The following is a 236562-nucleotide window of genomic DNA, read 5'->3' as shown; positions in this document are numbered from 1 at the left end:
GCCAGGCTCTTCTCGGTGACAACCAGGGACAGGACAAGGGGCAATGGGTGCAAACTGGAACACAGGAGGTTCCACTTGACTATGAGAAGCAACTTGTTTGGGGTGAGGGTGGCAGAGCCTGGCCCAGGCTGCCCAGGGGGTTGTGGAGTCTCCTTCTGTGCAGACATTCCAACCCGCCTGGACACCTTCCTGTGTAACCTCATCTGGGTGTTCCTGCTCCATGGGGGGATTGCACTGGATGAGCTTTCCAGGGCCCTTCAACCCCTGATGTTCTGTGATCTTGTCAGCAATTGCTAACTTAAGGATATGTGAATTTGTAGAATGAAGGGCAATAGGCACAGACTGAAACACAGGAGTGAAGCTCCCAAATTAGTGTACACTGTGATTAAGTTACAAAAGACGTGCCCATCTTTGACTGATTGACATCATAAATATAGATGTATGTCAAAATTTTCAAAAATTGTGATGCATATGTAGTAATTATGTGAATATAAGCAACTCAAAAGCATCCAGTCTTTGGAGTGAAATGAAGAAATAAACTTAACAGCAGAGTCAATTAAACTGTTAAGCGACATTCTTTATCAATGTTGGGGAACACTGGGATCATCCTCTATAAGTGCTCCAGTAACTGTATGCTCTTGTGTTGCTTATATTCACATAATTATTACATATGCATCACAATTTTTGAAAATTTTGACATATGATACATCCATACTAAGAAATAATTGATGATGCTAGTTATAATTGTTTAGTTTCTTACTTACAACACATCTATTAATTATTAAATATATACTAAGCACTTTGCTTCTAAACAATGTATTAGTTAATATTCTGTCTCCCTCTTGTCATGCAGAAGGATCTAAAACTTAAAAATATCCCCTCGTTTTGCAGGTGGTCAGAAAGCATTTATCTCATGCCAGTTGGTTAATGATGGGTATGTCTTTTGTAACTTAATCACTGTATACATTAATTTGGCAGTTTCTCTTCAGGAGCACTTATGGAGGATGAGCCCCAGAGCACCCCAGTGCTGATAAAATAATGAATGTCACTTAACAGTATCGTTGACTCTGCTCTTAAGTTTATTTCTTAGTTTCAGGAGATTCCATCTAAACATGAGGAGAAACTTCTTTCCTCTGAGGTGGCAGAGCCTGGCCCAGGCTGCCCAGAGAGGTTGTGGAGTCTCCTTCTCTGAGACATTCAAACCCACCTGGACACCTTCCTGTGTGATCTGCTCTGGTGACCCTGCGTTAGCAGGTGGGTTGGACTGGATGATCTCCAGAGGTCCCTTCAACCCCAACCATCTTAAAATTCTCTGTAAATCCTGTCAGCAATAGCTAACCTAAAGATATTTAAATCCTGTCAGCAATTACTAACCCAAAGATATATAAATCAGTGGACCACTTTGGGGTCTGTCCACTCCATTAACAAAAATAAGAGCGATTTGAAGAACTCCTTTATCAGGAGCTCCTGTTGTTGCAGTTTGAACGTCCTGGAACCTGCACAATTAGTTGAGTTTATATCTTGAGAGTGTCATATAAAGTGTCCCTTAGTAGAACTTTGCTCATTATAATACTAAAAATCACACCCACAGGAGCGAAGACCCCTGCCTAAGTGAAGACCCAAACCCAAAAACACGCATAGTACAAGAAAACAATTGCATAACCATATATAAATTACTATCCAGTCCTGGAAAGAGGGGTGTAAACCTGAGGCATTACTACCCTGTTTCCCCAAAGATAAGTCAGGGTCTTATACAATTTTTGCTCCAGAAAGTGCTTACCCTGTTTTCCCAAAAATAAGCTCTACCCCAAACATAAGCCCTAACGTGATTTTTCAGGATTTTTGAGGATGCTCGAAATATAAGCCCTACTCCAAAAATAAGCCCTAGTTACAGTTCATTGAAAAAGTCAATTTAAATAGTGTCCAGGCACATATACATGTAAAAAAGTACCCTGTTTCCCCAAAAATAAGACAGGGTCTTATATTAGTTTTTGCTCCAAAAGGTGCTTTTTTTTTACATCTACATCTATGAAATCAAGAAAAACATGAAATTGAGGTAATATTGAAGGATGGTTAAAAGCCTAATTTGTTTTTTTGGTCTTGAGTGGTTATTTGAGGATGGGGTGAGTCACCCTTCATCAGTTATAGAAGAAGAAGAGTCTTGTCTTGGTGCGATTCCCAACTTTGACTCAGCTCGAGCAAGAGGAGATGAATCCCACCCAATGTTCCCCAAACACTACGGACCAAGAGGACTTGAGGACACTCTGACCTTCCTCATATCACAACCAAAGGAATTAATGGGCAGAAAAAAGACAATTTAACTATGCCACCGTCCCCATAGCTCCTCAAGTGCTGTTGGCCAATGTGTTGGGGCTTCCTGAGGTGGTTGCCTGGACAATGCGTTGCCAAGCGCTGATACGAACATAGAAACGCTGAGAAGGGACAGCCCGGTGTCCCACGTCCAGCGCCGAGGCTCCATGGCTTACCCTTTTTCTTCTCTTTCGCGGTATTACTGGCAGAACGACCCTTTTTCCTCTGGCATTAATCAGAAACCACGTGAGAGGGAATATTATGAGGACGACGAAAACTTTTTGGGGATCGAAGGGAAAACCCTGCTCTGCTTCTGCGCTGGCGTTTTGGTTATCTGTCTCATCTGCTGTGCTCGAGTAAGATATTATTTAGTTCTGTGTTTTCTGCTGACACCTTCTGGCCCTTCGCAGAAGGTTATTGTGGGCCTTATACAAAACTTTCTCGCCTAAAAGGCTTTTAGAGCCTTGGAAGTTGTTATTATCTATAACTGTCTCATGGGATGATGTTCACTGTTAGAACCGGTCTTAAATCTCCAGGTTTAGGTAATTGATTGTATCTCTCCCAGTACCCTTCCCATCCCCTTCTTGTTATTACCAGTCACAATTCATCCGTGTGCTTCCCGTCCTAAAACACAAAGCTACAACACGGATTGTGTGGTATGTTATAAACACGTGTGACTCCGACACGTGAAATCTGGGGACAATCCTGGGAAGATGAAGGTCTTGGTTTCTAATTTAAGTAAATCTAAGTGGGAAATAAGTGGTTCCACTGCAGTGTTGCTACAGCTGCAGGTTTACCAAGAGATCAAAATGAGGGTTTTGCTCCTAAAATGATGCCAGTCACATCTACAAACATGAGCCATGTATTGAAATCCCTACTCATTCCTTTTCCAGGGCATTCACAACGTGCCTTGTGGGTTGGGAAGGTGGAAATAATCCATTACTTAGACGAAATAATAGTTCTCTCAGCAGTAATCCAAAATAAATAGTGTTACAACCAATTAACTGTGATCATCCGGGAGATGAGTTGCAGGTGGAGCCCTTTGTCATGTCAGTGTTAAAGATCTGGCTCGAGATGCTGAGGAAAGAAACTTTTCTATCCCAAGGTGAAATATTTACAGGATTTCTGAGGAATGTGGGCTTGTTGAGAGTCTCGGCAGAAATGGTGAAGGTGTGAGGGCTCTTCCCTCCTGGCTGCATTTTCCTGGGCTGTGAGAATTAGCATTAAATAAGGAATTAATGTTTATACGTTGTTCTAACTAACGACCTCTGTACAATGTTGATTTTTTTTTTTCCTGAAACAGATTCTCCATAAAGTCCAAGATGGAAGATCATGTTCTGACGAAGGGCAAAGCAATTCAAAAGGTAAAGGTGACTTTTTGAAGCTTATGCATAGGGCTCAAAAAAGCAGTTTAGAAGGTACCTTGGACCCCATGAGAGAGCAGGAGAGGATGCAGAATGTAAGTGGAAAGGGCAGAGGGGACAAGAGGGGCAGCAGGAGCACAAGGAGAGCTCAGTCTAGCATAGGTCATCTCCTGTTCTCTCTCCTCCCTTTTCCTACTGAATTGCCAAACACTTTTTTCAAGAGGATGTGAGACAAGTGGAAATTCAAGCCATGGGCTCACTTACCCTTCCCAAATGACAGGAGAGAACTAGCATGGTGTATCTTCATTTTAAGAACTTTTTTTAGATGGAGGCAACAACAGAGCATCCAGACTTTAATGAAAAGGACTGGCTCCACCTACATTTTATAAATTTTGAGGCCTTTTTAGTTGGCAAGGGTTTCAATATCCATTCTGTCCCTCCGTCAATGAGAGCACAGGAAAACTGTCTATTGTTCAGCCTTGAGAAAAGAAGCTCCGGGGAGACCTTATTGTGGCCTTTCCATAATTAAAAGGGGCTGATGAGAAAGATGGGGACAGACTTTTGAGCAGGGCCTGTTGCGATAGGACAAGAGGTAACGGTTTTAAACTGAAAGAGGGGAGATTCAGGCTGGAATAAAGAATTTTTTTCCCCTGAGGGTGGTGAGAGCCTGGCCCAGGTTGGCCAGAGAGATGGTAGATGAACCATCCCTGGAGACATCCCAGGCCAGGCTGGACGGGGCTCTGAGCAACCTGAGCTGCTGAAGATGTCCCTGCTCATGGCAGGGGGGGAACTGGGGGAGCTGGGAAGGTCCCTTCAACCCAAATCATTCTACGATTCCATGTTGGTACAGCAATTTTAAGCAAGACAACGAAGTTTGTTTAGATGAGACTCATTTAACCTTTCACTTCTTAACGTGTCTCCAGGATGTTCATGATTCACTGCACCACAGGCTTTAGTGTGCCTGGGCTCTGAGAATGCTAATTGCCCTGACAGGGCTAATGTGGGGCCCCCACCCACGCACCCTCCGCCCCTTGGTGCCAGAGCCGCATTTAAGCTGAGGCCATTTGTCCTGGTCCTCGTTTGAGCTGCAGTGGGTGCACAATGGACTTGTAGTGCTTGACATCCTGGCTGTGGACCTGCTGTGTGATTTACCTGAGGATCTGGACTGTGACTGTCCCTGGTCAGTGCCACCAGACCTGCTCTGCTGTCTGGTGGGGCCGTTCTGCTTGTGGTGAGCTGTTTACCCCCTCCTGCCTTGCTGTCACCTTTGGCTTCTGGCTTGCTGTGGTGGTTGACCTCTTCTCTTGCAGCTCCCCAATTTGCTCTTGTGTTTTAGGCTCTAAGCTGAACACTATGCAGAGTTCTGGCCTTTGCAGGACTTCACTCACGGGACTTACAAGGCTGATCTCCAAACCCTGGATCTTGTGGCTACAGCAGGAGGTCGTAGAATAGTTTGGGTTGGAAGGGACCTTCAGAACTCATCTAGTCCAACCCCTCTGCCATGAGCAGGGACATCTTCACCCAGACCAGGTTGCTCAGAGCCCTGTCCAGCCTGGGATGTCTCCAGGGATGAGGCATCTATTAGGAGTGGGTACAAAGGTTTGGGTTTCAATTCAGCTCCTTAATTGTAATGGGTGGAGGCCACAGAAGAGGCTGTTCAGGGCACTCGGAGCTTGTTGGCATACTTTAGCCCCTGACATCATGTTTGGCGGGATCTCTTGGCAGTCTTTAAATCCGTGTGGGATGTAGCATGAGTAATGAAGCGAGTTATAATTGTGCCCTAAAATTAAGTTCTTCCTTCCTGTTTTCAATGAGTGAATCCACAGGAGATGGAGTGGACAGTCTGTAGGGTAATTAGAAAATGTTGAAGCCCGTAGGTGAGATTTGACTTCAACCAGAATTACTGTAGTGCTGGAAGCAAGAAATTTCTGTCTCTTAGGATAAACTTGCGTTACCTGTGAGTGGAAGAGTGGAGAACTTGTTTCCCAAGGGCTGTTTTAGGTTAAATGTCAAAGACCCAGGGACTTGCAGGAACATACCTGCCTGCAGAACCTATGTTCTCCACAGTCTGCCCCCAGGATACAACAGTTGCAGGATGACTAACTTCTAAATGTCAAAACAGGCAGAATCCCTGCCTGGGGCTCCTTTTGTTCTCAAAAAACATGAGGCCTGGCCTTAGAGAAGACTTGCTTGGAGTCATGTGAACCCATGAGACAAAGTCACTGGCACTGCTACAGAGGAGTGGGATGGGAGTGGAGATTAGGGGAGGCTTCCCGGGGAGGTGCTGACGAATGTTGGAAGCGGTATGGGTGCAATCATCTGGGCATTATTAGAAGCTTTGCTTCCTTGGTCTCCTGAGGTTGATCACAGAGTAGCTGAACTGTCTCCCTTCTGTCCCGTGTTAGTTCCCAGGAACCACACCTGCGGTTCTTGCAGCAAGGTCAGCACCTGGTTCAGCACCTGGCTCTTCGGCAAAAGCATTTTAAATGAGACGGATGAAAAATGTGTCCAACAGCCCCCCGACTCTACTTGTCATTCTGGGACAACCGCAACCGGGTGTTCCCACAGCCAAGAGAGATGGTTCCCAAAGCTCAGCCAGGACGTTGCCCGTCGCCGTTACTCCTTCAGCATAGATAACGCCAACTCAGATATCTGGGCACCTTTACAGAAGGTCAAGGAGATGGAGCCTATTCCCCAAGGAGTGAGACGTAGACAGAGTCCAGCACAGGAGCAAAGGGACACAGAGAGCTACGGGTTCAGGGACCAGCCCCATGAACACTGGAAGGCTGAGAGGAACCAGCAGTGTCTGTTCCAGCCTGTGTCACCTCTTCCTGAGAAGGATACTTCATTAGAAGAGGATATCTAGCAAGTCTGTCCAGTGAGAAGGGTCTGGCTGCAGAGTTGAGCTCCTCTAAGTTCCTGTTCACTAAAAGCTTTTTTCCTGCTCCTACATTACAACTTTCTTGCATGTGAATCTTGCTGGACCTTTATTTGCTTGGCTGGATCTGTTTGAAACCTGAAGACTGCAGGAATGCTAGTAATTTCAATAAAGAATGGATTTAAACTGTCTGGCTTATATCTGGAAGTGTGTAACTTACATATAAGAGTGAATCTGTAGCATTGCCTTGTCCCACTCTATGAGAGACAACTTGTTTCATAGTGAGTAGGACCCAGAGTTCCTCCTTCAAAATAATCAGTCAAATTGAATATTTTTCCTGGAATGAGGTCTTTCTTTTGGCTGCCTCTTTGTAATGAGGAGTGAGCTACTAAAACTCTACAGTGGGAGAAAAACCCATGACCAAGAGTTGAGTGGCAGATCTCCTCACCCTGTTAAGAGTTTGGGTAACATTCAATTTGACTCTATTTTCCTCTGCGTAGAAAAATGTGTCAAAGGACACCGCAGAGCTTTGCGGGCAAAGCTTTGAAAACAATTCCTCCCTTACAGGTTTGAATGTGTCAGTGGAAAATCATTCTTTTTGGATGTGAAACTACCTTGTAAGCTCTGATAAATGTGAGAACTAAGTCACATGGAATACAGATATGTTTTATCTGAAAAGGGGCTTCTTAACAAATCCTGTATAAATTCACCTTTGCTAGGCTGAGTTCAACCTCACACCAAACATGAAGCTGATTTTGATCTTCAGTGCTCTCTTCGGGGCTTCCTTGTGCCTGGAAACTTTTGTTGGGTGAGTTATGCTTTGTGGAAGACCTTTCATTTAAGGCTGTGCTATCCAGTTGTTGCTTTTCATGATCTTAACTTTACAAAATCTGCTTGGGGCACATTCTTTGCTTTCTTTTTTGACTGACCTGTCTTGTGGCTTTGGTACTCCAGTGTTTAAAGGAACCTCTCTCTTTAGTTTCATTTGGGTTTCCCAGGGAGAAGGGTCAAGCTGCATTGTTGAACTCCTAAACTCATGCTCACCAAGGCTTTGTTTTGGCTTTGACTGTACTTAGGGAACAATCTCGAGCCTTGATCTGGAGCTGAACTGCGCCACAAAGCTTGAGAGTTCAGCTTGAGAGATCTGGTCTGGCACAAAGCTGAGCTGAAAGACCAGAACCTGGCTTGAGGTCACTAGTTTCCCTTTGGTTTTGAAGTTTCTTGTCTCTCTTTAAATGCTTAATCCTCTTCAGAGCCTTTCTGAGCAATTCAAATTGTTATTTCCAACCATTATCTGTATGTTGCATTGCAAAATTATCTCCTTCTGGTGTATTTTCTCACAATCTTGAAACTGAGGGGATGATAAAAAAACCATAATAGATACTTGCTGAAATGTAGTAAGTGAGCACTACATTCCAGCAAGTAAATGTGTATTTGAAGATGTAAGAATTAAGAAACAATATAAATAATTTACTAAAACTCTGGGATTTGTGAAGCCAGGAGAAACTATTCTGATCATTTAATCTGAGCTCTGGCATAATTTAGACTGGATTCTCATGAATTCATCCCTCAGTCACGTCCAGTAGCTGTGGTTGATGAACCTCACCCCTTCACAGAGGAATCCATTCCAGAAATAAACTTTATGGTGGTGGAGAATCCAATAATAAGTTATTAATGTGGTAAAGTGCTGCCAGTGTTGATTTAACTGGGTCCAGCAAAATAATCTTAGCTCTGAGTCATCTCTATTTTTCAGTACTGCTTGCCTTCAGTATTCAAATGGTTTCTATGTTTTTAGTGATCTAAAAACCACTCAGACACTGTACGTCGTGATCGCTGGATGTTGGAAAATGCTCGGTCTAAATTAATCACCAAGATTATCTCTAGAACCAGTGGAGCGAGGCACTTCCAGACAGTGATTCATTCCAGCTGGAATGGTACAAGTCACCCCCTGATGGTATCAGCTTCTGACAACACAGGGAAGTTTGTCAGCTGTCTTTGACTAAGCTGAAGATTAAATTGATCCCACCTTTAGTGTTTCCTTTGCTCCCCAAACATCTGACCATTCGCAAACTCAACCAGAATATTTCTTGCTCTGCAAGTTGTTGACAAAAAATAAGAGATGCAAGAGTGATCCTTGTAAGCAATTAAAACCTCATCTACTTGACATCTTGTTTATGATGAAATATTAAAAATTGCCATTTAACTAGTTAATAATCTGGTGCACGTGCTGCAGGTTGTGAGTTGAACTTTGGGGTGACACTAACTCAACTGCATTAAAAAAGCCCGTACTGGCTGGTAACACTCAACCCACCAAATTAGTGATCTTAATAACAAGCTGGTTCAACCAGGCCTTTTGTTGAGACCATTTCTGCAGTCTTAATGTTTTATTGCAGGCACCAGGTTCTCCGAATCAAGGCAAGAAATGAGGAAGAGGTTAAGCAATTACAGCTTTTGGAATCGTTGGAACACCTTGAGGTACGTTGTTACCACAGCAGCACTTTTAACGTTTCAGACTGGAGTTGGACTTATCAGGGTCGGACTTTACATCTCATTTGAAAGGTTCATACCATGCTGTGGCAGCTGCTGTAATAAATTTACTGTCTCAAAACATGGTGTTTGATCTGCAAGTTCTAGAACCACCTTGGAATTCAGGAGTGCTTGCATTCATATTTTTTACGTGCTGTGTTTCCAGTTATATTTGAACTGAGCTGCTCTTAATCCTTGTACCAAAAAACTTGTCTTTACAGTGGAGGTGCTAATGTTTTCGTACTTGTCTCTCAGCGTGTGGGAGGAATTTATTAAGTTGGAGTCTACGTTCTATTGAAGCAGGAAAACACACTATAAAATTCTAGGTTATTACTGTTTGTATTGCCATTGGTGATCATTTTTATTATCACTTTCTTTAAAAACATTGATTTGACTAGTATAGAAATTAATTAGAAAAGCCCTACCAGGGGAGAAATGAAACAGTGGGTTTCATATTACCTAATTCTGTAACATGGTAAAGGGGAGAATAGTAAAATAATCATCATACAAGACTAAAATTTCCTCTTGCTTATGTGACTGAAGCTCTGAATTCAGTGAAAATAAAGATCCTCCTCTGTGGATCTTTATTTTGTTCCTCACATTAACTGATACAAGGTCATGGTGAGGCCAAACTAAAGAGTGGAAAGTGCTGCAAACATCATGGGGTGCAATGCTGCAGGAATTGATCAATTCGGGAGAAATCAGCATTTCTAAAGCTTTAGAAGAGCTGCGCGCGGAATGCTTTTCCCACACCAAACCCATTTTCCTTTCTCTTTTCAGCTTGATTTCTGGACAAGTCCCTCCAGCCCTGCTCTCCCCGTGGATCTGCGAATCCCCGCTAACAACATCCAAGCAGTCAAAGCCTTCCTGGAGTCCCATGGGATCGAGTACTCCATCCTGATCAAAGATCTGCAGGTGGGCAATGTCGTTAGCACACGATTAGCTTTTAAATCCTGGGGAAATAAATGGCGATTCACAATCTGACCTTGTTCATTAATTCATGGAGTCTTCTACACTCTGTTTGCCATGAGGTGCCCCCCTTATATCTCATAGAATCATTTCGGTTGGAAGAGACCCTCACGACCCAACCATAACCTAACTCTAGCACTAAACCACGTCCCATGTAGTCTGTGGATTAATTTCTCAAAGATGATGTGTGGATTGCTCTGCAGATGTGATCTGAAAACAAGCTGGACAGTGACATCAATAAACTCACAGGCTCCACAGGGCTCCTGGTGACCCCTGAGGAATTTCATGTGGTGTTTTGGCCTCAGGGGTTTGGGAATTACAACACTGAAGTTACTCAGAATTCAGTAAACTGTGTTACGAGCAGCTCTGGATCATAATCCAAAAGCACAATGTGAGAGAGAAGTCACCCCCTTGGGTGCTAATTCAACATATCTTCATGAGCAGTAATCTCAAAATGACATCTAAAATAGGATTAAGTGAGCAGAAACACTGCCTGTTGGTTGTTGGGTTTTTTTGTTCTTCCTCCAAGCTTTCCAGTGCTATTCTTACCAAGCATTTAAAACATAATGCTGAACGTTTCAGGCCAGACATGAGGAAGTTTTGTATGCTGAGGGTGGTGAGAGCCTGGCCCAGGTTGGCCAGAGAGGTGGTGGATGAACCATCCGTGGAGACATCCCAGGCCAGGCTGGACGGGGCTCTGAGCAACCTGAGCTGCTGAAGATGTCCCTGCTCATGGCAGGGGGGGCACTGGGGGAGCTCTGAAGGTCCCTTCAACCCAAACCATTCCATGATTTCAACACTGGCTTTCTTGCCCGCTGCGCTACAGATACATTCAGCAGAAGCATCTATTTGCTCTGGACCTGTGGGAAGTTTGGGGCTGGAGCCGGGATGCAGCACACAATGTCATTTTTAGAGATAAACTTTTGGGCAGAAGTTTGCAAATGAAGCAGACTTTTCTCAACATTCGAATGGCTTCTCTCAGGTTGTCCTAGATCAAGAAAAGCAAGATATGGCCAACAGTCAACAAAGAGAACGTGCCAGCAGCACCTTCAACTATGGAACTTACCACTCCTTAGATGACGTGAGTACCTCCATTTTGGGGGCAGCAGATTCTTTTTTCTGAGCTTTTTTCATGCTATCTTCGATTGAACATCCTGTATTAGGATGTAAAATGTCTTTCCAGCTTCTTTTGGCACGTGGTTTTGTTTTTAAATGTATTAATATTGCGGTCAGCACAATGAGCCAACGCTGTCTCTGACAGAGAGTTGGCTGCAGAGTTCTGGCAAACCCTTTCCTTCTGATCCTCAAAAGAGGTTGAGAAATAAACGTATCTTGAAGTAGGGAAATATAGGAAGCCAGTAGCCATCGAGCAGAGCAGAGGGAACGGTATTTTTAAGTTCTTAGAAAGGGTTTTGAATTTGTTCCTGAAATAAGTAGAACTTGACGGTATAGCCGTGCTTCCTTCCGCTTTGTGATGTTCGGAACAGCACTGACTATAGTGACCTAAGGTCACATGGGGCTTCAAGAGGCCTTAGTAATGAAGGCAAAATGAGGGAAAAGGAAATTTCATCAGGTCCTACAGTAGTTCTGGGCAGTACTGTACATAAATGTAACGTAAATGTCATACATAAATGTAACATAAATGTCATAATCACTTTACATTTCAGATTTATGCAGAACTGGATCATCTTGCGTATGAGTACAGTGACATTGTCAGTAAGTTCGAGATTGGGAGATCCTATGAAAACCGACCTTTGTATGTACTCAAGGTATGACATATATTACAAAATGCGTGCACACATATGTGTGTACACATACATATGCATTATAGATACAGTCCAAAGCCTCCCAGCCTATACGAGATATTATTGACTAAAATATGGCAGCGAGAGCTTTAAAACTTTGTTTCATTTGACAGTTCAGCACCGGAGGAACAAACCGTCGTGCGATCTGGATCGATGCCGGTATCCATTCCCGAGAGTGGGTTACCCAAGCGAGTGCAGTATGGATAGCTAAAAAGGTCACTTCAGCAATGCTGGATTTGTCATTTATCTTGGGAATTCCTCTGACTATTTAACGGTACAGCACACCTGTATGTGTTTAGCCAGCTGCCTACACAAAGAGTTGAAAAAATCCTGTGTTTTGTTAGAACAGCTGGGCGAAGTTCAGGTGGACAAAATGTGAAACTGTTGCGGACACAATAACCATGGACTTTTTGAAGATTAGGTTGCTGCTTCGCTCTGCTGACACAGAGGAACACTGTGTGGTTCGTTACCTCCCACTAAAGTGCCAAAACTTGCAGCTCGATATAAATGAACATTTAAACTCTGTCGAGAATGACTGAGCCACCAGAGGAGCACAGCACAGTTTTATTCTCCCATCTCGGACTTAGTGCCAGCATTGGCTCATTCTCCAGGACAGGCAGGAGAATATTTTGTTGCATTCTTCCATTAACGTCCTGTCTTCAGAATAAACTAGTAAAATAGATTAATTACTCCATCCAAGCTCCAAATCTAATGAGGAACAGTTATGGCCAGCAGATAATTAATGTTTCCGTCTGCCTGCCCTGAAAGCCAGACTTGCCACTGAACTTATGCAGGGAAGGAATACACTGATAATCATTGTGTGCTGTATTTTCTCTGCTTAGATCGCCTCCAGCTATGGGCAGGATCCATCCATCACCTCTCTGCTGAACAAAATGGACATTTTCCTGCTGACAGTCACAAACCCTGATGGATACGTGTTCACTCACACCACGGTGAGTAAAGCTCTTCCAAGTAAACAATAAATGTGAGGGAAGTAGGCTCGGAAAGTCCGTTTCTTAATGCTGCAAGCAGGAGTTACAAAAGATTTGAGCATCCAAAAATACTAATTACTTCTCTAACCCAGCTTAACCTGCTGTAAATTCACCAGCCCTCCGATTTTTGTCCATTGGCCCATCTCAGCAGTCAGCCCATCAGAAATAACTTCAGGTTCACGCCTGGGATCTCTGCCTGGTGAATGGCGACTATTTCTGGGTGGTGGTTATAATGCAAGGACTGAGATTTGCTCCTTTTCAAAGCCAGAGTGTGTGTTTGTTTAGAATCGCATGTGGCGCAAGACCCGCTCCAGGAATCAAGGCAGCCTGTGCATTGGAGTTGATCCAAACCGGAACTGGGATGCAGGTTTTGGAGGTAGGAATGAAGTTTATGCATTCTGCCTGTCACTAAGAAGAAAGTTCCTTTTCATATTCCTGGATCCTGTTACAAGGGACCAGCAATTGCCTTAACACGAGGCATTCAGAAAGAAAACGGTCAATTAGAATGGTAGCTCTATTTTGTAAAGATAATTTTGTATTGATTAATTGCCAGTGAGCACAAGATGAAGGCAGTAATCTGTATCATCTCAAAGTCCCTTGAGTATTTGTGCTCTATCACTGCAGTTTGAGCATTTATCAGCAATTAAGGCCTTGCTTTGGCTGAAGAGCTGTTCTTAGGAAAGCCCGGCTTTGTGTTGGTCTGCTTTGACCTTCCCTGAATTCCAGTTCTTGCAGGTTTGCCTTTGTTCCCTCTGTGCACCAACAGGTCCTGGCGCCAGTAATAATCCCTGTTCCGAGTCTTACCATGGACCCAGGGCCAACTCTGAGGTGGAAGTTCAATCTGTTGTCAACTTTATTGAGAATCACGGGAACATCCAGGCCTTCATCACCCTCCACAGCTACTCTCAGCTCCTGATGTATCCCTACGGCTATAAATGCACTCAACCAGCAGACTACAAGGAGCTGGTGAGACCTCAGGACTTGGCTTTAGCTTCCTCTGTTCTGTCCAACTGTCTTTCCATACTCCAGTATGACGATGAGATATCGGGATACAAACAAGAGGCTGAACTTTGCCGTCTGTAACAATAACCATCCGCAAGAGCGAACAAAACCCCAGTGCAATGTGGTACCTTTAAAAGAGAAATTTGATTGTATGCAAACCTGTGCCATGCCCACCCATTCTCAGCCCTTTTTGCTCATCCATTTTTACTTCTGTAATAATATCTTTGAGGTGATAAGGATGTCACAATAATAATTTAAATAGAAAAGACCTCTGGAGGTCTCTAGTCTAACCCTCTGCTGAAAGCAGGCAGGCTTTGGAGTCAAAGCCAGTTCCAAGGTTGGATTGAGCTGTTTAGGGCATTGCCCAGCTGACTTTTGATAGAATCATTGAATCATTTAGGTTGGAAGAGACTCTCAAGATCATCAAATACAACCTTAACCCACCCCTGGCACTGCCCCATGTCCCTGAGAACCTCATGTCCGTCTGTCCAGCCCTCCAGGGCTGGTGACTCCAGCACTGCCCTGGGCAGCCTGTTCCAATGCCCCACAGCCCTTTGGGGAAGAAATTGTTCCCCACATCCAACCTCAACCTCCCCTGGCGCAACTTGAGGCCGTTTCCTCTGCTCCTGGCGCTTGTTCCTGGGGAGCAGAGCCCGACCCCCCCTGGCTCCAAGCTCCTTTCAGGCAGTTGTGGAGAGTGAGATGTCCCCTCAGCCTCATTTTCTCCACACTTAATTAATTGTCTTGATTTGTTTTGCTGTTTCTGAAGACAAATTCCACAGTTTCTCCAACCCAATTTCCCCACTGTCACGGGGATTTTCTTTTCCCCTGATACCTAAATACCCTTGCAGCGATCTTTTTGTTGCCGCTCGCCCTTTTCCCCTACACCTCCAAGAAAATCCTGGCTCTGTTTTCTCCACAACCACCTGTTACTTGGTTGAAGTGAGTACAAAGCCAACCAGTGAAGATCTCAATTGCCTTGGGTTTTTCTGGTATCTCTTGAACCTTCTCTTGACAAGACAGCTGGTGAGATGACACACTGGGTGGTCAGATATAGAACCTGCTATGATTTAATTCACCTACAATGTCACTTCCCAAAAATACTGTGGAAACCGTGAGCACTGTCACTAGTATGAGTGATGAAATCGATTGATTTGGCACTAGTTTATGGGGGAAGTGAAAGATTGGAGATTTTGTGAAAGATTGTGGAGATATTCCTGAGTGTGGTTCAGACTAGTGCAATCTTAACATTTTGTCTCATTTTCTGACTCGTCCTTCATCATCTCCTCTCCAGGATGCCTTGGGAAGAGCTGCTGCCAGTTCCATCCGGTCCCTGTACGGCACCACATTTACAGTGGGGAGCATTTGCAATACTATCTGTGAGTATTTTACTAGTCCGAGCTTTTATGGGCTGTCCCAGGGCAACAGTCTCTGTCCTCCCCACAGGGTCTCTCTCTGTCTCCTGGAAGCAGTGATGACTGTAGAGAAACACCACCAGTCAAACGTCAGAGCCGAGTGTTGGCATAAAAAACGAATATGTGTCCTGCACTAATATAAAAAGAAGAATCATAGAATCACTTTGATTGGAAAAGACCCTCAAGGTCATTGAGTCCAACTGTTAAACCACCCCTGGCACTACCCCATATCCCTGAGAACCTCATGTCCGTCTGTCCAACCCTCCAGGGCTGGTGACTCCAGCACTGCCCTGGGCAGCCTGTTCCAATGCCCCACAGCCCTTTGGGGAAGAAATTGTTCCCACATCCAACCTCAACCTCCCCGGGCGCAACTTGAGGCTGTTTCTTTTTGTCCCTGTCTCCCCTCAGCTCCTGTTCTCCAGCTGAACCCCCAGGTCCCTCAGCCGCTCCATCACACTTGTGCTCCAGCCCCTCACCAGCTCTGTTCCCTTCTCTCCACTCGCTCCAGCACCTCAAGGCCTTTCTTGGCGTGAGGGGCCCAGAACTGCCCCCAGGATTGGCGGTTTGTCCCCCCAGGTCCCAGCACAGGGACGGTCACTGCCCTGGGCCTGATGGCCACACCAGTGCTGGTCCCAGCCAGGGTGCTGGTGGCCTCTTGGCCACCTGGGCACATGCTGGCTCATGTTCAGCCCCTGTCAACCAGTAGCAGAACTGAAATCAATCCTCTGTTCACCCCTCTGGCTCTTCTCCCTTTCTCTTTCAGACCAAGCAAGTGGGGGCAGCATCGACTGGAGCTACGATTACGGCATCAAATACTCTTTCGCCTTCGAGCTGCGAGACACAGGTCGCTACGGTTTCCTCCTGCCCGCCAGCCAAATTATCCCAACTGCACAGGAGACCTGGCTGGGTCTGGAAAAAATCATGGAGCACGTGCGAGACAATCCCTACTAAAAGCTGGGGTGGGAGTCTGCTCTCTGTGCAGCAAGGTCATAAATCCTCTTCCCTTGATGTGGTTGTGACAGCACCTGGCTGAATAAAGACGCCGTGTGCGTTCCTCCTACAGCGAATACATCTGTGTATAAAAAGCATTTAGCGCTTGTCTCGTTCACTGCATCTCTGTGCACGTAGTAGACCTTTTAGAAGATTTTAAGACGCGGTTGTCGTCCACCTCAAGGAGACACAGTAGGAACAGTGACAAGGGGAGGAAGGAAGATGTGAGCACTCGTGTGGCTGTTGAGATGTCAGAGCGACCTCCGGTGAGGCGAAGTGAGCAGGTTTTTTCCCACCCAGAGAAACAAGAAGTCATCTGAGGGTCTTGTATGAGCGCGGAAGGTGAGGAGAGACTAAATGTAAGAGCAGAAGGAGGTTCTAGGGAAGGAGGAGATGCTCGTGGCTGCTGCAAACCGTCCTGCCTCGTGCCCTCTGCAGCTCCATCTCTTTTAGTCAATGCAAAATGTATTTTCTCACTCATAGCAGCATTTTGTCCTTCTGCAAAGCCCCTTGCAGCAGCCACCTCACAACCAGCCCTGTCAGCAGTGCAGAAACTGCGTGACCCTGCCCTACCCTCCAGTACCATCTGGTGGCTGTTTAGAGAGGACAGGGAAGAATTTCCTTTTTCAGCTCCATGTTGCTGCTTTTGTTAATCCTGGAGCTCTGGTAGAGCTCAGTTTTGGGGGCAGAACGGGCTGGTGCGGAGAACCTGACTTCAAGCAACGTAATTCAGGCTGCGAAACTTCACAGGAGGAAATTAAAGGAATTTAATTTCCTTTAATGAGCCTCAGGACACTGCCAAACTACCAACTGCTGGTAAAACGGGGAGGTCTGCTGGCCTAATTTCCCCAAATATTTGTCTTGCTTAGAGGGAGAACGGAGGTGGGAGGACACCCCCTCTCCTCCTCACTCCCTCAAGAGCCTTCCTCCCTCATTCGGTTGTTCAACCTGCTAATTTCTTGCGGATTAAGAGCAAACAGCTCAGGGCCACGTGTAGGAGCCACTGAGGGATCAGAGATTAGTAATCCCTGCTGCTGTTGCTGGGATTATCGAGTCTAACAGGTTTATCTTGATGTCCTGTGGTCCCCTGAGCAGCTGGGGAGTTACTCACTCCTCCGTGAACGTGGCAGGAGAGAAAACACACCTGACACAGCGAGTAAAGTGTTAGTTCAGAGTCCAAGGAGGCTTTTCACAGGGAAAAGAAGGTGAAGGTGCAGCTGAGGCTTTGAGAAGAACCACGTGGGTTTGGTTTTGTTTTAAATGGAGATGTTTTTGGAAAGCAAACCTGAGCACAGGGCAGCTGGTGCTCTCTGCTCGTGTCCCCATCTCCTCTGCTTGTGGCCCTGTCTGGTGGCACCTGCTTCCCAAACTGACCCACCCTTCCAAAATCTCGTCCTCTAGCTGGTCATAAAAGCCACAGCTGGTAAAACCCCAAGGTTTTACCCAGGGCACACGGTTGGCTCCTGGATCCAGCTGAGCCGCTGCCACCGGAGCAGGGACCTTATGACTAATGGTGACAGGAGCTGCAGAGCCTGAGGAGCATCACCCTGGCTTTGAAGTTTCATCCAGATTTGGAGGCCACCGGGGCCTTCTTGTAAGCACATGGCTTGATGACAACTGCATCCTGTTCTTGGACACCTGGCACCAAGGAGACCTGGAGAAAGACAGATGGAGGCCACCAAGAGGGACAGGAGGATGTGTCCCATGATGAGATGCTGAGGGAGATGGGATGGTTTGGCCTGGAGATGAGACAGCTTTGGGGTGGGGGGACCTAACACAGCCCCTCCTGTCTCTATGAAGATGTTATTGAGATAATGGAGCCAAGCTCTTCACTACAAAGTGTGATGGGGGAGACATCAGCATCAGATGAAGCAAGATGGACACAGGAAAATGTTCTTCCAGCAGCAGGACATGTCACCCAAAGGGGCTCCATCCTTGGAGGACTTCAAGACCCAATGTGGAAGGACCTGATCTGCCCCTAGAAGTGATTTGGCTTTGTCCAGAAGGTTGGATACAGACTTCCTGTTGTCTCTTCCCACCTCAACTACCCCATGATCCCGCCTCACTGAGAACCTCTACACTGGCACCACCAGCTCACCAGCATCACCAGTTCCACATTATTGAGCCATAACGGACCCCCCCGACCACGGTGCCTTCCCCACTGCACATGCTGCTGTTGGCGCAAGCAGAAAGACGACCTGATTTTAATGGGAAAAAAACCCCCAAAACAAACTGAAACAAAAGAAAACACAGAAGATGTCTGCTAAAAAACCGCCCAAGACGACGTCTGCCAGCCTGGGAACCCGGCCCAGGAACACGGAACATCCTTGACAAGAGCAGGTGGGAGCTCAGGGTCATCGTAGATAAGTGTCCAACAAAGACGCTGCTGTAACCTGAGGAACAAAGGCGCTGCTGTAACCTGGGGAACAAAGACACCACTATAATGAACTGACCTGCGACAGCAAAAATCAGCACCGGCTGCTCCAGGAGCCGCTGTCCTGCGCCCACTCGTGCATCTACACTAAAGACATAAAATAACTCCCTTTTTACCCCAAACCGAGGCCCTGCAGGGATTAATCCCAGGTGAATATACCTGTACAACCCCTTGGACCCTCGCTGGGGGTGCCCAACTTGGGCCACCGTGACATCCATCGTCTTTCAAGTGAAACTTCATCCATTGTCAACTGGCCCCACTCCCGGGAGCGGTTTGATGAACGGCACCGGTAATAATTCAAATGGTATATTTTGAATTTTTTATATATGTATAGGTGTGCATATAAGTAATTAATCATAAATATACATTTATATGCTTGCTTTTCTGCTAGTAATTTTGTAGTAACTTGTAATACACACTTGCTTTACTAATCATAATTACACTTGACTTAGTAATAGTAATCTGTAATAGTAATAGTAGTAATAGTAATCTGTAATAAAGCAATTTGTGGAAACGAGGCACCGTGTCCTTGTGTACTCCGGGGTCTTCTGACCCCACTGTTGCCACCGCCGCGCACCCGTGGGCTGGGTGGTGACTGTGACCACGACCACCAAACCGGGTGCGTGGATACGCGTCCTCCCTGAGCGCCGAGGAGGACGTTATCAGTTCCTCCCTAATTTGGCTGCTCTTTTATTGACTTCGCCAAATCAAGCGGACACTTGGGCTCCTGGGAGCCCTTCCTCTCTGCCCTGTTGCTGCCGGCTGTGTGGGGACAGCGGACGTGGCGTTGGTGAGAAGGGCCCCAAGAGCCCCTGGGGCTGTATATAGGGGAGTATATATGTCCTCGGGGGCTGAGGCTCGTCTGCACCCACTCACCATGAAGATCCTCCTGGTTTTTATCGCCCTCGTGGCAGCCGCCCGCAGCGAGAAGCTTTTCACGGGGTGAGTCCTGCCGAAAATAGGGGGTGGTGGGTCACCTTGCTTGGGGACAGGGTTTGGACTGAGAGATATCCAGCCTTGTTCATCCTCCTTTGGGGTCAGTGATGAGGGTAACATCCCAAAGGAGGGAAATCCATCAGCTTTTGATGCACTATTAGTTTAGACTGGATCTGGGGAACACTTTCTTCCCCAAAGGGCTGTGGGGCATTGGAACAGGCTGCCCAGGGCAGTGCTGGAGTCACCAGCCCTGGAGGGTTGAACAGACAGACATGAGGTTCTCAGGACATGGGGCAGGGACAGGCCTGGGGTAACGATTGGACTCAGTGATCTTGAGGGTCTTTTCCAACCAAAATGATTTGATGATTCTATGAACAGCTCCTTCCCCCCTCATCCTGTAATCCCTCCCCCATGTCCTGATGTCTCTGCCTCCCTTACAGGGACCAGGTTCTCCGCATCACGGCCAGCGATGAGGAGCAGATCACCCAGCTCAGGGTACTCGGGGAGCAGGCAGAGCTGCAGGTGAGTGCGATGGGGCCTTGAGCTCCCTCCAGCATTAAACAAACCCTGATGACATCCAGGGCTCCCTCCTCCTTTTGGCCCATTCAATTTTCCTTCCCATTTTGGGTACGTTTAATTTATATGTAAATTGAGAACAAGTCTTATGAGGAGCAGCTGAGGGACCTGGGGGGTTCAGCTGGAGAACAGGAGCTGAGGGGAGACCTTCTGATCTCTGAACTGCCTGAAAGGAGCTTGGAGCCAGGGGGGTCGGGCTCTGCTCCCCAGGAACAAGCGCCAGGAGCAGAGGAAACGGCCTCAAGTTGCGCCAGGGGAGGTTGAGGTTGGATGTGGGAACAATTTCTTCCCCAAAGGGCTGTGGGGCATTGGAACAGGCTGCCCAGGGCAGTGCTGGAGTCACCAGCCCTGGAGGGCTGGACAGACGGACATGAGGTTCTCAGGACCTGGGGCAGTGCCAGGGGTGGGTTAACAGTTGGACTCGATGATCTTGAGGGGCTTTTCCAACTAAAATAGTTCTGTGATTCTATTCTATAATCTGCATCACAAAGCTGATGTAAGGAGATACTTCTATTGAATTAAAAAGCAAAACTAGCACACGGCAACCCCAGTGTCTCATCATTTCTGCTCAAATCACAGAAACTCCTCATTCAAAGGGATGTTTGCAACCAACAAGTGACTTGCAATGAAAAACACTTATGTAGAAGATCCATTGAGGGAGGCAAAGGGACCTTGACCCTTCCTGGTACCCACACATGTTCCCAAACTTGTCCAAACACCTTTTAAAATCCTTCAGTGGAAACTCGTATGAGAGCCTATTTGGTGCTGGGGAGCTCAGCAGATGAGCACCAGCACAGGATAGGGCCAAGCTCTCTCCTCTCCTCCACACCAGGTTGACTTTTGGCGTCACCCCACCAGCCCTGGCCACCCGGCCGACCTGCGGGTGCCCTTCTCCAGCCTCCCAGCCGTTAAAACCTTCCTGGAGTCCAACAACATCTCCTACAGCATCATGATTGAGGACGTGCAGGTAAGGACTGCGGTGGGGAGCAGTGGCTCAGTCCCAATAGAAGGTCCAAAAAGTTGGAAAACAGGAGGAGACGGAAGGAAAACCCAACCCCCTGTGCCTTCCAGCCTGTTTGTAGTTGGTGGCTTTTTCTTCCTCCTAAACAGGAATTGTTGGACGAGGAAAAGAGAACCATGATGAAGTCCAGGAGGAAAGAGAGAAGCACCAGCACATTCGATTTTGCCTCTTACCACACGATAGACGAGGTACTTTGCTCTGCAGCACATTCGCTTCATCTTGCTGGGGGTCGTGCTCAGCCCGTGCCGTGGTTGGATCCACGTGGTGACATTCACAGTGGCAGCAAGACCCCCTGGGACACGCCTCTCCTCCTTGGATGGAGGTTTTAGCTGATCCAGGAGACCGGGCATCCCTCCACGTGCAGTGTGGCCTGTCCCGGCACCTTCCCAGCTCGCTGGAAGACATCTTGGTCTCTAATGCCAAGAAAGGCCTTGAGGTGCTGGAGCGAGTGGAGAGAAGGGAACGGAGCTGGTGAGGGGCTGGAGCACAAGTGTGATGGAGCGGCTGAGGGACCTGGGGGTTCAGCTGGAGAACAGGAGCTGAGGGGAGACCTTCTGATCTCTGAACTGCCTGAAAGGAGCTTGGAGCCAGGGGGGTCGGGCTCTGCTCCCCAGGAACAAGCGCCAGGAGCAGAGGAAACGGCCTCAAGTTGCGCCAGGGGAGGTTGAGGTTGGATGTGGGGAACAATTTCTTCCCCAAAGGGCTGTGGGGCATTGGAACAGGCTGCCCAGGGCAGTGCTGGAGTCACCAGCCCTGGAGGGTTGGACAGACGGACATGAGGTTCTCAGGACACAGGGCAGTGGCAGCATTGGATAAACAGCTGGACTTGATGATCTTGAGTGTCCTTTCCAACCAAAATGATTTGATGATCTTCAGCTTCATTTTGGGGGGTCAAGCCCTGTTGCTTGGAGCCTGGTGGTGGCTGATGGAGGTTGTGACGGTGTTGGGGCGTCTCTGGGCTTTTTTCCCCATTATCCCCATCATCCCCATCATTCATCTGCTTTTGCAAAAACCTTTGCCATATGAACCTCTCTACCTGCACAAAGGTCCAAGCACTTGGTCTTCCTCAGGGAAGAACCTGGTCTTCTCCAGAGGAGCTCTGCATGTCATGTCTGATGCTGGATACACTAAATATCAAAAGGAAAGTGAGGGTGAGCCTCGTGATCCAGCAGCTGTTCCTTTCAGATCTACAACTGGATGGACATGCTGGTGGAGGATCATCCCAACCTTGTTAGCAAGATCCAGATTGGGCAGAGCTATGAGAACAGACCCCTGAACGTGCTGAAGGTGGGTACCAGGGTCACCTTCACCTTGCCCAGCCCTCGGAGAACACGCGGCTGAAATCCATGTTCTCCATCCAGTTCAGCACTGGGGGTTCAAATCGTTCGGCTATTTGGTTGGACACCGGCATCCACCCGCGGGAATGGATCACCCAAGCCACCGGCATCTGGACAGCCAACAAGGTAACCACGTGCCCTGGAACACCAGTTCTTACCCCACCCTGCGATGCTGCTCAGTTGTGTCCCTTGTCCCCAAGGGGTACCGAGCTGGACGGGGCTCTGAGCAACCTGGTCTGGGTGAAGATGTCCCTGCTCATGGCAGGGGTTGCACTGGATGAGCTTTGAAGGTCCCTTCCAACCCAAACTCTTCTATGATTCTATGATCTCCCACTCTCCTCCCCCTGGAGATTGCTGAGGAGTACGGCCAGGACCCCTCTGTCACCGCCATCCTGGACAGCATGGACATCTTCTTTGAGATTGTCACCAACCCTGATGGCTTTGTCTTCACCCACAGCTCTGTGAGTGCAGGGACACGGTGGGGTGGGGGGGACATGTCCTGCACTTGTTTTCAGCAGCCTTGGCTGGTCATGGTTTTTGAGCGGTGAGGAATGACTTTTGAGCAGGGCCTGTTGTGACAGGACAAGGGGTGATGGTTTTAAACTAAAGGAGGGAGATTTAGGCCGGACATGAGGAAGAAATTGTTGCCCTGAGGATGGTGAGAGCCTGGCCCAGGTTGGCCAGAGAGGTGGTAGATGAACCATCCCTGGAGACATCCCAGGCCAGGCTGGACGGGGCTCTGAGCAACCTGAGCTGGTGAAGATGTCCCTGCTCATGGCAGGGGGGAACTGGGGGAGCTTTGAAGGTCCCTTCTGACCCAAACCCTTCCAAGATTCTACAAAGCCAACCTCAACCACTTCAACTCAACCTCCCCCACTCAACCTCAACCTCTTCAACCTCCTTGACCCAACTTCAACTCCACCTCAACTTCCTCAACCTGAGCTGGTGAAGATGTCGCTGCTCACGGCAGGGGTGGCACTGGATGAGCTTTGAAGGTCCTTTGCAACCCAAATTATTCTATGATTCTAGGACCGCCTGTGGCGCAAGACAAGGTCCATCAATGCCGGCTCCCCCTGTGTCGGCGTGGACCCCAACCGAAACTGGGATGCTGGCTTTGGAGGTGAGAGCTGGGCCACCAGGTCCCCACATTGGGCATCACTGGTGCCTCAAAGTGTTGAAGTTTCCTGCTAGAGGGGAGATACCTGGGGGCTACAAACCTTTCCCCGGGGACACCTCTCTGCATGGTCCCAGGCCCCGGCGCCAGCAGCGACCCCTGCTCCGAGACCTACCATGGCCCTTACGCCCACTCCGAAAGCGAAGTGAAAGCCCTCGCAGACTTCATCCTTGGCCACGGGAACGTGAAATCCGTCATCTCCATCCACAGCTACTCCCAGATGCTGCTTTTCCCCTACGGCTACAAGACAGCACCCTTGCCCAACCACCAGGAAATGGTGAGATGGCCCCAAAATGTAGACGTGGGGCTGTGAGCACCAGCCTTGCTGGAAAAGTCAGGTCAGATCATCGCAGGACCCTCCCTGCTCCTCCCATTAGATACAACCTGCACATTGGAGCCCATCACTTGGTTCTTGGAGGGAGGGTAGTTGCAAGATGTACCTCCCATCCATCAAAAATTTAGGGTGTTTTGGGGAAAAGCAAGAGCAGAGGGGGCTCTAGACCACGCTGCCCCCTGTTTTCTGTTGCCCAAAGGTCTTGGCCCACCAGTTATCACCACTTGTGGGCTCTTCCTTGCAGAACGAACTGGCTAAAAAGGCGGTGAGCGATTTGGCCGCTGTGTACGGGACAAAATACACCTATGGCAGCATCGCAGACACCATCTGTAAGTGTCCCTCATCCCGTGGTGTCGTGTCCACCACGAACGCTCAGCGTTGGGGTCACATCTCCCCTCTTCTCCCCACAGACGCAGCAGACGGCACCGCCGTCGACTGGGCCTACGACAACGGGGTGAAATATTCCTTCACCTTCGAGCTGAGGGACTCGGGACGATACGGTTTCCTGCTGCCCAGCGCCCAGATCATCCCCACCGCTACCGAGACCTGGCCGGCGCTCTTGGACATCATGGTCCACGTCCTGGAGCATCCGTACTGAACCTGGTGTCCCCTACAAAATCCCCTTGTCTCAATAAATAATGCCGGAGAGTTTAGGGTTTAAGGCTGGCACCTGTATTTTTTCCATGCTAGATTTCAAAAAAATGGTGAAAAAGGATCCCCAGCCCTACAGGTTTATTCTTCCCCTGTGGCTTTGACCCTGCAAGTTCCCATCTGTTGGGGACAACACCCTGAAGGACTTGGGAAGGGATGGGTGTTTTTTAGGCAACTAAATGCAAATTTGTGGGGTTTTGGGCAACTTTGTTCCATTGTCCCTTCCCCAGGGCTGACACTGGGCACCCTCAGGGCCATCGCTGGTGCAAAGCACTTCCAGGTATTTGCTGTTTTATTTTTGCCACCAGGGATGATGGTCACCTGCTCTGACCTCTGTCCTGTGATGACCTTTAAACCAATTTCCGTGCCAGCATCACCATGACCACAGTTTAGGCGTCCAGCTCACTGAGCCCCCCCTGCCAAAATTCACAGAGAATCATGGAATCATTTTGGTTGGAATACATGTTCAAGATCAAGTTCAACCATTAAGCAACCCCTGGCACTGCCCCATGTCCCTGAGAACCTCATGTCCGTCTGTCCAGCCCTCCAGGGCTGGTGACTCCAGCACTGCCCTGGGCAGCCTGTTCCAATGCCCCACAGCCCTTTGGGGAAGAAATTGTTCCCACATCCAACCTCAACCTCCCCTGGCGCAACTTGAGGCCGTTTCCTCTGCTCCTGGCGCTTGTTCCTGGGGAGCAGAGCCCGACCCCCCTGGCTCCAAGCTCCTTTCAGGCAGTTCAGAGATCAGAAGGTCTCCCCTCAGCTCCTGTTCTCCAGCTGAACCCCCCAGGTCCCTCAGCCGCTTCATCACACTTGTGCTCCAGCCCCTCACCAGCTTCACCACATCTCACGTTTTTCTCAGCCCAGTTTAACGCTTCTCCTCCTCACAGCTCCGTGGGCAGTGGGATCTTGTCACATCATCAACTCTTGCATCACCAGTGGGTGACTCTGCAACAGCTCTGGCCGGTTCCCAGGACAAGTTTAGCCAGGACCAGGAGTGCTGCAGATCGAAGGACAGTGGTGTCCAGCCTTCGGTGGTGTCCAACCTTGGCCGGTGTCAGCCGGAGCCTTCCCACGGCCCTGGGAAAGGGGACAGCTGGGGGTCACCATCCCCATGGGATTTAAGAGGCTTCGGGTTGCTGTTGGGACACAGAACAGGCTCTTTCCAGCGACCATGAGGGTCCTCATCCTGTTGGCTGCCCTGGTGGCAGTGGCCACCAGCACCGAGACTTTTGTTGGGTAGGGGGTCTGGCTGGCGGGGGGTGGCCGGGATGGGGATGGTGGCACCGGTTGGGACAGAAGGAGCTGGTTCAGCCCTGAGGGGACAAAGACACGCAGTGCGAATCCCCAGGGTGGGGGGTTGGATGGAGTGGGGGTTAAGCTGGACCTACAGAGGCCAGAGCTTGGCCCCGTGCCCCCCCAGCACCCGCTGATCCCGCAGGCACCAGGTGCTGCGCATCGTCCCCACCACCCATGAGGAGCTGCAGAAGGTGCAGGAGCTGCAAGACCTTGAGGATCTGCAGGTACGGGGTGAAGCGGCGGGGGTGGCTTTTGGGGACACCCCCAAGCTCACGTCACTTGCTTTGCAACCCCCAAGACACACTGCAAAGCAGGGATGGGGCTGGATGGGGGACAATGGGGACAAACTGGTGATATGCAAGTGAGAAGCTGGTGCTGGGGGGGGGCGCAGCAAAAGGCTGGATGCAACCCCCGCGTTTTGATTCCTCCCCTTCCAGCTGGATTTCTGGCTGGGACCCCGCGGGCCTGGGCACCCCGTCGATGTCCGGGTGCCCCTACCCAGCCTGCAGCCCCTCAAAGCCCACCTGGAGTCCAACGGCATCTCCTACTCCGTCATGATCAAGGACGTGCAGGTCAGCGGAGGCGGGGGAGACGTGGGGGTCTCGGGGTGGTGGGGGATGAGGTCTCATCCTGACCCCCCAAAACCCAGGCGCTGGTGGACCGTGAGAAGAAGGAGATGCTTCGTACCCGCCGCTGGTTGCCACTTTCCACCAGCACCTTCAACTATGACTCCTACCACAACTTGGCCGAGGTGAGAAAAAAAAACCCAAGATTCAGGGCATTTTAAGGGAAAAAATGACATCTTGGAATTGCTTTTGCAAAGCCCTTTGCTCCATGAGCAGCAAGGGCAGGGGATGAGCCAGGCGTGACCCCCCCATCCCTTGTCCCCACCTCCAGATTTATGACTTCATTGACCTGCTGGTGGCTGAGAACCCCAACCTGGTCAGCAAACTTGAGATCGGGCGGTCAACGGAGGATCGGCCCCTCTATGTGCTCAAGGTGAGGATTTGGAGTTCGGGGGGTGGCCAGAGAGGGGACAGGGACAAAGCTGGACCCCCCCATCTCCACTCTTCCAGTTCAGCAAAGGGGGGACGAACCGTCCAGCCATCTGGATCGACACTGGCATCCACTCCCGAGAATGGGTGACACAAGCCAGCGGCGTCTGGTTCGCCAAGAAGGTACGGGCACCTCCTGGCCATGCCTGATGTCCCCAAAGGGCCACGAGGTCCTGCAGCCACCATGGCGGCCAGCCCCATGGAGGGACGGTCATCCAGAACCCCAAACTGCCATCCTCTCTAGATTGTCTCAGACCATGAGCGAGATGAAGGTCTGGCCTCCATCCTGAACGAGATGGACATCTTCCTGGAGATTGTCACCAACCCCGATGGCTTCGCCTTCACCCACACCCAGGTATCACCCCGGCTTTCCTCACCCTCGCCACGCTGGAGGGGGATGAGGAGCATCTCCATGCTGCACATGGAGGCCTCCAAAAGCCCAAATCCTCCTTGTCTACATTTCCATGGGGTGGGAAGGGAACCACCGGGACCCTTTAGACACCCCAGCTGGCAGCCCCATGCCTGCTGGAGGCTGGTGGAGCTCTGGCCACCAGCTGAGACGGCTCCATCCTTCCAGAACCGCATGTGGAGAAAGACCAGGTCCCGGCACTCGAGCTCCACTTGCATTGGTGTGGACCCCAACCGCAACTGGGACGCAGGTTTTGGAGGTCAGAGCTCTCCCACTGTCCCCACAGAGGGGTTCTGCCCTCCAGGTGCAGGTTCTGAGGCCATTTCTGTCCCAGAAAGATCCACTGGTGTCCCCCGGGGAAGAGATGGGATTTGCTCTTTGGGTCAGAGATGTGGGTTTGGGCTCCACCAGGAGCAGGTCCCCTAGTGACCAGCATGGTGGGGACCACAAAAGAAAACCATCATAAAACATCTAGGAGGAGCCCCATGAGGGTTCCTTGAAGGGTGGGAAAAGCTCTTGGGCTTGGAAATAGTAAACACCCTTTGACCTTGTGACTCTCTGAGCTACCCAACTGCCACCAAAGCCACTAAACACCCATGCTGTGTTTTGACATCCCCACAGGGACCGGCTCCAGCTCGAACCCCTGCTCGGAGACATACCGTGGACCCTACGCCAACTCGGAGCCCGAGGTGAGGGCCATTGTGGACTTTGTGAAGAACCATGGGAACATCAAGGCTTTCATCTCCATCCACAGCTACTCCCAGCTCCTGCTCTACCCCTACGGCTACACCAGCACCCCAGCGCCCGACCACCAGGAACTGGTAGGGTGATGTGGAGGTTTGAAGGGGGGTGGGATGACGTGAGGCTGTTCTTCTCCTACACAGAGGACCAACCTCCATCATAAAATTAGAAGCATTTTCACAGAATCCCAGAGTGTCAGGGGTTGAAGGGCCCTGGAAAGCTCATGCAGTGCAATCCCCCCATGGAGCAGGAACACCCAGATGAGGTTACACAGGAAGGTGTCCAGGCGGGTTGGAATGTCTGCACAGAAGGAGACTCCACAACCCCCTGGGCAGCCTGGGCCAGGCTCTGCCACCCTCACCCCCAACAAGTTTCTTCTCAAATTTAAGTGGAACCTCCTGTGTTCCAGTTTGCACCCATTGCCCCTTGTCCTGTCACTGGTTGTCACTGAGAAGAGCCTGGCTCCATCCTCCTGACACTCACCCTTTATGTATTGATAACCATGGATGAGGTCACCCATCAGTCTCCTCCAAACTAAAGAGCCCCAGCTCCCTCAGCCTTTCCTCACACGGGAGATGCTCCACTCCCTCCAGCATCTTTGTTGCCCTGCGCTGGACTCTCTCCAGCAGTTCCCTGTCCTGCTGGAACTGAGGGGCCACAGCTGGACACAATATTCCAGGTGTGGTCTCCCCAGGGCAGAGCAGAGGGGCAGGAGAACCTCTCTGACCTACTGACCACCCCCTTCTAACCCACCCCAGGTACCATTGGCTTCCTGGCCACAAGGGCCCAGTGCTGGCTCATGACTTATTTTGTTTGGAAAAGACCTTTAAGATCATCGAGTCCAACCATAACCCACCCCTGTCCCTGCCCCATGTCCTGAGAACCTCATGTCCGTCTGTCCAACCCTCCAGGGCTGGTGACTCCAGCACTGCCCTGGGCAGCCTGTTCCAATGCCCCACAGCCCTTTGGGGAAGAAATTGTTCCTAATATTACGCACTGTGGAGGAGACACAAGTTGTGAAGAAGCCCTGGCTCTTCTGCCACCCCTGGGGACTCCTCCCGGCCAAGGCTATGAGCTCTGGCATCACTTTTTGCCAGTGACACAAACAAAAAAACCCTCTCCTGGAGCCTCTATCCTGCAGATTTTCCCCTTTTCTGTCTCATTTCTCTCTCCTGTGTGTTCCCAGCACCAGATTTCCGAGCAGGCGGCGGCAGCTCTGGCTTCTCTCTATGGCACTGACTTTGAGTACGGCAGCATCTACTCCACCATCTGTGAGTAACGGGGGGTGGTGGCACCCCAAAAATAACCCCAAACCACCCCTCGGCTTAGACAAAAACATCCCTGATGCATCCCTGATATTTCATATCCCTCCCGTTGTTTTCCCAGACCCAGCGAGCGGCTCGACCGTGGACTGGACGTACAACCAGGGCATCAAATACTCCTTCACCTTCGAGCTGCGGGACACGGGGCGTTACGGGTTCCTCCTCCCGGCCTCTCAGATCGTCCCCACCGCTCAGGAGACGTGGCTGGCGCTCAAGGTCATCATGCAGCACGCGCGGGACCATCCGTACTGACCACGATCCGGGGGCAAATCACCTGGATTGGGGGGAAAAAGAACGAAATAAATAAATATAAAGAAAGATGAGAAATGCTTTTTGTTGGTTTTGTGGTGAAAAGCTTTTTTTGGAGGCCGACTCAGCGCCAACACTCTGTTTCCCCGAAAATAAGCCCTACCCCGAAAATAAGCCCTACCCTGAAAATAAGCCCTAGCGTGATTTTTTTCAGGATTTTTGAGGATGCTCAAAATATAAGCCCTACTCCAAAAATAAGCCCTAGTTACAGTTCATTGAAAAAGTCAATTTAAATAGCGTAAATACATGTAAAAAAGTAAAATTGGCGCTTGAACGCAGCAGGACAGATGTGACAGAAAGTGATGACTTGAGTGTATTTGAATAAATGTTGGGTTTTTGTTCAAGAATAAATGTAGATTTTTGTTCATGGAAAAATGAGACATCCCCTGACAATAAGCCCTAAGGCATCTTTTGCAGCAAAAATTAATATAAGACCCTGTCTTATTTTCAGGGGAACAGGGAATAAACAACACATGTTGGCCCAGTGGCCCAAAAAGGGGATTAAAAAGGCGTGAAAATGGTGTGATGTGAAATAAAAGGAGGTTGTTGGTTTTCGCTCTTTGGTAGAGGTTGGAAGAGGTTCAGTTTGACACTGAAAAAAGCCAAGTGGAGACCTCAGACATGGCAGCTGCGGGTTCTCATCATCCCCCGTGTGCCCAGTGGCGCTGGGACATGACGCAATGGGGTTAATGTGGTTTATTTGACGTATTTTTGTGGTTGAAAGGTCCTTCCTCAGGCCCTCGTTGTTTCTCGGATTTCACATGTGCCGCTCTGCGTTCTCCATGAGCTGTCAAAGCTCAAACTGGCAAGAAACACTCATTCCTATGGTGTAATTGAATTTTTAGTTAAGTAAAGCAATTAAAGCTCCCAGAGTCTGCAGAGTTTGACTCTACCCTCCAAACAACAGCAATTCAAAAGGCCACAAAACATCCAAATCCATCAAGATGATGGGAAAGTAGGTTCAGTTCTTCCTTTGACGCCGTAGACTGGGAGGATCTCAACCAATTTGGACAAGTTCTGTCCCCCCGTTTCCAATGATTTTTCACACAGATTTTACATTTGCCTCCCATGGCTGGAGAGTGGAAACCAGGAATTAAACCCAACGCAACGACCGCTAAGTTCATCTGTGTTTATACATGCATTTTATACATTTCCCAACTGAAAGATCTTCCGAGCACGTAATACACGTCTCTCTTCACTTCCCCCTTGGGCACGTTCAGCTAAATCAACCCCATGCTATAATTTTTCGGACAAGCAGCCCAGACGAGCTCCAAACTCAATTACTCAAGAGATGCCGTTTCATTTGATGTTTTTATTTCGCAATGCCATAAAAACAGAGGTGCCGTACTCAGGACAACAAGATCAAGATTTCTGTGATGCTTCAGCACCAAACTCCTTTAAAATCTTTATTTAGCTTTTATTAATTTGATTAGGCCACCTCGTAGCATCGTCACTTCATAATTAAAACCTCAAGAGGCGAGTCAGCTTCCCAAGGCTGCGAGTGAAGAGTGTGGCCACAAACCAAGTCCCCGTGGCTCCTACTTTGGGCTTACATCATTTAAATAAACGCGCTTTTTTCCCTCAAAAAGCGATGCTGTCGTTCCATAGAACCGGTCTGACCTAGGACAAGCTACTTCGTTCAAAATAAATATACCTACACCAAGAAATCTTCCAAAAATGGGAGTTGAGGAGGAAGGTGAGAAAGCAGAGCAGTTAGGAAGACGCCGAGATGCATCCGGCTGCCTAAGGACGAACTGAAATAAGATCTTGAGTTCTTTAATCTTCATAACTGACCAGCCCAACTCTTGTAGTACATACATACAACTCTTATAGTACATATGTACAACTTAGTGTACATACGTACGCAAACACACTCTTTCTGGCAACCCAGGACACGTGGAATGGGTTGGAAGGGCTGTTTATCCAAATCCAAGCTGGTTTGTACAACTCCAAGCATTCAAGGAGTTATTTTTGGGAAGCCAAGAGCTTCAAGTCACCACCCTGTAATCAGATTTTTTTCCATTTAAAAATGTCGATGTATATTTGAACACACAGGGGCACTCAGCTCTTCATTAAATACATTTTTAAATGCTAGTTCTGCCTTGTGTCCCCTGATTTCGCCCTCCGGGGGATCCCTATGGGTTTGTGCTGGTCGCATCGCTCGTCTCCAGAGAGAACCAAGGTTACGGGTCGCATCAAAATGGCACCATCAGTCCCTGTATCAGCAATTTAGGATTTAAAGACTCGTAGAAATACAAACACGCTCAGGGATGTTGAATTTAAACTGTCAAAGTAGAAATTCTGTGCGATTTCTCTCACCTTGTCCTTTGGTTGGAGTTATGCCCCGACAACACGCACCATGGGCGAACGTGGGGTCCGTAACTCTCTGCCACTGGGTGTTTTCAGATAATTTCTGGGTCACGCAGCTAATACGGGTACAGTGGAAGCACTGATTTGATGAAAACTGCGATATTACTTTTATATTAAATCTTTAGTTACCAGATTCACAGTTCCCGCAAAGTTTTAGGGACACTGGTGAACGAGCATAAGAAAATTTCCCTTCAGCCACCCAGACCTTAAAGCAGTTCCTCCAAAAACACCGGCAAACGTGTGGGAATAACCTTCCAGCCTCCATCAGGCCCTGGAACTGCTCTTTGCTGCTTCAAAGAATACAGTTTAAGTATCACAAAAGAGTTTTATGAAGCATTTTACCTTCTGCCTCCTCACCTGGACTCGCAGCTGCCTCAGGGAAATCAGTTCGTCAGCAGAAGAACAACCGGCTCTTCAATATATGTCGTATCTTTCCAGCAAACTGCTCTAGAAAGTCAAAAAATGAGCAAAGCACTGGTGCGTAGATGAAATAACAAGAAAAGGGGCATGGCAGATGATTTTGCTTTAAGATACGTCGGTTAAAACGCTGCTCAGCTTCATTCAATCTCATTTAGAACAAAAAAAACCTCACTATGTGGTAGATCTCTAGAACCACGGCAAGGAACGAAGCAGAAAAAGCACAGTTAGAAGTGAAACCTTCCAGACAATAAGGGAAAAACACGTATTTTCTCCTCTAGCTCACTTTTGAAAACACAGAAGTGTTTCACAAAGTGCCCGTGAAGCAAACACGAGTGTCAGGTTCCAGTGCCACACTGGGCGTTGTTTCCAAATCTTTATTACAAATACTTCAGTTCATTCACATAAATTAAAAGAAATCAAAAACGTAGGGAATCCTCTCTCCAGCGCTTTGGCGAGTTGCTGAGTGTCTGTATCTCTGCCACAAAACACGGCGGTTTTTGCTTGCAGACGATTTCTGGCTTATTTACCGTCACCTGCGTTCTGCTGTTCGCACAGTTTGCGGTTCCGGGTGCAGCACGGGGAGAGTATTTGTTACAGACACAAATTTGTCTGAACTATAACACCAGCAGAACCGTTTCTACTGGTCACAGGTTTTACGATGAGTTTCCTCCCTCCCCTATTAAAATCAGTTGTATCAACTCTGAACTGGCACTGCACCTAATAAAAAATCAACCTTGCCAAAGCGATCACGCTCCCACTTCTATAACACATCAACCGTTTCAGCTCCCTCAGCCTTACCCGAGCTGCCATTTATTCACCACCGCTGCTTTTTTTGGTTATTTTCTCTGCGGAATTCCTAAAATGACAAACGGGCTGCACTGCTCAGGGTTCCCAGAACCTGGACATACGTTTATTCAGCGGAAGAAGACACGACTGCTTATTTCCATGGCTTGTTCTGGAGGCTGCTCTTGCTGAAAGAGCGAGTGGTGAGGGATCCCACGGTGCCAGCGGCGCTGGAGAGGCTGGGGCTGCTCCTCACGGTCGTCACTTTGGAATCACGGCCTGAAGAACCATGGCTAAGACGGCCTGGAGAAAAAGTGAAGAGAGCAGAAGTTGTGTGTGTGATGGAGCACGAGGACACATAGATGATTCGCTGTCTGTCGCTGGCTCTCCAACTCTCACTGGAAACATATAGACCAAAAAATAAGTCAGCTGGGGGTTCTAGGCACAGTCTTAATCCAGGTCTAAGAATTTGAAAAACTAATCACTGGGAAAACTTAAATACGTTTAAATATAGCGGGCGGAATGGTATATGCCTGCCATCACTGGGCCATTTGCCATCATAGAATAGAATCATAGGATGATTTTGGTTGGAAAAGACCCTCGAGATCATCGAGTCCAACTGTTAACCCACCCTTGGCACTGCCCCATGTCCTGAGAACCTCATGTCCGTCTGTCCAGCCCTCCAGGGCTGGTGACTCCAGCACTGCCCTGGGCAGCCTGTTCCAATGCCCCACAGCCCTTTGGGGAAGAAATTGTTCCCACATCCAACCTCAACCTCCCCTGGCGCAACTTGAGGCCGTTTCCTCTGCTCCTGGCGCTTGTTCCTGGGGAGCAGAGCCCGACCCCCCTGGCTCCAAGCTCCTTTGTCTGGGATGAGCACAGCCCAGGTTTTGGTGGATTTTCTCAGTCCGTTTGGAAAAGAATTCTCTCTGTGCCAGCAGTTTCATGGAAAGAACACAGCAAAGAGAAAACTGCTGCAGGGCAGAGAAAGCGGCAGCAGCGTTTGTCTTGGAGTCTTACTGGTAGTGTCCGAAGGAAGGTGCTGCTCTTCCAGGTAGTGCTTTATCTTTTGTAGGTCGTCTGCGGAAAATCTCCATTTATTTTCAGCAGGCGCAGGTGGCGCTTTGGGAGGGGCCTTTTTCCGGGAGGATCTGGTGGGAGCCGCCACGTAGCAGCACTCGGGGATTGAACCGGTGACTAAACCTTCTGGGATCTTCTGCCCAACGACCTTCAGGCCTGCAGACGTACAGATGGCAATTTATCAGCGGCCACCATCAGGAATTTTACCAGCCACAATAAAACACCCGGCAGGGTTGAATATCCAGCTCTTTTCAACCTCCAGCTCACACAACCGTTGCTCTTTTGCCCTCGATCGACTTGAGATCTCAGGGAGTCCTGCCCGTCCCCACTTACCTCCAGATAACATGAACACGTTCTCAAAGCCCCTCTCACACATGGTGGTCGCAGCCTGGCTGGCTAATCTCTCATCGTTGTCGTATAAAATGATAATTTTGCCATGGGCGTTTTTCTGATGGGTACAAGAGCTAAGGATTTTGTACCTTTTAGAAAGAAAAAGAGATACAAACAAATAGGACTGGAGACTGAGAGACTCCCTGCTTGATTTGTGAGTATCAGGCAGGATTTTTTTCACTTCATCCATGTTTTAAAACTGATTTCTCAGCAGCTGGAGCTTGCCAGAGGCTGGAAGGGCACAGCCTAATCCCCACTGGAGAACAATCCCACCACTTGGTTACTTAATAAGAGGCAACAGCATGAAACAGCTTCATTTACAACCTGCCCTCTCCCCTGCAGCCCTCAAGCAAACAACCCAGGAAATTATCAGCCTAATCCTAGCGAATAATCCTCTTTCTGTCCTCCAGAGAAAAGCGAGTCCCTGTCAAGGTGCTGAGAGGAAGCACAGAAACTAAATCCAGATGTTGGCAGCGGAGCAGGCGCCGTAAATAACTTCCCCCCCCCAGATGTTGTTGGTTAAGCATCGTCCTGGGCACAGCGACCGCTTTAGCTCCAGCTGTTTTTGGAAGCCCTCACCAACACCCCTCCTGATTTCTTTTATTTTATTCCAGCAGTTTATATGCAAAGGATACATATTGCAGAATACTATTGGTATACGGATTCATGGTTCTAGACTGTGTTGCAATAGGGTAGGAATAAGCTGCAGAGGAGAAAAAGGAAAAAAAAATAAGAGAGATAAAACATCAGACAAGCTGGAATACAACAGACACGACTTATTAGAGTTTAACAAACTTGAAACCCCACTGAATAAGGGATTAAAATCAGCTCGGTCCTCTCAGCCCTTTCCAGGAAAGGTGGGTGTGCTGGATGAGTGCTGAGAACAAGCTGCACCCAAGTGATGCCCCCCTAATATCCAAATATACGACCCCAGGCGACATGAGGCTGCTGTGGGATTTTGGTCTCCTCACCTCCAACAATGTGACACTGGTCATATTCGTCTCGGTCTCGTACGTCCAGAAGCAGGAAGGGGCAGTCGGGATAGGGCGTCTCTTTTGCCTGAGTGTCCACTTTCTTTGGAGTGTCTTTTTCTATATCCAGTTCACCAACACCGCTTATCACGCTGCAAGAGGGGAGAGGAGGTTACGGTGAGAGGTCGCACATGGAATATTTCCTTACCTCTTCCCCAGGTCAGAGTGGTTTCCCATCAACTGTTCCAATAGCCAATTATACCCCAGTACAGCCAGACACCAAATAGAAATGGAGAGATTCTATTTCAGGCTTTCCAGTACATCAATATAAAGAAATAAACAGCGTAGAGCTTTGCAATACTATACTCTTCTGGATCAGTCCAGTCCAGGTGTTTTATGTCCTAAATGACTCTGAGGTGAGGGAGAACAATTCTAAGAAGCCACCAGCATCGAGATCTCAGCAATAAGACACAGTAGATAACCGTCAGTGATCTACACGCCGTGCTAGGCTGAGATTTCCCATCTCATCCCTCGATCGGACACGGCACACGAACAGAAACCTGCAGATAGTCGTGGTGGTCACTAAACTGATGGCTTTGATACGTGACGGCCAAGCCTGTCAGGCTTAACTTTTCTGTTCACATCAGGCACAGCAAGGAAAAGGCTGCAACAAAGCTTCCAGCATCTTCCTCCTATCTCTGACCTCAGCTAATTATTTATTTCGTTTAGAATCGGACTCTTACTCTCAGTCACACGACAATCCATTAAGATCACCAGGAAGGCACGTTACTGAGTTTATCAGAGCAGTTTATAACACAGATTCTTGAACTCAGGGACCTGGATCGAATCCCACAAGCATATTTCTTTGTCAGCCATTCAGACAATCATCAAGTGGCTGGGTTACAGCCGCAAATAAAACTCGTTCAGACAGGAAAACCTGCCAACCCTCTCTCTCACATCCCCAGATCTACAAAAATCAGGCTTTAATGAGAAATACAATATAAAGCCACGTCGTAGCGATTTAAAATCACTAGCTGGATAAATATAATGATTTTCTAAGACAGGAAGAAAACGGTGTATTATCATCAGGCACCTCTGCAGCGTGGACCGATACGATTCTCCAGCTCCCGAGTCGTCTATGAACAGGACGGGACTGGGTGTCCCTTCAGGGCTCCCCTTCCCGTTTGTCTCTGCTGTGACTTCAGCATCTGGAGCAGCAGAATCGCCATCTGGGGAGAGGACGGGGGACAAAGAGTTAAAATGCCACAGGAAGTAAAACAAGGAAGTTTTAAGCCTGGGTTCTGTTCTTAGAAGAAAGCGCTTCTCTTAGAGACAACCTGATCTCCATCCTCTTACAAAGATGATTGACCGAGAGCCTCATATTAAAAATAAAGAGCCGTATGATTTTTAAGGGCTCAAGATTGCGTTTTAAGAATTCAATTCAAACTTAATTCTTGATGAACGATGTCTAAGAAAACCCTTATTGTAGTAATTCAGTATTTGTGAGCCTTTCTGTTTTCAGAGTATTTCTGTTCCCAAAGTGCAATGGTTGCAAACCACAGGTTAAATTATACTTTTTTCTCCTGATTAAAAGACTTGCTGAACAATCAGCTGCGTCTGTCAGGACACAGTTCACCGTGTCAGCGATCTACGGCTCTTTCTCTTTGTGCTTACAATAAATATTGTTACCTTCCAGCTTGTGGATCTCCTCATTTGGCACTTCTAAGGTTTCATCAGATAGAGAAGCGACCTGGATGACCTGCAGGAAACAAAGGAGAGGGACAAAAACCTTGATACGCATCCACCGGCGTCAGTGAAAGACAGCGGGGATCGGCTTAAGACAAACAATCCCCAAGCCAAAAATACTAATTATCTCAATGCAACTTCTACCGGACTTCAAGGTCATATATGATGCCTGTACTACAAGTGTGTCCTTTTATTAAATCAAAATCGTAGCAAAAAAAAGAAGGATCAGCCTTAGAATAAAGGAAAACCAGATGTGCCGTGCGGTAATATCAAATACAAGATTTTTTTTTCTCTCTGATATTTATGAAGTTCAGTCACTGGCTGCAACTGAAACATTTCAGAGCAGACACGACACTGGTTAAAATCACCCCTGGTTAACTGGGCGAGATGTTCACATTAAATCAGCTCGTTGCACCAGTGAGAGCCGCTGGATTGGTCTTAACAAACCAGTGGAACTAAAAACACGAGTCTGCACAAACCCACTCCTGCAATATGTGCAAGTTGAACCCCCTTCCCTTCCCTTCCCTTCCCTTCCCTTCCCTTCCCTTCCCTTCCCTTCCCTTCCCTTCCCTTCCCTTCCCTTCCCTTCCCTTCCCTTCCCTTCCCTTCCCTTCCCTTCCCTTCCCTTCCCTTCCCTTCCCTTCCTCCTTCCCTTCCTCCTTCCCTTCCTCTTCCCCTTCCTCTTCCCCTTCCTCTTCCCCTTCCTCTTCCCCTTCCTCTTCCCCTTCCTCTTCCCCTTCCTCTTCCCCTTCCTCTTCCCCTTCCTCTTCCCCTTCCTCTTCCCCTTCCTCTTCCCCTTCCTCTTCCCCTTCCTCTTCCCCTTCCCTTCCTCTTTCCCTTCCCTTCCCCTTCCCTTCCCTTCTCCTTCCCTTCCCCTTCCCTTCCCTTCTCCTTCCCTTCCTCTTTCCCTTCCCTTTCCCTTCCCTTTCCCTTCCCTTCCCTTCCCCTTTCCTTCCTCTTTCCCTTCCCTTCCCCTTTCCTTCCTCTTTCCCTTCCCTTCCCTTCCCTTCCCTCCCCTTCCCTCCCCTTCCCTTTCCCTTCCCCTTCCCTTCCCCCTTGAGTTTTTACTAATTTCTACCTTTTTACTAATTTTCTTGAACCAACATATAAGCAACACAGCTCCTTATTTACCGATCAGATTTTCAATTAAAATAAATATGCAGAAAGCCTTCAAGTCGCAACCTTCCCAACCACTTTACGCAGCATTTGGCTGCTCTGAAAATATCAACCTGAGTGATTTGCTTTGATTACGGGAAATCTGCGAGTGCAAGAAGAAGCCGATACAGAAGAATTACGCGCTAAGACTATATAATTATATAAGAGGATTTGGACCAAGCAAAAATGTTTATAGAAGAGAATTTCCAGAAGCCGGAGAGGGAATGATACGTACCAACTGGGCAAAAGTAGTCACTTTCAGTCTTTTAAACAGCTCGTCCTTTTTATATCTGTAATCTTCAAAAAGACAAGAGGACAATGTGACATTTCAGATCATTCCCAGGTTGGTGTGGAGTCTCTTCTCCGACGCGGCTGCAAACCCGAAGGCTTTGTAAAAAGTTAAAGCGGTTATCAAGGAAGATTTTTGTCCAGATCTAAAGTGGGGAAGGCAGATTTAGGTGCTTTTAGACCCAAATTTGTATTATTTTCTTGTGCTCACTGGGGGAAGGAAACGGTTTCATGAATTTATCACCGTGCTTGCTATGCTCACAAAGCCTCTCAAACCAAAGGGTTTAATTTACCTGCAATTTTTAATTTGTGGAAGTTACAGCAGAATCAGAGCACAGGGACATTTTATCTCAGACTATGTCTTTTTAAAGACTAAGATAATGTGTGTGTTTAATCTCACCCATTAAAACGCTCCGGTTTTTCTTTCTCTGACAAATTCTGATTCTTAAAATGTGGTAAGGTGAATATCTAAAGAAACAGGGACGGTGTTTAATGCAGAAAACCGTGGATACCAGCTTGAAGCACCAAATAATCACCACGGAAAAACCAGCTTAATTGAATCTTAAGCCTGAAAACAAAGCTTAGGCGGCAAGAAAACGGAGCGGTGTGTTGGAACGGCTGGCAAAGCACCAGAGCAGAGATTAACGGTGCTAAATAAGCAATGACAAGGATGGAAATCTGATTGTGAACAGATAGTTGGGATGCTTAAACAGCAGGAAAAGAGAAGCTTTCCAGGGGGTAACAAAAGGGCGTGCGTAGAAGCTCAAATGGGTATTGGGAGGAACATCTTGATGTGAAATAGTCTCCCATGGGATGTAATAGAAGCCTCGTCCTTTGGGGAATTTATGGCGAGAAAGGAGATGGAAAAGGAGGGGGAAAAGAAGAGAAAAAGGTCAATGCTGTACTGGCAGGGAAAGAAGATGAAGAGAACTCCTCCCCATCAGGTACTGCAGCTCTAAGCGAGTTCTGAATGCAGCTCCAATGAATTTAAGCCTTCTCACAAAATTAAATTGCTCCTCCTTTCTTTTCCTTCCCCTCCCTTACTCGGCTCCACCTCCAAAGCCACAGATTTTGATTTTTAAAATAATAAGGCAAATATTTTGCAATTTTTCTATTACTATTTTAGTAACTGTTGGAGGATATTCTGAACTGGGTGCTCTCCGGCTAATAACAGAGAACAGGATTTGTATCAAATCCAGCCAGTTAAGCGATGCTAAATCCTCTAAAACCATCTGTTGAATCGCTGAATCGCTTCATGAAGGGACGACACAGAAGGGGGAAGGGCTCCAATCCATATCCTTGTAACCACCGCAGCAAAAATTACCGCAAAATAATGTATGGAAGCTCTCAAGCTGATGCACATTTAGGGAAGGAGCCCTAAATAATGTTTATCAAGCTGCAATGCAAGCGCCTATTTGCTACTGAACAACTGAAAAAAGGAGCCCGTCCAAAACACCCTGGTCTGAAGTACAAGACCTGTGTATAAATTAGATTTCAGATCGCCAATTAACACAAAAATGACCCTCGCGGCTCATGCAAAAGCACTTGGTTTCAAGCCTCAAGCTCAGGTTGCTAAAGTCTCCCTTTATAGTTCAGAAATAACAGCAAAAATTACCCTTTTTACACATGCCTAACACAAAACCCACACGTAGCCCATGTTCACACCAATAAAACTCCCCAATTATGGGCAAAAAGGGCCCTTCAGTCACGTGAAAAGCAAGAAATAAACTTAATTTAGAAGGACAACTAAAAGCAGTAAAGCTTATGCTGGATGTATAAGCAGAACTGTGGGCAGACTGCTCACACAAAACAGCTGCTGGGTGTTTCCTCCCAGCCCAAGAAAGGCTTATTTAATCCAGAACAAGCTTTTAGGACCTAGAACTTGCCTTTACCACCCAGAATTATTTCCAGCAACGAGAAAAACCACAATAAAACCATTATTACAAAGCCAAGAGCAGCCCAATCCGAACAATTGCGCGAGAGTCCCCGCTGAGATCGGAACACCCAGAATCACCGTTTCCGACCACAAAAGCAACATGACGTACCCGGTTCTGTCCTGGAAGGTCCATCTGGATTTTCTGACATGTTTTTTTGCTTCAGTGAACTGGCCTGAAACTCTAATTATTGTGTATTCAAGGAGATGCTCCTCGGGGCTTCGGAAATGGGTGAAGAGACTTGGTGTCTCTCCTCAAGTCAGTTTTCCAAAGGATAAATCATTGCGGTTCCAGCTCTCTTATCATTTTTTGATTCCGCGGTATTAAATCCCACTCTCTCACATTACACAAGAGACAGAGAGTTGACTGTGCTGGGTATTTAAAAGTCGTGTCCAAACGGTGTCATCTATCCATGAGAAACCAAGGGGGAGAAGTTTCTAAACTGCCTGGGAACAGAAAGCGTCTATTCAACCCAAAAAAGAATGAGAAAGTTTCTCCTGGAGTCCAGAACCACAACGAAACAAAAGAACTTCGGCACGAAACGGAATCAGATTCGCAGCGGAGATTGAAAAGCAGCTCGGCCCACGCAACAAGATTTTCAGCCGAGATAAAAAGCGATGGCAACCCAGCGGTAAGTATTGAAATCTTAGTCGGTCAACACAGGATTTTGGAAAACAAGGTCGTTTCTCTTTGGATTTTCCCCAAAGACTTGTGGTGTTTTAAAAAGAAAAAGCAACAAACAAACCAGCAACAAAGGACCATTTTGCGCTAAGCTGAGCACAAATATATTTATGGGACGGATGAGTGACTTCCCTGATAATCTGAATCTGAAAAGAACACAGAAATGGGTCTAAGAATTCAAACCGAACATTCAAAATCCTAATTAACGGGGAGGTGTTTTCTTGCACGTCAATAAATGCAGCTCTGGGCTTTAAGAGCTTTCCTGGCTCTCCATGGGAAAATAACCCTGACAGAAGTTGGAAATAAAGGCGTAAAATGTTAGTTTTATTAGTAAGAATTTTTTCTAAAGTCTATTTTCAGTGGGAAAAGAGACCGAAATAAAAATAAGTTAAGCTGTCATTAGCCTGAATGGCCCAAAGTCTTCAAAACATCGATGTAAAATGTAAAATCAATGAGTTACACAGGAACGAGCTCATCTCTTTCCTATCCTGGAGTATTCTGATATAAATCCAAATATAGTAAAATTATATAAAAGGAGAAGATCACAAGTCCAACCATAATACAACTAAAAGTGAAATAAAGTCTCAAATGTCCCGTCTGAGTCTTCCTAGTTAAGTCTGGTCTATTTTTTTTTAGTCCAGAGAATTTCTTCCTGCCTGGTTACATTCAGTAAGAAAATCTGCACAAAGAAGGATCTGGAAAAACTTCTGGACCTGCCTCCCCGGTTTCTTAAGTTAAATCTGTAAAGCACCACGAGAGACAGAGAAATAAGGCACAGGAGAGAGCGGAAAGTGCCCGGGTAGAAGCACCTTTGCATCCTATCGCTGCGTTTTTCTACCGTTCATGCCTGTAAATGGTTGTGGGAATCAGCGGAGCGGAGATTTCCAAGCAAATCTGGGATTCAAACCAGCTCCTCGACGCTCTTTCGGTTTTGAATTAACCCACCGCAAGTTCCGTCCCGCTCCTCTCCAGATACTCACTTCTTTTGATCTCTTCCAGCTTCTCGGCGTATTTTGTTAAACTGTTTCCTGTAAGGAAAGAAAAATAATCAGTTAGCTTGTTTCCTCATGAAAATAGAGTCAGCTATAAATCAAAAAGTACATTGATTTTCCTCTTAGCGCTTTTCTGTCTTCAAAGACTCCACATGGGAGAGGGGAACTCGCTGGGAACACTCATGACCAGAAGGAGCAAAAGTCTTCCTCATATACCCACAGTGCTCTTTCAGTTCTTCGACAGAACACGCTTGAGTTTTGTTTTCCATGATTTTCAGTAAGGGGTATAAAAATACCCACAGAATGGTGATATTGCCCAAAAACCAACCTCATGGCACCTTTCCTGTTTACAAGTTCCACACCAAGGCCACTCTGCTTAAAAGCGGTAAGTTGCTTTGATGATGCTTCGGAGAAGGAAATCATCGTCTTCACAACGTCACAACCTAAAACTCCGTATGTTTCAGCTGAAATCAGGACCTTGGTGTTCAAATCCTGCCTGTGACACGTGGCTTCAAGTGCAACTGCAGCCACACTGTCCCTTCCTCAATGTCTTTGTGTGGATACTACACATGCAACCGCTATAACAAAAACTCCCAAATGACAACCCCCCAAATAATTATTTCTATTCACACCCTTATCATAATACTACTTTATAAAAGAAAAGCCCATGTATAAATACTCCACGGCCAGTAATGTCGATGGGAACTGTCACAACAGAGATGGTCAGATACGTCACAATCGCAACGTGAGTCCTGACACAGTATCAGGGGTAAAGCAGCTCAGGACACAGGAACAGTTAAAACATTCCATGTATTTTTGTGCACTCCTACATCTACATTTGGTTGTTTTTTCCCCACTTACCAGTATCGAGGCGGGTTTTGATATGTTGATATTTGGGGTTCTGAGGGATGCGCCTGGTTAAATACTGTTTTGAGGAGGAAAAGATGAGAGGAAGTCAATATACAGCCAGGTATTTCTTTTAAAAGTAAAAAAAAGTTAACAAAAGAGGCAATTTAAACAGCTCTAAGAGACAATGAAATGAGAGAGGCCACAGGAATCCTCTCAGATGTAGCATTATAGAAGCATTTTGGTTGGAAAAGGCCCTCAAGATCATGGAGTCCAACCATAACCCACCCCTGGCACTGCCCCATGTCCTGAGAACATAATTTACACGTCATTTAAACCCCTCCAGGGCTGGTGACTCCAGCACTGCGCTGGACAGCCTGTTCCAATGCCCCACAGCCCTTTCCAGTGAAGAAGTTTTCCCTAATATACAATTTAAACCTCCGCTGGTGCAACTTGAGGCCGTGTCTCCTCATCCTGTCGCTCTGCTCTCACTGAGATCTCTGAGTCGCCAACTCGGTATTAAATCTCTGCCAAACCGCCAATTAAAGCCTCAAAAAGGAGAATTTCTCTCGCTTTCTCTCCCCACTCGCAACACACCCGGCAACGGGGGACCAAATAAACCGCCCACCCACCTTGAGTCACGGCTCTGGAGGCTTCACCAGCCCCCTGAGAGTCCCCAAAGAATCGGTCCCCACATCCCCCAGAGGCGCCGCGGCCGCCGGGACCCTCAGGACATGAGGCCGCCGCTGCCCTGCAGCCCGTGCCCGCCCGCCGGTGGGAGGGTGGCCGGGACGAGGAGGGTCCCTCACGCACCTCAGGGTCCCCGACACTCCTTCTGCTCGACATCTTCCCGTCAGCGGCCGCCAACAACCTTCCCCGCCGGTCCCGCCTTCCCTCACACCCGCCTGCCCACCCGCCTTCTGGTTCTGGTGTCCCCACCCCGCAACAACTCCCGCCCCGATTGGCCGCCCGTGGTGCCCGCGGCCAATCAGAAACGCCGAGCTCGGGGGGCACGCGAGCGGCTGACAGCTCCCGAGCGTCGCCTGGCAACAGGGAGGACGCCGCGGCGGCGCGAGCTGTGACGCGCGGGAAGGAGGGGGGAGGGGCTTCTGCTCCTCCCCTCGAGGGGCGGGGCGGGGCGGCTGGCGCATGCGCGGGGCGGGGCCAGCGCCGTGCGGGCGCGCGGCCGAAGCACCTGAGGCAGGTGAGGCGCGCGCGCGGCGCCCCCGCCCGCCCCGCCGGGCGCGGAGGCTCCGCCCACCGCCGCCGGGAGGCGGGGCCTGCTCCCGTTCAGGGGAAGGGGCCCACGGCGGGTGGCGGGGCGGGGCGGGGGGGGGGCGTGGCTTAGCCGAGGGGCGGTGTCTGTTCATGGGGTGTGGCCTCGTTGTGGTGGGCGGAGCTTATTAACGGGTGTGGCGGAGGGCGGTACTTTGGCGCCCCTCCCCCAGTCTTTGACTGGCCTTTGACCCTCAGATTGGGGCCACATCCCCCCTCAGAGCTCTGTATGGCCCAAGTTCCCCCTCCATGGGGCCACAACCCCTCTCGAGCCCCCTATGGGTCCCACATCCCCCCTCAGACCCCCAGTGGGGCCCATGTCCCCCCTTGGACCTCATATGGGACCCATGTGCCCCCTCAGACCTCCTGTGGGGCCCATGTCCCCCCTTGAACCCCAATGGGGCCCAAGTTCCCCCTTGGATTCCCTATGGGGCCCACATCCTCCCATAGCCCCTCAATGGGGCCCATGTTCCCCCTTAGACCCCCAATGGGGCCCATGTCCCTCACTGATCCCCTATGGGTCCCTCATCCCTCTCAGCCCCTTAATGGGGCCCATGTCCCCCCTTAGACCCTCAATGGATCCCACATCCCCCCCCAGACTCCCAGGTGGAGCCTAATTTCCCCCTTGGACTCCCTATGGACTCCCACATTCCCCCATAGCCCCTCAATGGGGCCCATGTACCCCCTTAGACCCATCACCTTCACATCAGAGACCCCTCTGTCACGGACCTGTCACCCCAGGGACGTGCAGGTTTTGGGGACATGGGGGTTTTGGGGACATGGGGGATGGGTCAGAGGGATGGGGGATTTTAAGGATGTGGGGGTGGGTTAGGAGGACGTGGCGGTTTTGGGGACATGGCAGTGAGTTATGGGGACATGAGGGTGGGTTAGGAAGACAGGGAGGTTTTGGGGACATGGGGGTGGGTTAGGAGGACATGGAGGTTTTGGGGACATGGGAGTGGGTTATGGGGACATGGGGGTGGGTTAGGAGGACGTGGCGGTTTTGGGGACATGGGGGTGGGTTAGGAGGACGTGGCGGTTTTGGGGACATGGGGGTGGGTTAGGAGGACGTGGTAGTTTTGGGGACATGGGGGTGGGTTAGGAGGACATGGCAGTTTTGGGAACATGGGAGTGGGTTATGGGGACATGAGGGTGTGTTAGGAGGACGTGGCGGTTTTGGGGACATGGCAGTGAGTTATGGGGACATGAGGGGTGGGTTAGGAGGACGTGGCAGTTTTGGGGACATGGGAGTGAGTTATGGGGACATGAGGGGTGGGTTAGGAGGACGTGGCGGTTTTGGGGACATGGGGGTGGGTTATGGGGACAAGGGGGTGGGTTAGGAGGACGTGGCGGTTTTGGGGACATGGCAGTGAGTTATGGGGACATGAGGGTGGGTTAGGAGGACGTGACAGTTTTGGGGACATGGGGGTGGGTTATGGGGACATGGGGGTGGGTTAGGAGGACATGGAGGTTTTGGGGACATGGGGGTGGGTTAGGAGGACATGGAGGTTTTGGGGACACGGGGGTGGGTTATGGGGACATGGGGGTGGGTTAGGAGGACGTGGCGGTTTTGGGGACACGGGGGTGGGTTATGGAGACACGGAGGGACAAGCTCCTCGCACTCTCCCCCAGGATGAAGGAGTGGTGGGTGCAGGTGGGGCTGCTGCTCGTCCCCCTCCTCGCCATCTACCTGCACATCCCACCCCCCAAGCTGTCCCCAGCTCTCCTCTCCTGGAGATCCTCCGGCCGCTACTTCACCTACAAGGACCAGAACATCTTCTACAGAGGTGACGAGCCCTGGGGACACCTCGTCCGTCCCCACGGGGAGCAGGGCGGGGGGCTCTGCTCCTCTTGGTGGCCCCAGGGATGTCCCCAAGGCCACGGTGATGGCAAATTCCTTCCAAAATATAATGGTGTCTTCGGGAGCCACTGCGTGGATCCAGTTTCAGTGTGACTGTTCGTTATCAAAACCTTTTAAACGGGTGAAACCACAAGCATTGGTTTTTGTGCAGTGTTGGTAGTACCTTGGTGTTCATGGGGAACGATCCCAAAAGGTCACAGCAAGGAAAAAATACTGAAAGACTTTTCTCCTGGAGCCACAATTACCAGTTGTAGCAATTTAGAGGCAGCTGTTATTAATTTGTGCTAAATAAAGCCCTAATTTGCATGAAGCAGCTGGTACTGGAGGCTCATCTGGCTGAGTTTCCAAAGCCACGTTGGCACCTGGAAGCTGCAGTGCAAATCAAACCCACGCTTGTGTTTTGGGGACCAGGGGACACTGTGGGGCTGGTTGGGCTCCCAGCAATGCTTGTCTTACCGGAAAGGAAATTTGGAGAGAAAAAAGCAAAAAGCTGACCCTGAGGGGCCTCGTTCTCTCCCCAGATTCGACCGGTGCCGTTGGCAGCTCGGACATCATCATCCTCCTGCATGGCTTCCCAACCTCCAGCTACGACTGGTGCAAGGTGAGGGGAGCGAATACACGGGGGGTTGGATGGTGACACCAAATTCTTTGGTTTCTCCCTCCCTAAGGATGAGCAGATGGACACGGGTGGTGGCTCATGCTCCACAGGATTTTTATAGAATCGTTTGGTTGGAAAAGACCCTCAAGATCAAGATCCAACCATTAACCCAACCCTGGCAGTAACCCGTGTCCCTAAGAACATAATCTACACGTCATTTAAACCCCTTCAGGGCTGGTGACTCCAGCACTGCCCTGGGCAGCCTGTTCCAATGCCCCACAGCCCTTTGGGGAAGAAATTGTTCCCACATCCAACCTCAACCTCCCCTGGCGCAACTTGAGGCCGTTTCCTCTGCTCCTGGCGCTTGTTCCTGGGGAGCAGAGCCCGACCCCCCTGGCTCCAAGCTCCTTTCAGGCAGTTCAGAGATCAGAAGGTCTCCCCTCAGCTCCTGTTCTCCAGCTGAACCCCCCAGGTCCCTCAGCCGCTCCATCACACTTGTGCTCCAGCCCCTCACCAGCTCCGTTCCCTTCTCTCCACTCGCTCCAGCACCTCAAGCTCTTCATTTTCTTCTGGAATCTCTGGGAGATCAGCGCTGTTCCTCACCTGACTCCTTGCACAGGATCCAAACTCTTCACATCGCCCTTTCCCGCACCCCAACCCAAAGCAGGAGGAAAAGAGCCACAACTATTTCTTAGCTGGTTCTGGGAGTGGTCTTGCTGTTTATTGGGAAATTTCATCCTCCTGCAGTTTTCTTGGAGCTGGAAGTTCGTATTTGGGGGAGTGGAGGGGAGTGTGTCCATCCATGGCTGTGCATCCCCACAAACTTCTCCTCTCTCTGCTCCCATCAGTTGTTGGGGTTTATTTGAATTAATTTCTCTTCCAGATCTGGGAAGGGCTGACCCAGCGGTTTCACCGGGTGATTGCTCTGGATTTTGTCGGGTTTGGTTTCAGTGACAAGCCTGTAAGTAGCCTGGCAAGGGGATTTTTGCAGTTGCTTTTGCCCCAGAGGTTGTTTTGTCACAACAGAATCCCCAGAAAACTGGCATTTGCCGCCTCAGAAACGGAATAAGACATTAAAATAGCAGAAGAAGTGGGGAAGATGTGTGGCGGAGATCAGCTCTGTCCCCATCTTGCCTTGGGTTTGATGTGACTCCAAAGCAAAGACCCTTTGGGGCATGAGCAGCGCTCCAGTGGGCTTGTGGACGCAGCTGCTGGCCCAGGACATCCTAACTGCTCCATCTGGGGTCACAAACTTCTGGTTTCCACCACATATTCCTCAATTTGGGTGTTTATTCTGCAATTTTTGGGCTTGACGTGGGTTCTCACTGTGGCTCCTCTCCTGGTTTGCTTTGCAGAGGCCCCATCGCTACTCCATCTTCGAGCAAGCCAGCATCGTGGAGAGGCTGGTGCGTCACCTTGGCCTCCGTCGGCAGAGGATTAACCTCCTGTCCCACGATTACGGGGACACGGTCGCGCAGGAGCTGCTCCACAGGTCACTGCAACCCCTGATGCTCTGGCTGCTCGTTGTGGTCCCCGTCAACATGATTTCCAGCCGATAAGTGGAAGGACGTAGAGCAGAACCCCCTTTCCCTGGACCTACAGCTGTAACGGAGGCTGGGAGGCCTCAGGGCACATCCTGAGTAGGCAGATCCGAGGTTTCCATCCCTTATTTCTTAGCTGGCAGGATGTTTAACTTCTCTCCTGAGCTCCTTGTTGAACCGGGGACACCGGGGAGCAGAGATGATCTCACACTAAATTTGACCTGCTGGTCAGTCATTTCTCAGAGCCTGTAGAAGGTCTAGTTGTGTTTTACCTTCTTCTCTTCTGTCCCCAGGTATGAACACAATAAAACTGGAAGCATCTTGATCAACAGCCTCTGTTTATCCAACGGAGGTGAGGTTTACCCTGCACAGTGGGACGGGAGGGATGGGGATCCACGGGATGGCCCAAGCAAATTGTAATTATGGTGCTGTAATTAAGCGTCAGTCCTCAGGCTGCATTTGCGGCACCGCAAAGGGGAGAGACTGGGAGATGCGGAACAAAATGCTTGTAGCATTACAACTCTGTTCTTTGCCGTCCTTCCAGGGATCTTCCCCGAAACGCACTACCCCCGCTTCATCCAGAAGGTGAGCTGCCACCCGCTCCGGTTGTACTGAATCGCTCCTCGAGCAGAAAGCTGACTCTGTGGGTTTGGGGTTTTACCTGACTCAAATACCTGCTGCTTTTCCCGCTTCGGTTACGGCACCTGAGCTGCTCACAGGTGTTAGGGGCCATGGGGAGGAGCCGGGGATGTCAGGATGCGGCTCATCCCATCAAACATCCCAGTTAATCATCCCTCTATCTCGCTGTTACTGAGGGTCAGAGCTGAACTGAGAAATCGCTGCAATACTGGAAGCTGGGGGGAAAAACCCTCTGGAGAGACAGGATTTACCCCTTTGTATGATACTGAGTGGCGCTGTCTCTTTTCCTTCTGCCCAAGCTCCTCAAGGATGGAGGTTTGCTGTCTCCCGTCATCATGCGGCTGATGAACTTCTTTTTCTTCTCCAGAGGGTGAGTCGGGCTGGGCACAGTCTGTACAGGGGGAGTGAGACAATCTAGGAATTAGTGTAGCGGATTTTTAGTAGGTGAGTGGAACCCCCGACGCTATCCCAGGAGAGATTTGCCCCTGGGTGTGAATGAGTTCGATCCTCTGGGCTATTCCCTCTCCAGCAAAAGCACCAGGGGAGGTTGAGGTTGGATGTGGGGAACAATTTCTCCCCAAAGGGCTGTGGGGCATTGGAACAGGCTGCCCAGGGCAGTGCTGGAGTCACCAGCCCTGGAGGGTTGGACAGATGGACATGAGGTTCTCAGGGACATGGGGTGGGTTATGGTTGGACTTGATGATCTTGAGGGGCTTTTCCAACCAAAACGATTCTATAATTCTAATAATAAACCACACGGCCTTTCACTGTACACCGAAATCTTTCTTTTCTATGTTAGACTTCACATGCTACAGCGGCAATGGAAACCCCGGCCACACAATCACACAGATACTTTCATCAGATGTTACAAACCCTCTTTTTTTCCCCAAAAAAACTCTTAAACTGGCCACTATGTCCAGCACTGGGTGCCTGTGGGGGATGACTTGTAGTGCTGTGCTGGCACCCACATATTTCACAGCGGAAGCTGGAAGCACTCGACTGGTTTTGGGATTTTTTTGAGCCATATGATAACGTGGCTGCTGCTGAGCTGCTCCGAATTCTGTTTTGTTTTCCAGGCTTGGAGCAGTTTTTGGGCCGTACACGCAGCCTTCGCAGGCAGAGTACTGGGATATGTGGACAGCGGTGCGGACTAACGATGGCAACCTCGTTGTGGACAGGTTCGTCACCGTTAATTGCCGCACAAGCTTAGTTTTACACCCGCACCACCCTTGTGTTGCAGGCAGAGCTGCGCCGCAGCTCAGAGCTTATCAGGGCTCAGGCAGGTCCCTGCACATTGGCTCCCAGGAGCCTCCAGCTTCTTTTGGGATCTGGGATCATCATTGTGGCACAAAAACGAGCTGGGGTGTGATGTAGGAGCAGGGATTCTTGCTGGGATGATGCGAGGCAGGTAAATGACGTCTGGAGTCAGGAGGATCTGATCCTTCACATGGTTGGAGGACACTCTGGAGCTGTACAATGTGGGATTTTTTTTTTAATATTTGGAAATTAGGGGCTTAAATTTATGGAGTTTTGTTAAGATAACAAGGGATACTTGCCCAAACCCGGCAATGCAGCTGATGCGCTGCCCAGCTGGCGAGTCTTGTCACGGCCAATCCTGGCAACATCACCTTTGCCTGCAGCGCAGTGGCGATGGGAATCTCAGTGCCAAAATATCTCCTGCTTCTCAAATGTCACGTGGCAGAGTATCCATTTATTTCTTTAGCATAGCGTCCCATCCTTGGGAGGCTTTTTATAACCCAGCTGACTCAAACCTGCTGTTTAAATTGGGAGTCTCAGCCCCTGGGAGCTGTGCAGAAGAAAGGATGGGAGGCCAAGACAGGCTGAGGAGCTTTTAGCTGTTCACATTTCCACTGCGCGCTTTATCTTCTGTGTTTCTCCGTGCTCAGTAGTTCAGCATCGCCTCCTCTTCTGCGGGGCACTGAGATGGTTTCAGAGCCGCTGCAATGCCCACAAGCTTCTGCGTCGCAATTTCCAGGCTCTACAGCACCTCGAGGCACCATCTGCTGCGTAACAATAGGTTTATTTTCAGTATTTTGCAGTATATAAACCAGAGGAAGAAGCACAGAGAGCGCTGGGTTGGGGCTTTGATGTCCACCTCTGTGCCACGTGAGTAGGAATCAGTTTTCCTCGATTTACCTTTGGGAATCGTTCCCCTCGCCTGCTGGCTCCTACCACTCATTGTGGGAGCTTCTCGTTATTTTGACGAGGACGATGCGGCTCAAATCTGGTCAGCAGCATCACAAACGTCCCTGCTCCAGTTTAAGGCTCCGTTTGCTAAGGTAAGAGCAAAAGGTTTGTTCTATTAAGAAGAGGAAAGTCTCCTTTAGGGGCTGGTTCAGCCTCTGGTTTCTCCAGCTGCTGCCCCAGAGAAGCTGAGGTGCTTTTCAAGCTCAAGAGAAGTTGCAACCACTCTAAAGGAAGGTGTGATGGTTATAGGAGGATTTTTGGAGGCTGAACTTGACCCCAGGGCAGAGAAAAAAGAGCCTTTTGGCATTTATTTATTCCATGTTCTGCTAAAAGCCTCTCAGGCTCCGCAGTGGGGTGAACGTGTCTCCAACCCACCTCCTTGGCTTGTTTTTGGGATGTCCTTGGGTACAGAAGCTCTGCCTGTGCTTCTTTTTTTGCAGTGCATCTCATCTATGGGCCCCTGGACCCTGTGAATCCACATCCAGAGTTTCTTCAGCTTTACAAGTAAGAAAATAACCTCCACCAAGCAACCAGGGTTTCATTTTGAGGGAGGTTTTGTCTCAGGGCTTTCTTTCCGTTCCCTTTTCACGGAGGCTGGGTTTAATTCCCGCTCAGAACCTGCGTAGCCAGGTGATCTGGAAATCGCTTCCCCATTTTAAAGCATCGAAGTCACAATTCGCAGTCAAATCAATCACGGATTTGAGAACCACATCAGACAGGGCTGAGATTTATCACGAAGTAGTCTTCTCCAAACTAACATGAAGTAAATCCAGCACTTGGAAGAGCGGTCAACTGGAGCTACTAACGGCTTTTTTGGCCCAAAACGATGTTACGGGCAGAATCCCAACTGTGCAGGAGTATTGCCCTTCTCACCAGTAGCATCTGGCTGGTTTCAGGCTGAGATTAAGTTCTGTGCTTAAGCCTTGCTGCGTTTTTCCAACAGGAAGGTGCTTCCCACGTCCACAGTGTCGGTGCTGGACGATCACATCAGCCACTATCCACAGCTGGAGGATCCCATGGGCTTCCTGAACGCTTATCTGAACTTCATCAACTCCTTCTGAGCTGCTGCAGCTCAGTTCTCGCTCTCTGTTTATGAGTCAGGCTTTGGTGGCAGGAAAAACCTTGTTTGTTTCTTTTTTTAAGTCTCCAAATCCAACACTTTGCACTAACGCCCTAATCTTTGGCTGCCAAACTGCTGCATTTATGCAGTTAAATCCTTTAAGCCCCAGAAAAAGATGAGTCTGCAGGGAATCACAGACAAAACTGGCAACCTAAGTACAGTTACAGCATGGTGATGGCCTGTGCTCACCTTGCTAAGTCTGGCCTACCTCTGTATTTAGGGCCAGGGAGGCTCCAGGGAGAACAGGTAGACAGGACCGCTAGAAGAACATGGGTTGACACACATATTCCCAAAACGGATATTGGTCTTTGGAGTGGATATTGGTTTTTTGAGTTGCTGCACAAGCAGTTTAAATTCTATCCTTACACTAAATACAGCAGGAGAGCTGGATCTGGAATCCCCCAAAGTAAAGGCAATGATGCTTTTAGGCACCATAATTGTTCTTGGAAATCTCTTTTTAATGACCAGTTACCCAAAAGGAAGCTCTAAAGCTCCATTTTTTTTACAGTTCGACAAGCAGAGCCACTCACTGACACTACACCCTTGGGACTGGCTCAGAGCTTTCCTGAAGCTCAGCTTAACACTCGGTTCTACCAAAGCAGGCTTGGGCCTGTTTTACTAAAACAAGCTGAATATGCAATACTGGCACTAGGAAAAGCCAAGGTGCTCTGAGCATTAGCTGTTCCAGCCGCAGGGATTGGGACACATCTTTAAATTAGCATTGAAGTAATATTCCTTCCTTGCTCACCCTGACTTGATGACTAAAGAAAACACCAGTTTATCAGCACAGAGATGCAGAAATTCCCTGACACAAAAATGACCGCGAGGTCCCTCCTTCCCGACTTTTTATACAGGATATTACACATTTTTGAGCCCAGAAGAGGCTGCACTGTTGTTTGGTATTAGCTGACATAAGGCTCAGAGAATTGAATATGCCTCTCTCTTTGTACACTGATTATTTTCTGTGTGGAACAGAGGAGATAATCATCAAGAAATGGTAAATGTACAGGTTTTGTGTGTTTTTGGACTACTTGGGTTTGAAATTTAATAGCATCCCTTTAGGAATAAGGGGATTCTGCTGAGTAAACAGCCATTATGGGCTACTTTTTCTGTACTGACGAAAACAGAATTAGAACAAGAAATGTCTATTTTATTAACAGTAGTTCATATGAATTCAATCACTTGGACCAGTGTTTATTTTCTGTTAATAAAAATCAGGTTGGACAAAAGTCTGATTCCATTTTCTTACCACCTGCACCTGTTACCTTCCCTGCTCTACTGCAAGCGGCCAGAGATGCAATAAGTTAGACAGGAATGTGAGTGACAACGAGGAAAGGGACCCAGGAAAGGCTCAGTACCAGCCACTACTGTAACATCATACAAAATATTTACCAAATTGAGGAATAAAAACTACATGCAGAAGAACAGACAGGCTGCTTGACAGCCGGTAAATACCCAACCGGTGCTTGCAAAGGTTTTCACCGCAGTTGATCCACTGGAAAGCTCAGCCTACGGAAGCCAGGATGACATCCACAGGCGTTTCTTCCTTGCTGCGAACTGTCACCTGCATGGTCACACCATCTCCTAGCGCCAACCTGGACCTGACCAGCACATCGCAGCCGCCTCTGTATACACCTGAGGACAAAAAAACCCCCATGAGAGATGACTTTAAGAGAGGCTCAGTGATCTAGTCCTAACCCAGGAGTCAACAACCTGGTGGGTATACGGCAGTTTGAGTGTATGGCCTGTTGCAGAGGGGGAGGAAATGACCAAAAAATGAAACAGAACACAGAAATCCCCATAAGTCTTGAGGCCAAGAATGAAGACTGGCCAGCAGGCCCAAGGCAGCGACCGTCCCTGTGCTGGGACCTGGGGAGACCAAACCACCAATCCTGGGGGCAGTTTTGGGTCCCTGATGCCAGTAAAGGCCTTGAGGTGCTGGAGCGAGTGGAGAGAAGGGAACAAAGCTGGTGAGGGGCTGGAGCACAAGTGTGATGGAGCGTTTGAGGGACCTGGGGGGTTCAGCTGGAGAACAGGAGCTGAGGGGAGACCTTCTGATCTCTGAACTGCCTGAAAGGAGCTTGGAGCCAGGGGGGTCGGGCTCTGCTCCCCAGGAACAAGCGCCAGGAGCAGAGGAAACGGCCTCAAGTTGCGCCAGGGGAGGTTGAGGTTGGATGTGGGAACAATTTCTTCCCCAAAGGGCTGTGGGGCATTGGAACAGGCTGCCCAGGGCAGTGCTGGAGTCACCAGCCCTGGAGGGGTTTAAATGACGTGTAAATTATGTTCTTAGAGATAGTGCTGCGTTAACGACTGGACTTGATCTTAAAGGTCTTTTCCAACCAAAACGATTCTATAACAGATACTGTCCTAATTAAACGGAATCAGCTGGAAGAGTGCTGCTGGAAGATGAGGTTGATTTAAATACGTAGAAACCAGACAGGGGGTAACTGAAGCTCACATGGCAACACATATTGTCATTTTGTCACAAAGACACAGTCCGCTGCCGTTAAGGGAGGAACAGTCCTCCTACAGTTCTATTAGAGCGCTTGAAGTGGCGTTTCTGGAGGTAATTCAGGCTGCAGGATGAGCTGCCTCCTGCCCCACTTCCATGTCACTGTCACTCTGCAGACCTGGTGGTCCCAATTCTTCCTCTTGAAATAAATTGAGATCCGACCCTTCTGTCCAAACTCTGTGTGCCCTGTTCATTGCAGTTTTGCTTTAACAACCTTAATAAAGTTTTGTAGAGCACTTCCAGGGATCGCCCAAAATTGTAAACCCGGAGCACAGTCACCGAACAAGAAGTTGTGGGTGCTGCAGGAAGTGTCTTTTGTGACTTGAAAGGAAGATGGTCTTAAAAACCCCATTCTGAGAGAAAAACTGGCAAGGAATTGAGTTAGGTGTCTGCTCTGCAAGTTCTTAATTCAAAGGATTCACTACTGTTCCCTCCTTTCTAAGAGAGGCAGAACCCGGCCTGAGCACACCCACAACAGCAGGCACCAAATTAGCTTTCTATAGAGAAAAACTCTCTAGACAAGAGCGGAATCTCCTAACCCATTTCCCTTCATTTAATCAAGATCTTTGGGGACAGGGAAACATCAAGTTCAAGAGCATGAATACTCACCAGCTAAGTAGAGCGTGTGAGAATTTTTGTTCTCTGGCACTTTATCTGATCTCTCACAGGGCTGCATGCCCAAGAACTTGATGATGTTATTGACGGCTTCTGCATTCAGAGATCAAAGAAGAGAATTACTTCCAAGTTGGTGCCAAGCTTTCCATAAGAACTAGTTTGCAATTAAAAACGTTCTCTAAACACCCACGTGGCTTTACCATTTCAACTCAACCCCACCAACACACCTTGTGTTCCTTTTGCTGTCTTAACAACCGAGGAACACACCCCTCCTTTCAAGCACACTTGCCAAGCTTCCCCTCGCTATAATCCCAACGTTACAACACAAATCTGTGTTGCTGGGACATAATGTCACCAAATTCTCCTCCTACCACACTAAATATACCCCCAGCATGGCAGATTTACTGGGTCACCGATAAAACGAGGAGAGATCATCTCACCGTCAAGGGTTTTAATCGAACTAAGGGCAAAGGTTTCTTCTTTCTCAAAGTCGTCTCCCACTTCTTCCCAGGCAGCTGCAAAGTTCGGCTTTAAAACCTTCTGAATATGATCGGACACGGTCACCTCCAGATCTTCCAACTGAAAGAAAAGCAAAGGAGACTTTTTCAGCTGCCACTTTACAGAAACAATCCTAATCTTAGAAAGAAAAGACAAAGAGAGACAGCAGCGTTTTGCCAAGACAGCTCTGGCATGCCTGGTTTTAATTTGAGGAGAAGTGCATAATGACAGCAATCACTTCTGGTGGTGACTTGTCAAGCTTAAAAATATGTACACAAAAATATTTATGAGACTAAATAAGTGCAGAAAACAGGGCAAACGCTTTGTGAGTTAAAGCCCATTCCAGCCCTTACCGGGCATCTGAGGAGACTTTCTCAGAATCCAGAAGGAGCTTTTACTTCCTTCAAGCCCAAAAGACAAGCACTTCCCTGAGGTCTGACCTGTATTTCAGTGACTGGTAACACAAACACAACAAAAAGAAGCGCAAATGCTTGGGGTGGAGAGAAAGATTGGGCCAAAGTTCTGAAAAACAGACAAGGGAAGTTACTCCTTTCTTCCTGTTAGTCCCCACAAATCCCGTCTCCACAGGGCACTAAGCTATTGGCAGACACAAGGTTTTCACAGTATCACAGTATGTTTGGGATTGGAAGGGACCTCAAAAGATCATCTAGTCCAATCCCCCTGCTGGAGCAGGAACGCCCAGGTGAGGTCACACAGGAACATGTCCAGGCGGGTTGGAATGTCTGCACAGAAGGAGACTCCACAACCCCCCTGGGCAGCCTGGGCCAGGCTCTGCCACCCTCACTGAGAAAAAGTTTCTTCTCAAATTTAAGCGGAACCTCTTGTGTTCCAGCTTGATCCCATTACCCCTTGTCCTATCATTGTTGGCCACCGAGAAGAGCCTGGCTCCATCCTCATGGCACTCACCCTTTATATATTTATAAACATTGATAAGGTCCCCCCTTAGTCTCCTCTTCTCCAAACTAAAGAGCCCCAGCTCCCTCAGCCTTTCTTCATAAGGGAGATGCTCCACTCCCTTAATCATCTTTGTTGCCCTACGCTGGACCCTCTCCAGCAGTTCCCTGTCCTACTGGAACTGAGGGGCCCAGAACTGGACACAATATTCCAGATGTGGTCTCACCAGGGCGGAGTAGAGGGGAAGGAGAACCTCTCTCGATCTACTAGCCACCCCCCTTCTAATACACCCCAGGATGCCATTGGCCTTCCTGGCCACAAGGGCCCAGTGCTGGCTCATGGTCATCTTGTTGTCCACCAGGACCCCCAGGTCCCTTTCCCCTACGCTGCTCTCTAATATGTAATTTCCCAACCTATACTGGAACCTGGGGTTGTTCCTGCCCAGATGCAGGACTCTACACTTGCCCTTGTTAAATTTCATCAGGTTATTCCCCGCCCAACTCTCCAGCCTGTCCAGGTCTCTGATGGCAGCACAGCCTTCTGGTGTGTCAGCCACTCCTCCCAGCTTAGTGTCATCAGCAAACTTGCTGATAGTACACTCTATTCCCTCATCTAAATCGTTAATGAATATATTGAATAATATTGGCCCCAGTGCTGCCCCCTGAGGCACTGCACTAGATACTGGCCTCCAACTAGACTCCGCACCATTGACTACCACTCTCTGGCTTCTCTCCTTAAGCCAGTTTGCAACCCACCTCACTACTCTATTGTCCAGACCACACCTCCTCAACTTAGCTGTGAGGATGCTGTGGGAGAAGCATCTAACACAACAAGCTGCTCTATTTTGGAAACGGTATTTCAGTCAGGCCTGCTGTTCTATGGGCTTCAAATCCAAAAGGCGACCATCAACCCAATGGCCACGTGTGTTCAGAATTAGTGATAAGAAAAACCAAACCACGACGGTCCTGAACTTACCACATACTCATCGTCATAGCCGTCTTCTTCCGGCACGCCTGTGTTTGGGTCACAGTCTCGAACGGTGAATCTCATTGTGCAGCTGAAAGTACAAGCAACTGGGAAGAGGAAAAAGAAAGAAAAACAAAGGTATAGATTAGCAGTGCAGTTTATTCTGCTTGAGCCCTCGCTTCCCAAGAAGGGACTGGAAAGAACGCGCATTGGCTTTGCCCAAGAAGATACCACGAGGTCATAGCTGGAGCACTTTCCACTTAAAATTTCCCCTTAGACTCTAAGCTGAGGAACACAAAGGGATTTTGGGGGACAAATACGCCAGGGCCATGGTGTAACAAGCACAGGTTCACTGTGGAGTTCTGCAGCACCATTCAGGCTGGATTTGCTACCAGGAGAAACTCCAGCTGGGTTTCCAACAAGTGGATTATGACCCAAAACCGCAGTTCAAAGAACTCAGACTAGGTCGAATCTTCTCTGGTATATTAAAGTGATAATCAAGAAATTGACGCGTTGACGAGCTGAGTTGTATTAAACCAATTACAAAATCGATGGAGTTTGTTTTAAGCATGAATAATAAAAGCAAGAAAGGGAAGTTTTACGCCCAAGAAAATGTCTCATTCCCAAATTTCATAACCTTTTCTAATTCTTTAAAGAGAGGAAAAATTGCATTAACCAGATATGTAGAAGGCTAAACTACCTTTTTTTCCCCTATTTATATTTTCCTTTTATCAATTCTGTTCCTGACTACCATCAGCAAACACCCGTGTTTTTTAAAGTGGTCCTTTCAACTCAAGGTAATAAATTCATTTTCCTGTATTACTTGCACACTCTTAAACATCCCACTTTTAATCACAGTATCACAGTATGTTTGGGATTGGAAGGGACCTCAAAAGATCATCTAGTCCAATCCCCCTGCTGGAGCAGGAACGCCCAGGTGAGGTCGCACAGGAACATGTCCAGGCGGGTTTTGAATGTCTGCAGAGAAGGAGACTCCACAACCCCCTGGGCAGCCTGGGCCAGGCTCTGCCACCCTCACTGAGAAGAAGTTTTTTCTCAAATTTAAGCGGAACCTCTTGTGTTCCAGCTTGATCCCATTACCCCTTGTCCTATCATTGTTTGCCACCGAGAAGAGCCTGGCTCCATCTCATGGCACTCACCCTTTATATATTTATAAACATTAATGAGGTCCCCCCTTAGTCTCCTCTTCTCCAAACTAAAGAGCCCCAGCTCCCTCAGCCGTCCTTCATAAGGGAGGTGCTCCACAACCTTAATCATCTTCGTTGCCCTGCGCTGGACTCTCTCCAGCAGTTCCCTGTCCTTCTGGAACTGAGGGGCCACAACTGGACACAATATTCCAGATGTGGTCTCACCAGGGCGGAGTAGAGGGGAAGGAGAACCTCTCTCGATCTACTAACCACCCCACTTCTAATACACCCCAGGATGCCATTGGCCTTCCTGGCCACAAGGGCCCAGTGCTGGCTCATGGTCATCCTGTTGTCCACCAGGACCCCCAGGTCCCTTTCCCCTACACTGCTCTCTAATATGTAATTTCCCAACCTATACTGGAACCCAGGGTTGTTCCTGCCCAGATGCAGGACTCTACACTTGCCCTTGTTAAATTTCATCAGGTTATTCCCCGCCCAACTCTCCAGCCTGTCCAGGTCTCTGATGGCAGCACAGCCTTCTGGCGTGTCAGCCACTCCTCCCAGCTTAGTGTCATCAGCAAACTTGCTGATAGTACGCTCTATTCCCTCGTCTAAATCGTTAATGAATATATTGAATAATATTGGCCCCAGTACTGACCCCTGAGGCACTGCACTAGATACTGGCCTCCAACTAGACTCCGCACCATTGACTACCACTCTCTGGCTTCTCTCCTTAAGCCAGTTTGCAACCCACCTCACTACTCTATTGTCCAGACCACACCTCCTCAACTTAGCTGTGAGGATGCTGTGGGAGACTGTGTCACGAACAGCATTGACTAAAGTGTGTGTATATGATTTTGTAAAAAGCGTGTATACTATTTTGCACAAACACAGGTTCTACATAAAAATCATCAAGTGCAACACACGAGCAAAAAACTGATGCTAGAAGCTCAGTGTGCACTTGCCAAATCCCACACCCTGAACATTTCATATTCTCAAAAACCTTTATTTGAGGGGTTTGTGGCTCAGAACTCCTCCCTCCCAGTGGTACCTGCAGTGGGGTCATCCTGGGGAATCTGGACGAGGGTGTAACACATGCCGGGCTGGTTGTAGGTCAGGCTGGGCGCAGGGATGCAACAAATCACGTCGTAAGCGTCTGACGGCTCCATCTGCACAGTGACTCTCTCCAGTAGCTGATCATTTAACGTGTTTGTGCAGTCAAACTGCAGAAGAATAGATGGAAAAGGACTTGAGCATAGCAGAAATATTTCTGGTTTGACTGAAAATGAGTTAATATTCTTTCTTTTTCACAGCTAGCACAGTCATTATTTGGACTTAATTGGAGAACAAGCAGATAACACCCCAGCACAGAGTTAATGTTTTTAGTTGCTCTGGTCTGAGAGCCAAGGACACTCAGAGCTCTGCCTGCAGGCGTGAGGCAGCGAGAAATTGGGGATGGATGGGGCAGAGCTTGATCAACATCCAGACTGATCGATACGAGTATTCCAGCCCATTAGTGTCATGCTTCAAATTTGAGAGTTGGGACCTTCCTCTCTCTCTCTCTCTGGGGTGTTCTTGCTCTTTCTTTTGGCATTTCTTGCTCTGGATTTTTCGCTCTTTTTGTCAGAGCCGGGAGAGTTTGGATCAGAACGTTTCATTTGGCTTTTTGCCATTTTGCAGAGGCCTCTGAGCCTTTCTGCCTTTTTCCTTTTTGTTTTCACTCTTTGTCTGGGATCAGCTTTGGGACCAGGTGCTGTTTCCTGGGACTGGCTGCTCAGCATGTTCAGGAGGAACTGCCTTGAGTATCTTTTATTTCTATTATATATTTACTAGTAGTGTATTAGTATTTTGTTATTTTATTAGACGCTGTTCATCTCAGTCCAAGTTTCTCCCTTCCCTTTTGATTTTGGGGATGGAGGGGGAAGGGGTGAGCGGGCAGCTGTCGTGGTTATATTGCCAGCTCGGCTTAAACCACGACACCAAGTCAGCTACAATGTGCCCCAGCACCTTTTTATCAAGCCTGTTGCTCTCACTAAACAGCTTTCCTCTCTAATTTTACTAGAATTCTTTAACAGCTGGGATCGCAACCCCCATCTCTTTTTAATTCTTGAAGCAAACAGCACACACACCCTCTCAACTCTACTTTGCAAATCCCTTAAGAGAGAAGTTGTCATTTCCAAGCCACCATTTATGCTACGCTCCTGTATCATTACGGGCCAACTCCTGTTGCACCCTGGCATGTAACTTCTCTTACCTGGAAAACAATGTGATTTGTGAACACGTGTTTAATACAACGAACAAAATACTCTGTTTCTGCTTCTGTGAGTTGCACCGGTTCTGAGGACTTGAATAATGGACCCAAGCTCTTAAACTCTGGAATGGCTGCCAATTGTTCTGCACGGAAAGGAAAAGGTGACAGACACTGAGCAAAAGGCTCGTTCCTCACTCTCGCTTGACCTGCAGCAAATCCTCCCAACGCTTCAAGCGCTGGAGACCCACTGGTCTCCTCTCATACCTTGAAATATATCCTGACGTGAAGGTGCAACTTTCTCAGGCTTGCTGGTCACTAGGGGAATCTCTGTGAAGAAAAAAGCAACCATGTGCTGTCAACTGCATCACGCGGGAGTTTTAAGTGTCTTTATATCTCCACTAAAAAATCCTTAACTTGTGGTGTTCCACACATTCTGCTACAAACCATTGCCACCTTGGATCCTTACACACAACGATTGATCTTTTCTGCTAAGCAATGTTGGGTTGCAAGGAGAGATGTTTGAGTAATAATGAACTACATGTTAGTCCAGAATAGCCAGAAAAAATAACAGCTGGAAGGAGAAAAAGGACAAAAAGACCCCCAACACTTTCTTAAAAACTTGTGCAGAGTCAGAAGTTGTGCAAGATGATGGCAGGAAGCCAGGGAAGCGACTAAGCGCTTCTGGGAGGTTCTTTTTTCAAACACCTACAAACTACTAAATCCTGCTATGTTACAAACACCCTGCTCATAACGAGGTTAGCAGAACAAGTAATGACTCTGTGGCCAAGGCGTTGTCTTCCTTTATCTGTGACTATCAGGCAGGCGTGCGACCTGTAACCTGTACAGAATCCACCTGACCCACCTTTGGTCTTAGCCTGACCCTATTTCCAGACATCAAGTATCATTACGGCAAGCAAATTACTTAGAGCTTTGCCTACAGCTTATTTAAATAAAGCCCATTACCTGCTTTCTGTTCAAAGATCGGTGCGGTAGCCAGTGGAACTGTTTTCATATCAAAAGGCTTGTCAGAAGGCTCCAGTGTGTATTGGTGCAGGGCTTTCTCCATCCCCGGAACAGAGACGGTCAACCCTGCAAAGCAGAAGCACGGGCAGAAAATGTTAATTTCATTAAATATCTAAGGCTTACAGGCACTGCACTATGAGGTTTGTGAATAAACAGTGTGAATTTTAGATATCACACTGCACCAAAAGATGCCAGTCTGAAAAGAAACCAAACAACAAACCCCAAACCAAACCTTATCTGTGTCTCAGTTACCTGCCTCTTGAGATATAAGTAAAGATGATTATTTAAAGAGATTTTCTCTCTGGCTATTGGCTCAGGCTGCAGAGAAAACAACTCTTGTGGGGAACCTCGAGTTTACAGCTAGATAGATATGGTTTGGACTTTGGCTAATAAAAGCATTGGTAAAAGCACTTTCATTTCTCAGTAAACACAAAGTACTTCGAGATACTCTATGGAATTAAAAAACCTGCTCTGAAGATGACACAGGAAGTTGCCATTGCAGAGGGTACTGTGGTATCAACAGTTCACTCCAGAAAAGTCCTCTTGCAATAGCCTTCAATATATTAAATTCTCTATTCGCATGAACTTTCAACCACAGACCATAAAATAGTTTTGTAACGAACCCTGGCATCTTCTCCCATTTTGTAAGGGAAAAGATGGAGCAAAGGTGATGAAAATTATCCCAAGTGAAGGAAGAGGTGATGATAAAAAAAGCCCAACCCATATTCCTGCTCCATTTCCTAGAAAATCCTTCCCATATTTTGTTAGCTTCGCCATTCTCAGCACAAATACTTCACAGGAAAGCACTAAGGCCAGAAAAACCCCACAGTTCTGTTCTTTCTGGTTATTCTGACCTAAGTTACGGTACAGAAAACTATTATTTGGGTAACAAAGCCCATCTGTAACACAGAACGTGAAATAACAGCTCAAATTTCTTTCCTTTCTACCACTGACCGTTAAAAATATAGGCAGCGTTCAGCGCGATCTGTCTCTGCTGCAGGACGTTCAAGTAGAACGTGGCTCTGTCCCGAACTTCATCATCGCTGTCCATCATGCACCTGTTTTGGGGACAAGAGGACAGCTCAGGACATCACGAGGGACACGTTAAAAATGGCACTGACCAAATCAGACCCAACACCACAATGACAGCCTGCGCTCCCTCAGTTCATTTTCAAATTATGCAAAAAAAAGCGTTCATACGCCATAGTAGTTGAAGTTTAGCTTGAAGTTTATGTGCAAGCGTCACATCAGAAAACTAAGATGAAGGGAGATGTGCATGTGAATTGTTAACACCGCGCACACTCGCTGGGTTATAAAATATATAGCATTTTAGGGCTAATAATTCTGATGGACACCACATGATTGCACTCTTAGCATGCTTTCACAATAGAACAAAAGCAGAAGAAATAGAGAGATTATAAAAACAAACATGTTAAAGATGCTTTCTGTTTCAGACTGGAAAAAATAGCTGTGCACTCAAGTATGAACCCAGTTTTTCAGTTATGGTGGTTTATAATGAGATTTTCTGCCCCTCCTGGCAACCTCCCTCCCTCCTCACATTGCTCAAGTCAGTTCTGGCAGTTTTAATTCATAGAATTGTTTAGATTGGAAAAGGTCTTTAAGACCATCCAGTCCAACTGTTAAGTCGTTATTCACTCGCAGCTACACCGATGCATTCTCCCTGAAGCATTTCATAATTTGAATTATTTCTCTCACCACAGAAGTCAGACGTGGCACAGGTTTACAATACAGTGCTATAGAAATGAAGAACGTTACATTTATGGTACAGACAATTTCAGGAGGCTGGATGGTCTTAAAGAGAGACATGAACCTGAAACCACTACTCAATTTTACACAAAAGTTAATTATGAGTAACATGGAAATATATTTTCTCTGACCAGATTATCATCTCAGAAGGGTTTGGGCTGGAAGGGACCTTAAAGATCATCCAGTTCCCCCCCTGCCATGAGCAGGGACATCTTCACCAGCTCAGGTTGCTCAGAGCCCCGTCCAGCCTGGCCTGGGATGTCTCCAGGGATGGTTCATCTACCACCTCTCTGGCCAACCTGGGCCAGGCTCTCACCACCCTCATGGTGAGGAATTCCTTCCCTAAATCTCATCTAAATCCACCTCCTTTCAGTTTAAATCCATCACCTCTTGTCCTATCACTACCTGCCCTTGTAAGAAGTCCCCTTCCAGCTTCCTATTCCTATCAGATGTTTTCACAACTAATCACATCTTTCATTTGCTTATCTCCAGCAGGGGCAGGATGGAAGGGAGGCAGCCAGCCACCTCCCAACTACTCTACTGGTATGTTGTGACAATCCCAGTGCGCGTTCAGACCTGATCTGACTCAGGCTCTTCCATGGAGCCAAAGTGCCTGGTGTCACCAACAAGCTCGCCACAGTCACAGCCACTCACCTCTGCAAAAGCACCAAGATGCTCGGAAGAAGATTCTCATTCTGGGCACCAAACTTCGCTAATGCACTCACAGCGGCTAAAGAAGAAAACGGGGAGAGGTCAGAGGTGCTCAAGCTATAAGCAAACACGTTCTTACAGTCACGATTCAAAGCACTAGCTGTAGTGTTGTCCTCAAGTTCCAATTTACACAGGTTTTCACTTGCACACCATAAACCTTTTAGTGGTTTGGAAAGACTAAACTATTTCCATGTTTTCAAATGGAAATTAGTTTGCATCGGGGATTAACAGAACAAGATCAGTTTAACAGCCCCGCAAATCCGTTCTGAAAGAACTCTTTAAAAGGCAAGTTTAGTTCAAGCTTCATGGCTCATTCCAGTTGTTGGCCCCTCTGCCATTACCTGTTGCTCAACCCCCCAATAAATCTGTTTTTCACACACAGGGGTGACACGTAATCAGTGGTGACAAAGGCCAGACTGCACCCAGTGACTTCACGAGGAGCTGAAACCCTTCAGCAACTGCTTAGAGCTGCCTGTCCAAAGTCATTTAATCTTAGCTCAGCACTGGCTTGAAGAAATTCCAAATGTAGGAGAAAGGTCTAAAAGGAAGTGCAAGCTTTATGGCCTGGGTGGTTAAAAGAGTCCATATGTTCACGACAACAAAATTTCTACACAGCGTACAGTCTTCGGGAGATGCTCTTCAGGTCACAATTAGGAAACTGTGACTAAAGAACCTGTCACCAAAAATCAATCCGGACCATAGCGTACTTGTGAGCTTGTTTTGCTTCCTCCCTCCCAGCAGCACCTTCCCTTCGACATGCAGGAGATGAAGCTGATGCTGCTAACCCTCCAATACCACGTCCCAAATATGAAAACAGAGTCAACGCTCTACAGGGTTTGTTGTAAAGGCTCCGCAGGATGGAAGTATCAGTCTGTGACACGCTTCCAAGGAGGAAACCTGGTCACACAGAGGGGTTATTTCCATATAAAATGATAATTTTCAGCCCCACGATTTCTTGGTGAGCTCAGACATGAAACAGTCAAGAATTTGAGCTGAACTTACCAGCCCTCACAGCCTCGTTCTCCAGCACCACCCTGTTGAATATGAAGCGGATGTACTTGGACGGAGATGGAGTCCTCGGCCCCTCTTCCCCCAGCAGATGCAGGATCTTTGTGGCGAGGACGGTATGTTCGCAGTCTTCAATGAATTCGCAGAGGTGAGCCAAGCCAGATTCCTTACTCTCAGGATTCTCCTCGATGATGCTGATGATACAGTCCACAATGGCCCGCTTGTACTCAAAGCCACCCTGCGAAAGGAAAATCAAGGACAATGACCCAGCAGGCAGAGCTCAGACCACAGTGCTGCTCTATTCCCCTCACGCTTCAATTATCTCTTTCCATTGAGAAAAAGAAGCATTTGCACATAAAGAGAAGGCGTGCTGGATGAGCTAACAGGGTCTTCCTAGCTCCCCCTGACCCAAAAAGGTACAACTCACGCCAAAAAAGGCCTCGGGGTGCTGGAGTGAGTTAAGAGAAGGGAATGGAGCTGGGGAAAGGGCTGGAGCACAAGTGTGATGGGAGCGGCTGAGGGACCTGGGGGGTTCAGCTGGAGAACAGGAGCTGAGGGGAGACCTTCTGATCTCTGAACTGCCTGAAAGGAGCTTGGAGCCAGGGGGGTCGGGCTCTGCTCCCCAGGAACAAGCGCCAGGAGCAGAGGAAACGGCCTCAAGTTGCACCAGGGGAGGCTGAGGTTGGATGTGGGAACAATTTCTCCCCCAAAAGGGCTGTGGGGCATTGGAACAGGCTGCCCAGGGCAGCCTGGAGGGGTTTAAATGACGTGTAAATTGTGTTCTTGGGGACACAGTTTAGTGTCAGTTTTGGGATAATGGTTGGACTCGATGATCTTAAGGGTCTTTTCCAACCACAAGGATTCTATGATTGCTGTGTACGCCCTGATGCAAGACAGAAGAGATCCTCCACACTATCTGTCAGAGCTGCCTGCTCGTAACTACACAAAGACAGTTTCATACATACATCATCCCTGAGCATGTTGGAGAGGAAGGTCATCATGACGCTGTGTTTCCGAGGGTACTTCTGGCACAAAGCACTGATGGCCTGTACTACCACTACCTGCAAAACAACAGACAAGAACGTTAGTCACGTGCATTGATTTTTCTATTAAAAAAATACAAGCTTCTTGCTATCTCGAGTTGTCACCTTGATAGATTGAATTCATGTACAAGAAGGATAAAAATCAGGTGGTGGACTCTCAGCATGGGTGTGCTAACGACCTCGTGCCGCTACAGGGACTGTAATTTAGGAGGGACTATCTTAATTCAAAGGCTTCCCCTCACTTCCTCTGCCAAGTGATAATCCTGACCTAACTGTAACTTAACTAGTTACATTTTGCCATTAGAACTCTTTGCAATTTTAAACTTGTCTAATACTTATTTCCTTTTCTCATCAAAACAAGAACTTAAGACCACTCTACACAACCAGACAATGACTTTGTAGACACACTCAAGGCAACTCCATGGTGTAAAAGGGATGAGTACAAGTGAACTACCACCCTTAACCAAGTTATTATTTGAGTTCATAGTGACTAAACTCAACAAATGAGGTAGAAATTTACAGTTCATGCTATTTCCTAATGATGCATCAGACTGAAGTGCTATAGACTCGGTTAGAACTGTTTAAATCGCACTTCTCCAAAGGCAGCACAAATTTTTGCAGGATACTGCACAGGAGCCAGGAATCTACCAAGAGACATTTTTCCTTCCTTGGAGCAGTGGGAGGAAATGACACAGTATATTTAAGTTTAAAGCAGGGGACTACACCTTCTGAATTTCAAGCTGGTTTTGCTTTAAGTCACCGAAGGATCAACAAACAGGAAAAGCTTCATAAAAACAAGAATGGGAGAAAAACCTGCAGCTGGAAAGAGCAGAGGCCTCCAATGCCACACCTTAAACTCATCCGATATCTCTGACACGAAGGAAGAGATCTGTTTCATGAGCCTGTCTACGCTGCTCTCGCTGCCCGTCTTCAGCAGCGTGGTGATGGCGAGGGTCGCGATGCTGCGGTTGGAGTCGGTGATGAGGTTTTCCAGGTCCAGGTTGCAGGCAGTGACCGCAGACGGATGCTTCATGGCCACCTGTAAAGAACGTGATTCCAAACTATATGGGAGGAATAACATCCTACAACTCAAAGCTTTTGACATGGCAAGGATTAAAGCCCCTTTTGTTTCAGCGTTTCAAATCAACTCTTTTAAGTTACAGCTCACGGGTTTGACAGTCACAAACTGCTTCTGTTGCAGCATAAAACTTCAAAATCAGTACGTCATTTCCTTCACACACACCTTATTCATGCTTTTTTGTGGTATGAAATATCTGGGACTCTGCTTCCTCACAGCTGGAAGCTCATAAGTTATCCAGCTACAGCTCGTTATAGCCCCATGGTCCAGAAATCAGCAAACGTAGCTCAAGCACTGAAAAGGCTTCTGTCACAACAAGAAATTTGGCTTGGAAAAGCAATTCTCCAACACAGAGTATTTCCAAATACAGTTATCACAAAAGCAGCTGCTCTACTTTAGGCGCTGAAGTCTGGCTTCCTCTGATACTGACAGATTTATGCTTGTTTAGGTTTTGGAAGCACTCACTTTATTAAGGGTCCGTACAGCTGCGTATCTCAAGACGGGTTTGGGAGAACTACAGAAGAGCTGCAGCACTGAAAATAGAAAGAAAATAATAATCAAGAGAAATAATTTGCAGTAAAATGTTACAGAGTAGGGACTATTTCAAGAAAACTGGTTAAAAGAGAACTGCACCTCTAAGCAGCACTTATGTGTGGGGAGAAGAAGGTAGGAGCCATAACAACCAGATCAAATGAGGAAAGGGGAATCGCCTTGTGCCAGCACTTGGATATTTAGAGGTGCCAATAGTTTAGTCAAAATTTACCACAGGAGAAAACCAAGTACGGTCTCTTTCAAAGAAAGGCTGCAGAGGAAAATCTCACGTATCCACATTCAACTACATGCTGCTGAACGTTTGTGCAGCTCTATACATAATTTATCACTAGCTTCACAAGCAAGTTAAAAATAACCTCCTGTTTTTCATCTTATATCAATAATAGGTGGTTTGTGTAGCCATCTCTGGCATGTTTGTGCTTTCAAGTTCTCTGCCTTCCCTCCCACCCCAGTTTCCTGCAGCTGGAGGAAGTCAAGTATCACCCTGTGTCACCTCTTGTGCCCATTTGCTAGAGCTCTAGATGAAATAGGTGAAAAGAGATCAAAGTGCTCGGGATCTAAAAGTCACCTAACTTGGGGAATTAAAAAAAAAAAAAAATCAGAAAATTCAGGTTTTGAGTTCAGGATTTTAGTTGTAATGTACTGATGTGCTTTACCGCCCTTTCTTTCAGCTGCATTAGCGGCACAAAGGATTTCATGACCAACCTGAAACAGCGGGCGCCAGTTCCCTGGCTGTGCAGTTTGGGAGATGGATGATGGCAGAAGCAGCTTCGTAAATCACCATTTCGTGTTTATTCCGCAGACAGCTCTCGATGAAGTCAAACAGCGGACTTTCATGGCTACAAACCACAAGATATTTCACAGCATGGTGCCGAATTACTGTCATATTCCTCAAGTCACACTTGAGCTCTAAACTTTGTATTTATCTTCTATTCATCTTAAAATTATCTTATTCAAGCTAGAACTGCTGCACTCTAGAAACACATATATTATTATTAATAAGCTATCACACACCACTAACAAAAATTTCCACTGATAAATTAGCCTCCTGATGAAATTCTTTTCTTGGGTATCTATACCCTCCTCCGCTAGCGTGAGATCAGAATAAAAGAGATTGTTTTATTTATACCGCCACAACACAGGCAGATCCTTAATGCATTTGAAATACATCTAACTAGACAAAGTACAAAACCTCTCCAGACATTATTCGGCAATTTTAATCCTACTCTCAGCCAATTTTTGGTGGTGGTGGTGCCAAAACAAAACTCCAAACCCCACCACACAACTCCCACCACTCAGTTCAGTCCAGCATTCTGCTTCTACCTGCTTTTAACGCTACAGTTCTGTTTGTGTGTAGATGTCCACAAACTATAAAAGAAAAAGAGAGTGAATTTCCTAGCTAATGTTTACTCCAAATTGTAATTACACACAATCCCAGAATGTCAGGGATTGGAAAGGAACTCGAAAGCTCATCCAGTGCAATCCCCCCATGGAGCAGGAACACCCAGATGAGGTTACACAGGAAGGTGTCCAGGCGGGTTGGAATGTCTGCAGAGGAGGAGACTCCACAACCCCCTGGGCAGCCTGGGCCAGGCTCTGCCACCCTCACCCACAACAAGTTGCTTCTCATATTCAAGTGGAACCTCCTGTGTTCCAGTTTGCACCCACTGCCCCTTGTCCTACCATTGGTTGTCACCAGAAGAGCCTGGCTCCATCCTGCTGACACTCCCCCTTTCCATATTGATCCCCAGGAATGAGTCCCCCCTCAGTCTCCTCTTGTCCAGCTCCAGAGCCCCAGCTCCCTCAGCCTTTCCTCACACGGGAGATGCTCCACTCCCTTCAGCATCTTGGTGGCTGCGCTCGACTCTCTCCAGCAGTTCCCTCTCCTGCTGGAGCTGAGGGGCCACAACTGGACACAATATTCCAGATGTGGTCTCACCAGGGCAGAGCAGAGGGGCAGGAGAACCTCTCTCGACCTACTGACCACCCCCCTTCTAATTAGTTTTGTAATTCACACACTCTTACCCCTCTTCAGATTCCTTCAGGAGTTTGCTTGCAATTCGGATCAGCATGCAGTACGCAAACTGGGATTTCAGTCCAGATTTAGTGAACTTATTCAACATCTTGGAAACCGCAAGGCGATCGTTTTTTCTGAGGTGATAGAGCAGCCCCAAAGCATGATACTAGGAAATCAGAAAGAGATGGGCAGCTACTGAGTACATGCTGCAGCTGGGAAAGGCATTTTCTAGCAGAAATACCTTCTCACCTCAAATGCTTCAGGTTTTCTGACAAGTTACAAAGATCTGTAGTAATTTTTTCCCTTTTCTGTCTTCCACAAGACAGCCTCAACATTTTTCTGAGGCTCAAAAGAGCTCTCAAGTTTGTTTACTCTCTTTTCTCCCCGCATTAAATGTCGCAACTTCAAAGGCTTCACCTTATTATACTGCACAATGACACTTGCATTTCTCGTACACTCAACATCCAAGATACCTCAAGGACTTTAAGTAACAACTGACCTTACAAAACTCGAGACATTTATGGTGAAAGTAAAAACAAACACTTCTAGTCGCTTGCCAAATTGTTTTGGGTTCTTTTGCCATAAGACTGGTTCACAGTAAGGCTTAATGAGGCTGCTAATTGGGCAAGAACAAAGCTCCAGACTCATTTCTGATCTGCAACACTGGCTGAATTTACATAATACTTTCATTTCCACAGCTGTTTGGAACATTTGTGCAAAGACTTTGCTAATATGGGCATCTTACTGATATTGGGCCTCATCTCTGCAGTCCTACAGCAACTTGCAGGTTTTATGAAGGCCAAGACAAGAGATGCTGGTGGTTCTGGGAGGCAGTGAGATAATTTATTAAGCTTTCTGAAAACAGAATCAAAGCCCTTCTGCAAAAACTGCTGTGAAACAGCCAGGGACATCCCAGCAACCAGAAGGTTGGTGGGGAAAGGGTTTGGACGAAACAGACAGCTTTTAATTAAGAATTTTGCACTGGAATAATGAAAAAACTTGTGTTTTTTTGAAATAGTTATGTCATTTCCCTCAAGTCACAATTCTTGTTTATAAAAGAACAAGTGAAAAAGGAAAACCAGTTACTTCACTAAGGTCAAGAGCTTCCTGGCGCAACCACGCTCTAACGTACCTGCACCATGACGTTGTCACTAGAAGCTGCCTCTTGTGCTTCGTTGATCCACCGTTTGACTACATCGTAACTGATCTTCATCATGTGCTGGAAGAAGCCACAAATTGAGACTGCAGACGAACTAACAGTCAAAGCACAGTGAACACGAGCCTTGTTATCAGTTCTTAAGTTTAAAGACTTGGAGACAATCTATGGCTTTGCTGCATACAACAGGTAACAAGGAATAACTCCCAAATATGTCATTTATACGGGTGCATTTGTTTCAATAAAGAGAAAAATAACTCAGAGAGGTTTTATGTTCAAGCAGGACTGAAAACAATATCAGGACAATTCACCTGCCTATGGTTAGTCCAGCAGGAAGGCTTCAGTTGTCAATATTAATTCAGCTTTGTTTGCACCCTCACGCAGGCTCTACTCCATCAGCTGTATCTCTCATCTCCTGCTCTGCCTTCTCCACTCACCAATACAGGCAGATTCTTTATCCTACGCACCTATAAACCATTTTTTTCCTCACATTTCAGTCTCGGACTACCATGTTTTCACTTGTATTCTCCTCTTTAAGTAAAATACTAACATAACAAGATATTTTCCAGCCATTTCTCTTAAGAAGTGAGAGAAAAACACTGAGCTTCCTCATCTTGCTCTCCTGCTACATACTAGCAAAAATAATCTTGAATTGCAGCCTTATCAGGGCAGCAATTTAATGGATCTGTTTTTTGCAGAGCACAACGCAGACTGCTTTTATTGCCTGCTATAGAACCCATACATTCTGTCACAGTCATTAACTCTCCCACAGCACAGAACAGGTTTCTTACTCCCAAACTGATAAGCGTTTTCCCATCATTGGTGTGCTTGACTTTCCAAAGCAGACAAGGCCCCTCCCCAGAGAAATTAATGTTCTACGGTAACTGCATAATGACTGAGCACTTTGACTTAAAAACTATTACAATTATTATACTCTAAACCAACAGATTAAGGAAGGAGTTTGAGAACACAAAGTCTGCTTCAAAGAAAGCAAAGTCCATTGGTACTACTTTTCTTTATCTCCTCACTGGAAAATAAAGAGTCACATCAAAGATGAAGAAATAACAAAATAAAGGGCAAGCAAAGCTACACATGCAGCAGACCAGCCTTCCAGCCACAATACAACGTGCTGATTTACAATCATCTGCTGCTTTACTTACTAGGGAAGACACCAGTGCAGAACTGGACACGCTGGGGACTTTGTCCACAATGGCTTGTTTCATGTATCGCTCAATGGCTTGTAACATCGTACCCTACGAAAGGGAAATCGAAAAGCGTTGATAACTCTGGAGGCAGAGCACAAAAGCAGCATAAGACAAAAATGTGTGGACCGCGTATCCAAAAGGCCCTCAGAAAAAAAGCCTTGAGTTAATTCTGAAAACACGTCGTTCTGCAAGGAAGACACAAGTATCAGCTGCTCAGTCCTGAAGGTTCAGTGACACACAGTTTACAGCAAAGCCATCTCAGATCAGCAACTAGAGCTCCAAAGCTCCTGCCTTCTAACTCCATGTTTACAATGCGACAGCTCCAGAGTTCCTCACACTTGCAGAGGGTTCTGAGCACTCCTCCCTAAAGCAGCAGTGCTGTTACTACTAGGAAAATACACCTGGCCAGAGAGTTGTTTTTCTAGCTTAAACGCACTTGTCAGCTCTCTCACGATAGCGATGTGATCTGTACTTACGTCGGTGATCCTGCAGAGCGCTCGGATGGCTGGGCCTCGGTAGACGTCTTCCTTCCCCGTCATGTCTTTGGTTAGACTAAAATAATCAAAGTCACCTTGTTAATACTTCTTAATATCTCGATGTCTTGGTCCTTTTGTAACATTCCCCTCATTTAGATGCTCTTCAGGCTGTTACCACATAACCGCAAAGCTCTAGCATGGGCTAGAAACAACTTGTTAATAATTAGCTATTTAAAGTTTATTAACAGATTCTGTAGAAATGCAGAATATTACAAAATGTACAGTCTGTAACATTGCTTTGCCATAGGCTTGGTTTATTTAACTCAGCAATTTTCCTTCCTTGTGTGGTTGTTCTTTCTACCACATAAAATTTTTGCTTAGATAATAAGCAAATTTTAGTTTGTTGAATAGCTTAAAAAATATAAAATAAAACAATCACTTAGCACGTGCCACAGATGCCACTTTTGCTCTTGAAACAACTGCAATGTTTATTGTATAGTAAAAAATATTGACAGTTCAGCTGGTGGACCGAACTGAGCTTTGCTCTGTGACAGCGAAGTGAAACACAAGTCAAAGCCTTGATATTCACAAAACCATCAAGCACCTATAATTAAAAACAAACCGAACAACAAAAAACCAAACACCAGAACATAAAAACAAACAACAGGAAAACAACGTAGTAACTGATTGATAAACTGCAGGCAAGTCTCCTCCTTTTTCAGAAAAGCTTAATAACACAGTAAGAAGAAATTCACATTTTGTATGGTGACAAACAGTCCATATCATGGAGCAATTTGTTTTCCCTTGGTATATCCCTTATAAAGCATAATTCCAGAAAACAAACAGCTACAACAAACACATTAAGATGCAGCTACTCGTTTCAGAGCTCCAATATTGTTTTCCGTAGGTTCTACTACCTGCTTGTGACAATGATGACGTCCTCAGAAATATTGGCCATCTCTTTGATAGTGAGGTAACACATTCTTCTAAGGGTTTGCTGCAAAAGTGTATTGCAGAAAACCATTAAACCCAACAGCAATTACGAATAAACACTTTCTAGAAGTTTTAAAAGTTAAATAAACTTTTAAACAAAATAGTCTCTTCCCCACATCTATACAAAGTCATAAGTGTGTAAGTAAAACCATGTTGGATAAATGGGTAACAGACTTATCAATCAAACTGGGAGAAGAGCAAGAGATGTATGTCTTATAAAATGATATGACTAAAAAAAACATATTTAAAAAAATCTACATATTAATTATGAAAGTGATACATCTTGTCTGTATGCAGAAGCCTCACAATCAGTTAAAAGCTTTAAAACCAAATTCCTCTGATCTATTTATTATTGTAGAAGAAAACCAGAAATATGCAAAAAGCACTGGTACTTTTACCCTCTGAAAACAAATGACGTACTTCCATTTTTAAAAAACCCCTGCTTTATAAAATGTGGATATGAGAAAAGCCCCAAACGCTCCATACTCTTGAAATTTCCATTCCATTTTTAAATAGTCAACAGGTGCGACTTTCCCCAGCCACATCTCTAAATATCTGAAATGCCGGTTCATTTTTAACAAAAATCAGTGAGATTCATCGCATGAAGCACAAGTCTCAGAGTTCTTACACTCTTTGCAAAAGAGATCAGAGGACTTTACATTAGCCAAAGTCCAAAGTTTAAGCCAGCATTTTTTGGATGTTCTCAGTCCTTGACTCCGCTCTAATTCATGAACAGAGCAAGCTGCTTTAGGAAATAGCAGCATTTGATCTACAGGCAACTTTTACATTTTATTTTGATTTAAGCAGATGGGGATTATTTGCAAGTGTAATAAACAGTCATAAAATGATACTGATTTGTATATTAAGGCTTGCTGTCATTATTCACAATCTTTACAACAGTAATTCAACTCCGAAAAAAAATACCACTGAAAACCACGTGCAGAAGTAACCATGTGTTATTATCCAGTCATTTGTTTCCAAACCATGAATTGCCTTCAGCAAGTACTTTGCAAAGCTTGTTCTCTGAGGTATTTGCCTCCCACATCCCAACACCCAACCGTTGTGTAATTCCTGCAAATTCAGACAAAAGCAGGGAGGCAGCCAGTGGTAAATACTTGGCACTTACATCATTTGATTGAAATAATCTGGTCATTGCAAAAAATGCTTCTGTGGCTTCAGTGGTTCCAAAGTGCTCACCCTGAAAATAACATAAAAGAAGCGAGAGAAAAACCACCGTCATTATCCACCTTTCAGCCCCCACTTAAAATTCCTACTCACACATGAAGAATCTTCTTCTAACTGATCATAACTCTATGTTAAATATTGCCTGACGTGCAAGAAAACTTATCTATGGAGATACCAAAAGAAAATCTTCCTTATTGCGCTTCCAACTTCTCCCCAAACAAAAAGACGCGTTCCAATTCATTATCTCCTGGCTTATGTTCTCACCTCAGTTATTTAGTTTTCAAGCACAAGTGGCTCTTTAATTGCACAGTGAACACAGACCAGCCAGCAGCTCTCACTTGGCACTCAGAAAAGAAAAAGCCTTAAAAGCTTCAGTGACACAAACCTTAGCGGCAAATTTGGAAGGGAAAACTTAATACGACAACAAAAATACTCCATTTCTTATCTCTTTAAAAGCTGCCTCCCAAGTCTTATGGGAAGAGGTATAAAATGTCTTTCACACTCAAAGTTTTCAGAAATTAGCGTCAAGAATGTTCATTCTGGCCGGGAAGAATTGGTAAGAGTTACCTGGTTCAGCAAGTAAAGTATCTTGGTAAGGATGTGCAGGCATCTCCGTGGATTTATAGGGGTCTCATTAAAGATACGTGCCTGTAAACACAGCATAAATACTGTATTACAGTGTAACCCAACAATAATAATTTCTGTTTTACCATAAAATGTAAATTTGTTTCCAACTAAGTATCTTATTTTTTTCACTTTAAAAATGTGTTTCAGAGAACAAATTCCTGTCATTCAGCTCACGCATGTTCAGTTTGCTGGAGGGCAGCAACCTGAACAAAGGACAACTAGGAAAAATACTTCCAAATCAATTATTCCCATAGTATCTGTAGTCCAAACACTACTTAGAACTAGTCTGTAGGAACACAAAATTGAAATTATTAAGTTCCTACATATAACTCTTTGCACGCACTAAAATTCACTATTATTTAAGCGCATCTTCACCTCACCACTTGCAATAATCCTTGGAGTACACAAAGAGAAGCAGGAAGATCCTAATTATACATAAACCCCTCAGAGAGTAACTTTATTTACATACACTTTATGAATTCAGCCATTCACATTTCCTGAGAGGTGCACTGTAAAACTTCCTTAAACTGCTAATACCAAAGAAAAAGAGAAGTAAACAGTATGATACTATGATTATTCATACCTCCTGAAGCACAGCACTCTTCTCCAAATGCTGGAAAGGATTAGAGCCGCTACCTGAGGAAGAAAAGAGACCTTTGCAGTGCAGGAAATGCATTTGTCACAAAAAAAAACCCAACCAACAAAATGGAACATGCAAGAATAGCCCCTAAACTTTACAAAAAACACCTCAATGCTACAGCAACATTCCTCTTGGAACAAACGATGTTCTGCATCCAACAGCTTTGAATCTGTTTTCTTAAGATGCATATTCAGAGTTACAGGGGAAAAAATGGGGGGGAGGGGCAACTTTCAATGTAGCTGGAAAAGCAGGAAGAAGAAAGGTATTTACTAGTAAATTTGCCTTAAAACTTCCTTCACATAAAACTATTTACACTTTTTTTTCATAGTCCCCCTCTTTTTATTCCTTTAGGCATAGAACACACTGAACACATTAAGACAAAGCTGCTGCTCAGGATCTGGAATAGAAATACATTAATCAATAAACCACTAATAGGGCTACTCAGCAAACTCCAAAAAGTCTGGCTGCTGTATATCACAAAATTGTTCACACTAAACTATCTCCATACTGTACTTCTCAGCTTTTTAACAGCCAGATCCAGCTGTTGAGAGGAATTTATTATTGGAGGTAACGCTCCTCTGTCAGCATTACAGAGATATGAGCCTTTGAATCCACATTCACAGTGAAATTGCCTCAGAGCTCCCATTATATACATGTAAAACCCTCCAAACCCTCACTACAGCTTCTGACCCTCATCCTCCAGCAATTATATTTCATTTTCTGTTCATTCATCCTTCAGTTCTCACATCCCAAGCAAAAGGAGACTGAGAATGAAATGAAACCCAACCCAGCTGGGCACATACAACAGAAAATTCAAGACGGCATCAGTTACTACAGACAACCTGAGCTTAATTTCCAGATGATTCTGTAGAGCAAAGCCGTGCAGGTGATGGCTTCATTCACCACATCTATGCTTCATATGATGATGTGTATTTTTTCCTGGCAAGCACTTGAACACGACTGCTCCTGACAGAGTCTGAACCACAAGGTGTGGGGACAACTTCTGCCCCATTAAAGGGCTGAGGTGCAGAACTCGATCAAGCTCAGCAAGCACCATTTCTCATAGAGCTCTGAGTTGAAAGGGACCCACAAAGATCAGCGAGTCCAACTCCTGCCCCTGCACAGGACACCCCAAAATTCACACCATGTGTCTGAGGACGTTGTCCAGTCCCTTCTTGAACACCGTCAGGCTTGGGGCTGTGACACAGAATCCCAGAATGTCAGGGGTTGGAAAGGACCTGGAAAGCTCATCCAGTGCAATCCCCCCATGGAGCAGGAACACCCAGATGAGGTTACACAGGAAGGTGTCCAGGCGGGTTGGAATGTCTGCACAGAAGGAGACTCCACAACCTCCCTGGGCAGCCTGGGCCAGGCTCTGCCACCCTCATCATGAAGAAGTTTCTTCTCACATTTAAGTGGAACCTCCTGTATTCCAGTTTGGACCCATTGCCCCTTGTCCTGTCACTGGTTGTCACCAGAAGAGCCTGGCTCCATCCTCCTGACACTCCCCCTTTACATATTGATCCCCATGAATGAGGTCACCCCCCAGTCTTCTCTTCTCCAAGCTCAAGAGCCCCAGCTCCCTGGGGAGCCTGTTCCAGTGTCCAGAACTTCTGGGTGAAGAACCTTTTCCTATGTCCAACCTGACCCTCCCCTGGCACATCTTCCTGCCATTCCCTCGGGTTCTGTCGTTGGTCACTAAAGAGTTCGGTGTCTGTCCATCCTCCTCCCCTTGTGAGGAAGCTGCAGCCGCCATGAGCTCTCCCTTCAGGCTTCTCTTCTCCAGGCTGAACAAACCCAGTGACTACAGCCATTCCTCGTATCTCTTCCTTTCCAAACCCCCCACCAGCTTCGCAGCCTCTTCCGGACACTCTCCAGTAGCTTTATCTCCTCACGGAAAGGGCGGGAAGAGCCCGCCCGCTTCGGCCCCCAGGGCGGCGAGGAACCGCTTCCCACCCCCGGGCCCTGCAGCCCACGGACCATCCTGAAGGGCCAAAGGAGGCTCTGGGGGAGCTCGGGACACGGGGCAGCAGGCGGGAGCTCCTCTCTCAGCGGCTTTTCCCGCCGCTCCCCTCAGCGGCCGCTCCTCCCCCGTCCCCTCAGCGGCCAGTACAGGCCGCGCCGGGCGGCCTAACGCTCGCTCCCCTTCGGGGCGCTGCCACCACGGCCACTCCTGAGCCCGTCCCCCGCTCCCTCCCCGTCGCCGCCAGCCCCGTACCGGACTCCTCGTCCTTCTTGTCAAACTTCTTAATCATGTCGCCGCCGGTCGCCCCCCCCCCGCTTCCCTTGGAGCCGCAGCGCTCCCGCCGGAAGGCCCGCCTCCCTGCCTCAATCTCCGCGACCTGATTGGGGCCGCCGCGCTGTCACTCAACCCCAGACCCGCTTCGGGCCGCTGAGTGCCTTCCGTCTCTCCAAGCCACGCCCTCTCCGTGCTGCTGGAGGTGTGGGGGGGGGGCGTCTTAAAGGAGCCGCGCCACCATTTTGTGCGGGGTGTGTAAAATCGTGGGATCACTTTGCTTGTGAAACGAAGAAATAAACGTAACAGCAGGGTCGATTAAACTGTTAAGCGACTTTATTTTGTCAGCGCTGGGGAACACTGGGATCATCCTTCCCAAGTACTGCAAAGACTGGATGCTCTTGTGTTGCTTATATTCACATAATTATTACATATGCATTACAATTTTTGAAAATTTTGACATACAATGCATCTATACTAAGAAATAATTCATGATGTTAGTTATAACTGTTTAGTTTCTTACTTACATCTACTAATTATTAGTTAAATATAAAGTAAGCACTCTGCTGCTAAACAACGTATCACTTAATCTTCTGTCTCTCTTCTGTCATGCAGAATGATCTAAAACTTGCAAAATATCCCTTGTTTTGCAGGTGGTCAGAAAGCATTTATCATGTTGGTTAATGGTGGGTACGTCTTTTGTAACTTAATAACGGTATAAATTAATTAGGCAGCTTCTCTTCAGTTGGAAGAGACCCTCGAGGTCATTGAGTCCTGGGAATTTAGGATTCATTGTTGATATTATGAACTATTAATCCTGTGAGCTCATATTCTGGTTGTTTCACACAAAAATGTGCTGTCCAGCATCTCACTTTCCCCCATCCTGGTTCCCAAAGCTTCTCCCTCTGCCTTCACCATCACCCCAACACATAATATTGTGTGTGGCATGAGATCTCGATCTCCACCCAACCGCCTCCCTTGTCCTCCAGTGTATTCAAGATCCCCTTCCACCACCTTCCCCATCTTCCTACATGTTCTTACATCAGAAATTACATTTCTTACTGACACTGAATCTATCTTTCGTAATTCTGAATATTATCCATGAGTCCCCTCAGCTTTATTTTCCCATTTACAAGTGTCTCACCGATTGCCTTCTTCATGTGGTCTCTATGTGCTGTGAGACACTTGCCAAGCTCACCTGCTGGGCCGTCTGCTTAATGTGAGCTGTCTTGATTTGTTCTTAATCGTAAATAAATGCAATTTTCTTGCTCCTCTTCTCCAAATATCTATTTGTTGTCTATACCATGCATTTGCTGTCTAGAACTCATAGAGCAGGTAACAATTACAATACCAGTAAAGCTAAGTTTGCTATCAAAACCATCCAGCACAGCAAAACGCCCCCAATGAGCTTGATTTATACAATAAAACACATCATTTCCCCTCAAATACTGAATTTAAAATGCAGCTTAAGTTGTCAGTAGCCTTGCTGTTTGTGGCTTCCTTCTTTCTAGGCCACTGCTTCTCTGCACATAATAAATAAAGGAGTTTCTGGACCCTCTTCAGATGAAAGGCCAAGACAAATTCTTCTCGTGTCCTTTCCAGGAGAGCAATTCGATGGTGTCACGTTTGTGGTGACAAGAGGAGATGGCTGGGAAGCAACCAGAGCATGGTGTTCCACAGCTGCCCAAGGCTTAAAATTCATAATCCAATGAACAAATGAGTAGAAGAACAACCATGAATCTGTTTGGAAGCCCCAGTGGTCACTGGTTGGCCATCAGCTGAGCAACTGGAACCGTCCGAGCTCCATCGTGGTGGCAGATCTTTATTTATCCGGTTTGATATCCCAGGAAATATCAGATGGACCAGCCTCAAAGTGTCCCATCTGCTATCAGGTCCCTGGTCGTGGCAATAATGAAGAAGATGAGCAATCACGCACAATTTGTTGCGAGAGCAGCTCTCGTTTTAATCTCTGAAAAATTAAACTGGTTTAGATGTTGTCACTGTCCCTTCGGCGATGGACTTGTGATGGTTCTTTTACCTTGATCTCAGAACGCAAAATTAAGGCGACCAAAATGCCAAGGGGTTATAATTCAGTCAAGCAGTGTTACTTTATTAATTTGCCCATAAAGCGGCACGCGATAGAGAGACAGAGTGAGAAAAGAAAGGGGAAAGAAACAGGGAAAAGTAAAGATGAGCAATGAGGTTGCGTTTCTCACCATCCAGTTCCAGAAGCTCCCTCTGGTCTCCGGTCCCGTGGAGTCCGGCCGGTCCTCCGTCGTGGTTCGGGATCCTCTGGCAGGAAGATCTTCACCCGTGTCCATTCTGGAGTCACCGTTTATGCTTCTTCACCCCCTTGCTCCCATTGTTTCAGGCCAGTCTGCCTTCATTTCACAACCCAGGCTCGTGCTGCGCAGGCTCGAAGGATTCACGCTTTCTTTTGCCAGCGCTTACGTGTCCAGCATTCAGGGTCTGTCTCTGGTCCATCGGGTGAGCTCAGGCCCCTTGGCGAGCTCTGGGCGTGCTCCTTGTCATTGGCCATTGTTTGGGGAGCAGGTGAGGGACACGTGTGACTGAGGCCGCAGGTGAGAACACATCTTGTGGACGGCAGCTCTTGTCCCTGGGTCGAAGAGACCCCCATAACAACAGCTTTCAGGAGGCGGGGGCTGGTTTGGCTGGAGAAGCAGGCAAAGTCCACACAGCAGCCATTGTGAGCAGCAGCCCCCGTATCGGAGAAACAGTGCAACACAATGCTTCTGCTCGGGCCTCTCTCCAAGTCCTTGTCCATCTGTTCTTTCGGTCAGGGCTTCAGTTCTCTAAGTTCTTGATGGCGATGGTCAGGCAAATACTGCTCCATCTTCGGACCGACTCTCACAGATGTTTAGCATAGATCTACTGGTTTGGATGAAACGCTTCTCTCGAATCCCATCCACAGGCAACACGGTGAAGTGACCGGCTGGTTCTGTGGGTAAAGTTGTGTCTGTAAGGACTTCTGCTGTCTGACACTGGGCTGTGTTATGTGGCTTTTCCTTCCGGAGCTCCTGGGTTTAGTACTTTCTCCTTTTGGTGCCACGAGACCTCTGCACCATTCCTGAGAAATACACACTCCCCTCCAACATCTTCCGAGAGTTTTTCTATATCCCTGAGCACTGAAAATTGCTGTTCTCTACATTTCCTTGAGTTCATATCATCTGCAAAGCAGGATGACCAGTACTGTCTGTCAGTTCGCAGGGAACAGGCTTGTTTTTCAATCACATAATGAATGCAGATGGATGACACTCAACATTTTTAATTCTGTTTTTCCACGCAATCCAACAAAGACAAATTCAGACAAGCTGCATTCTTTCAGCCAACGGTTCGAATGACTATTTAAATATGATTAATTTGTCCAAATCCCCTGGTACCATCCTTGTTTTCATGTCTCCTACAGTTTCCCACAGGCAAAAATTCAAGTGGTGTCTGTTCCAGTGTGTTGCAATAAAAGTTGTTTGCTTTACTCCTCTTAGCAGCATAAACACAAAAACCAAGCAGAGCTCCTTGGTCTCTGAAATTAGGATGGGTAGAGGACGTTTCTGTTTCCCTACATGCTGCTGATGGAATCTAAGAGGTGGTGTTAACCCATTAATAGGATATTACGGAGCGAGAGAAAGAAGCAAGTCCTTGCAGTCTACCTAGGTGTTTATATAGTTTGAATATTTGAAAGAATTATTTGAGATCTTCCACAAACTGAGACCACACAATGTAATGTATCTGCTCTCCTGTTTATGGGGAAACATCAAGTCACAGTGAATCTTGATTCTAGTTCTAAAATCCCACTCCTGCAAAATGTGATGATACTGGTTCTTTTCCAGACCCCACAGCAAAATCCCTTTTTATTAGATTTTTGCTAATGGTGTTAATTCATTGAATGCCTAAATGTGTCTCTTAAAACACAAATTATTCAATTTTGTGAAAGATTTGGGCAACTTTCCTTCTGCAAGGTGGGAGCTTGTAGGTGGTTACCATTAGCTCCTGCAGTTCTTCCCATGAATGAAGAAGAAATCCAGGACTCTCTTCCCTATTAATTATATCTCATAATTTAAGAAAATTATGCTTGAAGGGGCAGTTTCAAGCCAGCCCAAGCTTTGTAGATCTAAATCTCAACATCAGCTGAATACCAGGCTCCAAGGGAATTGAAGCAAACTGGATTATATGGGATTATCTATATTGTCAATGTGTAAATCTGGTGTAGAGCGACTCTCTGAGCTGGAGGGATGTGGTTTTAACCCTCAATTTAGGTAATGTAGGAAAATAACTTGAAATGTTATAGATCTCAAGAAAGACTACGTGCTCCAAAAGGTAATATTTGAGTTTAATTCTTTGTGTCTAGTAAAATACGATAAATTCACATCCATGATGTATGTGCATGAGCATTCACCTTCTGAAAACAACCCCCCATCCTTGCATCTTATTGAAAGCAATTGAAAACAAGTCAAAAAAGTGGATAATTCGCAAGACTGAGCTCTTCACCATGACCAATAACTTGTTCCTAACACATAAACTCTTCCAATATAATTTTTCTAGAGTGATTACTCTGAGGCTCAGGTTTTAATCCATCTTGCCTAATTGCACTCTAATCACATCTGCGTGAAATTACCCTGAGAAGAAAAAAATTTGCATTAATTTGTAATGAATATTAACATTTTAATTCTTATCCATGCACTGTAAGTATCTCTTGGTTTCAAACAAGACATCTCCTTCCAGAAAGTACAGATTCATGAAAAATACATCCAGTCTGGTTCTTTTCCCAAACAACTCTTCCTTTCTACTACTCTTTTCAACCCTTGTCTGAAACATGGTGCTCTGCACCAGTTCATCGCTTCATCTCTGAATTTAATACATTAATGTGGCTTCAAGCCAAGGTCCTAACTCCAAATTCTTCATTACTGGGGGTGTGGAGGGTCTGAATTTCATCCTCTTCGGCCAGTTCTGGCGGCAGCACTTTTTGGTTGTCCCGCAGGTGTTCAAGCTCTGCAGATGTGTTTGAGATGTGTTTGAGATGTTCACCGTCTCCCCACCTCTCTCGAGCTCCTCTGCTCCTGGATCCTTTGCCCCATCCCAAAAACACAGCGGAGACTTTTCTTGGGCAGGAAGGACGTGCTTCTCAGTTGGACGCTTTCCTGTGCTTTATGTGAAGAAAATGTGGGCTTTTTTGTATCTTGATAATCCTAAAAGGATTAATAAGAAAAGGGGGAAGGTGTAAAAACAATATACAGAGGCACAAACACAGTGGAGTAACACAGAATCATAGAATCACTTTGGTTGGAAGAGACCCTCAAGATCATGGAGTCCAACCATAACCCAGCCCTGTCCCTGCCCCACGTCCTGAGAACCTCATGTCCGTCTGTCCAACCCTCCAGGGCTGGTGACTCCAGCACTGCCCTGGGCAGCCTGTTCCAATGCCCCACAGCCCTTTGGGGAAGAAATTGTTCCCACATCCAACCTCAACCTCCCCTGGTGCAACTTGAGGCCGTTTCCTCTCATCCTGGTGTTTGTTCCTGGGGAGCAGAGACCAACATCATGAGGGCAAAGATGAGAAACAATCTTGATGGGCTGTCGAGATACTGCAGGCGACCTCAAAATTTGTGAGTGACGGGACCCTCAGGTCCTGGATATTGGGGGAGTTGATAAAACTGCAGATTTGCAGGGGAAGAGGATCAGGGAGGAAAAAAAGGAGGAACAGACAGAAAAGTGTGTACAAGGGGCCAGTTGGGTGTAAATCAGGGCTGGTCACTGTGCTTGTCTGACCCAACCCTGCTCCTGGTCACCACCATCTGTCTTCTTATCAAATGCTTTCTTAACTAGCTCTCTGCAGAATCTCACATCTCAGGGATGCAATATGTCCAAACAAGTTTGCTCTTTCAGAAGAAATCCCTTTCTTTAACCCCTCCAGCTGTTTGCTTTCTTTTTCGTTGACTCTAGTGGCAAGTTTTATCTCCTATTTGCTTCTCTGGATCTATGAAGAAGCCCCTGACTCTGCCCAGCTGCTCAGGTTTAGCAGCCTGGAAACCCTTTTCACCAATACTTTGTATTTTTGTTGCCATACCTGTACGTTATTTAAATTGTTATGCACTAAACATAAATCTGATGAGGTCATGGTTACGTCTCTGATGTTCTTCAGGAACGGCAGCATCATTTTAATCCTCTTCTGAACCGTGGCATGGAGGAAGGATACAAATATACTGTATGGAATTTTTAATAACTATTTAGATAACGAGTCAGCTCATGGGCTACTCCATCCTCCTTACTTGTATACCACTGCATCTCCAAAAACATGGTATAGAGAGAACTACCCACAAATACCAAGCTAAAGGATTTATTAAGTTAGAGGACAAGTTTAATATATGGTTTCTGATGACATTAAATCAACAGCTGATAAATAAAGTGACTTAAAGCAGTTCAATGGGATTTGCTGTAATCAAAACAGTGACTTGATGACAGATTTGATGATGTCAAGGGTCACGCTATGTTTGGACATATTAATCCGAAGATATTTGAATATATTCACGCACACTAACCTATAGCTCTGAGAGTATGTATGTGAAATGTATGTGGAGATATACTTAAGAGTTAAAATTTCCCTCTCAAGTTAAGCGAATTACTCACTTTATAGCATCGACATTTCTTAATGGGCAATTTGTTGAGACTGGAGAAATCTGTCCTCACTCACAGCTTTGCGGCATTGGTTCGTCATGACATGTGTCCAAGGGATGTCCCAGCTTGGAGGGAGATGTTTGCTGCGATCCATGAAAGCTCCAAGGGCCTCACTTTGGAATTGCTCTTCATAAGGTCATGAGGTGGTTGGCTTTAGTCAGTATTTTTCCACTGTAGCCACTCTTAATATTCTGGTGACGTCCAGAACTCTCCAGATCACATAATTCTGGTATTGTTACACTTGGGCTGTGTCCCTGGTACCAAATTGTCACAAGGGACTGATGGTTTCCACCTTTCCAGGGCAGAAAGGGGTTTCTTTTCCCATACAGGAAGAACATGGAGGGTTGTGCCTTTGTGTCTTGACTTATTGCACTTGTACTTCTGTTTTCCAATTTCATTGCACTTGCACAATGGGAATTGTTCTCCCCAGATCATATCTGACCTGCTCTGGTAGTTGAGTGGCCCGGGAGACATGGGATGGGTTGCAACTGCCACAGAATATTCATTTTCTTATGCCAAAGAAAGGAAAACCGGGTCACCCTGAGGACAAAAGGGACCATAACAGGACCTCAGCCACAGCCCCCAGCCAGGGAGGACACCAGGGACGAGGTGGCCAGGGGGGGGATGTGTGGCCATTGGTGGTGATGGCTGCTCATGGGATCCAAAAATGGAGTTCAAGGGACAGTGAGGTGACCAGGGAAGGGTGAGGTAGGAGGGGCTGACCATGGGACATGGGGATGGGGACATGGGACGTGGTCATGCCTTGTAGCCTAGTGGACCAAATGGACGTGGTTATGGGTGGTGGCAGTGGGACATCTCAAAGCCAAGGGGACAAGGTGGCCATGGGAGACAGGTACGTGGGATGGGACATGCAGGTGTGTCCACATGTCAAAGCCCAAGGGAGAAGGGAGACCAGGAGGAGGTGGACGTGGGACATGGGGACAAGGTGATGGGACATGGGGATGTGGCCACACTTCAAAGCCCAGGGGACAAAGGGGACAAAAAAGGACCATGGGACACAGGGATGAGGCTGTAGGACATGAGGAAATGAGCATGGGACATGTGGAGGTGGCCATGGGGACACAGTGGTGGGACAGGGGGACACCAGGTGACACAACCTGCCTGTAATTTGCGACGCTTTCTAGCAGAGACAAATGACATTATGCACATTTATTTTTAACCCTGGGGAAATGAAAAAGGAAAGAAGCCCCATGTGACAGACATTGATGTGCTCCTAGAAAGTGATGGTAGGAAGACTCATAAAAATGTTCCGTTCTCCTTTTCATTATCAGAGAATTAAAAAAACATAAGAGCAAAACCAAAACCAAAACATGAGCAGAATTCATTTTGCTTTAAGATAAATCCTCTGGGGATGCCATTTGTAGGCGAAAGGGGATGTGTCCAAGCCTCCAGCTGCGAATTTTACAGCCTCATGTTTCCTCAGCAGCTGTGATTGTGGTTATTTGTTCCAGGATAAGTAACTTGTCCCCTAGGATCTGATTTAATAATATAAAGGCTTGTGAGAGAAGTCAATCAGTTCTCTTTGAGAAAAGGCTTCTCGCCAAAGACCTTAAAAAGTGAGAACTGCAGTTCCCACAAGGCAGGAAACCCAGAAGAGGCAGGAAGAACCCCTTTTGTGGTTACATCAGTGCTTCCCCCTCAACTCCCATCGCTCCAAATGGAAAAAGAGATGAATTTCTCCCCCCCAAAAAATCCCATTGGAGATCCCCTGTGAGCGCCCGAGCTGCGCACACCACACCCAGCTCTGAATGGATTCCTCAGCAGTAAAGTCACACTTTGGAAACTCCAATGTGGAGCAATTTCTCTCATCAAGCTCAAAAACAGCTTTTGGAAAAGCAGGATCCTCTCTGACCAGAGGCCACAAACACAACAAAGGCTCATAGCCTTCGTTGGGGTGTTCCTCTGGGCAGCAAAACCGCCCCATTTCCACCAATTCTACCAACTTATCTCCAGAAGATGAAGTTTTCAATGTGCGTCAATGTGTAAAAGCTGTAGCGAGCATAAATGCAGTGTATTTCAGCTTTGAGTAGCAAATGGCTTTGCCTACCATGCTAAGCACCAGATCTTCTTCTTCTTCTTCTTCTTCTTTCTCTTCTTCTTCTCCTTCTTCTTTTTCTTCTCTTCCTTCTTCTCCTCCTTTTTAATCTTCTTTGTCTTCTTCCTCATCTTTATCTTCATCTCCATGTTCTTGATCTTCTTCTCCTTCATAATTTTCTTCCTCTTCTTCCTTGTCTCCTTCTTCTCCTCCTTTATCTTCTTCTTCTGTCTTCTTCCTCATCTGTCTTCATCTCTGTCTTCTTTGTCTTCTTAATCTTTGTCTTCTCCTTCTCTTCCTTCTCTTTCTCTTTCTCCTTCCCCTTCTCCTCCTTCATCTTTGTTTTCTTCTCCTCCTCCTTCTTCATCTTCTTTATCTCCTTCTTTATCTTGTCTTCTTCATCATGTCTTCTTCATCTTAATTTTCATCTTCCTCTTTCTATTATTATTATTATTATTATTATTACTATTGAACATGTTTAGCTTTTACAACTAATCTGAAATACCCATAGGAAAGTGAACCCAAAGGAACATTTTTGCCCAGGAAGGAGAGAGCTCCGAATCCCTGGTGCTGGCATCTTGAAACAAGCAGTTTGTCTCTCTTTAAAGACACTGGACTGATCTCTAGTCCTGGCCTAGAATCCAGCTTTTCTCACCCCCAAAATCTCCAATTAAAGAGTTGTAGTCACTAACACAACCCTTCTACATGCCACATCCAAGGAGAAACAAGCAGAACTCCTCAACAACTTCTGCCCAGCCTTCCCAAAGCAACACAAGGCAAGAAGGTGAGAGAGAGCTCAGCCCAAAAATTGCTTCTTGGATGTTCGAAGCAACTGAAAACAAATAATTCTTAAATTGTTAATTTGGATGCAGGATGGCGAAGCCCTTTGAAAACACAGAAGATGTGCTCAGACCTTGGTTATCTCCATGTTCCACCATGAGAGTTGCTTTAGGGTCATGTCTTGGTGCATGGGACAGGGACAAGGTGGGAAAGATCCTTTGATGCCGCATGTATGGGGACAGTGCACAAAGGGCTCCCCGAGATGGGGACTGGGCAGGACTCAGTGGGGTGATGAATCATAGAATGATCTTGGTTGGAAAAGACCCTCAAGATCATGGAGTCCAACCATTAACCCAACCCTGGCACTAACCCACATCCCTGAGAACCTCATGTGGGAATCAGCACCCACAGGCATTCAGTAGCTCTGATTTTTTGTATAAAGGTATCACAATTCTCCAGTTTGACCCTCTCATGCATAATTTTGCTTATCTTCTTGAAGATTAGGAGCTACAGGGCTTGTTTTCACAAACATCACAAAAATCCTCACCCAGAAAGAGTTATGACATGGTTGGGTCTTACATGGCTTTTGAAGGAATGCTTGGGAAGAAGGATAAAGTCTCACAGACCATATTTTCTTGACCAAATCCCAGTATCATTACCATCAGCTATTTCTTGTGCAAGTCGATTGTGAACTCTAACCTCTTGATTGCTTTTCATAAAGCACATCTTGTGAAATCTCAACCTGTCCAGAGTACATTGATTATAGCATGTGCCTAATCAAGAGCAATTAAACAAGATTCCCAGGGCTCGGTGTGTATCACTTAACTGGTGTATAACTGGTGCAGCATTCTCATCTGCGTGGCCCTGAATGTTTCTAGGCACAATCCTCCGGTGTATGAACCTTGTTCTCAAGGTTTAGTCTCGTATGTTGCTCTTTCTAAAATACACCTGCAGCCTGTGGAGGTCCATACCGGAGCAGATACCCACCTGCGGCCCATGGAGGCCCACAGTGGAACAAATACCCACCTGCGGCTCATGGAGGTCCATGGTGGAGTAGATACCAACCTGTGGCTCATGGAGGTCAATGGTGGAGCAGATACCCACTGGCAGCCCATGGAGGTCCATGGTGGAACAGATACCCACCTGCGGCTCATGGAGGTCCATGGTGGAGCAGATACCCACCTGTGGCTCATGGAGGTCCATGGTGGAGCAGATACCAATCCGTGGCCCATGGAAGTCCATGGTGGAGTAGATACCAACCTGTGGCTCATGGAGGTCAATGGTGGAGCAGATACCCACCTGCAGCCCATGGACGTCAATGGTGGAGCAGATACCCACTGGCGGCCCATGGAGGTCCATGGTGGAGCAGATACCCACCGGTGGCCCATGGAGGTCCACAGTAGAGCAGATACCCACTGGTGGCCCATGGAGGTCCATGGTGGAGCAGATACCCACCGGTGGCCCATGGTGGTCCATGGTGGAGCAGATTCCCACCTGCGGCCCATGGAGATCCATGGTGGAGCAGACACCCACCTGCAGCCCGTGGAGGTCCATGGTGGAGCAGATACCCACCTGCGGCCCATGGAAGTCCATGGTGGAGCCCAATGGAGGTTGTGACCCCATAGAAGCCCACACTGGAGCAGACTCCCGGCAGGACCTTTGGCCCCATGGAGAGGAGCCCAGGCTGGAGCAGGTTTGTTGGACTTCTGACCGCATGGAGGATCCACGCTGGAGCAGTTCATGAAGAACTGCAGCCTGTGGGAAAGACTCACGTTGGAGAGGTCCATAGAGGACTGTGTCCCATGGGAGGAACCCAACGGTGGAGCAGGGGAAGAGTGCGAGAACAGAGACAACCTGTGATGAACTGACCACAAACCCCATTCCTGTCCCCCTGCACCGCTCCCAGGGAGAAGGTAGAGAATTTGGGAGCGAAGTTAAGCCTGGGAGGAAGGGAGGGATGGAGGGAAGGGGTTTTAACATTTGGTTTTATTTCTCTGATTTGATTGATAATTTTTTTTTCTCCCCAAGCAGAGTCTGTTTTCCCCACAATGGTACTTGCTGAGCGATTTCCCTGCCTTTATCTCACCCCATGAGCTTTCATTGTGCTTTCTTTCCCCCATCCAGCTGAAGAGGGACTGACAGAGCAGCTTTGCAGGGGACCTGGTGTAGGTGGACCACACCTTGGTATAGCTTCCTGTAGAAAACCATCATCTTGCCAATATAACAGGTTCAGGCAGGATCTCTCAGCAATGTAGATTTTATTAACGATTTTGCAAACCTGTGTGTCCTACCTAATGGTAAGCACATGGAATAGGACAAAAAGCCTGTGCTTATATCACCTTAATCTCAGCCACAAATTCCCTCCCCTGTTCCCCAGGGGCTGGTTCTGCAGGGTTTACAGACCACCCGACCCTGCCGCAGATTACCTGTCTCATTCATCTAATTCTGCCAACCCCCTCCCCTTATTGATCTACTTAAAGTGTGGATTCCCAGCTCTCTGGCTACCCTTCTCCCTAGCTTAACTTTTAAAATACAGTAATCAGTTTGCATTCTGGGATTAGTTCGAAGTGACTTAGTTTTACATTAAAGATTCATAGTCTGGTGTCTCTCAGTCCTCCCCCCCGCGCTGGGGTCAGGCGCCAGGTCCCCAAGTGTACAAACAACATTTGTCCTTTAATGGCTCCTTACACTTCCCCCCCACCAGGAATTGCATCCCCGGGAACTGAAGCCCCTTCCCGTTATTGTATCCCACCCCCAGGTATTCCTTCTCACCCCCCAGTATCGCATCCCCACCACAAGGTATTGCATCCCCCTGCGCTGTTGCATCCTCCTCCCGTTATTGCATCCTATCCCCAGGTATTCCATCTCACCCCCCCATATTGCATCCTTCCCTACCGGTTCGGCATCCCTCCCCCAGGTATTGCATCCCCCCTGGTATCGTATCTCACTCCCTGGTATCTTATCTCACCCCCCGGATACTTCACCCCCCCACCCCTGTATTGCATCCCGAGGGTATTGCACCCCCCGGATATTGTACCCCGTCTCTGCTATTGCGTCCCCTCGGACTCTGCATCCCTCCAGGTACCGAACCCCCGGGTGCCGCATCCCTCCGGGTACCGAATCCCCGGGTACCGCATCCCCCCGGTACCGAACCCCCAGGCACTGCATCTCGTACCGGGTACCAAGCCCCCAGGCACTGCATTCCTCCCGGTACTGAACCCCTGGGTACCGCATCCCCCCCGGTACCGAACCCCCGGGCACTGCATTCCTCCAGGTACCGAACCCCCGGGTCCTGCACCCGCCCCGGGTACCAAACCCCCGGGTCCTGCACCCGCTCCGGGTATCGAATCCCCAGGCACCTCACCCCCCCCGGGTGTCAAACCCCCAGGCACTGCATCCCGTCCCGGGTACCAAGCCCCCAGGGGCTTCATCCCCCCCGGGTACCGAACCCGCTGGCATTGCATCCCCCTCCGGGTACGGAACTCTCAGGCCCTGCATTCCCCCCGGGCACTGCCCCCCCCCCCCCCCCCCCCCCCCCCGCTGCCCGGTCTCCGCTCGAAAGCGAAAGTGAAAGGGGAAGGCGGGTCTGGCCACGCCGGGTATGTCCGGCAGCGGGCGGCGGGGCCGAGCCCCGGACCCCCCCCGGGAGCCCTGAGCCCCCCGGCCCTGCCCCAGTGCCGCCACCGTCCCATGGCGCGGCCGCTTCTGCCGCTGCTCTGCGCTACCGTCGTCCTCCTGCTGCCCTGGACCGCCGCCGACACCGGTAAGCGGGACTCACCCGGGCTCCCTCGCCTCGCCGTCGGCGTCACCACGCCGTCCCCGGGGCGTCCGCGCCGTCCCCGGGGTGCCCAATCCACTGCCCGGGGTGCCTGCGGTGCTCCCTGGGTACACACACCTCCCTCTAGCTGCCCCATGCACCCCCGCGGCGTACCCACGCTGCTCTTCGGAGTGCCTAGGCTCCTTCTTGGGGTACCCATGCTGCACCCCTGGGTGCCTACCCTACTCCCTGGGGTGCTCAGGCTCCTTTCTGGGATGCCCACGCTGCTCCCTGGGTGCCCACACCTCCCTCTAGGTGCCCCGTGCATGCCCCTGGGGTACCCACGCTGCTCCTTGGGGTGCTCAGGCTCCTTCCTGGGGTGCCCACACTGCTCCTTGGGATGCTCAGGCTCCCTCCCAGGGTACCCACGCTGCACCCCTGGGTGCCCACACCTCCCTCTAGGTGCCCCATGCACCCCCTTGGGGTACCCACACTGCTCCTTGGGGTGCTCAGGCTCCTTCTTGGGGTACCCACATTGCTCCTTGGGGTGCTCAGGCTTCCTCCCGGGGTACCCACACTACTCCTTGGGGTGCTCAGGCTCCTTCCTGGGGTGCCCACACTGCTCCTTGGGGTGCTCAGGCTCCTTCCCGGGGTACTCATGCTGCACCCCTGGGTGCCCACACCTCCCTCTAGGTGCCCCATGCACCCCCTTGGGATACCCACACTACTCCTTGGGGTGCTTAGGCTGCCTCCCGGGGTACCCACGCTGCACCTTTGGGTGCCCACACCTCCCTCTAGGTGCCCCATGCACCTCCCTGGGGTACCCACATTGCTCCTCTGAGTGCCCGGGCTCCTTCTTGGGGTACCCATACTGCACTCCTGCATGCCCACACTGCTCCCTGGGTGCCCACACCTCTCTCTAGATGCCCCAGGCCCACCCCTGGGGTGTCCATTCCCTGGGGAGCTCAGGCTCCCCACTGGGGTGTTCATGGTGCTCCCTGTGTGCACACATCTCTCTCTTGGTGCCCCATGAACCCCCCGTGGGGTATCCACACTGCCCCTGGGGGTGCCCTCGCTGCTCCTTGTGTACCCATACCACTCTCTAGGTCCCCCGTGTACCTCGACAAGGTGCCCATGCTGCACCCTGGGGCAGCCTGAGGTACCTGTACTGCTCCCTGTGTGCCCATACCTCCCCCTAGCAGCCCCACACAACCCCCCAGGGTGTCCAAGCTGCTCCCTGGGATGCCTGGGATCCCTCCTGGGGTGCTCATGCTGTTCCCTGCTATGCCCACACCTCCCTCAAAGTACCCTATGCCCACCCCTGGGGTACCCACCTGCACCCTGGGGTGTCCATGCTGCTCCCATGCCTGGGCTCCTTCCTGGGGGGCCCATGGTGCTCTCTGAGTGCCCACACGTCTCTCTAGCTGCCCCATGTACCCCCCCTGCGGTACCCACGCCGCACCCCTGGGTACCCAAGATGCTCCATGTGTGTCCATACCTCTCCCTACATCCCCCATACCCACCCTGGGGGTACCCACACTGCACCCTGGAGCACCCACACCTCTCTCAAGGTGCCCCATGCACCCCTCTGGGGTGCCCACGCTGCACCCCGGGGTGCCCATGCTGCTCCATGCATGCTCACACCTCTCTCTAGGTGCCCCCTGCCCACCCCTGGAGTGCCCACGCTGCTCCCTGGGGTGCCCAAGCTGCACCCCCATGTTCCCCTTGCACCCCTCTGGGTGCCCACCTCCCTCCTTGGGTGCCCACTCCACCTCCCCACCGGTGTCCAGGGAGGCTGGGAGTGAATTTAGGGTCCATGTGATGGACCCACAGGAGCTGCATCACTGCAGGATTTCACCCTGGGTGGGCTCTGTGGGTTTTCCATGGGACTGTGATTTGTCCACGGCTGAGAATCACCGCTGGATTGGGAATGTCACAGCGTGTCTTGCATCTCCTAAAGCAGCTTTAGGAAAAATCACCATTACAGCCCAGCGTGGAGCTGGCGATGCTGACACCCCAGCGAATTGCTGACAGCATTAGCAAGACTATTAGGAAATATTTAATTAATATATAAACATGTTGGAATTGTGAAGGGTGGGCGTGGAAGCATAGGAAATAAGGCTGGAAGGGACTGAAAAGGTTCTGGACAGCTTTAGTGCTGTCTCTTCTCCTGGCTCCTGTCTGCTGGCAAAGCTGCAACGCCCTGGAAAATCACGGAGTCACAGAATCGTTTTGGTTGGAAAAGACCTTTAAGATCAGGGAGACCAACTGTTAACCCATCCCTGTCCCTGCCCCATGTCCTGAGAACCTCATGTCCGTCTGTCCAGCCCTCCAGGGCTGGTGACTCCAGCACTGCCCTGGGCAGCCTGTTCCAATGCCCCACAGCCCTTTGGGGAAGAAATTGTTCCCACATCCAACCTCAACCTCCCCTGGCGCAACTTGAGGCCGTTTCCTCTGGTCCTATTTTTCATTACCACTTACAGACCCTCATACCCACTACACGTGGGCACCTGGGAAGGTGGAGCAGTCATATAGGAGACGTTCCTGCTGCCCCAGGACCTTGTCACCATTCCCCCTTTAATTCAGTCAACAGACAATTTGGGATGTGCTGGTTGTGCCGACACATCCCATGACGCTCACTCCGGGCATCACGTCCTCTCCTGCTTCCCATCCCTGGCACAACTGGTCAGTCATAAATATTCTTCAGTTTGAATGTGAAAACGTTTTATTTATTCCTATGATTTCAGTCCTCCTGAGGAATTCTTCAGTCTTGGGCACAGAATTCCGAAATTTCTCTTTTTCACCACTTTTTTTTGCTTATGCTTTTTAAACCATTAGCAGAAAATGCTCTAGAAAATAGAAAGAAAACTCATTCAGTTTTCCTGGTGTGGATTCTCTGGTGTCTCGTTGTGGTTGTGCAGCCCCATGAGCCGGAGGGGGCATCTCCATGCTGTGGGATGACAGCACAAAACAGCATTTCCATCCCTGGGACTAATCCAAGCAACTCTATGTTCTGCTTCCCAACCTGTCGGGACGAGCTCACCAGCATAATTTGAGATCGCTGGCTGAGAAAGCCAAGAAAAGCAAAGCAAAAACACGCTTAATTCATGCAATACCAAAAAAAACACCCCAACAAATCACAAACCAAATATTACGCGTGTATTTTGGCCTGGAAATTTAATATCAGTGGGATACAGGGAATTAGGGTGGAAATAAAGCAGCCAGAGGTATTTTCACAGGACGGCTGGTACCCAGCACCACAGCTCGTTTGGGAGGTTCGTTAACGATGCGATGGGGTTTTGAGCGCTTGGGCTGACACATCAATGGGAAGATTCAACCTGCAAAGCTCAGAGGGAATGGAGACGAGTGCAGAGATGCTTCTGGCCATCCTGAGAGAGTCTTGTGAGCTTTTCCTTGAATTAATAAGCAAAATAGAAGACAGACGTTGGGTTTTTTCCGTGCGGAAGTCCCCAGTGGTGCGCAGATCCAGGGAATTTTATCGATCTGCTTCAATAAAAAAAACAAATAAGAGATGGAGAGGTTTTAGTTACCACCAATCTTGCTTGGAAGCAAGAGCTTTATCACGGTCCCGGTTCTCTCCATCCATCCATCCATCCATCTATCCATCCATCCATCCATCCATCCATCCGTCCATCCATCCATCCATCCATCCATCCATCCATCTATCCATCCATCCATCCATCCATCCATCCATCCATCCATCCGTCCATCCATCCATCCATCCAGCAAGAGCTTTATCATGGTCCCAGTTCTCTCCATCCATTCATCCATCCATCCATCCATCCATCCATCCATCCATCCATCCATCCAGCAAGAGCTTTATCATGGTCCCAGTTCTCTCCATCCATTCATCCATCCATCCATCCATCCATCCATCCATCCATCCATCCATCCAGCAAGAGCTTTATCACGGTCCTGGTTCTCTCCATCCATCCATCCATCCATCCATCCATCCATCCATCCATCCATCCAGCAAGAGCTTTATCACGGTCCCAGTTCTCTCCATCCATCCATCCATCCATCCATCCATCCATCCATCCATCCATCCATCCAGCAAGAGCTTTATCACGGTCCCGGTTCTCTCCATCCATCCATCTATCCATCCATCCATCCATCCATCCATCCATCCGTCCGTCCATCCATCCATCCATCCAGCAAGAGCTTTATCATGGTCCCAGTTCTCTCCATCCATTCATCCATCCATCCATCCATCCATCCATCCATCCATCCATCCATCCATCCAGCAAGAGCTTTATCACGGTCCTGGTTCTCTCCATCCATCCATCCATCCATCCATCCACCCATCCATCCATCCATCCATCCATCCATCCATCCATCCATCCAGCAAGAGCTTTATCACGGTCCCAGTTCTCTCCATCCATCCATCCATCCATCCATCCATCCATCCATCCATCCATCCATCCAGCAAGAGCTTTATCATGGTCCTGGTTCTCTCCATCCATCCATCCATCCATCCATCCATCCATCCATCCATCCATCCATCCATACATCCATCCACCCATCCATCCATCCACCCATCCGTGTTTTGCACCATTTCCAATTCACTATATAAAGAAAACCTAAATCTTGGCCACACATCTCCAGTGCTGGAAAACTGAATTCTCAAAGATTTCCTGCTCTTTTCCCCCTCGGCACGTGTTCATCTCATTGAACAAACTGAAATCCGAGCAGCGATGGCACGAGATGCCGGGGTCATGATCCTGGGCAGCAGAGATGTTGGGGTTTTCTCATTGAAGGATTTGGGTGTTTTGTGGAAGAGAAGTTTATTTTAGAGTCAAACCAAGTGGAAAAAAGTGCTTTGGTGAGATTACAGTGACAAGATCAGGTTTAAGAGCTGAAAGGCATAAGCAGGACTCAACAAGTCCCTGTTTTTCCTGGACATTTTGGTGCTTCGGGCTGGATTTCAGTGTCCGCGGGTTGTGTTGGCACTGGGAGGGCTTTTCATTCATTTTCTGGCACAGGTTCCGGTCTGGTGACGTGTGAGGCTATTGTGAAATGTCCCGTGGCGTTTTCTCGCAGTGCTCCCAGCAATTCCGCTGCTGCCTTGAGCAGAGGCTGAGAACCAACGTGCTCAGCACACATGTGGGCACCACATCACTTGCACTCTCCGGCCACAGCGGCTGCAGCTTTTTGGGGTGTTCCAGCACCAGGGGACACACATGGACCCACCTGAGCACCGAAATGGAGCAGACACATCTGTTCTGGGGATAGATAACAAATTGATTTTTATCTGCAGGAGTTTTGGGTGAGTATGTGGTGCTCCTGTCCCCACTGTGCTCCCATCACCGTCCTGCTCCCGATCCCAGACCAACTGTGCATCCCTCACACCAAACATGTTTCATCCCAGTTGAGCATCAATTCATCCACCCTGCGTATCACATCCCAGCCATGGACCACTCCATCCCGACCCTGCGGGACTCTCTGTAACTGCCTGAAAGGAGCTTGGAGCCAGGGGGGTCGGGCTCTGCTCCCCAGGAACAAGCGCCAGGAGCAGAGGAAACGGCCTCAAGTTGCGCCAGGGGAGGTTGAGGTTGGATGTGGGGAACAATTCCTCCCCCAAAGGGCTGTGGGGCATTGGAACAGGCTGCCCAGGGCAGTGCTGGAGTCACCAGCCCTGGAGGGGTTGAATGGATTGGAAATGAGGTTCTCAGGGACGTGGGGTAGTGCCAGGGCTGGGTTAACAGTTGCACTCGATCTTTGAAGGTCTTTTCCAACCAAAATGATTTTATGATTCTGTGACATCTGACCCCTGCATTGCTCCATCCTGTCCATGCATTTGCGTCCCAGCCATAAATCATCCCAGCCTATTTGTGACAGGCCAAGGGGTGATGGTTTTAAACTAAAGGAGGGAGATTCAGGCTGGACGCAAGGAAGAAATTGTTGTCCCTGAGGGTGGTGAGAGCCTGGCCCAGGTTCCCAGAGAGGTGGTGGATGAACCATCCCTGGAGACATCCCAGGCCAGGCTGGACGGGGCTCTGAGCAACCTGAGCTGCTGAAGATGTCCCTGCTCATGGCAGGGGGGGAAGTGGATGAGCTTTGAAGGTCCCTTCCAACCCAAGCCATTCTGTGATTCTTTCATTCTGTGATTCTACAATCACATCCCAGCTGTCCATCACTCCAGCCTGGCTCTATATTGCTTTATCTCCCCTGTGCACCTCTCCATCCCACATTTGGGACAGCTGACAGCTGTTGGGGTTCTGAGTGACCCATTTCCACGCTGCAGGAGGGGTCCAGGCACAGGTACGGGCTTGGGACAACCAAGAAACTTTCTCCGTTGCACTGAAGAAGTGAAATGGTAACACCCTCTTGCGAAACCAACCTCAAAAAAAGGCCAAAGGGGAAGCATGAGCCGTAATTCGAAGCTCATCACCACCCCGGCCATGTGATACTCAGATTTCAGCTGCCTCTGGGGCCGTGGGCTGCAGACTCTGCTGGGAAAGAAGCCCCAGGAGGCAGCTGGTGGACACATGCAGCACCTGGAATTTTTCATGACCAGCTGCATAATAAGTGGAGAAAAGAGGGGGTGGGGACCGCAGCCGAAATGCGGCAGCTGGTGGCAGGATGCAGTCGGGGATTTTGCCTGGGGACGGTCACTGCGAGGGGATGAAATTCTGCAAAAAGGCGTCATTGACCAGAAAAGCTACTACAAGTGACCACAAATATGCTGGAAATGGAGATTTCCCCTTCTCCATCCACCGTGCACAGGCACAGCTGTCTCACTGCCGTCTTTTTGCAAGCTGAATGAATCTCTCCCAGCCCCGGGGCATCACTCATTCCCCGTATCCCAACCCCCCAGGCAGGATTTGACCCCCTTGGGTACCACTCAGCACAGCAAGCTGGGGCCAGGGGATGCTTAATCTCCCTGTTGTGACCCCCATCTCTATTTTTTTTAACACCCATTCAGTGCCACCGCAATGCGGCCGCCCCAAAGATGTGGCCAACGCTCACATTGACGTGGGCAACAATGTGCTGCTTAACACCCGCCTGCGCTACACCTGCAACCCCGGCTACAAGCGCAAAGCTGGTACCTCCAGCCTCATCCAGTGCATCCTCCGTGATGGTTCCAGCGAGCCTGACTGGACCCACACCACCCTCCAGTGCATCCGTAAGCCCTCGTTCGGCAGCCGGGATGCAATGGGGACCGGGGAGGGGGGACATCTCTATCACTGGCGTGGTGGACAAGGATGCGGGGTGGCGTGGGCGTTGTCACTGGTGGTATCTTCATGCTGATGGTGTCTCCATGCTGATGATGTCTTCATGTTGACGGTGTCTCCATGTTGATGTTGTCTCTATGTTGATGTTGTCTCCATGCTGATAGAGTCTCCGTGTTGATGGTGTCTCCATGTTGATAGTGTCTCCACGTTGATGTTGTCTCCACATTGATAGTGCCTCCACACTGATGGTGTCTCTGTGTTGACAGTGTCTGCATGTTGATGTTGCCTCCACATTGATGGTGTCTCCATGCTGATAGTGTCTCCATGTTGATGGTGTTTCCATGATGATAATGTTGCCACATTGATATTGTCTCCACATTGATGATGACTCCACATTGATGGTGTCTCCATGATGATAATGTCGCCACATTGATATTGTCTCCACATTGATGATGACTCCACATTGATGGTGACTCCACATTGATGGTGTCTCCATGCTGATGGTGTCTTCACTTTGATGGTGTCTCCCCATTGATGGTGTCTCCATGATGATGGTGTCTCCACATTGATGGTGTCTCCATGATGATGGTGTCTCCATGCTGATGGCATTTCCACCTTGTGTTTTCTCAAAGGGGACCCGGCTCTACCTCTGCAAACCCCCAGCCCTGAGCTGCCAGCGGCACCAGACACCAAGACAACAACCCAGAAGGGTGAGCAAGAGGAAAAATGCAGCTCATGGGGGTTGGTTTGGGGCCACCGTGGCCGTAGTCGTGGCAAAACCATGACCGCCATGGTGTGGAAGGCAAAATATTTCAATGGTGTGATGGAGTTTATTCAATTGCATGAAATCAGGCCATTTTGTAGCTGCTGGATGGGCTGTATTGCTCTCACCTCAACGTGCCCCAAGCTCAGCACTGAAATAATGGTGCTGCCTAGAGTTTTGACTTTTAATTTTTGAAATGAGAAGGTTTTACACCATTTTCCCCAGCAGGAACCACTGACGCCAGCCCGACCTCCAGCCCCCGCCTGTCACCGCTGCCACCAGCAACTCATGGGCCATCACCGGAGACATCGACGCTGTTGGAGATGCCTCCATCACTGGAGACATCCACACCAGGAGAGGGGACAACCCCAGGGACATCCCTGGGGACAACCCCGCTGTTCACCGCCCCCCCGGACCACGCTGCAGGTCAGGCTGCCTCTCCGGGGGAGAAAACCCACCCACGGGGCTGGTTTCAACCTGCAAAGGCTCTTTTAGTTTTTCAATACATTTTTCCCTTTTCAACCCCATTTTTAATGAGGGTCCCCCCAGCATCCACCCCCTTTCCTGGCTTTGCAGCTAAAAAATCTCCATTTCTCTCTTCTTTTCCAGTTTCCATCCAGACCTTGGCCTCTTCCATTGGTAAGCTGGGCAAAAACACCCCTTATTTTGGCAAGAAGTGGGTTATTTTCTTTATTATTTTTAGCTTAAAAGCCTTCCTTGGGGCTGTAGTCAAGTGTGATGCTTCCAAACTGGGAAGGATGCAGCACCCAAATTTCTTCCCAGGGTGGGGAGGGCACCTTGCGAACGTTCACAGATGGTGTTTGGTTCTTCATGGAGCTGTTTTGTTTGAGCTGGGAAGATGCTCATCGGCCGCCGTTTCTCTCCCGCAGGGCTCCCATTGCTGGTGGTTGTCGGAGTCGTGTCTTGTTGCTGCTGGAGGATGAAAATGTAAGTGTGCTGAGCCCTGTGATGTCTTCTCACTCGTGTGATGAGTTTGCCTTCGGTCTCTGCGCTTTCCTGAAAGCTGCGGAAAGGCCTCGGGATGCCGGTGACGCTGCTCTCCCCGTTGCAGGCGTGCGCGGCGGGACTATGCGGTGGCAGCGACTGCCGTCCCCATGATGGCTCTTGCTGCTGAGAATGAGGAGATGCCACCGCCCAACGTCTTCCCCACGGGCTGAGCACCCACCGCCGGGCAACTCGGTGCACCCGCCAACCTGGAGGACGCTCAGGGCTTGGATGGAAAGACCAATGCTGGCCCGAGAGGTGACAGCGCGGCAGAGTGTGTCATGGTCCCCAGCCGCACGGAGCATCCTCGCCCCAGGGACATGCAGCCGCTCTTCCCAGTCTGAACCAGTGACTGTCATGGATGAGACCGCTCCAGCACCCAAAGGTGTGTGGGTGTCACCCACAGGGGGTGAGTGAGTGCTGGGAGCACCCTGGGGTGACATGGAGGTGGTGGGTGGCCTGTGTCGGGAGCCAAAATTCAGAGGAGGTGGTTCTGTGGGTGCTGGTGTCCCAGCGGAGGGTATTTGGGGTGCAGGGGATGGGGTTTGGGTGCTGGGGGTGAAGCTCTGCCCCAAAGCAGCACCCAGGAATCAGGAGCAAGGCCAGAGTTGGGCCAGCTGGACACCAGCCCCTTCCCTAGAGCCTCTTTACCCCCAAATTGCCCAAAAAAACAGCACTGCTTGTGGCCAACAGAGAGGGATGTGGTTGAGCATCCCTGCACCGCATCCTCACCCCTTCCCCCCTCTCTTCCAGCCATTCACCGTCCCAACACGGTCAGCCCTCGTACGCAGCTCAGGGATCCTGTGGAGACACTTTCAGCACCGATCCGATGCCCAACGGCTCCGGCCGCTCGCAGGCGACCACAACCAGGAGCTATTTTGCTACAGACACTACCAAAGACTGAACGCAATAACATGACTGTAGGAAATACTTTCGTCCATCATCAGTTGTTATCCACTCATTTCCCCCTTGCTAGAGAACAGGCAGCTTTGTGTTGATGCTGGTTTATGTATAAATGTGTATATATTGTATATAAAACAACACACACACTGCAGTTGATTTTTTTTTTCGTCTGGTTGGGCGTCTTGGCAGCTGTGATGGTGGGGAGGAGAGTTGGGATGGATGGGTGGGGTGAAATCCCAGAACTGTTTTTGGTGGAAGAGACCCTCAAGATCATCAAGTCCAACCATTAACCCACCCCTGGCACTTCCCCATGTCCTGAGAACCTCATCTCCGTCTCTTCAACCCCTCCAGGGCTGGTGACTCCAGCACTGCCCTGGGCAGCCTGTTCCAATGCCCCACAGCCCTTTGGGGAAGAAATTGTTCCCACATCCAACCTCAACCTCCCCTGGCGCAACTTGAGGCCGTTTCCTCTGCTCCTGGCGCTTGTTCCTGGGGAGCAGAGCCCGACCCCCCTGGCTCCAAGCTCCTTTCAGGCAGTTCAGAGATCAGAAGGTCTCCCCTCAGCTCCTGTTCTCCAGCTGAACCCCCCAGGTCCCTCAGCCGCTCCATCACACTTGTGCTCCAGCCCCTCACCAGCTCCGTTCCCTTCTCTCCACTCGCTCCAGCACCTCAAGGCCTTTCTTGGCATCAGGAGCCCAAAGCTTCCCCCAGGATTGGGGGTTTGGCCTCCCCAATGCCCAGCACAGCAACAGTCACTCCATCTTCCCCACAGGGCCGTCCTCTAGACACAACGTGTGACAGCCAGGTGGCGGCTGCCATTGCTCAGCTGGACGGCAAAAGGGTTTTTAGCAGTCAGCTGGAAAGCAGGTGTCTGAAAACTTCAATTCCACGTCTTTCCCTTGCTGCTGTGTCTTGTCCTCCTGTTTGTGCCACCACTCTGGACTGCTGGAGCTGGAGGATGTGACTCTTTAGATGCGATGGACCAAACCCTCCAGCAGTGGCTCTGCCTCTCCCCAACGTACCCCAGGATGGCTGGAAACCAGGTGAGGCTGGAAGGGATCCCTGGAGGCACCTGGTTGAACATCCACGCTGAGCTTTGCGGTTACATCCAACATCCAAGCCTTGGGTGAATTTCTCAAGTGGGTGGACCAGGGAAAGCCTTTCTGGAGTCAGTGTTTTGAAAGGGAAAAGAGCCGGTGAAGCGGTAACTGTTCCATAAACAACCACAGAAATCGAGAGGATGCAGGAGTTTCCTCCAGTGGGCGCAGCTCCTGGTTCCAGACCCATGGCCAAGAGCAGACACAACTTCCAAACTCAGTTTCGGTTTTGATCTCTGCATCACACAGGCTCTGGTACAACGAGCCACGGTGCCTCCAAACAAAGAGTGCAAGCCACCGCTGGATTTACGAGATAGCAAGGCGACTTGTGCCATTGTGACTGATGGCTGGTAAATAAACACAAGTCAGGACGACTTCTTAACACAAGGGAAGAGAAAAAACAGCATTAAAGGCTTTTTTTTGGTTACAAATTTAATTTCATCATTAAAAGCACCCTCCAGTTTGTCTCTAAGTAAGACCGAAAGCAATCCAAAGCACCTCTTCAGATGCTGTCTCTGTTTTCTCTTCCCTTATGGTTTGCTACAGGGAGAAGGGAAACTGAGTCTGGGGAAACCCCTCTGCTGCAAACAGGAAAATTAATTCAGCTGCGAGAGATGAAAAACTTCCAGCCAGAGCTGATAAATTTTCCCTATGAAACAGGCTCCAGGAAAAAGCCCATTTCTAGGAATAAAGTGCTTCTCTGGATATTTTACAGTGTTGCTGAATAGCGTGTTGCTTTTCTTCCAGTGGATCAGAGGGATTTCACCACAGCGTAACATGACAAAACAAGTAGATTGGTCACTGGAGGTGATCTCCTGGTGAAAGAGGTAATGGAGGTGTAATGCTCGAAAAGAAAACCGTACATCATCCTGTCCAATACAGTTTATATAGTGCGTATTCTTCTGTGCAGCAACGCCCATTGGCTCCTAGAGTGCAAGGTAGGGCTAGACAAAAGGTCTCATACCTCCTGCAGAGTTCCTCTTGAACCTGGCCTGAAATCCTGCTCCAATATCCACCTGATTTTGGAGCTGGGATGTGACAAGGGGCCTTGTCCCCAGCCAGGATGGCTCTGGGAGGCAGCGAGGGCTCTGCAGAGCTTTGTTAGAGCGGGATGGGCTGTTCCTGCAGCGCTGGGAAGGAGGTCAGTGGTGCCAGAGAGCCGAAGTGCTGCCACGTGCAAGAGTGGCAAAGGTATCCACCTGCATCTGTGCTGCCATTGCTCTGTGGGAAAAAGAGAGATGTGAGAATCATAGAATCATTTTGCTTGGAAAAGACCCTTAAGATTGAGTCCAACCATAACCCAGCCCTGGCACTTCCCCATGTCCTGAGAACCTCATCTCCGTCTCTTCAACCCCTCCAGGGCTGGTGACTCCAGCACTGCCCTGGGCAGCCTGTTCCAATGCCCCACAGCCCTTTGGGGAAGAAATTGTTCCCACATCCAACCTCAACCTCCCCTGGCGCAACTTGAGGCCGTTTCCTCTGCTCCTGGCGCTTGTTCCTGGGGAGCAGAGCCCGACCCCCCTGGCTCCAAGCTCCTTTCAGGCAGTTCAGAGATCAGAAGGTCTCCCCTCAGCTCCTGTTCTCCAGCTGAACCCCCCAGGTCCCTCAGCCGCTCCCATCACACTTGTGCTCCAGCCCCTCACCAGCTCCATTCCCTTCTCTCCACTCGCTCCAGCACCTCAAGGCCTTTCTTGAGCCCTCAGGTGATTTTGGTGCCCCTGATGCCGCCATTTTGTTTGTGAGGTGATCCCGCCATCCCTGGGGCTGCCATCTTGAGCCCTCAGGTGATTCTGGTGCCCCTGGGGTCGCTGTTTTGTGCACTGAGGTGAGGGGCCCAAAACTGCCCCCAGGATTGGCGGTTTGTCCTCCCCAGGTCCCAGCACAGGGACGGTCACTGCCCTGGGCCTGCTGGCCACACCAGTGCTGGTCCCAGCCAGGATGCTGGTGGCCTCTTGGCCACCTGGGCACACGCTGGCTCATGTTCAGCCGCCGTCACCAACACCCCCAGGTCCTTTTCCGCCAGGCACTTTCCAGCTGCTTGCAGATCCCAGCACTGGGGAATCTTGGCCATCTGGGCAATGATCAAACCCAGAACTCAAAGCGGGATCAAAGCCAAAATTGGACCCAAAAGCCAGACTGTCACTTCCAGCCAGCTGGCAGGGACGAGGGGGACTCTGCCCATCTCTGATGGCCTCGGCGCAGGCTCTAAGAGTCAGAAATGGGATCTGACATAACAAAACCCCCAAACCAGCCCCACTTGAGACGACAATTTGTCTCACAAGAGAGGTCTGTGCTCACAGAACCATCGCAAAGCACATCTGCCCTGCCAGAGGGCCGAGCGGCTCATGAAGGCTCGTGATTCAAAAATATGACCTCAAAGGCCAAGAAAAGGGACATACGTGAGTTAAAGGCAGCTTCTTCACAACCAGCCCGGAGCCGGACGGCAGCTTTGCCGTACACCGCGGCATGCAACACGCAACGGCAGCCCCGTCCTTTGCAGCCTCACTCGTCAGCTCCACCCGAAGGAAACGCTCCTAATAAACAAGAAAAAAAGGGAACAATGACAATCAGAGGGAGCTGAGATACTGGATTGTTGCTGGACTTCAGCAAGGCCTTTGACACTGTCTCCCATAATATACTCCTGCAAAAGCTGGTAGCCCATGGCTTGGACCAGTGCACTCTCTGCTGGGTTAAGAACTGGCTGGAGGGCCGGGCCCAGAGAGTGCTGGTGAATGGGGCTGCATCCAGCTGGCGCCCGGTCACTAGTGGTGTCCCCAGGGGTCAGTGCTGGGTCCAGTCCTGTTTAACATCTTTATTGACGATTTAGATGAGGGGATTGAGACCATCAGCAGCAAATTTGCTGATGACACCAAGTTGGGAGGGAGTGTGGAGCTGCTGGAAGGCAGGAGGGCTCTGCAGAGGGATCTGGATAGACTGGAAAAATGGGCTGATTCCAATGGGATGAAGTTCAACAAGGCCAAGTGCTGGATCCTGCACTTTGGCCACAACAACCCCCTGCAGCGCTCCAGGCTGGGCACAGAGTGGCTGGAGAGCAGTCAGACAGAAAGGGACCTGGGGGGACTACTGGACAGGAAGCTCAACATGAGCCATCAGTGTGCCCAGGTGGCCAAGAAGGCCAATGGGATCCTGTCCTGTATCCAAACCAGCGTGGTCAGCAGGACAAGGGCAGTGATCCTTCCCCTGTACTCTGCATTGGGGAGGCCACACCTGGAGTGTTGTGTTCAGTTCTGGGCCCCTCAGGTCAGGAAAGAGATTGAAGTGCTGGAGCGGGTCCAGAGAAGAGCAGCAAGGCTGGTGAAGGGACTTGAACACAAGCCCTATGGGGAGAGGCTGAGGGAGCTGGGCTTGTTTAGTCTGGAGAAGAGGAGGCTTAGAGCTGAGCTCAGCACTCTCTAGAACTACCTGAAGGGAAGTTCTAGCCAGGTGGGGATTGGTCTCTTCTCCCAGGCATCAGCAATAGGACAAGGGGCCATGGGCCTCAACTCTGCCAGGGGAAACTGAGGCTGGAGATGAGAAAGCAATTCTTTGCAGAGAGAGTGGTCAGGCATTGGAATGGCTGCCCAGGGAGGTGCTGGACTCACCGGCCCTGGAGGTTTTAAACTGAGATTGGACATGGCACTTAGTGCCATGATCTAGTCAATGGACTGGAGTTGGACCAAGGGTTGGACTGGATGATCTCTGAGGTCCTTTCCAACCCAGTCCATTCTGTGATTCTGTGATTCTGTGACATATATTTTTAATGCCCTGGGAAGTGACTTGCAACATGTTTTTTTTTTCAAATAAAACAAAAAATTCGCAACCCTCCAGTGACAACAAAAATCACAGAATCACAGAATCACAGAATCGACTGGGTTGGAAGAGACCTCAGAGATCATCGAGTCCAACCCTTGGTCCAACTCTAGTCCATTGACTAGATCATGGCACTAAGTGCCATGGCCAATCTCAGTTTAAAAACCTCCAGGGCCGGTGAGTCCAGCACCTCCCTGGGCAGCCATTCCAATGCCTGACCACTCTCTCTGCAAAGAATTGCTTTCTCATCTCCAGCCTCAATTTCCCCTGGCAGAGTTGAAGCCCATGGCCCCTTGTCCTATTGCTGACTGCCTGGGAGAAGAGACCAATTCCCACCTGGCTATAACTTCCCTTCAGGTAGTTCTAGAGAGTGCTGAGCTCAGCTCTAAGCCTCCTCTTCTCCAGACTAAACAAGCCCAGCTCCCTCAGCCTCTCCCCATAGGGCTTGTGCTCAAGTCCCTTCACCAGTTGTGTTGCTCTTCTCTGGACCCGCTCCAGCACTTCAATCTCTTTCCTGACCTGAGGGGCCCAGAACTGAACACAATACTCCAGGTGTGGCCTCCCCAATGCAGAGCACAGGGGAAGGATCACTGCCCTTGTCCTGCTGACCACGCTGGTTTGGATACAGGACAGGATCCCATTGGCCTTCTTGGCCACCTGGGCACACTGTTGGCTCATGTTGAGCTTCCTGTCCATTAGTCCCCCCAGGTCCCTTTCTGTCTGACTGCTCTCCAGCCACTCTGTGCCCAGCCTGGAGCGCTGCAGGGGGTTGTTGTGACCAAAGTGCAGCACCCGGCATTTGGCCTTATTGAACTTCATCCCATTGGAATCAGCCCATTTTTCCAGTCTATCCAGATCCCTCTGCAGAGCCCTCCTGCCTTCCAGCAGCTCCACACTCCCTCCCAACTTGGTGTCATCAGCAAATTTGCTGCTGATGGTCTCAATCCCCTCATCTAAATCGTCAATAAAGATGTTAAACACGACTGGACCCAACACTGACCCCTGGGGACACCACTAGTGACCGGGCGCCAGCTGGATGCAGCCCCATTCACCAGCACTCTCTGGGCCCGGCCCTCCAGCCAGTTCTTAACCCAGCAGAGAGTGCACTTGCCCAAGCCATGGGCTACCAGCTTTTGCAAGAGTATATTATGGGAGACAGTGTCAAAGGCCTTGCTGAAGTGCAGATAGACCACATCCACGGCTTTCCCCTCATCCACCAGGTGAGTCACCTGATCATAAAAGGAGATCAGGTTGGTCAGACAGGACCTGCCCCTCCTAAACCCATGCTGGCTGGGTCTGATCGCTTGTCCATCCTGAAGGTGCTGTGTGATTCCATTCAGGATGATCTGCTCCATAACCCTGCCAGGCACCGAGGTCAGGCTGACAGGCCTGGAGTTGCCAGGGTCAGCTCTGCAGCCCTTTTTGTGGACTGGGGTAACGTTGGCCAATTTCCAATCATATGGGACCTCCCCAGTGAGCCAGGACTGTTGGAAGATGATGGAGAGCGGCTTGGCCAGTTCTTCTGCTAGCTCCCTCATCACCCTAGGATGGATCCCATCTGGTCCCATAGACTTGTGAGGATCCAGATGGCTCAGTAAATCACCAACTATTTCCTCCTGGAATACAAGGGGCCTATTTGGCTTTCTATCTCTGCCAACCACCTCCAGAGATGAGTTGTCCTGAGGGCCACCTGTATTACTGGTAAAAACTGAGGCAAAGTAGGTATTAAGTACCTCAGCTTTCTCCTCATCTTTGTTAACTATATTTCCTTCAGAGTCCAACAGAGAATGGAGGTTTTCCTTGCCCCTCCTTTTGTTATTAACATATTTGAAGAAGGACTTTTTATTATCCCTGACAGAATTGGCCAAGTTAACTTCAAATTGCACTTTTGTTTCCCTGATCTTTTTTCTGCATGATCTAGCTATTTCCATAAATTCTTCATAAGTAGCCAGCCCTTTTTTCCCCACAGCCGGTAAAGTCTCTTTTTATTTCTGATTTCATTCAAAATCTCCCTGTTTAGCCAAGCCGGTTGTCTTCCCCGCCGGCGAGCCTTTCGGCACACTGGTACAGCCTGTTCCTGTGCACTCAAAACCACCTGCTTGAAGCATGTCCAACCCTCCTGGGCCCCCTTGTTTTTAAGCATTGTTTCGCAGGGTATGCTCTGAACTAGACTTCTGAATAGGCAAAAATCTGCCCTCCGGAAGTCCAAATCAAACAGAAGGCAGAAGCTTGTGAGAAGGGAAGTGAAGTAAGAGTTGGCAACAGCTGAACAGAGAAAAGGGAACACACACGCTCGTAATGAGGTAAGAAGTAAGGATCTGTGCAAGACAACACCCAAATTCCAGGACTGTGGGGAAAAAATGCAGCAGCCTTGTGTCTTGCTATTGAAATTACAGTGCAGAACAGCGTTAAACTGAGGGAAAAATGTGACCTCAGCACAAGCCAGGGCACAGAGCACGCTCAGCATGAATCTTAGCATCAGGGTGAACCTTAAAATAACCTTCTTTTACACTTCTCTACCACACAGCCCCTCGCTAAATGCAATAATCAGAGATGTGCAGGATCCATGAGCAGTGGGTGCTGCCTCTCTCAGCACCTCTTTGGTTACCTTAAGAAGGTTTCACTCACCCCAGCCAAAGCTAAAAGGTCTTCCAGGGTCTTTGACATCAGCAAATATTTCTTTGCACGTGTCACTGCTACGTAGAGCAGGTTCCATTCGTCCTCAAGATGTGGGTCTAGGTTGGAGGAAAGATCAGCAATAGCTTTAGAGAACAAGAATGAACAGGTCTGTCGTCCTTCGAATGGTTCAGTTCGTACTGCTGGAAGGACATTCAGTGCTTGGTGAGGCCAGACTCGAATCCTGGGGCAGTTTTGGGCCCCTCAAGCCACAAAAGCCCTTGAGGTGCTGGAGTGAGTGGAGAGAAGGGAACGGAGCTGGTGAGGGGCTGGAGCACAAGTGTGATGGAGCGGCTGAGGGAGCTGGGGGTTTAGCTGGAGAACAGGAGCTGAGGGGAGACCTTCTGATCTCTGAACTGCCTGAAAGGAGCTTGGAGCCAGGGGGGTCGGGCTCTGCTCCCCAGGAACAAGCGCCAGGAGCAGAGGAAACGGCCTCAAGTTGCGCCAGGGGAGGTTGAGGTTGGATGTGGGAACAATTTCTTCCCCAAAGGGCTGTGGGGCATTGGAACAGGCTGCCCAGGGCAGTGCTGGAGTCACCAGCCCTGGAGGGCTGGACAGACGGACATGAGGTTCTCAGGACATGGGGCAGGGACAGGCGTGTGTTAATGGTTGGACTTGGTGGTATTAAAGGTCTCTTCCAACCAAAGTGATTCTGTGATTCCTCTCTGGACAACCACGACCCTGCAGGGCAGCACAGCTGTGCGGTACCGCCAGCGTTGGTTGGGCAGTCCCTGACAGCACCAATCGTTCCAGCTTCATTCCACAGTCTCCCTGCCAGGCAAAGGTAGGACGCTATGTGCCAGGAGAAGCAGCTCAGTGCCATGTGTTTTCCCACCTCTTGGGCACAGATGCTGCACTGGAGGAGTTTCTAAGCCTCTAAATTCACTCTGCAGGCTCCTCTCTGCTCACTGGGAAGAGCCCAGCTCCTTCAAAGTATGAATTGTGGCACGATAGCAAAGTCATGTCTTCCCCAAGTGTGGAGTTGGCCTTTTCCTGTTGCTAGATGGCTACACGCTCAACCACAGAAATGTTCCCCTGCCCTTGTCTTGCTGTGAAGGCAACTATGACAACAGTGGGATTGAGCAAATCTTCAGCAAGTTTGCAGGTGACACCAAGCTGTGTGGTGCAGGTGACACACGTGAGGAATGCGATGGCATCCAGAGGGACCTGGACAGGCTGGAGAAGTGGGCCCATGTGAACCTCGTGAGGTTCAGCAAGGCCAAGTGCAAGGTCCTGCACCTGGGTAGGGGCAACCCCCGGTATCAACCCGGGATGGGGATGGAGGGATGGGGAGCAGCCCCCAGGAGAAGGAATTGGGGTGTTTGGGGGTGAAAGATGGGACATGAGCCAGCAATGTGCGCTTGCAGCACAGAAGGTAAGTTGTATCTTGGGCTGTGTCACCAGCAGCGTGGGCAGCAGGTCAGGGAGGGGATCCTGCCCCTCTGCCCCGCTCTGGTGAGACCCCCTGCAGTGCTGGTCCAGCTCTGGGTCCTCAGCACAGGACACACATGGACCTGCTGGAGAGGGGCCAGAGGAGCCACAGGAATGACCCGAGGCTGGAACAGCTCTGCTGGGGACAGGTGAGAGAGTTGGGGTGTTCAGCTGGAGAAGAGAAGCTCTGGGGAGACCTTAGTATGGCCTTTCTGTAATAAAAGGGGCTGAGAAGAAAGATGGGACAGACTTTTGAGCAGGGCCTGTTGTGACAGGACAAGGGGTGATGGTTTTAAACTAAAGGAGGGAGATTCAGGCCAGACATGAGGAAGAAATTGGCCTTGAGGGTGGTGAGAGCCTGGCCCAGGTTGGCCAGAGAGGTGGTAGATGAACCATCCCTGGAGACATCCCAGGCCAGGCTGGACGGGGCTCTGAGCACCCTGAGCTGCTGAAGATGTCCCTGTCATGGCAGGGGGGAAACTGGGGGAGCTTGAAAGGTCCCTTCAACCCAAAGTATTCTATGATTCTATGACCACTAGGACATCCAGTGGCACTTGATGCCACGGAGAAGCACGGGGTTTGGAGGACAAATACCAGCAGCACGCTTTGCTTTCCCATTTTCAGTTCTAGACAGGTACCACGCACAGCCATTCCCTTACCAATATTGAAGTTATTTCTTCTCTGGTTACCACCACTAAGAAAAGATACTGTCACAAAGTCATCTGCAATCAGCACCGTATTGAACTCCAGGCCTTTGGCTTGGTGGACAGTACCTATTATGTAATCTGCAACCAGCGCATGTCAGGAACAAGAAGGAGAAAAGACCAGTTATTGCAGCAATATTTTTGAGTTCACAAGGCACAGAGATAAATGAAATTATTTCATTTTGCATTCATTTCACTTCTCCCCAAATATAAACCAGAAGCAAAGCACCTCTTTTGGGAATGCAGGCTGCTGAAGACAACTTCCCTGCCTAGGAAAACGCCAGCCTGAGCCCCAGCCCCGACTCCCAAACAGGAATGCTCTTTATTTGGTGAATTTCTAGTTTCATCACCTTGTCCTCTCAACAAATTTTAGTCAGCAAGTTGCCGGTCAACTACAACAGGAATCCCGAAAAGCGGGATAAAGTCCTAGGGCTGTCCAACTGCAGGAGACAGCGTCCAAAGGTTTATTTGCCTCTAGCAAAGTCAGATTAAGCAAACCTTTGCTGGCAGATTAATTGCACTGAACTCCGTCTGGAGCTCCAGATGTACCACAAAAGTTGCTGTTAAACTTCACTTCTCCCTAAAAAACCTACTCGATCCAAAAGTAGCTTTTTTTTGCAGAACGAGGTGGATTCAGCACTGAAGAATAATTGAAAAAGGACCTGAACTTAATCCTCTAAAGACGCAACTTGGTTTTACCTGCCGAGGCTTCTTGTAAGACGTGTCTGCTCTTAATCCTCTGCACCAGCTCGGGGACCCGCTCTCTGTATTTCTCCACTATCGCAATCTTCATTTGCAGGTCTTTGTCATCGACGTGCTCTGCGTATTCCTTTAAACCAATGAATCCTCTAGTTTCTTCCCATTTTTTGATAAAGGAGTCATTTATAACAAGGTTTTCTGAAAAGAAAGCAGCAGATGAGGTAGTTTGACAGACATATATAATTGCATTTTAAAATTCTAATCAAATTTAAGAATTAACGTTAGGGAAGGGAAGCGGACGGAGCGCTGCTGTGGGATGCAGGGGCTTGGGATGTATTCCTGCTCTGTCACGGGTGGTTTTCGCTCAGGATTTTCTCTTTACTGATGCGAAATGACATCAAAGCTCGACGCTCTCATCAGAACGGGTGGTTTCAGAAAGCAGATTCACTTTGAGATCCAGCACGGGTGTAGTATGAAGATAGAGAAGATTACAAAGTTCAAGGGAGAGCAGCTGGCAAACATTCACTGAGCTCACCGTGTGTCCCAGAAAATCCACACAACCTTTGTCCCTGGAGATATTTAGACATGGAAAAGACTCCGCGCAGTCCAAAAAGAATCTAAAGTGACTTCAGAGCGGCTGGAGCAGGGGCTCAGGGCAGAGACAGCCCCAGCGCCCTTCCAACCTACATTTTTCTCTCTTTTTACCCAGGTGGGAAGGAGTTTTCCTTGTATTTCACCTTCCAAAGAACCGGTAACAACACCCACATAATCAATCACTCTTGGCAGTTCAGTACGTTTGTCTCTGTGTCCAATATATAACAATACCCGCCTACTGCTGCCAAGAGATTTTAAATCAATGTTGGGGCCCCCAAAAGAGGGAGGAGATGGACCTGTTGGAGAGGGGCCAGAGGAGCCACAGGAATGACCCGAGGCTGGAACAGCTCTGCTGGGGACAGGTGAGAGAGCTGGGCTGTTCAGCTGGAGAACAGAAGCTCCAAGGAGACCTTAGCGCGGCCTTTCCGGACTTAAAAGAAAGATGGGGACAGACTTTTGAGCAGGGCCTGTTGTGATAGGACAAGGGGTGATGGTTTGAAAGTAAAGGAGGGAGATTCAGGCTGGATATAAGAAATGTTTGCCCCAGAAGATAGTGAAACACTGGTCCAGGTTGGCCAGAGAGGTGGTAGATGAACCATCCCTGGAGACATCCCAGGCCAGGCTGGATGGGGCTCTGAGCACCCTGAGCTGCTGAAGATGTCCCTGCTCATGGCAGGGGGGGAACTGGGGGAGCTTTGAAGGTCCCTTCAACCCAAACCCTTCCAAACGCAACCTCAACCTCTTCAACACAACCTCCCCCACTCAACCTCAACCTCTTCAACCTCATTGACCCAATTTCAACCCCACCTCAGCCTCCTCAACCTGAGCTGGTGAAGATGTCCCTGCTCATGGCAGGGGTGACACTGGGTGACCTTCGAAGGTCCCTTCAACCCAAACTATTCTGTGATTCTATGTTTTATTTCCTAAATGATATCCACCAGTGAAGAGAAAACATGATAGAGGATTCAACACACCAGGTTTAAAACAAAACAAAAACAAATCAGGAAAGGCCTAAGACGAATGAAAAATGAAGTCAAATTGGAAAACACAGGGAAAATAAATCTCTATCTATGAGTTTACTGGGCTCTTGAACACTCAAGGCGTTGCAGCGGAAAGCTGGGAGGGCTGCATGACACAGACCCCACAATTTTGGCATTTCTGGTATTAACAGCAGCCGGTGAAGCAGCTAAAATAGCACAGCCCATGCCAGTACTGTTGAAAAGTCAGTTTTTGACAGATAACTGCAGGAGGAAACAAAATAAAACACCAAGAAGCCTCTTATTTTCCATCACCACGGCAAAAACTAAACCATCCAGGCTGCCGATGGGGGATCGCACAGGGAGAGAAGGGGAGGATGGACTCACCTTTTTTCTGTCTATCCGCGGCTTGACTGAGTTTCCAAATATCATCAATTCTGCTCAGGTCAAAACGGTGAAGGCCCTAAAACAAACAACAATTTATCTTAATACACAGCAGTAAAAGCGCTGAGAATTTCTAGATAAGGCAGCAGGGACTGGCAGTTATGGGTGTTAAGAGGGAGGGAATAAGGGAAATATGCTGAAGACACAGAAGGAAGTTGTTTTCTCTTTCACTAACAAAACCTCCCCTTTTGAGTCATTTTAGCTTTGAATAGCTGCATATTACTTGGCTAACACGACCTTTTAAAGTCTCTTGTGCCATAAATGCTGCTGGTCTATTGATTGCACATTGTTTTGTGGGAAATCTATCCTCTTTCCTGATGTGATGGCTCACTACAACAAAGATAAACCCACTAAACCAGCTGTAAATGCTTCACTTTCTATGTAAAATGAAACACAAAGGGCTTTGTTCTGACAATTTTTACTTTCAGAAGGTAATTTTGCACCTTGTTTCCAAATGTAGTTTGTTTTGTTCCATCAAAATAAGAGTCAGTCTCAACTTAGACTTATTCCAAAATGCAAAGGCAGACAAGGTTTTAATACTGGGTGGACAGTTCAAACACTCATTCCATCATAATACAGTTTCCCGGTGAAAAATAAATAGAAATGAAAATATTAGCCTAAAATTCAAAAGACCAGGCTCTTCCTCAAACACATTCCGCACTGGGACAACTGCTCATGTGTTTCTACATTTCTAGGTGAGTAACAAGATCTGAAATGAAACCGTAGGTATTGATGATTCAGAGTTTGAAAACTAATGATTCTCCTGAGGCTTTTGAAATGTGGAGCCTTATTATAATAAAACCTCCCTGCAATTCCAGCACGGGAATTTCTGCAGATGTGCACATACGCACACCCTCCTTCTTCAGACACACGGGTGCTTTTTGCAGGTGAAAATTCAGCGCGAACCTCAGAACTGTTGATCTCTAATGGTGATAACATTCAGCATTGCTGAAAATCCCAATTTCCCCCAACAACAATGCTGGTGAACCAACTTTCCCTGGGTTTATTGAGACGGGGAACAGCCCATCACAGGACACTCCAAAGGTCACATTCAGCTTCAACCATTGGTTTCATCTCTCTGAAGAGTTTGAAAATTTGGGGGCTTGAGGTTGGGACGTGAAGGACTCGTTGGCAATTTCTCCTTACCCCAATCACGTGTATTTTAGTATCTCTCTGTCTCTCTGTAAGCCTCACAGCATCCTCAAAGACGTTAAAATTGCTTCGGGATAGGATGGTTATCTTCCCTTTCATTCTGCCTCTCACATCGCCTGTGTGAAGAAATTCCCAGTTAGCCAGGGCAGTTTGAAAGCTGGTATCTAAAAAACGGAGATCTTCATAAATCAGGATTAATCCTGATTATTAATAATACTGCATAACAAACTTTGCTTGTTAAGCAGTAGCTCCATGACTCTTGGTCACTGAACAGAGCTGACCAAGCCAAGTGGTGCATCGGCATGACTTACCTTCTTGGTTTCCACCCACTAATGTTTTATTCCTGATTTTCTTGCAGACATCCAGAATGGTTGCTCCAACGTAAGCTATTTCAGGACCAAATCTGAAACTCTACATGGAAAAAGGATGGAAACAGCAGGAAAAGTAGAGGAACTTGTTAGAACCTACAGAAGTCATACTATATATGGAATTATAAGATTCCCACCAACCTTCTGGACAACATTTCTCTTAGCAAAAGCACACAAATCCCCCCAGGCTACTCTTAGAAACCCTGGTCACTCTTAGACGCGATGTGATAGGAACTGTGTTGTGAAATGGGACAACCATAGAGGGTAAATGTGATTTCCAGCCTCTCCACTGCCAAGACTCTTTCGCAGTAAATTAATGTGACATGGCGCATTTGTCCTTCAGGAGGGTGGTGAGAAACGAGCCAGGTGCCTCACTTGGCTGGGCTGCTGGAGATGTGAAGGGCCAGGTTTGTTCCTCATAGTTTCCTAAACTGTAGATCTGGGGCCAAGAGCCAAAGCACCGTGAGGTTAAAGCCCTCATCAATTTTCACTAACACTGTGATTACAAAACAATGGTGCTTGGCTGAGCACACCACCTCCATCAGCGAGGAGAAACCTCCACAAGCGAGGTGATACAAGGCCACTCCCAAGACTTCTCACAAGATGGACTGGTTGACAGCGGCTGAACATGAGCCAGCGTGTGCCCAGGTGGCCAAGAGGCCACCAGCATCCTGGCTGGGACCAGCACTGGTGTGGCCAGCAGGCCCAGGGCAGTGACCGTCCCTGTGCTGGGACCTGGGGAGGACAAACCGCCAATCCTGGGGGCAGTTCTGGGCCCCTCATGCCAAGAAAGGCCTTGAGGTGCTGGAGCGAGTGGAGAGAAGGGAACGGAGCTGGTGAGGGGCTGGAGCACAAGTGTGATGGAGCGGCTGAGGGACCTGGGGGTTCAGCTGGAGAACAGGAGCTGAGGGGAGACCTTCTGATCTCTGAACTGCCTGAAAGGAGCTTGGAGCCAGGGGGGTCGGGCTCTGCTCCCCAGGAACAAGCACCAGGAGCAGAGGAAACGGCCTCAAGTTGCACCAGGGGAGGTCGAGGGTGGATTTAGGAACAATTTCTTCCCCAAAGGGCTGTGGGTCATTGGAACAGGCTGCCCAGGGCAGTGCTGGAGTCACCAGCCCTGGAGGGGTGGACAGACGGATATGAGGTTCTCAGGGACATGGGGTAGTGCCAGTGGTGGGTTAATGGTTGGAACTGATGATCTTGAGGGTCTTTTCCAACCAAAATGATTCTATGAGTCTGCTCTAATTAAGGTACATATTTAAGTCTGTACCCTAGTACCCATTTTTCAAGCCACACAACTTTCCTAAAGGTCGGATCACCCCTCTAAGAGGCTCAAAGGAGCAGTGTGGAGGGTGAAAAGCAAAATGTGCCACTAATCCAGGCAATGCAAACACTCCATGGTGCCAAACTCAAGAAGTGTGGCCTTCTGAAGAAGGATGTGAAACATTTTCATCGCATTAGGGATCTGTCTGAGCAAGGACAGCAGCAAACCCTCATCTTACCTGGGTGAGGTAATAGACATGGGTGTGAGGCACCGAGTAGAGGGTATTGACAGCACCGCGGAAGGTATAAATCTGCTGGTGAGGGTCTCCTACGAGGATGATCCCGCATCTCTGTGACAGCACAACATCCATGATGGCTGCAGGAAAACAGCGGAGCATTAAGGGGGAGCCTGCTCATAAACCAGGAATGAATTGTAGAACTGTAGAGAGGCAAAACCTCTTGCCTGATGACTCAAGGGATTTAAGAATAGGGCAAGGGCTGATGGTTTTAAACTAAAGGAGGGAGATTCAGGCTGGACGTGAGGAAGAAATTGTTGTCCTGAGGGTGGTGAGAGCCTGGCCCAGGTTGGCCAGAGAGGTGGTAGATGAACCATCCCTGGAGACATCCCAGGCCAGGCTGGACGGGGCTCTGAGCAACCTGAGCTGCTGAAGATGTCCCTGCTCATGGCAGGGGGGGAACTGGGGGAGCTTTGAAGGTCCCTTCAACCCAAACCATTCTATGATTCTACAAAGAAGGGGTCAACACAGCAGCAGGCAAGCTGGGGAGGAGCAAAGGGACACGCACAGCTGACTGCCTTTACAAACATCCTCCTGCTATTTTCATCTGAGGGTATTTTTTCCTGGACTGGAGCTGCATAACATCTTCATCCCCACTCAGACCAAGCTTGTCCAAGGCTCATTCATGCTGGAAGAGGAACGTCTGCATTGCACGGAGCTGCAAAAGCCAAACCTCTGCAAGACCAAGTCTCCAGTGAGCACAGATGCGAGACGGTCCTATGAAGCCTTCCAGCTCATTTAATATCTGCTGCAAAGCCCAGGCCTTTTTCTGCACTCCTCCTTCTGCTCCTCAGCACACAGATCGCTGCACTTAGATCCCTTTGCAGAATAAATTCAAATTGCTTTGCAACGGAGAGCTACTCCCCACGTCCGCAGCTAAAAAAGCCAACAGCTTCCTGCTCTGTGACTCAGGAATCCCCAGGGTGGTGTGAGCACCAGACAAGGGTGGGACGGTGCAGCTCTGCTCTTCTGACAGCCCAACCATCTAATGTCTTGCCCCTCTTGCAAATAAACCACGTCCCGGGCTATGCTGGAATTCTGTTTTCCCCTGTTAGCAGCAAAGCAAGAGCAAAAGGATCTGGACGGCATGTCTGGATGCCCAAAGCAACTGAAAGCTGCTGGCCCTCAAGCTGATGCACGTGGATTGTTGTATTAATAATATTAATAGCTATTAATAGCTCTCTTACAAGCTACCTTCTTGAATTTGCAAAGATCTGGGAGCCAAGCCAAGGGTTAGTTATAATGTTACAGCTGAGAGGCAGAAATGTTTTAAATTGTGCTCCAAACACCTTTTCTGGAAGGCGCTTAGGAAGGTGGTAACTGTGTTTGTGCTCACCTGGAGTGCAGTCCTGGGCTTCGTCCACAAAAATGGCATCATATCCCGTGAGCTGAGGCTTGCTGAGCTGCCAAAGTTTCAAATACCCTGAAAGAAAGAACACGCCGCGGCAGGGAGAGGGTCATTTTATTGTCAGGAAACACCACGATCTTTAAAACAAGTTCATTTTTTTAAAAAAAAAAAGTGTTTCTGGCCCTACTTCTTGCTCGGAATTCGCGTGACATTTGGATGGGTCACAAAAATCTCTCTCCCTCCCAGATGTTGCTCTGTCTCCCTTGGCTGTAGCATGAAGGATAAAAACCAAACCAAACTGACTGAGCTGGAGGAAAGCAGCTGCACCCATCACTCCAGAGCTCCTAATGCACAGAGAAAAATCACAAGGAAGAAGCTTTTCTCCAGTACGAGCCACCTTCTGCGTTCGTCTCTGCGTACCACAATGACTACAGAAAATGTTTATTGTCTTTATATGTAATATCGCAACATATCTACACAGGTAGTGGCAGGAAAATGGGAATTTTGTACTATTTGATGCTCATTCCTCATACACAGAGACACAAATCCGTTTGGTTTTCTACTACTGCTCTTTATCTGAAGGGTATTTGCCACCTGTACTCTCTCACCATCACAAGTTATCTTGTATTTCCTCTCGACGTCTCCATCCAGTTTCTTCATGTTGTACCAGATCTCTTTGGCCTCTTCCACGTTGATCTAGAAGGAGAAACCAGAAGGGTCTGGGTAGATCGATTTGAGAAGGAAAACAGTCCATGCACAGCAAATCTTGGAAGGTTCCTCCAAACCCCATCTCCTCCAACTTCTACTCTGTGTCACCACCACCAACTTCATCACCTCAACATTGTCTTTCCAAACGCAGCCCCCTGAAAACAGTATTTATTCGGCCCAATTATTAGGACAGAGGAATACAATACCTCCCAACTTCTGCATATTAACACAGATTTGGTGTTTATTTTGGCTTCTCTGGATAGCTTGCAAAGTGCTTAATGGTATTTCATATTTTAGGACTGCCTAGAAATAATGCCTTGCAAATTGGATTTTTGCTTAGCTGGACTGGATCTGATCACATGTGATGACTACGGAGCAGAAAACCTGATTTTCTGCACAACCCCAGCCCGCGTTGTTCGCAACGTCAGCGCTGCCTTTTCAGCGTTGCTGTTTGTTCTTTAAATGAGAATTTTTGGGCTTGACTACAAGAAAAGGTTTATTGGCTTTATATGTAATATCACAACGCCGTTCAGGCGCTGATATAAATATTTGCAATGTTTTCTCTCTTCTCTTTGCAGGGAAGAAACATCTGCACCAAGAAGAGAGAGCGATAAACGTCTCTCTGGAAACCAGCTGTGAGAACACGGAGAACAAACAAACCTCAGTTCTGCTGGATTCGTCACCACAGGAAGGCAAAAACATTTTGACGGTCAGTTCGTAACAGCTGAAGCACAAATAACCATGAACTCTAAGAAATAACTACAGCCCCTTTGGGATCTCACAGCCCAAGTCTTGCTTATCTCAGATACTCACTTTCTTTTCCTTTGGACTGACAAGTTTTCTCTCGCCGTGAGTATTTTTGTACCAAATAGGAGTGTGCTCTTCCCAAATCTCTTCATCTGAAGATGCAAAAAAGTTCTCAAGGGTCTGCGAGACTGTTTTGCCTCTTACAAACAGAGATTGGCCTTCACGGTTCCGCAGAAGGAAACTCAAGGAATAAACTGACAGCTTGGAGAAGTTCAGTTTGCCTTTTTCTTTATAGCTGTGCCATAGATGACAAAAAATATAAGAGAGGTATTGAAACACTCATGAAAAGCTTACTGGAAAAGCAAGCTCGCTTTTACCTCTGTTGCACACTAAGATTCTTGTTTCATACACCCCACTTTGATCCAGTAATGGAATTCTCTTTCAAATATGCAGATTAAAGCAGAAACTTGTTCATTTTATAGATTTTATAGGTGAAAAGTTGAGCCAGAGAGATATTCCCATCGTTCAGCCCTGCAATTACAGACTGTTTTCAGAGCCAGCTAAGAGCATTTTCCTGTTTTTCCAGGTCGTGGCTCATTTTCCCTTCTGTCTGCAGCGTAGATGTGCCGAGATAATTGGTGGTGGTGCCAAGAACGGTATCATTGGAACAATTCAGGTTAAGAAAACCCCTCCTCTGCTGAGGAAAAGCAACATTTAGAGCGGTTGTACCACTGAAGTGTAAATGGGAAACGTGAAAAAGCCATTTTCAGAGGCTTTTTATCTCCTTGGCTACAAACATAGGGAAGATGAAAAGCCCCACAAATGGGGTTGTATGTCAGCACAGTCTATGCCACCCCAAGGCAACGATGCTCAGGCGGATGCTAAAATCACTCACCCATCCAATCTGAGAGAATTCAGAAACCACCAGTCACAATTGGGCTTGAAGCAGGTCAAAAAAATCACGTCCCCTATTATTTTTGCTTCTTTAAGTCCTGGAGGTTTATTTCCAAACCAAACCTTCCTTTCCTGCTGTTCTTTTCCCCAACTCCACTGGTTTTCAGCAAAGGAATCTAAAAATCACCACTCACTGTTTGCCGACGCTTCCAAACGCCAACGAATGGAAAGTCCTGCAGGTGACATTTCTGGGGAAGACGCTTTTTCCTCGCTCTGCAGCAGCTTTGTTAAATGTCACGTAAAGGAAGTTCAGGTCAGGATACCTCTCCGCGTACTTCACCAAGGTGGTGGTTTTGCCTGTACCTGGACAACAGAAGAAAGTACAAAAGAAAATGAAGCATCCGGAGCCAGGAATGAATGAATCCACGCATTTCTCATTGGTTTTACCTTCCTCCTCCTGCTGTCCCAACTGCACAGCAGGATTATTCTCAGCTAATGGGAATTTATTCACTGACTCCACTGAAATGAGCAGCTGTGGAGCAAACTGGCTTTGAAAAATCACAGTCTGCAGCCAAAAAGCTTTTAAAAATCATCTTTTTATCACCAGGTATTCTAGAAGTCTGAGTATACGTGAAGGTGCTGGTTCTCTTGAAGGACAGCTCGGTAAATGAAATGTTGAAATTGCTCTTTTGAATGATTCATGAGCTCGTTTCCTTGTGAGTTCTCCCACTAATGCTGCTCTTTACTCCCCTGCCCACACTGCATGGCAAGGTTGCTTCACTCGTGGAGTTCCAATGACAACAGAAACCTCCGCACGTTTTCTTCTTCATCTCTTTTCGTACCCTCAGTGATGACAGTGTCAGCAAACTTGGTCACCTTGCTGTTCATGCTCCTTGCAGAGGACTCGTGGACGTTGCACGGAGCAGGTCCCAGCGCAGGTCACTGCAGGACTCTCCACTCTCCGTGCAGAATCATAGAATTGGTTTGGTTGGAAAAGACCCTCAAGATCATGGAGTCCAACCCACCCCTGGGACTACCCCGTGTCCCTGAGAACCTCATGTCCGTCTGTTCAACCCTCCAGGGATGGTGACTCCAGCACTGCCCTGGGCAGCCTGTTCCAATGCCCCACAGCCCTTTGGGGAAGAAATTGTTCCCCACATCCAACCTCAACCTCCCCTGGTGCAACTTGAGGCCATTTCTGCTCATCCTATCTCTTTTTACTTGAGAAAAGAGACCAAAACCACCGGAAATCTGACCATCTGCTCCTACTTTTGCTTTCTAGCTTTTAATTAACTATTCAGCCATGAGGACCATGAGCATCTTTGACCATGTTTCCTGAGACAAATATCGGGCTTCTTGGCAGATTGCTCCCATGTCTCCCTGTAAAACTCCACAGCCACGGCAGCTTCCACACACAGCTACTGGTTCAGCTACTTCACCCCTGAGTTCTTTTATATCTTTTGTGTGATGTAGTCCAGATCATGAAATGAACAGTACCAACAAGTCATAGGATGAGAGGAAATATCCTCAAGTGGCGCCAGGGGAGGTTGAGGTTGGATGTGGGAACAATTTCTTCCCCAAAGGGCTGTGGGGCATTGGAACAGGCTGCCCAGGGCAGTGCTGGAGTCACCAGCCCTGGAGGGTTGGACAGACGGACATGAGGTTCTCAGGACACGGGGCAGTGCCAAGAGTGGGTTAATGGCTGGACTCGATGATCTTAAATATCTTTTCCAACCAAAACAATTATATGAACACATATTTCATCCTCAACCTTTCCCACGTGAATGTGAGACTGAACATCCAGAGGAGCCCCTACAGAGAACGATCCTGAAGCTGCCCCTTTCCAAGACCTTCTATGAGGAACATAGATGTAGAAACACATTTAGCTTTTCTGACACCACATTGTTCACTCTAGGATATCCTTTACGCCAACAGATGCTTTGGGCAACACCCTCATCCACATGTTTGAGGAGAGATTATGAGACTTTTATGCTTTTTGGCAGCAGTTCCTCAAGGTATTTTTCTGCCCTGCTTAGTTGTGGTTAGAGATTACCTGCCAAAGCTCATGAACATTCCTGTTTTTGTCATTTGTACACAGTGACTTTGTATAGACACAAGAAATCAACTATCTGTGGCTTCTGCACCGTGGTGCTTAGCTATACATGTCCTTTTGCAAGTCTGTTCTGGCAGAGACAGTATCGACCTGCTGGAGAGGGGCCAGAGGAGCCCCAGGAATGACCCGAGGCTGGAACAGCTCTGCTGGGGACAGGTGAGAGAGTTGGGCTGTTCAGATGGAGAACAGAAGCTCCGCAGAGACCTTATTGTGGCCTTTCAGTGCTTAAAAGGGGCCCATAAGAAAGACGGGGACAGACGTCTGAGCAGGGTCTGTTGCGATAGGACGAGGGGTGATGGTTTTAAACTAAAGGAAGGAGATTCAGGAGAAATTGTTGCCCTGAGGGTGGTGAGAGCCTGGCCCAGGTTGGCCAGAGAGGTGGTAGATGAACCATCCCTGGAGACATCCCAGGCCAGGCTGGACGGGGCTCTGAGCAACCTGAGCTGCTGAAGATGTCCCTGCTCATGGCAGGGGGGGAACTGGGGGACCTTTGAAGGTCCCTTCCAACCCAAACCATTCTGTGACTCTATAATCAGCTTTGAGCCCCCTGTTTGGTGTCTTTAAAGGAAACTCTTTGCAGGTAGAAAGAGATTATTTACTTTTCCTTTTCTTTTTAAACAGGCTCCATTGATTTTATGTTATTCCCCTTCTCAAAACAGCGCGTGAGTGTGGAAGATTCCTTGGCTTATGTTGCTCTTAGAGATGCTGAATCTAAACAGTATCTAAACAGAGTGACTCCGTCTAGCGGTCTGTGGACAAAACCACTACAAACCAGGCTCAGCAACTACTCAACACATGGAGAGAGTCACTTCTTCTCTGCTGGGTTCTCTGACAAGCTGCTCTGCGCAACCATTAACAGCCCCTAAACACTCAGTTTCAGTATCTTGTCCAAATATGCCATTTACCCACCTTGCAGGGTGGGTTTCCCATCCCTATTTCTCTGCAAAAATTCGCTCTGGTTTTTTAATATTAATTAAAAGTAAGGTTGATTCCCCTGGCATCCAACAGTTCCTTGGATAGAGGAAGCAGGGAGGGAAGAAGCAGAATTAAAGGTTATGCATTTATTCCTACAACATAATTTTGGCTCTTACCCGCAAATGCCATGATTTTCACTACTTGACCATGCTCAATTTTGTGATTCAGAATCCTTTGCTGTTCATGGGTCAGTTTTACTTCAGGACAGACACTAAAAATAGAAAAGGAAAGAAAGCAAAAGGAATTAAGAAAATAAATCCTCCCATATAAAACAAACACAACAACTAAAAGCAGAAGGAAACCCAGGAATTATTCATCCCGTCCCACAAGTGGGAAGGTGGCACTAGAGCAACTTGGTTATTGTGCAAATGAGAAAAGTGGGGAATCAGATTGGAGATAGCAAAAATAAAGAGGAAACCTTGGGGAAGGTTACATAGGAAAAGATCTTTTCAAGGGTCCATGCCCTGTTTTCAACATAAATCCGGCATCCTGGCTCCTCAGGCTTATTGAAAACAAAGAGCGATTTGGTTTGGGGGTGTTTTGTTGCTTTTGAGAGCACGCACCTTCAATTACTCTCTGATTTCTCAGCATGTAGGACAGATTAATTATCCCTGTCTCTCCGGGGAGCTAAGAGCTTTGATTAACATCAAGAGAGGGATTCAGCGCTTCCGGCGGAGTGAAATTGTTTTATTCATAAAGGTCTGAAACCTTTAATCAGCCACCAGTGTGAACCATTTCTTAGGGCAGGGTCCTCCCCGATTCCAGCGTAAGGGTGGAAAACCTCGTCTAAACATCCTCAACATTTCACAGCTGGCGGTTAGACACATTTTTCACTGAACAAGCAGCATCTGCTTAGAAAAAGACTTCAAATTGAGGGGTAGAATGAAAAGGATGGGAAAACAAGAAGCACTAAAACCCAACACCTCTTTACCTTTGATGTATTATAACCTCTCCCATTGTTGCACCTCGGATCATCGGTTATTTTATTGGATTTATCTTTGCTAGACCACTGTGATGGATGAAAGCAACACTATTGCCCTTCCATAGGTAAGGACAAAGAAATTCAATAACTCAACCCAGGGTAACTGCTGCAGAAGGGGATCCAAGTCTGGATCTCCATAGGCTACTTAATTCCTTCTTATCCTTCCTTTCTAGGCATCAAACTACCAACCGATGCTAATTTATAACAGCCATATATATATATAATAGTGAGTATATAACAGTTATCCGAGAAGATCTAGAAAACAGGAGCCAAATCAATATCCTGCGGCTGGTATCTCGTTTTCTCCCATGCACAGAAAGCAGCGTTCATAAATGAACGGCCACATTATCATATCCTATGATTCTATGATGATTTGTGCTACAGAGCTTTTTATCCCTAGGGAGAGCGGTGATTTGGGAAGGTATTCTTGGGATGACTTGTGCTCTGCACAATTTCAGCAGCCGTCACACCGGAGCGGTTACAACAGTTTTCTGCCAAAACACAGACCCATCAGTGCATAATGACTTTTAAATTCAGTCAGTAATTCAATTTTTACAGATTTAAGGCCTGATTCTGGTTTTTCTCTGAGAATTCAGGCAGAAGATGGCAAGGACTAAACGATCTTTGAAGGTCCCTTCTAACCCAAATTATTCTATGAAGGAACGGATTAAGGTTTTGCACTAATGTTTATGAATGTGAGAGTCTTGTCAACCAGCCCCTGCCAAGGTCCAGCGCTCCACCAGCACCCTGTGTATTTAGATTCATTGCTTGGATCACATAAATAGAATTACCCGGACCACAAGTCTTGCCTGCAGCATGATCCCGCTGCTGCTTCTTCGACTGTCTGCGTAGTTACAGAAGCATTTTCCATCAGATACAAACAGTAGAAAATATTGTAATGGATCCTGGGAGAAAAGACAAAAGAGAAACTATCATTGGGAAAGCATCAATAACAAATTAAACATCTGCAGCCACCTGCCAATGTCTTGAATGCTCCCAGCAGGACGATGCACAAAGCCCTAAGTATTCAGGGAGTTGCACGAGACGATATTAATATTTTAAAGAGAAGTTATTTCTGCCTTGAGAAGTGACTGCAAAGGCACCGTGGGGACAGCTCTGTGGATTTTCTCTCCTGCCTGGTTTGTGTTTCAGGGTGTGCCATGCAAACATGACCTGGGATCAGAGTCCACGGGATCCTTTTGCTCTCCTGAACCACTATTAGCAACATTATTAGCCTGAGAGAGATTTTAGGCTAATTTAGGTCTCTAAAGTGAAGCAGTTTCATCAATTTTATGACCATTTCATAGAACTGTGCTAGCCCTGACAATACTTCATTGTGCTTTGTTGCCACAAAGAGAGGAGCACAGTAATTAAAGCTCTTTGGCTTCAATTATGCCAGCAACAGCTGGTTTAAAATTAACCTCTATTGTACATCAGGGTTAACACCACTGGGGTTTTACCTCTTTTAGTGCAGCTTTGTTCCTGTGACCAAACATTTGTCACCCTGGGCCACACCCCAGGACAGACTTTGCATCGTACATTAGGTGACTTGTGTGCTTGGACTCATTAGTTACTCGTAGGAGTTGCAAAGAGGTACCAGATGGTTCCTTGAGGACACGTTTCCTCTTTTAATACCCTAAATCACAAACCTTGTGTGGTTTGAAGAGATAACAGCAGAAGAGACAAGGTAATTTTTATTTCTTCTAGTCTAGATTGTTCAAGGAGATGGAGATGGGACGGGGGCGACTTTGACCACAGGTTCTTATTGCTACTGAGCGACACCCTCTGTTTTCAGGAGGAGTTTATTTAAATTAATGACCTTAGCCAGCAATTATCAATCACTAACAGGCCAAACAAGGATCCTGATTTCCCTGGTTGGTGATCTGAGCATATGGCCCATGGTTGAGTGAGCAGAAGACGAACCAACCTCCTGCGTCCAGCTTACAAAACCACCTTCTTCCTGGCTATAGATTCCTTTTCCAGTGCATTTCCTTGCCAGTCTGCTCATGACAAGGATTTACGTGAGTCCTTAATCCTCATTTCATGCTCACTGCAATTCCGAAGAAATTCTGTGGGCTCTTACCTGCATTACCAGGCACCTCTGCGAATAAAAGGTGCAAGAGAGATCGCTACACACATGCGATGGGTGTCCATGGGATTTGTAGTATGATTTAAGAGCTAATTGAGTTCAGGTAATAACTGCATTAGATTGTTTTAGCTGATGTGTATCTATTTCTAAACAGGAAGTTTCTACAGTTGCATTAAAACCTCCTTTTGTTTCTGAAAAAGAAATTTTTCTTGAACACAATCTCCTGAAATACAAGCACACTGTGAAACCATCTAGGAATGAAAGCAAATCGAAAGGCAACGCTCCTGAAAGATCCTACAAAAACACAAGGATGTGCACACTGTCCCTGACAAGCTGCACACAGTGAGGAACTGAAGAACCCTAACCAAAGGAACAGAATTGCTCATGAATATATAGCCACGGCATATGGAATCGTAGAATCATTTAGGTTGGAAAAGATTATTAAGATCATTGAGCCCAAGTGTTAGCCCAACACTGCCAAGTCCACCCATGTCCCTGAGAACCTCATCTGCACATCTGTTCAACCCCTCCAGGGCTGGTGACTCCAGCACTGCCCTGGGCAGCCTGTTCCAGTGCCCCACAGCCCTTTGGGGAAGAAATTGTTCCCACATCCAACCTCAAACTCCCCCGGCGCAACTTGAGGCCGTTTCTTTGTGTCCCTGTCTCCCCTCAGCTCCTGTTCTCCAGCTGAACCCCCAGGTCCCTCAGCCGCTCCATCACACTTGTGCTCCAGCCCCTCACCAGCTCCGTTCCCTTCTCTCAACTCGCTCCAGCACCACAAGATCTTTCTTGTGAGGCATCTAAAATATGTATTATGTACTGCCATGCCTAGAAAGAGGCAGCAGGAAACATCTCCCCACTCCTCACCTGTTGGTGATCGCGATGTTCCTGTCTCTCATCGCGTGCAGCAATGTGGCAATGCAGTAAAGCGTCTCCGTCACCTCCACAACGCAGAGGGTAGAGCAGGGTCTCTGCAGACACGCCATCAGCTTTTGGATGTCGCTGACGCCATCGGAAAAAAGCACCATGACTGCAATTATGGCCCACATGTTCTCAGGCTGGTAAAGACGACGACAAGAAAGAGTGAGCAAAGAGCTTTAAGCCTTTAAGGGCCAGAAGAACCTGCGTCAACACTGAAAAAAACACTTATGCCATGATGAAGAGTTAAATTCTCTTCAGTCAACCTGGCTAGTACCAAACAACACCCCAAAGAGAAAACCTTTAGATGCAGGAGGGCATATATGACCTCAAAACACCAGCAGTTGTTAAACCCGTTAAATAAACTAGTTAATAACTGTTAAACCTACCCCCGTCCTGCTCTGTAAATGCGGCAGTTTGTTGCTGACGCAGACTTCAGCCTTTGAGAAGAGGTGATGACTCTTCAAACACCGGAGAACCGCCCCGGTATCCACATTCCATCTGGTGGATATGGCAGACACGCACCTGCGCAGAATGGGAACAGCAGCATTTGCAAAAGAACAAGCCTTATTAAGTGAGTTTATTCTCCAAGTAATGCCCTGTCCCTGGAGACATCCCAGGCCAGGCTGGACGGGGCTCTGAGCAACCTGAAGATGTCCCTGCTCATGGCAGGGGGGGAACTGGGTGAGTTTTGAAGGTCCCTTCAACCCAAACCCTTCCAAGATTCTGCAAACCCAACCTCAACCTCTTCAACTCAATCTCTCACACTCAACCTCAACCTCTTCAACCTCCTTGACCCAACTTAAGCCACCTCAACTTCCTCAACCTGATCTGGGTGAAGATGTACCTGCTCATGGCACGGGTTGGGCTGGATGAGCTTGGGAGGTTCCCTCAACCCAATCCGTTCTATGATTCTATTTTTCTCCTGACAATACCCAGCATGAAAAACCCAAAGCAAGGAAGGTCTGAGGATCTACATGTACAAAGTCAAGTGATGAAGACGACTCACCTGATCAGCCCCAGCACACGTCCTTCCTCCTCCTTTGTTATGGCAAAACTCTGCATGATCTGTTCGACTTCATGCAAGGCCATGTTCTCCTTCATCAGGTAGCGATGGTACAGCTTTTTCCAAGGAATGAACTAGAATGGGAAGCACAAACCATCATCTTTCATCTCAGAGCACTGGAAAAAATCGGTTTCTTCTGGCAGTAAGCTAATCAATGTGATTTTTGAAGAAGACTCGGGGTTCAAAAAGTCCCTGTACCTTGATGGAAACAGGTACCCAGCATGAGGTGGGGAAGGAAAGAGGCAATAGAGGAAAGAGAGAAAAACTTCTTCCTCATAGCCAGTAGACATGTCTATAAAAGGCTGGTTTTTTTCTAGAATGATGGGAACAGGGTGATGCTGGTTCTGTTTCCAACAACAAAGCGTTATAGGAATGAGGATATTTTCTGCACTATTGCACAGATCTGCTCTGAGAGGGGAATGAACAGATACAGAGATGAAGTTCTCAGGGACATGGGTTAGTGGCAGAGTTAGGTTATGGTTGGACTTGATGGTCTTGAGGGTCTTTTCCAACCCAAATGATTCTGTGATTCTTTAGATGTATATGAAGAATGCATCAAGGGAAATTACCCCAATATTGATCTCCTGATAAAGGTTGGCATCTCAAGGTGCCACTGTGCTCCTGAAGACCACAAAAAAGGCAAAAGACATTGTAAGATAGGATGTGGGCATCAGGGAACAAAAAAGGGATTTAAAGAGAGACAGATACAGGAATAAATGCAGCAACAAGACTGAGAACAGAGCAGCAGGAGACAGGACGGGCTCAAATCAATACTACACCAATCCTTACGCTTGGATCTGTGACTATTTCCCTCCAGCTATGACACACCAGGCTCAGGTTCTGATACAGATCAGTCACTGGTAGGAAAGCAAAGATGTTCCTCAGGACTTCAACTGGCAGTTGGTTGATACTTCCCTGAGGCGCTTCCCAGTTCCGAGTCCCCAGGAGTCCATAGTGTTTATCAGGGACCGGTTCAATGTCCATATCATCAAGTTCCTGCCTGATTTGGCTGTGTTCCGGATGAAGAACTGTTGTCTTCTCCTCAGGCTCACCCCACAAGTCGTGTTCTGGCTTCAGAATGGCTGCAGTGGACAGAGGCCGTTTTCTGGATCTTTTCCTGGGAGCTGGTACAAAGTCTTCATCGTCCGGAAAGGAGGAATCACCACTGATCTCTGACACAGTGGAGATGCTGCTGAATGAATCATCATGTCCAGTGAAGATGGGATCCGGTAGCTCTTCCTTGATTTTGCTGTTATTTGTCACACTGGCACCTACTCGTTGTGTCTGAGAGACCTTGAAGTAATCGGTGATGTTCTTCTGCTGCCCTTGGCCTGCAGAAAGAGGAAGAACACGAGTGAAGCCAACAGAAACAAGAACAAAGTGCACTGCTCCTGAGCTACCAAGGAGACCAGAGGTTGTATAAGGTGGTAGTTATTTCCACCAGGTTCCTCACAGACTTATGAGCTTACTACAGGTGAGCTGTCCTGCTTCATGTTGCTTCTCTGGTAACCTACAGAAGTCAGCAGAAGGACATTAATCTCTTTGCAATGTCCACGTAATCTGGGCAGTTTCAATGTACATCTGAAATCTCTGCTAGCTTCTAGAAAATATATGGGTACAAGTTACTCCTGGGGAGATTCTAATTGGACACAAGAGGATAATTTTTCACTACGAGAACAATTGGCCATTGGAATAATCTCCCCAGGGAAGCGGTGGATTCCCCAACATTGGCCACGTTTCAGATTCAGCTGGACAGGGTGCTGGGCCAGCTTGTCTAGACCGGGCTTGTGCCAAGAAAGGTTGGATCAGATGATCCTTGAGTTCCCTTCCAACCTGCGGTTCTGTGATTCTATGATATGATCTGCATAGCAATCTCTCAGATCAACAATACTTAGCTACCTAACGCCGCAGAGCTGTATTAAAACAGGAACACAGCTGCAGAACTAATTTCATGGGAGGAATTTCCACTAGCCAAAGAAACAGAAATAGGAAGGAAACAAAATGTGAGACTTGAGTTGTTGGTGTGCGCCAGACTGAGGTTGGGCTCCCCGTGGGTATTTATTGTTCTTAGCCTGATAAAAGAGAAGCACACTAAGATTTAAAAAAAGCTTCAGGGTTTAACTATTGCTCTGCACCATGAGAAGGTGCTGGTGACAGCGGCTGAACAAGAGCCAGCGTGTGCCCAGGTGGCCAAGAGGCCACCAGCATCCTGGCTGGGACCAGCACTGGTGTGGCCAGCAGGCCCAGGGCAGTGACCGTCCCTGTGCTGGGACCTGGGGAGGACAAACCGCCAATCCTGGGGCAGTTTTGGGCCCCTCACGCCAAGAAAGGCCTTGAGGTGCTGGAGCGAGTGGAGAGAAGGGAACGGAGCTGGTGAGGGGCTGGAGAAGGAGGTTGAGGTTGGATCTTGGGAACAATTCCTTCCCCAAAGGGCTGTGGGGCATTGGAACAGGCTGCCCAGGGCAGTGCTGGAGTCACCAGCCCTGGAGGGTTGAACAGACAGAGATGAGGTTCTCAGGAACATGGGGTAGTGCCAGGGCTGGGTTAATGGTTGAATTTGATGATCTTGAGGGTCTCTTCCAACCAAAATGATTCTATGATTCTAAGGTCACAACGCTAAGCCTCTAAGAAGCTGCTCCCACAGTACAAGACAGACCAATGCCTTTAAGAGATAAACAGACAGATATTTCCTGGCTGTGATGTCAAAAAGCACCGGAGACCATAAAGGAAAGCGAAACTTGGCAAGACGCTGCTCTCAGCAGCTTCTCCTTTCTCTGAGAGCCAGACAGCTCATGTTGCACACAGACTAAACGTACCAGCGCTGATAGTTTTTGCTCTGCCCTGCTCCTATTCTGCAAAATATCCTGATGCTGAGCAAAGAGGCAACTGAAGAAGAAAAAAATCACAAGGAGATGCTCCTGGTTTTAATGCATTTTATTTCTAGCATAGCTTAAGTCAGTCTGATTTGCAAGATGCTTCTTAAAAAGAACAGCTCCCCTGTTAATGTCTGATACCCTAAAATCTGGACATCTCACAGAATCCCAGAATGTCAGGGGTTGAAGGGACCTGTAAAGCTCATCCAGTGCAATCCCCCATGGAGCAGGAACACCCAGATGAGGTTACACAGGAAGGTGTCCAGGCGGGTTGGAATGTCTGCAGAGAAGGAGACTCCACAACCCCCCTGGGCAGCCTGGGCCAGGCTCTGCCACCCTCACCCCAAACAAGCTGCTTCTCATAGTCAAGTGGAACCTCCTGTGTTCCAGTTTGCACCCATTGCCCCTTGTCCTGTCATTGGTTGTCACCAGAAGAGCCTGGCTCCATCCTCCTGACACTCACCCTTTAGATATTTGTAAACATGAATGAGGTCACCCCTCAGTCTCCTCTTCTCCAAGCTAAAGAGCCCCAGCTCCCTCAGCCTTTCCTCACACGGGAGATGCTCCACTCCCTTCAGCATCTTGGTGGCTGCGCTGGACTCTCTGCAGCAGTTCCCTGTCCTGCTGGAACTGAGGGGCCACAACTGGACACAATATTCCAGGTGTGGTCTCCCCAGGGCAGAGCAGAGGGGCAGGAGAACCTCTCTGACCTACTGACCACCCCCTTCTAACCCACCCCAGGTACCATTGGCTTCCTGGCCACAAGGGCCCAGTGCTGGCTCATGGTCACCCTGCTGTCCCCAGGACCCCCAGGTCCCTTTCCCCTACACTGCTCTCTAATAGGTCATTCCCCAACTTACACTGGAACCTGGGGTTGTTCCTGCCCAGATGTAAGACTCTACACTTTCCCTTGTTATATTTCATTAGATTCTAAGATTGCTAGATTTTTAACAGTGAGCTAGTCAAAGATATCACCGATATGAAAATGGAAAAGAGTGTCTACAAGCAGAGTCTAGGACTCTGGTTTCCCGGCTCACCAACAGATATTCTCCGTGAAATGAGAAGGTACAGAGAGATTCCAAAGCCTCCCAAGGAAACACTGAAATGCTCCCAAGTCTCACCTTCCACTCAGGAATAACTCAGGATGTTTCTTCTTTGCTTTCTGCCTATCTACTTGCCTACACGTTTGTGTAGTTTCTCTTGTTTTTACACAGGTTTTGAGGCGGTTTGGGGGCTCCTCCTACACCGTGAACCACTTGAAAACAGCTCTTCCACCTTCAGTTCAAGCCCTGAGCCCTGTTGTGTGCAGATAAGCTCAAAGTCTTATCAATCCTCAAAAACCTTCTAAGGCTTCGGCAGTTTTGAGACCCATGTCTATGAGTTGTGTATCACATTTCCCACTTCCAGGAAAGCAGGTCATTAATGTATTTTCAAGGGCTCAACGGTACTTTTGCAGTCCTACATAACTAGACAGCTCATTATTATATAATGAGCATGCTAAAGAACATCTAGAAGCAGGAGGCACATTGTTAATAGCCCCTAATTGCAGAGGGTGTAGTGTTCCTCACAGAGAGCTCCTGTTCTCCCTGACTGCTCAGCAACAGAGACATGGAGGCATTTCTGGTGTGAGAAGAGACTAAAACACACACACAAGGGCAAACTCGCTCCCCCATAGATGGAAATACTCAAAGGTACCGCTTTTTCTTACCACTTGACTTTGCAAAGATTAAGCCCAGCTTTGCCAGGCACCACTCAAACCTCACCAATTTCTTCCATTTGCACAGGCATTACTCTCCTCTCAGCACAAGTTAGAGGATGGATTACGCAAAGCCCTTTTGTTTCACACTATATCAGCATTTTTCTCCCCCAAACTTCCAAATATCTGCACTCCACGTACCTCCGTGACATCTCCGTGCGTGGGGGGTGGGATGGAGGCCCCTGTTTACATCTCCTCTACTTCGTCTTTGACTCAATGGCTGCGTCAGGGAGGACGAACCTTCCGCGCTCTGCGCGAGAGCTTTGCAGTCATCGGCCGTGAGGTGCGCTTTCTTGAATCGATACACTGCTTGGCCAAAAGAAGACCACAAAAACAGTCAGCAAATGGCAATATTACAGAGGTGCAAACACAGTTTCTTTACAGACACTTTATAGGACAGTCACAGTGTTTTAAGCAGGAGTTTCTCTGAATAAGTTACATCAGAAGGTTGTTCAACGCTCTGGTGAGATGCTGAGGAGGGCAAAGCGTCATGTCAAGGGGCACAAGTGTGATGGAGCGGCTGAGGGACCTGGGGGGTTCAGCTGGAGAACAGGAGCTGAGGGGAGACCTTCTGATCTCTGAACTGCCTGAAAGGAGCTTGGAGCCAGGGGGGTCGGGCTCTGCTCCCCAGGAACAAGCGCCAGGAGCAGAGGAAACGGCCTCAAGTTGCGCCAGGGGAGGTTGAGGTTGGATGTGGGAACAATTTCTTCCCCAAAGGGCTGTGGGGCATTGGAACAGGCTGCCCAGGGCAGTGCTGGAGTCACCAGCCCTGGAGGGTTGGACAGACGGACATGAGGTTCTCAGGGACAGGGGGCAGGGACAGGGGTGGGTTAATGGTTGTACTCGATGATCTCAAGGGTCTCTTCCAACCAAAACAATTCTGTGATTCTATGCCACATCTGTAACACTGCAAAAGCAACATCACCCCAGGTCCCCACGAGCCTTCAGAACGAAAGAGAATGACAAGGAAGGAAGGAGGACTTCGGAGTTCTGGCTGACAACAGGGTGACCATGAGTCATCAATGTGCCCTCGTGGCCAAGAGGCCAAAGATCCCTGGGGTGTGTTAGGAAAAGTGTGAGCAGCAGCTCAGGGAGGTTGTTCCTCCCCCTCTGCTCTGCCCTGGGGAGGCCACATCTGGAGTTCAGTGTCCAGTTCTGGGCTCCCCAGTTTAAAAAGGACAATGAATTACTGAAGGGAGTCCAGCAGTGGGACACAAAGATGCTGAGGGGTCTGGAGCATCTTTGTGATGAGGAGAGACTGAGAGAGCTGGGGCTGTTCAGCTGGAGAAGAGAAGCTGAGAGGGGATCTCATCAATGGTTATAAATATCTCCAGGGTGGGTGTCAGAGGATGGACCAGACTCTGTTCAGTGGTGCCCAACGACAGGATGAGGGGCAACGGGCACAGACTGAAGCACAGGAGGTTCCATCTGAATATGAGGAGAAACTTCTTTATTTTGGGGTGCCAGAGCCTGGCCCAGGCTGCCCAGAGAGGTTGTGGAGTCTCCTTCTCTGAGACATTCAAACCCGCCTGGACACCTTCCTGTGTGATCTGCTCTGGTGACCCTGCGTTAGCAGGTGGGTTGGACTGGATGATCTCCAGAGGTCCCTTCAACCCCAACCAGTCTGCGATTTTGTGACATAAAACCAGAATCCTCACAAGTTTTGTGGCTTTCTCTACAACACCATAACACGGAGGAAGCAGATTGGTGTCAATGCATTTGTTTAAATGCGAAGCACCATTAGCAGGATGCCAAGGAAGCCTCCAGAGGCCAAGCTGCACAATTCCCCATGAAAAACAACACTGACTCACCTGGGGAAGGTCAGAACCAACACTCAAACACACAAACATGAGCTTCTCGCACCCAGATCCAAGCCGGGACCCTCCATGAAGGAGGAAACACAACCCACTTGCAGCTCCTCCCTATGAGGATGGTTAAGACACAGCACAAAACTACGTGAGTTATTTTAAGGAAACCTTACTTAAAAGCGTCAGGAGCTCCTCTCTTCCACACGCAGGATGGCCAGCAGAATAAAGGCACAAACAGCGCAATTTGCTTCTACTGGAAACGCTCACGAGAAACCCCAAATCACAGCAGCGGACTGGCTGCCTGCAGACGGGGGAATCACCACCAAACGCTGCTCGTGCAGCTTTACATTTATAACTATGCGATGCTACGGAGGAGAAATTCCCCTGACATGTTTCCGGCAGCCACAAAAAGTCACCGACTGATCTCACGCAGGCGGATCCAGTTTGTTCCGTTTTCCTGCTTCCTCCGTTTCGTCCACGTCAGATCACAGAGCGGCGAAAGTGGCTGCCGAGCTCCCCGGGGAGGCTGTTTTCTAACATTTCACCGCCCTCAAAACACGGCAAACGAGGCAAGTAGAAGAAAAAAGGCAACGTGAGACAGTCCCGTGGCACGTGGGGACGCGGTTTAGCGGCGGATTTGGGAGCATTAGGTTTGTGGTTGGACTCTGCGATCTTAAGGGTCTTTTCCAACCGAAATGATTCTATTTTATGTATTTCTCACTTGAAACTGATTTTTATTATTATATTTTTTTTAGATTAAACTGCACGGATCATTGAAGAAGCACAATTCACTTAAACACACCTGGGGAGACCTCTGGCAGTGCAGGGCCCCCCCCACATTGGACCAAAAGCACCCACAGCCAAGTGCCCTAATCCTCTGTGCCGCCCCTTGCCAAGTCCCCCATTACCAAGGGTCCCCCCATTACCAAGCCCCCCCTAATACCCAGGGTCCCCCCAATGTCAAGGGAGCCCCTTCTTAACCCCTTCTCAGCCCAGTGCCCCCTGCTCAGCTCCCCCTGTTGCCAAGAGCCCCCCCATTACCAAGTCCAACCGCAATGCCAAGGCCCCCCTGCTGCAAAGGGACCCCTCATTGCCAAGGAGCCCCCACCATTACTAATCCCCCCTCAACCCCAAGCCCCCCCCCCATTACCAAGTTCCCCCCTCACCACACCCCCCCAATGCCAAGAACACCCCCTCGATATCAAGGGTGCCCCTCAATTGCCAAAGCTCTCCACCAATGCAAAGGGAGGGCCCTTCTCGAACCCCTTTTCAGCCCAGGGCCCCCCTGCTCAGCCCCCTTAATATCAGGGTGTCCCCCCCCCAATACCAAGCCCCCTCCATTGCCAGGGGTCTCCCCAATGCTCGGGGTTCCCCCAATGCCAGGAGACCCCCTTCTCTAACCCCTTCTCAGCCCAGGGACCCCTGCCCGCCCCCACCCCCCCATTACCAAAACCCTCCCGTTGCTATGGACCCCCCCTGTTGCTAAGGGGATTACCCCCCCCACTACTCACTCCGCGCGTTCCGCTGCTTCCGCCCTTCCCCGCCTCGCAGACCAATCAGAGTGCGCTACGCAGTGCGGCTGCCCAATAGAGTAGCACTTCCGGGTTCAGACGACGCCGAAATGAAACCTTAACGCTGTCGGGGCCGAGAGAAATTTGCCCGGAGTTTCTTTATCGCCCCACCCGGGGAGGGGGGTGTGACGTCACGGTGAAGCATATCGCCACGCGTGACGTCACCTCAGAAAAACGCGGGTGGGTTCGAACCCCCACGACACGGGCTGAGGTGGGCGGGAAATATGGCGGGTTTCCCGCCTTGGGCGTTGGGGGGGCGGGGCGGCTTATATTTCTGAACTTGCGAAGGGGAAAAGTGAAATTCTGCTTTTCCTGAAAAACAAATAGTTTCTGGTTTCCCTGAGGGAAAAGGAAATGACACGTTTTCCAGAGAAAAAGGGAAATTTCTGCGTTTCCTGAGGGAGCAGCTGGTTTTCTTTAGAGAAAAATGGGATTTTCTAGTTTTCCTCAGGGAAAATTAAATTTAAGTTGTTTTTTTCCTGAGGGAGAAACCTGGTTGTCTAGATGGAAAAGGAAAAGTCTCCTTTTTTGAATTGAAAAGGAAACGTCTGGTTTTCTTGAAGGAGGGACCAGTTTCTGACAATTCCCAATGGGAAAAGGATATTATGGGGTTTTTTTTTTGAGGAAAAGACCAGTTCCTGTTTTTCCTGAGGAAAAATAAATTGTCTGGTTTTCCTGAGGGAAAAGGAAATTTCTACTTTACCAGAAGAAAAAGAGACTTTCTGGTTTTCCAGAGGCAGAAACCAGTTCCTGCTTTTCCTGAGAGAAAACTCCTAGTTTTCCCTAGTTTCTCTTTTTCCTAAAGGATTTTCCTGAAGGAGGAGGAAATTTCTGCTTTTCCTGAAGAAAAATGGGAGTTTTATTTTTCCTAAAGGGCAGGACAGTTTCTAATTTTCCTGAGGGGGAAGGAAATATCCGACCACACCTGGAATATTGTGTCCAGTTGTGGCCCCTCAGTTCCAGCAGGACAGGGAACTGCTGGAGAGAGTCCAGCGCAGCCACCAAGATGCTGAAGGGAGTGGAGCATCTCCCGTGTGAGGAAAGGCTGAGGGAGCTGGGGCTCTGGAGCTGGACAAGAGGAGACTGAGGGGGGACTCATTCATGGGGATCAATATGGAAAGGGGGAGTGTCAGGAGGATGGAGCCAGGCTCTTCTGGTGACAACCAGTGACAGGACAAGGGGCAATGGGTGCAAACTGGAACACAGGAGGTTCCATTTGACTATGAGAAGCAACTTGTTGGGGTGAGGGTGCCAGAGCCTGGCCCAGGCTGCCCAGGGGGTTGTGGAGTCTCCTTCTGTGCAGACATTCCAACCCGCCTGGACACCTTCCTGTGTAACCTCATCTGGGTGTTCCTGCTCCATGGGGGGATTGCACTGCATGAGCTTTCCAGGTCCCTTCAACCCCTGACGTTCTGGGATTTTCCTGAGCAAGAGGCTGTTTTCTGCTTTTCCTGAGGGGAAGAAGGAAATTTCCCATTTTCCGGAGGGCGCATCTGTTTTTTGCATTTCCCAAGCAAAATAAGGAAACTTCTTGTTTTCCTGAGGGGAAAAGGGATTTCTGTATATCCCGAGAGAGAGGCCAGACTCTGATTTTCCTAAGGAAAAGGGCATTTTCTAAAGGGAGAGATCACTCCCTATTCTTCCTGAAGAAGAAGGAAATGTCCAGTTTAATGAGGGAGAGGCCGCTTTCTGGGTTTCCTAAGGGACATAATAAATTCTTTTTATCGTCACCCTGGGAAATCACGCATTTTGAGCCCGTGATGTTGATTTTTGCCTCTTCTTTTTACAGATTTGGGCCATGGCGGAGGGGCAGCGGCTGCGGCTGGTGCAGGAGGGGCGGCTGGAGCTGCTTCGGGTCGAGCTGCCCCCGGATGCCGTTCGGGGCTCGGAGGAGCAGAACTGGCGCTACGGGCGCTCAGGAGACACGTTGCTGCACCACGCAGCCCGGTACGGACACCGCGACGTCCTCGCCTACTTGGTGGAGACGCTGGGGATGGACGTTGAGGTGTTTAATAGCGACTACAAGAGGCCTCTCCACGAAGCGGCTTCCATGGGGTACGGGGAGTGTGTTTCCTACCTGCTGGAGAGAGGAGCGAGCGTGGACTGCTTGAAGAAGGCAGATTGGTAGGTGGTGGGTTTGATTTGCCAGGGGACAGAGTGGTGTTTGAAAGGGGCTGGATGCAGGAGGTGGGAATTGGGCTGGAGGAGAACAGGAGCTGAGGGGAGACCTTCTGATCTCTGAACTGCCTGAAAGGAGCTTGGAGCCAGGGGGGTCGGGCTCTGCTCCCCAGGAACAAGCGCCAGGAGCAGAGGAAACAGCCTCAAGTTGTGCCAGGGGAGGTTGAGGTTGGATGTGGGAACAATTTCTTCCCCAAAGGGCTGTGGGGCATTGGAACAGGCTGCCCAGGGCAGTGCTGGAGTCACCAGCCCTGGAGGGTTGGACAGATGGACATGAGGTTCTTAGGACATGGGGCAGTGCTGGGGTGAGGGAAGGGTTGGATTTAATGATCCTGAGAGTCTTATCCAACCAAAATGGTTTTATGATTTAGAGTCATGGAATCACAGAATCACAGGATACTTTGGGTTGGAAGGGACCTTCCCAGCTCCCCCAGTTCCCCCCCTGCCCTGAGCAGGGACATCTTCAGCAGCTCAGGGTGCTCAGAGCCCCGTCCAGCCTGGCCTGGGATGTCTCCAGGGATGGTTCATCCACCACCTCTCAGCCCAACCTGGGCCAGGCTCTCACCACCCTCAGGGCCAACAATTTCTCCTGAATCTCCCTCCTTTAGTTTAAAACCATCACCCCTTGTCCTGTCACAACAGACCCTGCTCAGACGTCTGTCCCATTTTTCTTATGGGCCCCTTTTAAGCACTGAAAGGCCGCACTAAGGTCTCCCCGGAGCTTCTGTTCTCCAGCTGAACACCCCAACTCTCTCACCTGTCCCCAGCAGAGCTGTTCCAGCCTTGGATCATTCCTGTGGCTCCTCTGGCCCCTCTCCAGCAGGTCCATGTGTGTCCTGTGCTGAGGACCCAGAGCTGGACCAGCACTGCAGGGGGTCTCACCAGAGCGGGGCAGAGGGGCAGGATCCCCTCCCTCCACCCGCTGCCCACGCTGCTGGGGATGCAGCCCAGGATACAGTTGTTTCTTTGGGCTAAATTCCAGCTTTATCGCTGTTTCCCCCCTGTTTATCACAAAAGTTGTAAATTACTGCTTTATTCACAGATCCAATTTAAAAGCTTTCATCCACACTTATTCATTCTTCCCCACTTCCCTGTTAGATGGGAATCAGTGATCCTGTGTCCTGGTCCTCAGGGACTGAAATAAGATAAAAAGGAAGTTTTACTTCTGTTTCCCCCCAGCAAACACAGCCTCTCTGCTCAGATTTGCTACTGATATAATAGCAACAGCCTCAAGAAACAACTGGTTTCCTCAGGGCTTTTGTTTGCCTGCCGCGTGGGTAACACGTGAGCAAGTGATGAGGGAATGAGAAGTGGGAATAAAAAGATAAAGCCTGAGCCACGAACAAGCAGCAAACGTGATTAATGTCACTCTTCTCTTGGGGAGGGAGATTTCTGTGTACCACCTTGCAAAAGAAAGCAAGGATTCCCCCCAGGCCACAAAGAAAAGCTTTGGGGAGGTTGTTTTGAAGCTGAACGGAGAAATATAAAACCAGATCTTATAATTCGAAGTTGTGCTGACATCAGGGGAGTGGAGGGAGGCAGAGATCTCATGAGCTGCGTGTTCGAGCCTGGATTTCTTTGATGGGCTCGCAGCACCTTTCTGTCCACGGATTAAAGACGGGGACTTACGTGTTTGCCTGTACGTGTCCCAGCCCTGGGACAAAGTGTCATTTGCATTGAAAATATATGCAGATCTGAGGCATCGTATAGAAACGGAACTGCAGGGAAGACAGAGCTCCAGGCTCAGCTCTACCCCATCGTCCCCAGCAAACACAGGTCTAATCTCTTCTTAAAATCTCTGTCACTGGAGATTTTATCTCCCTTCTCAGCGATTTTTCTTGTCCTTACCTGTCCTTAAAACTGGAGCATTTCTCCTAAACACGAAGCCAAATCTCTCTCCCTGCAATTTAGGCCCACGAGTCCTTATTCCCTGTGCGCTGGGAAGTTTTTGTGCCGCAGCTTTTCCTGAATGAGGAATGTTTGTTGGGTTCTTTGGCCTCCCAGCTGATATCTGTGGGTTGGTGAAGAAGAGATTAGTCCTCTCCATGCCTCTCCGTTCATCTTTTCCAGAAAGCTCAGGGGTTTCTGTCCGATCCGCACGCCCACCCAGCGTTCCATGACTGGGGAAAGTTTATAAACAGGTAAAATGGAGAATGCAGCTCCTACTTGAGGCCGTGAAACTATTATTGTTCTACAATGTGGTAATTAAGGAAAATAGGGGTTGATGCTGGTGAGGGCAGTGAAATTAGTGACTTTAGTAGAGCCAAACATGGTAGATGTCTGTGGGTTCACCACCTTGAATTGTTCACACTTTACCTTGTGAGTAAACCCTCAGCTAATGTGTGTGTGCTGATGGCTCTGGGCTCTGTCCTCCAAAGTGGCTGCAGATCCAGTAACATCACTGATCCTTTCTGGGGAAGGATGGACAAGGAGATAACAACAACCCCATGAACACTGCAGGCTCGGGGAAGAGTGGCTGGAAAGTGCCCGGTGGAAAAGGAGCTGGGGGTGCTGGTGACAGTGGCTGAACATGAGCCAGCGTGTGCCCAGGTGGCCAAGAGGCCACCAGCATCCTGGCTGGGACCAGCACTGGTGTGGCCAGCAGGCCCAGGGCAGTGACCGTCCCTGTGCTGGGACCTGGGGAGGCCAAACCGCCAATCCTGGGGGCAGTTTTGGGCCCCTCACGCCAAGAAAGGCCTTGAGGTGCTGGAGCAAGTGGAGAGAAGGGAACGGAGCTGGTGAGGGGCTGGAGCACAAGTGTGATGGAGCGGCTGAGGGACCTGGGGGGTTCAGCTGGAGAACAGGAGCTGAGGGGAGACCTTCTGATCTCTGAACTGCCTGAAAGGAGCTTGGAGCCAGGGGGGTCGGGCTCTGCTCCCCAGGAACAAGCGCCAGGAGCAGAGGAAACGGCCTCAAGTTGCGCCAGGGGAGGTTGAGGTTGGATGTGGGAACAATTTCTTCCCCAAAGGGCTGTGGGGCATTGGAACAGGCTGCCCAGGGCAGTGCTGGAGTCACCAGCCCTGGAGGGTTGGACAGACAGAGATGAGGTTCTCAGGGACATGGGGCAGTGCCAGGGGTGGGTTAACGGTTGGACTCAATGATCTTAAGGGTCTTTTCTGACCAAAATAATTCACTGATTCTATAACAGGTCACTGGGAGGAGAAACTGTGGTGAACCTGCCCTGCTGCCAGGCAGGAGTGGGGTTGGTTGTTAATCTGCAGCGCCTGGGTTCTACGTGTGAAAACGTGTTCATTGCTGGATGGAAAGCAAAGGGAGTTGGGCTGGTCGCTGTGTTTCTTTGCTAGATGTACCACTGAATTTCTAGGATGACACGCAAAATCCATGAAAGGCACAGTTTGGAAACTGTGCGATGGAGAAGATGCTGTTCCTCTGGGGAGCTTGTAAAAATGTTTTTAAATATCAAAGGTTCTTCCCATGCATGTAAAACAGGACAAAACTGTGAAAAGCTTCACTCTCAGGCCAGCTGCTCTGCATCAGAAATGTTCCAGAGTGGCATTCATTGATAGACTCGTGCCCTGCTGCTTGGAGATGGGGGGTTGTCTGTGGTTTGCTGCCTGTCTGGGGTCAGAAACACTGATTTTAACAGCTCTACCTCACAAAAATCCAGACCCCATATTACCTGCATGAAAAAAGTAGTGCTGTAAAATCTCATGGGTCTGTATTCAGCCTGTGTTGAGCCTCAGTCAAAGCATCCAAATGCAGGTGAGATGATAAATTTAGCCTTGGGCTTGGAGAAATTCTTTAGCCAGAAAGCTTTCCTGCTCCCCCAGAGCGGTTTTAACACATCAGTTTTCCCTCTGGCTTCCTCACCACAGCTGGCACTTGGCTGCTGTGTTTTATCAAGCCAGTCGGTGCTAGAGACAACTTTATATCGTGTTTCAAGCTCAGACCTTAGAACAAAATCCATCAGGCTTGTGTGGTACTGTCTCTCTGGTTATTATATTTGCCTCATTTTAATTTTAGGACCCCCCTCATGATGGCTTGCACCCGGAAAAACCTGGAGGTGATCAAAGCTCTCGTGGAACATGGAGCCAATCCGCTGCTGAAGAACAAGGATGGCTGGAATTGCTTCCACATCGCCAGCCGGGAAGGCCATCCCCAAGTCCTCCGGTACCTGCTGGATGTGTCCCCAAGCTGCTGGGACACGGAGAGCACGATAAAGAGAACACCACTGCACACAGCAGGTAAAGAAGGGTCTCGTTGCCACCGAATGGGTTGGAAGAGAGAGCGGGCAGTGGAGAACAGGCTCTTGTTTCAGTTCAGGTTTATCTTGGAGGAGCAAAGCCTGAGTTTTATTGATAAAAAACCACAAGAAAATGGTTAAATAATAATAATAAATAAACTAAGTTACTGAAATTAAGTTAAAATGTGTTAGTGGTGGGCACTGGGAGCTCACGCCTCTGAACTTCCATCCGCTATGTCCTTAAAGGGTTTCATCTCAGGACAGACACTTCGTGGCTTTCAGATGAATAAACAGCAAGAATTAGGCTTAGTATTTTGTAATGATGTGCCAAAGACTCAGTTTGTGAGGTTAGGGGGTCCTCAGCTCCCATTTCACTGGGTTTTGCCTGGGTTTAAGTGTGTTTTTGTGGTGAATAATTTCTGGGTCTGCACCAGGAGCGCTCGCGATCACCCACTGGCTCTGGCTTCCTTGGATCAGGGTGTTTGTCTCCGTCTCTGTCTCCTTGTGACAGACGCATCTGAGCTCCCACAGCTCGGGACGCAATGCAAAACACTTGCTGATTTACAAAGCTGCGAATTGCACTTGGAAAATCTGCAAAGCTCCAATATTGTGGAATTTTAAAACTCCTAAAACCAGCCGAGCTGCTGAGAGGCACCGTTTGGGACCTGCTGGTTTGGTTTATAGTCTTGTCATTGGTTTTTGTAAGAGAAGTATCTTTCTAAATGCTCCATTTTGCTGCGTGTGCTTGGTGGGTTTGGTCGTTACGACAAATCTGAAGAGCTGTAGGGTCTTTGGACACAACCTCGGGAAGAAGCATCACAGAGTTATGTTATTCTCAAGAAGGCTGCATTGCATGGTGATGAATCCAAAGTGCCTTTCTGCCAAGCAAAATGAAATTTTCTGCTGGGAATACACAGGGGCTGTTGTTAGTGCTGGAGCCCGGGGGGTCTGATTCCCTTTCTCTGCCCTTTTCCTTGGTTTCAAAGGAGATAAAAAGGGAGAGAAATTGTTTGAGGAACCGCAGGCATCATCTGTAGACGTGGTGAGGAGCAGGAGGACACAGTTAAGTGAACGGTGACCCAGAGACAGTTTAGATTTCGTTTCTGGCTTTCTGACTCTTTCACCCTTAAGATGTGGGAGTGATTAATTTTAATTTATAAACAATGCACCAAGTGCCTCAGTTAAGTCCTCTGAGCCTTAATAAGTTGAATGGCCCAGAAATACGTTAACGCAGAATTAAGTTTGTCCCGCTGTGTCTCAGTGCACTGGTTACCCAGAGGGAGCGGATGATGGAGTGAGTGAACAAAGGGAGAAGCGTGTGACACCAAGTTGGAGTGACATTGTGGAGCAGGCTCAGCGCTGGAGGGTGGTGGCCCTGAATCTGAAAGATGCCCCATTGCTGAGGGGGGATTTTCTGCATGTCCCGGGGCTCATGTTCCTACAGGAGAAAGGAGTGAGAAGAGCCACCACTCAAACCTGTGTTACCTAAACTCATGTCCCGAAGAATTTAGAGTCATAGAATCAGAGAATCATGTTGGTTGGAAGAGATCAAGTCCAACTCTTAACCCAGCCCTGGCACTAACCCACATCCCTGAGAACCTCCATCAGTTCTGTGTGCTCAGTTTTTGGCCCCTCATGACAAGAAAGACCTTGAGGCTTTGGAGTGAGTTCAGAGAAGGGAGCGGGGCTGGGGAAGGGGCTGGAGCACAAGATGAGGGAGTCCAACCATAACCCACCCCCGGCACTGCCCCATGTCCCTGAGAACCTCATCTCCGTGTGTGTTCAACCCTCCAGGGCTGGTGACTCCAGCACTGCCCTGGGCAGCCTGTTCCAATGCCCCACAGCCCTTTGGGGAAGAAATTGTTCCCACATCCAACCTCAACCTCCCCTGGCGCAACTTGAGGCCGTTTCCTCTGCTCCTGGCGCTTGTTCCTGGGGAGCAGAGCCCGACCCCCCTGGCTCCAAGCTCCTTTCAGGCAGTTGCAGAGAGTGAGAAGGTTTAATAGGGATCGACTCTCTGGAAAGACCCGAGGCGTGGTGGGGAGACCCCCGCTGTGCTGCAGTGAATCTCTTGAGTATGTTGCTCCTTGGTTGTCATTCCCGTTACTTCTCTGTCTGTCCCTGCACTGTCCTCATCAGCAGTGACAGTCCCAGCCCAGGGGCTTTGGCTGCTCCTTAGTCCTTGTGCTTGACCTGGGAATGAAAAAAGCTGCTGATTTGTTTGATGTTTCAGGCTGGGCGGTGAGGAGCACGTTGCCTGAAGGAGAAATGGCTGATTCTCATTTATTTGCATGTTCTCCTGCCCCTGCTCCATCCCAGGGGTTGCGTTTCCATGTCTGGGCTCGCAGCCCCAGCTGAGCCCTGTCCCCACAGAGATGTGGGCGTTGGGTGGGGATCTGGAGCTTGAGGATTTGGGGACAGGGGCAGGGTGGGGAGTGTCCTGAGGAAAAGCTGCTTTTGACCTTGAACTTCAAGTCTCCTCCCTGCCTCGCAGTTATTGGGGTACGAGGGTACAGACAGCGACGGTGGATCCAGCACCCAGTTCTCACTGCTTCACAGAGGTGTCTTTATCTCTATGTTGCCTCCTACATTTGTCTTTCTCTGTGGCAAAGCCGTCAATTTGGGTTGATTTCTGGTCATTTTACAGCTCCAGGTTAGACCCTGGGCCACACATTGGCAGAGAAGCAGCCGATGTGGGAGCGACTGGGCAGCAGGAAAGGCTGGAGCTGCTTAAACCACCTTTCCCCCAGTATAATTTTAACCCAGGATGATACTGGGGGTTGCTGTGGGGTGGGTACAGGTCCCAGCATCCCCCCCCACACCACCACGTAGCCCATTTACACAGAGGAGTGGACACAGGTGAGGGGCTGGAGATGATACTGGAGCTACTGGGGGAAATCATGTCAAGAAGAAATCGCTGTCTCAATGAATTTCCATCCCCAGGGTGTGGATGTGAGCACATTAACCCGTGACCAGTCCAGCTGGCTTCCTGGCACACATATCCCTGGATAAATGACGGGTAGTTTTCTTCCCTCCCCCCCTTTTATTTTTTGGGTCGATTCCTCAAGCTTTGCTGCTTCTTATATCCGTAGCCTGAGGTGAGAGAGCGGAGGAGACATAATTAGAGGATGTGGAGTGCAACAGTGGATCTGAGAGCTGCAGCGTTCTTGTCTCTCTGTTGCTGTTAAGGGATCTAATCGTGTTGCTTGGGTTGTTTTTTCTTCACATAGCAATGGGTTTTTTAAAGCCTCCGTTTTGAAAATCCTTTTCACAATGTGTTTCTGCCTCTATTTACCTCAGCTCAGGTGAAAGGGTGATAAATAGGGAGGATGGGGACCCCTTGTTGGGCTTTCAAAGAGCATCTATTGTGCAGCTGCATCTGAAGGTTATTGCTAGTAAGGCACCTTTGCCAGGGGCCCTTCTTCCATTGAGTAAATGTAGCAGCTCCACGTTTGGTTTGATGTTTTTCTTTATTTAATTTGTTTTGCAAAATAACCTGCAGAAAAAAAAAGAAAAAAAAGCCAGATGAAGGCTGTCTGCACATTGCTGTAATATGATTTTTTCTAATTATTTTCTTTTAAAGAGAATATTTCGGTGCGTGATGTTCAAATCCTCCCCCACCGTTGTTGTTTTTCCTCCGAGATGCTGTCTGGGTGAAGATGCTTCATTAGGATGATGAGATGGGAGTGATGGGGAGTCCAGAGTGGCTGTGGAGGGGTAGAAATGCCATCCAGCTATTCACCAGCTCCCCGCTTTGTGTTCATTTCCCTCCTCACAGATTTCACTTCAGGGATTAACAAACACTCGCAAGAAAAGATCTTTGTGTCAGCGTAATTGCATATACTCTTCTCATGCATTCTGCAGTTAAATGGTGCTTATATGCGTATTTTCATATGATGTTTTCCTATAGGATCAGGGGAAGAGAAAGCTTGAGATCTGGAGACGATGTTTTAATTACAAGAAAAAAAAATCAAAAGCTTTGAATTTAAAGCCTCTTGCAACCCCCTTCCGCATCATGAGTAAGCCGAAAGGCTTGGAAACCTGATTATATTTCACCGTAGGCAGACGGTGGCACGAAAACATAAATTAACCCTGTGTTTTCTTTCTCTGTGCCAGCGATGCACGGCTGCGTGGACGCCGTGGAGCTGCTTCTGGAGCGGTAAGCGAGCTCCCTCCTTCCAGCCGCCCGCGCACAAAGGCCGTTTGTGCCGTTCGGGGTCGCCCAGCTGCACCGCACGCCATCCCAAGCCCGTCTCCCTTTCCTCTGGGTTTTTCACAGCCGGTCGGGGGGTCTTTGAGACAAGGACACTCCTCTTGGGCTCTGACTTCGGCGTGACATAAGCCTCGGTTATATAACACGGCTCTTTTTCTATGCTGATTCATCCCTGTTGCCTCCCATGTGTCTAAGGCCATATGATAACAACACAAAAACAGGGGGTTTTGGCAGCTTGGTGCTGGCTGCAGCTCCTCTAAGCTGGACTCAGCCTCCAGGCTTTATTTTTCAGGCCGGGGCTTCTGGGAGAATGCTGTGAAGTGGCTTTAAATCAGCTTGTGCTCAGTCATCCTGACCTTGTTACCTTCCGAACCAACCCTGCCAGAGCTGGAGCAGTTTTCCCTGGGCATCGCAGCCGCTGCTTTTCACAGCTCCCGTTAGCCGACTCGTCCCAGCCTTCTTAATTCCTGTCCGTGTTTGGCCCAGCATAAATGTAGCCCTGTGATTCAAGACAGGTTTCAATTTTAATTCTATCTTCTCTCATTTCAACTGAGCTTTAACCTGAGCGAGACGTGTGGGCTGTGTTTTAGTACATGGCGTTGTGGCGTGAGGATGTGGTTTTCCCCTCTGTCAGGGCAAGGCCTGTGCGTGCTTTACCCTTCCAGATATCCTCTGTTCAGGGGGCAAGGGATTAAATAGAAATGATGTGTAGAGCCCTGGTTTTTGTGCAGCCAAACAAGCTGCACCAGCTGAATAGCAGATCACTGGCCAAAAAACAGACTGTACCCCAGTGCATAAAGCACCGAGACAGGTTTCTAGAGTCATAGAATTGTTTTGGTTAGAAAAGACCATCAAGATCATCAAGTCCAACCATAACCCACCCCTGGCACTACCTCATGTCCCTGAGAACCTCATCTCTGTCTGTTCAACCCTCCAGCACTGCCCTGGGCAGCCTGTTCCAATGCCCCACAGCCCTTTAAGGGAAGAAATTGTTCCCCACATCCAACCTCAGCCTCCCCTGGCGCAACTTGAGGCCGTTTCCTCTGCTCCTGGCGCTTGTTCCTGGGGAGCAGAGCCCGACCCCCCTGGCTCCAAGCTCCTTTCAGGCAGTTCAGAGATCAGAAGGTCTCCCCTCAGCTCCTGTTCTCCAGCTGAACCCCCCAGGTCCCTCAGCCGCTCCATCACACTTGTGCTCCAGCCCCTCACCAGCTCCGTTCCCTTCTCTCCACTCGCTCCAGCACCTCAAGGCCTTTCTTGGCGTGAGGGGCCCAGAACTGCCCCCAGGGTTCCCGGTTTGGCCTCCCCAGGTCCCAGCACAGGGACGGTCACTGCCCTGGGCCTGCTGGCCACACCAGTGCTGGTCCCAGCCAGGATGCTGGTGGCCTCTTGGCCACCTGGGCACACGCTGGCTCATGTTCAGTCACTGTCACCAACACCCCCAGGTCCTTTTCCAGCCGCTCTTCCCCAGCTGCAGCGTCCATGGGGTTGTTGTGACCCAAGTGCAGGACCCGGCACTTGGCCTTGGTGACCCTCAGACAATTGGCCTCAGCCCATCAATCCAGATCCCTCTGTAGAGCCTCCTGCCCTCCAGCAGATCAACACTCCCACTCAGCTTGATGTTGTTTACATGGCCTACAGACAGGCTTTATATATGGCATTGATAATCTCCTGGCCCACTAATGCAAAGCAACGAGCGCAGGAAGGAATTTAGAGCTGCCAACAACTCTGTACAGGCTTTTCTTGTCTCTCCCAGGTGCCAGTACAAACCTGACAGCAGAGACAAATGTGGAGTCACTCCCTTTATGGATGCAATCCAGAATGGGCATGTCAACATCGCCAGGCTGCTTCTGGAAAAACACCAGGTAGGTGCCAAAAACATAAAAACATCATCTCCCTTCTCCAGGACCTGACTGAGAACTGCCAGGATGGGCAATCCATAGAATCATTGTGGTTGGAAGAGACCCTCAAGATCATTGAGTCCAACCGTTCCCCCAACCCTGGCACTACCCCATGTCCCTGAGAACCTCATCTCCGCATTTGTTAAACCCCTCCAGGGATGGTGATTTGATGAATCGATGTGAGATGCCCACCTGATGGCTGATTTGTGCCTCCCTTGTTATCTCCTTTGCCATCTCTCGGCCTCTCCACCACACCAGTTGTGACGTTCATCAGACACTGTGCCACACTGGTGCAGCTCGCCGGTTTGGCTGAAAATGATTGTGGCAAAACCAGTCAGTCCGTTTGTGCTGCACTGGCAGGTGGAATTGGCCAACGGAGCCCCCAGCATGGCACAGATAAGGCCAGGGAACATGGTACCGCACTTTTCAAGATCAGAAACTTTGGATTTACTCAGCCATAACACCAGCAGAAACAGTTTGATGCCCGTGTTGTGTTTCAGTGTGTAGATACTTGTTGACTTCAGTAGATGTTCGTGTGCTTGTCTTCACTCATCTGGCCCTTACAGGATAAAACGTTTGTGAAGTTTGCTTACGTTTGTAGCCTCGCACTTCAGACAGTGAAGTCGGAATAGTTGATTTAATTTCCTCGCTGCTGTGCCCTGGCTCACTGCCATAACGTAGCACTGGAAATGCTAATGGCCGTGTTTATAAATCCATGAGTCAGGCCCACTAGACTTCAAAAGGCTGGATGATACCCTTGAAGATGAGCACACTGTGTGTTACTTCCCTTTATCCTTCTTGAGTTTACATTTTTGCCGTTCAGAGGCTCACAGGAGAGATCTCCTGAGGTCACCCGCCCGTCTCCCTCCCTCTACCTGTATCCAAATTCTTCTCCATCAGCACAACGCTTGGAGATGGGCAGTTTCTTGCCAGTTTAAAGAGTTGAAACCCATCATATGTGCTCCAGAAAAATAGAGGGGAGGTTCTGTTTTGTTTTGTTTCGTTTTTTTTTTGGTCTTAGTTTTGCTTATTGCTTCACCATCTCAGCAGAGAACTGGCTCTGATCTACAAATCACGGCACTACCAACGCAGCGGTCATGCTGGTGACATCCCACATGTCCATTGCTGTCACCATGGCAGGCAGATACGATTCTTCTTGGGCTGGTGATTGTCCTTGAAGGTTTTGCCAGGCTGTTCATCGCTTTCCCTTTTCCCTTCTCCCCCATTCCAGGCCTGTCCCACAGCTGTGGACGCTTTGGGTGCTCAAGCTCTGCACAGGGCAGCTGTCACGGCACAGGATGAAGCCATCCGGTTCCTCGTCACCGAGCAGGGTGTCGATGTCAACGAGAGAGCGACGGACATTCAGCTCACAGCGCTGCACTACGCAGCCAAGGTTTGTCCCTCTTCACACACTCCCTCTGCAAAATCTCTGCCTGTTGCTGTGGTACAGGCAGAAATCTAAACCAGTCTCGTTCAGGTATTTGCCAGTGATGGTGGATTTACATTCCTAACTCATCCTCTGTCACTGTTCCTCTGCTTCTGAGCAGTCCCAAACCCTGTTGAATGGGTTTTAGACCCTCACTAAATGTGTCCAGCTGTCTGCAGAGTGGTGATGGTGTTGTGGTTTAACCCCAGCCCGCAATCAAAACCACAACAGCCGCTTGCTCACTACCCCACCCCCAAGTGGAGGAGAGAATCGAAAGGGAAAGGAGAAATTCGTGGACTGAGATAAAAACGGTTTAAGAAAATAACAAAACAATACTAATATGGAGTCACAGAATCATTTTGGTTGGAAAATACCCTCAAGATCATTTAATCCAACTGTTAATGCTGCCAAGTCCACCTCTACCTCATGTCCCTGAGAACCTCATCTCTGTCTGTCCAACCCTCCAGGGCTGGTGACTCCAGCACTGCCCTGGGCAGCCTGTTCCAATGCCCCACAGCCCTTTGGGGAAGAAATTGTTCCCACATCCAACCTCAACCTCCCCTGGCGCAACTTGAGGCCGTTTCCTCTGCTCCTGGCGCTTGTTCCTGGGGAGCAGAGCCCGACCCCCCTGGCTCCAAGCTCCTTTCAGGCAGTTCAGAGATCAGAAGGTCTCCCCTCAGCTCCTGTTCTCCAGCTGAACCCCCCAGGTCCCTCAGCCGCTCCATCACACTTGTGCTCCAGCCCCTCACCAGCTCCGTTCCCTTCTCTCCACTCGCTCCAGCACCTCAAGGCCTTTCTTGGCGTGAGGGGCCCAGAACTGCCCCCAGGATTGGCGGTTTGTCCTCCCCAGGTCCCAGCACAGGGACGGTCACTGCCCTGGGCCTGCTGGCCACACCACTGCTGGTCCCAGCCAGGATGCTGGTGGCCTCTTGGCCACCTGGGCACACGCTGGCTCATGTTCAGCTGCTGGCACCAACACCCCCAGGTCCTTTTTCAACAGGCACTTTCCAGCTGCTCTTCCCCGAGCCTGCAGCGTTCATGGGGTTGTTGTGACCCAAGTGCAGGACCCAGCACTTGGCCTTGTGTAATCTAACATAAGAAAGTAGAGGTGGAAAGGCGGAGGGAGCTCCCAGGCGCTTATCTATGTCCTTCGCACAGGAGCTGTTTTGAATTCCAGGCTGTGAAAGTTGTTTGAGCTTTGTCTTCCTCCCATCTCAAGCTTGGATGGGAAGCGGGACCTGTGGGTCCTGTAACGCTCCTGGGGAGCGCAGATCAGATTCCAAAAGCCTCATCACTGACTGGGATCCCTCCTGGGACCCTTCTGCACTGCTGTCACATCACAGCATGCAGGACGCTGCCAGCCGGTGACAAGGGGAGATCCCCGCTCAGATCCCTGCATGTTAAACCTCTTAAGCTTTAACATGCAGCACTCAGAGCCCAGTCTAGACTTGTAGTGGGAACGACGCAGCGTCCCAGTGCCCCGCTTCGACAAAAGCATCAATGACACTTACTGGGAGTGCTGGCAACAGTATTCTCCTCCAGCAGGACCCGGTCGTGGCATTTGCTGGCTCCCACAAAAGAGGCCTTTCTCCCAGCTTCTCTTCCTCATGCTCCGAGAAACCATGTTGAAAGCCCTTTTGGTTGCCAAGGGTACGTTTAACAGCAACGCTATTGGGGAATATAATGTGCCTTGGAGAAGATCCCAGCTCTGCCTTGGCGAGCGGCTCATTGGGGAGCAATTTGATGTGTTTCTCTTCCTTCCCGAGGCTCAGTGTCACTTTATATTTACAGCACCGTTTGTATGGCTGGTGGGCTTTCTTTTTTGTCTTTTTTTTATTACTTCACGTTTATAAATACATGAAAATCAAATTACGCTTTCAATTCAATTCGCTGCCAAGGTTGTGGCAGTTCCTGGCGTGCTGTCTGCACCACGGAGAGGGGGTGTGTAGCCAGAAACAGGAGCCTGGAGCAGGAGGAGAAGATGCTCCCGAGTCGTATGATATTCGGGGGAAAAAGAGTAGGTGGCGGGGATAAAAATAAGGGCCTTCCATTCTCATGCCGCACGACAAAGACTAATTCATCGCATCGAGGAAGTAATTACAAAATCAGGCGTGTTATTTAGGGAGAGGGGATTTATTTTAAGGAGAAGCTTGTGCAGGGAGGAGGGGTGCGGGGGCTGTATTGCATTTTCCCTGTAGAGTTGAAAATTTGCTACTTAGAGAGGAAAGATAGAGGACGCTGTGGGTCGTAATGGTGTGAAAACGTGGTGCTCTGTGTCTTCTCAAAGGGCGTTATAAATACTGGAGTAATCCTTGATGAAACACCAGTGCCTGAGGGTACCATGGGCAGATGCGCAACCATCCACATCCATCAGCAACAGATTGTGCTCTGAGTTGAAATACACCTCAGTAAGAGCAATTCCAGACCCCCATGGTACGTGAACTGGATTTACAGTGTAGGAAAACATAACGTTTTGCTGACATTTAGTCCTTTTAACAGCCAGCTGCCAATTATGAAAGGTTAAGTCAGGGCTCCTATGGCTTTGTGGCCGTCTGGAGTTAAAAGCAATTTAATTGAGTTACTTGATTGAAGGTGAGGACTAGGGAGGCAAAGGCAAGATGGGTCGCAAAATTAGGGCGCTAATTTGCTGTTAAGAAACACTTTAGGTCGTGTCACCCCATTGTAAGTTGGAGACCATTTGTGCATTAAATTCTCTGCAGCTACTGGCAAAGGCAAAGGCAGGAAACAATCCTCCACATTCCTCACACCTCAGGGTACAGGGTGGATCTATTGACCACGATCAGGAAGATCATATGGGATCTACCATTGTCTAAAAGCAGTTTCACCTGCCTGGATGTGGACTGGGTTGTGTGTCCTTGGCTGTACCACCACCACCACCAGACACAGCTCTGTGCTGTAGCGTGATTTGAAGCGCTGTAGGTCTTAATTAAACACTTTCGCGTTTAAAACGTGGCATTAAATATTCGCAGAGAGAATTATCATTGCTCCTGGGGTGCCTCTTATTTGCTTTTTCAGCCTCTGGGTTGGAATTCCTGCCAGGGACATGCGAGACGTGCAGACACGCTCCAAGCTCCGACTCCTCTCACAGTTCACAGTATCACACAGTATCACAGTATATTTGGGATTGGAAGTGACCTCAAAAGATCATCTAGTCCAATCCCCCTGCTGGAGCAGGAACGCCCAGGTGAGGTCGCACAGGAACATGTCCAGGCGGGTTTTGAATGTCTGCAGAGAAGGAGACTCCACAACCTCCCTGGGCAGCCTGTTCCAGTGCTCTGTCACCCTCACTGAGAAGAAGTTTTTTCTCAAATTTAAGCGGAACCTCTTGTGTTCCAGCTTGATCCCATTACCCCTTGTCCTATCATTGTTTGCCACCGAGAAGAGCCTGGCTCCATCCTCATGGCACTCACCCTTTATATATTTATAAACATTAATGAGGTCCCCCCTTAGTCTCCTCTTCTCCAAACTAAAGAGCCCCAGCTCCCTCAGCCTTTCTTCATAAGGGAGATGCTCCACTGCCTTAATCATCTTCGTTGCCCTACGCTGGACCCTCTCCAGCAGTTCCCTGTCCTTCTTGAACTGAGGGGCCACAACTGGACACAATATTCCAGATGTGGTCTCACCAGGGCGGAGTAGAGGGGAAGGAGAACCTCTCTCGATCTACTAACCACCCCCCTTCTAATACACCCCAGGATGCCATTGGCTTCCTGGCCACAAGGGCCCAGTGCTGGCTCATGGTCATCCTGTTGTCCACCAGTTGCCAGCAGAAGGGCTGGAGAAGGTGCCTGGTGGTTTCTCTGACCGATTCCCATCAGGTAACAGCAACACGTCTGCTGTTCCTGGGCAATTGCTGGCTAACAGAGCCGATCCACACTGCCACAGGCAGCCGACCCTGCTTTCCAGCCGCTGGAAAGTCCTTTGGAGCCTGGAGCAGCTCTTGGTAGCGCCAGATTTGACCATGCCAGAGTAAATCTGCATCCGTGGCCTCCCAGGTGCCGTATGCACCCAGGGACAGATCATAGAATGTCTTGAGTTGGAAGGGACCCGCAAGAATCATCAAGTCCAACTCCTTTCCCTGCACAGGACAAGCCCAAAATTCACACCATGTGTCTGATGGCGTTGGCCAAACGCTTCTTGAATATTGAAGATCACTTGCAGCCTCCTTTCTTTTCAACCTTGTGTTGTTTCTGCTAAATGCAACGGTGACAAATCGCGGAGCTGGTTCTGAATAAATAATCCACGTATTTGTGCCCACTGCAGGAAGGACACACGCACACCATCCAGACGCTGCTGTCCCTCGGCGCTGATGTCCGCGCAAAGGACGGGAAGAACCGCTCTGGTAAGGCCGCTGAGCTATTTGTTCACCCTCTTGTATGACAGCGAGATGCGTTTTAGCAACAAGAGCCTGGCCTCCAAAGCAGCCCGCGCTGCGTCTGCTCAGTGGAGCGTGCAAGGAGATGCCAGATGCACGTATGCAAATGGCTCTTGGAGCAGCGTGACGTGTATTTTAGAGGGTTTTTTTGCAGCTTTCATTCACTGGCTCTTTTCCTCCTGGATTTTCTGGTGTCTAATGGCATGGTTGAGCTTGAGCTGCGGCCTTTCCCCCAGGGGAAAGAACAGAGATGCTAATTTCTTATAACCCAGCTGCTTATTTTGCATGAAACTGTCAGGAGCTTAGTATCATTGACACGGCAGCCTTGCCATCAAATTTGGTTGAAGTCAGCCGATTTGAAGCAGTTAGGGTGGGCAGACAAATACAGCGATCGCACAAGCTCTTAAGCCTCAGTTTTTTAGCAAACAACCTAGGAATGGCTTATGAGCAAATAACAGAGAGTTTGAATGTAAATATCGTTGCTATAGCGATGGTGGGGAGTTGGCATTCCCAGCGTGAGAGTATGAGGCATCTCTTGCATCAGCATCTCTGAAAAAAAAAAGAAGTATATAGAAATGGTTTCAGCCATTGCCAAAATTGGCAACTTACCCAGTCTTCAGTTTTGGTTAATAACACGCTTCAGTGACGAGCGTGAACAGTCTTGTATCGTTCTTGATCTCTTCCCCCCACCCCCTCAGCGAGTAAATTCGAGCTCTGCTGAACTCGTCCAACCCTGGGATGTTTCTGGTGGCTCTTTGTGCCCGTCGGCTGCCCCGTTCCCCGGCACCTTTGCTGTGTTAATGTCTGTGGGATGAGCTGGGAACTGGGATGGATTATTGCAGCCTCCCCGATGGGATGCTCTTTGCTGCACACAGTGCATGGAAGCCTTTCTCTTTTATTCCCCAACCCTGGAGTTTGCTGGCAGAGAGCCCGTAAATGCCCCTGGTGACATCCATAGTTGCAAGCCTCTCTCTTCCATGTCACTATTAAATCCACTCCAAAAAACAGAGTAATAAGAGACCCCAAGGCTGCCGGCTGTGTCCCACAGCCTCCCCCTCCTGTGGTGAGCACCCTCTGCCCATGAGTCAGTGAAAATGAACCAAGTTGGCCTAAATATCCTCAATATGTTTGCAAACCTGGTTAGCTTTGGTTCAGCCAGGTTAGTACTGCTCAGTGGACTGGAACAACTAGTAATCTGCGAGGGGGAGAATCACAGAATAGTTTGGGTTGAAGGGATCTTCAAATCTCCCCCAGCACCCCCCCTGCCATGAGCAGGGACATCTTCAGCAGCTCAGGTTGCTCAGAGCCCCGTCCAGCCTGGCCTGGGATGTCTCCAGGGATGGTTCATCTACCACCTCTCTGGCCAACCTGGGCCAGGCTCTCACCACCCTCAGGGACAACAATTTCTTCCTCTTGTCTGGCCTGAATCTCCCTCCTTTAGTTTAAACCATCACCCCATCACCCCTTGTCCTGTCACAATAGGCCCTGCTCAAAAGTCTGTCCCCATCTTTCTTATTTGCCCCTTTTAAGCACTGAAAGCACTAAGGTCTCCCCGGATCTTCTCTTCTCCAGCTGAACACCCCAACTCTCTCAGCCTGTCCCCAGCAGAGCTGTTCCAGCCTCGGGTCATTCCTGTGGCTCCTCTGGCCCCTCTCCAGCAGGTCCATGTGTGTCCTGTGCTGAGGACCCAGAGCTGGACCAGCACTGCAGGGGAATGGGTAACAGCTGGGGTAAGGGGCTGAAAATTTTTTCTACCAGCATGGCTTGGTGTGGAAGAGGAGAATGTCCCTGGCTGGGCAGGTTTAATTGTCCCATTGCTGCTGTAGACATGCACAGCTGTGGCAGCTGATCCAGGCTGTGCCATCACACGGCTGCTTGGCTGCGTGGTCCAGCTGGGGAAAGTCAGAGAACCATGGAATCATTTTGGTTGGAAAAGATACTTAGGATCATCGAGTCCAACCGTTACCCCAGCCCTGGCACTGCCCCATGTTCCTGAGAACCTCATCTCCGTGTCTGTCCAGCCCTCCAGGGCTGGTGACTCCAGCACTGCCCTGGGCAGCCTGTTCCAATGCCCCACAGCCCTTTGGGGAAGAAATTGTTCCCCACATCCAACCTCAACCTCCCCTGGCGCAACTTGAGGCCGTTTCCTCTGCTCCTGGCGCTTGTTCCTGGGGAGCAGAGCCCGACCCCCCTGGCTCCAAGCTCCTTTCAGGCAGTTCAGAGATCAGAAGGTCTCCCCTCAGCTCCTGTTCTCCAGCTGAACCCCCAGCTCCCTCAGCCGCTCCTCAACAGAATCATCATTCACCCTTTCACCCAATTCAGTTTGTTTCTGAATCAGATTGAGGCTGAATGTGGCATTTTGGCTCCTGTCACGATATCTTGTCCCCCCAGCCCTGCACGCCGCGTGCGCGGGGCAGCAAGCAGACGCTGCACGGATCCTGCTCCGCGCCGGGCTGGAGGACGCTCCGGATGGCACCGGCACGCTGGCACGGCAGCTCGCCAGGAAGCCAGATGTCATCCAGGTGTTCCAGGAAACAGATGTCAGCGCGTGAGACCTACTGGGAAAAAAAGAGAAGCCTGTTTCATTTCAATGTGGTACGTTAGTTATCGCTTAACGACTATTCAGGTTTAGGCAAACGCCTGTTTAAAAGGATGGGATTTTCACCTGAGGATTGAGCAGAAAAACCAAGCTCGACATTTAGGGAAAAACGTATTTTATATAGGATAATGGACATTAAAATCATGTTTTAAATAGGATTAGCTCAAAAAGATAACGGATGTAATGGGTCTGGGTTATCACACTCCTGTACTGACCCCGTCCTTGGAAATTTACAGCTTTTCTTCTTTCACTTCCAAATTTCTGGGATGAATTTCACCTTTTCTCTTGCAGCTCCCAGCACGTCCAACCAGCTGAGGCTGCAGCTCCCTGAAGCGGAACCCTCCAAGGAAGGGACCTGGGGACCTGCATGGCTTGAACCCTCCAGAGCCTGCGATGTTTCCCTTCTCCTAAAGGAGAAGATACACCTGGATCGGTGATTTTTATAGCCCTTAATGAACTGGCTCTCCACTAATTTCTTAAATTGCTTTAATTGGCCACCTCTTTCAGTAGCCCCTGAGAGGCTGAGTGCATTGTGGGGTGAGCCCTTGGTGACTCTTCCTTCATCAGGTTTGAGCTGCATTAGCATCTTAACATCTTTTTTGTGTCCCAAAACCTGCTGAGATCAATGCAAAGACCTTCACCGTGCAGTGACACCAAGGGTTTTTGGATCAGACTGAAAATAAGAGGTATTTGTTATTCCAGACAGCCTTGCGTGGCACTTACCAGCACCAATGAACTTCAAAAAACACCCAATCCTGCTCTTTGAATATAGAGAAATAGCTTAAAATTCAATGTAGCCAGTAAGTTTCTTAACAGCTTGGAATCCACATCAAGGTAAGCGCTACTGTAGCTGTTCGGTTTATTTGTATCCATCTGGAATTATAAATTTGGGTTTGCATAGAAACACAGCACGTCCCTGTCTATATGTAACATCAAGATGTAAAACAAACCAACGGGATTCTGCGGTTTTGGTGATAACAGATGCTAAAAATCAGGCCTATAGCTGAGTGAGCTGCGTTTTGCTCTGCCCACGCCACGGTGCTCACGTCGTGGTTTGATGCACGACCCACGTGCTCCCAGGTGGGTTTAGGATGATCCTGAGCCCCGCTTGAGTGAGAAATTCCCACCCCGCGGTCCCTGGAGCAGAGTTTGTGGTGACAATGAGCCGAAGCGACAACATTGCTGCTATTTCTTGAGTTAAACATCCTTTACATGCGGGGTTGAGGCCTTTCCCCTCTGCCGGCTCGTGTTGTGTGAGGAGAGGTAGTGGCTTTATTCCTCTAAAGATCCCGAATCCTTCTATAAATCCAGCCCTGGCTTCCGTACAGCGAAACTACAGCCTGGTAAATGCAAGCGTCGACTTTATTCCCACTTTTTATTATTTTAGCAAACTGTGAAATAGCTGTTTCCTCTTAATATCCCTGCTGACAAGCTCAGGTTGCTCGTGAGCCTCAGCTTCAATGAGAAAGCGAGAATGTTGTCAAATGCCCGTCTTGGCAAACACCTTGAAAACGTAAAAGGGAATCTGCATTATTTTTAAGGTGCTTTATGATTTCTAAAGGCTTCTGGACAGAGGGCTTGTCTGCCTGGGACGGACAGCTCAGGCATCATGCCCAAGACCAAAAGCAAGACATAACGCAGCGACTTTTATTTACCCTTCTTTTAAATCTACCCCTCAGGCAATAAAAAGATGCACAGAAACAAACTGGCTGTTGTCATCACAGGTGAATCGGTACAAAAGGATGTTAGAAAAGGAGCGTGGATTCAGCTGCGCGCCTGAAAATGAGCTTGGGGAAGAGTCCCTGTCACCTTTCGTGCTGGTTTTGCCATTGCTGAGCCCGGCAGCTGCCGTGCGGCTTCGGCGCCGTCCTGTTACACCACATCTTCCATCCTCAGGCCCTGCAAATGTTCCTGCAGCCATGGAGGAGAAGACGTAGCGACTTCATCTTCTAGGACGTGGCTGAGATACGGTAGAAGTGTCTGGATAGGTAGGAACTAACATTGCAACACTGTCAGAGTTTGTTGGGAGATCTTACGGGAAAATAAGGCATTTTATTTTTAAACAAAATTGATTTTGCTCTGGCGGTTGCACCATCGCACCCTCCCAAACCCACAAGCACCAAGACACGTGTGCCCGGGTGGTCTTGCTGCGTCTTCTTGCGATGGAAGGAAGGTGGGTTGGACTGGATGATCTGCAGAGGTCCCTTCCAACCCCAACCACTCTGTGACACCAAGGACAAGGGACTGCAGCTATTGTGTCCTTGTCACATCTCCTGGGCTTACCTTCGGTTGGTGCTGGTTTTGGATGTGCCCTTTTGTTCCTCTTGGGAGCTGGCGGTGATTTTTGCTCCATCCCATTCCCCTTCTCCATGAGTTCTGAAGATTCACTCTCTGGCTGTTCCCTCTTGACCTTGGTGGCCCAACTGGTAGACATGAGCCATGACCTTGAAGACCTGCTGAGCAAGGTGCATCACCACCAACTTGTTTTGCCATCTCTTCTGCTGCTTCCACAGCCAAACCTTCCTCCTCATCCTCCATCCAGGCCAATCTCAATGTTCCTACTGCAGATACGTCCATCTGGACATCCCCCAAGCCAACCTCCATCTCCCAACAAGGCCGCCTACCCATCCCAAACTGTGTGTCACCAGCATGTCTGACGGGGATTTGTGGAGGTGGCTCATGTCTGACGCTACGGATGTTGAAGAGGACATAGAAAACCTCAGAGACCAGAAAGAAACATTCCTCAAGGGCCCAATTCTGCCAGCTGCTCCTTCCACATCGCCTGGTGCAGAAGGAGGTTTGTTGCCAGTTCTTGGACAGAAAATGTCACCATGTTGGCGCTGGCGTCACTCGCTCCTTGTGTGCCCTCCTGCCGACCGCTCCGCACCACCGACCCTTCACCAACACCCTGGATAGTAAGATCTTCTATATTCTTTTCTTACCTACGTTTGAACTTGGTGCAAGACGCTGAGCCCGGCCATCGATGAGCAACGTTCACCGCGGCACCTCAGGGACACCAGGTTCGAGTCTCCAGCTTTTGCTCCTCCAAATATTAAAGTAATTTAAAAAAAAAGCCATGTTGCTCCCCATTAGAGCCACCACCACGGCGTTTCGGCTGCGGGATGGAGCTTTGCCCTGCTCTCCATCAGCCCCGACGCTTTGCCCTCCTCGTTGTGCGTCCCGGTAGATACGGAGGATGCAGCCGTACGATTAGGATTCCTTAAGCCCAGCGGGTGTTTAATCCATTCCGCTGGCCCCAAGACACATAAGCAGCTTTGCCCCTTCCCCGGGATGCGGATCCACGGGGCGTAAAAACCGGCGTGAAGCCGGGAAATTCCTGCCTCGCTTCCAGGAAATGGTGGGCGGTGAGGATTAAAAAAGACCTTTAAAATGTAAAAAAGGAAAGCTCAAATCTTCTTGAAAGCGCACTGGCTGCAGACGGGGGGATTTGATGCACGCGGCGTGATCCTGAATGGGAGAAACAAGCTCTTCTTGGAGTGTTTTTGAGGTGAAAAGGGGGAAACACGAGCGGCGGCACACGCGAGAAATGAAACTTGCTTTCGGGAAGTAGAAAGACGCTATAATTATCGCTTGTTGCGCTGATAATTAACAAAGTGTTGCCATTTAAAGCGCTGGGATGTTATAGAAGAGCTCGCGTGGGTATCGAGCGGGGCACCCATGGGTGCTCTACCGCACACCCGGTGCCACCCTGGGGTGCTGATGGGTCCGGGGTGCACGGGGAGCACCAGCAGGGCCTTGCAGACGCGCGCACGCCTGCTTTGCACACGGATTTAACCACCGCGCGGGCGCGCGAGTGCCCTTTGCACACTCGGGCGCCCTTTGCGCCCCCGGGGGCCGTGCTGCACGGCGGCACGTGCCCGTTGTACACGCGTGTGTCGCGCTGGGCTCTGCACAAAACCCCGCGGTGCAGGCAGGGGGGGGGGAAAAGGCGGGAGGGCGCCAAGCGCAGCTCCGCGCATGCGCGTCGCGCCCCCCACCACGGTGGCAGCGGCTGTCGGCACGGCGCAGCGCCCGCCCCCTAGCGACGGCGCGGGAGAGCCAATAGCGAGCGGGGATGGGGGTGATTGGCAGGAGCGGGGGCGGGGCGGGGGCGGTGCGGCCACGCCCCCTCCCGGCGCGGTCTCCTCACGGCGGCGGCGGCGGCTCCATTTTCTCCCGCTCCCGCAGCGCCCGCTTCGCCTCAGCCCCGGACGGCGGAGAGAGAGACCCCGAGAGACGCTCCCCCCCCGGCGCCCCGTTCTTCCCTCCCCCCCGCGCCGCCATGAATGAGGAGTACGACGTGATCGTGCTGGGCACCGGCCTCACGGTGAGGAGGAGCCGTCGCCGGGCTGGGCCTCGGGCCTGCCCAGAGCGGCCGCCGCCCTGACGGGCTCCGCCGCGCCCCCCCCCGGCTTTACCTCCTGCCTGCGCCCGCTCCCCCCTCCCCATTCTTTCCCCCGGGACCTGATCCCCGCTCTCCCCCGGGCTCCGGTGTCTTTTTGCCCATTTATCACCTGATTATCCCCCCCCAACCGGGGGGTCTGCGCCCCAACAGCCTCGGGTACCCGCTCCTGGTTCCCTCCACCGGGGGCTCTGCCCGGGTTTCTCCCCTCGCTCGGACCTTGCGGGTCGTTTCTTTCACCTGTCACCATCTTATCCCACCCCCTCAACCCCGGGGCTTGGGTTCCTGCCACCCCCTTCAAATATTATCATGGGGTGATGAGTGCTGGTCTTTCCTTCCCCCTGGAGTCACCTGGGTCCTTTCCCCCATCTCTCATTTAATTATCATCTCATCCTCCATCACTCCTCGGCCCCTCCCCACTCCCCCACCTGACTTCTTGCGCCTCGGGCTCCCTTCTGCTTTTTATCTGATTATAACAACCCCCCATGTTTAGCTCCCCACCCCTGGAGACCCCCACAGCGCCCTATGGGGCTGGTCCGAGCCCCGGGGCGGCCCCCGGTCCCCGGCGCTGCCCGTGGGAGGCCCCAGGAAATGCGGTTGTTTAGCGTTGGGAGGGCGGGGGACGACGGACAATAAAACGCTAACGGGGATTTATCGCCTCATTATTATTTTTTTTTATCATTTTTACTTTATTTTTCCGCTTTTCCCCCTTAACCCGGAGGTGGCTGCAGGTCCATCCAGCCATGCCCAGAGCCCAAGCCCGGCTTAGGGTGGATCCAGACCTGGTTCTATTCCACCCCCCCACCTCCCCGCTCCGCCTTTGCAGCCTCTTCATCCAGCCCTGACTGCAGCAGGAGGGGGATGGGAAGGCGGGCGAGCCCTGTCTGCCTGTCAAATTTGTCTGATTTCCCCCCCACCCCCCTTAAAAAAAAAAAAAAAGAAAAAATATATTATCCTTTTCATTGTCGCTTCATCTTGGTCATCCCTGAGGAAATCTGACAGCTGATGGGGTGCGGCGGAGGGAGGGGGATGAGCCGTGCTGGGGCTTTGTCCTATTGTGGAGGATGCAGCTTGTGCTGCAGGCTGCCGAGGAGGGAAAAAAAAACCCCATAAAATAAAATATGGCAGCGCTGCTGCTGCCCGTGAGGTTTGCTGGTGGGGGGGGATTTCTTCTGGTTCCTTCCTTCGAACTGGGAGCCACCGGCAGCTTATCCGCTGCGGGTTTAGTAGGGGCTGGAGGGTGGATTGCAGGTTAGAAATAAGAGGCATTGTTTGAAGAAGAGGGGAAGAAAATCCAATATGGTGGAGAGAAGGAGGTTTTTCCTTGCTGTTAAATAGCCTTTCCTGCTTTTGTTCGCTCCTGTTAATGGGGAGACACTTAGACAAAGAGATATCTTTGGGGTTGGCCGTGAGGGATTTCCCCCCGCTTCCCCTGTCGCTGATAATTTTAAATAGAAATACACGAGCTTCCTACTGTGGCTTTGACACTGTGATTGACGTGGTGGTGAAGGCGCCGGGGCTGCTGACACCAGGCACGGCTGCTTCAGGCAGATCTGGTTTATCATATATCCCCCCCCCCCCCGCCCCGTTTTGAGTATGGGAATAATGGTAACAAAACCCAAGATGTGGCACAAAGAAAATGTGCCAAAGCGTGGGAGCGTCTGCCGGAGGGTAAACCCAACTTTCCTGGTTGCTTTAATTCCTTTCTCTAAAGGCTCTTCCTTTGAGGTAGCAGGAATGACTTAGGAGGCAAAAAGCGTCTTCCATTTGATAGGGAAAGCTGCAGTCTGGCCTAAAACCTCTCCCAGGCTTAGCAGAGCAGGGAAACAGACTTTTGGGGAGGTGAAATATAATGAGCTTCTAGCAAAGGGGCCTCCAATAGATCTGAGCTCCATTAAAATGTTAATTTATGCTTTAGAGTGAGCGGTGGTATCAAGTTGGTAAGCACGGTGCTTAATCTCAAACCGACAAATGCCAGTGTAAATTTGACAAAAAGCCTCTTGTGAAATCACTTTTAAGACAAGCGAATGCTAATGATCAGCGGTTGAGTTAAAAGGAATAAATTACGGCCGTATTTTAAGCTGTGCTGACCAATTTTCGGAGCCTGGGAGCATGCAAGAGGGTTTGTTTGGCTTCTGATGTGCTGGATTTGACCTCTGAAATACCAATTGGAACAGGATGGACTTCAACCCGATTCAGGTGGAAAAGCAAGTGGATGGAAAGCAGAGGTCTTGGTGCAGCCAGGATGTTCCTGATCCTAAAATGCAGAGTTTTGGCTCAACCATTGAGGCTGTCGAGTTTTGTGGGAGCAGAGCCTAGTTTAGTCTGGGCTGCAGGACTTTTTCTGCAGATGAGGCATCAAACTGGAAGCTTGAAGGTTTTGCTCCTCCAACCTTGCTCTGGTACTTCCTGAGGAAAAGGAACTGGAAAACACGTTGTTTAAACGTGTTTGGTTGTTTCTTTCCTTTTCCAAAGAGCCTTGAACTGTCATGAAACTTCTGCTGATGTTTTCAACCATCCTTTCCTTAAATCCAGCCCTTGCAGAAATGGATTATACTGTTGGAGACCCATCAGGCAACTGTAGTAGCTCCGTGAGTTTCTGTCTCTTTGAAAAGCCTGAATTGCACCTCGAGTACCAATCTTGATGCTGCCTGAACAAAACAGAGATTAACTCGGGGCCCAGTTTCTTAGCTATTAGAGCGTTTTGCCCCTTGGGCTATGTGTTGGGTTGTGCCCATCTTGTGTCTTGTCCCATGAGAGTTACCAGTTGATTTGTCCCAGCTGTTCGTTCATCTGGAGGGTTTGTTCTTTCTCTTTTTGAAGCAGAAATTCAGTTGTTGGTTTAAACAGAAAAAAAATAAATGGTCAGAGCCTTTATAAAGGAACCGCAAATACATCGGTTGTGGTGGTTGTTCTGGTTGTGTCCGCAGGGCCACCGCTGCCTGAGTGCACGAGTGTGTGTGCGTAAATTCCACTTTTGATAGATCCGAAAGCACAACATTAATATTTCAGGTGCTAATCTCCTCTTCAACCACTAATGAAAAGCTTAGGCAGCTAGACTAGGATTACCAGCACTAAAATATTTTAACTTTTTCCCTTATGTATGCAAGTGAGAGACCCTGTTGTGATGCCAAGCTCGTATAGGTGTCTTAGTAGTATGGGGAAAAAATAATCCCACCACATTTTTACATGCTGAATTACCGCTCATCTGACAGCCTCAAACTTAACACAAGGTTTAATTAACTTCATTATTTTCCTCCTGATCTCTCTGTGCGTTGAGGTGGTTCTGGCAGCATGAGGGCTTGTAGGTCATCCAGGTAGCACAGGTACAGGAGGCGCTGGTGGAAGTGGCTTCTCCAAGTTGCCCAAGTCTTAAGTAGCTTTAAGATCCTTGGCTTAGGCTTGTTACGTGCATTGTGCTTTGCAGATTAAGCAGCATCTTTCTCCAGACCTACCGCACAAACTCGTTTTTAATCTGGCGCGGCAATCGGCAGGCTGGAGAACTCCTAGTGTTTTTATTTTCAGACTTGTCTTTTCAGCTCGCCTCCGTTTCCACCTCCGTGATCTCAGTGCTCCCTCGCTGGGACGTTCGGAGGGGGTTTTTGTGCCCTCTGACACCCGTTTGTTATCTCCTCTCTGTGCTGCAGACACCGTGGGTTATTTGACATGAATATTTGGTGTAATTGAACTGTCTCGTTTAGACCCAGTAGACGAACACCACGTTCCTGCTGGGTTTTCACTCATTGCGGTGTGTTGAGCTAAGCTTCTTACCTGCCAGCTGCCTCACCATGTTAAAGCCGTATAAATCCATCACAAAGATGCAGATTCACTTTCTGTAGGAGCCGAGCAGCCACACTCCTCTTCAAGAGGTATTTAATCATATAGGCACAGGCCTCAGTGCTTGAAAAACCTAAATAAAGAACGTCAAAGTGACTGCGAGGACCAAATGGTGTTTCACTGTCCCTTGCATCATCCCCTGGTAGCCAAGGGCATTGCTCAAGCTCAATGAGTAATTTTTTTTGTAGTAGTTTGTGTGGTTAAGCAGAGCTTTTATTCTTGCTCGTTGGAGTCTGGCATGGTAGACGTAGCCAACGTGTATTAGAGGTGGAACAGCCTGGGCAATGTAACAAGCTGTGTGTAACTTTTTGCTCACCACAGCCTGGTCCTTCCAAGAAAGAGCTCTTGCTGTGCCAGAACCCCTTGAAAAGGATTTTGCTAAATGTTTTGCGCAGAATCCTCCTCTCGGTGCTGTTAGATGGCCCGACGCCGGCTCAGGTTTCCATCGGTCTGTCTGAGCCTTTCTGAACTGCCGCCCTACTTGGAGAAAATCCATGTCAACCTACTTGCTGCCCTCTGTTCCTGAAGGCTTCTGTGTGCAGAAGATCCATTCAGGAGTAGCTTGTGCAAGCGATGGAAGAGCTGATGGTCTTCAGCAAGCATGGAAGCATTGATACCTCACACTTACCCCTTACTCCTGTTTTTTTTTCGTGGATTTGTATGAAATATGCGGTCTCCGTGTTTCTGAAGCACGTTGCTCTCCGGTTCTGTGCTCTCTGGCCATTTGAAGCAGCTGAGTGGTGCTGCAGATGACATCGATCGCTCCAAGACTTGCTCTGTCATTCATTCGGGAGCCTGTTGTAACCTGAACTGGCTGAAGCGGTGGATCGTAGTGACTATAATTTGCCTGAAGATTGTGTTCAACCCCTGCTGGATACCTGGAGTTTTCCCCACTGTGTCTCGATGCCCTTTCTGCCATCAGCAGCTGCTCAGTTGTACCCGTTTGCGCAGGGTCGGCGTTTACGATTCAGAAAGCCGCAGATTTGAACTCTTGACGCTTCTCCTTTTTTATTTGCAGTCTAAACTCTTGCCAGCCCTTCCCTCATCGGTACAGCCTGTTTGTTTTCCTCGCTCCCTGACCCAAATGACATAATGACACATCAAGCAGTTCCTTGATGCCCATGGACGGGTATAGCCAGCGGTCGGCCAGTGCAGCTATCGAAAGGAATTGCTGAGCTGGGAGGATAAATCTATTGTACGGGGTTTTTTTGTGTTTTATGACCGTGCCGTTGCCTCATCGGCTGTGAAGGGAAGCGACGGTGAAAGGCTCACGTGGGATTTCAACGCTTCGGGGCTCTGCAGGAGCCTGGGTGATATAACGAATGTGTTAAACGAGCTGTGGATAAAATAGTATCGTAATATCTCCACCTTAATCCCCATATTGGTGTTTAATGGGTGTGAAATAAGATTGAGAAGGTACTTAAGACCTCTAATATCTTCTGCTGGTACCCAAATTTGCTCTGGGGGATGCTGGCAATTTGGGCAGGCAACCTGTTGAAGGGATACGCGCTCCCTGGGAAGTGATGGGTGAGCTGTTCTGGGAAAAAAGAGCAAGAAATGCTTTGAAGTCGCCTTAAATGGAGGAAGGAAATCAGCTGACATCTGGAGCAAAGAATGTAGCTTTCTGCAGCTTTTACTGTAACTTCATCCCTCCAATTGATACTTAGTTTGTTTTGAAATCCTTGTTGGCTTCCTCATGGCTCAGCTCCGGTGTGGGCGCTGGCAGAGCTGGTGATCATGGGGTTTGGAAGATCTTCCAGGGGGAATAAAACCAGTGGGTAGAGCAGAGAGTCAACCAGAGTCCTTGTGTTGAGCTCTGTGAAATTTGGTTTAACTGAGGAGACCACACTGGCTTGTTGTGATGGACTCGGTGTGATAGTCCCATGTTGCATGTGGTAAATCATTAACGTTTTAACCGACACCGTAAAAGCCGCCTGGACTTTCACTCGGCGTTGTATGGCTCACAGTGCCCTCAAGTAGTGTCGTAACTCAGGGTTTGGTGCAGCCGCATCTGTTCTAAGGGTCTCCGCTTGCTTCAGCCTGTTCAGAAAGCGCAGAGGGGTCTTGTAGGGCACGAGGGATCTGGAAGGAGCAGCTGATGGATCGTGGAAAGGTTTTGTGGGAAGTACCACGCCTAATCCTGCTCACTGTCCACGTGATGACCATGAAGCCTTGGAATCACCCGCGACCAAAGGGATCAGACTCGGCGCACCGGGCAGGCAGCTCCAGCTTTGCTCTTCACGGCCTCAGCTGAATTCTGGTGCCGTCCCGGTGGGTATCTGGGTGGCCAGTGTGGCCACGCTCTCCCAGCAGAAAAGATCTGCCCGTTGCCACCTGGAAGCACCAGAACAGCAAGTCATCAAGCCAGCGATCCATCTCAATGCTCCTATAGATGTTGAGATGCTACAGAACAAAATAACTCTTTCTGAGAGCTGCCTTCACTGTCGGTTGGTCTTTGATTGGTGAAGATGATTTTAAAAGCTTCCTTTGGGGATTTACCCAAGTTGGGATTTGCAGGTCATGTAAATAGCATACGGTGGGAGGCTTTTTGTGTTCTAATTGGGGTTTGGTTGAGTGCACTAACCAATACCTCTATTGGTCGGTGTCGCTGCAACGTAGTGTGCAATAAACCTACTACACTCTTACTATTCCTTTCCACCTTCCTAAGCGGGAAAATGACCCGGGGGGAGTCCTGAGCGCTCCACGGAGTGAAGTGTGTGTGGATTAAACACGAAGGATCTCATGGAGATGCAGATCTCAAGCTGCTGGTTTGGGAATGAACGGCTCCTCCGCTCCTGAGCTTCCAGATGTGCAGCGGTGGCATCTTGGCAGCTGGATGTGGGATTTTACAGACTGAATGAAAAATAACTCGAGATGTAGCTGGGACCTACAAATTAGATAATGTTGATGGTGATTGGGAAGCAAATTTCAGACGTAATTCTGCCTTTGGAGAGAGCTGAGACAGAGCAGGAAAGATCAGTAAAATCTCCACAATACGCAGCCCTAAGCACGCAAAAATATTCAAGTTTTTGTTAAGCTCTTTGGCTTCTGAATGCCAGAGCTGGTGACCGGGTTAGTTGGAAAGTTGTGTTTTAATTGGGATTTAGCGTGTGGGTCCTTAGCTGGTTCTGCAAGCTCCAACTTGTGTCCCTCTGTGATTAGCTTCAGCTTCTTGGTGCTGCATTTAGCAGCTTATCTGCTGCTCGAAGTACTCTCGGTGTTTTTAATCTCAGTGGGTACACAGCCAGGATAGCAAAATATCTACTGAGATGATGAAGCTCCCAAATAGCTTAATTTATTCTTTCTGCTGCTTCTGTCCCCTTAAGAGGAGCTGTTGACTCTGTTGCTTGTCCCAGTGTGGCAAATATCAAAGATTAAAGTTTTGAGGAGACTACCTGGAGTCCTTTAAGGTTTTATGCTGCTGGTGTCACCCATAAATGCGGGTGCTGTGAACGTCCTTATTGATAATAGGTGGTCTAGGAGTATAGACTTTCCTAATACAGCCCAAATACATGAACTTCCCAGGGGACCCCTGGTAGGTGGTGGTTGTGGAGTTAAAACATGTCGGTTGGCTTTCCCAGAGCAGAAACCAAACCTTGTAAGGGGTTAATCTGTCTCGAGAAGTCTTTCAGTGTGCGCGTCTTAATTTTGGTGTGAGGCAACAGGTGTGTTTGTTTTCAAAGGACTGTGCAGGTCCCTTCAAATCCAGGCGTGCAGCGGGTTGTCTGAACCTGCTCTTCAAGGGAGCAACGTTAGGAAAAAATGGAAGGAGTCTTAAATACAACTAACACGTTCCTTTCTCGTTTCCTCTCTCCGTAGGAATGCATCCTCTCTGGAATTATGTCCGTGAATGGAAAGAAAGTCCTTCACATGGATCGTAATTCCTACTACGGAGGGGAAAGTGCATCCATTACACCCCTGGAGGATGTAAGTACGGGGCGGGGGGCTGACACCCCTTATTGTGTCCTTCCTAGGTGCATAAAAGAGGCTTTAGTTTGAGTTATCCTAGGGGTGGATTCAAAGTAATTACTCCTAAGGGTTTCCTTTGAGTAAGAATGTTTTGTAGCACTTCCACACCAGATAACAACGGTGGAGACACCAGTGTGCGTGTTTATACTTGGTAGATAACACTTGTTTTCTGGAGTCTCCAGCTGAGATTGAAAATCTGAGTGATCGTTCGGAAGCAGAACGTTGCCTGAACAAATACTCTCTGTACCTTGGTGTTGTGCTTGGTCCTTGGTGTAATAATAATAATAAATGCCACCTCCTCTGGTTACTGCTTGCACCCTGTGATTGCGTACCCCTAAAGCCGTTAGTGTGGCTGGTTAATTAGATGTCAGGAAATCGCTGCGCTCCTTGCTGCTTAATTGGGTTAAATATTTATATTGGAGAATCTGATTTAAGCATATGGACGAGCCTGCCCTTTCCTGAAGGAGGCATCTTTGATCAGATTACCTTTAGCTCTGTTAAACAGTATTTTGGTTCAGCAGGTCATAAATTCCCAAGCGTCAAGTTTGAGCTAAAACACCAGCCAAAATTTACTGTGAAGAGCTTGTGTTCAGCTGGGGAGATGTGGGGGTGGAAAGTGTGTACATGTGTGGGAGAAATTATACCCACAGATACTTCCTCTGCTATAATAAGTTCTGTATTCTCTCTGAAGCTCTACAAAAGGTTTAATTTACCGGGAACTCCACCAGAATCTATGGGGCGAGGAAGAGACTGGAACGTGGACCTCATTCCGAAATTCCTTATGGCGAACGGTAAGCGATGCTGAGCTCCTAAATCTGCCTCGTCAGCATAGCTCGGGCTCATGTTCGGTGCCATAACAAATGAAGAGCCCTTCGTTTAGCCCTTCGTTTAGCTCTTCATGAACTTGTTGGAGCATTAATCAAAACTGATCTGCCCGTGTTTATGCCAGAAGCTCCACAGCTTTTGTTCTGTGACTCGTTTTGTTTGTGGACCTCTCAGACTGGGAAGGTGGCTCCAGCAGTGGTATGTCTGGGAGGTTCAAACAGCCATTTTCCAGCATCCTCCTCTTAAAACGTTTCCGTTTCTAGCCATAAGTTTGTGCACTGTTATTCTTCCATGGCTTAGGAAGAAACAGTTGATTCCATGGTGACTGTTAATCCCCTTTGTTCCTATTTTATGGCTTATAGAGTCTGTCATCCCTTATTGATGCTACAAATCCTCATTCTTTATATGTTCTAGTACTGGGACAGGTCTTCTGGACCAAACCCACTATTGGTGAAGTGATTATCTGGGGGGTTCAATCTGAAGAACAGGAGGGTGAGTGGAGACCTTCTCACTTCCTACAACTACCTGAAAGGAGGTTGTAGTGTGGAGGGTGTTGGTCTCTGCTTCCAAGGAAAAAGCAACAGAACCAGAGGAAACTGCCTCAAGTTGCACCAGGGGAGGTTGAGGTTGGATGTGGGGAACAATTTCTTCCCCAAAGGGCTGTGGGGCATTGGAACAGGCTGCCCAGGGCAGTGCTGGAGTCACCAGCCCTGGAGGGTTGAACAGACAGAGATGAGGTTCTCAGGGATGTGATTTAGGGCCAGTGTTGGGGTAACAGTTGGACTCGATGCTCTTGAGGGTCTTTTCCAACCAAAACAATTCCATGATAATGTCAACAAATTCAGGGGCCGCTCTTTTTGCCAAGTACCACCCACTTGCTGCTGGAATCTCTTATCCCATTGTGTAATGTCAGTCTTGCTCGAGGTTAGTGCAGTGGAAGTCTTGATAGATTCCAATTAAGATTGGTTACTATATTCTCAGCTTACTCTCAGCTTGCACAGGCGTTGTGATGCATTTCTAGGGGACATCATCCCTCCGGGGATGTGACAGTGGGGGGTACAGGCCAGAGGACATGGTGCACTTTGCTCAGAGGACTGATGGAAACCACAGGAGTGACAAGGAGGCTGTTAATTGCCAGTAAAAAAAGCCTTAAAACTGCCTTATAATGCTCTAGTGAGTGTCTGCAACATCGCGTATGTTACACAAAGGTGTAAGAGCTGTGTGGGTTGAGCGTGGTGCTGCCATTGAAGGGTTTTGAGAAACACTGTCCTCCTCTTGGCTTCTGCTTACTTGTGCCAAACCTCATTTTCAGGTCAGTTGGTAAAGATGCTGCTCTACACAGAAGTTACTCGCTACTTAGACTTCAAGGTGATTGAGGGGAGCTTCGTCTACAAGGGAGGCAAGATCTACAAAGTTCCTTCCACCGAGGCAGAAGCTTTGGCATCCAGTGAGTAGTTTCACCTTGCTTTGTTTCCTCCTGAACCTCCCGTTTTTAAACAAAGATGAGACAGGTCTTTGCCACCCACATCTCGAGGTATTTTGTGCTTGCGTGGAAAAGCAAATTTTGACGCTCCTCACGTGGTGCTGTGTGTAGACTCCGTCTCAGTAACAAGCTGTGCTTAGCAGAGGAGTCTTCTACATCTCATTTGACTTCAAACACCACTTGTAGGGTGAGCCTTGCGCTTCCTGAGCCTTCAGTTACTGTTTTCTTAGAGCTTTCAAATGGAGCTGCTCAAGCTGCTTGTCCTATGGCTCATCTGATGAGAAGCTGACGGTGTTTTACTTCCTTCCGAGGTTGCACTTTGGGCTGATGTGCCCAGCTCTGCCATAAATATTTAACATTGGATCCTTGTTGGATGTAATTAATGTGTGAAAATGTCACATTTGTCAGCAGGCAAATTGGAATGAGTAATTCTGGCATGTGGCACCTGGCTCAAATCTTAATTGGTGTCTTCGATGTCACTCTTCAGATAAAACTACTGATCATTCGTAGTAGCGCAATGCATTAGGAGCTGGCAGAGGGCAGCTTGTTAGCTTCAGATGTGAGGTGTATGTAATATAATCTTGGAAGAGTCTTGTGATAACATGACTCCTGCAAATAAGGCTCCTGGTGTGTAGCTTGTACTTTGGAGCCTCCCTCTTGGCAGATATTGCAGTTTGCTGTGAAGTAACCGGTCGTTCCTTCAATTTTGGCCACGTTGTTCTTTTAAATAGTCTCTTAAGAGACTCATAGTGGCAGAAGTAGGAGGTGCCTCTGGTGCTGTCTCTGCCTTTGTGTTCCAGCAAGCCCAGTCTTACTTCTCCAATTTGTAGAAAATTAAACCACGTAAGTGGTGCCTTGGCCAATCTCGTGTTGGAAGTTTTGACCCTTGCAGCACTTGCCTGGTTCCTTGGGGAGGCTGCAGGAAAGCCCAGTGTGGTAGATACCGAATGCAGAGCTCTGCTTAGGAAAGCTTAGGTTGGGCTTTACACCAGATCAAATGGAAACTGCCCTCCAGGCTTTCCCACAGCTGGGAGCAGCTGGTAGGAACTCAGCCTCCAGCCACACCGTGAAAAGAACTGGCCGTACCACCTCTTGAGATGTGGTACACCAGGACAGCTGCCTGTGGGGACTGACTTGGCGGATGTTTGTGTGTCTTCTGCCTGAACAGAAGAGCCCTGGTTAGTCCTCAAGGCCAAACTCCAGGTTATGAGCCAGCGTGTGGCCAAGAGGCCACCAGCATCTTGGCTGGTACCAGCACTGGTGTGGCCAGCAGGCCCAGGGCAGTGACCGTCCCTGTGCTGGGACCTGGGGAGGACAAACCGGGAACCCTGGGGGCAGTTTTGGGCCCCTCACGCCAAGAAAGGCCTTGAGGTGCTGGAGCGAGTGGAGAGAAGGGAACGGAGCTGGTGAGGGGCTGGAAAAGGAGGTTGAGGTTGGATGTGGGAACAATTTCTTCCCCAAAGGGCTGTGGGGCATTGGAACAGGCTGCCCAGGGCAGTGCTGGAGTCACCAGCCCTGGAGGGTTGGACAGACGGACGTGAGGTTCTCAGGACATGGGGCAGTGCCAGGGCTGGTTAATGGCTGGACTCCATGATTTTGAACATCTTTTCCAACCAAACCGATTCTGTGTTTGTAACACTCAGCAGTTCTTTCCCGCTTTTGATACTCTATGGTGATGGAAAAGCCATTTAGTAGCCACTCAAGTTCTGACAAAACACCTCATTTTTAGGCTTAATGGGCTTGTTTGAGAAACGCCGGTTCAGGAAATTCCTAGTGTACGTCGCCAACTTTGATGAGAATGACGCTCGAACTTTCGAAGGCGTCGATCCCAAGAAAACCACCATGCGCGACGTGTACAAGAAGTTCGACCTGGGGCAGGACGTTATTGATTTCACAGGCCATGCCCTCGCGCTCTACAGGACTGACGAGTAAGTCGGGGTTCAGTTGCTCCCCAAAATCAGTTGGGGTGCTGGGTACTTAAAGCACCAGCCTCACAAATTGACTGTAGGATGTTTTGCAAAGTGTGTCTGTCCCTGAGTGTTGCGTGAATCTTAAAATCTTAGTGCCCTCTGCTCATGGGATATTTAAATTTTGTGGGTTCCTGGGGTTAATGAGGCATCTCCTTCCTGAATAAAACCCCCTGCTGACACTAAGTGCTTCTAAAAGGGAATTTCCAGGGAAATAATCACCAGGAACAGCTGGAGGGTGGGGAAGGAAACTTCATGGGAAGCAAATGTTTTGCTCTCTGAGTATATTCCGCTGTAAGTTTGAATTTGTAAAACGTTGCAAACTGTGTATCCGCCCTCTCCAGCTATTTAGATCAACCCTGCCAAGAAACAATCAACAGGATTAAGCTCTACAGCGAGTCGCTGGCTCGATACGGGAAGAGCCCGTACCTGTATCCCCTCTATGGCCTTGGAGAGCTGCCCCAGGGATTCGCAAGGTGAGATCTTGGTTTTTGGACTCCGCTTCTCAACCCTGCTGGGGGATCGGATGCGTTGGGGTCGGTGCTCAGGCTTCCAGAAGGTGATGCTGCTTAAAAATACTGCGGTCGTTAATGGTTCTGTCGCTGTCTTAATCAAGAAGCAATTCCTCCATGTGAGATTCCTTCTTTTGGGGCGTATTTACTGCAATTCTTGTTAGTGCTGGTAATTCTGGATTTGTTCAGAGATAGTTTGCAGCATGTTGTCTAGCTAAGAAGTTGGATTAGGCAGCCTGGTGTAGCCGGCAGCACTTTACAGTGTGGGACTGTCTGGATTGCACCGAGCAGATTCTTTCTAGCTGGATGTAACCGCAGCAATAATTTAAAACTCCAGCTGATGCCTTGTGGAAGGAACAGCAAACGGCATCTGCTGCCTAGATAGTTAATTCTGAAGAGGTTTTAGTCTTAATGTGTGGATTGACCAAGGGGAACAGTTAAAAGGGGCTGTTGAAAACCAAACGCGCTCGTGTGGAACATGCTGAAGTGGCTTTGCTCTTGTAGGCTAAGCGCTATATACGGAGGCACCTACATGCTGAACAAGCCCATCGAAGAGATTGTGATAGAAAACGGCAAAGTGGTTGGTGTGAAGTCTGAAGGGGAGGTACGGTACCTTTGGAGTCTTTCCTTATTTCACATCTTGCCTCTCAAAATTGAGGCTGTTGGTCATGGATCTGAAAAAATAACAGTAGGAAAAACCCTCATCAGAGCCTCAGCAGCAGAAGTGCTTGGCCAGCACTGGTCTTCTCTGCGCAGAAAGGCTGAGCCTTGAATCCTGGGGGCAGTTTTGGGCCCCTCACGCCAAGAAAGGCCTTGAGGTGCTGGAGCGAGTGGAGAGAAGGGAACGGAGCTGGTGAGGGGCTGGAGCACAATGTGATGGAGCGGCTGAGGGACCTGGGGGTTCAGCTGGAGAACAGGAGCTGAGGGGAGACCTTCTGATCTCTGAACTGCCTGAAAGGAGCTTGGAGCCAGGGGGGTCGGGCTCTGCTCCCCAGGAACAAGCGCCAGGAGCAGAGGAAACGGCCTCAAGTTGCGCCAGGGGAGGTTGAGGTTGGATGTGGGAACAATTTCTTCCCCAAAGGGCTGTGGGGCATTGGAACAGGCTGCCCAGGGCAGTGCTGGAGTCACCAGCCCTGGAGGGCTGGACAGACGGACATGAGGTTCTCAGGGACATGGGGCAGGGACAGGGGTGGGTTAATGGCTGGACTCTATCATCTTAAACTTTTCCAACCAAAATGATTCTATGATTCTATAAAAAACAACTCGTCAATATTTTCAATATCAAGGAATACAGTACAGCAATCATACGCCACGTTGGAATTAAGTCTTCATGAGCTGTCAGTGTTGTCTTCTGAATAAATCAGGCAGGTTGAACTGGAAAGGAGCCGCTCGCTTGTGTGTAACCCGGGTACGGAACCAGCTCTGCCCTTGACATTGAGCAGTAGCCGCTCAGGCAGCTGGCACATGGCATTTCTGCAGCTTCTTCTCAACCTGGCGACAGAAAACCAGCGAGAGTGCTGCGAGCTGCTCGGGAGCTATAAATGTGCTCCCAGCTTTGCAGGACAGTTTAGCACTTGCTGGGGTAACGTGTCCGTTCTGAGCGGGGATGGTGATAATCCATGTTACAGAGCGATGTGCTCAAGTGCAGGCTGCCTGGAGGCCTCAAGCTGGTTATTATTAAAATATTACTGTAAAATACTAGTTTTAGTGCAAATTCTTATCTGTTTGGTTCAACTTTGACTGAAGCAAGTTATGGTCCTAGGCTAGCGGGACCGGGATCTGTAGAGGTTAGAGATTAATGAAGACATGATCGATCACACAGCTCTGCGTAGTCTTTTAAGAGTAATGCACTGAAATTTGGGTTGTCCATGTTGAAACAACCTGATGCAGGAACAATCACCTCAAATTGCTCGTTAGTTTTGCCTGAAATCATCTGGTTTCTCGTCTCCGCACAGTGGTCACTCGAGGTCTGTGTCTCTGCAGGTCGCTCGCTGCAAACAGCTCATCTGCGACCCCAGCTACGTCTCGGACCGCGTCACGAAGGTCGGCCAAGTGATTCGGGTAATCTGCATCTTGAGCCACCCCATCAAGAATACAAATGATGCCAACTCGTGCCAGATCATCATTCCACAGAATCAGGTCAACCGAAAATCAGGTGCGTGGAGAGCGGGGTGAGCTGGGCTCTGATGAACCACCTGCTGGAGCGAGTGGAGAGAAGGGAACGGAGCTGGTGAGGGGCTGGAGCACAAGTGTGATGGAGCGGCTGAGGGACCTGGGGGGTTCATCTGGAGAACAGGAGCTGAGGGGAGACCTTCTGATCTCTGAACTGCCTGAAAGGAGCTTGGAGCCAGGGGGGTCGGGCTCTGCTCCCCAGGAACAAGCGCCAGGAGCAGAGGAAACGGCCTCAAGTTGCGCCAGGGGAGGTTGAGGTTGGATCTGGGAACAATTTCTTCCCCAAAGGGCTGTGGGGCATTGGAACAGGCTGCCCAGGGCAGTGCTGGAGTCACCAGCCCTGGAGGGCTGGACAGACGGACATGAGGTTCTCAGGACATGGGGCAGGGACAGGGGTGAGTAACGGTTGGACTCAATGATCTTAAAGGTCTTTTCCAACCAAAATAATTGTATGATAAATGGCCTCACACCAAACACGCTGCAATAGTCCAGAGCGATATGAATCAAACGGGGAATTTCACTTATTGCTGCTCCTTCAGCCCCCACGTCCTGCCCAGAAACCCCTCGGCCCCCAGCCAGGCCGAGCGTAGTTCAGAGCAGTGGTGGGGGAGGCAGGAGAGGTTGGGGTGCCCGTGGTTGTGACGTTGTCCAGAACCCCCCGAAGGAAGTTCCCAACCTGAGAGAGGCGGGTGAGGAGGCTGGGGATGCTCTGGGAGGGTGGGAGGGCTGCGTGGAAGAGGGAAATGCTTCCTCACCTCGGACAGAGCGCTGGGCGGATTCCCGGAGCTCTCATAGCCCCAGGAAACTGAATTTTGGGGAGCTCGCAGGGCCGCTGGTGGCCAGACCCATTAGCCAAAAGCCCGAGAGCATGTAGGACTGCAGAGCAAGGTCGGAACTCGCTCAAGCGCGGCCCTAAACAAGACAACAAGGTACAAAGTGGGGGAGCAGGAAGAGGCGCAGGAGCGCCCGAGTTCGATGGTTTTGGTCAGAGATGGGACAAATCCTGACCTGTCGCCACGACGTTCATTCCCCAGATATCTACGTCTGCATGATCTCCTCCGCGCACAACGTGGCGGCGCAGGGGAAGTACATCGCCATCGCCAGCACCACCGTGGAAACCGCCGACCCGGAGAAGGAAATCAAACCCGCTTTGGACCTCTTGGAGCCCATCGAGCAGAAGTAAGTCCTGGACTAGCCCTCTCCTTCTCCTGAGGAAGCGCTTGGGATCCGAAGGCCATTTGGCTGCGCACAGACGTTAAAACTCCACGTTTCCTCCGCATTTTACGCCTTGGGCGGAGCAGCACTGTGTAATTCAGCCATTTTTGCACCCGTTGCGATGCTCTAAAACCATCCTCAATGTTTTCTCCTTCCAGGTTCGTTAGCATCAGCGACCTGTTCGCACCGACCGACTTGGGAACCGAAAGCCAGGTGAGTGAAGCGCCCAGCTCGTGTTTTGAGGCGGGGAGGAGAGAGGCCGGACGCTAAAGCAGCTGCTTCTCCTTCCAGATCTTCATCTCTCGCACCTACGACGCCACCACCCACTTCGAGACGACGTGCGATGACATCAAAGATATTTATAAGAGGATGATGGGATCAGAGTTCGACTTTGAGGAGATGAAACGCAAGAAGAACGATATCTACGGGGAGGAGGAGCAGCAGTAATGAGAATCTCTAATTAGGAGAAATTTAAATCGGCTAATATGAATATATAAGGAACTTAATGAACACTGTATGAAATTCAATATTGTAAGGCCTGCTTTTGTAATCCCATCTCTGAGAGATTGAAGAGTACTGCACTGGTAATGTTCCCCTTTTGGATATCATGTGTTAATTATTTCATTCTAGTAGGGCTGCTGTCCAGAATCTGGCTAATTACTGACTGATTTAACGACTAACCTCGTAAAGCGAAAGGCAGACTGAACTCTTTTTTCGTTGCGGACGTAGACGTTGGTGCAGATTTGAAATAACTCATTGACAGCTGTGTCTTACCTTGTCTTTTTAACCATTCGTAACCATCCTTCACAATTATGTGCTTCTTGGTGAGCTCTAGTAGACGTGACGGTTGTCACTCAAAAAACCTGATTATCAAGGAAAATAGAAACCAACCTGAGCACTCCATTATTGTGGACAGCATCCCTAAGAGTCTCTTCCCATCAATCTTAACTCTGTGGCAAGTTGTATTTTGGGACAGAGCCCACATCTATTGTAGCAGCAAATGTCGGCTTTAGTTCTGGGCACAGAACTTAACCCTCCACTTAAGCTTCTCAAACTGTTTACATCGGTTGGGACACAGCTGTGCCTAAGGCTCCTTTGTGTTTTAATCTTAATAAAAATTGAGAGAAAACAAAAATGACAGAGCAGGCAAGATGTGGAAGTATTTTTCTGTAGCCTTGGCGACTTCTCGGATGGACCAAAACGCCGCTGCGGTATCGACATGACGGAGCCTCGCGCTTCTCCTTGTCTCCCGAAGGCTCCAAATGATTTCTGTACTGCGAAGTAAAGCCAAATTCTGGAAAACCAGCCCTGGGCTCTGGTCTGATTCACTAATTCTGAGATCACTTGGATCTCGGGGTTGATACAGGAGTGGGGCAGAGAATCTTCTAAGAGAAAAACAGGCTCAGAAGTTTTTAGGCTTCCACCCCCAGCTGCCTTTGGCGGGGGAGAAGATGCAGCAGCACAAAACCTCTTGCTGCATCTCAACCTCGGCCACCGACAGCCAGAAATAGCACTTGCTTGAAGGCGTAGTAACTAATTCCCGCTTTTAATGATGCTCCTCTTTGCAGCGAGTCTTGCGGATCCCCTGGCTTGGATCTTGCGGCGCGTTGATGCGGGCGGCAGGTGCGCAGGGACGTTCAGGCGCAGAAATGCCAAGTGCCAGGAACAATGAGGGGAAAAAAGCCTTGGAACAGCTGTTTCAGCTGTTGTGTGGATGGTTCAGCCGCAGCTGAAGAGGAACCGGAGGTTCAACCACATTCACAAACCGCGCTCAACCTGCGGCTGTTCCTTCCTTTCCCCGTTGGCGTCGGGGTTTTTGGTGCTTCCTCTTCCCCCTGCGCTGGTTCCAGGAACCACCTTTCAATTTTCAGCCGAGCTTTGCTTTTATTTCCCCAAAATGCTGTAACCTGGTTACTCGTCTCCTGCTGGGAAGGAGAAGGGCGTTGAGCCCGCAGCCCCGAGGCTTCATCATCCGAGCGCCCTCGTTCTTTCCTCCCTGCGTGAGCTACAAAGTTGTCGATAATGCAGAAAAAAGGTGAATTTGGGACCTGAAAGTGTGAGCTGCGAAAGCTGCTGAGCAGGAAAAGCCCTTCCCAAGAGCAGCAAACTTAGCTTTTAGGTTTTATTAATCAAACTCTACACAAAGTCATCCTGTACATAATATCTTACGTCCTTTTATTAAAATTAAAAAAAAAAAAAACAACAAGAGGACAACCCTGTCCTCTGTACCGGCCGTACAAAGGTCTTTAATGGGGCATTTTCTTCTCTGCACGTGTTTGCGCTCCCACAAATTGAAGCTTTTTGTTCCGTGGCCTCGTTTGGCTGTTTCACGAGGTTCCCCCTGGGGGCCCAGCAGTGAACTGCGCCCAAGAGGCAACGAGGGCGGCTGGAGACGTGATGTGAAGGGGACACAGCACCGGGTCCCCAACACCTTTGAAACATCCACTCGCCCCCAGCGTGGGCGTCTTGTACAGTATGTGTGGAAAATGCCTCTATTATCACAGACTCATCCCGCTCCTCACCTTCAAGTAAACCGCTTTTCAATTTTCCTATTTGTCCCAACGTTTCACCCGAAAACACTCCAATAATTTAAAACTGTTAAAATAACCTCTGTCCTATTTGCAAGTCGATGGCAGGGAGTAAATCCCCAGGAGGAGGATTTGCGTGAGCCATCTTTAAATAATTCCTATCTACAGAACCAGAGCCGACCTTTCTGCGCGTGGCTCCTGTGTGCAGCACCCAAAAACCCCCTGGGATTTTGGGGTGTCCCGTTGAGGACCAGGATGCCCAGACCAGCGAGCGCGGGGCCTGAGGAGGAGCCGTGGCTGCGGTTTCGCTCCGTCACCTGCAACACAGAGACGAGGTTGGGGTTATTCCTCCCCTCCCCTCCTCGCCGCGGGCAGCGCTGGTGTCTGTTCCTGCTTCCTCAGAGCATTTTAGGGGAGAAAGGGACAATCCTGACCTCCCCCCACTTACCAGTAGCTTCTTCTAAACGGGGCGGCCGCTTTTGGCACCGTCCAGAGGAAGGTGTTGACGTCGGCCACGAGGATTCCGTTGCTCTCGAGGACCTCCCTGCTGAGGCCGGGCTTTTCTGCAGAGCGAGGAGCGGCACCGTGATTTAAACAGGGCAACGACGTTGTTCTGAAACCTACACAAAATATCCCCAAACCCCACCGCAGTTTTGCAAAGTTAAGGGCGCTGCTTCGCAAACAGCCTCGGCCCAGCAAGGCCGGACTTAAAGCGTGACGTAAAGCCAGCTGCAGGCTTGGAAAACTGCCAGAATTGACCAGAGCTCCAAAAAATCTCTTCAATTGTGTTTTTGACGGCACTGACTTGCAATGAATCAACTCACACCTTACACACAGAAATAGGAGCAAGTGGGGTGTTTCTTGTCCCTTTATCACTCCCGCCCAGGTCAGTTTAACGTGCAGCAGCACCCGGAGCTCGTCCTTACCTGTGAGATACACAGCGAACCTGGCGCTGATGCGCTGAACCTGCAGGTTCAACAAACACTTGACGTGCTCGGGTTTGGGGGACGAGGTGGCGTCGCAGGCGTGGAAGGGCAGCACCTCGATGAGATCGGCTCCCTGGTACGACTTGACCATCAAGTGTTTCTTGTGGGCGTTGGCGTCCACCCTGGCAGGAGAGGGGAAAGGGGACGTGGTGACAACTTCAGCCCCCGCCCTCCCAGCCAGGTGTGATGGGACCTGCCCTTCCCATACGTGTGGTTCTCAGAGAATCACAGTTTGGGGTGAAGGGCCCTTCCCAGCTCCCCCAGTTCCCCCCTGCCATGAGCAGGGACATCTTCAGCAGCTCAGGGTGCTCAGAGCCCCGTCCAGCCTGGCCTGGGATGTCTCCAGGGATGGTTCAGCCACCACCTCTCTGGCCAACCTGGGCCAGGCTCTCACCACCCTCAGGGACAACAATTTCTTCCTCATGTCCGGCCTGAATCTCCCTCCTTTAGTTTAAAACCATCACCCCTTATCCTGTCACAACAGGCCCGGCTCAAAAGTCTGTCCCATCTTTCTTCTCAGCCCCTTTTAGTACAGAAGGGCCGCACTAAGGTCTCCTGGAGCTTCTGTTCTCCAGCTGAACACCCCAGCTCTCTCAGCCTGTCCCCAGCAGAGCTGTTCCAGCCTCGGGTCATTCCTGTGGCTCCTCTGGCCCCTCTCCAGCAGGTCCATGTGTGTCCTGTGCTGAGGACCCAGAGCTGGACCAGCACTGCAGGGGGTCTCACCAGAGCGGGGCAGAGGGGCAGGATCCCCTCCCTGACCTGCTGCCCACGCTGCTGGGGATGCAGCCCAGGATACAATTTACCTTCTGGTCTGCAAGCGCACATTGCCGGCTCATGTTCCACCTTTTGCCCCCCAGCACCCCAATTCCTTCTCCTGGGGGCTGCTCCCCATCCCTCCATCCCCATCCCGGGTTCATACCGGGGGTTGTCCCGACCCAGGTGCAGGACCTTGCACTTTTGCTTTGCTGAACCTCACGAGGTTCACATGGGCCCAGGTCTCCAGCTTGTCCAGGTCCCTCTGGATGCCATCACATCCCTCACGTGTGTCACCTGCACCACGCGGCTTGGTGTCACCCGCAAACTTGCTGAGGGTTCGCTCGATCCCACTGTCCATGTCATTAATGAAGATGTTAAACAGCCCGGCAGCCTCATGGGGGCTTTTACACACCCTGTACTGAACGGAGGTGGCGGGAGCAAGCATCACCGTACGGCTCACACATCGCAGCGGCATCTGCTCCGCGCAGGCTTGAGTCCTCGTCTCACAGACACCGTGAAATACCTGACCCTGAGTTCCTGCAACATCTCACCCCTCCAGGACTGAAACCCAGGTGCTCAAACCGATTCCTTTGTGGTATCACCAGCTGTGGAGAGGATCTGAGATTTCTCCCCACCTGCTGTAGCATTTTCTGCTCTGACAGACCAGACCATGGGTGGGTTGTTACTGGAAAGCCGTCCTCCCCGTGCCCTGGCACTAACCAAGGCAGCCTGCCCCATAAAACATCCCTCTCTGAGTTCAAATGCCATAAAAGCAGGACATTCCAATTCGCAACCTTACTTCTCTCCTACAAATTGCATCATTTAAATGCACCTCGTTGCAAATAACCTAAAACAAGCAGCAAACAGCAACAGCAGTTCTGCTTTTCCCACCAAGGTTTGGTTTTACACACCCCTCAAGACAACCTGGTTCCTCTCTCACATTCTAAACTCAAGAGCTCATCATCGCTTGCCCAGATGACACACAGGATGAGACAGAAAAGGAAAAGAGGGTCGAGGGGAGGCCCAGGAAGGTGCTCCAGGATCCTGGGGTGTGTGTGCAGGGGCTGGGAGGAGCTGCTGGGAAGGAAATTCAGTTTGCAGAGGAGCAAGAAGCAGCTGTCAGAGCTCTGGCTGGTCCAGGATCGTGTGCAAGACACATTCCAGGTGATCTGACCATCTCCAGGTCCCGTGTCCTGCTGCTCCATCTCACATAGGTATAAAAAACAAAACAGCAACAAACTACAGCACTTTACTTGCTAGCACACAAACCCTGACCTCCAGCAATCGCAGACTCGAGGCACAAAGAATCATAGAATCATTTTGGTTGGACAAGACCTTCAAGATCACCAAATCCAACCATAACCCACCCCTGGCACTGCCCCATGTCCCTGAGAACCTCATGTCCGTCTGTCCAGCCCTCCAGGGCTGGTGACTCCAGCACTGCCCTGGGCAGCCTGTTCCAATGCCCCACAGCCCTTTGGGGAAGAAATTGTTCCCACATCCAACCTCAACCTCCCCTGGCGCAACTTGAGGCCGTTTCCTCTGCTCCTGGCGCTTGTTCCTGGGGAGCAGAGCCCGACCCCCCTGGCTCCAAGCTCCTTTCAGGCAGTTCAGAGATCAGAAGGTCTCCCCTCAGCTCCTGTTCTCCAGCTGAACCCCCCAGGTCCCTCAGCCGCTCCATCACACTTGTGCTCCAGCCCCTCACCAGCTCCATTCCCTTCTCTCCACTCGCTCCAGCACCTCAAGGTCTTTCTTGGCGTGAGGGGCCCAGAACTGCCCCCAGGATTGGCGGTTTGTCCTCCCCAGGTCCCAGCACAGGGACGGTCACTGCCCTGGGCCTGCTGGCCACACCAGTGCTGGTCCCAGCCAGGATGCTGGTGGCCTCTTGGCCACCTGGGCACACGCTGGCTCATGTTCAACTGCTGGCACCAACACGCCCAGGTCCTTTTCCACCAGATCTCTCACTGATAAGCTCTTATTTACACAAAAACCTTCAAACTCATCTTGTAAGAGGCCAAAACCCAACCAGACACACCTAACTTGCCCCACGTCCCCGCATTGAGTGCACAAGGGGACACCACACTCCACCACAGCGGGGACGAGGGAGCTGCCACACAGAGCCATTACCTCACGTCTTCTCTGAGCTTCTTGCTCTCCTTGTAGTGAAGGAGCCACTTCCACCTCCCGCCTCTGTTCAGCTTCTCCAGCACCTTCACCACCTCTTTGAGTTGGCCTGGGGAGACAGACAGTGAGAGCCAGAGGGTAACCAAGGCTGGAAAGGGGATCTGGGGGTCTCCGGCCCAACCTCTGCTCAAGGTTGGGCCACCTGAGGTTGCTCAGGGGTTTCTTTGTCAAGGTCTTTGTCAAGGTGAAGTTTAAATATCTCCAAGGATGAAGATTCACAACCTGTCCTGGTGTTTGAAAGTGTTTGCTTTGAATTTTTTCCTCTTAATATCTAATAGGATATAAGCAACTTGTCCTGGTCACCTCTTGTCCCATCCCAAGTAACAAGTGACAGAACGACAGGAATGGCCTCAAGTTGCGCCAGGGGAGGTTGAGGTTGGATGTGGGAACAATTTCTTCCCCAAAGGGCTGTGGGGCATTGGAACAGGCTGCCCAGGGCAGTGCTGGAGTCACCAGCCCTGGAGGGCTGGACAGACGGACATGAGGTTCTCAGGGACATGGGGTAGTGCCAGGGCTGGGTTATGGTTGGACTTAATGTTCTTGAGGGTCTTTTCCAACCAAAATGATTCTGTGATTCTATGATCTCCAGGAGGAACGTGGCTCCGTTTTCTCTGCCATGTCCCATTAGGGAGCTGAAAACACCAACAAGGTGTCCCCTTTGCTTCTCCAAGCTGAATGTCCTTGTACAACCCCTGACTATCACAGAATCACAGAACAGTTTGGGTTGAAGGGCCCTTCAAAGCTCATCCAGTGCCCCCCCTGCCATGAGCAGGGACATCTTGGTGCCCCTCGCTGTACGTAGATGTTTTTGGGAGCCCTGGCCTGGACGCACAATCCAGATGGGTCTGAGGTGTCAAACAGAGGGGAAGAATTGCCTGGACCAAAGCAGGAGCACAGGACACCCATGACAAGTTTTTGGAAGGTGTCAGCAACCCGTGCCTGACACTGCACTTCGGCCTCCACACGAGAGGCCACAGTGAGACTCACCCAGCGTTATCGTTTCCAAAACCTCGTCGTCTGACACTATAAAGCCGCCGGTATGAAACAGCTCCTGGTATGTATAAGCCGTTATATCTTCAGGGTTGTCCACTCCGGCAAACACCACGTTGGGGCAGCGCTTTAGCTGCAGCAAGCACGGGACCTGCGCGAGGAGAGATGGTTTTGCGCATGCAGATGCATTTCAAATGCATTTACACTTCTCTGCAACTCACACCGGCTCCTGGGTGACCCGGGGAACTCACCCCATCCTCTGTCTGCGTCACCCCAACACTTGTGTGTCCATGTCCCAACCCCAAAGCTGTAGATGGTGACATGTGGAGCTACAGGCAGCTCAGTCTACTGCAATACTGATGAGCCAAAGCCCAGCTGAACTGTTCTGTAACACGAGATAAGCCCAGCCTGACTCCTTTGAGCTGGGCTATTCCAAGTGACATTATTCAGCCATCAAAAATGGAGATGGAGGAAGAGCAGAACTTGACAGGCTTTGTGTTTTTGAAGTATTTGTTTTTACCAGCTCTTCTTGAAGCACGGCTCTTTCAGTAGAGAGAAGTCTATCCGCACAGATTGAAAGTTAAATGTGCAGCTCTATATAGCGCAAAATTCTAACAAAACCTTTAAAATGGATCCTGATATTAAAAAATAGTGCTGGTAGAAAAAAAATATGGATGGACTCGGGCCTTACCTTGTGGATGTGCAAGGAAATGTCCTCGTTCCTGATGACGACGAGCAGCCTGTCAGCGTCTGGGTGTTTCGCTTCGCAGAAGCTCAGGGGCTCCATCTCCACGCGGCCGCTTTCCTGCAGCAACGTCTGAAACAGAAATCGCGTGAGGAGGTTTGTACAGAGAACATCTGTACAACAGCAGTGCCATGATCCTTGTATACGTGTGTCTGGGGACAAGGACAGAGGAACAAGACAGCGACCCCAACCGAGGGCAGGCTACGGTGTCCGTCTGTCCAACAAACCACGTGCTCCAGGCCGGGGCTCCAGCCAGTGGTGGAAGAATCACAGAATCATAGAATCATTTTGGTTGGAAAATACCAACCGTTAACCCAACACTGTCACTACCCCATGTCCCTGAGAGCCTCATGTCCGTCTGTCCAGCCCTCCAGGGCTGGTGACTCCAGCACTGCCCTGGGCAGCCTGTTCCAATGCCCCACAGCCCTTTGGGGAAGAAATTGTTCCCACATCCAACCTCAACCTCCCCTGGCGCAACTTGAGGCCGTTTCCTCTGCTCCTGGCGCTTGTTTCTGGGGAGCAGAGCCCGACCCCCCTGGCTCCAAGCTCCTTTCAGGCAGTTCAGAGATCAGAAGGTCTCCCCTCAGCTCCTGTTCTCCAGCTGAACCCCCCAGGTCCCTCAGCCGCTCCATCACACTTGTGCTCCAGCCCCTCACCAGCTCCGTTCCCTTCTCTCCACTCGCTCCAGCACCTCGAGATCACCTCCTACAGTTTCCAGTCCTTTAATGAGAGCTCAAGCAAAAGCCACATTGAGGAGTGTTGAGTTTGGGCTGCTCCTGTATGAATTACTATCTTGGTTTGGCCTGGGGGACGTTTGAGTGATGGGACAACAGGAAACGGTCTCAAGTTGCGCCAGGGGAGGTTGAGGTTGGATGTGGGAACAATTTCTTCCCCAAAGGGCTGTGGGGCATTGGAACAGGCTGCCCAGGGCAGTGCTGGAGTCACCAGCCCTGGAGGGCTGGACAGACGGACGGTTCTCAGGGACGTGGGGCAGTGCCAAGGTTGGATTAGCGGTTGGACTCCATGATCTTGAGGGTCTTTTCCAACTGAAATGATTCTGTGATTCTCATTTCTGGTGGTGAGAGCCAAGATGAAGTAGCAGAGGCATCTCCTGGCTCAAAGGAACCAAACTGCAGCTGTGCCAGGTTGAACAATCTTGCCCTGCGCCCGCTCCTGCTGCCCTCAGCTCCCACCCCGGGGCCACCCACCCTCGCCCAGCCCAGCAGGACCCGCCATCACCTTCACTCTCGTAAAGAACGGCTCCTTGCCCGTCTCCACCACGTAGAACATGCCGGGAGGGGTGCAGGCCTCCTTGGCCACGCTGCGCAGGTGGAAACGCAATGTGCTGCACAGGTCGGCGATCATCTCCTCGAAGGTGGCCGTCCTCTCAGGCAGGGATGCACGTGTCCGCTCACTCGCAGCGTCCCCATGTGCCACAACCGGCCCTTTGCCCTTGTTCCTCACGTCAGCCCGGCTCAGCATCACCCTGTTGAACGCGGCGCACTCATCGAGGATGACAGCGATGTCCCCAAATGGGTCCTTTAGCTTATTATCGTATTTGAGCCTGCTGAGGTGGAAGGGAGGTGCGCGGCCGTGGCTCACGGTTTGGGATCTGGCCCTGCTCCTCTTGTCACAGAGGGTGTCCCGCCACAGTGGACATGGGTCCCCATGCTGGCTGCTTTGCTGGGGACAGCTGGGTCCCCTCAGCCATGTGTCCGAGGGCAGGATCGTCACCTGCAAAGGGCTCCTGCTCCGCGGGGAGAGCGGGACGGGAGCTCCTTGCACAGGCAACGTCTCAGACATCGCCCGGGGAGAAAAGTCTTTTGGAAAGATGCTTTTGGAGGTAGAAAAGGGTGGTTTCCCCCTCCTCAGGATTTGTTTTAGCTTATAATGGAAGCGGAGACACTCTGTGTCCAAAGTGCTCTGGGTGATTTCCTCAAACCCCCTCCCCATCCCCAGCAGCGACTTTAACAAATGCGACTGCCCCGCGCGGTGGCTGCACCTCGAAGATGGCAAATTTCCCATCCTCTCCCGGCACTTTTTGGTGACCACAAAGTTCTGGTAGTCCTTGGTGACGCCCTGGCTGTCCCTAATATTGACGTATGGTGGAATGAACCTGCTCTTGGTTCTCCCCGGGCCGATCGACCAGCCGTGCTCAGCCCGTGAGCAGCTCCACTCCGCTCCCTGCAAGCGCCAGTCCTCGCTGCTCCCCTCCGTGTGCACCGAGCTCACGGAGGGCGAGTCGCAGTTAGTCCTTGTACCCACAGATCTCGTGCTGTAGGATCCCCTGGATCGTGAAGTCCCCCCAAAATAATCCTGGTCTGAGTCACCGGAGAAAGAATCAAAGCGATCTGCAGAAGTCAAGCCCCTGTGTCTCTCTTTGCTGGGGAGCTGCTTCGCCCAGGGGACAATGTCTGAAATATCCTCAACGTCACTAAGCTCTGGGCCCTCTCTAGAGATTCCTTTGTGTGCAGGTGATGGTGACATCGGGAAGGGGACAGTGGGGATTTCTCCCTCTTCCACCTCCAAGCTGGCACCCTCCAGATCTGCACACACATCGGATCCCTCATGCTCGCTCTGGTTATGCACGGATTTAGGGCTGCAGGGTAGCATCAGCAACTCCCCTGCTGAAAACGATGCGGGACTGGCCAAAGAGATGCTGCTTCCTTCTTCGCAATCCTCAGGCAGGATGGGTTCCTTGTGGCTCCCTACAGCATCTGCTTGTCCCTCAGGGCTGCCACACCTGGGGCAAGTGCCCACACAGCAGGACCGTGGGGCACCACCCAGAGCCGGATTTGTGCCAGGAGAAAGTGTCGCAGGGTGCACACCAAAGACTGAACCCGGCTCAGCACTATCCCAGCCTGTTTTGTGACTGTGTGGAGGAGCAGGAGGCCTTGATCTCGCATCACCTGTCACAAGCACAGCCACGGAGGAGCTCTCTGTCAGCTCTGCGTGGCACAAACCCGTCTCTTTTTTCACCTCTTCTGCACCTCTGGGCTTTAAGGAGCCATCCAGGCTCTCGACAGCCGCACTCAGCTCCGCAGCACCTACGTCCTCACAGGTTTTCCCATGTTGGCACAGGACTGGCAACCCCTCGCTTTGCTCTAACAAGTGGTCGGGGAGGTCTGAGTCTCCACCATGGAGGAGAGGGTCCTGTTTATGGGGAGAAGCAGGAGCTGAGCTCGCGCGAGCAGGTGGGAACAGGCTTTTTGGGGAGCTCTGCTGCTGCCTGGGGTGCTCCTCCATGGCAGACGTCCCCTCTGTCACCGAGGAGGAGGAAGGCTCTGATTCCTGCAGGTCACGAAGAGATGTCTCTGGCTGCTGTAGTGGCTCAGTCACCATCCCGGTGCTCGTTTCATCGCTCCTGGGGGAATTCTCTGCACCCAGACTCACGTCGTCGCTCTCCCCACCTTCAGAGTCACCTGCTGAGGCTCCACAGCTGAAGGCAAAGCCTTGGCTGTCACCTGCTCCCGAGGACTCACCCAGCACATCTGTCCGGTTGGCGGAAGGGCTGCTACGCTGTTCTTCCACCAGAACCTTCTTCCCTTCTTGGTTCAATTCACCAGTGCTCAACAAAGCCAGATCAGCATCAATGTTGCCTCCAGAGCTTTGGGAAAGGCGGCTGCTCCCTCCTAGGTCGCTCTGCAATGGAGACGGGATGTTTGCCACGGCCTCCCGTTCCTTTGGAGCAGCCCCAGGATCTGCTGCTCCACCAAGAGACGTCAGGCAGACAGAGCTGGAGTCAGGGGACACAGTTAGTGACCGTCCCCGGCTGCACGGTGACTCCAGGACAGCTGTGCCGGCAGTTTCGCTCCCAGCCGGCTCCCACCTTTCTGCAGAGGGCGCACGATCCTCATCTTTCTGCTCCGAGCCGTCCCCAAGTGTTTCTCCAGCAGGTCCCCGTTTGCCGGTGACGCTGTCGGGCTGCGCCCCAAGGACAAGGCTCAGATCAGACAGTAACGGCAGCATCAACCCGTTGTCACGGCCCAACCCTGTGTTGGCTGGAGTGGCTGTGTGTGTCAAATCAACACGGTTTGTCTCTGCATCTGGGGTGGCCAGAGCCTCCCAGGGCTCCCGTGGTGTGTCCAGGTTTGGTGCCATCTCACCAGGAAGCCCCTGGGGACCAGTCTCAGTCCCACCTGACAGCCCCGGTGTTGATCTGCCTGGGCAGGGGGATGCTAAGGCAGCAGGGCTGGGCACAGGGCCCTCTCCAGGAACATCAAAGTCCTTTGGAGATGCCAAATTCTCTGGCTTCTGCTCACCATGTTCGTGCTCCATGTCGGCACCGCCGCTTTCCAAAAAAGCTGAATTAACAGATCCCAGGACTGTGCTTTCATATTCAGAGTCCTCTTTCTCTTTTTTAACTTCTTGCACCTCTTCCTCTTTTTCTGGATGTCCAAAGGGATCTTGTGATTCCCTCCCTTTCCCACTAGCTCCATCGGGCTTCACACTTTTGGAATGTGCTTCTAAGGGCATCGAATCACAGGCATGTTGTGGTCCATCACCGGTGACCCAGCTCTTGTCCTCAACCTCCGTACAGTGCCCAGCATCTCCAGCGCCCTCGGTGTCCTCGGGAGGGCCGGGGCCACCTCCTGACCCTGCCGCCCACCGCCTCTTCTGCTGCTCTCCGTGTCCATGCAGCACACTCGGTGCATCGCTCCGGGGAGCTGGCCTGGAATTCGGGGCTTGGCCATGTGAGTTTTTCCTGCCCGGTGCAGCTGGGGGCTTGTCAGCATTGCCAAGCTCATCGGAAGGGCTGGGGGCGATTGTAGTGTCTGTCAGTCCCTCCTTGGGCTGCTCCTCCTGAAACAACACAATTCTGAGGTTAATTTTCAAGGGAGGCGAATGCAGGAGCTGAGACGGACACGTGTGGGTGTATTAAATGCTCAGACTTTGTGAGTGCAACCATCCCAACAGCGACTGGGGAGATTAGTTTGAGTTTGTCTCTAAAATAAGTCCACGTTGAGTCTTTACCCCACGTGAGCCACCACCGTCCCCACTGCAGCCGGCAAGCAGAGTCCCATAGACAGCCAGGGAAAGGTTTTGAAACCTTCTGCCTTCTTAATTTCATGAAATGGCTTTAAAAATAAGCCAGACACTGCAAGGGCCATCAGCCAGCGCCCAGAGGTAACATAAGCAGCAGCATCCTCTTAGCCCTACCAAGTTTAAACTCTACAGACACTACGGATAGTGAGCTCACATTTCCTCCCAAATCTCTTCTGCCTGCTCCACAGCACTAAACCCAGGTGGTAAAAACACCAGGATATTTTTTTCCTTCTTGTAAAACAGAGGCAGCCCTATGGCTGCTGCCTGTTCGCTCAGAGCAGAAGTTTTAAAGGAATTATTTTATTAATAGTTCTTGAATTCAGGCTCGAAAAATGTCAGCAGACACCCATGTTTTGTATTTACTCAAGCACCTCCACTCCTGACCATCTGCAGGCTGCAGAAACCATAAAAAGTAGTTTGAAAAAAACCCTACCCAGAATGGAATATTAACTGACTACACCAGAGGGGCGAGGGAAACCTTGTGAAGTGCTGCAGCGCCGTCTCTGCGCGGGAAAGCTCTCCGAGCCAGCAAAGCTCAGCTCTCCTGAACCACAGGTCTTGGAAAAGACCCTCAAGATCAGGGAGTCCAGCCCTTAACCCACCCCTGGCACTGCCCCATGTCCCTGAGAACCTCATGTCCGTCTGTCCAACCCTCCAGGGCTGGTGACTCCAGCACTGCCCTGGGCAGCCTGTTCCAATGCCCCACAGCCCTTTGGGGAAGAAATTGTTCCCACATCCAACCTCAACCTCCCCTGGCGCAACTTGAGGCCGTTTCCTCTGCTCCTGGCGCTTGTTCCTGGGGAGCAGAGCCCGACCCCCCTGGCTCCAAGCTCCTTTCAGGCAGTTCAGAGATCAGAAGGTCTCCCCTCAGCTCCTGTTCTCCAGCTGAACCCCCCAGGTCCCTCAGCCTATTGAAAAGTACAGGAAAGGCTGTGCCGTGTCTCTTGACACATCTGAGTTGCTGCAACCATGGGCAGGCAAAGGCAGGTGCCCACAGGAGACAGGGAGGCTTTTGAGTCCCGATCTGAGCCATTTGTGGTCCCGCTCCTCCCTCAGTTAAGCACAGGTTTGAGACCTTATCCAAGCTCACACAGCTCACAGCTGAAACCAGGAACAAACACTGAGCTCAAAACTTTTAATTGATTTAGTTCTTTGGGATTCCTTCCCCTTGGAGAGCATCCATGTCATAGAATCATAGAATAGTTTGGGTTGAAGGGACCTTCCCAGCTCCCCCAGTTCCCCCCCTGCCAGGAGCAGGGACATCTTCACCAGCTCAGGTTGCTCAGAGCCCCGTCCAGCCTGGCCTGGGATGTCTCCAGGGATGGTTCATCCACCACCTCTCTGGGAACCTGGACCAGGCTCTCACCACCCTCAGCATAAAGAATTCCTTCCTCATGTCTGGCCTGAATCTCCCTCCTTTAGTTTAAAACCATCACCCCTTGTCCTATCACAACAGGCCCTGCTCAAAAGTCTGTCCCCATCTTTCTCCCTAGGACAGACATAGATCCAGCTCATGCTGGAGCCCAGGAATAGAGTTCCATCCAAGTGGGTATTTAAACCCAGACTGATACCTGAAAGCTGCTTTTTTACGATGACTGTGAGCATGTCTGTGTGGCAGTCACTTGGAGCAGCTAAATACTGGGGGACATCCCTGTCCTGCTTTGGGGACCCCCATACCCAGCTCTAAGAGAGCCCACAAGCACGGCTGCTCCACTCCTCTCAGAAGATCCTTCTCCTTGAAGTGCAAAATGCATCACAGAATCATTTGGGTTGGAAAAGACCCTCAAGATCATAGAGTCCAACTGTTAACCCAACACTGGCACTAACCCATCTCCATGAGAACCTCATAGTGTATCCTGGAGACTCTAACCACCCAAACCCCAAGCTCTTACCTCAGCGATGGGCGAGACGTCATGCACATGCTCCTCAGGAATGGCTGCTGTCTGTCTGTCTTTCAGAGCCAGGCTCTCATCTGCGTGTTCAGGGAGGGAAAGGCTCTCAGGACAGCTTGTGGAGGAAGGTTCCTCCTCCTCCCCACAGGGCAGCTCTCCTGAAGAAGATGATACTGTACTATCAACAACACCAGGAGTCCCATCAGCGTCAGTCTGCGAGTCCGCGGGGCTCTCCTCTGCATGGAAAGGACCCTGGCAATGCATGCTGCGATCCAGAGAGCTGCTGGGAGTCTGGTCAGGGTCTGACCGAGAGTCCGCAGGGCACGTCTCCAACCCAAAACACTCCTCACCATCATCACTAAGCTCCATAAAGCCTCCAGAGCTGTTTATTGAGACATACTTCTTGGGGTTGCTGTGCTCCACCACCTTCCTCGTGCTGCTGAGGAGTTTGCTGGGTTTGCTGTAGAAAAGAGCCACCCACATATGAAGTATCAGCTTCATCTCTTCCACGTCATCGGGCAGATCAGGGTCCCAGGGCCTGGAAGGAAGAGGAAACACAGCCTGAAACATCTTCATCCTCCCTCTTGTTGACTATGACTAGCACAAGGGAACTCATCTGGTGCCCCATAGTGCAGGGGGGCTGCAAGCACCCAGCTGCAGTCACCGACCGCTCAACGCAGCTTCCAGCTTGTTTAAAAAACAGAGAAACTCACGGCTGCAAAGGAGGACTTGAGTTCATGGTACCATTTCTAGCTGGAGAGACATGGGAATCATAGAATGGTTTGGGTTGAAGGGACCTTCAAAGGTCACCCAGTGCCCCCCCTGCCATGAGCAGGGACATCTTCAGCAGCTCAGGGTGCTCAGAGCCCCGTCCAGCCTGGCCTGGGATGTCTCCAGGGATGGTTCATCCACCACCTCTCTGGCCAACCTGGGCCAGGCTCTCACCACCCTTTTACTTACCCATGCAGGGCGCGGATGACGGTTTTCTCCAGGGCATCATTGGTGTATCTGCTGTCCAAACTGAAGAGATACTCTCCCTCCCAACGACACGTCACCTTCACATCACCTACGGCTTCACCACAGATGTTCACTGTGTGGGACTTGGCAAAGTCCTCCTTCATCCTGGTGGAGAGCAGGCTGCTCCTGCGCCTCATGGCCACGGCCTCGAAGGGTCGCTGAGCGTGGGTGCTGTTTTGGTGACAGAAAGGGAGGACTTTCCCAACCAGGGGTCCTGCTTGGGCGCTCCTGGTTCCATTTCTGGAGGGTGCTGGGCCAGGGTAGGGGGCTCCTCTGGGATACATATGTTTTTTTGGGTGCTCAGGCATCTGCGAGGCGTAGGAGTGCTCAGCAGAGATGAAGGAGTGCTTGTTCACTTCGGCAGCTTCTTGAGTCTCTCCTGGAGGCAAGACAAGGGGTTTTACAGGGCTGGGGTTCTCGCTGTTGTTCTTGCTGAATATCCCAGTGTTTTTCTCCGTAGAAACAGAGGCCAAGTCATTTAAATCTATTTTTTCAGCATGAGGAAGCTTCTGGTTTGGCAACACTTTGCAAGGAGAGGTGGCTCCCTTTGCAAGCTTGTCCACCCTGTGGTATTCATGATCAGAAGCGACACACGAGGATTTATGCTTGCAAAGACACTGCTGCTCCTTTGCAGAGTCACTGGAGGGGCTGCAGGACACACCGATCATCCCGCTGTCCGTGGGGACAAGCGAAGAGATACAAGAACCCAGGGCCAGATCAGCCAGCAAGTTCAAGGCGTGGGACTCGTAGTTGTTCCCCTTCAGATCGAAACAGAGATCGGCGACCCTGCCTGGGTAAATCTCATTTTTTTGATTATCTGCTCCGTGGCATTGGGAAGAAACTTCACCTGGGAGGACAAACAGCTCATTCCACTCTGTGTGAGAAAAAAGAAAGTCAGAGAATAAATGAAGACCGTCCAACTCTGCCTTGAGAAGGGGTTCGAGGCAGCTTTCAGGTTGTCTCTCCAGCATGGAATTTACACACTTAAAAGAAAAAAAACACCTCCATGATCATGCTACAAAGCCACCTCCATGGCTGCTACAAAAGGATCCTGAGTTGGGATCTAAGCGAGTTCAGGAATGGGGTTTATTCTCACAAATAAAAGGCACAAGATCCAGAGTGACCAAAATTACCCTTGGCCTCCGTGTACAGAGCAGTTTGGCCACGTAAATACAACCTGATATCTTTTTGGTGTTTTCTTAACCCTTTTCATTTTGCTTTCAATTTTCTTCTAGATTGAGTATTTGCATTTTTCGCAGATAAACCCTGTGCTATGCTTTCAATAAGCCACAGGAACACAAAAAAAATCCCCTTTGTGTTTTAACAGGAAGAAAAGCCACCCTGCCCTCACGCTTCCCACTGTGCATTCTCTCAAAGAGCAGAACCGGCCCCTGAGCTGTAACCCGGAGCACACGCAGAAACCCAGGGGCTCCCAAAAGCACCCAGAGAACACAAAATTCAGCTTTCAGCATTAAAAATGCCCCTCACCGTGGCTCAAGGCCCACGTTCATAAAACCAGTATGAAGTCATTAAACACGGTTAACGCCTTCTACTAAAAACCAGCACTAAAATCTCCCTTCAAGTGAAACATGGGGGATTGGACTAGATGATCTTCTGAGGTCCCTTCAAGTGAAACATGGGGGATTGGACTAGATGATCTTCTGAGGTCCCTTCCAACCTCAAACATACTGTGATACTGTGAACATGAACCATATCTATGCTATTTTATTTAATCTCTTTGGGAAATGCATAGCAGGGCATATAAATTGAGTGTTTCTTAATCCTAAACACTCTTATTCTGCATTTTTTGGCAGATCCTGGCGTTCAGCAAGACCCATCTGACACCCTGTGTGAGAGCACTGGCCAGATCCACACTGGGGACCCTCATGTGACAGGGACAACGAGGGGCGGTACTTGCTAGACTGATGAAAAGTGCCACATTTCAGGAACATGTGGCAATAACATTACAAAGAAAAATGGATAAACTGAGCCAAGGTGGCTAAACCAGTCTCCAAAGCCGCCTCCTCCCTTAGGAAGGGGAAAAAGAAAGAGCAGAGGCAGATTTGAAAAAGGACAAAGTGTGAGGAAACATGATAAATTAACAGAAAAATGACTCTCCTGTTCTGTAATTTATTTTGGCACCGTAAAACCGGTTCTCAGTTTAAAAGCAGACTCCCAGCCGGCACCTGCAGACGCTACACCCTGAGGTTGTCCACACTGCCTCTTAAATCCGCTGCCTGGGAAGGCTGCGATGATTCGTCTCTTTTTAAAATGCCCTGATTTACAACACGAGGGACTAAAACTCTAAGCAGACACCGGCTATGAGCAGAGGTTATAAAGTTCGGCACATGAGCTGCCTCAACGCAGTTTCGGAGCTCGCCGGCTAAAAATGAAGCATTTAAAACTATCCCAGCAGTTTGCCAAGGACGCAGACTGAAGGTTTGGACTCAGAAGAGACCCTGCGTGGTTTGTGTAATAGTGATTTTCACAGTTGCTTTCATGTTTTACACTACGAGCGCATAATGTTTGACGATTTGGCTTTCAAAGGAAAGATTTCCACAGGGAACGGCGCTCTTACCGTTTTCTGCTTGGTTTTTGGCATGAGGTTTCGGTGGGCTGTTAGCGGCGCTTTTTAGCATCTTATTTTTCACTGGCTTCGCGACAGCCTCAGCAACAGGAACTATTTTCCCGTCTGGGTCCAGTGTCTTTAGTCTCTTTGTTTCCAAGCCAGGGTCATCGGGAGCTGAGGTTTCCTTCCAAACAGGTTCAGACTGTGTTTTGTGGATAAATTCTGCAGACAGGACCTCCGCACCTGGGAGAAGGAAAAGGAAGGGCATTTATTTTGGTTTGAGACATATTCAACTTGATTTATTCATCTCATCTCACAAATGGGTTTGTTACTGATGTGAGTGATCAGTAAGCAGTTATTAAAAATTAAGCGTCACTCCTTAAGCTCATTAAAAGCCTGCTTTCCTGACCTGGAGTAGGTGTTCTCAGGGGATAAGTCACTCTAATTCCTGCCTCGCACACCTGCACCCAGAGGTGCTTATTTCCCTCTCCCAGAAGCACAGGAGAACCTCCCCCAGATCCACCAGCAATGTCACCCAGGCCCAAGGCAACGTGGCCTGAGACAGAGCTCGATGGACTAAGAACGAGGTGGCTTCAGACGCTGTGCTACCAACTGTGCTACACAACAGTCTGTTTCCAGAGTCGCTCCCACTACCCGTGATGTACTTAACTGCCAAAAGAGGCTCCTTTGGATATTTCCAGCCACACTGGGAGGGAGTGTTGATCTGCTGGACGGCAGGAGGCTCTACAGAGGGATCTGGACCAGCTGGACTGATGGGCTGAGGCCAGTTGTCTGAGGGTCACCAAGGCCAAGTGCTGGGTCCTGCACTTGGGTCACAACAACCCCATGGACGCTGCAGCTGGGGAAGAGCGGCTGGAAAAGGACCTGGGGGTGTTGGTGACAGTGACTGAACATGAGCCAGCGTGTGCCCAGGTGGCCAAGAGGCCACCAGCATCCTGGCTGGTACCAGCACTGGTGTGGCCAGCAGGCCCAGGGCAGTGACCGTCCCTGTGCTGGGACCTGGGGAGGACAAACCGCCAATCCTGGGGCAGTTTTGGGCCCCTCACACCAAGAAAGGCCTTGAGGTGCTGGAGCGAGTGGAGAGAAGGGAACGGAGCGGGTGAGGGGCTGGAGCACAAGTGTGATGGAGCGGCTGAGGGACCTGGGGGTTCAGCTGGAGAACAGGAGCTGAGGGGAGACCTTCTGATCTCTGAACTGCCTGAAAGGAGCTTGGAGCCAGGGGGGTCGGGCTCTGCTCCCCAGGAACAAACACGAGCACAGGTCTCTGGCCCAACCTCTGCTCAAGTTTGGGCCACCTGAGGTTCCTCAGGGGTTTCTTTGTTGAGTTGAGGTTTAAATACCTCCAAGGATGGAGATTTACAACCTGCCCTGGTGTTTGAACATGTTTGCTTTCAATTTTTTCCTCATGTCTAATAGGATAAAAGCAACTTGTCCTGGTCACATCTTGACCCATCCAAAGTATAAAGCACCAGAACAAGAGGAAACAGCCTCAAGTTGCACCAGGGGAGGCTGAGGTTGGATCTTGGGAACAATTTCTTCCCCAAAGGGCTGTGGGGCACTGGAACAGGCTGCCCAGGGCAGTGCTGGAGTCACCATCCCGGGGGTGTTGAACAGATGGAGATGACGTTCTCAGGGACATGGGGCAGTGCCAGGGGTGGGGTAACGGTTGGATTCCATGATCTTGAGAATCTCTTCCAACCAAAATGATTCTATGATTCTATCACCACCAATCTATTTAGATGCTTTCAGGAGCTGTCTCCTTGCTCCGGGCACCCGGGGGGGACAAGAGGACACAGCTGTTAGTCAACCCTCAGCATCCCAGCTGGATACCCTGGAGAAGCAGGAGAAATTCAGTCCCATTTACACAGCACTTACCTCTTTTCCTTCTGTGTGGAAACTGCAAATTGGCTAATTTAAGCATGGGCTCGTTGGAACTGGCTGTCAGCCCTGGCTTTATAGGCAACGAGAAAGAGATGCTGATTTTTTTCTTCTTTTTGGTTGCTCTCCTGTTCCTGCTGCTGTCCCCCAGAGGATGCATTTGCATCTTGAGGGGTGGCCATTTCTTCCTGGGGCTGGTCGCAACGTCTCGGCTGGATTTCCTCATGTTCTGCTGCGCCCAGAGCTTGCTGGTTGAGTTGATGTCTTTTGTGGGGTCTTCACCACTCTGGTCCAGCCCCACTGTGGGGCTTTCGCTTTTGATTTTTATTGCTGCTGATGCGTTGGGAGGAAGAGGATCCGGTGGCCCAGCTGAAGAGACATCCACTTTATCATTGTAGCGAAGAGATGGAACAGAACCAGTCAAACATCCTAAGGCAGCGGGCACTTCCAGAGTATAGCTGCTGGGATTGGAAAAATAACGCTGCAGCTGCGAGAAGGATCGTTCTGGGTGTTTTTTGAAGGGATTAGTATATCCATCCTCGGTTGATGCGAGGAGAGAAGTTTCGCCAGAGATGGGCTGTGTGTTTTGATCGAGTTTTGTGTATTCCTGGAAGTGCTGTTTGATACGGATGCTGGTACCAACTGTGTCCTCCCAGGAGGAATCGGTGGCTTTTTGTAGGGCGTAACGAAGTCCAGGCAAAATGGACATGATCTTTAATGAGATGTCACCATCGTCGCTATCTTCCCTTTCATCTTTTGGATTGTGCTTTTCAACTGCAAAAGGTAAAAAATAGAATTTTACTCAAAAAAACAATTAAATTCCCCAAATCACCTCACTGTTACATTCTAAGAGAACACGGAAGTTATAAAAAAGACCCAAAAGCCAACCTACAAAAAGCAACCCCCAGGGGCAATGTCCTGGTTTGACGGATGCTGGTAACTGCTGAAGGTAAAAAAGAATTGCACGTGGGAGTCAAAAGTGGATTAAATTCAGATGAAAGATTGCTGTTGTAGCAACTAGCACCATTCTGATGGGAATCGCAGGGTGAGATCGCATACGCAGTGATCTAAATCACTTCACTCCAGCAATTCTTGCTATATCCAACTTTTAAGACAGTCAAAGCTCTGAAAATACATGGGTTTTGTCTAAAAAAACCCCAAAAAACAGCTTAAATTCAGTGTTGCTTGTGCAGGGCGTTTAGACTGGCACCATTTTCAGATCCCTTGTGCTGCTTATGTCCCTGTTCAGGGGAAACTTCCAGCAGCTCCGTCTCTACCTGCTTATGAGTGCGGGTGGACCCGCTTCACGTGAGGACACCACAATCAGTGCTCTGGAGTGGGATGAGGAACATGGACGTCCCCAAACAGACCCAGGGACGTGAACCCCTGAGTGATTTGTTAAAGCTGAAGGATTGATCCTACTGAAAACAGTTGGTGTTTCTGATTTCAGCAGGAATAATGCCCTGCTACATGTAGAGTACAGTATCATAAAAGTTTAGCTCCTCATAAGGATGAAGATTAATGAGTGCCAGGACTCAGGGTGCCTGCCCTGGGCAATGTCATTGCGGAAGGTGGCTCTTTTTGGCACAGCAGTGTCCCCTCAGTGTCTGGAAATGCCTGGAGAGCCAGTGTGATATGCAGAACATGTTGGCAGAGCTCAGCTTCACTGAATCATAGAATCATTTTGGTTGGAAGACACCCTCAAGATCATCGAGTCCAATCATAACCTAACTCTAGCACTAAACCATGTCTTTAAGAACCTCATCTATGCGACTTTTAAAGCCTTCCAGAGATGGTGACTCCAGCACTGCCCTGGGCAGCCTGTTCCAATGCCCCACAGCCCTTTGGGGAAGAAATTGTTCCCACATCCAACCTCAACCTCCCCTGGCGCAACTTGAGGCCGTTTCCTCTGCTCCTGGCGCTTGTTCCTGGGGAGCAGAGCCCGACCCCCCTGGCTCCAAGCTCCTTTCAGGCAGTTCAGAGATCAGAAGGTCTCCCCTCAGCTCCTGTTCTCCAGCTGAACCCCCAGGTCCCTCAGCCGCTCCATCACACTTGTGCTCCAGCCCCTCGCCAGCTCCATTGCCCTTCTGCACAAGCCAGACTTATCCAGCTTCGTCCTCCGCACCCCAGCCGTCTGATGTTGGCGCTTTGCACCCGCAGGTTTAGCCCATCTGTATGTTACGGTCCAATTTGGAGGTTTCTTTTGGCTGCAGGGCCTGGCTGACAACCCCAGTGCCCTTCCCAGTCACATCTCTTTCCAGCAAGGCAGATGTTTCTCTTCCCCTTCCAGATGTGTGATTTTCTTTGCCGATCAGCCCTGCTCTGCACTGGCAACGCTGCTCCATGTTACCGGCAAGCCCAGGCATCTCCGGAGCCGGATCCTGGCTGCCTGCCCCCGCTGCTGGAAGGGAACGCTGCGGCACGTCTGCACATCAGGCTCGTTATGCCTGCCCTGCATTCCTCCCGACGGCTGTCTGGACAGGAAGGGAAAAGATTCAGAGACCACTTGTTTTGAAATGGGAAATATTATTCACGCGCCAAGTCTGAGCTGAGTGATTTCAAACGTGTCCGTCGTTCAGTGACTGTCCCTTGTCCACCCAAACCGCTGCACAGTTCTGCTTATCTTCACAGAAAGGAGAATCCGTACAGAAAAATGGTTTGTAATCCCAGTGAGGTCTCGGACCCAAGGGATAGTCGGGGCTGGCCGGGGTAACACCGCTCGCATAGGCAGAACGGGACATCACACGCAGGAATCCCGCTGGCACCAGAGGGAAAACATCTGGAAGCCATCGGTGTTCAGATCACGTCATGTAACAACGCAGAGTGTTTGCTCAGTCTTATCCTCTCCTCCTGCTCCTCAGCTTTGCCATCAGCTGCTCTCCGGCTGCCCAGGCTTTTCCTCCGCTTTACCATCGAAACCAGCCACAGGTAACGTCCGCCACAGTCCCAAACCTTCCTACCAAGTGGCTGCTTCCACTGTCTTCTCTCTGGGATGCTCCTTCGGTGCCCTCTCCTGTCTCCACCACCCTCTTCCACAAAAAGCTTCTGCAAAATAAATACCCCCCTGCCCTGTTCTCCTCTCCCCCAGCACAGTCAGCCTTTCCAGACTAAAGCCCTCTGCTCTGGAGGGTATTTTGTGCCCGTTGCAGGGCTGGTCAGCAGGATCTCAATATCTGGGTGGCCAATTCCCACCTCCAGCCTGGTCTCCATGCGTTTTCCTTCCTTCATCTCACCCAGCTTCAGGTTCTTGCTTCAGGGGTCACAACAACACCCCAGCACTTTGGGTCTTGTGTCTGCCTCAGGAGGAGCCTGTCCCTCTCCTACACCTAGAAAAGAAACTAGAAAATATTGCTACACTAACACCGCCACCAGCAGCACGTCCTAAAGGTCAGGCTGACCAAATTCAGGCATCAAAGACATTCACAACCTGCACTGCCAAGTTACCACCACGCCTTTGCCCAACTTACAAGCCTACTTCATATGTGGATCCTGAAGGAGGAAGCTTCTAGCTGGAGGTTAAACACCAAAAAAAAAGACAAAATAAGCCACGCTCAGATGTGCTGGTGGTTCCTGTCGGCTCTTCTGCCAATTTTATCTTGCAGGGAGGGGAGATGGGTATGTCCTGCGCAGCTCTTTGGGCAGTGCCAGCCATCACTCACGCAGAAGTGGAACGAAATACCAGCGTGTGCTGGCATAAAGAGCCTCTTGGCTCGTCCCTGGGATGACTCAACAAAAAGCAAGCCAGAAGTTACGTGGAGCAAAAGGTTTCTGTTTCTGTGTCGCCTGGGGATCTGCAAGGCTCCAAGTATTACTGGTGGAGCGGATGCAGCGCAAGGTGTGCGGATGAAGCCATCCAGGGGAGGCAAAGCAGTAACTTTCTTTATATCCACCAGAGGAAATGCAGTGTGAATATTTCCACGCAGACAGTGCAGTGTAAAACCAACAGATGTGACAAAAATTGGAGGCAAACGCAACAGACGTCGAAGCTCGTTCTTATTTCAAGATCTGCAGGTTCAAACTGTGCAAATCTTTATTTTCTCTTCTTCGATGCAGCATGAAAAGCAAGTTCTGGGGCTGCAAAGAGCCTGAATTCAGCTCCCAGGTCCCAAAGCTGTGACTCACCGCGGCTCTGCCCAACACCATCACCCTCCCTCACCCGTCACACACCCTGACCGGTTGTCATGGCCCCGCTGCCCATGTTTACAGATCCCACGTCAGAGAAATCACACGATAGGGCTAAGCTCCAAACACTTGCTGCTCTTTAGGACACGACGCCCCTTCCACACATCTCGACCTTCCACACATCTCGACCTTCCACACAGCCCATTTCGCTTGTTATCTCAGCAGAAAACTATTTATTTCTTTTTTCTCTTTCAGGGCAGGTTGTTTTCCTGTTGGTTTAGCAAATCACATCAGCTCCGTGCAGGGTCCAGCAAGTGCCAGGTGTCGTTTCGCCCCTCTGAGTATGGCACCTTTAGGGATTACAGCTCTGCAGGAGTCAGACTCCCAAGAGTACACATAAGACATTTGAGGGAGCGGATGCTGCTGAAAATCCACTGAGAGAGAGGAAAGTAATGATTTTTCACTCCCATCATCTTCCTGCAAAGGGGTAAGGATGTGCAGTGAATGGGTAAGGCAGGGAATCTGCTTTACATCAGCTTCAAACGCAGCAGAGCGAGAGAGCTGAGACTTTTCTCTCCTCTTTTAACGCCCTTTGTGCTAAAGCTGTAGGTGGTTCTGAGCAGAGAAATGAACTCTTTGAGAGGAGCGCGGCTGTGAGAACCCTCTGGTGAGGATCCCGCACCCAGAACACGGTGTCTGAAGCCGGCGAAGGGAACATTCCTACCTCTCAGGCACACAGACCGGGATGAGGCGAACAGAAACAGGGCCAGGAGGCTGACGGGCTCCTTGGGGTCAAAATCTATAAAAGAAAGCAACGGGTTCTGTTTAAACTGAGGCTGCCCATCATCTGTCTCTAAAACAGAGCAAAATGTTTAAGCACAGATATTGGTATCTACATAGCCACGTCTTACCGTCATCTTGTGCCAAGGCGGAGGACGTGAGGAGGATAAAGACTCCTTGATCTTGTAAATATTTGACGATTGCCTGTAAAGAAACACACACAAAGTTAAAGCAACCACTCCCTCTCCTCCTTAGCATGCTTTATATCACTCAGCATGACTACCAACACGCTGCGATTGTTGGTGAGTGTGTGCCAACACCATCAGCTCACTCCCTGCTGAGGAGGACACCGTTGGGGTTCGCACCACTTCGGCCAACCCAGAGTTTTCCTTCCATTTGTGTTGTTATTCAGCTCTCAAATTCCTCCTGTCTGTGCCTTAAAAATTCAATACCCTTAGCCAAACTGGCTGCAATTAATGAATAAGGTTAAGAATTTGACTCAAGTTCAAAAGCTCCTGGGCATCTCAGCCAGGAACTGCTCATGGCAACCCAGGGGGAAGGTTTTCCCAGCAGTGAAAGCAAAGCATCTGAAAAAAACAACAATCGACGGTTCCAGTCACAAGCCCGACTGTAGTTCAGGCCACGCAGTTTGCTTATTAGCAGCACCAGTATCAATGAATACGTGAGAAAAAAATTTGCTGAGTGTAAGCAACGTCTGCGACTCCGTCTCGGAGCTGGATGACCGCATGTCTAAAAAGATACGTACATTTATCAAGGATTTTCTTGTGTTTGGGTGTTGCTTGATGCGTCATCGCAGAGCTTGGCTTGGACTGCCTTTCCCTCCTCGGGGACGCCCATTTGGATATTTTTCCTCCAAACAGATGCATATTTTCAGGAATGTTACAGGAATGGAATAACTCGAGGGCTTCTAACGCTCTGCGAAACTTTGCTGATCTCATTCAATATGTTCAGACATAACAGAGGGTTGGAGTAATGCCCACGGCCTCTTTTCTCCAGGAAAACAGACCAACTTGGGAAAGGCTGAACAATTTGAGTGTAATATTCACTCTTCAGAACAGTAGCTCCTGGTTTGGTTGTCTCAAGCCAGCAGAGCAGAAGGGATGAGAGCCAAAATCTCTGCCGCATAAATCAAGCTGGATGAAATAACTGTGGTTTCTCACCAACAGGATGATTTTCGGGCAGGTGAGGAGGAAAGTCGAGCCATAAAGCAGCAGCTGAGATGTTACCAAGCACCCAGAGCGTGCGCCAGCCACCCTTTCACTTTCACTTGAGCCCTTCGCAAGGCGGGTGCCCAGGAGACCAAGGGCCTCAAGTTGCGCCAGGGGAGGTTGAGGTTGGATGTGGGAACAATTTCTTCCCCAAAGGGCTGTGGGGCATTGGAACAGGCTGCCCAGGGCAGTGCTGGAGTCACCAGCCCTGGAGGGTTGGACAGACGCGGAGATGATGTTCTCAGGGACATGGGGCAGTGCCTGGGATGGGTTATGGTTGGACTCGATGATCTCGAGGGTCTTTTCCAACCAAAATGATTCTGTGATTCTAAGAGCTGCAGCACAGACAGATCTGTGCCCCAACCAGGGGTCCAACCCCTGCTGTACAGTTCACTTGCACGTGAAGAGACATTAAGATTGTCTTTGCTAACCTGTTTATTTTTTCTTCTCATGTCGTTATTAATAGTTTAATCAATGCTTTAGAGAGTAAGAGTGTTTTTCTTACAGGGATTCACAACAAACACTCGCTCTGGTGCGTTACATGCGGGGTTTGCACATCAGTGAGCAGCTCCTCAGCAGCGCCGCACAGCAACGGCACGTCCGGGCACTTCACGAGCCGCTGCCAAATTATAGCGAGGGGAGGACGTGCCCTTGTGGCCATGAATTTACAACTCTGAATCTACAAGGAGGCATCAGATGCGAGAAAGCAACAGGAGCAGCATATGCAAACCCAACCCAAGCCCAAAACCCAGCAGAGACGCAAGTGCCATGCTGAGGTTCAGCCCTTGGCATCACAAGGGAATGCGACTGGGAATAAAAGGGAATCACACTGGGAATAAAAAGATTACAGTGTGCTGGGAAAAAAAGCCTTAACAGATAATAAATTGTAAGGGAAATTACCTGTTAGAAAAAGCTTAAATCTCAATTTTTTCAGAGCTCCCAGAAGCCCGTGAGGTTTCGGTATCATAACTGTATCTAGCTGAGTGGGGGTTATTTTTCAGCCAAAAGGGAATAAGGTGGATGCATGACATCTTATATCTTTTGCTTAGTAATTATCATTTTGGCATTGAGGGACTTTGCTTCTGCTTTCTTAATATATAAGATCACCTTGCACTCCTTGCCCACTATGCTGTTTGCAATGCAAGGGGGAAAATCATGAATAAAGACAATAAAATAATCTCATCTGGTATAAATATAGCCCAAGAAGAGTTTTGCCTGGTATAACGCCTCCTGCTCAGCAGGGCATGTTCACCCTAGAAATCAGTTCCCAGCTCATAGATGGTAATCTTCAGTTAACAGATTTTATACAGAAAACTAAGCTGTGTTTGAGAATAACAAAGCAAGAAAATAAAACCCGAACCAGGGAAATTCAATCCCTTTTTCATTAGTTCAGAATCTGTGAATAATGTTACTAAAAGTTCAAAGAGGCCACTTTCCACCCAGAATGACAAGGTTTTAAAATACTTACCAAGTCTTTTTCCTTCAGATTTTCTACTAACAGATCCATTTTGTATTGATCCTTATCTGATATTTCCACTTCATACAGACTGAAGTAAATGCCCTGAAAGCAGACTGCAAACAAAAAGAGAGAGAATTTGACGTTGAAATAGTGCCTCTTGCATGAGCTCTGAACAAACAAGCGCTCCTGTACCAAGAAGATGGGTGTGCAATTGGTGGAAGCACTGGGTTTAAAAAATCAAATCTTATCTAGATTTCCTAAGCTGGTATATGCATTTGTATTGCAGAGTTTCCTCTCTGAGCCACGCTTCAGAGATGTTTTTTATCTTATCTCTGCAGCTAACAAAAGCAACTGAACCAACACTGTGTGCTTCAACAGAAACAAGGAGCATTTCAGATGGAAACATCTCACTCTAACACACCAGACTCACCCCTGATTTGGAGCATCCTGTACCCAAGGGAGTTTCATAAAGCCAAGATCCCAGACCCACCTTATCACAGAATCCCAGAATATCAGGGGTTGGAAGGGCCCTGGAAAGCTCATGCAGTGCAATCCCCCCATGGAGCAGGAACACCCAGATGAGGTTACACAGGAAGGTGTCCAGGCGGGTTGGAATGTCTCCAGAGTAGGAGAAGTTTCTTCTCAAATTTAAGTGGAAGCTTTTGTGTTCCAGTTTGAACCCATTGCCCCTTGTCCTACCATTGGTTGTCACCGAGAAGAGCCTGGCTCCATCCTCCTGACACTCACCCTTTAGATATCTGTAAACACTAATGAGGTCACCCCTCAGTGTCCTCTTCTCCAAACTAAAGAGCCCCAGCTCCCTCAGCCTTTCCTCACACAGGAGATGCTCCACTCCCTTCAGCATCTTCGTTGCCCTGCACTGAATTTCGCAGCACAATTCTTCTGTTCAGTATTTCCTCTCTTTCATCAGACAACCGTAAGATTTTGGCCCCACCGCACCTTCAGCAAGTGTTGCTGTGGCCTCCCCAACTCCTCCTGCCTCCTCCCCTGCCCTGGCTCTGTCCTCTGAGTTCTAACCCCCAAAACAAGCTGACCCTCAGCTGGCCCCAGATACACAGATAGGAGGCACCACTGCAGTGGGCCACACTTATTTTTGTGCAAGATGACGTGGAAACGCACCTGGAGCTTCTGCAAATCACATCCAGAGCTCTTCATGGGGTATTTGTGTCAGTAACCGCGTGTCCGCTGCAATGAGCGGCCACTCACAGCCATCAGGAGCTCAACACCTTCGAGCTGCCGGGCTCCTCAGAACTCCAACCCCAAATGCAATCAGCATTACGAGCCCCGAGGTGTAATTAGACACAGGTCCTCTCCTCCCCATCCTGCACTGATCAGGACAGGGAATTGTTGACTACAGACAAGTGGTGCCTCTTAGCACCACTAAGGGGAGAGTAGAGCCCTTCTCTCCCTTGCCCAAATATCTGCTTTTATTTGCTGACTGCTCAACCTCTCCACAAGGTTTCTGGAGTCTTCTCCCCTCCCATGCTGCCACTCACTGTCACTGTCAGTCCCCATGAAGTGACAAATATGTTACCTGTGACCCAAAGCAGCCACATCTTTTATTTTATTTTGCTGGCAGCTACCTCAGTCCATCCAGATGCAGGAGATGCCGGGTGAGATTCCAAGAGGGTGAGTGTCCCTCACCTCATAGAGAGGGGGGAAAATTTGTCTCCCTGCATTTGCTCTCAGCTCCACCACGTTTGGCACCTTGCAGGATGGAAGCTCAGGTCTCCAAAGAGCGTCTCCCAACCTGTCCTGTCGCAGGAATGGGCTGATTAAGGGGCTGCTTTGGGAAAGGGATTATTTCACACCAGGAGGCCATATAAGTGTGGAAATAAAAACCTCCCTGTGCTGCCTTGGCATTTTTTTCTCGCTTATCAGCAACCAGCCACCCTTGAAAAAATGACCCAGCGCTACATGGACATGAATGAGCTCTGACCCCCCGTGGCAATTCCTCTGGCACAGCACGAGTGGATGTTACTCATCACACCAGCGGGTTCTGCACTCACCTTCATTCTCAACGTAATTTCTTTTCCCAAATGCAGCTTCTGGTAGCTTTTTCTTCAAGTCAGACAAACCCATGATATGGTTCATGTCCAGGTTGGGAGGCCTGCGGGAAAAAAGCAGCAGATGGGGAGATCACAAGCAGCAAAGGGCTCTCTGGATTAAGAATAATAAAGAGTCCTGGCTGCCCTGTTACTGTGAAACCAGAGAAAGAAGCTCTGGAGAAGGTGCAACTCGCTTAGCACTTCGTTGACTTGAGGATCCAAACACTGATTTTGGATCCAAACACTGATATCGGTGGCTGCATCGCTGGCTGTTTCAAACTGCTGTTTGCTGGTTGGCTTCTGACTACTCACAATTTTAAATATATCTCTTTTTTCTTTGAATGCTCGTTACCTCAATATTTGCTTTGCCATCGTGCTGACCTGTAAACACAACTGGCTGACCGTACCTGCACCATCAGGAAGCAGCTTCTCACAAGAAGAAAAATCCCAAGTAGGAATAATTGATTTAGAATAAACACTTCTAAACAGTTAAGAAAAAGAGATACCTAAATCCAGCTGTTTCCAGCTGCAGTTCAGGGCCTGCTCTCATGTCCTCATCCAGCTGTTGCTGACACCACACCACTGACTGCCCAAAACCACTTTTCTGACACCGATGTAGATGCTGATCAACAAAGGGATGTGACAAGGAGAGACAAACCTTTCTTTCGCTGGTACACAGACACCCAAAGGTAATCCCAAAACGATCTGTCATAGTGGGTGTGATGCTTCACATGCCACAAATTGCACAAAAAAAGAAGAGAAAGGGCAACTTACAGCTGGGCTGGAATGGTGGAGCTGTGTGGGGTTCTCAGGGTGATGTTGCACAAGAGCTGGCCCTGGATGGAGAGCTGTCCCCTCCACGGACAGTACGATGCTACAGGCAAAACAGAGAACAGCTCAGGGAAAGCAGGAGAGGAAAGCAGGGCAAATAAGAGCAAAATACATTTACAAACCTAAACCAATCACTAAATGCTCCTACCTTTGTGGTTAAGCTCCGGTCTAGAGAAAAGAGAGGAAAAAAAGGAACATTTAGCAACGGGAAAAAGAAAACAGCCCACAAAAGCGACCAGATGTTTTGGAACAGGTTGCTTACAGGCTCTCTAGAGCTAAGACGGGCATTTCCTTCGGCTCCCTGTACTGGCAGGCGATGAGGATGTATGGACAGATCTGCCTGGGCCGCTCCGCAGTACGGCCATCGGACACTTCATACACGTAATACTGGGGTGAGAAGGGAAACACTGATGAAAAAAAAAACATGCTGAGGAAAGAACGAGGCAGCTGGGTCAGCCCTGGGCTGCAAATCTGTACCTGGCTCTGCATGAAGGCCTGGTAGGGGTTGGGCTTTGACGGGACGTTATTTCTGCCCGCAGCGACGTGGCAGTCATAGCCGGGAGACGGGCAGGTGTAGCTGGTTGTGTGATTCTCAGACACCACCCTGACCTTCCCCTGTGCCAGAAAATGAAGCAAAGAGAAGGGAGAAGGGGGGAAAAAGGGGGAAGGGGGAGAAGGGGGGAAAAAGGGGGAAGGGGGAGAAGGGGGGAAAAAGGGGGAAGGGGGAGAAGGGAGGAAAAAGGGGGAAGGGGGACAAGGGGGGAAAAAGGGGGAAGGGGGACAAGGGGGGGAAAGGGGGACAAGGGGGGAAAAGGGGACAAGGGGGGAAAAGGGGACAAGGGGGGAAAAGGGGACAAGGGGGGAAAAGGGGGGAAAAGGGGAAGGGGGACAAGGGGGGAAAAAGGGGGAAGGGGGACAAGGGGGGAAAAAGGGGGAAGGGGGACAAGGGGGGAAAAAGGGGGAAGGGGGACAAGGGGGGAAAAGGGGAAGGGGGACAAGGGGGAAAAGGGGGAAGGGGGACAAGGGGGGGAAAAGGGGAAGGGGGACAAGGGGGGAAAAAGGGGGAAGGGGGACAAGGGGGAAAAGGGGGAAGGGGGACAAGGGGGGAAAAAGGGGGAAGGGGGACAAGGGGGGAAAAGGGAGAAGGGGGAAAAAGGGGAAGGGGGACAAGGGGGGAAAAGGGAGAAGGGGGAAAATGGGGAAGGGGGACAAGGGGGAAAAAGGGAGAAGGGGGACAAGGGGGGAAAAGGGGAAGGGGGACAAGGGGGGAAAAGGGGAAGGGGGACAAGGGGGGAAAAGGGGAAGGGGGACAAGGGGGGAAAAGGGGAAGGGGGACAAGGGGGGAAAAAGGGGAAGGGGGACAAGGGGGGGAAAAGGGGGAAGGGGGAGAAGGGGGAAAAAGGGAAAGGGGGACAGGGGGGAAAACGGAAGGGGGACAAGGGGAAAAAAGGGGAAGGGGGACAAGGGGGGAAAAGGGGGAAGGGGGACAAGGGGGGAAAAAGGGGGAAGGGGGACAAGGGGGAAAAAGGGGGAAGGGGGACAAGGGGGAAAAAGGGGGAAGGGGGACAAGGGGGAAAAAGGGGGAAGGGGGACAAGGGGGGAAAAGGGGAGAAGGGGGAAAAAGGAGAAGAGGGACAAGGGGGGAAAAGGGGGAAGGGGGACAAGGGGGAAAAAGAAACAAAAACCAAATCAACAAAATGAAAGGAAAAGTGAAACAAACAAAAACCAAAGAAGGGGAAAGGGGAAAAAAAAACGGGGAAAAAAGGGGAAAAGGGGGAAGAAAAGGGGGGAAAAGGGGAAAGACAATCAAACAAAAACCAACAGAAAAGACAATCAAACAAAAACCAAACAAACAAAAAAAAGGGAAAAAAGGAAAGGGAAAAAAAAAAAGAATACACGTAACTATTCACAGAAATATATTTTAAAAGACCACTGAATTCTCTTTCTCCTCTTTTTCCCCAAAGACAGTGTGAGCAGGAGCCGGTGGGGAGGGGAGAAAAGGGGAAGGGAATGGGGCTGTGATCACGGCCACCTTAGGGTTACACCCTCAAACCCCCAAAACACTTGAGAATCCAGGGAGAAAGGTGACCCTGTGGGGAATTACTGGTCTCAGCAGTGGAATCTGGAAGGTTCTCTGCACCCTCTGCTGCTCTGCAGGTCAGTCAACCCAGCTGCATCTCTTGCTTTCTAGCCTGACACATCACATAGTCAAAAATCTCAATGAGCTCTCAACAGAGGTAATTTTACACCCCACCTCGTATGTCTCCTTTAAAACCGTCTGTGCTGCATAGTGGCTTATGAAAAGAAATAATAAAAAGACTTGCATTTTACCTTAATTAGCTTACAAATGACAATGTAGCCAGATTTGCCGTGATACCAGGGTCTGGGATGAAGACAGTCGGCATACTTGGAAATATAAACCCCTGTGAAAATAAAGCAATGCAAGATCATGTGAATCATCTGCGGAGTAGAACTGATTGCCAAAAAAGGCCTGTTAAAAGGATCCTCTTTGAGGGGAGTCTCTGTAGGGAGAGGAGAAGGGAAGGAGAGGGGAAGGAGAAGGGAAGGAGAAGGGAAGGAGAAGGGAAGGAGAAGGGAAGGAGAAGGGAAGGAGAAGGGAAGGAGAAGGGAAGGAGAAGGGAAGGAGAAGGGAAGGAGAAGGGAAGGAGGGAGAGGGAGGAGAAGAAGGGGCCATAAAAAGGGTAAAACTTAGTGACTTTCATTCTTTTTTCTGACTGCTGGCATGGAACAGCGTTCAGGGGTCGCTCTGGGAAATGAGTCAATTTGGCACAAATATATTCTTTTTTAAAAAGTAAACTTGAGGCAACAACTATCCCCTCAAAAAATAACCAATCCCCAAATAGAAGATGATGCTTATGCGTTACACTTGTGTGATGTGGAGTGTAGTAACTGTAGCAAGCATAGTGTTACCTCGCTCCCTTCAAATCCCCAATAGGTTTAATCTAAATTCCTGTTGATTCTCCATCTACATATTAAGACCAGTCCAAAAAAGTAATGGCACGTTATTTAAAGCATCTCAGTAGCAGCAGTTTGCCTGATAAAGCTTGTCTTTTGAGGAAAACAAATCTCATTCTGTCAGCCTTCCTCACCCCTCATAGGAGAGATGGGTTTTTTTGTCTCCCAATTCAGGAGCTTCTTAAAAATTCTACTGCAGTTCTTGGATTGAATCTTCAAATTTCACGTTTGCTGGGAATGGAGAGGAAAATTGTCCTCGTAATGAAAATCAGTTTAGAGAATAATGGGGGAAGTAGCCCAGGTAATGCCAGTTTTGCCCACGCTACGTGCAAACGCACCGAGCGCGGGCTTGTCTCTTACAGCAAGATCTGGTGAAGAGTTTCCAGCTCACACTGCGAGTAGGGCAGGTACTTTGCTCAATTTGGAGTCACACGAAGGCAACGTGGGTATTTCTATGTCAGGACCACACTCTGCAGAGGTGCGAAAGCAGGTCCATGAGGTGTCACAAACCTTCCCAGGGACATTGTGTGGCTCTTTATGGTCCTTTACCATCCCAGATGCCAACATGAACCTTCTACCTTGTGACAAGACCCGTTCTGACGTGGCTTATTCCCATTGTTCCTCCATGCCCAGGGCATATATGTGGATTTTTGGGGGGGATGAGGGAATCTTGGCTCTTTGCTCCTTGTAGACAAGATGGGTAGAGAAGTTTGGTGGAGGAACAGGGACTGAGCAGGGGGAAGGCTACAAAGAGACACTCCGTAATGTTCATTTCAGTCCATCTGGACTAAAAATATACACCCAAATAACCAGCTATTGCTTGATTTGGCATTCACTAGCATTGACTGTTCAATAATTAGGTGTCTTGGCCTGCAAAGACTTAGGGAATGAGCACCAGGAGACCTTCTGCTTCTGGCAGAAGGATTTTCTCGGAGTAACGCATCCCGCACGGCACGTCTCAATGCCCCCAGACTTTTGGGCAAGGAACGAGCACACACGGAAAAGGGCTTTGACACGTCACGATCTGCTCTGGTTATTAACAGGAGTGTTGGCAAAAGCTCAGCAAATGAACTCTGACAAGCAAACCAGCGGGCAGAGCTGCCAAAAAGCCACTTCGTGACAAAGGTTGTTACTAACAAGGGAGAAAAAGCCTGAAATGGAGAGGTGAAGAGACAACAACAGTCCCTGGGGAAGATCTCATCCTCAACTGGTTGAAGGGGCAGAAGAAAACAAACCCTGTTGCTTGCTTTATCCAAATAAATGCAGTTTCCCATGGAAGAAACATCAGAGTTTCTGTGGATTTTTGCAATAAATAACAAGGCAGCACTAGGAGTTTGTCTGGGCTTTTGCTTTTGTTTTGAAAGGAGTCAATACCCCCCAGAACAGTGAACAGGTGTCTTGGTTCTCTGAATTAATATCTTACCTTTTGCTGGGTCGCCAAGCGTGGAAATAGAGCTGCTGTTTACACGGAGACCTCTCTGACACACCTCTTTTGCCTTCAAAAGAAGAGACAGCCTCCTTTACCATTTATTTTTCAAAAATAAAGGACACAGCTACTGAAATCTATACTAAAACAGTTGGCAAAATACTTGCAACAGGCAAAGATACGCTGCGAGTCAATTGCAGAACGTTAGTCTTAGAACACCCATGGTATAAAGAAAACTAAATATGATGTCCAAAGGAAGAACCAACAGGAAGAAAAACTGTTGTTTCAGATACTAAATACTTGTGTTTATCAAGTGTTGTCACAAAAACCTCCATGGAAGCAAAAGCTTAGAAAAATCTGGAACAACTCCAGCACCTCCAGAAACCACCGCAAGCGCAAGGCTGGACTTTGCACTTTCTTTATCTTCAAGCCCAAGTTAAATGAGGTCCAAATGTTGCCTGGAGATCTCCTTCTTTCCTAAAACTGTACAAGGAGCTCGGTCACTTGGCACAGATGATGCTAAACTGCTAAAATAAAGCAGAATAATTCCTGCCCCCAAACTGAGAATGAAAGGGGTTTATTTTGCTGTAGCTCAATCCAAAATGAACAGAACTAAAGTGCCATTCGGGCCACCCTCATCCTGACCAAAACCAGCTCTACAGTGACTTAGCATTGCGTTATTAAATCACATGGAAAGTGAATTCCCACTAGATTCCCTGAGCATCATTATGTAGACAAACTCTTTTCACAAAATCAAAAGCATCCTTGTGAAAAATGGGCAGGAATAACCTTCCTAATAGCTGTGTCAGGTTTTTTCTCCACCTTGTTGGCAAAATGAAGGGAACATGCCCAAAATCACCTGACAAACTTCTGTCTTCTGTCACAAAGGCGCTTTTCTAAGCCTACATGGAAGGTTTCACCTGTTTTCACTCAACCATAAATCCACTGGGACAAAGGGAGACTCCTTCGATCTCCCTGCAGAGGGCCAAGGAGGCAGCTACATCTCCAAGAACAATCAATTGGAGAAATGCAAAATAAGATTCATCGCTAAAACATCCCAGGAGCTGCTTTCAGAACTTGCTCTGGATTATTTATCCAGTAATAATTGTACTGGTAAGTGGAGCACAGAAAGCCAGGACACGTCAGTCAACACATCTGCTGGGCTTTGGTGGGGCAGCAGCACTTGGCATCAAACTTGTTAAGTTAAATAAGCATTTCAGGTTACCTCTTCTTCGTTATCGAACAGGAGAAATGCAAAGGTCTCCTCCAGCTCCTCCTGGCTGTACCCGGCGCCTTCCTTCGCTTGGGCAAAAGCTTTGAGCTGCAGAAGACACAACAAGACTTTGTTCCAGTCCAGAGGCAAGAGACTGAGCATCATCTCAACCACGAAGAAGATGCCTCTAGAAGGTGAGATGCTTGGAGGGATCTCTCTTTCTCTCTCTCCGCTGACCAGGGAAGCCTGGACTATTTGAGGAGAGAGCGGGTGCTCTAATGCAACTACAGCTCAGAGGGTTTGGCTGCAGCCAAACAACATGACTCTGATTTCTTTTGTCTGATAATTAAAGCAGACTGTGTCCTCGGTGCAAACAGAGCCGGGTTGGAGCCCATGATGTTTTGGGGCTTTTATTAAAGAAGTTGTAGAAGGATGGGAGTATTTAAACCAGGTTAGAAGCATAGAATCATTTTGTTCGCAAAATAAAACAATAATCTCCTCACTGCTTTGGCTTATTTTGGCTTTAGAACTCACAGGCAAATCAACAAATTACATGATACCTGCTTTCCCCGTTTTTCATCCAGCTCCACAATGACTATGCCAGATATAGGCAGCCAAAATGTCTAAACTCTATTTAATTCACGAGAAGAAGCAGCCTGCTCATCTCCAGTCCCCAGAGGAGACGGCATGTCTTCCATGCCAACAACAGCAGGGACATAGGGATGAAGACATTTTAAAAGTGCTTCTATACACGTCCCAGTCAGGTGGAGAAAGGGAAATGGGGTTAAAACTGGTGCCTGGATGGGTCTGAGGGCAGAAAAAACAAATTCCACATGGAAATCTACCTGGCTGTGAATCAGGAGAAGTAAAACAACATTAAAATCCTGCTAGCACACCAGGATTTCTCCCCTTGCCCGGAAGGGAAAGCCCGCTCCAGGAACAAACTGCTGCTGAATGTTTGGCAACACTGGCTCAATGGACCTTTTGTTCCTGATCAGACTGGGAAGGGAGAAGTGGCAGAAAGCAAAGAAAAGGCTCCGTTCAGCACCGGGGGCTCTCAGCCGTGCTGAGAGGAAAGACAGACTGCCCAATAAACCTGCATTTACAGATGTTTGCAGCTCCTAAAGAAATGGCAGCACCACCCTGCTCCCCACCGGCCTCACCTCGCTTAGAAAAACATCATTTTCCACCAGAATCGCTTGGCTGTACTGGAAACTCCCCTGAGATGTAGAGTCCAAATAGGAGCCCTGCAGCACTGAAAGAGCCGTCTGCAAGAGGGAACTCGACTCTTCCGATTCCGGATGAAAACCTGAAGGCAGAAATCAAAAAGTGGGTGTAAATATTAACGCTGAGTTGAGTATGTGGCCTCATTTAACAAGCCCAGGTCTCCATGGAGCGGATCAGCTCCCACTGGGAGCAGCAGCTCCTCTCCAGCCACACAACCCCCACCCAAATCCTTGTCTGCAAGTTAAATCATACTACAGCAGGAAGAATTTGAGTTCCCTGTTTGCCAGTGAGCCCTTAAAAGGTTTTCCTTTGCAACAGAAAAATTATATATATATAAATTGCCAGATGGAAAGCCTGGTGGTAAATCAGCTTTACATTGAGCAGGTCAGAGGTTTCTCTTGTGCTAAGAAGTTACTTAGATTCATCACACACTCTTTGAGGCTGCGAGAGTTGATGTCTACACATAGGGATCATCTTGGTGCGTGCTCAGCTTCTTGGATTTATCTGTTTCACTATAAAGATCTTGGGATCTTCTTTCAAAGCCTGAGGGGGCAGAGCTTTCTCAAAGCCCAAACTCTCTCCAGACATTTCCGAAATAAAATATCCCAGTAAAACACTTCCCAACAGCATCCCAGCAAGAAGAGGTCCCAAAGCGTGAGATAAATGAAATAGGGATAGAGAAACAAAGGAAAGTTTGCAGTATTTGTGCTGTTGCAGCTGTTAAAATCTAAATATTAAATAAAGCAGCCACTTAGAAACACAGGAAATCCCGAGTTTAGTCTCTGTTGCACATTTAAAAAGCTTTTATTGCTGGGGGTGATTCACGAGCTACAAGATTTCAAATCCCAAGCTGAGTTTGCAGCATAGATGCACTGAAAAGGTTTATTTCTTCTGACCCATCAACTTTAGGAAATAAAGCATTTATCTATCAGGAAAGAAATGGAAAATCGTTGAACCCCACATAAAGAGCAGGGTTTGCATCCTGGTTGCTCTTTAAGAAGAAAATCACTGACATTCTTGAGGACAAATAGGTTAAGTGCTCATTTTAACCTCTAAAAGGTCCACATTCCTTCGGTGATGAGCAAGATATTATCTGTTGTCACCCTGCAACCTGCTTGGGGTTTTGACTCCTATTTTTGAAGTGTAGGTTTTAATAGTTCTTTTCCTCCCTTCAAGAAGGAAGAAAAGAGAGAATCATTCCTTATGTCACAAATCTTGTTATTCCTCTCAAATTACTCAAGGCCAAAAAAAGGACCTCATAGAAGGAACAGGAAAAAGAACAGTTCAAATTACATGTATTAAACTCATTTAGCTACACAGCTCTAAGCCAGTTCAGCCAGTTTGCGCTACGGAGCTTAACAAGGTCTGTTTTGTGCCAAGCAAATGAAAATCCAGACAAGGCAAAAAGTCGGGGGAAATGGGATTAAAAAAGCTCTAAAAATGGGTCTAGGAAAGTATTTTTTCATCTCCTAATGTTGCTCTTGAGTCTTTCGTGCCCTCTTGGATTCACTTTGTAAACCTCCCACTTTCAGGCGATGCCGCTGTAATTATTATATCAGAACTAGTAGCAAAAGCAGGTGGACACAACTTGGCTCTCAGGGCAGAAAAAAGACAAATAACGAGGTCTCCCGGCTTTCTCTCACTAGTATTGTTTTCTCTCTTTCAGCCTAATGAGGATAGGAAGGGATGTAAAGATTCCTCACTCTTTTCCTTGTTTCTCATTTTCTTTTGTGTCTCTTGCGTCCTGTGCATCTCAGAGAAGCAGCCAGTGAGTTCAGACTCCTCCATGGAAATCACATCAGGGAATTACATCCCTGTCCAAAGGCTTGAACCAAATGTAACATTGCTTCTTGCTGGAGCACCACAGCACTTGTGTCCAGAGTCATTCTCCTGTTCTCAGCATCTTTTCCACCAGCCTAAACAAGCCCAGCTCTCTCAACCGATCCATATGTCTCAAAAGCACAGGGTTCCTATTTAATTTCACACTTACTGCTCCAAAAATCTCACTTTGAGGTGCGACATTCTACTCCGATCCATAGCGTCTGCAACTCTGCATCATCGACAAATCTGGGGGCTCGGAGCATAAGAAAAGCCACGTCTAAACGTGCGAGATGGGATCAGTCGTGTGTTTCCACGCTACGTGAGACACAGTTGACAAAGAGATTATGGGGTTAAAAGCCCCTCAAGGTGCAGAACACGTATTGAGGGTGTGGGTATTAAATCAGCAAAAGTATTCGATATTCGGTGTCTTTAAGGGGTAAAGGCTAAAGGCTTTAAAAAAAAAAGGCTGGGAAGCTCTTAGAAATGCAACAAAACCAGTGGCTTTGCAAGGGATAACTCAAATATTTGTTCCTCCCCGCAAGTTCAACTGCAGCATAAAAATGAAAGTCCAAAAGAGGAATACAAAATAAAGTTGCCATAGTAATATACAAATACAAGAGACTAAACAATCATCCAGTGTGGCACTGAGTTCAGCAGCTCACGGTGACCCTCGGCTCCCTGTTCAGATTTCAGAGGCTCCTCCTGATCTGTTCCCACCCAAAGGAAGAGTCTGGACTCACACAAATACACGCAAAGCCCCGATACATCCAGGTTTCATTTGCAGGAGCAGAAGGTCCTTCACAATCTGTGCAGGTTGTGAGGAGGCGAAAGCGAAAGTGGCTACACCAGAAGTAAAAGTGAAAGTATCCATTTCCCCTCTGAGCAGCTCGGAGGTGTTCCTCCCACCACGCAGCATCCTCAAGGGGTGACTTCTTGCACAGAGATCGGTCAGAGCACAGATGAACTGCAGGACCAACAGCTGGAGGAGCGGTGGAAAAACCCAGCCCTGCTGAACCCACAGAGGGTGTTAATTGTGCCCCGAAATCCTCGGGGAGGAGATTCACAGCCTGTCCTGGTGATTTCCTACCCTTAGAGCAAGAGGAAAAGAAAACAGCTGCCTTTGAAACTATTAACATCCGTTGCCAACGCTGGAATTTAGGTTCACGTGGGCACTAGAGAGAGATCAGGGAAGGGAACGGAGCTGGTGAGGGGCTGGAGCACAAGTGTGATGGAGCGGCTGAGGGACCTGGGGGTTCAGCTGGAGAACAGGAGCTGAGGGGAGACCTTCTGATCTCTGAACTGCCTGAAAGGAGCTTGGAGCCAGGGGGGTCGGGCTCTGCTCCCCAGGAACAAGCGCCAGGAGCAGAGGAAACGGCCTCAAGTTGCGCCAGGGGAGGTTGAGGTTGGATGTGGGAACAATTTCTTCCCCAAAGGGCTGTGGGGCATTGGAACAGGCTGCCCAGGGCAGTGCTGGAGTCACCAGCCCTGGAGGGTCAGACAGATGCAGAGATGATGTTCTCAGGGACATGGGGCAGTGCCAGGGGTGGATTAACGGTTGGACTCGGTGATTTTGAGCGTCTCTTCCAACCAAAATGATTCTATGACCTTTTCCTCACGCTGTGGCTGTGCAGAAGTCATCCACCAAGAGCCCTGTGTTCCTTGGAAGGCTGCTGACCTCCACAGTATCACAGTATGCTTGGGACTGAAAGGGACCTCAAAAGATCAAGACCTTCTTCCTCCTCCTTTTCTCCATCTAAACCCAGTTCCTTTGACCTTTCCTCCCCGACTGCACCAGCAAATGTCTCGAGATGCCCCACTCTGTCCTCTGCAAATTGTCGACTAAAGCCAACCCGGGTGGACAAGCCCCGCCGGGCCCACACACCTCCCAGGAACTGCACGTCGTAGCTCCTGTGTGTGATTCAGGGTCCTGCAGGTGCTGGATGTCCACCAGCAGGGCCAGGCGAGGCCAAGAGACACAAACTTCCCAAAACCAGGATCCTCCTTTAGCTCATCCATCTTCACGTGCCCTCTGGGCAGCCTCAGCACGCAGAGACTTCCATAGTCAGCCCAGGTGGAAAACCCATGGCTTTCGAACCTTTTATTTGTACAGAGAATAAGGTTTGCTTCTTTGCTCTCAAACCTCCAAAATTCTGCAAGCCAGCGTGGTCACCACACACTGGACACAGCCACAAAGATCATCTATGGTGCTTTTGTTTTAACTCTTGCATTATAAAATGCACTGCACGACATGCTCCACCAGCTATTTACCTGCAAATTTCTTCTAGCTACAGCTTTCTCATGGAGCAGCTGCAAAGGTGACTTGGAAAACATATTGATAAAGATTTCTCTTTAACAAAGAGTCCTGAGACACCCCTGATAAGCTCAGCCAAAACCTCCTTGATGGGAGCAGTTGGCAGGACAAAGAAACTGAGATAACCAACTGACCTTCTACAAAACCAGAAGTCAGCAACAACTATTCTGGGAAATGTCCTACACCCACTTACAACAAAAGAGAAGAAAAGAAAGCAACTTGCTACCTACCCAAAAAAGCTTTTCTGGAAGAGCTTCCCTGATGTGACCTGCTGGACAGACCAGACCCTCGCTGGGGACACCAGTGACATGGATCAGTTTAGTAATGTGACATTTTCGTCGCCGATTCGCCCCATTCCCAGGAGCGGTTTGGTGAATGTCGCACCAGTGAGGCCTCATGTAAAATATTTATAGTCGCACACACAGGTAAAGGTTCATTAAATATATACTTGCTTTGCTAGCTGGAATTCTGTAATAACTTGTAATATCCATATACTTAGAATCATTTCAGTTGGAAGAGACCCTCAGGATCATAGAGTCCAACCATTTGCTTTACTCTTGTAATATATAAATATTCACTTTCCTAGCGGTAATTTTGTGGTGACTTGTAGCACTATTAGTAGTAGTTTTCTAGTAATTTTTAATAAAGAAATTCTCACAAATGCAGACTTTCATCTCTCCGTGTATTACAGAGCCCTGAGAATCATGACATTCACCCACTTGCAGGTCACGACCGCTACACGTGTACGGCCCAATTTGTATAATGAGTCTTGGCTCATTAATGCTGAAGCGCAGGAGTCACCTTCCTCTTTCAGTTCAAGCCAAAAACTGAGCCAAATTAAGACAGACTAAGCCCAAAATCACCATCTCCCACAAACATCTAGGAGCAGGAAGACGTCGCGCCTGCAAATAATAACATGTTGACTACATCAGATGCTTCTGACTCTCGTAAAGTATTTTCAGTTAATGATAAACTTACGTTTACTCTCCAGGAGTAAGCAGGTGAGGAAATACAGCACACGTCGCTCACACTAGCTGATATTCGGTGTATTTGCAAACTGATAATCCAAGGCAGAGCGATCCCCACCGTGGAACAGGTGTCCTGTGCCCATGGGGACTGGTCCAGGCCACGCTTAGCACAGCACTGAAGCAAAAAGTTGTTCAACTTGGAATATTTGAGCCTTTCGGGGGGTTTCTTGTGTTTTACTGTAGGTTCTTCAAAGCCTTTTGATCTCAAAATCCACTCTCCTACCCCACACAAGTCCCTGTTCCTGCCATTAGCAGCAACTTTCCCTGCTTTGTGGCTTCTCGGCATCTTTTTCTTCTGCTTTCTTGCCTTTTTCCTTCCCGTTTTTTCCACTCCAAGACCCAGGCAACTATTCTAAACTCGTATTTTTTGGGCTGCTAATAAGTAGAGTACTTTCCATACGGCAACGGATCTGATCTAAACCATGTACAACAGAGCAAATGAATCCTGGATGTTCTATGTACCAGAGGCAGACGTTGGGCACAGGATGGGTTACCAAGGCAGGCTCGAGCTTGTGATCCAGCCTAAAAAAGATCTCTGGCTTAAATCGGGCTGATGGAGGCACTCGTTTGCAGGGATGCTGGCAAATGAAAGGGGAAAGACGTGGCATAGGTTGTATCACAAACTATCTGGCAGAGCCAGGAATAGCTCTAACAAAAAGCAACATCTGAAGGTCTCGCCGCAGAACGCTGCAGATGAGCTCAAAAATCAGCTTTTAAAAAAATAATCTATTAAATGCAAAGATTCCACCTCTTCCTTAGGAAGTCCCTGAGCCACAAACATGCTCAAGTGGTTTGAGTTTTCAGGAGAAAGAGCACAGTACCTTTATTCACATACTTCTCCCTACGTGGTTGCTCCTGGTGTCAGGACACCAGCCAAGACGGATCTTTGGTCTCAGCTGGGACAGCCTGTGAAATCGGCACAAGCTTTTCCCCCTTTTCCGACATGCGTGGACCCTTTTTGATACCAGGTGACAGATCTGCAGTGTCACATTAGTGTGGCTGGGGTAGGAAGCATCTCTTGCTCTATGTGGTGCCTTCATGCGCAAGACCAGGAACTTACCGAGTCAATTATCCTGCAACTGCTACAGGCCTCCTGCGAGTAAATCATCGCAACAGATCGTTACAAAACATGTCTCTGCAGCGGATGTTTCCTCATATTCTCAGAACGGTTGGCTCGCAGAGGTTCAAGAACACGTAACTGTGGAGCTATTTTTCCCCCCACAAGAACTGAACATTCAAATCGCTGGGCAAGGAGGGAATTTCGGACACAACAGCTCTCTAACTTTTGCAATTAGCTGAAAAAATTAAGCAGGCTGATGCAGCTCCGCTCCTAAATTAACATCCTTGGCCTTAAACTTGGGAGTTCTGTCCCTGTTTGGGGTGAGATGGTATCTTTTGCAATCTCCTGGTTTGACGTATTTAAAACACTCTTCACAGAATCACAGAATCGACTGGGTTGGAAAAGCCCTCAGAGATCATCCAGTCCAACCCTTGGTCCAACTCCAGTCCATTGACTAGATCATGGCACTAAGTGCCATGGCCAATCTCAGTTTAAAAACCTCCGTGGCCGGTGAGTCCAGCACCTCCCTGGGCAGCCATTCCAATCCTGACCACTCTCTCTGCAAAGAATTGCTTTCTCATCTCCAGCCTCAATTTCCCCTGGCAGAGTTGAAGCCCATGGCCCCTTGTCCTATTGCTGATGCCTGGGAGAAGAGACCAATCCCCACCTGGCTAGAACTGCCCTTCAGGTAGTTCTAGAGAGTGCTGAGCTCACCTCTAAGCCTCCTCTTCTCCAGACTAAACAAGCCCAGCTCCCTCAGCCTCTCCCCATAGGGCTTGTGCTCAAGTCCCTTCACCAGTCTTGTTGCTCTTCTCTGGACCCGCTCCAGCACTTCAATCTCTTTCCTGAAATGAGGGGCCCAGAACTGAACACAACACTCCAGGTGTGGCCTCCCCAATGCAGAGCACAGGGGAAGGATCACTGCCCTTGTCCTGCTGACCACGCTGGTTTGGATACAGGACAGGACACCATTGGCCTTCTTGGCCACCTGGGCACACTGTTGGCTCCTGTTGAGCTTCCTGTCCATTAGTCCCCCCAGGTCCCTTTCTGTCTGACTGCTCTCCAGCCACTCTGTGCCCAGCCTGGAGCGCTGCAGGGGGCTGTTGTGACCAAAGTGCAGCACCCGGCATTTGGCCTTGTTGAACTTCATCCCATTGGAATCAGCCCATTTTTCCAGTCTATCCAGATCCCTCTGCAGAGCCCTCCTGCCTTCCAGGAGGTCGACACTCCCTCCCAACTTGGTGTCATCAGCAAATTTGCTGATGATGGTCTCAATCCCCTCATCTAAATCATCAATAAAGATGTTAAACAGGACTGGACCCAACACTGACCCCTGGGGACACCACTAGTGACTTCCGCTGTGAGACACGGTGATTGCTGCTAAGGTGGAAAACCCAGGTGCTGGAGCGTATTTTCAATTACCTCTGGGATCAGGTAGCCAGGGAATGCAGAAATTTAGGCCGTAGGATCTTTTATAATGCTTTTCAGCTCAATATCACAGTCTGGCATTATTTAATTTAGAGGAATTTTAGGAGGCAGGCAACGCAGGGAACCCCTGGCACCCTCTCAGGAGAGGACCGGCAGCCTTTACACAGACACCTCCACTTGAGCTCTGCCAACACAGATTTAATGGCACTGCGATATCTGAACATATGTAGTTTATTGGGAAGAAAACATTATTAGTTTCATCACAGGTAGGGAAGGTGAAGTTCCTAAATTATGTCAGAAAACCCCTGTGTCGTAAGACATCCAACTGCAGCCCAGAGCTACCTGACAGGAGTCAGGGTGACAATGGAGCTTCTCTCCTGGCACCAGCAGATGGAAACAACAGTGGGAAACGTCTCAAGTTGCACGTCAGGAGGTTCAGACTGGACTTGAGGATGAAATTTGTCCCCCGGAGGGTGAGAGGTCACAGAGAGGTGGGGGGGGTCCCCATTCTTGGCTGGGCAAAGCCACCACTGTCCCCAACTCTGGTGAAAAATCTACTCAGAATAGGAGTCCTACACCAGATAAACCTTCCACGTAACATTTCTTTGATTTTATAACCTTCCTCCTATTACACTCAGCTGCTTGCAGCGAGGATGTGGTTATTACAGGTTCTCCCTCACTGAGGCATTGCACAGGCACTTGTTGCTGCCTTCTGTATCAGCAGATGCTCCTCAAAGCCCGATTGTGCCACAGCTCCCCTCTTCCATCACCTTATAAAGGGCCGACATCGCTTGTGGATTCACTCAGCTGCAGGTGTCCGCATTGACTTTTCCCAAATCTAGCAGAAGCACAGGTATTTTAGCACATAGACAACAAAATACATCCTTTTGTTTTGCAAAACCAGGCAGCCAAGTGATTCTCCATGCCAGCGCACTCACTGGGATGGTCTAAGACAGCCAGACTTGATGAGTCTTGACCTCGAGGGTGAGCTGCAGACTCTTGCTCAGCAAACCAAAACCCCGCCGGTTGCCTTTGTGAGGTTACGTTCTGCGGATCCTTTGCGTGCAGCTCACAGATGCCACATTGAAACCCATGTGTCGAAACCCATCTGACCACACAGCACCTGCAGAACAACATCCAGCCCTCCTGTGAAACATCAGCCCGCTGCCACACAAGCTGCAGTTTGTCTGCTGCCTCCCACAACCCCAAAAAATCAATGTTGGGGACATCCTGGATCTAAAGCCCACGTGCTGTAAAGGCGACTGAACATGGTGCAGGGATACCCAGCGTCTCCCGACACACAGGCAGCCTCATAAGAACAACAGCAACAGCTCACCTGTTAAAAACAATCTCACCAAGGCAGATTTCCCCGTTGTAGTTTCCACTTGGGAAAAGAAAAAGAAAAAAGAAGCCACTTGTTTGTGGTTGGAAAAAGCAGGCACACGACTCCCCTGCCTCGAATCCTGCAGCTGCACGTCTGCAGACCGCTGGTTACTTACTCCTTTCGCCTTTGAGCAAGCCTGAAAACCTCCCAAACAGGAATATATCCTTCCTCAGGCTTGTTGGGTTACGTTACTTTTCCTCTCGCTACAGATGCTCTCCTTTCAGCATTGATTTTCTTTCCCCTGGTCTCTTGTTGTGCTTGATACAGTAATAGAGCTCTAACCACACAGTCTCTGTGGACCCTTTGGCTGCAGAAATTACCAAGACACACTTAGACTTTCAAATAAAAACAGAACCAAAGCCAAGTACTAAAATCACCATGCACACTGACTACAAACACCCCACCAGAACTAGTGGGTAGTTATTTCACCACCAAAAAAAACCCAAACCTTAAAGCCAAAGTGTGCAAAAATAGCATTTACCAGAAATAATAAACAAGCCACTTTCTTGTCTCAAAGCTATTCAAACCAAGAATTACCAGCTGGTCCCTTCAGCAGGTGCCAGAGCGACCAACATATGTATTTCATGTAATAAAATCAGCCCAGTTCCACCCAAGCTGTAAATCCCACATGTATTTCAGCCCTTGTCCTCTTTCTCTTTCCCTCCTGGCACAGCTGGGGCTGTGTAATGAAGAAAATCAGCAAACTGCGGCAGAAAATAAAGCAAAAGAGGCTATATTTAATCCAGATAGGTTCCACAAAGAGTTGTAGCTCAAAGTCGGGCGGGATGTGGATGTTAGTGGGTATCAGGGGTGAGTATTTGGGAACGGGGAACATTTAAGTCAGCTCTGCTACCACCAAAACCACCAGGTTTAAGAGGAACGCTAAAAATAGGCCAAACTAGTATGTAAAACCAGTTCCAGAGCCAGGTAACACAGTCCCTGGTCCTAGGCAAGTATTTACACTTCGTTAGCGCAGATGGAGAATTCTCTGACAGAACCATTTTTCGATTGGAAACCAGCAATTTCTGTGAAATCAGACATTTTCTTGACAACAAACTATATCTAAGAAATTCATTCAAATGCAAACCTGGAATTTCCAAACTCAACCCTAGGCCAGCTAAAGCCACTAGAGACCCGTGTCTGTCTCCCTGTTTGTTACCAGTCTCTTTTAAGCGCTGTAACAAGATCGAAAAGCACTAAGAAACACCCACTTTGACCAAACTCTTGGGGTAAAACCATGAAGTTAATGGTGTGACTTGAATCCCCCCAGAGCTTCGCTTCGCCCGCCATCTCCTGCATCCACAAGGAGCACCAAACCACTGGGCTACTGATATTTCTGGGCCAGACAAGCCTTATTACACATTTCAAAGAAGAATCTTCATTCCCATAGAGTAAGGAACAAGTTTTACAGCTATTTTTGTGCTGTCCACCCTCTGCCTTGCTCCATTTATCCCAGATTATCCCCCCTTACAGCTCGGCAAGCCCTGATGCTATCCAAGCCTCTGGGGGACAATTTGAGGACAACCTGGGAGCAGAACTGTGTGGGATCAGAGGAGAAATACATTTGTTTTCCATCATTTAAGGCATTTTTCCAGCCCCGCAGGACAGCGCATTTGCTCCAAGAAGGGGAGCAAAGGGGCCTTTGGACCTTCAACACCCAGGGAGGTCGCAGCACATGGCAGATCTGTTTGTATTTCGATATCTCGTTCCTGAAAAGTACCTACATCGACCAGCACAGCTCCCCAAGGACAAACTGAAGGTTTTACAGCCACAAAACCAAAAAGGACCGCAGCTCTCCCAGCTGCAACGGGTCAACTACCAGCACAAGGAGCTTGGAAAAGTCCATGCGACCCCGGCAAGATGGTCAAAATTAAATTTAAAAAGCCTTGCTTTCTAGGTGTCAGAGGCCTCCAGGTGCACAGGGGCTCGGGGAAGGTGCCTCCTGCCCCAGCATGGGGGCTGTTCCCCCTCGGTGCAGGGTCCCCCTCAGGTGCAGGGACCCCCCTCAGCTCAGGATCTCCCCTCAGCACAAGGTCTCCCTCAGGTGCAGGGACCCCCCTCAGGTGCAGGGACTCCCCTCAGGTGCAGGGACTCCCCTCAGGTGCAGGGACTCCCCTCAGGTGCAGGGACTCCCCTCAGGGTCCTCCCTCGCCACAGGGTCCCGCTCAGGGTCCCCCCTCGGCACAGGGACACCCTCAGGTGCAGAGACACCCCCAGGCTCATCGCCACGAGGCCAAACAGCCCCGGCTTTGCAGTCACAAGGACGAACCGGGCTCGGCTTCTCCTGCCGCACCGAAGGGCGGGATGGATCCGCCCGCTCCCCCCGGCCCCGCTCACCCGTGCCCGGCCCTCCGCTCTGCTCGTCCCGCCGCTCGCCCATGGCCGGGCTTCGCTCCCCGCCGTTCCTCACGCCGCCCTCATGCCGCCCCGCCCGGCCCTCGGCGCGGCTCCGCTCCCGGCGGGGGCCCCGGGAGGGTGCGGCGCTGCCGGGCCGGGCGGGCCGGCGGGCTCAGGGCACTCGGGGCGGCATGTGGGGCGGCCGCGTTGCGAACCACCGCCAACCGCCGGCCCCAGGAAGTGAAAGGGCGCAGGCGGGCCGGGGGGGCAGGGCTGGGGGCGGGCGGCGGTGGCGAGGGAGGGGAAAAAAGGAAAAAAAATAAAAAAGAAAAGAAAAAAAAAACAGAAAGTGAAAATTGAACCGGAAAGAGAGCGCGGCCGCACCCGCCGCTTTCCTGTTCCCGCGGGTCAACGCGGCGGCGGCACCGGCCTTGAGCGGCCTCTCGCTAGTCCTTCACTTCGCTTCATGCCCCAAGCACCTTAGTGCTGCCCCCGGCCCCTCATCTCAGCCCTTTGCCCTCATCTCAGCCCTTTGCCCTCATCTCAGCCCTTTCCCTTCATCTCAGCCCGTGTCTTCAGCTCTCTTCTCAGCCTTCACCTGCTGTTGTGGCCCCAGGCCCCTCAGTGCTTCCCCTCAGTCCCCGATCAACCCCTTCCCTGAGCCCCTCAGCGCCTTTCTTGGCTCTTTCCTCGGCCCCTTCCCTCATGGCCTTCCTCTGCCTTTAGTCTTAGTCTTAGTCTTTCTCCTAGTCTTTCTGGCTCCTTCCTGTGCCCTTCTTCACCTCCATCAGTTCCATGTGCTCAATTTTAGGCCCTTCACAACAAAAAAGTCCTTGAGGTGGTGGAGCAAGTTGAGGGAAGGGAACGGAGCTGGTGAGGGGCTGAAGCACAAGATCGTCGAGTCCAACCATTAACCCACCCCTGACACTACCCAATGTCCCTGAGAACCTCATCTTCACATCTGTCCGACCCTCCAGGGATGGTGACTCCAGCACTGCCCTGGGCAGCCTGTTCCAATGCCCCACAGCCCTTTGGGGAAGAAATTGTTCCCACATCCAACCTCAACCTCCCCTGGCGCAACTTGAGGCCGTTTCCTCTGCTCCTGGCGCTTGTTCCTGGGGAGCAGAGCCCGACCCCCCTGGCTCCAAGCTCCTTTCAGGCAGTTCAGAGATCAGAAGGTCTCCCCTCAGCTCCTGTTCTCCAGCTGAACCCCCCAGGTCCCTCAGCCGCTCCATCACACTTGTGCTCCAGCCCCTCACCAGCTCCGTTCCCTTCTCTCCACTCGCTCCAGCACCTCAAGGCCTTTCTTGGTGTGAGGGGCCCAACACATTTACCTGTTCAATTAGTCTCTTCCTTCCTAAACCCCTTCCCCTGACTGGGAGGATAGAGGAGAACGCCACTTGTACCCCAGATCCTTTTAATATTGCTCCAAGGTACATGTAGCCTCTTTCGATGGTTTGCATTATTGTTGGATGTACGAGTAGATGGTAATTTTTCACGTTCACCACGTTCTTATGGATGTCGCAAATGTGAGCTCCTCATAGGCAGCAGATGGTCGATGTTGCAATAGGTGTTGGAGCTGGGAACAGGATGATCTGGCCTTGCCCAACCTCTTACGTAAGGATTTATGTGAACACAGCGTGCTGAACGACGGCTCAACGGTTGCGTCGCCTGAACCTGCATTCAGCTGTGCCAATTGATGAGTCTCATGGCTGCTTGGAGAGGAGCCCACCTGAGGTTACAGGTACTTTTGGCAATAAGATCCACAGTGCTGTGTTCACACAGTGGATGTGCTGAGCAGTCACCCAGCTGAGCTCATAAATTTATGGAGCTTCCCGATCCTTGGTGGTGTTTTGCAGCCCATTGGGGTGACTCTGTTCCGCTCTGGTTCAGCTCTTCTGACCTGATCAAGTGTATTTTCCCGTGCTGGGGTAGTCACGGCCTTAACAGGAAAGATCGGCAAACAAAGGAAAAAAAAATAGAAAGAACAATGAGACAACAGTGTGACACTTATAAGTCACATATTACTCAAAGCAATGCTGCAGGTCATTGCTATTACAGATATTTCACCCCTCCTAAAAATTTGCTACCACAGCAGCAGAGAGAGCAAAGTGCTATTACCCAGTGAAAAAACAAAGGCACGGGGAAGAGTAAGTGATTTTTCTGGCGTTCTGCAGTCAGTAAGGGCAGCATTGAGAGCAGTCGTGTGCTCTGACTGCGTAGCAATACATCACCAATTTGCCAGATCTGCTGGTTGTTTTTTTACCTCCTGCTGATGTATCAAAGACCAGAATTCTTGCTGGTGTTGCGGGTCCTAAACACAGCCAGCCTAGGAGTAAGAGAAAAGGCTTTGTGTGCTTTAGCACTTGGGTGAGGTGAGATGGAAATGTCCTTGTGGGCTCAGTGTCCTCTTTGCTATATAGAATGATCAGCCCTGTGTAACCATGTGCCTCAATCTAGGAGACATGAGAAGGACTCAGGAGTTTCTGGTGCGTCCTGGTTTCCACCTGGAGTGCGACCATGTAGCCAATGAAACATGAGTATTTTAGTATTAAGAGTTATTTCTGATGACCAAACATAAGATTTCTGGTGAAAGCTCCTCCATGATCACAGAATCCCAGAATGTCAGGGATTGGAAGGGCCCTGGAAAGCTCATGCAGTGCAATCCCCCCATGGAGCAGGAACACCCAGATGAGGTTACACAGGAAGGTGTCCAGGTGGGTTGGAATGTCTGCACAGAAGGAGACTCCACAACCCCCCTGGGCAGCCTGGGCCAGGCTCTGCCACCCTCACCAGGAACAAGTTCCTTCCCAAATTTAAGTGGAACCTCTTGTGTTCCAGTTTGCACCCATTACCCCTTGTCCTACCGTTGGCTGTCACCGAGAAGAGCCTGGCTCCATCCTCCTGACACTCCCCCTTTAGATATTTGTAAATATGAATGAGTCCCCCCTCAGTCTCCTCTTGTCCAGCTCCAGAGCCCCAGCTCCCTCAGCCTTTCCTCACACGGGAGATGCTCCACTCCCTTCAGCATCTTGGTGGCTGCGCTGGACTCTCTCCAGCAGTTCCCTGTCCTGCTGGAACTGAGGGGCCACAGCTGGACACAATATTCCAGGTGTGGTCTCCCCAGGGCAGAGCAGAGGGGCAGGAGAACCTCTCTGACCTACTGACCACCCCCTTCTAACCCATCCCAGGTACCATTGGCTTCCTGGCCACAAGGGCCCAGTGCTGGCTCATGGTCACCCTGCTGTCCACCAGGATCTATTCCCCTTTTTCATATATTAGAAAAACAAGAAATTCGAGGGAATTTTACCATCGTTTTGCTGGGGGGAGCAACTGGAGCCTCTGGAGGTCAGGGCATTTTTAACTGGAGTTTCTATGTTGCTTTTTGGTGCCTCACGTCTTTTTGGGCAAGTGGCACATGTGGTCTGTGCGAAAGGAAAGCCCACGATCTAACTGTGGAGTTCCTGGCAATACTCTCTTTTGGCTTCTTTGAAAGAATGACTCATAAAGTTCTGGCATACGTGCAAGTCTAAAATAAAGAAGTAGTTATTTGAAGTTCTATTTCCCCTTTTATTCAGAAAAAAAAATATATGAATGATGACTGCAGATGCTGTCAGTCTCTCAAAAAAGAAAATAGTTGCAATGGAATGAGTCAACTGGGAGGTGGAAGCAGCGGTTCCTGAAAACGCCAGCGGCCTGCCGAAAGACAGCACACAAAGATAAAGCAAATAATTAATTTTGAGATTATTATTGACTGTGTGGGACAGCATCAGGAGTCCCAATTGCTGCATAAAAGGTACAAACACAACCTCCAAACGCCGGCTGGTGCAGGACCTGCCGTCTCCCTCCCCTTTTCCTGCCACATGTGAATAATGGGACAGCAGGTGACACAGAAATACATGGAAACGCTGAGTTTCTCTTTGGTTTCCTTATAATACATGACATGAGAGATTGGCTTGGCTTTAGCTTGGTTTCCTAAGGAAACAAGACTTGTCATCCGAATATTTCTGTCTGTCTGGTTCTTTCGTTAACATTTGAAGCCATTAACCAGTTTCAGCCCAATTTGACAGCAAGGTAGTGGTTTCACAGACTGGTTTCTTCAATTGTCTGGAAAATCAGTGGTCTGGTGGAGGACCTTTTTCCTTTCCTGCTCATGAGAATATCTAAAGACATCTGAAACATCTGTGGAGAGAGTCCGGATGGGAGGAGGCCACCAGTGGCTCAAGGTGAATATTCTGAATATCTAAATGTTTGCATGAATATAATGAATATAATAAATGAATATAAATGAATATAATAAATGTTTGCATTTGTGTAGACCTCAAAGCCAAATCGCGAACCCCATGGTTGGCTGATGCCCAGCGCGATTGTTCTTTCATTGGCGTGGCTTATGGGACAGATGAAAGCAGGTCTAAAAGAGAAAATTCAAGCATGTGGAAATATCCTGGGTGCCTTTTGGGAGGGTGCTGAACATCCTGGTGTTGTCTGGAGGGGAGAGGAGCAACTGGAGAAACCGAGAACCGCCACGGGCAAGTGGCTACGACAGAAAGAAGATGCGAGATGGGCTTCTGGTGCAGTGGCATCCGTGGTTTTATAACAAGATGAAGTTTTTCTTCCCAGGCAGAGCTTTCAGGAATGAAGCAGAGCGGGATTGTTCCTGACTGATATATTTTTGTACAAGTCTATGCCAATAAATTGTCTGGTTTTGAGCAGAACCAGAAGCACCTCTAGGTGCAGCATCACCAGGCCCATCTGGAGGGTTAAATAGGCCCCAGCACCTGTTGTTTGAGGAACGTGCTGTGGTAAAGTATCAAGTTCAGAGCCATTTGGTTTGGAAAACGTTGGCTTAGGACCTTACTGAATGAGAAAAAAAGGGGAAAAGAGAATTTGCAGGCTTGTTTCGTAGCCCTTATCATAGAATGTCCTGAGTTGGAAGGGACCCACAGGGATCATTGAGCCCAACTCCTGTCCCTGCACAGGACAACCTAAAAATTCATACAATTCAAGCAAAACTCCCATAATCACTTTGGGAACTTGTAGCAAGAGGGCCAAGTTTTACCCAAAAGCTTTAATTTTGTCATGTCTTTCAATAGCAGGGGAAAGTCTTCAAAAAATACCACGGCAAGTGGCACCTCCAGCTCTGTGCAGATGCAGAAATCCTCCAGCACAATGGTACGTGTGCGTGTGGGTTTTCTGAGAGTTACTGTGACATTTATCACCCATTTTCTAAATCTGCATGTTACAGACAGATTGAGATTAAACACAGAGGGTTATTCCAGGCAGAGAAACAGCCTATTGAGTCTTCTCCCTCAAAATCTTCCTTCTTACCTTCCCAGCATGTGCTTATCTAGATAATTCAGCGCATTTTCTCAGCCTACTGATCTGTCAAGAGTAATTTGTCTCTTTGAGGAAATCCCAAAGAACTCTTCATTAGTGATGTGCTGCTTCTTGTGCTTGTTGGAAAACACATTGTATTTTCATCACCGTTGAACTCTGATATTCGCTCACGGTGTATTTGAGCAGCATCCAGTTAATATTTTTGGTTATGATGACAAACTTTTAAATCATTCCAGCCACACTGGGAATCAAAACTGAAGTTGTTTAAACAATCAACCAACACCATACAAACGCCTTTAACAAATTTACGGTGTTTTGACAACAGTATAAAACCACCCACCACACAGGCAGCTACAAGGTCCACTCAGGAAATGAGTCAACGATGGCAAAAATGTGACAAAGTGCAGATAGGCCTTTTCAGTGGTGAGCAAGTGATTTTTTTCAAGTTTCTTTGCCATTTCCCCCCCTGTTTTTAAAAATAATTACTGAGCTAGTTCTTTAAAATCAATAGCTGTGCTGCTTACCTTCTATTTTTGCAATGTAAACCTGATAATCTCTGAAGAGAGAGTCTAAACATTAGTTATTACTCCTTACCAGGCACAAGACTGGAGCTGGGAGGTACGAGCTCTTTCTATAACTAAAATTTTACTGTTTCATCATGGCAAAATGAGATACATATTCAAGACCAGGCAGGTCTCCTAAACAGAGGATCTTTGTCTTCTCTTGTAGTAATCAGCCCTGTAGTAATTAAACAGAGGGAGCATTTGCAATTGAGCTGGTATTGGCATGTATGAGGCTGGTTGGTCATACCACTCACAGAATCCCAGAATCCCAGAGTGTCAGGGGTTGGAAGGGCCCTGGAAAGCTCATCCAGTGCAATCCCCCCATGGAGCAGGAACACCCAGATGAGGTTACACAGGAAGGTGTCCAGGCGGGTTGGAATGTCTGCAGAGAAGGAGACTCCACAACCCCCCTGGGCAGCCTGGGCCAGGCTCTGCCACCCTCACCATGAAGAAGTTTCTTCTCAAATTTAAGTGGAACCTTTTGTGTTCCAGTTTGAACCCATTACCCCTTGTCCTATCATTGGTTGTCACCCAGAAGAGCCTGGCTCCATCCTCCTGACACTCACCCTTTAGATATCTGTAAACATGAATGAGGTCACCCCTCAAGTCTCCTCTTCTCCAGCTCCAGAGCCCCAGCTCCCTCAGCCTTTCCTCACACGGGAGATGCTCCACTCCCTTCAGCATCTTGGTGGCTGCGCTGGACTCTCTCCAGCAGTTCCCTGTCCTGCTGGAGCTGAGGGGCCACAACTGGACACAATATTCCAGGTGTGGTCTCCCCAGGGCAGAGCAGAGGGGCAGGAGAACCTCTCTGACCTACTGACCACCCCCTTCTAACCCACCCCAGGTACCATTGGCTTCCTGGCCACAAGGGCCCAGTGCTGGCTCATGGTCACCCTGCTGTCCCCAGGACCCCCAGGTCCCTTTCCCCTACACTGCTCTCTAATAGGTCATTCCCCAACTTACACTGAACCTGGGGTTGTTCCTGCCCAGATTTAAGACTCTACACTTGCCCTTGTTATATTTCATTACATTTTTCCCCGCCCAGCTCTCCAGCCTGTCCAGGTCTCTGATGGCAGCACAGCTTCCAGTGTCACCACTCCTCCCAGCTTGGTGTCATCAGCAAACCTGCTGACAGTCACTCTATTCCCTCATCCAAGTCATTGATGAATATATTGAATAACACCGGCCCCAGCACTGCCCCTGAGGCACTGCACTAGATACAGGCCTTAACTGGACTCTGCCCCATTGACCACGACTCTCCGGCTTCTTCCCTTCAGCCAGTTCGCACTCGTATTTCAACCTATTTGCAGATGCGAGCAAGTGATCTTGCTCAGAAAAATTATATTTACAGTGGATTATTTTCTCATAGATGGAAATATAGATTGTATCCACGATTCTCCTCCACAACCACTTCTTTCCCACTTAGACTGTGCTATTTCCAACCTCTAATCTATCAATTTCCACGTAACCCTGCATTCTCCCCCCAGAAGAGCCAGGTGAGCCTAAAGAGCTGGTCCCAGAGAATAAAATGAGTATTGCCAGGGGAAAAACGTCCACTGCTGGAAAACATTGATTTTTCCCTTAAAGCAGGAAACAAGCGCAGGGCGGATTTCTACTTTAGAAGTGTAGTCACTGAAGAATAGTAAGAAGCAATAGAATTTTACTTTTTTTTTTCCTAAAAATGTGATTTAAAATTTGCTTGTAAAATACAGTTTCGTCCTTTATCCTGCTGTGGCTGGAAGGGGGAAGGAGATGTTCTTCAGCTGGCTCCCAGCCACCCGAGAAACACACATAACAATGCAAAACCGATGGGCAAAATGAAAAACACAAACAGAATTGCAAATGTACGAAGTGAAGGAATCCTGCAGAATCTATGGACAGGACTGGGTGATGTAAGACTGGCAGAGTGAGACTCCAATGGCACATTCTGCTGCCCTTCATACTGCTGCACCAGTGCCCGGACACTCCAGTAAGGGTTTTCAATCTCCTCATCCATGCTGCTTTTTCTCTGTCTGTGCCGGAAAACATCCTGGCCAGATCGCAAGACATCTTGACGAACGCCTGCCAGAGCAGTCACTGCCCCTTGGGCCACTGCAGCGGCCGAGCAGGGCCCGTGGCTGGCGGACAATGCTGACAAGCTCTTGGCCACCATGCCAGCGGGGCTGTGGTTCACTGCTC

General features: G+C 49.2%; 11 protein-coding genes, 1 long non-coding RNA gene and 1 pseudogene across 45 annotated transcripts; 7 read left to right on the top strand and 6 right to left on the bottom strand.

Annotated features, from left to right (window-relative positions):
• The first annotated feature begins 2424 nt into the window (after nucleotides 1-2424).
• LOC102098475 (carboxypeptidase A2) lies at nucleotides 2425-16349 on the top strand. Of its 3 annotated transcripts, XM_005504331.3 has the most exons (13): nucleotides 2425-2666; nucleotides 3614-3674; nucleotides 7272-7360; nucleotides 8946-9027; nucleotides 9859-9993; nucleotides 11030-11128; nucleotides 11715-11816; nucleotides 11966-12067; nucleotides 12695-12805; nucleotides 13130-13220; nucleotides 13611-13810; nucleotides 15141-15225; nucleotides 16025-16349. In XM_005504331.3, exons 1-13 carry the CDS (start codon nucleotides 2572-2574, stop codon nucleotides 16210-16212), a joined length of 1440 nt encoding a protein of 479 aa, XP_005504388.3. In that variant the 5' UTR covers nucleotides 2425-2571; the 3' UTR covers nucleotides 16213-16349. The 3 variants fall into 3 exon arrangements, with proteins under 3 accessions (XP_005504388.3, XP_064905436.1, XP_064905437.1); XM_065049364.1 differs by lacking the exons at nucleotides 2425-2666; nucleotides 3614-3674 and adding an exon at nucleotides 4722-4854; XM_065049365.1 differs by lacking the exons at nucleotides 2425-2666; nucleotides 3614-3674 and adding an exon at nucleotides 4758-4905.
• A 3155-nt stretch (nucleotides 16350-19504) lies between these two features.
• Nucleotides 19505-24724, top strand: LOC102098295 (carboxypeptidase A1). The gene is made up of 11 exons (XM_005504330.4): nucleotides 19505-19627; nucleotides 20062-20143; nucleotides 21030-21164; nucleotides 21308-21406; nucleotides 22404-22505; nucleotides 22580-22681; nucleotides 22906-23016; nucleotides 23585-23675; nucleotides 23807-24006; nucleotides 24308-24392; nucleotides 24474-24724. The coding sequence occupies exons 1-11, from the start codon at nucleotides 19524-19526 to the stop codon at nucleotides 24659-24661; spliced, it is 1299 nt and encodes a 432-aa protein (XP_005504387.2). The 5' UTR covers nucleotides 19505-19523; the 3' UTR covers nucleotides 24662-24724.
• Nucleotides 24725-25796: 1072 nt separating this feature from the next.
• LOC102098115 (carboxypeptidase A1) lies at nucleotides 25797-29869 on the top strand. Its single transcript, XM_005504329.4, has 11 exons — nucleotides 25797-25953; nucleotides 26156-26237; nucleotides 26451-26585; nucleotides 26663-26764; nucleotides 26911-27012; nucleotides 27090-27191; nucleotides 27313-27423; nucleotides 27646-27736; nucleotides 28099-28298; nucleotides 29405-29489; nucleotides 29605-29869. The coding sequence occupies exons 1-11, from the start codon at nucleotides 25829-25831 to the stop codon at nucleotides 29790-29792; spliced, it is 1323 nt and encodes a 440-aa protein (XP_005504386.3). The 5' UTR covers nucleotides 25797-25828; the 3' UTR covers nucleotides 29793-29869.
• A 3130-nt stretch (nucleotides 29870-32999) lies between these two features.
• Nucleotides 33000-44522, bottom strand: CEP41 (centrosomal protein 41). Of its 2 annotated transcripts, XM_065049366.1 has the most exons (11): nucleotides 44319-44522; nucleotides 43521-43584; nucleotides 42648-42695; nucleotides 39000-39061; nucleotides 37553-37622; nucleotides 36957-37092; nucleotides 35864-36015; nucleotides 35528-35595; nucleotides 34836-34950; nucleotides 34443-34658; nucleotides 33000-33725 (listed from the first exon to the last, which is right to left on the bottom strand). In XM_065049366.1, the coding sequence occupies exons 1-11, from the start codon at nucleotides 44349-44351 to the stop codon at nucleotides 33577-33579; spliced, it is 1113 nt and encodes a 370-aa protein (XP_064905438.1). In that variant the 5' UTR covers nucleotides 44352-44522; the 3' UTR covers nucleotides 33000-33576. The 2 variants fall into 2 exon arrangements, with proteins under 2 accessions (XP_064905438.1, XP_064905439.1); XM_065049367.1 differs by lacking the exons at nucleotides 42648-42695; nucleotides 43521-43584; nucleotides 44319-44522 and adding an exon at nucleotides 41098-42600.
• A 70-nt stretch (nucleotides 44523-44592) lies between these two features.
• MEST (mesoderm specific transcript) lies at nucleotides 44593-53976 on the top strand. 2 transcript variants are annotated; one of them, XM_065049368.1, is made up of 13 exons: nucleotides 44683-44709; nucleotides 45471-45525; nucleotides 46413-46567; nucleotides 47163-47242; nucleotides 48123-48200; nucleotides 48595-48731; nucleotides 49074-49132; nucleotides 49325-49365; nucleotides 49719-49789; nucleotides 50496-50597; nucleotides 51470-51546; nucleotides 52068-52131; nucleotides 52571-53976. In XM_065049368.1, exons 3-13 carry the CDS (start codon nucleotides 46414-46416, stop codon nucleotides 52686-52688), a joined length of 981 nt encoding a protein of 326 aa, XP_064905440.1. In that variant the 5' UTR covers nucleotides 44683-44709; nucleotides 45471-45525; nucleotide 46413; the 3' UTR covers nucleotides 52689-53976. The 2 variants fall into 2 exon arrangements, with proteins under 2 accessions (XP_064905441.1, XP_064905440.1); XM_065049369.1 differs by lacking the exon at nucleotides 45471-45525 and having other exon boundaries at nucleotides 44593-44709.
• COPG2 (COPI coat complex subunit gamma 2) lies at nucleotides 53877-79565 on the bottom strand. Its single transcript, XM_005504328.4, has 24 exons — nucleotides 79352-79565; nucleotides 77077-77129; nucleotides 76434-76514; nucleotides 75808-75879; nucleotides 74606-74685; nucleotides 73689-73764; nucleotides 73168-73260; nucleotides 71984-72070; nucleotides 70860-71017; nucleotides 69540-69673; nucleotides 68748-68815; nucleotides 68055-68243; nucleotides 67127-67222; nucleotides 66156-66399; nucleotides 65097-65172; nucleotides 63630-63733; nucleotides 62616-62741; nucleotides 61917-61979; nucleotides 61656-61795; nucleotides 60453-60624; nucleotides 58263-58360; nucleotides 56315-56453; nucleotides 55869-55967; nucleotides 53877-54382 (listed from the first exon to the last, which is right to left on the bottom strand). The coding sequence occupies exons 1-24, from the start codon at nucleotides 79386-79388 to the stop codon at nucleotides 54252-54254; spliced, it is 2616 nt and encodes an 871-aa protein (XP_005504385.2). The 5' UTR covers nucleotides 79389-79565; the 3' UTR covers nucleotides 53877-54251.
• Nucleotides 79566-83380: 3815 nt separating this feature from the next.
• On the bottom strand, nucleotides 83381-92805 carry LOC110360086 (uncharacterized). Its single transcript, XR_002415738.2, has 3 exons — nucleotides 92674-92805; nucleotides 90468-90650; nucleotides 83381-84573 (listed from the first exon to the last, which is right to left on the bottom strand). It is a non-coding gene; the product is annotated as an uncharacterized LOC110360086 (long non-coding RNA).
• IL15RA (interleukin 15 receptor subunit alpha) lies at nucleotides 92456-102670 on the top strand. Of its 8 annotated transcripts, XM_065049360.1 has the most exons (8): nucleotides 92458-92658; nucleotides 99599-99799; nucleotides 100481-100558; nucleotides 100837-101037; nucleotides 101221-101250; nucleotides 101502-101559; nucleotides 101684-102001; nucleotides 102370-102670. In XM_065049360.1, exons 1-7 carry the CDS (start codon nucleotides 92586-92588, stop codon nucleotides 101787-101789), a joined length of 747 nt encoding a protein of 248 aa, XP_064905432.1. In that variant the 5' UTR covers nucleotides 92458-92585; the 3' UTR covers nucleotides 101790-102001; nucleotides 102370-102670. The 8 variants fall into 8 exon arrangements, with proteins under 8 accessions (XP_064905430.1, XP_064905426.1, XP_064905425.1 ...); XM_065049357.1 differs by having other exon boundaries at nucleotides 92457-92658; nucleotides 100837-101250; XM_065049358.1 differs by having other exon boundaries at nucleotides 92456-92658; nucleotides 101221-102001.
• FBH1 (F-box DNA helicase 1) lies at nucleotides 95213-153507 on the bottom strand. Of its 18 annotated transcripts, XR_010469728.1 has the most exons (22): nucleotides 136481-136700; nucleotides 134641-134805; nucleotides 130660-131201; nucleotides 129814-129944; nucleotides 129194-129329; nucleotides 128754-128944; nucleotides 126589-126702; nucleotides 124932-125026; nucleotides 121922-122090; nucleotides 120900-121128; nucleotides 119987-120074; nucleotides 119367-119453; nucleotides 117974-118110; nucleotides 116415-116514; nucleotides 116098-116219; nucleotides 114895-114970; nucleotides 112937-113134; nucleotides 112193-112318; nucleotides 110055-110161; nucleotides 106016-106150; nucleotides 104581-104837; nucleotides 96044-96156 (listed from the first exon to the last, which is right to left on the bottom strand). XR_010469728.1 is itself a non-coding variant. In XM_065049343.1 (21 exons), coding segments are annotated over exons 1-21 (3051 nt in total). In that variant the 5' UTR covers nucleotides 137820-137956; the 3' UTR covers nucleotides 104318-104717. The 18 variants fall into 18 exon arrangements, 17 of the variants coding, with proteins under 17 accessions (XP_064905412.1, XP_064905420.1, XP_021145876.2 ...); XM_065049343.1 differs by lacking the exons at nucleotides 96044-96156; nucleotides 136481-136700 and adding an exon at nucleotides 137819-137956 and having other exon boundaries at nucleotides 104318-104837; nucleotides 126607-126702; XM_065049341.1 differs by lacking the exons at nucleotides 96044-96156; nucleotides 136481-136700 and adding an exon at nucleotides 137819-137948 and having other exon boundaries at nucleotides 104318-104837.
• On the top strand, nucleotides 137905-160494 carry ANKRD16 (ankyrin repeat domain 16). Of its 3 annotated transcripts, XR_010469729.1 has the most exons (10): nucleotides 137905-138058; nucleotides 139668-140002; nucleotides 144041-144261; nucleotides 148377-148419; nucleotides 150227-150335; nucleotides 151603-151764; nucleotides 154834-155002; nucleotides 156079-156157; nucleotides 158582-158785; nucleotides 159081-160494. XR_010469729.1 is itself a non-coding variant. In XM_065049351.1 (9 exons), the coding sequence occupies exons 2-8, from the start codon at nucleotides 139677-139679 to the stop codon at nucleotides 158740-158742; spliced, it is 1101 nt and encodes a 366-aa protein (XP_064905423.1). In that variant the 5' UTR covers nucleotides 137905-138058; nucleotides 139668-139676; the 3' UTR covers nucleotides 158743-158785; nucleotides 159081-160494. The 3 variants fall into 3 exon arrangements, 2 of the variants coding, with proteins under 2 accessions (XP_064905423.1, XP_064905424.1); XM_065049351.1 differs by lacking the exon at nucleotides 154834-155002; XM_065049352.1 differs by lacking the exon at nucleotides 154834-155002 and having other exon boundaries at nucleotides 137941-138089.
• A 2385-nt stretch (nucleotides 160495-162879) lies between these two features.
• On the top strand, nucleotides 162880-180476 carry GDI2 (GDP dissociation inhibitor 2). Its single transcript, XM_065049350.1, has 11 exons — nucleotides 162880-163116; nucleotides 170848-170955; nucleotides 171689-171788; nucleotides 173135-173269; nucleotides 175035-175233; nucleotides 175617-175748; nucleotides 176289-176388; nucleotides 177768-177939; nucleotides 178991-179135; nucleotides 179330-179384; nucleotides 179463-180476. The coding sequence occupies exons 1-11, from the start codon at nucleotides 163072-163074 to the stop codon at nucleotides 179616-179618; spliced, it is 1347 nt and encodes a 448-aa protein (XP_064905422.1). The 5' UTR covers nucleotides 162880-163071; the 3' UTR covers nucleotides 179619-180476.
• An 844-nt stretch (nucleotides 180477-181320) lies between these two features.
• Nucleotides 181321-228776, bottom strand: TASOR2 (transcription activation suppressor family member 2). Of its 4 annotated transcripts, none has more exons than XM_065049334.1 (24): nucleotides 228485-228776; nucleotides 217052-217197; nucleotides 215901-215996; nucleotides 214673-214745; nucleotides 212605-212696; nucleotides 210751-210888; nucleotides 210536-210660; nucleotides 210422-210441; nucleotides 210217-210316; nucleotides 209404-209504; nucleotides 207383-207486; nucleotides 204817-204889; nucleotides 204630-204704; nucleotides 199781-200557; nucleotides 197894-198127; nucleotides 195259-196189; nucleotides 194299-194836; nucleotides 188600-192163; nucleotides 187307-187432; nucleotides 186613-186766; nucleotides 185569-185674; nucleotides 182626-182807; nucleotides 182148-182319; nucleotides 181321-182016 (listed from the first exon to the last, which is right to left on the bottom strand). In XM_065049334.1, exons 1-24 carry the CDS (start codon nucleotides 228525-228527, stop codon nucleotides 182013-182015), a joined length of 7974 nt encoding a protein of 2657 aa, XP_064905406.1. In that variant the 5' UTR covers nucleotides 228528-228776; the 3' UTR covers nucleotides 181321-182012. The 4 variants fall into 4 exon arrangements, with proteins under 4 accessions (XP_064905406.1, XP_064905407.1, XP_064905409.1 ...); XM_065049335.1 differs by having other exon boundaries at nucleotides 182148-182262; nucleotides 228485-228774; XM_065049336.1 differs by lacking the exon at nucleotides 181321-182016 and having other exon boundaries at nucleotides 182144-182262; nucleotides 228485-228775.
• Nucleotides 228777-236106: 7330 nt separating this feature from the next.
• LOC102088053 (dixin-like) overlaps nucleotides 236107-236562 on the bottom strand; it is a 1063-nt pseudogene continuing 607 nt past the window's right edge.

Source organism: Columba livia, chromosome 1 (genome assembly GCF_036013475.1).
Source record: "Columba livia isolate bColLiv1 breed racing homer chromosome 1, bColLiv1.pat.W.v2, whole genome shotgun sequence".
Classification (NCBI taxonomy): domain Eukaryota; kingdom Metazoa; phylum Chordata; class Aves; order Columbiformes; family Columbidae; genus Columba; species Columba livia.
This window is presented reverse-complemented; position numbering and strand designations above follow the sequence as displayed.

Coding starts and splice junctions, on each gene's coding strand:
- LOC102098295 (XM_005504330.4), top strand. CDS start 19,524: ATGTCCTCGGGGGCTGAGGCTCGTCTGCACCCACTCACCATGAAGATC. Junction 20,144..21,029: donor GGGAGCAGGCAGAGCTGCAG/GTGAGTGCGATG, acceptor CCTCCACACCAG/GTTGACTTTTGGCGTCACCC. Junction 24,393..24,473: donor CAGCATCGCAGACACCATCT/GTAAGTGTCCCT, acceptor TTCTCCCCACAG/ACGCAGCAGACGGCACCGCC.
- GDI2 (XM_065049350.1), top strand. CDS start 163,072: ATGAATGAGGAGTACGACGTGATCGTGCTGGGCACCGGCCTCACG. Junction 163,117..170,847: donor TGCTGGGCACCGGCCTCACG/GTGAGGAGGAGC, acceptor CTCTCTCCGTAG/GAATGCATCCTCTCTGGAAT. Junction 179,136..179,329: donor TTGGAGCCCATCGAGCAGAA/GTAAGTCCTGGA, acceptor TTCTCCTTCCAG/GTTCGTTAGCATCAGCGACC.
- MEST (XM_065049369.1), top strand. CDS start 46,414: ATGAAGGAGTGGTGGGTGCAGGTGGGGCTGCTGCTCGTCCCCCTCCTC. Junction 47,243..48,122: donor CCAGCTACGACTGGTGCAAG/GTGAGGGGAGCG, acceptor TTTCTCTTCCAG/ATCTGGGAAGGGCTGACCCA. Junction 49,133..49,324: donor CCTCTGTTTATCCAACGGAG/GTGAGGTTTACC, acceptor CCGTCCTTCCAG/GGATCTTCCCCGAAACGCAC.
- TASOR2 (XM_065049334.1), bottom strand. CDS start 228,527: ATGGGCGAGCGGCGGGACGAGCAGAGCGGAGGGCCGGGCACGG. Junction 204,890..207,382: donor ATCTGAAGGAAAAAGACTTG/GTAAGTATTTTA, acceptor GTTTCTTTACAG/GCAATCGTCAAATATTTACA. Junction 187,433..188,599: donor CGTTCTTTACGAGAGTGAAG/GTGATGGCGGGT, acceptor TTTCTGTTTCAG/ACGTTGCTGCAGGAAAGCGG.
- LOC102098115 (XM_005504329.4), top strand. CDS start 25,829: ATGGGATTTAAGAGGCTTCGGGTTGCTGTTGGGACACAGAACAGGCTC. Junction 26,765..26,910: donor CCTACCACAACTTGGCCGAG/GTGAGAAAAAAA, acceptor CCCCACCTCCAG/ATTTATGACTTCATTGACCT. Junction 27,737..28,098: donor CTGGGACGCAGGTTTTGGAG/GTCAGAGCTCTC, acceptor ACATCCCCACAG/GGACCGGCTCCAGCTCGAAC.
- COPG2 (XM_005504328.4), bottom strand. CDS start 79,388: ATGATTAAGAAGTTTGACAAGAAGGACGAGGAGTCCG. Junction 69,674..70,859: donor CTGAAGGAATCTGAAGAGGG/GTAAGAGTGTGT, acceptor TGTGGTTTGTAG/CCATGAAAGTCCGCTGTTTG. Junction 60,625..61,655: donor CAAATCACATTGTTTTCCAG/GTAAGAGAAGTT, acceptor ATTCTTCTGCAG/TTTGACTGCACAAACACGTT.
- CEP41 (XM_065049366.1), bottom strand. CDS start 44,351: ATGTCGAGCAGAAGGAGTGTCGGGGACCCTGAG. Junction 37,623..38,999: donor TGACTACTTTTGCCCAGTTG/GTACGTATCATT, acceptor TGTTTCCTGCAG/GTCATCCAGGTCGCTTCTCT. Junction 36,016..36,956: donor TATCGGTCCACGCTGCAGAG/GTGCCTGATGAT, acceptor CCCCTCTTGCAG/CGTGATAAGCGGTGTTGGTG.
- FBH1 (XM_021290201.2), bottom strand. Junction 131,202..134,640: donor CGCACGGAGATGTCACGGAG/GTACGTGGAGTG, acceptor CTCTTTCTGCAG/GCCAAGGGCAGCAGAAGAAC. Junction 122,091..124,931: donor GAAAATCATGGCATTTGCGG/GTAAGAGCCAAA, acceptor TCTGTTGTCCAG/GTACAGGCAAAACCACCACC.
- LOC102098475 (XM_005504331.3), top strand. CDS start 2,572: ATGAGGACGACGAAAACTTTTTGGGGATCGAAGGGAAAACCCTGCTCT. Junction 7,361..8,945: donor TGCCTGGAAACTTTTGTTGG/GTGAGTTATGCT, acceptor GTTTTATTGCAG/GCACCAGGTTCTCCGAATCA. Junction 13,811..15,140: donor CAGCAGACTACAAGGAGCTG/GTGAGACCTCAG, acceptor TCTCCTCTCCAG/GATGCCTTGGGAAGAGCTGC.
- ANKRD16 (XM_065049351.1), top strand. CDS start 139,677: ATGGCGGAGGGGCAGCGGCTGCGGCTGGTGCAGGAGGGGCGGCTGGAG. Junction 150,336..151,602: donor TGCTTCTGGAAAAACACCAG/GTAGGTGCCAAA, acceptor CCCCCATTCCAG/GCCTGTCCCACAGCTGTGGA. Junction 151,765..156,078: donor CGCTGCACTACGCAGCCAAG/GTTTGTCCCTCT, acceptor TGCCCACTGCAG/GAAGGACACACGCACACCAT.
- IL15RA (XM_065049354.1), top strand. CDS start 92,586: ATGGCGCGGCCGCTTCTGCCGCTGCTCTGCGCTACCGTCGTCCTCCTG. Junction 99,800..100,480: donor CACCACCCTCCAGTGCATCC/GTAAGCCCTCGT, acceptor GTTTTCTCAAAG/GGGACCCGGCTCTACCTCTG. Junction 100,559..100,836: donor CAAGACAACAACCCAGAAGG/GTGAGCAAGAGG, acceptor CATTTTCCCCAG/CAGGAACCACTGACGCCAGC.